At 42.9% G+C, this 288,358-nt stretch overlaps 1 protein-coding gene across 2 annotated transcripts; it reads right to left on the bottom strand.

Annotated features, from left to right (window-relative positions):
- Nucleotides 1-90,947: 90,947 nt before the first annotated feature.
- Nucleotides 90,948-234,968, bottom strand: MAN2A1 (mannosidase alpha class 2A member 1). Of its 2 annotated transcripts, none has more exons than XM_040986138.1 (22): nt 234,834-234,968; nt 212,366-212,620; nt 210,129-210,273; nt 198,168-198,339; nt 183,430-183,557; nt 177,587-177,760; nt 174,651-174,837; nt 169,740-169,917; nt 162,453-162,655; nt 159,876-160,058; nt 155,658-155,772; nt 154,460-154,527; nt 136,875-137,040; nt 135,881-136,099; nt 134,614-134,736; nt 131,466-131,580; nt 117,401-117,534; nt 114,532-114,673; nt 112,072-112,205; nt 103,979-104,170; nt 94,541-94,651; nt 90,948-93,710 (listed from the first exon to the last, which is right to left on the bottom strand). In XM_040986138.1, the coding sequence occupies exons 1-22, from the start codon at nt 234,966-234,968 to the stop codon at nt 93,558-93,560; spliced, it is 3,432 nt and encodes a 1,143-aa protein (XP_040842072.1). In that variant the 3' UTR covers nt 90,948-93,557. The 2 variants fall into 2 exon arrangements, with proteins under 2 accessions (XP_040842072.1, XP_040842073.1); XM_040986139.1 differs by lacking the exon at nt 234,834-234,968 and adding an exon at nt 218,848-219,629 and having other exon boundaries at nt 212,366-212,622.
- Between the last annotated feature and the right edge of the window lie 53,390 nt (nt 234,969-288,358).

Below are 288,358 nucleotides of genomic sequence, written 5' to 3'. Positions count from 1 at the left end.
TGTTCCAGATATTTGAGTTTTTAATCAAGTTTCACCTTCTCCATGATGCCTTCCCTATTCATCCAATTAAAAAACCACAACTCCCTGCCTCCAAGACTACCTAAGTTTCTCCCTGACCTGTGACCATCTCAAAACTCCTTGGTTCATTGTTGGCAGATTTTTCATTTCTGTGTCTCATCTGGTGTGTTTTTCACTACTTTATCCTCACTATTCAGCAATGCCAGTTACAAATACCTGTGGAGAAAGTGGATTATTGATTGGCTAGATAAATGAAGGGAAAGGGGTGGATAATTGGATGATTGAATTGGTGAATCTATTTGCTCATTTCAAATTTCATGAGAAATTTTAGCTATTTCAGAAAAATATAGCTTTAAACATGTGAAAGTCTTTAAGGCATTCTATAAATCAAGTAAACCATATATACTTACTGTGCTACATGAAGTTTCAGCCAACAATGGGGCCAGGAGTATGATAGAATAGGTTAAGCTGATGCTTACAACACTGGCATCCAATGTTAAAGGGCTGGATTCTGTCCTGACCACTCTGCTTCATATCTAGCTTCCTACTAATGTGCTTAGGAAGCTAACAGAATGCCCTCCTGCAACACAATGCCGACCACCTTATTTAAGAAGTAGTATACTCCATGATGTCTATATAAAATGAAACAGCCTAATGATGTATTTCTCAGAATGTGTTTCTGTCACTAAGCAACACATGATTTTATAAAAAGGCAACCCTAAATGCAAGGCTGACAAGTATAAAAGTCAAATTAGATGGTAGGGTGTCTGACAAATAGGTTGTTGCTCTTTTTAAGCGGCTGATTTCAGAACTCCCCCTAGTTTGATCTCCACATTTAGGAAAAGATTAGGATTAAATGGCTTGGGTGAATAATCACCTCCTTATACACATCAATTATACTGCAAGCAAGGAGAGTAGAAAAATTTAGGCCAGGGCCCAGCACGGTAGCCTAGTTACTCAAATCCTTACTTTGCAGGAGCCAGGATCCCACATAGGCACCAGTTCTAGTCCCGGCAGCCCTGCTCCCCATCCAGCTCCCTGCCTGTGGCCTGGGGAAGCAGTAGAGGACGGCCCACAGCCTTGGAATCCTGCACCCATACGGAAAACCCAGAAGAGGCTGCTGGCTTAGGATCGGCACAGCTCTGGCCATTGCAGCCACTTGGGGAATCGGAAGATTTTCCTCTCTGTTTCTCCTCCTCTGTATATCTGCTTTTTCAATAAAAATAGATAAATCCTTAAAAAAAATTTAGGCCAAAAAAATTTGTCAGTTCTAAGTCACAAAACAGATTGAAATGCAACCAAATAATCAAAAATAAAGAAATAAAGGCAGAGAAAACACATCTGAGTATTGAATATTTTCTATAGTGATAAAAATCATTGTCAATGGTTTTTGTTTTACGCTGTAAAAATATAGAGTATGTTCAAACTAGAGTCACGGTGTCCTATTTCTGATCAGTAACATTTAATGGCTTTTAAAGGTTAGTAGATGCCATGCTTGGTTTCTCAGGGACATGAGAAATAAGCAAGAGGTGTTGCCAGAAGCCTTAAAGCAGACGACTTCCTGAAACAAGGAGTCTCATAAGAATGTGTCCGCTCTCCCACTTCACAACAGGGTGGCCTTCTTCACTGCAGTGAAAGGAAACAAGAACCTTATTGCTCTGTACCTGTTGCTTTGTCCCTTTGAGGTCAAAGGCAAGCTGCAGGTGTCCGGGGCATCTACAGTTTGTGGCTTGGACTCCTTGCTTCTTCCTACCCCTTCCACACACATTGTTTGCTCTCCAGGTGGGGCTGTTTCCTCTCTGGAGAGAAGCTCACAGCATCATGCTCACAAAATTCTATGAAGGGTGAGTCTGAATTGACAGGGAGGAAATACAGAAACCACAGAAGTGGTTATTGTCAAAAATTAGGACGGAAGAAGAACTTGAAGTGGTTATTTCCTTGTTTCTGTCCTCAGGTGGCAATTGCACTGCATTTTTTAAAAAGATTTATTTATTGGTATTGGAAAGGCAGATTTATAAAAATAAGGAGAGGCAGAAAGATCTTCCAGTCACTGGTTCACTCCCCCAAAGAACTGTGGTAGCCAGGCTGAAGCTCCAGATTGGCCCAGCTCCAGCTGTTGCAGCCACTTGGGGAGTGAACCAGCAGATGAAAGATTTTCTTCTCTGTTTTTCCTTCTGTCTATAAATCTGCCTTTCCAACAGAAATAAATAAATGCTTAAAAGAGAGAGAGACAGAGTATTGGAGACACTTCCCCCACATCGAGTAATCAGTTTGGCTTAGTATGAGAAATTGTGAATTGAAAGTAACAATGGACTCTAACACTTAGCTACATCGCTTTGGCTAAGTCATTCACCCTAAAAGACTGATAGGTTTTGTAACAGAAAATTATAGATTATAACAAATCTGTCTCTTCAAATTAGCTGTCTTATAAAACTTGAGACTTATGTTGATATTACCTTTTTAAGGTTCATCCATGTTATAACAATTTATTAGATTTCATTCTTTTATATTGTCAAATAATGTCCCAATACATGATTTCATCATTCGTTTTCTTTTTCCTGTATCTTCAGGGAAGGAGAAGAGGCCCCTTGTTGCCAAACTACATCAAAATCCTGAGGATGTAGGGCAACAACTCAGTGTCATCTTAGAGGCCACAATGTGGGGAAGAATGTTCCAAGAGTATTAATTGAGTGGCTTTGGTAGTTCTGAGATGTTGCTGATCTCATTGCTCCAGAGTTAAGAAAAATCTTCCCAAAGTCCATTTCTTGACAAAGTCTACCTTAGTGCATGCACTCACCCAGGCACCTGCTGGCAAAGCTAGGCCAGGAGAGCTCTGCTTTCCATCCTATGATAAGGCAGTTGACCTCTTCTGAGGGCCTAGAAGATCTGGCTGTCATGTCCCTCTATGCTTCCAGGCATACTGTCCACTGCACAGGCATCAGCAGCTAAGGAGGCCCAGTCCCAATACATGCACTACGAGGTCTAACCCCACACAGCCTGTTATTTTTCCCTGTGGCTCCAATTCGAGTCTACCCCTCTGTTTGGGGAGTCCACAAGAAACCTCACCTGGGATGATCCCAGACCTGACTTTTGTGTGTGCCAGCCAGTGTGGGGTCTGATCCAGTTTGACACCTACATCAACCTATGCCACACACCAGTGAATATAGTAGCCTGGCCAATTCTGGCCCTAACCCCATCTCCTACACAAACTAATGGATACTGAAGGTATGCTGAATCCAGTCCACCAAAACCTAGCCCACACACACATCAGTGAGACCCGCAGCCCAGTTAGGGTGATCCCCAATAAACCCAATCAGGCCTGACCCAGCCCCAGCTCCTGAGCATCAGTATGTGCACAAGACTAGCAGATGGGGTAGCCTAGCCCAGCCCAGCCCTCCCCACAACGTAGATTACATGTAGGCAAACAAGTGCTGCAGCCATGTCTAGCCTGGTACACCCCTAGTCTTAGCTTTTACTCTTACTGGTGCAAGAAGTGGTCTATGAGGGGAGTCCCCAAAGTTCCCCTACCAGATTTGCCCCCAGTCTGGGATCTTACATGTGCTGGTGGGTGCTACAACCCAGTCTGCCATGGCCTGCTTGCCTCAGGTTCACCATTGGATACCACAGCCTCACTCTGCCTGGCCTGCCCCAGTCCCAGCTCATGCCGGCAGGTGCTGCAGCCTAACCAATACTGCTCAGCTCCCAGTCTCTCATGTAAAGAATATGATGACAATATCTTACATTAGAGTGCTTAGAAAGAATGGATCAGAGGCAGTATTTGAAAACGTGATCTCTGAAAGTTTTCAAAGATTGATTGAAGATAAAAACTCAAACATTCAAGAGAACTTGTTCATTATATACAGCCTAAGCTAAATCCTCAACTAAATACACTGTAGTAAAATTACTACAACACAAAAACAAAGAAATATCTTCAGTGAATCCAGGGAGCGGAGGGAGAGCTGTATCATCTGATAGTGACTTCTCAATGCATCAACAGAATCCTAATAATCATAGAATCAAACCTTCCAAACAGTAAGAAAACACAACTACACAACTGAAAATATAGAAGTCTATATCCAATAAAATCTGTCAAGAATGGAGCAAAAAAGGGCATTCATAGATTTTGGGAAATTCATCAGTTAGTCCAATGGTAGTTTTTCAAGTAACCTGAAAGTGATTCCAGATGTAGCATCTGAAATGTAGGAAAACATTAAGTAACATTGTATTTATGACTATTAGTTGCATAATAATATTTGATTTTTTTTAATTGGCTTGAAGATAGCATATGCAAAACCAAGTCAAAGAGAAATAGATGGAATTTGAGCTTGAAATTCTGTTACAGGGAGTAAGATCCAGATGTATAATAACTTTAGACTTTGATAACTTCAGTATATTTGATAAAATGTCTAAAGCATATATTAAAAGAAAGGAACAGGGTTGATGTTGTGACACAGTAGGCTAAGCGCCACTTACAAGGTCAGCATCCCATATCAGGAACACCTGTTCTAATTCCAGCTGCCTTGCTTCCTATGCAGCTCTCTATTAATATGCTGGAAAGGCACTCAAAACCAACTACTCAGACCCCTTCAGTTCTTGGGAGAGACCTGAATGGCATCCCAGGCTGCTGGCTTCAACCCGGTGCAACCCTGGTCATTGAAGCCATTTGAGGAAAGAAACAGTGGATGGGAGTTCTCTTTCTTTATTTCATCCTCTCTCTCTATCACTCTAACTTCAAAATAAATAAAACATGAATCTTCAAAACCAAATACAAGAAACAGCATATATAACTTCCAAATTAGGAGAGGGGTTGGGGAAAGAAGATAAATGTTGTTCATTCAATCAAGAATAAAAGGCAAGCAAGGAAAAATGATTGCAGAATAGTCCTGGTGCACGGAAATCATTTACAACCATTGGTGCTGTGAATGGCTGCATGAGGGTGGCGGGGAGCAGATGCGTGTACCGGTATTTCTTATAACCTGATCAGAAGAACAGATAAGAAGTAGTCAGCTGAGAGACATGGCCTATTTCAGAATTTCGGATTCAGAGATAACTGAGTATGTCCTGTTTGAAAGTGGAAAATGTCAGGAATTGTCTTAAAACATCTAAAGCCTGTTTGAAATCCAAGTGTGGAGTCTCATCCCAGTGTCTGAGGAGTGCACCTGCTGGAGGTGAGTTCCCCGAGCAGACAGCATCTCATAGAGGATTTCCCATTCCCCACATGTTTAAGCCAAAGTCATTGAAATTTCTCCCCTCAATGCAGCATTTCTGGGTGTGACTCACCACGTTAAGACTATATTTTCAGACTGCCTTAATCAGCAAAGGATTTTCAGCAATGCAGACCCCTGTCTCTACCAGATCCCCAGGCAGAACAGCTGCAAAACTTAATCTAGCTTTTGGTAATGAATTCATTCATCTTATTTGTATGCAACTCGGGCAGACTAACCCCAACTTTAAAGGAAAATGAGTGCTGATCTTTTTAAAGAGAGTGAATATAGAGCAGCCTGATCCCTGAGAGGCTGCGTAAGATTGAAATGGTTCAAGTCTCACCCCCAGGCCTTTACAAGCATGAAGTCACACAATCAGGAAGAGATTTGGCTAGCCTGTCAATCAAAGATGTTGCCGCACACCTCACTCATTCAGATCGATTATCCGAAGGGACTTGTCTGAGGATGATGGAAAGAACATTACTAAAAATGAGCATCTCTGATCAGTCTCTTAATCTTTTTGAGCCTCAATTTTCTCATCTGTGCATTTGGATGAATTCAAACATAATCATCTATAAGCCTGGCTTTTAAACTTTGGTGTGCATCAAAATTACTAAGAGTTTGTTAAACCATAGATTGCTAGCTCCATCCCCAAAAGGTCTGATTTGGGAGTCCTCAAGGAGAGACCCCTCCAGATGCTCACTGGCAATAAATGATACCACTGCTGCTGTAGATTCCACAGTGTGAAAACACCGGTGAGCTTTCTTCTCCCAAATTCTTAAATGAAGGAGTGGTGCAGAAGGCAAATGACAAAAACGCTGATTTTAAAATTGCGTTTTCATAGAAAACAATTGCAGCAAAATTTATCAGCAAATGTAATATCAGACCTTGTTGGCTCACTGGAGGTATGAATCATTTGTAATTATTGTCATGGTGTGCCTTTAACAGTGAAAACCCTATTCATACAAAATCTATTTTTCTTCAACAACTGAACATGTTATATATTCCACTTGGGTACCAGAAGCAGAATATGCTTAATTCTAAAAATAAGCTTGCTTGATCATTGCCTTATTTCTATGGGTATTAAATAATACTCTGGCTAAAAACCATAGTTGGTTTAAACTACAAATATGCCAGACTATGGTCAAAATTATTTTTAGTCAATTACCTATTAAAGAAAATAAGTTTATCAAATTATCTCTTAAGCCTTACATTTGATAAGGCAAGAGTAGAGAGAAGCTGGGGCTTAGGCATGATTCACTGTGGAGACAGGGGCTTCATTCCAGAAGGAAAAGGAAATGCTGATTGAGAAGATGCATCAGCGAAAAATTGCCAACAGCACCATTTCTTCCCCAAACGTAGACTTCTCTGTACACTGAATAAGGCCGTCTGCCCAGCGAGGAAAGGCAGGCCCAGCATTGTTTGAGATTGAGGCATCCAAGGATATCAAGTCCCATGGATGTGGATTTCCCTAATCACCAACAGTGTTCCCGTGCAGGTTCCTGGGCATGCTTTTTATGACAACTATATAAAAGAACATTCATTGGGGCTCTCCCAACCACTCCTCACCCACTCATTTGGTAGACTATGCCAAAGGCCTCTGCAATTGAGGAAATAAACCCAGGGCCCAACCACTCTCGGTGGCATAGAAAGTAACCAGTACTATAAATGTAAATGTAAATCAGTGCTGTGAATGAGAATGAGTAAGACGAAACTGGACAGGTGGATCTTCACCTAGGTGCTTCTTGTTACCTTGCTGCTTGCTACTCCCTGACTGGAGCAGGTTAGAGGATTTCAGAACTCTCAGGCCCCACAGTGTCACAACCTACAGCATCCTCTTTATACCCAGCGGAACGCCATACATTGGGTAACTTACAAGCAGCATAAATTTATTTCTCACAATTCTGGAGCCTGGCAAATCCACCATTATGACACTTTCAGAGCTGCTAACAAAAGCTTTCAGGCTCGTAGACTGGTTTCTTGCTGTGTCCTCTCAAGGTGGAAGACTGAAGGCTTTTTCTCAGCAATAATCTCACTTATTAATCTTACTTATTTAGTGTTCCACTCTTATGAGCTCCTGATGGTGCCACCCTTCCCCTCCTACCCCCCCCACCCCAGTTCATCACAATACTGAATGGATTTCACCATACAAATTTGAGGAAGATACAGCATTCTTGCACAGTTGCATTCCATGGAACACAAGTTTGTGAAAAATAAAACAAGCAAAATGTAGGGAATAGAAGAAGTTGGACTACAGGCAAATTAGAAGACAGAATATGTGAATTCCCATATAAACAATACCATAAATGTTGGCCCGTGTTTGGTAGACAAAGAAAGGCTAATCTGGTGCTAATGTGATGATGCAAGATTAAACCCCCACTTGTGAAACCCACCTGCATCCTATATCAGAATGGCAGTTCAAGACCTGGCTAATCCATTTCTAATCTCGTTCCTTCACTGTTAAGCAATGTGAGAAAGGCCAAGTGCTTGGTCTTATGCCACAAACATGGAAATTCTGGCTGGAGTGCTAAGCATCTGGCTTCCAAGTGGTCCAGCTCTGGTCATTGCGGTCACTTGGGGAATAAGTCAATGGAAGATGGGTCACTACCTGCTTTTCAAATAACCAAAATAAATCTTCCTTTAAAAGGTGATTGAAAATCTGACCAAGCCATTGTGCCCACTTAGTATAATTAAAGCAAGATGCATTTACAAGATGACAAATTAGCTGATAATTAATTTGATTTTACTGAATATGTATTGAAACTCCTGCTGCCATATAATTGTTCTAGTACCAGAGCCATGGGCCCAGGCCTCAGATGAAGCATAGCTGACCTAAAGCCTCTGGCTTGCTGAGGTGAGAGAATGCCTCTGCTAAATGCCATTTTGTTCCATGCATGGAGCTATCACGCTGATGATGAAGTGTGGGGGGCTTTAAATGTCAGTTGTATCCTCCAACTGGCTTTAAAGCTTCAGGGTTGAAATCTTAGCTCTACACACTTAGAACTGTGACTTGGGGCAAGATACCTACCGAGCCTATTTCATCCATTGAACGATGGGGCGAAAATACTTATCTACCTCATCCATGGTACTTCAAAAGCTTTGCAGAAAATGAAGTCAAAAGATAAGCTAATTTTTGTGGGAAGAACAGTTTAAATCCATACAGATGACAGGTCTTCAAAAAGCTCCCTGTGGAGGAGGGTGTCTGAAACAGCAGTCAGCACACTGATTGAGTTACTTACATCCCAAATCATAGTGCATAATGTTCAACCCTGGCTCTGCTTCTCATTCCAGCTTCCTGCCTGGGTGTGATGGTTCAATATTTGGACACCTGCCTTCAAAAGAGCAGACCTGTATTGAGTTCTGGTTTCCAGCACTAGCAGGTGTAATCTAACAGAATCTCTTTCTTTCTTCATTTCAAATTAAACAGCTGGGTAAATGATTATTTTTAACATTCATGGACAACTGGGATCCATACAACGGCTCCACTGACTAATCCTCCCGCTTGTAACACCAGGATCCCATCCTGGCAGCAGTTCGTGTCCCAGCTGCTCCACTTCCCATCCAGCTCCCTGCTTGTGGCCTGGAAAAGCACTCAAAGATGGCCCAAAGCTTTGGAACCCTGTACTCACATAGGAGACCTGGAAGAAGCTCCTGGCTCCTGGCTCCTGGCTTATGGATCAGCTCAGCTTGGGATATTGCAGCTACTGGGGAGGGAACAAGCAGAATTAAGAGTTTTCTCTCTGTAAATCTGCCTTTCCTATAAAAATGAGTCAGTCTTTAAAAATATTATGGTCAACTACAATACTACTACTATGATTTCAAAACATTTTAAAACAAACTTATTTTTTAATTCTATTTTTTCATGAACTTTTCAGGGTGCCCTCATAGTGTTATAGTGTGAGTTAAGAGAGTAACTTTTACAAAATACATAGGGCAGTCCCTGGCACAAAGTAAATGCTAAATAAATGTCAGCTATTAAAGTTTATCATTTCTGTTTTCTGGAAGTTTGTCCAATTTGATTAAGTGTGTGGGGGCGGGGCGGAGGCTCCACTCAGAAATGAAAATCATCACCCACAGAAAAATTATTTATTAAAGAGAAACGCACCCCCTAAAAAAAGTGTTGATGCACAGTGAATGCAGCCAAGAATGTGTCAAAAATGTAGACAGGATCACAGCTGACTTCAGCTGGAGGCACAGCAGCACTGTCCGGATACCCTGCAAAAGTCTTCATGACCCACTCAGGGAGCATGAAACATTTCTAATTGGTGGCTAAGAAACATGGCATGCTCTTCCGCAGCCTCCTCAGTGAGGAGACCCATCTTACAGGGACTGTGCCACTGGCCTGTGGGGACATAGGCTCACACTGGGTCTTACCGTAAGGTCCTCTACACTGTCCACTTTAGTCTTATTTCTCTGTGGAGGTTCAATAGCCAGCAAATAGGGATAACCAGTGCTATTCAGCAGAAGAGCTACCTGCAAGGTAACATCTGCAAAACACTGCTTTTCTCCAGTGCTCAAGCTAACCCTGCAAGTGCTGGCTTCCCAACACCAGAACTCCAGACTGAGGTTCAGTGATACTAGATAACTTTCCAAATGTGGCAGGTGTGGGATTTGATCATAAATTTTAACAGGCTCCAGATGTCAAGCTGTTCCCTGGGTTACATTGCCTTCCTCACAGTACAAAATCAATCTCTGTAAGATCTCAGGTATGCAGTTGGAGACCATCTTTGCACAGTGGCTTAGTACTCCATGGTTCTCACAGCCAGGGCCAATAGCTGCACTGTGCACACCTCTGGTTGCTGCCCAAGCTGTCTGCTCTGCTGAGGTTTCTTCCCTGCAAAGACACAAAGCCCCTTGCATCTCCTGTGAACTATCTTTGCTGACCACTAACACAAGCATTAGGTCAAATCCCAGCTCTGCCATTTACCGTCTCCATGTCTCTGAATAAAGCTACTTTATCTCAGCTTTCAGTTCAGAAGAGGGGGTACTGATATCTAGCAGGTCCTGTTCTGAAGAGGACATGAGGTCAACATCAAGTGCCTAGAGCAGAGTCTGATTCAGGAGCTGCTCCACGGACAGAGAATAGCCGCCTGACGGCTAGGCTGGCCTGAAGGAAAAAGACTGGATGTGCTGTTAGCCCTGGGAGCCCCTGTGGCTAGGAAAGCAGATGTGCCAGTCCCTACCTCTCTCACCAAAACCTCCACTACTGGGCTGCCCCGGTCTTTACCATTGGCATCGTTCAGGTGGACTCACAGACCTTTATCACAAATGAGAATCTTAAGAGGAAAACATGAGTCTTCTAAGCTTTTTCTATTCATGACACTTTCACCACACATTTACTGACCATATGCGCTGGTTTGCTGGAATCCATACACATAGAATGCAGCATTTCATATACATTGTGTGTATTTATGATGATCATGACACATTTGGATACGTGATGCAGATGTGTTTATCATGCACATGTGTTTAATAAATTTGTATGTGGACACATGCACATACACACACACGGACACTTTAAAGGGATTTTTCAGTGTTTATTTCAAGATCTATTATGAGGCACCTGAGAAGATTTAGATCTCATAGAAACTTCCCTCTTTGAGCCAATATTAAAACAAATGGGCCCTCTTTTTCAGATTCAATTGTCTCATTATCTCCTCGGGCTGAACTTGGCTGTAAGGTCAAGCAATCTTGTTGAATCAGCTCCATGTGTTCATTTCCACTGATGTGAGCCTAAGTGAGAGCAATTCAGGCCTTGTAAGACAGTGACATCCCCACCCCACACACCTTGGCTTTTGGGGGAATGTTAACGACCAACGTCTCCATGTTCTCTGTCCATTTGTAACTTTCCTGAGTCAGTACTGACCTTAGAATGGCAAGGGTTCTGCTATTGAAATTCAGGCCCCATAGAGTCCACCTACCAGTATAACTAATGCCCATTAACCTCACCTGAAGTAACACAGCTCAGAAAAAGCACAGAGGAGCAAAGTCTTCCCAGGTGGCGTCTCCATTAAAATCAGAGACCGAAAAGGCCACAGAATTTATTTTTACTAGAAGTTTTTCCTGTACTGCAAGGAACTGTAATGGTGAAATAGTAGGAACTTGAATATTTTACCAAAAAAAAAAAAATTACAACTCAATTACAACTTCCCTGTCTCTAATTTGCTCAGTCCCAGCTATTGAACACACAGAGAATTTCTGCATGCACTTTCGTAATAGAGGAAAACTAAAGGAATAGTAAAACAAACAAGAGCTTAGGCACAGAAAATATTTTGTCTTACTTGTTCTGGATTCATTGATAGAGCAAGAGCAAAAGAGAGAGAGAAATACATCCAAGCCTTCCATCTGTTTGATCATGCTCCAAACTGGTGTGGGCTTGATCAAATCAAAGCTGTGTCCAGGGACTCAATCCAGATCTCCCACATAGGTGGCAGGAAACCAATTGCAAGAGTCATCATTGTTGCCTCTCAGGATCCACATTAACAGCAAGCTGAATTCAGGAGCCAGAGCTCAGTAGCAAACACAGACACTCTAACGCGGAACACATCCTAACTGCTGCTGAAGGCCTGCTTTGAATCTTCATGAAGTTGGAAAATAAAGATCACATCGCAATCTTGTCTGACTGTCCTCTCCTAATCTAGAGACAATCATTGGCATATATTGCAGTAATGTATTCTAGTCTACTTTTATACTTTTATAGACAAGTATGTACTCACTAAAATTTTTGAAATTCACCTAAATATGGTATATTATTCTGAAAGTTGATGCTTTCGTTCATTATTGTTACAGTGATGTATGCATGTTCACATATACAGATTCAGGATTCAGTTGATTCTTTTATTTAAAAGTACCCAAGTGCAAAGGGTAAATTAGAGTAAGCGAACTAAAATCTGCCATTCTATTATTTTAATGGTAGCTAATAGGCTGCACCTATGAAGACAGGGACCCAGTTACTATTGATCAAATTGTAAGCATGACTAAGCATGTTCATCATGTTCTACACTAAGTCACAAATGGGAACAAATCATTTCAAAATTCATAAAATAGTTGACAGTGAAAATTTAACTCCCCAAGTAATTATAAGATAATGGAGTGAAATCTTAAGTTATTGTTTTGCAGGAGAACACCAATTCAAAATTGGGAGAGTTCACCAGGATGAATAAAATTGGGATATCTTCCTGAAAGAGAGAGTAGTTAGAACCAGTGATTAGAGGTGAGACAAATTCAAATACTGCAGAGAGTAAGTAGCCAAGGCTTTAGTGATTGAGAGCCTTGTGAGCAAAAATTTCTACCAATTGAAATAAAGTGTGTGTCGGCAGGGGGGCGGGGGTTGGGAGTGGAGGGGCAGCCAACATGTTGAGGAATCTGAGAGCCTGATGGAAGAGACTGTGCATGTATGGTTGCTCAAAAAGAGTGCTGTAAGATTATCACCATAGTATTGAACTAACTGCAGCTTCTGGAATGTTCCAAGCACTCTCATCCCACCCCTTAACATACTTTACTCCCTCAGCTGGGGTACCATTCCGGATCCCTCCTTCACCTACAGTTAGCAGAGCCTACCCAGGCATCTGCCTAGGAGCAGGTTCCCCTTCTCACACACGCCCACTTGTCCTGTGTTTCCTTCCAGCCGACAGTTTGTTCCACTGGGTTGCAACTTCGCTTAATTATCTTTCCCATTGAATTAATAACTCAGTGGGAAGAGGACTTTTGACGTATTCTTCTTCTTGCTGCAGGGTGTACCACACCACCTGTTTCACGGATGTGCTTAATGTTTGAATGAATTCATTAGATCATTAATTGATTAATGATTAATCAAAGAATTGTATTCTTAAATATGTGTATGTAAATAGTACCCATTTAGGCTGAAAAAATATTTATTTAGACACCTCTCAACTCTTAGCTTACTTCCCATGAGAAAAAACAAATTATAACTGGTAGCAACATGAAAGAAATGTCAATAGTACATGAAATTAGTAATATAAATTATAAAGGCTAGGGCAAAGGTCTGCTTGTTCTGTAATCATGCAAAACTCAAAACCTTCTCATCTACAGAAAAGAAAAAGCATCAGTACTTTGATATAACAGAAGATGACACTTCAATCACACAATCTCCAAAAGCACGTATTGTAAAAAAAAAATCATTTGAAATTCCCCATAAATATTTGCTCTTGAAAATAATAACTCATCCATTCCTTTATTCATTCAACAACAATGTTTTGATTGGTGGCTCCAGGGATGCTTAGTGAACAAGCCAGATGTTCTATTTTTATTGAGCTTCTAATCTAGTGAAAGGGAGATACAAGAACAAAAATAGCCAAAACAACCAAGGAAATGAAATCATCTCTAAGTAGCAAGTACATGTACAAGCAGGAAACTGACAAAGAGAATCATAAGGTGGGAGGGCCCATTCTCAAGGTTTTGGGGAGAAGTCAACAGCCACCATAGGCTCCATGGAGAAAAGAGGTTCTTGAGCAGAGGCTAGGAATGCTGCAGGAACTGTGGATGGCAAGTGCCTACCTGGAAGACAGTGACTGGGCAAGGGAATGGCATGGCAAGAAGCCACAGAGGGGGCAGACATGGAAGCACAGAGCTGGTAGACTCTACTGGAGAGGCAGGATGCCTCCCTAGGAAGCTTGGAAGCTATGGAAGTTTTGACACTGCAACAACCTAGTTATATATTGAGCATTTCTTCTGTCCAAAGGCAGAAGTCAAGGACGTTAATCTGAAGGCAGAGGGCTTTGGCCTCTTCCACATACCAGGTCTGAGACCCTGGGCAAGTTAAGCCTACCCCCACAGGGTACGTAAATTACCTAGCTTGGGGTCACACACATAGGATGTGCTCTCTGAATGTATTCGTTTTCCATCACATCTTAATATCTGAAGTTCTTCACAGTGGTTCACAAGGTCCTACATGACCTAGTTACCTCTCTAACATCATTTGCTGCAGCAATTTCCTTGCTCACTGAACCTCTGATCATTCTCCAAACATACCTCGGCTGTTCCAGACTCAGGGGTTTTGTTGTGGTTGTTGTCTTGACTGCCTCAAATGCCTTCCCCTGGAGAGCAGTGTAGTTTCCCCTAATTATTCCTCTGGATCTAGTTAAACACCTCCTTGTCAGTGACCACCTAAGTCAGACCCCACTTGAAGTTGCATCTACCGCTGCCCAATTCCTCTGGCTTAGTTTGCTTCCCAGCATTTCCCAGGACCCAATCCTCTTGTCTGTTTCTTTCTGAGTCATTTCTTATCTGTACCCTCTGTAGACACAGAGACTTAATTTTCTGCATTGCCATATTTTCACCACCCAGAAAAAAAAGATGAATAAATAAATAAATAAATTCATGATCTCACAGCTGTCGTATCATTATTGAGGTGAGGAGGAAAGGCCTACAAAGAAGCAATTTGTTCAAAGTGGGTTCCTTCCCCTTCTATGATCTTAGTCATAACCATGGCTCATAGACTGTGCCTAACACACCACTGTTCCCCCATGCAGATGACGACTGGGTGAAGCACAGCTGTATGGGGTTACTAGTACTGGTCTGCACCTGACCTGCACCTAGCAAGGTACCAGGTCAACCATGTGCAGCCCTGCCCTTAAACAGATATTCCTGCCTTGCCTCTACCACATCACCACCCGCTGAGCTTTGCTTTCACCCGACTGCCTGATCTCCTTCCTCTGGATGTCTTCCAGGTGGACTCAGAGATGCAAGCTACACAGGAATGACAGAGTTGTGACCATATCATCTCTTTTGATGCCTTCTCCTGGCTGCTTGCATACCTCAGTGAAAAGCCAACTTCATTCTGCCCCATACCTCTTGGTAGGACCTGGTCTTTCCTCAGCCTGTCTGAGCTTCCTGCAGACCTGCCTTCCTTTCAAGTGTTCTGAATGCTGATTTATGTTGAGAGAGCATCATCCACTGTGACTTCTCAGCTATATCATTATGCAGCAAGTGAGTCTGTTCTAGCTTTAGATCACCCAACACTGCAACACAACTTTCCACTGAAGCCCTGGCCTGCCTGCATTGCCTTTCACTGGCCTTGGGAGCAAGGCAGACAGAGCAGGGAGCAGAAATGCCAGCAGAAATCCCAGTGCTTCCAACTTATTTGGGAGGCTCACTCTCCACTCTGTTAGCAGCTCCTAAAACATGATTCACAGAAAGCAAAAAGCACCAGAGTTCCTCTTCCTGTTTCCATGGAACCCAGGGCATCCTGTGACTAAATGACACTACTCCACACTTCCTCCTAGCAGAAGGAATGCTATCAAGCTTCATCTCTGTCACTTGACAAGGTCTACAGTCTGGGGGTTTCTCATTGCAATGGCTTTTAAACCTAGATTTCTCCTCTCCACCTAAGCCTTTCAGGGTCATCACACACACACACACACGAAAGGCAGAGTGGCAATGGCAATGAAAGACAGAAAGAATCTTTGGTCCTCTAGTTTGCTCTTCAAATGGCTGCAATGTCCAGAGCTGTGCAGGCCTGAAGTCAAGAGCCAAGAGCTACATTTTATTATTTCTTTTTTTATGATTCAGTTCCATAAGCACATAGATTCTTCCTTTCTCCCATTTTCCCTCATCATTTTCCCCCCATGTTATTACAATAATTAGTCCTTCAACAACAGTCACAAAATTCTGCTATTTACTGTATCATGGCATTGTAGGTGTAGACAATGTTAGATAGTCTAGTCAAGGTCTATTTGACAGTTTCCGTGGGAGTTCTCCTTTGATTCAGGAGTAGAGATACATACTACAAAATATCTTTACTTCCCAGTGTGCTAGTTTCCATTGAGCACCTTTGCATATGTTCATTAGCTATTTGGATATTTTTTTGAAAAATGCCTGCTTATTTCCTTCACTCTTTTCTTTACAGGGTTGCATGTTTTTCTATCATTGGGGTTTCTTTTAAATATATCTTTATTTTGAATTTTGAATTATGTGTTACAATGTCACATAGGCTGGGTTTCCTGCCCCCCTCCAAAACCCCACCCCCGACAGATTTTCCCCATTTAGCTACAATGGTGTAGTCCTTCATAAGGAGTCATAACTCTACCAGTCTTTTATATAAGTGTACCCTGTTTTTAAAGGTCTTTGTAAATACTGGGGACTAGTGCCTATTTGTTGTGTCATGTATAAAGATTTTCTTCCATTCTGTTGATTGCTTCCTTGCTTTGTTGATCATTTCCTTTCCTCTTTAGAAGTTTCTTAGTTTGATGTAGTTCCATTCGTTTATTTTGGATTTGCTTGTGTCTTTGGTGACTTTTCTAAGAAGTCTTTATCAATGCCTGTATCTTGTAGAATACTTCCTGTGTTTTTCTCTAATAGCTTGGTGATTTCTGGGTGCAGATTTGGGTCCTTGATCCATTTAGAGTTGACTTTCATATAAGGTGACAAGTGGGCTTCTTGTTATATAGCAAGCGGCTATCTAATTATCACAGCAGTACTTGTTGAAGAGATCAACCTTTCTGCCTGGGTTATTTTCAGATCTCCTGCTGAAGATTAGTTGGCCATACATATGTGAGCTTCTTTCTAGGGTTATCTATTCTATTCCATTGATCTTCTCTCTTTCTGTACCAATACCAGATTGTTTTTTTTTTTAATTATGTTGCATTATGTGACATAGTTTCATAGGCTCTGGGATTCTCCCAACCTCTCCCCATGTCCTCCCCCATGGTGGATTATGCCACCTTGTTGCAGTAGTACAGTTCAAAATCAGTCAAGATTCTTTCATTGCAAACATATACCAAGTATAGAGTCCAGCATCTTATTGTCCAGCTCAATTCAACAGTTTCTTGGGGAGACCAACTAATACCAGATTTTTTTGATGACCACTGCCCCGTAGTACATGATGAGGTCAGGAATTATGAATCCTCCAGGTTGATTTTTATTGTTCAAGATAACTTTGGCTATTCGTGGTGTTTGTGTTTCCAAATGAATTGTTGTTTCCAGATGAATCCTCTTTCCTAGCTCTTAGAAAAATGTTGTTGGGATTTTATTTGAATCACATTGAATCTGAATATCACTTCCAGGAAAATGGACATTTTGAGGATGTTGTGGGCATGGCCATCTTTTGCCAACCTTTGTCAAGGCTCACTCCAGCTTCTTGAAGGACAGTGGGGATGTCTTCAGACAGGCACACTTTAAGACTCTCTTCATTAAACAGTTAACTTTATTTTGTTCATATCAAACAAACCCCCTTGAATGAAATGCTCTCCGAAGTGGATTCTTTTTCCTTCATTCAGCTAATGCGCTTTCTCAAGAGAAAATCCTTTGCATTAATCTAAATCCTTCTCTCTCTCTCCTACAAAGAATGCCTTTCCTGGGGACGCTATATAAAAAATGCACTTCAGCAACCTCCTTGCCTCTTTATCTTCATCCCCACAGCCTTCTCCAGGACTTTATTCACCTTGCCAATGCAGCCTTAATTAATACAACATGGTAGGCATGTAAATGAAGATGTAACCTCAAGGCAATAAGACACCAGAGGACATGTATCTTATGACCTGAGTTCAGAATCAATCAATACATTCTTTTTATTTTGGGGTGTTATTTTGGAAAAAGGTGTTTGTTTGTTTGTTTGTTTGTTTAATTTTCCATGCCCCCTCTCCCCACCGAATTCCCCTATATTATTACTATAGATAGCTCTTCATAAACAGTCACATGTTCATCATTGCGGGCATGGACAATGGCAGAGGGTCAAGCATCCTACTGTCAAGGTACAGCTAACAGTTTCATTAGTAGTCCATATTTGGTCTGGAAGTAGAGATGCACAGTGCATTGCATCCTCACATCTGGACACGCATCCCACTTAAATGAAAAGCCACAATACAAAATCAACAACAGGAAAAAAAAAATAGAAATTCACAACACCATGAATTTCTCCAGAAGTTTTAATAGTTCAACACTGCTGAATTGCTGGCGAACCCACCACTCCAATCACAATGAAATGTCTCCTGAATCTACTGGCTGCTATAGTCCGCTTTAGTGTCTCCGTCTGCCCAGAGTTTCATTAGAAATCAATACATTCTAATATTTAAGACCAAAATATATTACATATGCTAAGTCCTACATTTCACATACCTAATCATTTTGCTATTTCCTTACATGTTCTGTTATCTTTGCATGTAATATGGCTTGGACATATGCAAACCATATGCAAAATGGTAAGATATTTAGGGCAACTGGCATGGTTAGGAAATTTGGCTGTCAATCAAACCACTCACCTTCAAGTCACTCTGAGGTGAAATCAACTGTTCCTGTCAGGACAGGAGGTGGCACTACAAGTTAAGCCAGTACCTGTGACATGGGCATCCCATGTGAGTATCAGATTAGGTCACAGAGCCCCACTTCTGATCTAAGTCTATGCTAATGTGCTCGGGAAAGATGGTAGTTCAAGATGGCCTAAGTACTTCTGTCCTTGCCAACCACGTGGGAGATGAGGTTCCTGGTTTCGGCCTCATCCAGTCCTAGCTATTGGGGCCACTTAAAGAAGAAGTCAGTGGAAAGAAGACACCTCTCCCTTTCAACTACATAATCTAAAACAAAAATCAGGTGTGTTCTAGTTAATCTCACAACAATCAGATCTCCAAAAATATTCTCTAGGAAAAGAAAAAGGCTGATACTAGAACTACAATAATTATTCTTTTTTGATGGGGTTGCATTTGGTCTGACAACTGCCAGAAATCTAGATTTGTTTTCCAGTGTTGCAGCAGTGAGAATCAGAGTCTCTGCCAGTCGGTGCAAATCCATCAGATTGATTAGAGTACAGAAATGTGAACAAGTCAGCCTTGGAGAGCAGTGTTGGGAGACTGGGACTGGCCAAGTCATGAGTGCCTATGCCATCGACAGTTGTGGAGAAAACACAGGGCTTGTTGTGGAGCTGCCAAGCCAGCATCCTCCAACCAGAAAGAGGTGGTCCTTCTGGTGTCAGAAGAGCAGGGAAGGAAAATCAGTGCTTCGTTGAGTAAGAGCTCCACATTTCTCCCCTCCCAAATGTGGTTGGAGCTAACAGCATGCTCATTATTTCCCAGAGTGATAAAGGCAACACTGCCTTTTCCAAATGATTCTGTTAACTTATTTGCTAACTTTATGCTGCTGCAAGATGGTAGCAAAACATTTTGCTGAACTTTAGAATCCCACTCTCTCTATAAATGAAATCACCTTCCTATTGATTCTTTATAAGTACAAGTTTGACCTTTTCAGTATGAGGAGTTTAAAAAAAAGTTTGCGGAAAACGAATATTTTGAAAATATGCACAGATCTAAAAACGAATGAGTCTTTTAGTTCTGGTTTCTCATAATTTGTTAGAAAGTATCCTTATTTATCTTTTAGTCTGAATTTCCTCTCAGGCTTCCCACCTTCTACACAGCTACCTTCTTCGACTTTCCTTTGTGAAGCTCTGGAGTTGCATTTGATGGCTGGGTTTCACAAAGGATGGGCTGCCCAGGGTGCAACCTCCATGTTCCAGGTGCTAGTACGGTTCCACGTGTTCCATCCCACCACCCCACTTCCCACTGTTGTACTTCCCCCCAGGCTTGGCAGTCAGGATCTAAGAACAGTCTCCCATGATTTGCCTGCCCCTGTGCTACCTGAAGCAGAACTCATTTCTTTAAGGTTGCTTCTCCTAAGATGTGCCGATGTGTGTTGGTTGTACATTTACTTCTCTAGTCTAAGTGTTTCAGGCAACGGGGAATCCGCTAGCAATCTGCTTTCCTGTGGAGAAGCCCTTCTGTAGTCTTCCATCTCCTTAACACAAGGAGGCCCTTCAGAGACAAAATAGCAACAAACAAACAAAACCCAAAACACAATTTTGAGAGTGAAAAAAAAAATGGGGACATGGGACATGTTAAATGTCACTTTAAATGTCTTTAAAGTGACTTTAAATGTCACTTGCAAGGAAAATTGTACTTCTTTCTTCTTTCCTGCTCCGATGCCTCCTCTGCAGTTCTTTATCTGCAACTCTTCAACTGCAATGTCTCCTAATGCTAACTCAGCCAAAAAAGTATGGCCCTGGTCAGAAGCTCGACAGAGTTTCAGAAATGTACATGGAAATCAAATGAACATCTCGATTAAAAAATTATAAAGACAAATCAGTTGACTGACAGACAAGTGAAGGCTAGACATCAATTCACTTAAATAGGTAATGCTGCAAGAAAATACGTACCAAAATGCCAGCATTGTTTACCACTAGGAAGTATATAAGTATATAGCCAGAAATCTTATTATCTTATTTGTATTTTTAAGTGTGTTTTCCAGATTTTCTACAGTGAGAAACTGTAATTTACAATCGTACGCACACACACACACCTGAATTGGCCTCAAAAGCTTTGAAAACCAAGGCAGTGTTTAAGACTGTAAGCAATATTTCATTTCAACCTTTTTATTTAAGAGAGTTTATTGATTCTTAGGCTAATAAGGCTGGATTCAGAAGTAGATGGTGTGGCTGCCACATTGTTCTGTTAGGCCAGACCAGACTGAATGGAGAGAGACAGGCTCTGCTTAGCAATGAGGCTACGGAGCAGCGATGTGCCTACAGGCAGAAATGGGACTCGAGGCATTTATCACAAGCTGTCAAACATTCCCAGAGAACTCCAACAGGGACAAGAGACAGCCTGAAGCCTCACAGAGTTCGCTGCCACCCGGTTTCTCACAGTGACCCTGGAGAGAAGGACCCAGCTCAAGACCATCTCAGTGTAAGAGCATATAGAGCCAGCCTTTTCTCTTCTCATACCAGGAAGCGATTGGTCCACAGGCTAAGTGAATTCCACTGAAAAAAATCAGGGGGAGGAGGAGGCACAAAGCTCTCCGTGAGCATTCTTATAAAGATACATAGAATCAATAAGCACAAGGGGAAAAAAAAAGTTTGACATTGCTTAGTCATTAGGGAAATAGAAATCAAAACTTTTATGAGATACTACTTCATAGTTACCAGTGTTGCTGAATTATGTCTTAGATTGGCTGGAGGCATTGCTGTAGAACCCTCAAACTGACTCACTCACCCCCACAGGCAGAAAGCCAACCACGGATGCCAGGGTAGTGGAAGAAAGTAGATAATTATTGCACAGTGCAGAGCAAGGAGCTGGGCAGCTGTCAGTTAATTCTCAGGCTCTCCAGGGAGTTAGGAGTGAAATTCTTATGATCGACATTGAAGCTGAGAGATACATGATCAGCTTGTGTCCAGGTTCCTGGTTGGTTAGTGGGATTTGTGATCTTCCTTTGATTGGTCAGTGATGCTATGCTCTTTAGGGAATTTATGTTGGCAGACTTAGGGAATAATGAAGGGTATGCATTATCTGATTCTAAAATTGAGACAATAGTCTAAAATTGACTGTGATAATGGTCTTATATCTGTAATATGAAACCAATGTACATAACCAATAAGGCGGACTTCTGAGTTGTACCTAGTGCCAAGCCCTGAAGAGGGATTATGGCTGGCTGGCCTAGAACACATGAGGATGGGGCAGGGAATGAGGCAAGCTGGCACGGAGGGCATGGGGTTCACAGAAATAGTGTCAGCACACCTCAGGATATGTCAACTGCAACAGCTTCGGGCCCCTTCCCATTCTTGAGCCAATCACGGTGACCCCAAAAATACAAATGTTTCATTGTCCAGACACACATCTTTTGCTCGTCCTACAGCCAAATTAGGAATCAAGGGAGAGTGAGTCTCAAGGGAGTGCCAGGCCCACCCAGCTAGGAAAGGGAAGCTGGGCAAACACAACACACATGGTAAACACAGGTCTCATGAATTAACCAAAGAGAAGACTTTCTAAAAGTGAACTGGAAAGAGCTGCTGAGCTTCCGGAAAGGAGCTGTTCAAGCACGGTAGAGGTGATTGTCTGTAGAGGTGTCGGTCTTTGTGGAGATTTGGGGATGTGCTTCTAGTGGTATAAGGCTATAGAGGCCGTAAGAAGTCACTTTTACAATTACGTTACTTTGCTCCTGCTATCCACGATCCCTCCTTGTCCTCTTAGTCACGTGTATTCTTCCTTTGGGAGAGAAGACAGCAGGTGCGAGCTTTCCAGGAGATGCTTGTGGATGGATCTGATGTCTCTGGCAGACAGCCATGGACCTTCTGCACCTGCCAACAGCTTTGTTTGCGAACACCATTCTCCACCCCATGTGAACTGTGAGGTGACAGAAGCCCACGTGACACTGACTGCAGGCTTGTGAGACCCTCACGCAACCACATCCAGATGCTGACCCACACACCCACAGTAAACAGTACAGAATGTCAAAAAATTGCAGAAATGGAATTAAATGTATGGGTTTCTATGGGATCAGAAAGAAAATACAATGCAAAACAAATCTTGCTATTTGTGGAGAATGCATTTAATACAAAATTATGAGTACAACGAAATAAACGACTCTTTTACTTAAATTTTCCCTGAACATGTTCATGTGTTTCAGCTGCCTGTATGTTTGCAGATGACATGTAATGCCATAATAGATAACTAAGACAACCTCTAAAATCCCTTTTCACCCTAATATTGCCATAGTATGGGAATTAATTTTATTCAAAGGAGTTTAGTTGTGGAATGAGTCTATGCACGCCTGTGTGCATGTGTGAGCATGAGTGTGTGTTTGTATACACCTGCATGGAATATGAAAGGGAGGCCAGAAAGGTTGTCCATGGAGGAGGAACTAGCTAGTGAATTTCAAAGACTCCAGTCCACTTTGATGTTGTTGTGCCCTGGCTCTCTCTAGCTAAACACTGGTTCTTATGAACAGAATTTACCCCATCTTTCAGAATGAAAAGTGCAATGTGAGCAGGCCACAGAGTATTGGAACTACCTGTTCTAAGCAGACCCCATACCCTCTGGGAGTTTGCAGACAGCCCTGGATTTAGGCAGGCCAAATTAGGCCTGCAATTGTTTAATAAATGGTCAACATCATTTGGACTTGTTTTCTGATCAAGCTGGGAACAGGCAGAAGCTTTCCAAGTGCCGTTCATCACATTAATTCTATTCTTTGCTTCACAAGAATTTGTCAGCCTTCTTTCCTAGCTTAAAAAAAAAATTGTAGCTGTCCATTCTATAGACATAAATTATGTAGACAGGTATTCTGTGAGAGATCAAATCTGGATGACTCCATGGCTTCTGTTCATGCCAAATGTATGCAGTTTGCTTCATCCTGGAGAGAGAAAGCCCTGCTCTGTTACATGACCAGATCCCAGTTTGGCTTCCTGCCCCCAGCAATTAGCCCTGCTCAGAACACCAGCTTGTCCTCATCCTGATGGCAATAATAACAAAGCAACAGCTGGCATCTGGAAGCACAAAGAGGGGACTTACATGGCATTCCTTTTCCTTGATTTCCAAGAAGCAGAAGACATCAGTTTCGTCACCTGATGCTCTCAGGTAGATGCTCCCACAAGCTGCCTACACTGTGGGAGGCCACCTATGGGTCAGGAGCACAAATAGCTGCCAGCTTTCCAGAGGTGCCATCCAGATGAGAATGGAAAAGGTCCTGCACCCAGATTTCTACTCTAGCCTTAGTAGGTGTGCACTGTGCATTCAAAATCACTTAACTTGGGAGAGATGCAGGACAAAGGGCTGGAGGGCAGGACCGTTCGGGTCACGACTTGCAGTCTCTGTTCTCCCAGCCCTACTGGGGTACAACAGAGCTACCAAGGGAAAGAGATCACAACCCAGACTCATATGGAAGGCCAGAACTTTGGGCAGGGCGCTGGAGCTGCTTACAACCAGTGTTACGGTTTAAACCAGATTCAGCTTCTAAGAGCATGCAGATGTCTAAACCCCAAAGTCTTAGGTAAATGCATCATTGGTTCCTGTTGAGTTAATTCTGGCCTCTAGTAGTGGGGCCAGTGGCAGGTCTTCAGGTCCTTAGAGGCATGCTCTCAGAAGGTGTGTCTCAAGGGTTGGTCGTAAAGCTGAGCGGGGCTCACCATGTGACTCTCCCTGTATGCCTCCACCACTGCCAGGCCCACCCTTACCAGACACCTGACTCCTGGGACCACTTGGCCTTCGACTGTGAGTCTACAAAACTGTGACCCAAAATAAACTGTCTTCTGCCCTAAGCAGCTCCTCTCACGTGATTTAGTAGTAACAGAAAACTGAATAATGCCACCAGTTTTTCTCGGTCAGGCACTTTGTTTTTAATACAGTGAAAATGACAAACTACTTTAAAACAAACAGAATCTGGGGTGATCACATAAAACAAAGGGAGGCAAATAGTTAAATATCAACTGAAACTGAAAATAGGAGCTGAAAGTCACCAAAAATCAGAAAAACGTAGTCCCGCTCTCCTTATCTCTCTAATTCTATGATTCTGTAATTCTCTGTCTCCGTATTCTCTCATCCGTTTTTGATGCATACCTAGGACACTCTTATCCCTTCTTCTGCATGTCCAACAAAAGTCCACATCCCACATGCAGGGCTGCTTCCATTAACCTATGAAGCTCAGGGGAACCCTGAACAGTGCTACTGCTGTACAAAGATGGATTAGAGGCTCCAAATGTCTCTCTCAGGCTGCTGAACACTCCCCGACCCCGGCCAAGGCTCAGAGTACCCGGCATGTTGCTTAGCAGACAGCAGTCCAGCACCCGTGGGTGAGGTCTCTTTGTGGAGCCAGGGAGTCCGTTGGCAAGCAGCAACGTGGCAACAAAGATTTCTCTCTAGCTTCAGTGGCACTGGCTGCCTCCAGTTGGATCAACAAGTCCTCTTACGGATTCTTTACATTAATGTGCTCCTGTTGGCTTATTTCCTGTTGTAGCCCAGAATCATGTCTTCTGCTCTGATATCTCACTACCAATGTTTGAGTGCTGATACGATCCATGGACACCATCCTTGTGCTGAAGGTTTCCTTCACTGACAGTCACTTGTAAATCAAGCCTATCTAGCTGCCGTCTTGTTCTTTTTCTAAATTACTATCTTCAGCAATTGCTGAGATAAAACAGTCTTTTTAGTATTCCGATAGAATTCAGCAAACAGTGTCTATGGGACTTTTGTTTTTGTGAAGTACTCTGTTGCCAGGATACCCAGGGTGAAGATGTCAGAAGCAGACACTTTGAAAGGACAAGTTATAGTGAATATCCCCGAATCGGCTCTTTGCATACTAATCACTGCCATTTACCCTATGCTGCTTCTGTTTGCTATAGGAAAGATACTAGAGTCCACAGTTCCTAAACAACAAACTACCCAAAGATCAGAAAGCATGTGTCATTAAGGAGACTAATGCATGTTTAATTCCATTCTTTTACATGTTTCCCCTTTCTTGTAAAATGTGGCACTAGGACCATTATAGACAAATGCTGGTTTTCCATTATGCATGTAAGGAGATTAGAGAAGAATAGATTTCTACACTGGTAAAATCAGGTAGAATGTTAAATCTAGTGAAGAAGAAAGGATGAGAGGAACAAAAGCTATCTTTAACAATGCTGGGATGGAGGTTTTAAAATCTTTGAAACTCCTGCACTAGCCATTTTAACAAGCATTTAGTAAGCACCTGCTAGTCGTACAGAATGAAATTAGTACAGTGGGCTTAAACTTAACTAGATGCACTGGAAATGGGATAGGTGAAAGGTTTTACATCCAAATAAACAATTACAAAAGGCAACTCTGCAAATTCAGAATGAGGAGACTTGAGGTTGTCTTGGCGTTTCCTCCCAAGGCTGGAGTAGACAACGGGTTTATCTTAGGCAAACAGTGTCATGTGTCATATTGAGGAAACCCTTAACCTCACAGTGAGTTTTCTCAGTATGGTGCCATTATTCTGACAGCACAAAACCATTGCATTATAGTTTTTATATTCTCTTTTTCGAAACTTGTAGGAATAGAAGTAAAAGTATCTCAGATTTTGGATATTTTCAGATGTCTGAATATTTGCATAGATTTTACTAGTCAAATATCCCTAATCCAGAGACCAGAAACATTCCAAAATCTTAAAATTTTTGAACATCAATGCCAAAACTCACAAAGTTTTAGAGTTTGGGTTTCAATATTCCAGACTTGACATACTCAACCTGCATTAGAATGTGGGTTAGCACTCTGGATAGCATATGGAGCATATGGAACTGACAGGTTCGTGCAGACATAATATTTCATGGAGGATGCTGGCTGACTACATAAATTTATGAAAAATAGATTAAAAGATAATTTTATTTTAGTGCAAAAACCACTAGGTTATTTTTTCTAGCATATGAACTTTTTTAAAGCTTCCCACTTATACATGCATTTCAAAATGCTTTTGCACCAAAATATTGTTTTAATTTCATTTTCATTAACGTTTCAGGGCTCCCCTCAAACATGCTACAAGACACCAACTTTGATGGAGATTTGGAAGAAGACCAACCAGGCAGAAAGTTTTAGAAACCACTGACAGAAAAAATATTAATGGGGCCCGGTGGCGTGGCCTAGTGGCTAAAGTCTTCTTCTTGAACCACCCAGGATCCCATATGGGAGCCGGTTCTAATCCCGGCAGCCCCACTTCCCTTCCAGCTCCCTGCTTGTGGCCTGGGAAAGCAATCCAGGACAGCCCAACCTCGGGACCCTGCTCCCGTGTGGGATACCCGGAAGAAGTTCCTGGCTCCTGGCTTTGGATCAGCATAGCATCGGCCATTGCGCTCACTTGGGGAGTGAATCATCGGATGAAAGATCTTCCTCTCTGTCTCTCCTCCTGTCTGTATATCTGACTTTCCAATAAATAAATAAATAAATCTTTTTTAAAAAAATTATTTTTAGAAAAAGAAAAAATATTAATGAAACCATGGATATGTCTTCTTGAAGAAGAGAGATTTAAAACTGTGAAAACACTATTAAGGTTGTAGTACGCATCAAGTCAAATCTTGAGGGCCAGAGCAGTGGCATAGCAAGCTACGCTTCCACCTGTAGCACTGGCATCCTATACAGGAACAGATTTGACTCCCAACTGCTCCACTTTCAATATAGCTCCATGTTAATGGCCTGGGGGAATTAGTGGACACCTGCACAAGTCATTGATTCCATGCACCCAAATGGAGGACCTGGAAGAAGCTCCTGGCTTAGGATGGGTTCAGCTCCAGCTATTGCAGACACTTGGGGAATTAATCAGTGGATGGAAGATCTGTGTGTATGTGTGTGTGTGTTTCTCTCTTTCTCTCTCTCTCTCTCTCATTCTCTGTGTAATTCTGCATTTCCAATAAAAACAAAATAAATCTTTTTAAGAAATCTGAATTTGCCTAGCTTGACCAATAAGTGTTAAGAACTTGAAACAAGCATTGTCGCTACAATAGTGAATAAAATAGAAATTTGATATTACATTTACTGTTGGCAGTCTTCCCACTGGCCATGTACTGTGCAAATCATAGCTCAGGGCATAGTATCCAATAGAGTTCTTGTCTTCCTGTGTGACATTGTGGTCCAAGTTCTGCTCTTGGTTTGGACAGATATTCTGCCATGGTATCTTTTTCTAAGACATATAACTCAGAAATCTACTGTTCTCTGCAGAAAGATTTTGCTCTGCCAATCATAATTTCTAAGAATTGTACAGAAGTGGGAGATACGGTTTTAGACTTGAGCTTCCATCTCAAGGACACATATAGCAATCACAGATTCCAGGTCCTCACTATGGAAATTTCTTCCAAACATTCTGCCTAATCTTTGGAATGTACCTCAAAGGAGATAACTGAACAGGAAAATTCTCTTTTTAAAACAAAAACGCTTTTCCCACAATTTGTGCTGAAATATGCTGCAAATGCCACCTGAGATCTATTTAAGCAATTTCTAAGGGACAAAACATCTGCCCTTTCTCCATTCCTGCTGCCTGGCTGGATAGTGAGTACAATGATAATCAAGTAAAAACAACATCCCAGATACACATCAACCTGTTAGCTATCACAAAAGGAATAGCATTAATTTATGCCATCAGTACAGACAGAAAGTGGCATTGATATTGAAAAACAAATTATCCCACGTGCTGTCTTAACTATAAGGAAGTGACATTACACTGTGAATTGATAGTAGGTTTAAGATTTATTTACTTTCTTTGAAAGTCAGAGAGAGGGGAGGAGAGACAGAGAGATCTTCCATCTGCTAGTTCACTCCCCAAATATCCGGAACGGCTAGAACTGGGTCAATACGAAGCTGGAAATCAGAAGTTTCCTCCAGGTCTCCCAGGCGGATGCAGGGAACATGAGGCCTAGGACCATTCCTTACCGCTTCCCCAGGCCATCAGCAGGTAGCTGGATCAGAAATGGAGCAGCTAGGACTTGAATCAGAACCTATACAGGATGCTGGCACCACAGGCAGAGAATTGATAGTTGTTTTTTCAAGGAGATTCTTATATTTTTAAATGGAAATAAGAAATCTTAAGTAGTTTGAACTATTGACCTTAGAAGACCTCTTCCTTAATTTTTACATTAAAAACCTCCAAATGTAGGCATGGGTTTAAACAAAGAATGATATTTAAAAATCTGAAAGACACACTGTGAGCAATCTTAGGTGATCTGTGAAAAGATTTTACTGTTCAACATCAGATATACCAAATGGTTCTTTTATGAGCACCCCAGAAACTGCTCAGGCCATCAAGGGCAGGCATATCCGAAAAGGTCCCAAGCTTCTGAAAGACGTCATGTTGAGAAGCAGGTCTGTCAGCTCGTTTTGACAATGGTTAAGTTGAAAGATGTGCCCAGGCCAAATAGTGAGGCTGGACACGGGGTCGGTGACATAAAAAGAGTTATGAGCTTCTCTTGGTTAAAAATGCAGAGGTTGATGCTAACCTGAAGGGCTTGACTGTAAACGCTCTGATCGTTGAACAAAATCCAGGTGAAGAATGGACCCACGATACACCTCCACATGTAGAGAGCCCATGGTTGCATTTGCCCACAGCTCCCTGTGCAACATTCAGATGACACTAAAGGAAAACATTGTTAGCATTTCAGAAGAGGATGTGGTCCAGAAGAAAAGGATATCCCAGAAAAAAACTGAAAACAACACAAAGTTAGGGATAAAGTAAATACAAGTTGGAAGAAAAGAACCTGAAACATAATCTAATATTAGGGAAGTGATTATTTAAGTTTGGGAAGCATATCAACATATGAAATTGTTCACATAACTTGAAGGTGGAGAAGAACACAAAATTGTAGAAATATGAACAAATGTCAGCCAAATCGTGCTCAATCCTGACAGGAGCTGTGTGAGAATAACAGAAGTGAGGATTATACTTCGCATGATAAACATATAGAGTGTTGAGAAAGACCATTAAGTAAAAGAATCTCCAAGGTTTTAAGTTATTATGTATTGACATACCCCAATTCCAGGAAAAATGGTAAATGGGTCATAGAAGGAAAGAAAAAGAGAGTCTGATTATGTTCGGACATTGTGACTGGCAGCCATGTGGCACGCATCACTTTGTTGTAACTCATGTTTAACCAGCTGCAACCAACTGCCTGAGAATGACTCTGTCTGGATCATCTCGCCCTCAGTCTCGCCAGCATGACCATCCAGCTTTTTCCCCCAATTAATTTGCTTCTGTTTATCCAAGACTCAAGTCCCAGCACACCAGCAGCCTCTCCACAGCAAGGCTGTGTTTTCAGAGGAAGCTAAGCCTGCTTTGAAAGAACACTCATGGCGGGCGGTGGAGGGGGTTGGAGTGTGGAAATGTGTCCAGCACCTCAAGACATGAAATACATTGAGAAGCCCCGAACACCCTGGGGAGACCCATGTGCAATTACTACACAGCCCTGAGTGGAAAGATTCTCCACTTCTCCACTAACATCAGCGGCCCTGTCTTGCACTACAATTACTTATAATTCAGCTCTTCCTTTGCCCTCTAGCTTTCTTCTTTGAGTGAATTCTCTGCCCCATTTCCATCACAAAAATCCACTTAAAATGCAGCAGAGCACAATCCTTCCCTGGACTCGCCTTCATAGGACTTCACATATAAACAAATGCCATGACTTCCTGTTGGTCTCAATGCGCACTTCTGGGTGCGTCCGCGTGAACATCGACTCCACCTGCTGTTCTCATTTCTACTCTATAGCACACAGATGAGCAAGCTGAGACACACAGTCTCAAGAGGCAGATCCAGGTTTTGTATTTTAGTTTTAACTCCCAATTTTCTCTTTTCCCACAGTGGAGGCCCACTGGAGGCTACCCGCTCTGGACTCCCTAGAAAAAGGATAATTTTATAATTTAACATCCAAGGTGGGATAATGTTTAGAGAGAAAGTACTCTTCACATGTGCCCAGACAGCAGGCAGAAATCTGGACTAGCCAAAGAAAACTGAGATGCCTTAATCCAACTGAAACGGAAAAGTTATAAAATACAGTGTTGGCCATCCTAAAAGCCACCACACAGAGAAGGTTGTCTCAACCTGACAAAACCATCACAGAGAGGGACGTCACTGCGTCATTCTTGTCTCCCTAATAGTGGATGCATCCTCGAAAGAACATGGATAGGATCAATTTCACTATTGCCGCCACTCAAAATAATCATGTTGAAAGGAAAGTAGCATTGTGGGTCATCATTAAGGACACAGCTTTTGAAATGGACTTTTTGTGGTGTTCCAGAATGACAGGAAGGCTCCCATCAAGCATGGTGGCCCTGTCGCATACAGCTACTTTTCAGTCAAGGTGCAAATGCTAACAATGTCTCCATCTTTACAACCAGTGTGTCGTTCTCTTCTTCACGGTGTCCTTACTAAAAGCATTGTGGGCTCATGGTAAATAAAAAGGGAAATTAAGATAAGGTAAGGTAGAAAAGGGAAGGAAAAGTAAGGCAGCAACTCAAAGCCACTGTTGGTGTGGTTGGCTGGAGCAGAAGCGGAAGGACCAAGCCGATGACTGTTTCAAAGGAAAATTTGCATGTCTCTCCTCCTACATAGACAGCCTCATCAGCACATCAGAGCATCTAGAATCAGTGAGAATTTTAAGTGAAATCAGGAAACTATCCAAAAATCTGAAAGTCAAAAAATCTCCCCCTGGACTATTCCCACCAAGACCGACTGCAGCTCGAGTCTGAGCAACCCCAGCAGTAGCAGCAGCAGTGCCCAGCTTTGAAGCGAACCGGGGTCTTCCCCAGGAGACCTTCAAGACCCCAATTTCAAAGAAATGCAAGATCCAACTGCTGCCCCAGCCACAGCCTCTGAGCCAAACAGGTTTATGTTCTGGCAAAAGAACCAAATATGAGGATTCCAATGGAAACAGTCTCATATGGCACTGCTTTAGAGACAAAGGAACATCTGCTCAAGTAGGTAGAAAATACTGGAGCTGTGGCAAAGGATCCTACAGGATAGAGGAGGAAGATGAGGCATTCAAGGTACCCAGAGCAGGGTAGGAGTTTCTGAGAATCGTATTTTTCACCAGAGTTTAAAATCTTCAGAAGAGAACAACCAATACTATGACTTTTTTTTTCAAAATTCAAACCCTATTAGCAATCCATGTTAAAGCTAGATAGGAATTCCTGGGGCTTAGAAAATGAATTAGATTGTACCTAAATCTCCATATATTCCAATTCCTGAAGCCATGTGCATAGGTCCAGTTCACTGCTCAGTGGTGAGTTTCTCTCCATATGTTCTTCCATTACACTCATTATAATAAATCCAAGGGAAGCAATGGGACAAGGTGGTCAGGGGTCTGGAACTCATATTCAGAGTCTATGACATCAGACCCCAGCTTCATGTCTTGCAACATGACTGACTTTGAAACAGTTACTTAACTGCTCTGATTCAATTTTCACCTACAAGGCATCAGAGGGATGATCATAGGACTGTTGAAGAATCAAGTCAGCCTAGGGAAATGATAGAGCAATAGCACTGGGTACATGGCCCATACTTTATGAATGATGATTATCACGAAGGAAAATAGAAACGCACCCACTGCTTTTCATGACCTGATCCATTGTTCTTTCATATTTGTGTAGCCCTTCTTATTCTGCATGAGGCAGCTAGCAAAAAATATCAGTAAGGCACAGTAACTTTCAAGCAGAAGTCAAAGGAAAAAGCTAAAATGCTGCTAAAATTAAGCTAGAGTATTTATGGTTAGTGTTTTTTGTTATTGTGAATAGATTTCTCAAAAGCGCCAAAGAAGAAAGATAACAGGTAGGCAGATACACGAGTCTTCCTATGTTATTCACCTTACAGTAGATGTTACAGCCTACCCTTAAATGTCTCTCAGGATGATGTCTCATTCTCACTTCCTTTGAAGTCAATGTTCCCTCTGGTTTTGTTCTCTTTTCTTCTCATCATTGACCCTTCAAACTCAAGCCAGGAATGTTCAGCGGAGTTGGAGAATGTCCAGCAAAGAGGAAAGGCGAAAGTGAGGAGGTGGAAGCTAAGATCAAAGTCAAATGCAAGCCAAACGAGAGAGAAGAGACTGTGGAAGTTGAAGGGACTTAGTACCCTCCCTGTCTAGTCCTATGCATCTGCTAGCTAAAGATGTGCTCTCCCCACTGCACAGTGTTGCTTGGGGGCTTCTGGAGCCACAGGGACCTCCCCTCCCAGCCTCTGCTCCCATTTAATGCTGCCCGTTCACTTTTTCAGGACAGGGTGCATTTGCTGACTAGGGTAATGATCTCACAGTACTTCCTCAACTTTGGAGAATTTATTCCCCACAAGCGTGTTCCCCAGGAATCAATTTGTAGAGAGAGCGCTGACTTAAGAAATTTTGCTATAATTTGAGCATCAGGATTAATGTCAATGTTGGTCATGTTTCTGTGGCACATAAACAAGGAAATTACAGATATGGTAGAATGAGAGGATTACAAAGACAGCATGTGTTTAGATTCTTGAAACCAGAAGGACCTTTTAAGTGAACACTGCATCTTGCTTGCCCAGTTTTTTTTTTTTTTAAAGACTTAGTCATTTATTTGAAAGTCTAAATTATGGACAGAGAGAGAAACAAAGAGAGATCTTCAAACTTCTCATTCACTGTCACAGATGCCTCAACAGCAAAGGTCGGGCCAAGACAAAGACAGAAGCCAAGGTCTTGTTCAGGGTGGGAGGCAGGGACTAAGCACACAGGCCACCGACCACTGCACACTCGTTTTCAAACAGAAAGGGACTTTCCCTAGGCCACCTTCTCTGCTTCTGTCAGAGTGAAAGTAGATACCCCAGAGTAATTTCTCCACTGAGAAGGGATGATGCAGGCTGTTCTTGGCCTTTGGGTTGGTCAGCATGACAGCCCTCTTGGCTGTCCTAATGTGCTGTTGCTAGCTGGGCGAGTCAGGATGCTCCCCACAGCTTCTCCCCAGCAGACCTTTCGGGAGCCCCTGTTGATCTCCCCCCCCGCCCCGCCCCAGCTGTCTGGCTGCCATCTGTCAATGTGACCACTGCTGTTTCTGTGAGAATAGTTACAATTTAAAAAGACCTGTCATTTTTTTTCAGAAGGCAGCCACATCACCAAGACGATTATATGGGAAGGAACCGTTTTATTCAAATTTTCGTCAACAAACTCCAGTCAGTAAGGAGCATGACCTGCCTGGCAATTCACCTTCCTTCTCAGAACCACTGCTGAAGGAGTGACCTGTGGAGCTAAGGCCTTTGCTGATAGGCTTTGTGATCGCTAGTCAACTTCTCAAAGCCGCAGTTTCCTAATGGGTGAAATGGGCCCTGCAGCCGTAGTTCTCTACAACCGTATCTTTTGCGAAAACGAAAGAATGATATGATCAAGTGAAAATGAGCTGCGTTCTAGGAGACACTGACCCTGGATAAAACAGAAGCTGTGTCCAAGGCTGCAGTGCAGCCACTCAGAACAAGATCATCAATAAAGAAGCGGTGGGTCAGGAGACTAGCCTTCCAGCGGATATGAGGGAATTAGTTTAAACGTATTGCTGCTGATTTTAGTACAAAAAATAAACTCGCCTTAAATTGGGTAGCACTTGGACGAGTCCTGAAATACTTGGGTTAAAGAAGGCAACACTGCGTGCCGGCCTAGAGTCTGTGCTGCATCCCTCCATACTGGCTCTTCTCGTCTCTGCACCTGCTATCTTTACCCACTTCCTGTTTTCTTTGGCTCCCATTCACACAAGGCAGCAGACCCCTGTTCTTGCATGCAACCACCTCTAGGCCTGATGGTCACAAGGGACCCTCCTAAGAGCAGGGTCCTTCCTTTGCTAAAAGTTCAAACAAAGCCTCCCTTCTTCTCAGATTACACAGCATCAGAACTTCCCTTTTGGCACCCCCAGGTCCCTAATAATCTCAGCCAGCACATAGCTTCTGATTGCATTTCCAGACCTCCACCCCCTACCTTTGTGCTTCTGATTGACTCTCCTATTTTCCAAGCTTTGCATTGCTGCAGCATCCGTTTTGTTTCCCCAAGTGAGACATAGAACTGTAGGTAACAGGCAGTTAATAAGCTTAACAGGTAGGGACAGAGGCTCATTAATGGTCGCTCTGTGATTTGCGGCCAGTTCCCCCAGCACCTAAATCTTGAAATAAATATATTCAGAGACTCTGTTATCCCAGAAGAGGACATGGATCATTTTTCTTTCATTAACAATGGAGCCACTACAGCAACCATTTTATTTATATGCACATTTCCAAACCAAAAAAAAAAAAAAAAACCCTTGTCCCCTTAAACCTGCCTCCACTAAATTTTGATAAGCCCTTGATGAAAGAAGACTTATGGATCTCAGACAACCTGGTAACCATCTGTGCCCAATGCATATTAAAGGAAATGTAAATTCACAGAAGCCTCCCCAGCATACATCAGCTTCTCCACCGCGGGAAGAGAGGGGATGATTAGAGAATCTGGGACCAAGCCTCGTGATTCCACAGGGCCACGATAACGAGGAGCATTGCTTAGGCACACTGCAGGAAGCGGCCTTCCAGGAAAGGAATGCCTTGATAAAAGCTGGATCTGAACTGTCTCAATCTGATACAATAGATGATTTTGCAAGAAGGGGTCTCTACTTGACCTAAGACTCCCTGCCATGTCACACACACACACACACACACACACACACACACACACACACACACACACACACAGCTCTGGCAAGTGTGGATGGAGGCAACCATGTCGACATCCTATGATTCTGTATGAATATTCTATGAGGCTCTCTATACCCCTGCCGCACACCAAAAAAATTTTTTTAAAAAATCACTCCATGTCCATAACCTTGGAGCTACTCCAGCTGCCCTAGACCTACGCTCCAGGCATATTACTGTGATCAGAACTCAAGCAAGCACCACATCCCTCCCTTTGAGCCCTTTTAACTTCCTCTGACTTAATCAAAACCAATCAGTTTCATTTCTGGGAATTCAGAATTGGCACTCATGGGATCAGCTTGAGTGTTTGAACTGAGGGCTTGTAAAATTGGAGGATAAGAGGTGCCCATCTTCTGCCAAGCACTTGAAGAAATAGCAAAAGGTTAGAACAGTATGAGGAAAATAGAGTACATTCGGTGACCCTTGGATGGAGACGTAGAGAGAGAACAACTCTGAGAGAAAGGGAGAGACAGAGAGAGAAAGGGGCCAGGTACAGAGAAGAGATGGCAATTATGTGCTTTTTGAACATGTTCACGTGCTGGCCCAGCTTAACCAGGGGCTTTATCCTGAGTTCCAGGAGTCAGCCCATTTTTCTTAACCTTTATTCTGCCTCAGTTCCTTGCAATCACTCAGCTTATGGCTGACCAAGGTCAGGGCTACACCGTCCCACTGGCTCTGGGAGAAATCTTCAAAGGCTCTAGGACTGGAAGGCAGACCCACGAACTCCATCTCAGCCACGGCCCCACACTGATGATTCTGGAACACTTGCCCTACGCCAGGAAGCCACAGGTGCAAGTGTGTGCAGCTGGATCGCCACACTATGCTGGAAGGGAATCTACAAGTGTAAGAGCCTTCAGTTCCCTGCAAAGTTGAGGCAGGCTGGCCCACAGCTGACTCCACGGTGCACCATGCTCCATTCTTCCCCTTCCAGGCTCCCTACTCATTCTTCAGACAGCTGAAGCACTGCTCAGGGACAGCTTATCCTTGGAATGCTAAGACTGGTGTTTACAGCTCTAATCACAGACTAATTTCTATGATAAGGCCACTCCAGATTGCCACACAGCATCCGGCCTGGAAACCAGGCCGAAGGGCACATGTCCTGGGCAGCCACTCATCCTGCCCCCACCAAATCTTGTAACCTGCTTTATTTTGATTATTTTAAAAATCCTGCCAAAACCATTAGGGCTAATGCTCAGCTGAAAGCAGCCATGACCTCCCATCAAAGCCTGCACATCAGGGCCACAGGCCGTCATGACAAGGAGGAAGCTCTGGTCTTTTCCGAAAGAGGCCAGGCCCCTCAGCTTCAAAGGTGGTAAGAACAAGTCCCCTGCGTCAGTCTCCCCTGCCTGGGCTCTCCTCCCTACGCAGCCAGGCCTCAGTGCTTTGAAGGCAATTAGCAAGCAGCTGCAAAAGCAACGGTGGCCTCTGGATTCAGAAAGTCCCCCAGCAGCTCTTCTAGTTTGCAATCAAAACAAAAGCACACCTGTGTTTTGGCAAGCTTCAAAGGTATTAGATGTCTGAGCAGTCCTGGGGGTGTGTGGCAGCAGACCCAGTGGCCTACTTGCTGTACTTGAAAGGTCACCCAGGGGAGAGATTCAGATGGCTAGATTTGCCCTTGAACTGGAGTCTTCCTCTCCCTCTCCCTCAGGAGTCCATAGTCAAAGACCCTCCCTCCATGACTAGCAATGTAACCACTTTTCTTCAATACTGAATCAAACATTTCAATCTCCTCCCCTTCATTTTTTGGCTCCTAGAATTGATACGGCATGACTAGGCAGGGACGTGGTTAGGACTAGGTAAGCTACAATATTGTCAGCCCTGATATGCAGTCCTATTTTACTGGTCAGATTAAAATGGCACTCTTTCCAGGATGCACCTGTGTCTCATCCAGGATCTGAAAGGAGGAGGTGCCAGGCTGAATACACAGATTTTAAACTCCGCAGAGGTGCCATAATAATTCCAGATGACTGCACTCAAACCAAAACCTCACCCCATCTGTTCATGTCCAAGTAAGGCACTGCCCCACCTCATGAAAAAAAAATCTATATATCTATATAGATATATATCCAGCAGGAGAAATTCTCTTTTTGCCCCAACCATACGTTAAAGGTACTATACGGGTGTTTCTCTCTCTCTCTCTCTCTCTCTCTCTCTCTCTCTCTCTCCAATCTTCTGGTCCAACAATGTTAAATATTCCTCCCACACTGATCCAAGATGTATGTTCACGCTCTCACCTTTTAAACAAATCCTGCTCTCACTCAGGAACATTGCTAAGCCTTCACCTTGACTTCTTAGCTCTGTGTGCCAAGTCGACATCATGCGTCGAAAATAAAAGTATCAGGTCTATATCAGATTGTCCCCTCCCCTCACCAAATCCAACACATTCTCTAAGATCCAGTCTAAATGACTTTGTCTCAAAGTCTTCTTTGGCTGCAGGTGCCCTCAAACCTCCTCCTGAACCTCTTTAGCAAGTTGCATGCAGTTCTGCCGTCATTTTAGATTCCTCAGTTGTTACGGCTGTGTTGAAACCGCATCCTTCCAGTCCCACAGCTCTTCCAAGAAGGTCAGCCCAGTGTATGTAGCATACGTTCAGATTGTGTGCAAAGACAAGAGTGACACGGTCTTCTTTACCGGCCACCGGCCCTCAGCATTCATGCTCTGAGTGCAGAAAATACAGCTCTCTGTGTTTTCCAAAGGTCAGATAAAGGTTATCGCCCTTGGCTAACAGCAGTCAGGCAGGCCAGGTCCATCTGGATGTCATTGTTGCATTTCCTTTGTAATCCTCCCCTTCCTGGGGCATTAGAGCTGCCAAGAGGAGTGGCTTCCAACCCATAATTGCAGCATCTTTTTCTTCAGCCCCAAGTGTGGGACAGCTCCTGATGCCTGCCCAGGCAGCCAAAGGTCTGCAGGAAGGTATGGCTGGGCCACAAAGCTGCAGCTGCAGAGCCAGGCCACAGATATCCAGCAACCACGACCACGACCATGACCGTTCACTTTGAGCGTTCTTGGCATCCAGGTCCAGAGGAGGGAGGGGTTAGGGAAACTGAAAGAGGATCTCTATATGAAACTCTGAGTCTAAAACCCTGAACAACAGGAAAACAACAAACCTGCTCCTTCCACAGCTCTCCGACCCTGGATGTCAGGTCACCCTTCCCCAGCCCGGCCTTCCAAATACCCCCAGAATCGCAGGGGCCCAAGCCGCTGTTGGCCTTAGGGCACCCTGCTCACTCTTGTGGTAGAGGAAGAGGAGATAAAAGAGAGGCATCCAGAGCAAGGCCTGAGAAAGCCCGGTGTTTGGAAAAGAGTAGGTTTAGGGGGATTTGGGGACCAGCCACAGGCTTGATTCACTTAGACCCAAAGCATCAGGACCATGCATGTTTGGAGGTAAAAGAAGGGAGGGGATATTGCAATTTTGAAGAGGAGAAACAGATTCCCAGGAGTATCTGAACACGGGCACTGCAAAAAGGGAAAGAACATGGAAACTGAATCCTGCAGCAAAGCATCGAGGACTTGAAAGAGGACTTGTTTTGGAAGCTATGACAGCCACCTTTGCTCCGTGGCTTCCTGCTGCAGGAAACCCCATCCATTCTCTGTAGGTCATGTTCCCTTACCAGCAGTCGGTGGCTTCCAGGCCACACACAGCCGGCATCTGCAGCCTGCAGCTGTCGGGACAATTGCCTGTCATCAGGTTCAGGCAAGATTAAATTCAATCATGATCTTGGAAGCGACTTAGTGCATCTTGACAAAAGCTCACAGTTCAGATCTCGATTTGATTATATCATGCCCTGGGAAGCTCCATGCCCGGTGCTACCACCTGACTTCCTAAGTCACAGCTCCCTGCCAAAGGTCTGAGGTCGGAGGACACAAATTTCCCGTAACACCAAGGGGTTGGACTTCTGCTTTGGAAAGGAAGGGCTCTCTCATTCAGGTCAGCTATGTCACTGATAGAACAGATCCAGGGAGCCTGCGAGCACAGGCTTTGGAACAACATAGAGTTCCATTCTCATGTCTTCTTTTATATAGATGTCAAGTTAGGTGAGTTCAACTCTCCAAGTTCAGTTTCTTCATCTATGACCCCAGAGGAAAAAATAATTATATTGTGAATGCATCAGGAACAGCACACACCTGCTATAGATGAGGACTCAATAAATATGAACTGTCCTTTTTACAGGGTCCCTTTGAGGATGGTAGTTATTTTAATGCCTTAAAGGTTGGATGGCTGTGGGATGCTTTTTCAGCAAGACTCAAGAGTGATGGGACACAGAGCTATTTTTTTTTCTACCTTGGTCATTGCATTATGGTCACTCACAACCAGCTGGCTGCATCACAAACTTTTCAAAATACCTTTGTACTAAGAATCCTCCATACAGAATCATAGCAGCATGCACTATCTGGAGTCTTTGGAAGAGGTATCAGTAACTATAATCAAAGATTTTTAAAATGTATATGGGCATCTAAGGAGAATTCCAGATAAAGTGCCATGGATTTCAAAAGAAACGCATTGATTACTCCTGACTTGGGCTCTGTCCTAAAGAGGAGGTATAATTGAACCCAGAAGCCATTCTAAAGCCATTAAAATTTGCAAGCTTTGTATTTTTCTCTCGGTAAATATCCTACATTAACATGTGGGTTTTCTCAGAGTTGCTTGGGATGAGCAAGTGTTTCTAGAAGCATATCAAGCACTGGCAAGAAGAGGGCATCTGAGGGAACGCGCATGGTAGCCCGGGGAACTCTCGGAATGTACCTTTCTGCTTTCTTCAGGAGAAACTGTTCAGAGGCAACTGATAGTAACTGGGATTTCCAGGAGCTACATCGCCAAAGGAGATACCGTCACCCCTCTCTGCATAGCAGCACAGTGGCCGAAGTCATGTCAGTTCCTGAGCGCTGGAGACTGGGGCCATCGCCCTGTTGCCTAGAAGTATAAATGTGAAGGATATCATGTGGGAACACACTTTGAATATGCCCATAGACCAGTCCTGCATAGTTACCAGGCTATCTGGTATGGAGCCACTCAGAAGGCAGAGTGCCTGGCCTGGTCCAGCAGTAAGCCTGACCCCCCGAGACTCTCTCCATTGTGCCCAGCACACAAGGCTACCGGTGCAAAAAAAGGAACCATTTGGCATTAGAGTTGTTGCAATTGCAGTCACCTAACAGAAGAAAGGCCCCTCAGCAAGCCTGGGAAGTGAGACAGCAGGCAGACTCTCCCCCAGGAAAGGGTGTCTGTCTGGGACAGGTGCCCTGTGCTGGGTGCACCAGGCTGCCTCTGGAGCTCCTGAGATGTGTCCAAAGTCTAGAGTGTAATCTGCATGACCCAGTAGAACTACCTGTAAAAAGCAGTTATTGGGAGGTGCAGGATAAATATTTCAATCATGCCAGTGCTTCTGGCATTATTACCAAAAGAATGTTAACCTATAGGAAGCAATGTAGGAGACAAAAAAAAATGCAGCTGGCTTCAGGGCATAGAATAATCCGTAAGTCACAGGACCTAAACTTTTCTTGATGACAGGGGAAAATAGTCCATTTGATTACATGAGGACCTCTGGGAATAAGAGGGAAGACTATTGTTCACAACATTAGCATGAGTACTTCTGAAGTGAACAAACTAATATTAAACTGCCTTGCTGCCACGTTGGGAGCACTCCCCTGGGTTCTGAGTGGAAGCTTCAGCCAACAGAAACATGACTCCTTAGAATCTAGCTGGGTCTCTTTTCTTACTGGCGTCTCTAACTTGCTGACCACATGGACGTCTTCCCCCAGGGTGGCCGTTATGATATAAGGACACCAGCTCCTCGCCAGCGTGGCCTCCTCTCGGCCTCTGTGTCCAGATGCTGCTTTCCGCCCGTGTGACCTGCAAACACGGGTATTTGTGCGATTCTTTGCACTGCCTACCCTGGTTCATGAGGATATTTTGGGATCCATCTGCTATTTAAAACAGCTGTTGTTGATTTACTTAGGATACGTGCTGATTTTACGTCAAACAGAATGTCAGGCAAGCTTCTCTCAGGAGTCCTGGGGGAAAAGAGGCGAGCATAGAACAGCATTGATAAATGCTTGCCGACGTTAGAAATCCCCTGCTTAAAAAATTGCACAGACATTCCAGGAAATACTGCACCTGTCTGGCTTCAGACTCCTGATCCATCACCCGTGTGCCTACGCTGGTGGGTGGCAGAGCAAGGAAAATCCCCCACGCCAGACTACAGAGCCCCCATTACACTGAGGACACGTCCCACAAAGGCTGAAATTGTTCTTTTCAAGAAGAAGACAACTATTTTTAAGGGGGACCTTCTTACCTCTTTGCATCTTCTCTTTTCTGTTCCACTTCCTTTTAGTCCCCAAACCTCAGCCAACTGCCCCCATATTTATCCGCCCTGAGATGAAAATTTTTTTCTTGATTTAAAAAAGATTTGGTGTGAGCTCTGTGAGAGCTTACAGCGGGCCTTTCACCAAGGCCTGTCAGATAAAGCATGACAAAAGCTCCCAAATAATGAATTATCTGTCCTCGATGCCTACATCAGCTGTGGGATGCCACTACAGCCTTGCGGAGGACCGACCAGCAGGCTGCTCTGCCATGCTTTGAACTGTCTGTGGACCTGTTCAGGGTCTCAGCGCTGGTTTCTTCTATGTGCTGGGGCCAGCCCCTGGGTAAGCTTACTGTCTTACCAGCTCACTCTCCTCCATCCTCTCCTCTTTATCTCAAGTCACAGTCTGCCTACTGACCCACCCAGGCAACAGGAAGGGGTGTGCCCCCCCCCCCCGCCAAAAAGGAATATTTTTAAACTTTCAGCAAAAAGTCCATTTCGAAGCACATTCAAGTGGCCAATGTCCCCAGTGTTGTATAAAACACTGATATATCCAGCACGTCTAAGAGAGAAAAGAGACCACAACTTAAAATCAGCTGCTAAACAAGCACTGCTACTCAGTATCACCATGGGAACAGATGGCAGTGAGGTAAAGGTAGGGAACATAGCCTCGACTCTGACTCTACAAGACCCGATCTGCTTAGGCAGCAAATTAAACACAGAAAAGCAACTTTCAAAAAATTAGTAAGATAAACACACCAAAAAAACAGCAGCAATACCTACTAAGAGGGCATTTTCTGAAGTTCATGGACAATAGTATGGTTTTTGTTTTTTGTTCATGGACATCCGTATTGTAAGATGAGCATATTATGCTGCAAAATATTTTGAAATTCATGCATTATTTGGGGGAGGGGGGAATTTATCTATTTTTATTGGAAAGTCAGATATACAGAGAGGAGGAGACAGATAAGCAGATCTTCCACCCACTGATTCACTCCACATGTGGATACAACAGCCAGGGCTGAGCCAATCCGAAACCGGGAGCCAGGAGCCAGGAGCCTCTTACAGGTCTCCCATGTGCGTATAGGGTCCCAAGGCTTCGGGCCGCCTTCTACTGATTTCCCAGGCCACAGGCAGGAAGTTGGAAGGCAGGGAGTTGGCAGGGCTACCAGGATTAGAACTGGTTCCCATATGGGAAGGATCCTTGATTCCCATCCAGCTGCCTGCTTGTGGCCTGGGAAATATGGAGCATTTTATTTCTGGTAAAATATTTGAGACCCTTTCTTATAATTACTTTATTTGGGGGAGAACTATGGAGTGCATTTTCTACAGTCACCTTATTTTGGCATATATAATACTAGAATTTTTTAGTCTTACCTAATTATAATTTAGTACCCAATAATAGATCTTGCCCCAGACACTGGTAACCGTCAGGGTAACCACAACTTCTGTGGTTAAGTAAGCTTTGTAGACTCAAAACATGAACAAGGTTGTGCAGTACTTGTCTTTCTGCATTTGGCTTATTTCACTTAGCATAATGATCTCTACTCCTTGTTTCAGCAAATGAAGAGTGCGTGCTTTCCTCTGGCTGAACAATGTTCTATTGTGTACACGTACAGTATTTCTCTCTTTACCCAGTCACCAGTGACTAGACCCTAAGTTGGTTTCCATTTATTATCCACTGTGAGTAGTGCAGCAATAAACACGGCCTTGCAAATATCTCTTAGAAACATTGGTTTCATTTTCCTGGACTTCATACCTAGTAGTAGGATTGTTGGGTCATATGGTAATTCTGATTGGTTTTGCTTTACTTTTAATATTTATTTGAAAGGCACAATGACAGAGATACAAAGAGTGACCCCTTCCATCCATGGTTCATCTCCCAAGTGCTGACAATGACCAAGGCCAAAGCCAGAAACCTGATCTACTTTTCCCACATTGGTGACAGGCATCCCAGTGTATGGGCTGCCATTCACTGCCTCCCACGCAAACTACCAGAAGTAGGAATGGAAGCTAGAGTGGCCACAACTCAAACCAGCTACTCCAACATACAATACAGAAATCCTAAGTGGCAGCTTCACTCTTTTATATATAATTAATTACTTTGCATTATGTGACAGTTTCGTTGGCTCTGGGATTCCCCCAACCCCTCCCTGTACTCTCCCCCCATGGTGGATTCCTCCACCTTGTTGCTGTATGACATTTCAAATTCAGTTAGGATTCTTTCATTACCATCGTATACCAAGCATAGAGTCCAGCATCTAATTGTCCAGGTAAATTCGACGGTTTCTTGGGGAGACCATCTCTGGTCTGAAGGCAGCTTCACTCTTACCACAATTTCAGCCCCTTGTAGTTTTATTTCCGTTTTCTGAAGGAACTCCATTTGTTTCCACAATGGTTGTACTCACATTTCCACCAACAGTGTTCAAGACTTCTCTTCCACTTCTTCAAAGCTTTTGACTTTAGTCTCTCTCCCTCCTTATCTCCCTCCCTTATATTCTCTCTCAATGTATTTGTTTGAAAAACAAGTTACAGAGAAAGAGAGAGGGAGGAAGAGCTCCTCCGTGAGCTGCTTCACTACCCCCAAATGTCCAGGTCTGGTTATGAAATAGGCAGGAACCAGGAGCTTCTTTTAAGTCTTTCACAAAGGTGACAGGGAGTCAAGCACTTGGGCCACCTTTTACTGCTTCCCCAGGTGCTTTTGCAGGCATCTGGACCAGAAGTGGAGCAGCCAAGACACATGGGATGCCAGCATCACAGGATATGATTCCATAAAGATGGAATTATGGATTATAGCAATCTAACTGGAGTGATATGGTACCAAATTGTGATTTTCATTTGCATCCTTTGATGATTAGTAATATAGAGTATTTTTTTATCTACTTGTTGGGTATTTGTATGTGTTCATTAGAGTAATGTCTGCTTAGATCTATTATCATTTAATATGGAGTAGAGTCCCTTCTATATTCTGGTCATTAACCCTTGTCTGATATATAATTTGCAAATACTTTCTGCTATTCTTTAAGTTTGTCTCCTCACTCTCGTTTCTTTTGCCATACCTTTCAGCTTACAGATCTCCCAATTGTCTCTTTTCACTTTGTTTCCTATGTTTTCAGAGGCTGATCCAAAAAAGGCTTGCATATTTCAATGTTATGAAACATTTTCAATCTGTTTTCTTCTCCAAATCTTACAATGACTTTTTAACTCATTGTGAGTTGGCATATTTAGCCTTATTATTCTACATGCGAAGATCCAATTTTCCCAAGCGATTGATTGATGAGTGTCCTTTTTCCAAAGTTTGTCCCAGGCACCTTTGTGAACGATTATTTGGCTATAGGTGTTTACGTCCAGGGTCGTCAATCTGTTTCACTAGTCTATATGCTTGTTTTCATTCAAATACAATGCTAGTTTAATTGCTAGAGGTGTTTTTTTTTTTGATAATTTGAAAGTCAGGTACTATAATACCCCCTGCTTTGTTTATTTTGTTTATGATTACTTTGGAGCATTCATGACTGGAGTTGGTGCTAATAGAGGATGTAACATCGCAGGCAGCAGCTAATTGTGAACTACCATGTTGGTCCCAACAACAGCAGAAGATGGCCGAAGTCCTTGCCTCCTGTCACCCACCTGGATGAAGTTACTGGTTGCTAGCTTTGGCCTTCCCCAACTCTGAGTGTCACAGCCATTTGGGGAATTAACCAGTAAATTTCCCTGTCCCGCCCCGTTCATCTGCTCACATGCTTGGTTGCTCTGTCTTTCAGATGACTCATTTTTGAAAAAAGATGAGAGGATTGCATTTTAAAAATAGAAAAGACATTCAATAATATCTCTCTATATATCCTTTTACATTTGTTGAGACTTGTTTTGTGGTGTACCGTGTGGTTTGTCTTGGAAGGTGTTGCAAGTACTACTGAAAAGAATGTATATTCTGCAGCTGTTGGGAAAAAATGCCCTGAAGATGTGTTCTGTTCACTTGGTCTAGGGTGAAATTTATCTCTACTGTTCTTCATAAAAGCTTATTGTTATTTTCCAATTGAATATGTTTTCTACCCCATTGCCATTCTCAAGTCCTTCTTGAATCCCAATAATTCATATTCTCTTTCTATGCTGATAAATTTCTTGTAAACTTTCCTCAGTCTTACTGATTTATTTTCGTTTTTCTCCTCTAGCTGTGTTTTTTAAAATAGCCTATCTTCAAGCTTACTGATTCTCTCTTCTATGTGATCGAGTTTGTTCATGATAACTTTTTTTCCCATTTGTAATGTTACTGAATAAGCTTGTCAGTGTCATTACTTTTCTTTGGTTTATTTCAATTACCTTCCTCCTTCTGACAATCCCATTAGAATATTATATTACTTTTCTGAGTTGTATTGAAGTCCACTGTGTTTCCTAAAAATAACTGTTTTAATTCTTCACCTGAATATTTCACAATATCATATCCAAGGTGTTAGGTCTCTGTCCCTTATTTTATTTATGAGGTGAGGTCATGGCCCCCTGAGCTTTCTTTTTACTTGTATTCAGATAACAGCATCATTGAAGAGAGCCAGATGACCCGAACAGGACATGGGAAGAGGACAAAGGTAGGAAAGGAGATTAGATTTTGCCACGTGGGATTTGTAGGTCTAGATAAAGAACTTGAAGTTTAATATAGGCGTGATGAGAACACACTGGAGATTTATGAATGGGAAATGTCAGGATGTGACAACACCCTTTAGAGTGATGTTTCACAATTGGGTTTGGAACAGGCGATAATGGAGGCTAGAAGATCTGTCAGGAGCCTTATGCAATGGGTCCAAATGGGAAACAATGGTGACTGGATAGACTGACAAATTCACAGTCTTGAAATTGCTTAGGAGTAGCTAGATTTAGGAAGTCATTTGAGCAATGGATAGGGTTTGCTGAAAGATGGGATTTAGGATACAAAGCAAGCAGAAGATTCAAAGGTAATACTTGAATTTCTACCTGTTTGGTTGAGTAACTGTATCAGACCTGATAAGTTTAAGAGGTTTAGATACATGGCACCAATGTTGTGGTATTGCAGGCTAAGCTTCTACCTCCAAACCAACACAGCTCTGGCCACTGTATAAATTAGGAAGTAAACTAGCAGATGGGTGATCTTTCTGTCTGTTCTTCTTTCTTTTTTTTTTTTAACATTTATTTGTTTTTATTGGAAAGGCAGATATACAGAGAGGAGGAACAGAGAGGAAGATCTTCTGTCCTATGGTTCACTCCCCAAGTGGCTGCAACAGCTGGAGCTGCACCAATCCGAAGCCAGGAGCCAGGAACTGTTTCTGATCTCCCACATGAGTGCAGGGTCCCAAGGCTTTGGGTTTTCCTCAACTGCTTTCCCAGACCACAAGGAGAGAGCTGGATGGAAAGCAGGGCTGCCGGGATTAGAACCAGTGCCCATATGAGATGCCAGCACGTGCAAGGCGAGGACTTTAACCACTACGCTATTGTACTGGGCCCATATTCTTCCTTCTGTGTAAATTTGTCTTTCCAATAAAAACAAATACAAGTTTTTGAAAGGAGATTCAGACATTGAAGATTCAAGGCCTGCACCTTGTTTGGGAGAAGCTGCAGTTATAATGGAAAGACACAAAAGCAAAGAGAACACTTAAGTACACAGAGAAGACAATGATTTGAGAAATGATACCCTAGAGAACTCCAAAATAGGGTAAGAAAAACTAGGAGGGATGAGTAAAGAAACCTCCAAAGCAGAAGAGGATAAAGGACAAACATCAGAAAGTCACAGTGACCCAGATGACAAGTGAAGATTGTCTCCAGAAGATGAGCTCGAAATGCATATCCAGTACTACCACAGGTGCACAGAAAGACAGTGCAATACGTGAATTACTAGATTTGGCAATGTGAAAATAATTGGCTATTTTACTAGAATACTTTTAAAGTAATGGTGAGGACAAAGCCTACTGAAATGTGCTAAGGAGGGCGGCAAGTGGAAACAGGGTGGTGACAGTTCTGTGATGTTTTGTCATCAAGGGGACATGTTAACGTTGCCAGTGGTTGAAGGAAGTTGTGGTGCTTTGGATCAAGAAAACTTCTTGCCTTTTGTATGAAGGTGAGCATGTGTGCGCTTATGGGAGTGACAGGGCAGTTGAAAAATCAGGCACATCAAGGATAGACATCCAAGAAGTGGCAGAGTCATGTGAAAGGGATTGAGCTCCAGAACTCCAGTGAGTGAAGGAGCTGACTTTCAATAAACAAACGTTTCTAGTCTGTTCTAATATCAGAAGAAAATATACTAATTCCTTCACATTTTTTCCCCTCCTAAAAAGGACAAAGCTTTTGGCTATACAAGATAGACACGTTTTAATCTTTCACTTTTCACATATCAGGAAAACACGGTCATATGACTCTCTCCCAAAATGACATGGCTAATGTCAGTCCAGAGCCAGCTAGTATGTCTCACGCCTCAAACAGCCTGTCCATGTTGCTCCTGCATTTCCAAATGGCGCTTAACATTGGTGAGAAGCACTAGAAATCACGTTCTTCGTGGCAAGTTCAATGTCAGCGGCTTAGCATCCTGTAGAAATAAAGGAAGGCAAACTTTCAACAAGCTCATTCAAAAGTGTTTTTAACTTCCATCTGTACCTGTAATTTCCCCCAATAAGGCTCCACCAGAGAGTCGGAGCTGACAGATGGTCATTACAACTTATCAAGGGACTGCTCCTGTCCTTTCTATTCTGCCAGTCGTTCCAGATGCGCTTCTTCTCAAGTGGCAGATTTGTCAAAGATATAGTTCATTCTACCAGTGAAATAGCCAAGGGATGGGATAGAGACATGTAGGCAGCAGAGGGTAGATGGTCTGTAATTATCCATTTGCTGGACCTAATGCTCAAATGCATAATTAGCAGTTGGTAATTGTTCTGGGTTGGGATGGGCAGAATCCTACAACGGTCTTATCAGGGCATACTTTACAGCATAGAACTCTGGGCATTTATAATGCTTTTCTTCCTAATATAAACGAGGAAGTTGGAAGCTTTCTCCCTTAAACAGATTTTGGTTTTTCCTTTTCTTTTTTCCTTAACTCTAACACCACCTAACTTGCCCTTTAAAAATGTGCTCAGAGTCTTCCAAGGATAAAACCAGAGTGAGCGATGAGAGGATAGGAATCCAAAAGGTGGTTTTTGCTATTTTCCACATCTGCTCGTTCTTCCACAGCTGGCACCGAATCCTAGAGATTAAAAGAGTGACTGATGAGTCACATGGTTCTTTCTGAAAAGTGAAACCATTCAGGGATTTAACCACAACTTTCCAACATCAAGAGTGGGAGGCGTGAGAGCTCCAGACATCAGCTAGCTCCTCTCATGCCAGCTCTGGATTTTTCCCTTATGGCTAAGATTCTAGCAGCTGCTGTAGCCTGTCTTGTTTTAAATAGCTTAAACAGTAGCTTCTCCTCCCCTTTCCACTGAAAGGCTATTTCACAGTCCAGTGGATCTTACCACCAGACTGTTTCCCACAAAGTTGGAGAAATTCATCTTCTGTTAATTTCTTAACATAACTCACATTTATTCACTTTGGCAACTCACCTGCAAGCAGCCTTTCTCCCTCACTGGCAATTAAGCAAGTCAGTCTACAAATGTGAGGTCATCAGCCAACTGCCTCCCTTTATTTCTATTTCTTGCTGGGTAAGCCAGGCATGCCAAGAAACACGGGGCACTGTGCACTGCGCACATAGTGGCTTTTTCTTCTTTTTACACTGTTCAGTTAACACCTCCTTGATTGCAACCTCTTCATAGGCTGTTCTGTACTGGGCTTGGCAGGAGACTCTATCATCAACAAATGCAGTCGTTCTCATGAATTCCACGCTGTCACAAACGGCAGTAGAGGCAGTCAAGTGAAGGTACGCTGGCAGCAGAGATCTGGGCAGAAGACTTCACCCGTCTCCAAGTGACTCCGGATTCCCCCTGATGGGAATATGACCACATGCAGCGACATACCCACGATGCTCTGATTTCAGCCCAGCTTTCCAGTCCAGGCACCACCTGGACTTTGCTATTCACTCCCAAGGTTTTGTTGTTGTTGTTTTGTTTTGCTTTGCTTTGCTGTTTTGTTTTCTCTCATTGTTTCCCTACTTGCGCATCTCTCAACTGGTCTCTTGTTCATCTGAAAATACTCACTGCTTTAATTTTTTCCTTTGATGAAAACTACCCTGAAGACTGTGATTTTTTTCCACCTTTTTAGATGCTAGAAAACTAAGACAACACATTCAAATGACTTGAATGATCAAGCCAGGTCTCCTATCCTGAGCTTTTGGTGATATGCCCATAGTTCTGCTTTTCCACACTTGTGTCAGCCACAAGCAGTGGAAATAGGCTTGTCATTGATGCCTCTCTATTTCTAGGAAGGTGCTGCCAACCGATGTCGGGGTCCCTTGGCCAGCAAGTCAAACCCAGACACTCCTCTTTGTGGAACCTTTATTGTAGAGATGACATAGCAAAACCTGGTGCGCAGCAGCCGCCGCGCAGCCGCCACATCGCGAGGCGCGCAGCAGCTACATCTTGGCGAGGCGTGCTCTCTCCCTCTCCCTCTCTCCCCAGGCGCGCGCTCTCTCCCCCCTCCCTGGTTCTCTGGCTCCCTTATATATTGGGTAACCCGACCAATCAACGTAAAGGTCACCTGTGCACGCAGTGGGCAGGCCAATCATCACACAGATCACGCACTGTCCACGCGCCATCCACGCACCCCTGGGCCAATCACAGCAGACTTCCTGTGACTTGTTTTTTCTACCACAACAGGAAGCAGCAGTTCCGCGCCTGTCTGTCTAGGGTGTGGGCTGCAGGCTCTCTACAGCTCCCCACAAACCTACGTATACTTGCTTTACAAACTGTAAAGAAACAGCATTCCAGGACGGTCTCCCTGGCATGGTAGGGTAAACCTGGACAAGTGGTGCTGGCAACCCACATGGGCATTATTTTTGAGCCTCAGGCGTGGCACTTGTGATCTAGCTCCCTGCTGATGTGTGAGTGAAAGCAGCAAAAGATGGCCCAAGTTCCTGTGCCCCTCACCAATGTGGGAAGCTCCTCGCTCCCGGCTTCAGATCATCCCAGTTCTGGCCACTGCAGCCATTTCGGGGAAGGAACCAGTAGGTAGTAGTTCTTTCCTCCCTGTAAAATCTGCCTTTCAAATAATAAATAAATAAGTCGCAAGAAAAAAAAAAAAACTGACCTTCCAACTTTCCTTTGTTATAAGAAAAAAAAGAAATATGTAAGTGAATTATTTGATAATTGAAAGAGAGCTTTTAAGAATTTTTTTGAATTTTTGAAGAGTCAGTCTGAATGAGGATTTATAAAGATGACTTGCTCAGTTTTTGCTTAAACTAAGCACTCATCAAGTCACAAAACAAAACATTGCTTTTATTGTTTTGAAGGAATATCAAATTGTTTGGCTTAGGAATCAATAGGAGCAGAAGACACATGGCATCTGGGGCCAATTAAACTGACACTTGCAACACAGGCATCCAATATCTGAATGTCAGCTTGAATCCCAGCTATTCCAGTTCCAGTGCAGCCTCCTATTGATGCATCTGGGAAGGCACCAGAAGATGACCCAAGTACTGTGCCCCAACCACCTACATGGGAGATAACAATGGAGTTTCCGACTCCTGGCTTCCACCTGTGCCAGACCTAGCTGAAGCAATCATTTAAGGAGTGAAACTAAGGATGAGTCTCCTCTCTCTCTCTTTCTCTCTCTCTGTCTCTCTTTCTCTCTCTCTCTCTCTCTCTCTCTCTCTCACACACACACACACACACACACACACACACACACACACACAAGTAAATCAGCAAATTCCCAGCATCTGTAGGGTCAGCTGGTACCCGGAGAAGAAGGTAAGCAATGTAACTGTGTATTGACTATTCAATCTCTTACAATGTCGCATGCAACATGAAATACTTCCTGCTTCAGTTTCCACACTGTATTTTCAATACACTGTGCCTCTCAAAAAAAATTTTTTTTAACAGTTTTAGCGCAAACTGTTTATCCCAGGCAAATCAAATTTAGCCCCTGGCATGTAAGTAAAAGTTTGTTTCACCTAATTGAGCAGCTAATGGGTATGGATGAACATGAGGTACAGATAAAAGTGCTATTTTCAGAGTTGTCCTGATTAGCATGCTCTGGAGTGGGCAAAGAAAAATATTTATGTAACCATTTTGAGAAGTATGCCAAAACCTATTTGCTAAGCTCTAGGGTAGCTTTCAAAGAACCCTGCTCTGTCTCAGCATGAAATGATCTGCTCATTGCTCCAAGAGGGATAAAGCCCTCACACGGGAGGTTGCGTGCTAGGTCAACACCCAGCCGTTTTTAAGATGTTGCAGCAAAATGGCCTCTCCCATCAGCAACATGTGCTTTTGCTCAAAGATCACGATGATCTTCCCTCCAGTGAACCACCACTGTCTGGTCGACTAGACTGCTTATTCTAGCAAATGGCCCTGGAACCACAAAGGCAACAGTTAGTGGGATGGAGGAAGAGGAAAGAAATAAGAGTTGGGGAGGATTTGCTGGAATTTGAATGATCCAGAGCTTGCTGCATTAGTTTCAGATCATTCTGACGTGATTGATTTTATGGTAATGGAAGGTTATAAGAAGTGACTGACATCCTAGTGAGTTTCCATTTTACTGTGAGCTTTATAAAAAGTTATTCATTTATTTAGTTAGTTAGTTAGCTAGCTAAATGGGAGAGATTTCAGATCGCTGGCTTAGTACCCAAGTGACCACAACAACACGATGGATTCAGATCAAAATCAGCCTGCCACTCCATCGGATTCTCTCGTGGAGGTGACCGAAGCCCAAGTACTTGGATTTAACTTCCTCTGCTCTCCCAGGTGTATCCGAAGGGAACCAGACTGGAAGTGGAGCGGTTATGATTTGAACCAGTGCTCTAATATGAAATGTGGGCACTGCAGGCAGCAGCCCAGCTCACTGAGCCACAATTCTAGCTCCCTATCATGACCACTTAAAAATAAATTTTTCCAGAGCCTGGTACCATAGCCTAGTGGCTAACGTCCTCACCTTGCACATGCCAGGATCCCATATGCATGCTGGTTCTAATCCCGGGGGCACCGCTTTTCATCCAGCTCCCTGCCTGTGGTCTGGGAAAGCAGTTGAGGATGGCCCATAGCCTTGGGACCCTGCACCCACACATGGGAGATCTGGAAGAAACTTCTGGCTCCTGGCTTCGGATTGGTTCAGCTCTGGCTGTTGTGTCCACTTGGGAATTAATCAGTGGACAGAAGATCTTCCTCTCTGTTTCTCCTCTCTGAATATCTGATTTTCCAATAATAAAATTTTTAAAATAAATCTTAAAAAAATAAAATTTCATTAACAGCAAAGTAAGCGCATGTACCATTTTCCACAACTTACATTCGTAAAAGAAACTTAAAAAAACATATTTCACCAATTCGCATGCCACATTAAAGCGAGTTGTGACAAATTTGAAAGACATGTTTTAAGTGACAGCTCTCACTGTGACAGATTTATTTCAAATTCCATCCATTATCTTTGTACATACAAAGCAATCTTCAAAAATTTCAGGAGAAATGAAATTAAAAAATAAATGTATTTGGGTGTACAATAGTTGGAAATACATGCACAGATTTATGACAACAAACATTTTCTACGGACATACGCTAAGACACAAAATATTTGTGTACCCAGTTAATGTTTTAATTCATCTTTTTTTCTGCAAACATTTTCAGTACCATCTTACATGAACTTCTGTTTGTTTCCCTTCATTGTTATTTACGTCTTAGGTCTCCTGCACTTGAGTAATGGAGAAATGGAGAAAATATCACAGGCTAGGGAACACACGTCATGCTCCAAAAGCTATTAACAACTGGCCAAATTATCATGAGGATCTTTCTCCCAGCAAATATTTACCTTGGTGACCTTCCAAGCATTACTCCATTCATTCCGCAGGTGAATTTATCACCTTGATAAACACAAATAAACTTTTATGTTTCAGGTACTTCCTGAACCTTTTTGACGACTTCCTTTTAGATATGGACTGTCTCCAAGTAAAACATTTTTCTTACTTGCATCCAGAAACTGATTCACAGGAAAGAACGCAGAAGAAATAACCATGGGAACAGAACTGGACCCCCTCTTCTGCTGGGCTAGGGGTTCAGCCTCACAGGGAGTTTCAAGTTAAACACTAAAAGGCCTCTCAATCTCCCACTGAGAACCCCTTGTCCTGTCTATGATGGAATCTTGTAAAGAGAAATCATGACTTTGGTAATTAAAACATTCAATCTGCCCCAGATTAAATGCATTCCTATTCTTTACTTGATTAAGAAAATGTCATCATTCTTGGACCCATAAAGGTTATAGTTCTTTGCTTCTTCCCTTAAGTTAACTTTAAGTAGGTTTCCTCTAAAAAACTGAGATCAATATCCCAAGTGGATTATTTTCTGGGGGCAAAAGTCATAAATACTAACTGCATTTGTTTCATGTCAGGTTCACAGCAAAATGCACAGCAAGACTACATGTTCCTGCATACAATACATGCATGACGATGGGCCTCACGCACACCTATAGACACAATATTCAGCAACCTTTATCCTGTCCATCTCACAGGCAGTGCTTAATGAAGCTGGTTTGGATCCACAAAGACCAACGTTGGGCCATTCTCCAAGTCTGCTAAAATGGCCAGGAAATGTGCCTGGTTCTGGCAGGAAATTCAGTGCTTGCTGTGGTTTTATTTTTAAATAGACATATTCCATAATGTTTTATCTGCCTGTTCTACCAAAAATCCACTCAATTATTCAAAGCAAGTACCTTAGAATTATTGAGCACTTATTGTGTGCCAGGCACAGTGGAAGGGCACCAAGCAGTGGGGCCATGCAACTTGAGGAAGCAGGCAATGAGACCAACCCACGCATTGCGATAAGAGACAGGACACAAGAGTCATACCAGAGGAACACACAGGAAATCAACAGAGACAGCGGAACGGTGTTGCAATGATCAGTTACCCCAAAACTGGTTGGCAACCAGTGATCGGAGCTCCACCAGTGGCCAGGCGAGAACGGGAGATTACTGGAAACTCAGGAGGTGAACCCAAGAGAGAACTGCTCATCCTGCTAATTTGCTTGATTTGATTAAGAGCAGAAGCAGGGTGGCAGAGCCCAAGCAGGCAGGGGCAGGAACAGGGAGGATGTTATGGCTCAGACCTTCACCAGTGCCACATCTGTATACTAAGGAAAAGGTTACAGGGTTGAAGAAACAAAGAAGAGCTGTGCAGGTACTGAGACAGGAAAGAACTCACTTTTGGCCCGACACAATGCACTGGTCTCACAGGGAAAATACTGTCAACTTGGCATTCAATAGGTTCCACCCAAAATAGGTCCAGCTGGCTCTCAGAGCTAACAGCCAGTAGGTTCCAGCAAGACCAGTACCACTGACATCCCACTGATTTAGGATAGCTGGAGTTTCCCTAATCCCAGGCACTGCTCAAATCGGGAGTGGGAAAAAGGCTGTAGCCACAGAATAGGATCACAGGAAGGTGGAGAGTGGTAATCCAGGAGCTGGGGCTACAGTGACCATGGTGGAAGCCTAGCACAAGAGTCCAGGACTAAAACTCGCTGAAGGGAGTGGCACAAGTTTTTGCAAGCAAAGAACTTGGTGCTGAATGAATCACCAACCTAAACCAAAGCAAACGTGGAAAACATCCCAATGAAACAATAAAAGACTAAATCAAACAATGAAAACTCCATTGCTAAAATGACAGGACTAAATTACTACCTGTTCATATTAACTCTGAATGTAAATGACTTAAACTCATTAATCAAATATCGTAGATTATCAGACTGCAATTAAAAAACAAAACCCACCTATCTGTTGCCTACACAAGACAAATTTGATTGACAAAGATGCAGAAACTGAATGTGAAAGGATGAAAAAAAGATATTACAGGCTAATGGGGAAAAAAAACGAGCTGGTGCAGCCATTCTTATATCCGATGACATAGACTTTGACATGAAAAATTAAATGCAATGAAGGATGCCATGCAATGATCAAATGATCAAACGATCCATTCAGAAAGAAGAGATCACCTTATTAGTTCCTTAGGGTGTTTTATTTTCTTCTCTAACTTTGTTTTTCTATCTCACATTTTTTTTTTTTGCTAGTCTGAGTAAAAGTTTGTTTTGCTCATCTTCTTAAAAAATGGTTTTTTCTTGCTGCACTTTGTAATTTTTAGTTTCAATTCCCTCTATTTTTGCTGTGGTTTTTTTAAAATCATTTTTGCTTCCTGTTCATGTTTTTTTTTAAGATTTATTTTATTTTTGTTGGAAAGTTAGATATACAGAGAAGAGGAGAGACAGAGAGGAAGATCTTCCATCCGATGATTCACTCCCCAAGTGATTGCAATGGCCGGTGCTGTGCCGATCCAAAGCCAGGAGCCAGGAACTCCTTCTAGGTCTCCCACACGGGAGCAGAGTCCCAAGGTTTGGCCGTCCTGGACTGCTTTCCCAGGCCACAAGCAGGGAGCTGGAAGGGAAGTGTGGCTGCCGGAACGTGAACCGGTGCCCATATGGGATCCCAGCGAGGACTTTAGCCGTTAGGCCACGGTGCCGGGTTCGTGTTCTTGTTTTCTTAAAGTCTGACATGCATTATTACTCATTTATTTGCAATTTTGCTATTTTTTGTAAGCACTTGATGCTGTAAATGGCCTCTCAAAACTGTTTTTGCTACATCTCGTGAGTTTTGATGTTTTCATTTTTAATTTTATTTCTTCAAAAAAATTTTTTCTCAATAATTTATTCAGTGACATATGGGTCGTACTGTAGCATCATTTTCTTCAAGAAAGTTTTTGATTTTCTTTTTCATTTCTTCAGTGATGCGTTAGTCATTCAGTGGCATGTTATTTAATGTCATGTTGTGTGAGTCTTCTGTTTTTCTTCCTGTTGTTGATTTTATGTTATGGCTTTTCATTTAAGGGGATGTATAGTAACTTTATAATTGAGACTATCATATTCAGATGTGAAGATACAATGTAGTCTGCATCTCTACTTCCAAAGCAAAATTGACTTCTAATAACTTGTTAAATATATATTGACAACAGGATACTGGACTCTGTATGACACCTACCATTGTCCATACCTACAGTGTCAGGATACAATGAACCTATGATTGTGCTTCCCATCATTGTAGCAGGATCTCGGGGTCTTTTGTTTTCCTTTGGTGGACACACACATGGCAGCCAGCATTTCACCATGATGCCTGTCTTTCTGCCTTCCTTTATCTAAATCTAAATCATAGTAAATAGCATTAGCTTCTGAATTAATTAGTCCAAAGAGGACTTATCGGGATCTGCCTTAAGAATTTGGAGCTTAATACCTAGAACAGACCACATAAACTTCTTTTTGATGATCACTCTACCCTCTATTATCAGGGTGAATTTTCCTAATTTACTTTAATTTTTAATATTGTTTACATAGTTGTGAGGGACATATGCCCATTTGGGTCTTTGGTTAGGGTGGGGAGAGCTGAGGCATGGAGAAAGAAGGTGGGACAAATGGTCCAATATTTCTCCTCCTATATTCGCAGGAGAGAAAATGAAAGGGCCCCTCCCTGTTATCACCTACTAAGTTCCAGGGGAAAGGGCAATAGTAATTTGATGACCCCTTAAAGACCCCAATGTGGGGAAGAGTGTTCCAAGGGTGTCACTTCAATGGTTTTAGTAGTTCTGAGACATCACCAACTTCATTGCACCTGGTTGAAAAAAACTTTTCAAGGTCTAGTGACTGAGCAAGTCCACCTTAGTATATCCACAGGCCTAAGAACATGTCGCAAAGTTTGGCCAGGAGAGTGGTCAAGCCTGTTCGCAGCCCTTGATGTGCTAGCAGATGCTTCAACCCAACCTAGCATGGCTCATCCAGAATCTCAGCTCTCACTGGCAGGTGTTGTAGCCTAGCCAAGCTGGGCCTTCTCCACAACCTTTCTTGATTCTTGTCAGTGCCAGCAGGTGTTGTGGGCTGGCCTAGCACAGCTTGCCTCTAGCCCCAACTATTGTGCTCCCCAGTACTTTTCCTGGTCTGTTCTCAGTCCTGGCCTTTGCATGTGCCAGTAGGTGCTACAACCTAGCCCAACTTAATCCCTTCCCAGCCCTGGCTCTGATATATGTCAAGTGAATTCCAGGGTCCAACCTGTCTCAATCTGTCACCATCCCCTAGCTTTCGATACAAACCTGCAGGGGCTGTAGTCCCACAGAGGTGAGACCACAAGTCCTCAATAAGAATCTGCCCCCTCAAGATGTGGTCCTCTCTTGGACTCAGCATAATGTGGTCTATCCCTGCTCCAACACTCAAAAGTGGGTACTGTTGCCTAGCCCAGCCAGTTATGCCCTCTAGCCCCACATTTGCATGTACCAGTGGGTGGTGGGCAATGTTACTTGGCCCAAACCAGGTCTCTTATTTGGTAGACACATCTTCTAGTTTCCTCCCTCTGAACCACTCAGTCTCAGCTCCCTCATTAACCTGTGATTGTAGTGGCCTCGTCCATGGAAAATTCCAAATGTCATTTCTTCCATATCAAACATGCCCTGGCCACTGCCAATCCAATATGTCCCCAAACTCCCTTCTCCAGGCAATCTGCAGTGCCCCGCCCCCACCAACCCCAACCTGGGGACCAAGAATAGATGTCCCAGCCTAGAGTTTCCCACCTTCCCCATATATCTTAAAAAAAAAAAAGGCAACTATGCTGGCACCTGGTATACTTAACCAAAAGCTGGCATTACTCAGGCCCAGAATGCTTTTCTCCCATAAGTGTAATGACTGCCTATGTGCAAGGCATCCTAGGCAGTTGCCTACAGCTGGCCCTAAGAATTTCAAAACAGTGGCCTCAAAACACTAAATAAGTATTTCATAGCTTGATGTCTTACGGGAATGCATAGTGGTCACAGAGCATGAAGCCAGCCCTGCAGGCTTGTTTGAAGTTTCAAAAGGGGAAATAAACTTTGAGAAATCAGGTGGTTTCTGACAATCATACATCAGTCCATGTTGGTGTTGAGCATGTAAGAGTGTAAGCACATATGCATATGAATCTTGAGAAGACTGCTTGCAAACTATGGTCAAATAAGAAAATATATTTGTACCACAGTTGCTATGCTGGTGGGATATAATGCCAGATGTCTAGGAAACCACTAGATGAAGAAGAGTAAATATAAATTATGCCCATACAGGGGAACAGAGGTGAGGAGGGAGAGGAGGGAGCAGAACAGGAGAGAGCAAGAGAAAGAACAAGAGGGAAAGACCCGATGACTTTGGCTTGAGCCTCTGACTCATTTGGGGTCGATGTTTGAGTTGCATGAATTACATGACTGTTGCATGCATTTCATCTCTTACTTAAGCTGGCTTAGGTAGGCCCTCGGCTTTTGTAAGCAATGAGTCTTGACAGATGCTATGAGTACATTATGCTCAGAAATAAGCCAAGGGAATGGGCTTGCCTTATCTCAGGAGCAGGGAGCCGCAGCTGGCAGCCCCGCTCTCTGAGTGCGTCTTTTGAACTCCGTTACAGCCTCTCTGAAGGCAGATGAGCCAGCTAGACTTGGCTCCTGGGGCTGCAGCTAAATCTATCAACTACTAATGTCACCCTATTAACTGGAAATGATTCTAGCCCCTAAATCCCATCACTTTGACAATAAAAATCATCTTGCGCTGTTCAATATGAGCATTGACGGAGGACGTCAGGGCTGGGAGTGCGAAGAGCAAGCAGAGAATGTTTCATTCCTGGGAAGGCAGGGAATTTAAGGCCCTGGATAGTTCCAGAGATAAAACATCTGTGCTGACTTCAAACAATTTTTTCGCTCCCTCTCTCTCTGCCCCTCTCCTTCTTTTTCTTCCCCAAGAGTGTGAACCTTGTATGAAAATAAACCCTAAAGAAGTTTTCAGGATGTGTTGGGAAGGTAGAGGTGGAGAGAGGATGGTGTGCACAGAGCTGTCACTGTCCAGGGCCAGGAGTGTTGGGTGGGACACAAAGTGTCATGGGGTGAGTCACCCACATGTGGTGGGGATGGAATCAAGAATACTCGGTATAAAGCAAACGGAACTCCTGAGAGAAAGAGTGTAAGAATCATTGCAGGTATCAGCTTGGAATCTGACATTTCCTTTTCATCCTGATGATAGGGAAGCTTTTTTTTTTACATTGCTTTCCATGAACTAATAACTCTTGTTGATGGAAGAAATTGTTTTCTGAGTTAACCCTGGCTTCATCTTATATTTTGTTTATAATCTTCTTGTTTGTTGAAAATCCTTTTGGACACGAAGAGGATAAATAAATTATGTCTGTGCTTATCTTTGCATTTTATTTCTTTTTAAAAGGATTTTAAAAGATTTATTTATATTGTTACTTGAAAGGCAGATTTACAGAGAGAAGGAGAGACATAAAGAGATCTTCTACCTGCTGGTTCACTCCACAAATGGCCACAATTATCAGAGCTGAGCCAATCAGAAGCCAGGAGCTTCTTCCAGGTGTCCAGATGGGTGCAGGGGCCCAAGGAATTGAGCTAGCCTGAGCTGCTTTCCCAGGAAATAAACTGACAAACTGGATGGGGAGTAGAGCAGCAAAGTCTTGGAGAACATATTCAAAAATCTTTGTACTGCATCTGAAATATTCTCAAGCTTTTTAATATTTCACACAAAGATGCAATATCCCCCAGTTTCTGAATTTACTCCATTTCACATTTTAGATGGAAAAGATTCATATCATGAGCACATATTTATTTGTCGAAGAGACAATTACTATCTACTCTTCTATAATTTCTTTTTAAATTTAAAAGCATATTTACATTCACCTATCAAGTATTTCATAGCTTATCTACTAAGTGAAAGAAATGTCCAGAGAAAGTGAGACTGAACTGCACTGTTGTGGAAGTTGTGGCAATAAGCAAGTCAACTAATGTCAAATTTTAGATTCTACATTTTTAACTCACCCCGCAGGATAAAAGGTAGTTTTGGTAACCCCATAGAGACAAACCTGTTCCCAAGTGGGGAGATTTAAGATTTCCTTAAGGGTCCAGAGTCTGAAGTATGAGGAGGACTTAAGTAAGTGAAATTAAGTTATAGGAGGAAGCAAGAAACATTCAGGGACTGCCAGCTGCTGCCCTGATTTGGCAGGGAGAATGAGGAGAGAGGACTATGAAAAGAAATTTGGGAAAGGTGGGAATCAGACAAGCTGAGGGTTCTTATGCACAACGGATGTGAGAAAAAAACACAACTGGAGCATGAACAAACGTCTCAGGACTTCAGTGCCAATTGCACACAGAAATATTATGTAAGCACAAGACAACAATAACTCATGTGAAAGTGACAATTGCAACAATGTTGCAAGCAAAGCTTTCAGAGAGTCTTGAGGCGGTATCAAGGTTTAGCTTGGATATGGGGATGAAATGTAGGAGAACATTGCCTAAACGTGAGGCCAGAGGAACTCGATGGAAAGTGGTGCTGTTTATTACGAAGCGTGTGGGGAAGCACCAAGCTAAGGGAAGACCATAAATTTAGTCCTGACCGCGTTCAAGTGAGAAACTTTGTTTTCAGGTAATTACTTGGGTGTGTCAACCTGGATTCAAGATTGTTCACCTGGCACGAATCACTGAAGCTGTGGACTCAGGTGACAGCAAGGATAGAGCACAAGTGAGGAGAGGCAAGAGCCAAGGAGAACTGCCCACCTCTGATTTCTGAGGAAGAAGTAGACATCCTGCAAAGAATACAGAACAAAGTTTGTCAGGGGATAGGAAGAAACTCTGGAGATTTAAACGCGTGTGCATTGAAGGAGAGATGCTGCGACACAGTGGATTAAACCTCTGCCTAAGACGAGCCAGCATCACATGAGGACCCATTCAAATGTCTGCTGCTTCTCTTCCAGTGCAGCACCTTGTAAATGCACCTGGGCACACTGAAACAGATGGTCCCTTAGTGCTTAAGCCCCAAACCTGAACATTTTCAGCATACAGCAGGAGGCAAAACATAAAGACTATGACCAGATCACTGTAAGGGTTGTGTAGCCCTGTCCCATGGTAGTCAGGAAAAAACACTGCCGTTTGTCACAGCCCATGATAGTTGAGAGGAAGAGAGAGCTGCAAGGAAGGTGTCTAAGGAAGATATTCAGCTTTGTCCTTCATTTGTTTTTAACAACGGGAAAGACTGGATTATAGAGAATGTTGTTAACCAGAAGAAATCAGCAAAGGAGCTACCGTTGTTGCACAGCAAGTTATGCCACCGTGTGTGACGTTGGTATCCCATATGCGTGCCAGTTCAAGTTCCAATTGTTCTGCTTCCCATCCAATTCCTTGCTAATTGTCTGCAAAGAGCAATGAAAGATGGCTCAAGTGCTGGAGCCCCTGCCACCCAAGTAGGAGGCCTGAATGAAGCTCCTGGTTCTTGACTCTACTTGGCTCAGCCCTGGCCATTGCAGACACTTGAGGGTGAACCAGCAACTGGAAGATTAATCTCTCTCTCTCTGACTTTCAAAAAACTCTTTAAAACCAAGCAGAGAAGAAGCACATAATTTGCTAGAGACACAAAGAGAATGGGTAAAATAAATTTCTGAAATTAGAAAAATTACAGCACAGGTCTGATCTTAGATAGAAGTGGTAGTCCCATGCATATGTGCAAATGTGTGTGTGTGCGTGTGTGTGTGTGTGTGTGTGTGTGTGTGTGTGTGTGTGTGTGTGTGTGTGTGTGTGTTGGGAAGGCTCTTACATTTTTTCCCAAAATATAAGTATTGACTTACTATACTTTATCTTTTCAAAAACTGTGTTTATTTTCATTTATTTCTCTTTGAAAGGTAGAGATAAAGTCGGGGCAATTCTTCTATGTTCTGGTTCACTGCTCAGATGCCTGCAACAGGGGCCCAGAACTCAATCCATGTCTCCCACGTGGATGTCGGGAACTCAAATTCTTGACCTTCTGCCTCCCAGACTGTACAGCAGCAGGAACTAGAGTTGGAAGTGAAGCGAGAACTTCAGGCAGGCATGATGGCATGGGATGCCAGTACCCCAAGGAACAGGTTACCCACTGCGCCAAATGCCTACCCATGTATTTAAACTTAAAAAAAAAAAAAGCAAAAGATTTGCTCTTACTGATCTACATTCAACAGAATTTGGGTGCACTCCACCTTAAATTTTTTTAGTTAGAATTATGTGTTATGAATCAATTGAGATGTCTGTGGTGTTGGTTGGTGTTTCTGCCGCTAACTGTCGTACTTTTCAACTGTGGAACGCACAAGAGTCATTCTTTGGTCTCAAGTCGATGTGAAATGATTTGCACTGATGCTGTCTCCCCGTCATCATCTCTTCTTTCCTTAAAATGAGTCATTTGTTTGTAAACTGCAGACTTACTAGGAACATTGTACACGTAAATTTTCATAAATCATAAATGATTTCACCATTCGCCCATTCAAACTTCACCATAAACATGATGTGTGTTCTTGCTTCAAATTTAAAGCAGAATTTGTAATGCCCTGATAGGGGCTTTTTTCAAACTGGTGTTTTATTTTTCTAGTATCTCAAATACATCCGTCCTGTTCAGACATGTTATAACAACTTAGGATGGGTTTACTTCAGCACACACAAAAATGAAATCCATGTATAGCTTGTTTGAAAGATTCATTTGCCTACTTGGAAGGCACGATGAGAGGGAGAGAGCGACAGACATATATTCCAGCCTCTGTCACTCCAAAAATGCCTGCAAAATCTAGGGCTGGGCCAAGAATCAAGAGTCAGGCACTCCACCAGACTCTCCCTGGTGGGCAGTAGGGAGCCAAGAGAGTGGGATCTTCATCGGCTGCCTCCAAAGGACACACATTAGTAGGAAGCTGGACCGGAAATGGAGGAACTGGGACTTCTTTTGTGTGAACTAGACGCATTACTATGGAATTCCATGTCCCAAGCAATGGCTTAAACTTACGCACCCAACAACACCTACCTCACACAGTTTTTCAAGATAAACATTTTCAACATTTCCAGCTGCTGAAAATGTCACATGTATACATAAGTGACATTTCCAGCAGCTTCCAATGTTATACGTTATACATATACATACGTATTATAGACATCGATAGATATAGAGAGGCATACACTGTGAGATAGAGGCAAGAAAATCAGATTTCCAAGAGATAAATTTCACGGTGATTGCCACCCTGTATCTGGATATTTATTTGCTTCTCCAAGATTTTCTGACTGTTCTACTCTTTTCTCCAATGAGCTCATACTATTTGCATAATCAGCAGGGAAAGTGAAGATTAAAGGCATGCCATTCTTCCCTTGATCAGTGAACTACAAGGCAGAGTGGCACAATAGAGAGGGCTAGAGAGCCAGCCTCGAAACGCCTGGGTGCACCCACGGCCCTGGCGCTTGGACTGCTGCTTGCACGTCCTCATCCACAAACGAGAACTGAGAGTCACTGCATCAGGCCTCGTCACTCCGACAGGCAGTCGTGTCCAAAGACTAAGCTCAGAATTGGGCAATAGCCAGCGCTTGAAATCTTCAACTATTAAAAAAAAACACGTCCTATACTAATTTCTAAATTCTGATGCTGGAAAGTTGTGTTGAAATCACAAATGTTGGCAAGAATGAGATGAAGTGAGTAGTTTAGCTACGTTCTGATGAAAGGGGAAGCTGCTGTGTTCTTTCTGAGAGTCACAATGCAGTGTATTCATGCTTCGTTTATTTGTAATCTCAATTTTCAGGATTTACCCGAAGAAATAATGTATGCACAGTCAGAGAATGATGCTCTCGGGATTTGAATGAATTGTTGTGTATAATGCGGAAAAACTGAAAACATTCTAACAGCCCAACACCAAAAGGATCATCACCAAAATTCTAATAAAACATAATAAAATAGGGATGAGTACTCAAAAAACAATTCTAAAAGTAATTTTAACAGCCAACTAAGTTATAAATAATTTAAAATGATAAATGGTATTGTTTTAAGGGTATAGTCAATCAACTATTGTAGCATAACAATATGAACATAAGAAGTTTTAAAGTTGGTTTTCTTTTTCTCTGTTATCTACAATGTGCATACCCTACTTAATGGGAAGCACAAACATTTTTTGAGGTACTTAAAAAAAGAGAACTACTTCCTTTGTGTACCGCATTGATCTCTGGATAGAAAGGAAAAGAGAAAAATATTTTTTGAGGAGGAACCATTAGGGAAATTTTCAGAAAGCTTGTAGAAATTGCGTATTATGAAAAAACTGGAGGCTTTTTTTTATTTCACCAAATTGAACTTACTTTTTATTTCCATTTCTCCATGGCCATTTTGAAGTACCCTCAGATTTCAACCTGCTCTTCTGCAAGCAGCCTCAGCAAAGATGGTCCCATGGACCCTGTCCCTTCTGCAGAGCACAGAACAATCAAGACAGGTCCCTGGCATCTGTGGGGGGCAGGAGGTGGGGTGGGTGGGCAGACAGGAACAGCCTTAGCTCTTCTGTTGGGCTCTGGAGCATTTCTAATCAGGTCCAGGGTACAGTAAAAGTCGGAGGTTATCTCTAAACTGGGTTTGCCAGAGCTGACCAGGGAGCGAGGTCAAAGCAGGCATGCCAGGAGCAGGGCACTCTGAGCATTTGTGCCCTCTATGCCTGGCTTACCTCTCTCTTGGGACCAAGGAGCTGTCCTTCAAAAGGTGAAGAAGTCCCAAGGAGAGGGTTAGCAAAGGGTGCATGGGCGTGACCCCAAAGCAGCTCTTGGTCCTCGGAACCCTGCCTGCACAAGCTCAGAGGAGCGGGCAAGGTCAGTCATTCACTTAGCTCCTGCAAGAAATCACCAGCTGTAGCCTTCCCTTGCAAATGAAGGACAGAGATAGGGTTTTTACAATGAAAATTATTTTTTTGAAGATAAAGTACACGACCTTAGATTTTAATAGATCATCCAAGGGTTTTTGACACTGATAAAGTTTAAGGGCTGAACTTCTGGCCCAGCTTCCTTGGAGGCTGGGCTGCCAACTTCTCAGAAACAGAGGTAGGGAGGTAAAAATGCCTTAATTTATGACTCTGGTCTTTTCTTGAGGACATTTTCTCCATTCCTCTGAACAGACAGGTCTAGGACAATCTGCCTGGAGATATTTCACAGGAAATTACTAATGCCAGTTCTGGGAGTCACCTTCTTAGAGAATGGACTAGCAACATTCTTACCATTCTCCTCCAAAGCTGTTTTTTACAGAGAAGACAGTCTCTGTATGAGATACTATTGAGAAACTCTTTGGGTGTTGAGAATGTAACACAAATTCACAAATGTATTAAGAGAAAAATCTGCATTTTCTTAGAAATATGCACATGTTTGGCAGTGATGCCAATACAACTTACACAAGAATATTTGGGGTTTTTTTTGTAATGTATTAAAAAGAATAACATGAGATTAAACTGGAGCAGCTTCTAGGGGCGTTGGAGTGAGAGTAAAGTGGATCTGTGTGCACTGAAGTTGGAAAGGAGTCGGGTGCTTTTTTACACACAGTGATTTCCTGTTAAAAGCGTGACTGTCTTCACACTGTATGTTCTTTACATTCTCAGTCCTAACGTCCTGGGGGGAAAAAAAGAAAAACCCAAAACCTATGACCATGTGTGTATTTTTTTTTTCATTTTTTTCCCTCCTTTTTTTGGCACTTAGCTTGGACACCTGTTGTACCAATTTGGAAACCAATTATTCAAAAGACTCTAGTACCCTTATGACAATTTCATCAACTATTATAGTTCTGAGGGTTTGTTTTGACTTCAAGCATCCCCCTCTTCTGAACTTCGTAACCGCACTTTCAGAGAGGGTGGCACGCACTTTTCGCAGGTGTTCTGTCTGTGACAAAGGACAAATTAAGCCTTCATAAAGGCTCATCTGCTGACTTTTTCTGATGACTTCTATTTCAAGGTCTTCTCTTTCTAATTAGCCTCCCCAAATGGACTGTTTAATGCATAACTAATCTTGAACTTGCTCTTTTCTCTGACTGAAGAGAAAATTGCGCTTCATTTTGTTGAGCTATGATGCTTGTGTTGCACATTTATCAACGAGTGATATTTTAGAATTGTAGATGGCAGCTGTTCAGTCTCCTCATTGGCAGTATTAGATTGGGAATTACTAATGGCGAATACATAAACCCTCTTTAATATGCAATCTAATCAAAACTGTTCCAAATATTTAGCTTCCTAAATCCAAATTATTTTCCAAAGTATGCTAATCTAATGAAAAAATTCTATTTTGGGGGGTCTAGCAGAAAGTTGAAAGCATTTATACCACTTATCACATGGCCAAATGTTACTGATAACAGTGTGATTTAGCACGTTGATTGGAATGTATCACTAGAGTTTCTTTTGCATCGTTCCTACTATTTTCTTTTCAGACTTAAATCAAATACTACAAAAATTCCCTATATAAAAAAATGCCTGTGCTTTGTTTTGCATTGCTTTGCTGGAGGCATTTTTTAGTTTCCCTTCTTTCTTCCACTGAAACGAATGATGGGGGCGGGGGGGCATAAAATGAGTGCATCCAAGTTGAAATATAACTGGCAACAGAATTCACACACAGCAGGATTTTCCTCAGTGGTTGCTGCCACACCTACAAATGCCACAAACAACAGTCTTCGTCTCTCCAAGCAGACAGACTGCCTTGAAGAGAGCAAGGGTCTCTGGTGGTCTTGGTGAGGGAGCCCCCAGGTAATCAAGGACCTAGGATCCTTGAGCTATGGTGCTTGTGTTAGCAACAATTTCCTGACATCTCTTTCCAAGAACTGCAGTCAGAAACCTTCATGCAAAATACAAAACAGCAAGACAAATAGGTAAACAAGTATATATTTCTGTTCTTCTGAACGAACGGTGTAATGGAGACTAGCATACAAGGAAACATAGATGCAGAGTGCATCACTACTTCTGAATAAAAGAAGGGCTCTCACTGAAGCTGTTTAAACATGCTTTGACAGCAAGATACTAGATTCTCTACCATTGCCTATACCTGAAGTGTCATGACACATGTAAGTAGCACAATGTTGGAATTGTGACTATAACTGAATGACTATATTATTATAAACACAGAGGGGAAAATAAGTGGGGTGTGGAAGGGGGAGGGAGGATGAGGAGGGATGGAAAGAAGCACTATGCCTACGCAACTATATCATGTAAAGTAATAATAACATTTTTAACTTAAAAAAAAAAAGGACCACAGCCCTAATCTTTTTTATGGTAACCTTGACTTGGGCAGCAGGGGTAGGCACTGAATCCCTACGTTAGAGAATGAAGAGTTATAAAGCAAAGCAATACAAATTAGAATAGGCCCAAAAAAATGAACAAGAATGAATATAGGTAGGCAACTGTCACAGGTGCTGGAGGCAGTGAATTCACACAACAAAGAGGCTTTTCTTAGGTGGAAAGGGAGGAAAGACCTAGGCATAAGGAAATTGCATAGGCAGACACCACATCAAGCAGCCCTCCATGCAGCTGTGCATATCTGTCTTCAACTGAATACAGCATGAAAATAGATCAGGCCCTGGTATTGGTTTGGCTGAGACCAAGACAACAGCAAAAACAGCTCCTGAATTCCAATGCGTTGCATAAGATGATCTGTGCAAAGTGTATGATGAATGTGACCTAATTCTAGTTTTGCAATGTTTCTTGAAACATGTATTTCTTTACTTGAAAGTGAGTTACAGAGAGGGAGAGGGATGTGGGGTAGGGGGAGAGAGACGGAGAGAGAAAATGATCTTCTGTCTTCTGATTCACACCCTAAATGGCTATAACAGCCAGAGCTGGGCCAGGTGGGAGCTAGGGGCTGGAAACGTCACCCAGGTCTCCCACGTGGTTAACAAGGGCCTGCACATTTGGACCAACCCCAGCTGCTTTCCCCAGGCCATTAGCAGGGAGATGATCAGAAGTGGAGGAGTTAAGACTCAAAACTGTCCCACGTTGCTGACCATGACTCTATCCCCTATCCCACAATGTCACTCTCCCTCTTTTATTTTAAAGAGTTATTTTTTGATTTAGAAGCCAGAGTCTCTCTCTCCCTCTCTCTCTCTCTCCCCCCCTCTCTCTCTCCCTCCCTCTTTCTCTCTCTCTCTCTCTCACACACACACACAGAGTATTTTGTAACTCTTAGCCTCTCGCAAAAGAAAGACTTAAATATATGAAATTAAATACCTGGAAAATGAAACTCAGAGAAAGAAAAATCCGTCAGAAACGTTCGTTTCTCTGCTGATTGACCTGCAGCCTCTTGTTCACCTGACATGGCTGCAGCGGCTTTCTCCTGGTTTCTAGTCCAGTGAGAAGAGTTCAGGTAATAAGGAGAGCCTGTGGTGTGATCTCTGATATCAGACTGTGGAACACTTGGGTCAGAGAAGTCTAAAAGCTAATTATATTCCTGGTGCTGAATGTCTGCCAAGTGTTCAAAGGTAAATACCAATATTTGAGGAAGATTGCATTTGAAGAAAAGATGTCAAGGTACCATGGGAGACAACCAAAGTGACCGGAAGAAATGCACATCACACTGATGTCCACCGATGGCTATCCCAAAGCACCCTGGAATGTGTTCCAGGATGAAGGCAATCCCCTGTGTCCAGCACAGTTGAAGCATTCAACTCAGGCCTCCCTGTGTCCGCCTGCCTCTTCTTCATCCCTCTTACCTTGTCAAGGGTTTGGGGAAGAGGGCAGAAAAGAACTGCACAGTAATAAAGCCAGTCATAACATGTTCACTTTCTGTCTGGAGCCCTGAGAGATGGAAGAGAAGAGAGATGTTTCTCTCTGCATTTATCTAGACTCTATCCAGGATGGAGAAGGACCTACCTGGCATCGAGTTTCCTTGCAGCAGTTGCAAGAAAGCAAATGAAGTGGCTTTGTTTTTTCCTTAAAAGTAGCAAAAAATGAACATAAACATATAAATAGATAGGTGAAAGTAGGCTATAGAAGAACTCTAGAGATAAAGAAGCCATGCACTGGGATGTTAAATTCAACTGAAAGTCTGCTGCAGAAACAAGGGCAAGAATCTGCACTGCGTTTAGGAAAAATACAGGAATGCACCTAAAGGAGTCTGCAGTAATGGCACTTGCTATACTGACTGTCTTTGAAAAGAAATTATGCCTACGCTAAAAGCCCAACTTGCTTTTCTTGGATAAAACAAAGTAAAGACAAGCTGCTCTGTGGAACACCCCTCAGTCAGCTCAACAACAACAAAAAAAAAGAAGTGGTGTGGAGAAGTGATACTTATGCAGGGATGCCAGGTCTTGTTTCTGGGGTCACACATACCTTCCTTATCATGCAGGAAACTATCCAATGGGTTTTCAAAGAGTTCAGGGAAATGGATATTATAAAAACATTTTAGATGGGTTTCAAATTGGAGATAGAGACAAAGGGCGCTCCCATCTTGCTGACTCAGTTCCTAGATATCTGGAATGGGCAAGGCTATGTGAGGCTGAGATCCAGATGGAGTTGCCAGCCCTTGGCTTCATTCTGATCCAGCCTCAGCCACTACAGTCACTTGGGGAATTATGGATGAAATAGCCCCATCTCTGTCTTGTATCTCTTGTCTCTCTGCCGCACTGCCTTTCAAGCAGGAGAATATCCTGAATCCATCCCTAGACACGTGTACCAGGATCAATAAAGAGTAGTATCCAGGAATCTACACTTCTTCAACAAACTGAAGAATATCTGAGTCAAACAATCCAGACACAATTAAAATGCATAACCTGTAAGATCTCCTAGAATTTTTCTTTGCTTATTTGTTGTATGAATCTTTTTGGCTTTTAATTTCAAAATATTTCAAATAGAAAATGTATTAAGAACAGTTCGATGAGCACCTATAGGCTTAACAATTTTAGCATTTTCCCAAGTTTGTTTCATATATAAGCATTATATTTACACATATATATTATATGTAACATAACATAGGATTCATGATAAAGATGATAAAATGAAGAAATGGGTCTAATCCTGTGAAGCAAACACAGATATCTATAGATCAAATAGTTTGACATCTATCCCTTTTTATTCTTTTTACTATACATCTGTATTAACTACCATAAATTAGCACCCATGAGACATTTATCTTTCTATGCCTGGTTTATTTCACTCAGCATAATAATCTTCAATTCTATCCACTTTGTTGGACATCTAGGTTGATTCCATATTTTTGCTATTAGGAAGAGCATTGACACAAACATCGAAGTGTAATTAGTGCTAGCTTCATTTCCTTTGGATATATTCCCAGAATTGAGATAGCTGGGTCATGTGGTAGATCTACTTTAGTTTCCTATGTCATACCACCCTGTTTTCCATAATGGCTTAGGTAATTTGTGTTCTCACCAACAGTGTGTTAGGATTCCCTTTTCTCTACAGCCTCACCAGCGTTTGTTATTTTTTGACACTTAGATAAGTGCCACTCTGACTAAAGTGAGAAGATACCTCATTGTGGGTTTCATTTGCATTTCCCAACACCTAATGAAACCAAGCATTTTTTCGTGTCTCTTGGCCATTTGCATTTCTTCTTTCAATAAATGTCTATTCAGACCCTTTGTCCGTTTCTTACTTGTACTGTTCTGTGGTTGAATTTTTTGAGCTCCTTGTGTAGCCTGGCTATTAATCTTTTAGCAGATGCCTAGTGTGGAGATGTTTTTCCCATTTTATTGATTGTACCCTTTGGCATATGTTTGCTTCTTCTTCCCATTCTTCTGGGGTCTTATTAAAAGACATCATTGCCTAAGCAAATGTCTAGGAATGTTTCCACGCCACTACATTTTACTCTTATAGAATCATAGCTTCAGTTCTTATATTCAGGACTTTGATCCATTTTAAGTTGATTTTCACATTGGGTGGAAGTTAAAGTGCTAGTTTTGAACTTAAGCAAACAGCAACCCAATTTTCCCCAACATGATCTGTTGAAAAGAGCATACTTTTGCCAAGGACCGTTTTCACAGCTTTGTCAAATATAAGTTATACATTATAATCAATATGTTACAAGTTAGCTGTAAATGCATGGATTTTTTTTTCTGATGTTTGTATTCTACCCATCAATATACCAGTACTATCATTTTGATTACATAAGTCCAGTAGGATGTCTTCATTTTGATATTGTGAAACAGATTACTTGTGCTGTTTGCAGCCTTCGTGTGTGTGTGTGTATATGTGTGTGTGTGTGTGTGTGTGTGTGCATTTTACAATTATTTTTCTGAATTTGTGAGTAATATTATTAGTATTATATGGGGATTGGATTGAAATCTATAAATGGCTTTGGGTAGTATGCACATTTTGATAATATCGATTCTTCCAATCCACCAATGCAGATTGCCTTTCCAATTCTTCATGTCCTTGTCAATTTGTTTAAATCGTATAGATCCTTCACCTCATTAGTTAGATTTAGTCCTGACATTTTGTTTATTTATTTGCTATACCAATTGGGACAGATTTATTTAAAATTTCTTTTTCAGGTCATTGTTATTGATGAAGTCTGCAAACAGTGATAATTTGATTTTCTCCTTTCTGTTTCGGGCTTTGCTTCTTTCTTTCTCTTGCCTGATTGCTCTGGCTAGGACTGCCAGTACCCTACTGAACAAAAGTGGACATCTTTATTTTGTCCTGTATCTCAGAGAGGAAAGCCTTCATCTTTTCTCCAGTCAGTATGTTGTTAGCTGTCTCTTTGCTATATAATGTCTTCATCCTATTGAGCTGTATTTCTTCTACGCATAATCTGTCTTAGGAAAGGATGCTGGATTTTATCAAATATATTTCCTAGATCTATGGAGATGTTTGTATGATTTTTGTCCTTCATTCTATTCATGTGCTATACCATACTTCTCTATTTGCATATGTTATATTGCCCTTGTGTTACAGGAACAAAATCCTCTTTGATCATTATGAACAATCTCTTTACTAGTATTGAAAGCATTTTACATCTATATTCAGCAAAGCCACTTGCCTGTAGTTTAAGTTTTGTTGTGGTCACTGTTACGGTGTTCTTGCTTGCTTTTGCTCTTAAAATAAGACCATCCTCAAAAAAAACGAATTTAGAAGAATTTTCTACTTTTTGAAATGATTTTAGAAGTATATGTGTTACTGCTTCTTCAAATGTTTTATTTGGTAGTAGAGTCAACTGATATTCTGTTTAGTGGGAAATGCCTTGTGAATGATTCAAGCATTATTGTTCTGCTTAGATTTTCCATTTCCTCGCAACACAGTCTTAGAAAGGTGTATGCGTTCTGGAATTCCTGAATTGTTCTAAGTTACAAAGTCTCATCATTCATAGTAACCTCCAGCAATCCTTTGTGCTTCTGTGATGTCAGGTGTCACGTCTCCTTTTCATCTCTGACTTTCCATATTTGAAGTTTCTCTTTTATTCTCACTCTAGCTAAGGGTGAGCCATATTTATCTTTTTGAAAGAATCAGCTCTTCATTTGTGTCTGCTCTTTTATTATTCTCTTTCACTAATTTTGGAATGGTTAGTTCTTGTTTTTCTCGTTCCTTAAGCTGCGGTCAATTATTCCTTTGAGATCTTCCTGCTTTTTGGTCGCAGGCAATAGGGAGTATAACCTTCTCTTTCAGTAACATTTTTACTGTAGCATATAGGTTGTTTGAAATGTTGTGTCTCCATTTCCACTCTTTTCAAGAAATGCCTTAATATTCCCACTAATTTCTTCCCTTACTCATTGGTTGTTAAGAAATCAGTTGTTAATTTCCATGTATTTATATAATTTCTAATTTTTTGTTATTGATTTCTAGTTTTATTACATTATGGCTAGAAAAGACATCTTTTTAAAACTTTTTTGAGACTAATTTTACTACCTGTTGCATCCTCTATTCTGGACAATACTCCATGGACAGTTGAGAAGAATGTATATTCTGTAGCTGTTGAATGGGATGTTCTGTAGATACATCTAAATTCAGTTGATCAATGCTGCAATTTAGCTCTTGTTTCTTGGATGATTTACTGCCTGGATGATCCATCCCTCTCTGAAGGTGATGTGTTAAAGCCTCCTATTATTCTTGTATTGCCATTTCTCTCTTTAGGTCTATTAATATTTTCTTTATGTATTTTGTTCCTATTATATTGGTTGCTTATGCAATGTAAATATTGTTTCAACTAACTAGATTGAGTACTTTACCATTATATAGTGACTTTCCTTGTCTCGTTTTACGCTTTTGATTTAAAGTGTATTTTATCTGTTAGAAGTTTGTTTCCTCCTGCTTTCTTTTGGAATCTATTTACACGAAATAGCTTATTCTCTTTTTTTCCTTAGAGGTGAAGTTCATTTCCTATCATCAGCATAAAGTTGGGTCTTCCAATTTAGTCACTCTTTGTCTTTTAAGTGGACAATATAATTCACTTGCATTTAAGAAAATTGTTAATTCCGTTTTGATACATTGCTTTCTTGTCATCATGCAGTTCCTTTCTTCGTTTCTCTCTCTATTATAATCTTTCTTATAATAAGGTGATTTTCTCTAGTAGTGGGCTTTGCTTCTTTGCTCTATACATGTGGTAGGCCTGTTACTGATTTTGCTTTTTGGTGACCATTGAGGATTATAAAATTGCTTTCACCATAACAAGGCATTTTGAAATGATAATAATTTTCATTGATTATAAAGATAGTAAAAGAAACAAAAAATAATTGCAAATACTAGTAAATAATTCTATACTCTATTTCTCCATGCATTTTGAATTTTGAAGGTCTCATTTTATCTATTTCAACATTTCTTATCTCTTAAAATGGAAGTTGTTACTTTAAATGTTTTATTAATCCTCGCACTAAAGATGCAAGTGTTTGACACACTATGTTTGAAATATTGTTTTCACCAATGAGATTTCTACCTTCCGATAGACATTTTTTTCTTACCTGTTCATGTTTCTTTCAGGTTGAAGAACTCTCTCCCTCTCTTATGTCCCATTGTTTCACAGCTGTTTTATTGGGTGTTCCTGGGGAGTGGGATGTCTCACAACACCTGTTTGGAATCCACAGTCCTTAGTGCTGGGTGAGTGACAAAGGTTTCGGCACATCCCGTCATTCTGTTGGCTCGACTTTTCCTCAGCGTGAGGTGAGCTGGATGATTGATCTAAAGGCTCCTTGTTAGCCCTGAGAGGCTGTCTTGGAGATTCGATTTCCTCATATCATCAGGTCAAGCACTTGACATTGCATGACTGTGTTTAGTAAACACATGTTTGCATTGACTCACTCAGAAGGTCTCCAGGACATTCTTCATGTGGCTAAGAAAACAGTGCACGAAGCTCAAAAGTTATGCACTTAAGAAACAAAGTTATGCACTTGGAATACACCTAGAACATTTTTTGTTTTCTACGCACCATGTAAAGTTGTCCCCATCTTGTCCCAATCAAAGCGTAACCTCCTCTTAAGTACTATGCTGTGCTCTTTCCCTCACCTCAACCTTCCCACACAGATGTCCGGCTTTGGAAGTAGGCTTATGTGTGACACACAACACAATGGGTATCCATAACTGTCCCCAGGGTCCTTGCTGGTCTCTGGAACGCCATAGTTTGTTTGGTTGGGTGCCCAAGACAACGGCAAAACCCCCTGATACAGGGAGTGCTCTGTCTGGTTCCTTGTCATATTTGTGCTGATGGCCTGGTTCTCCTTGCGACACTGTAGTCCTGAGGTCTACCAGAGGCTTCTCTAGGTCCATGATACATTTTGTTTCCTATTCTTGCCAGGGGATACGTCATATTGCAGAATAGGAAGACATCCTTCCAGAACCTCCCTCAGTCTTCTACAATCCATTCTGGCACCATGCTGGATGCAGTGCTATGCCAAATGTGGAGCTGCTTTGAAATACATGCTGGGATACGCCTGCTGTTCTGGACCAGGTTTCTAACACATATTCCAACAAAGCATATTCCCATGGAGGCCAGAGAGCCAGAACATTTGTGGCTGATGACCTGTCATTTTTCTCCAACCTCCTCCCAGCCACTTCCTCTCAGGCTTATGAAGGGCCTTCCCTGTTTCACTCAGGTGGAAATGTTGCTCACAGCATCCGTCAGGCCTCCCCTTGGTACAGCCTATTATCAAATCTAGTGGTCTAGATTCCCTGGGCTTCGCATGTGATTTGTAAAAGAAATTTTGGTAAATTTAAGCAATGTTTTTCCAGTTCTCAACAAAATCTGGATTTCAACATTATGGTATCAACTGCAAATTTTTTTTTTCTTAAAAAAAAAAAGGATTGTTTTCCACTGATGACCAAGAAATGACTTCTTTTTCTCTAACTTACCCTGAAATAGTAAAATCCATTGATTTAATAAGTGCAGAGCCACACAGCAACATAATTTCTAGGAATGAAAAATGTCAGCTCACTGTTTACCAAAATGTTTTCCCTGTAAGAATAATAATCTAGATGGGTCCGCCTTGGGAAGCTGGATGCTCAGAAAATCACTTATGCAAGTGTTACCGTTGCATCCAGGAGCCCGAGGTAATGAGCCAGTTAGGATTAAGTGCTGTGAGTTTTCCTGCTTTGGGGCTTCTTGCTGAAACCTGAAGCACAGAAACATAGGGTGAACAGGATGAGGAGAGCACCACAAGGAAACCTGGTGCCAGGAGAAGTGACACGTTTTTCTAGGAAACAGGTGGCATTAGTGACAGCAATTCTTTCACAGCCTTATCATGCACTCCTTCTGTGCCACTCCACCCTTTCAAACAGCCACCTCTGGGACCTTCAGAGCCATCACTTGTATTCTTGAACTGGGTCTTTGTCCCCCCTCGCCCCTTAAGGCAGAATACCCTAGACATCAGAGTTGTAGAGGGTAAGCAAATTCATGATAATTAAGTGAGCATCAGAACTCTGACTTCCTGGGGTCTGGCCTGGAAGACACCCACACCTTGTGTGCAAGCTTCTTGGTTTCACACCAAGCCCCACTCCTGACTCCAGCATCCTGCTGATGGCGCATTGCGCAGCTTCCTTACGCTCCTGGGGGAGGTCCAGGTTGAGACTCTAGCTCCCGGTCTTAGCCTCACCTGTGCAAGCATGTGAACATGGACTCAGCACACACGCGTTCTCCGTCTCTCTGTTTGTCTGCGTTCTTCACACAAACTAGAAAGAAAATGAAATACAACATCCTAAGCGGATATGCCCTAAAAAGTTTTTGCAAAATGGATTGAAAAGGAACATTTATTTAAATGTAAAACATTTTCATTACATGCCTGGTTTTTTTCATCATCAAATTTTCCATGAGCTTGTGAAGGCTGCTCATAGACATGGCTTTTAGATTCTTTACAACAAAAAAATAACCATTTTAAATTCCATTTTCCATGAACTTTTCAAACCACTCTTATCTGTCCATAAAGAAGGGAATCACGAGTTGTTACAAGAATAGAAGCACTATATTTAGTTAGCTTCCTCGTACAAAGGAAAAAAAAAAAACTGCATCATAATGATATCTTTACTTTGAAAAGAGATTGTGTACCACTCTATGTGTTACAATTTGTCCATTCTTTTCAAAAACTTCTGACTGGGTACCACCAAGCTGAGTCTCGTGTTGAAGAGAGGGAGCAAACGGGAGATAAACATGGAGCAAATGCCGGAGACTGCTTGTTGCCATAGTGATGAGCAGCCCAGCCTGCCCAAGTGATGCCGTGGTTGGTGACTTGGAGAAACCACTTCCTTCCTGGACTAGTGAGGTGGGGAATGGCAAGATCTGAGGTGACTAATTTAACTCTCCTTGTGACAGCCAAAACTGTGCATCTCTAAAGAGAACGCATGCTAACAAAGCACCCCTAGCTAGGTGACAATGCAGTGATCACACTAGGGGACTGGACATGTATCGATCCACAAAGTTAGGGACTAACAACTCCACCTCAAACAAAGTGAGAAATTTTAAATGCTTTGGGGGGGGGGGATTTATTTATTGGAAAGGCAGAATGAGAGAGAGAGAGAGAGAGAGAGAGAGAGAGAGAGAGAGAGAGAAGATCTTCCAACTGCTTGTTCACTCCTGGAATGTCCAAAGTGACTGTGCCAAGCTGAAAGTCAGGAGCCCAGAATTCCGTCTTGGTCTCCCACGTGAGTGGTCCAAGCATCTAAGCTATCTTTTCCCATTGCATTGGTTAGAAGCGGAACTACAGTTGAAGTAGCTGGAATTCGAACTAGTGCTCCAATATGGAATGCTGACGTTGCAAGCAGCAGCTCAGCTCATTATGCTACAATGCCAGCCCATAGAGTGAGATTTTATGAGTTACTAATGGGGCCAACACAGCAATATGGCAGGCTAATTCTCCACCTGCTGTGCCGGCATCCCATATGGCTGGTGGTTCAAGTACCAACTTATCTACTTTCAAACAAGCTCCCTAATTATACTAGTGAAACAGCAGAGGAGGATGGCACAAATCCTTGGACTCCTGCACCCACATGGGAGACCCAGAAGAAACTCCTGGCTACCAGTCTTGGGCCAGCTCAGCTCTGGCCATTGTGTCCATTTAGGGAGTGAATCAGCATGTAAAAGCTATCTCCCTCTTTTTCTATTTATCTCTCTCTCTCTTTCTGCATCTCTGAAGCAAAAATGAAATAAAAAGAATAAATAATTTGTTATTTAATGATCTACTTAGGAAGAGAACATAATCCAGACTTACATTTGGAGCTTTTATTCAATTCAATCTATTTTCAGTGCAAGCCTATTTCTACCAGGCTCCAACTGGACCTGTAAAATGGCAGGCTGGCAAATCATGTCCCTGTAACAATGCAAACTCGGGCCATCCAGAGTGGTTACCCCAGGATTTGACATTCTCGTTTGCCCACCTACAAGTCTCCTAGAAAAACAATTGCTATTAAAGTTTGCTTTCTTTCATTTATAAACTGCTTAGTGATAACAGCTTAACTCAGTGAACAGGCAATGATCCTAAATGACAGGTTTCAATGTATTTTGCATTCATGTGACAGAATCATCATTTATTGGCTGCAAAGCTTTGGCTGAGTATAGGCAAAGGTCATGGGATTACCTCTTATACACCTTTTTTTCCAATATCGAAACATCTTTGCAATTTTTACAATAATCACATTACATATTACTGATGAATATACTATATATCATTGAGCAATGAAACACTACTATAATTATATAACTACTTCCTTTTTTACCCCATGCTACTAGCTGTTATTGTTTATCGCTTTCAACCATTTTTGCAGAGGATACTGGTTAATACTGCAGCGTCACTGAATTTTGCTGTGTGGTTGCCAGAGGAGCCTGTTAATCCTCAAAGTCCTACCTACAAAATAGAGAGCATAATGTTGCTTAACACAAACAAACATGCTATAGAATAAATGGAATAATGAGACAGGTTACAGTAATTGTTCAGCACAGTAGTTTAGCACTTTGTAAATGGTAGAAGGCATATATATGTATCTTTGTACACACGGGTATGGGTATGCATATATCTATATATATTCACATGTAACCAGATTATGTTATGCTTATTGAGCTATAATTCTCATCTAAACATCTTGACATGTATTTCTGTGTTTGTGTGCAAGGTATCAATTATTACATAATGCTCCATGTATGGATATGGAATAATCATAGCCAAGCATAACTAGTGAGTGAATGTTTAAGTTGTTGGGGCCAGCAATGTGGTTCAGTGAGTCAAGCTGTTGCCTGCAAGACTGGCATGCCATGTGAATGTGGGTTTGAGTCTTGATTGATCTATTTAGAATCCAGCTCATGGCAATGTGTCTAGAAAAGCAATAGAAGATAGGCTAAGTGACTGGACCCCTATCATCCATGTGGGAGGCCTGGATGGAGTTCCAGGCTCCAGGTAACAAGATGTTTTGGCCATTTGGGGAGTGAACCAGTGGATGGAATAATCTCCCTCTCCCTAACTCTGTTTTTCAAATAAATTAGTAAATGTCGCAGGGGGGGGGGGGGAAAACCTGTTACTCATATTTTTGCCTGAAAAGGCTGACAAAGCATTGTAAAAAGTATCAGATGATAAATATGTCAGACTTGGCAGGCTATAGAGCCCTGGTTGCAATTTTTCAACTATGGTCATAGCACTAAAACTGTCAGAGACACTGCTCGTGACCATGTGCCCATAACTTTATTTTAACGACAGTGGGCTAGAATTGGCCATGGGCTCTATAGCTTATCAGTGCCTGATATGGTACAGTATTATCACTAATGTTTCTGTACTTACATCTTTTCACTCTTCTCCTATTAATTACTTCTAAATACACATACATACATGCATCAAGTCTCTGGCTGCCCGTACACAGTATCACAACGTGGGCAGCTTAAATAAAAGACGGTTGTTTCTCTGTATGAAGACCGGACGTCTCAGTAAGACCAAGGTGCCTGCTTCTCTGGCCCCAGGTGAGGGCCCTCTTCCCGACTAGCAGAACTGATATCTCTGTGTCCTCACAGGGCCTGAGAGGGGCAGAAGGAGGAAGGGAGCAGTGGGCAAGCACCCGCTCCTCGAGGTCTCTTCATGGAAAGGCATCGAGACAGGGCTACCCTAGGGACTTGCCCTAACCTCCCTAAGTTCGTCCCCAGACAACAAGATCGTGTTGGGGTTCCAAAACAATCCATGTTGAGATGCCACAAAGTTTGAGTCCCTGGCAAAATGAGTAGAGAAGCAATCGTTTTACAGTGTTGAAACACAGCATCAGACTCACTTGTTTATTCTCCCACTAAAGTACGCAGCGTGAAATCCTACATGTCATCTTCTGTGTAATTGCAACTTCTTTTATTCTTATGCAACTGTACTTATCAGCAAAATAGTATATGTCATTTTGATTTATATGTTTTTTGATTATTCATATATTATTGGTAAGCTATCTTCATTTGAGAATTTCTGGTGCGGATATTTGGTCAACTTGTCTAAAATTTCCAGCATATGTTTTCTGTCCAATTTTCCACATTAATATCTTTCCCCGCTGTTTTTCAAGATTTCTCCACACATTAGAAATGTTCATTCATGCTTGCCATTGTTACCCATATTGTGCTTCCTCTGCCATCCACATTTGACCTTTATTGCACTGGTTATACAGGGAAACTCAGTTTCAATGTGGATTTCTCACTCACTGGCTAATGAATTAATCAAGATCAACACCGCTCGTCTCAGCATATTTTGTTCCCATCACTGAATACTGTGTCTGATTTGTAATTGGTGCACCCAAACTGTAAATTAATAAATAATATATACTGTAAATATTCACCATCATATGATTTTTTTTTTTTGCTTTTCTTTTAACTTTACTGTGGCATTTTGTACCACATGGATTATTATATTCTTAACTTTTATAATCAAATTTGTCTCTTTTTCCTTGTAGCTATCAAGTTTATCCCATGCACAGAAGAGCTTTCCTCACTCCAAAATGATTAAAATATTCTCTTGTGTTATTTTCCGTTTATCGCCTTACTGTTTAGTGCCTGCATAAGGCAGACACAACTTTCCTCCAAATTAAAATCATGATGTTTCCTCAAGAACTTTTTGCCCACAAAGTGCAATGCAAAGCGTATGTCTTGATGTGACATGCAATATCTCTTTGTTTTGTTATTCTCAGGAATGGAACATTCCGGGTAAATACGGTTTCAGCGTGCCAGCCTCTACTGAGTCCAGTCAATTCTACCCCATGGAGTAAGCCAATAAGCCGGGCACTGGATCCCCTCAGTCTGGCTTTCATTAGCTCGTGTCTCTAAGCCACACATAATCACACCTATGTGAGCCGCGATTGTGAGACCTCCAAGCACAAATGGACCTGCATATTTCAAGCGGCTCCAAATAGTAAATGTTCTTGACAAGTGAAAATGAATCACAGTCCTGGTCACTGCCGAGAAAGACTTCATTCAAATCCGCTGGAACTGGGTAGGTGACATTCTGTGATACACGGAGACCAATCACTGAACGCATCTTCCTGCATTTACTCCCCGCTGTATTCTAAGCGCCGGCGGATGCCGTGAAAGGAATCCTACACGGAAAATTCCTGTGTCCCCTGAAGTGCACCTTGCCCGCTGGCATTCCCTTGGCCGTTCTTTCCCCAGCAGGCCCATAGGGTGCGCTGGTGAGCCTCTGCGATGGGAACAAGCGTGGATTGCAGAACAGGACTGTGAACATGCTGGATACAGGCTGGGCTGCTGAAGACAACAGAAACTTCTTGTCATCCCAGTTCTGGACCCTGGAAGCCGGAAACGGGGGTTTTGACAGGGCCACATGCCCTCTGGAGAGCCCAGCGGGGAAAATCTGGCCTTGTCCCTGCCAATTTCAAGAGTTTACAGGCTGTCCTTGAGTTGTAGTCACATCTCTCCCATCCTGGCCTCAGAGCCTCATTGCCCCGCTCTTATCTGTCTCTTCCATAAGGTCACTCGACTTTGGACTCAGGCCCACCCAGATAACCCAGTATGGTGTCAACTCCAGGTCCCTAATTTAATCACACACAAATACTGTTTTTACAAAGACGCCCCTAATCACAGACAGGGTCTAGAGATCAGGACACAGAGAGCTTTTGGGGAGCCCAGTCCACCCCACTACTGCTGCCTCATGCCATAAGAGGAAATAAACCTAAAGCAGGGTGAGTCCGTGCAGGGTGTCATCCACTTGAGACCAATAGGTAGGTCTGCCATGAGCTACTAATGCACACTCGTTCTCAAGGGATGGGTCAAGGTTCTGACTTGTTGCAGTTTCTGTGACATAGACGGTGCTTCTCTCAGACTTAAACTGCCTTGATGCTGAATTCAGAAAAGACAGTCCAAACAGAAAACGGAGCCAAGGCAGGACAGCTGACCCGACTCACACTTCCTAATTGAAACCATGAAGATGGTGCGTGCAACAAGGCGGAGGTCCCAGGACCAAGCTGCTTCTCTTGCAATCCACTTGGCTTTGTTCAGGGCGCTGCTCACGAACTTTCTGCCAAGCAGTCTTCATGGTCTCTGAAGCAATCCTTCCTAATGTTCCAGGGCAAAACTACACTAGAAATGACTTTAGCCAAAATAGAAGACATCTGAAGGTTTAAAGTAATTTATAACAATTTGTTTATTTATTTATTTGAAAGGCAGAGCAAGAGAGAGAAACGAAAGGACGTACTGAGCCAGTGAAAGACAGAGAAAAAGAGAGCGACCTCCCATCCACTGCTTCACTCCCCAAATGGCTGCGGAAGCCATGGCTGGGTCTAGTTGAAACCAGGAGTCTCGAACTTCAACCAGGTCTCTCACACGGGTGGCAGGAGCCCAAGATCTTGGGTCATTTTCTGCTGCCTTTCAAGGCACATCAGCAGGGAGCAGGATCGGAAGTTGTACAGCTGGGTCCAAAGTGGCATTCAGTGAGGGAGGCCAATTTCACCTGCTGTGTCACAACTCCAGCCCCCTAGGGTGGCCTCTCACCTTCCTTGGAAGAACATCTCTTCTTCTGCAGGTTCTGGCTCTGATCTGGAGTGCGCACATTGGTGAGCTGCAGGTGCTGATTCAAGGAGGAAACTGGCCTGTTTACACACAGACCTGTTAGAAGCCTTACTATTGCTCTCAGACTTCACCTTCTGCCTCTCCAGAGAAGGCACAGGTGCATTTTGGAGGGTGTGGCTCAATTTAACACAAAGGAAACCCTGACACATATAAAAGTGAAAAATATAACAGAATAAGTTTTGCCTTCAACAGATGGTTCTGTTCTCTCAGCAACCATCTGTCAAAGGTGCCATATCACACACATGGCACGGGGAGGACTGCAAGAGGGCATTTGGAAAGAGCTACAGAAATGGCTCTGGAGAAGCAGTTAAATGTGCTGCATCGCCCATGTTGAAACAACTTTTTGTAAAACTAAATCACCATTTCGAAAATCTTCTAATTGGGAAATTTGGTCAGAACTTCTTCCAGGTTCCGCAATGGGTGCAGATGTCAAAGCAGCCGGGCCGCACTCTGCTGCTTTCCCAGGCCATTAGCAGGAAGCTGCACTGAAATGCAGAGTAGCTGGGACTTGAACCAGCACCCATATTGGATACTGGCACTGCAGATGGCAGCTTAATCACCTACACCACAGCACAGGCATTTCCAAAAGGTTTTGTACCAGGTAAACTTAGCTTTAAAAACTTTCCATAAACTTTTTGAAGTAGCGTATGCCTCAAAGTCTTCAAAAATTCATTAATAAATATTATCAGCTTTGGGGGTCATGTAGTGTCTATAGAAATTATTCAACTGTGCCTTTGTAGACATAAGACAGTGATACATAATATCGTGTTTTGAAATCCATTAAATGAATGGCTTCACTGCAGTACAACTACACAAACTTTATTATACAGTTTGCCTTTTGAGCTATAGTGTTCAGACTTCTAGGCAGACTAAACTTGATGTTCAGTTTCTTCAACTTCTACTTTTCTGTCCCATAAAATGGATATTATAACACTACATATATTGTAGGGTGACTAAAGAAGTAAGTAACAAGACGTAAGCAATGGGATTGGAATTGTGGCACAGTGGAGTGAGCTGCTACTTATTAGACCAGCATCCCTTTTGGACACTAGTTCATGTCCCCACTGCTCCACTTCTGATCCAGCTCCCTGCTAATGCACTGGGGCAGAAGATGGATTGTGTCATTGGGCTCCTGTGCCCATGTGGGAAATCCAAACGGAGTTCCAGCCTCCTAGCTTTCCCTGGCACAGCTTTGACTCTTCCTGTCTTTCCCTTCTCTCTCTCTCTCACTCTCTCTCTCTCTCTCTGTGACACTTTGCTTTTCAAATAAATAAATCTTAAAATAAAAAAGAAGAAAGTAGGGCCCGGCACGGAAGCCTAGTGGCTAAGTTCCTCCTCTTGCATGCATTGGTATCCCATATGGCTGCCAGTTCTAATCCTGGTGGCCCTGCTTCCCATCCACCTTCCTGTTTGTGGCCTTGGAAAGCAGTCGAGGATGGCCCAAAGCCTTTGGACCCTGCACCCGCATGAGAGACCCAGAAGGGACTCCAGGCTCCTGACTTTGGATTGGCACAGCTCTGGCTGTTGTGGCCACTTTGGGAGTGAATCAACAGATGGAAGATCTTCCTGTCCAGCTCTGCTCTCCCTATATATGACTTTCCAATAAAGATGAAAACAAATCTTTTTTTAAAAAAAGAAGAAAGTACACCATGTATTTATAATATCTGGCACACAACGCCAACCATATTCACTTACATTATTATTACTATTTTAGCGTGTCTTGTGAGAAAGGAAGAGAAGCAAAAGAATTCCCATTTAGGGTTCTTTTCGTGTTTTTCTGTCTGGAAATGAACAAGTCAAGATTCCTCCACTGCCACGAGTGCCTGCTGCTGTGGAAGCTCCACCAGGTAACCGGCTGTCATCGTCACAGATGGCAATGTCAGACAACACGCTCCTGGCCTCTGGGTGTCCAGCACACACTGACTTCTACCTGGGATCCTGGCAAACACGGAATTCCTTCAGTCTCCTGACTCCTTGACACCAGCTGTCCAAAGAGGCAGTTTTGTTGTAAAACATTGAACAGCTTTCATTTTTATTATCTATTTCTGGATATTGGAATGAAGCCAGGTGCATAGTTTCAAAGCCTGGCCATTTGGACTGGTGTCACCCTGTCCCTGAGTTGCTTCCTAATTTGAAAATTTACACTCCAAAGAGCTTCCCTTTTCCTGTATTTCTCAGAGCTCCAGGGACTGAGGCATGTGCCTGGGAACTACATGTCACTCATTTCCCATCAGGCACATAGGTGGGATTCAGGATTCAACAGCCCAGTCTGCTGCCATATGTACATAGATAGCTTTTACTGAATTATAGAAGTTCATCATTATTCCATTTCAATGACACAGGCCAAAGAGACTGCATTATGACAAGGTTCAACTAAACTCTTAAAATAATAGGATCCCTTTAAAACTAAAATTACTTTAATAATGTGTCTCATTAATTCTTTAACCTCCTATCTGAGTGACAAATATTCCTGAATTTATGGTTGACCAATTAAACCCTAGAGACAGCCCAAAAATAAATTGACTGTGGGCTAATGAAAAGAGCTAGTTACTGTAACACCCAAATGTTCTGCCAAAGTTTAGATTGGATTTTACTCTTTCACTTCGAAGGTTTCATCACTTCACTACTGAAATTTGGAGTCTACTGGCTCATATATGTGAAATTCAAGGTTATATTTCACCATTGCATTCATTGCTACAATGGAAAACATCACAGATTCATGAGGAGTCTGTAAAAGCTCATGGCAATGTGCATTCATTAACAAGAAAACTGCAGGTTAAGCCACTGCATGCAATGCCAACATCCCATATGAGCACCTGTTCAAGTCCAGCTGCTCCACTTCCAATCCAGCGTCCTGCTGATCAGCCTGGGAAAACAGAGGATGATTACCCAAGCAGTAAGGCTCCTGCGCTCACATGGGAGGCCTGGAGGACACTTACGGCTTCTGGCATTGGTCTGGTGGAGCCCTTAGTACTTCGGAGGATCTTGTCTTTCCACCTCTCTGTCATGTCCGCCGTCTCTTGTCTGCCTTTATCTCTCCTTGTAGATTTGCCTTTATAATATTTCTAATTGCAGATTTCAACATTTTACACTGCAATAAATTTACATTTAATTCCATTTTTCTGTAGAACATTTTGAAGTCCCCTCTTCAGTTACTCAAGTAATTGTACGTAGTTTTATGTTCAGGCTTTCTGAAACTAACACACACGCTTCTTCATGTTGATTCTTAAATGTGTTTACAAAGCACTGTTGGTGTATACACAGCCATGTCCCCATTTCCTAGCCTTGCGTTCAAATTGCTGGGAGTGCTAGACAGAAACATTTCCAGTCGAGCTTGCAATCATTTTCCTTTATGAAACTTCCACCCTTCAGGAGCTGGCTCATCATTGCAACCCTCCTCCCTTTTATCCTGCCGGGTTCAGCCCAGATCTTCCCACCTCCTCTCCTTTCTGCCTCCTCTTGGTGGAAGGGCAGCCCCCTTCCTCGCTGTTCACAGTGTCTAGTGCTTTGACTTCAGTGTGCCCCGTCTGCTCTGTCATCTGTGGCACCTTGGCTCCATCAGGACTTGTCTCCCCGACTAGGCAGGAGGACAGGTGGTTAAGATTTCCCCCAGGCACCTGCCCAAATGACAATCTCCAGTCATGTTTATTGACTGAAAGCATTACACAAAACTTAAAGTGTATTGCCTTCCGGTTCTATGGAAGGGACCCCACAGAATCCCCACTCGGTAAGGATGAATCTGAAGATCTCATCTGAGAAAATGGGTTTTAACTTTCCAATAATTTTATTAATCATGCCAAAAAAAATATATTAAGAAAAACAAAATAAGTGAATGAGTCAACTAGTTTCTCTTCCTTCCATTCATATTGTCTGGGATGATTTCAGCTCTGCACATGGTGAGAAAAGTCCAACCCCAGAAGGTCTAGTGCTCTGGGTCTTCTGTTAGAAGGGGTTTTGGACCAAACCAAAAACCTTCCCTCATTTGCAAACAATGCTTTGACAGCCAACCACTGAGAGTTCTGCTTGGTTTAGTGAAAAGAGTTTTACATCCCAGGTTTGGGAGATGCGTTTGCTTGCTAAGCTGTGAAGTAAAAACAATTAGAAACCTACAGAGAAGAAAAGCCAAAGACACTACACTGTGTCAAGTTCTTAAAATACACCCTTGGAATTAGAACAGTCTGTAGGCTCAGATATCCAGGTCCTGTTCTCAGATGACCAGAACCATCTGACAAAGCGTCACATATTTCAGGACTTAGTTGATGTGCTCCCAGGAAGCTACCTGCCTCTCATGTCTTGCCCCTGCTGAGTGCCATCTTACTATTTCTCTTGATCTCTGGGAGTATTCCTTGGGCATATAATGCCAAAGTAGTAGTTGGTTAGCAAGTGCCTCCTTACAGGCTTCACGTCACATCTTTAAACACTTGCCTTCCCACGTTATATTTGGAAAAAAAATTACACTGTGTAATGAATTGGGCATGATTTTAAGAGTTTTCAGCAAAACAGGCCAAGGGGCGAGGACTGCAGGGGCAAAGCGAGAGGCTGTGTTCTGAGAACTCCACAAATGTTCATTACTGCAGTAAACACAGCCCAGGGCAGCCACCCTAGGGAATCAGCCTACGTGCTTTTAGTCCTGTGAAACATAGCGCTTAAATCAAAGTGGCCTAAATAGTGAAGCTCCATCATTAACACTGACACAGCTTTGCCCCGTAAGGGCAACACTACCTTCCCATAATAATTCATCAGTCACAGTTGGGGTACTAAACCAATCACCCAACCTGGTAAAGAACTTTGGACAATTTAGACCAATCATGATTCATCCCCATCCCCAATAGGTTCATATTACTCAATGCTTGGATAAAATCAGTATTGATTGAAGGAAGAAGGTGGGAGGTCTGAGTTTGGCGGATAGACTATGCTGCCTTTCAAGTGATCATATCTTTTGAGGTGTTAGGGTTTGAAGGATTTCCATGTTCATTTCTTGCTATGGGAATATGGGCTTCCAGAAGGGAGAATATCGTTAACAGATATAATTAAGCTTAAGAGACTTTTCAGCTTTTTATTCCAAAATTATGTTTCACAACATCTACAGGTGGTTGATAAACACACTTCAAAGAGTTTGCAGAAAAAGGAAATTAAAAGAAGTTTATTATGATGCAAAAATTTTGAAATTCATGTAGTTTTTCATGAACTTTTTGAAGACTCATTGTATGTACAGATTTCCATTTTATGTGTCCAAATGCATCTTTTAATTCAATTTGCATGATCTCTTTGAAGTATCCTCATATTATCATTCATTTATTGAATATTTCCAGACACCTGTTATTCCAAGTGGGTGGATTTCAATGTCAAATAAGGTGGGTGGGCACCCTGGCTTCTGATGACACCTTCTAGGGGCAAGACAGCTTTCAGGTTTCACAGTGGACACTGGCACATGGGTCAAGATGTTGCTTTACCCACAGCTCCTGTTAAAGTATCTTGAATCTCAGCCTCATTTTTTATTCCAACTTCCTACTAATGTGTATCCAGCAAGCCACCAGGTGATGGCTCAAGTACTTGGGTCTCTTCTACTCACAGGGGGAAACCCAGACGGAGTCCTGTCTCCTGGCTTTAGCTCGGTTTATTCTTGGGTCTTAAGGAGGGGACTCGGGAGGAAACCTGTGGATGAAAGACCCACTCCCACTTTCTACCTTTCAAGTATTAAAGAAAAACGATAATAAAAAAAATCAGGTTTACTTTGCTACGAGTAAAAGTGGTTGGGAAAGAAAGTCAGCAAGCAGCAGAGGGGGGAGCCTATGCAGAATCCTTAATTTTTCAAAATATTTATTTGAGAGACAAAATGATGGAGAACAGACACAGAGTGGGAGGACAGACAGATTTGCCACCTGCTGTGTCACTCTCCAAATGGGTGAAACAGAGAGAATCAGGTCAGGCAGAAGTCAGGATCCTAGAACTCCATCTTCTGCGCCATCACCTATGGCTTTCCCAGGCACACTCGCAGAGAGCATGATCCAAAAGAACAACCGGCGCTTGAATCCGATATGGGTACAGACATCACGAGTGGTGACTTAACCCGTGATTATCCCACAACACCGGCTCCAAACGAGAGTGCTGAGGACAGCTGAGCCTAGACAAAAAAAAAAAAAAAAAAAAAAAAAAAGAGAGATCTCAGGGCAGAGATTTCCAAGTACAGAGAACAAATGGAAAGTCTTTCCATGGCAGAATCATTTGGGCTAGTCAGACACACATAAATTCCTAGCCAACGGTGGAACATCTCATTCAGATGATTACATCTCAAAGTCACACACTGATGGGAGAGGAGACTAGAACCTCCAGAGGTGGAGCTTGGGAGTTGGGCCATTCAGAGGTCCTCAAGGCAATGGGGGAATGTCCTTCTCATGAGAAGGTTATAACACAGGTCAAGCTGGGCTCAGCCTCTCCTTACTGGCCCAGCTTGTGATCCTTCTGGCCATGGCATTGTTGCCACCCGCTGACCTCACCAGCTGGCCAAACTACAGGTCTGCAGGAACTTGAAACTGAACCTCGCTCTAAAACCACGAGGCAAAACCAACCTGTGTTCTTTCCAAGTAGCCTGTGTTTTCAGTTGCGGTTTTGAGAAGCTGAGGAGTTGGGCTGGGAAAGCATTTCTTAACCAATTTCTGTTATTCTGGTGTATTAAAAATTTTTTTTAAAAAGATAGATTTTCAATGGCAGCCTACTTTGGTGACTGTGTAGGAAAGGATAGGACTGGCAGAAGCAGCAACCTTGGGACAGCACAGTCTAGACTGTACAGCATGTGGGACTGGGTGATGTGGGTAAGTGGCCAAGAACTCACAGCCGGCTTTCTGGGAGAAGAAATTGTAGGGTACAAGCCTTAACTGTCAAGTGACGGTAAGAAAGAACACATTGGAAAGCAGGCAGAGACCCTGTTCTTGAGCACTGAGTTGGCGCTTTAGTGAACACATCAATACTCCTGGGAGCTTGTTAAAACCAGACCCTGATTCAGCTGGCCCAGACGAGGGCTTGAGTCTGCATTTCTAACAAGCTTCCACGTACTGCAGATGTTTCTGGTCTGAGGCCAACACTTTCTGAGTAGCAGGATTCTATTAAAACGGGACCTAACTTGAACTTTCAGTTGTACTTGCTGATGTCTTCTAGACTTGCTTCAGACCAGAATGGCAAAACAGGCAAACGCTTCTCCTTAAAGGACATTAGAATACTGTCACATATTCAGTTTCTGAGACGGTCTTATAGTTCAATGTCCAAAAACCACACAGGGCTGCATTTGCCCATGCAGGTATAGTGCAAATTTTGCTCATCAAAGTTTTACTGGACAGTACCAATGCACTCAGAGCTCATTACGTCTCTAGGCCAGCCTCCTTTAGGGGCGCACACTGTTCCCACCTGTTGAAGTCATTAGGTATGATCTCATCTGCTTCTTCTATGGAATCTTCTCTGGAACTTCCAGGTCTGCTTTCTGTTTCAGATCACAATCCCATTTACATCCAAGGGCTGTTTCTTGGCCTGTGAGTTCCATTTACTTGGGCACGTTTGTCCACGTGATTCTGCTGACCCTAACTCCATGCGCTTACATGAGCTAATTATCTCTTTCGCGCAATAACTCCCAATTTCCCAGTCTGAATGCACTATGTACCTGGCTCAACCATGGACATTTCCAGGTCATTTATCCTTCACCGTTTCCTATCATGCAATTTGGAACAACTGCCTTAAAGTCACAGAAGCTAAGGACTAGCCTGGGCTGGGGGCATGATACAGAACCTCTTCCAACTCCCCTTACCTTTAGATCAACTCCCATGGACTCTCCAGCTTACTGTTTTGGCTGATTCCTTCATATCTCATCTGCTCATATACTGACACCTACCCCTCCCAACCAGCCAGAAGGCCCCCTACGCATGGCTGTCAGGAAAGTTCCTGGACTGCAATCTCACAGGAGTCCCTAGACCCAGAAACGTTGAACTCCCCGCCAGCCACAGGCCCCCACGGCTTTCTAAAAGGATGTTCTCTCGATTAATCGGAACTGGGTTGACATAGTAGCAATTCACTCCTCAAGGAACCAAGAACAGGCCCTCTCCACTCTGAAGTTTTCATGCTACTGCTTACAAAATACAAATAAAAATTACTCCATGGAATCAGGCACAGGATGAGATTATCTTTTATTAGAGATCTTATATTACATAATCCCAAAAAGATATAAAATCTTCCAAGAGAAAATATCAAAACCTGTTGATTCCAAGGTGAGAAAACAATCAAAATGAAACCAAACTTTTGTTTTTCAAAGGAATATGAAAATATTTCGGCACAGCTATAACAACAACAATAACAACAACAACAACAACAACAAAATCCAGGAAGATAATTACAATGTTTTACAACACATTTTACAGTGTTTAATCATTTATTTATAGAAAACAAAGATGATCAGATCTTGAAGACTTGTTATAACCCCAAATTAAAATTTCCAAAGCAGGGGAGAGGGGGAGAAGAGAAAGGCAGAAACTGAGAGGCAGAGGAGAAGAGAAGAGGAAAGAGTGAGACAGAGTCAGAGAGAAATGAAAGAGCTACTTAGCCAACCGAATAATCGTGCTAGAAAATGCAATAAAATCAAGCACGCCACGGAGATCAGTACCAATGTGTGCCAGTGACACGAAATGATGTACTGAATTCTTGACCACACCCAAATGAAAGCATCTTTTTTTTTTTTTAATTTCCCTGATGATTTATTCTAAAAGTAACTCTGAAATGCAGAAACTTGCTGGTTATGGTGAATTTCTGCTTTACCTGGGAGCAGCTGGTGGCAACACACAGGGAATAAAACTCCGACAGACACAGGACAGACCTTTCTCTAACAACTGGAAGTGGCAGAGCCACCGTTATTGCAACAGGTCTGTATCTCATTTGATCAGAATTTCCAGAGTGATTAAGCAAGCACACCCACTTAACCACAGGACACAGTGAACTCCCCTGGGAGGCTTGACAACACTGATCTTGTTCCTGGGATTTGCTTCTGACGACCTTATCGCCTGCAGATGTCCACAAAAAGGAAGCATTTTTTTTTTCAGCTGTTGACTCTCAAAAAAAAAGCAAGGAAGGAAACGTACAATGTGAGTTTATTGCAGGAAAATTAAGCCTCTCCACAGTATCTTTATCAACACTGGTACTGTTTCCTTAATTCTTAAAGGCGAAGGAGGTAAGAATTCATCATAGTAACCATAATCTTAGGAGCTACATCTTGACTGAAAATCCAGAGACATGGGAAGACAGAAGTCTGGCTTTCGGGTTTCCACGAAGACAAGTCAACAGAAGTTTAAAGTCAGAATTGGTAAAACTTTGTGAATACCCGAAGAGTCCTTCCTGTGTGGGAACTAAATGTTGCTGCTATTTTAAAATTAAGGAAACAGTGATTCCCAAATACACTTTATTCAAAGTTCTGTAATGGCACATGGGCTTGGAACGTCGCTTTGAGGTTAACATAAACAAGAGTTTGCAATCAGCTGCACAAACATTCTTTGATAAGTCACGATGAGCTACATAGATGTGGGTTTCCAAATAAGGTTTATCTTAAAGCATTCTCTCTTCAACATGATGAACTACTGGGAAACGGAAACATCTGAATTTTGCGTGTCACAAAATCCACGCTTCAAGTTGCAGCTTCCTTGGCAGCAGCATATTGTAAAGAACAACATTTTCCTTCCCTATTTTGTTATCTGACATCTTAGTACATTCAAATAGTCAAAAAATTTAAGAGTAACATCAAGTGACATCACCCCAAATGGAATGAAACAGATCAGAAGGTGGCCGGTATTGTCAGGCAAAAATCACATAATTTATGTGCCGTAAGAAGTACCCACGCCCCTTCCCCCCAGTGTCCTCCCTCCCCTGACAGTAATATGGACACCAAAAGATTTAACAAGACTTATAAAAAAATAAGGCACATTTATTTTGATATGGTAATTTTAAAATAGAAAACCCCATCTCAGAACACCTGTATTCAAATGAGCTGTGTAAAAAGACACCTTGCAGGTACCCAAAATAGGTTTATGGTACCTATGGAATTGCTTCTTCTATCTCAGTGACAATGGAATAACTTGCACCTATCCCACATTGTCAAGTAATGAAAATATGCTTCTTTTTCTACTGCTGCATGATTCAAAATCAGGTATTTCTGGAAATCCTTACAAAGGGAGGGCAGGGGAGGGTTGAGAGGGTCATATAAAAAAGGGTGTGAAAATCAGCTATGTTTATAATAAGGGCCAAGGGATTGCACTTTCCACATATTTCAACACACACAAGTTTCTCTAATGTGTACGAATAATTGTAACCATTTTGGCCATTAGCTATTACCCATCAGTTGCTTTTGCTTTTTTCAACTCCGTTTTGGTCAAACAGGTGTTCCTTTACAACCGAAAAAGGATCAGCAATACAAATACAGATATAAATCTCTTCACAACCCCCAACACAGACAGAATTAGTGAGCATTTAACCTGAGTTATGAGCTGTTGAGAGGTTGTCTTTAAATACTTCTTCGCTTCTCGCATCCATTCCTAGCGATGGCAGATCCGCAGGAGGAGCTTGAAGAGACCTGGGTCATAGCATGGCTTTCTCGCTTTTCTTTCTGTCCTATTTGTTGTTAAATTACAGAATCATGTTCTCAGCGTAGCCAGAAGCTAAAATCATGTGCTTCCTTATTGCACGTCAAACCTAGACAGGTAGAAAAGCCAGCAGTTCCCAAGCCAGATCTACAAGTCACGTTCACCTCAAACGGATGCGAAATGTACTGATTTCCATGGGACTCAAGTTGATCTCACTTATGTTCTGGGCGTCTGTAGGAGAATGCATCAATGATAACGATGAAGCTGTGAGGCTTTCAACAGTAAACTTGGTAAAAAGTTTATGTACCGAGATCTGAAAAGGAAACACATTCACATATTGAGATTAATCGACTGAGCAAAGACTGGTAAAGCATAGGCATATGAACAGAGCCCTCTAAGGAGAAATGCAGATGTTACGCAGGCTCGCGTACACAGACTGTGCCCTGAATGCTCTACTCTACCCTGCTTGGGAATTTCATGACTTGTTAGGGTCACTTTCTCAATCAAAGAAAGAATATCTAGGGGACGTACAGCTTTTAAAACAATGCTGATCATGGCCCAGTCTCTGCCCTCCATCTCTCACCTGTGTGGTTCGCAGTCATTTCTCCCTGTCCCAGCACAGTGAAGACACAGAACCAGGGCTCTATGTGCTATTGAGTTCCGGGCCACTGCAGGCAGGGTTCACCTGTTCAGCCCTGCCAGGTGTCCCAACTGTCTCTCTGGAGATGCACGACTAAGTCCTTTCAGACTCCTGAACCAAGAGCATGCAACCTCCAATCATGCAGAGGACACACAGGAGGAGAGCCAACAGTAGCCTCGGTGCTTCTCAGCATGGACTTCACTTGAGCAGGGATGGAGGGAAGTGGACCCCGGGGTCCTCTGGAATGGACTTGCCTTGGGCGCATCCTTGCTATCCCTACTTGCTGTAGTGAGTATGGGAAGGGCCTGGGTGGCTGAAGGACTTGTGTCTGCCCACCACTGATGCTGCAGGTCAGTGAGTGTGTGTGGGTCAGGGGTGGAGGTACTGGGGGTGACGGTGAGGCTGGCAGAGGAAAGGGAAGACAGGAGACTGGAGGAGCGGGGGGCGTGAGCTCACGTGCAGGGGCAGCACACTCACCAAGGGGACACTTTCACAGCACTCACCTTTCCCTGAGTGGTAGAGCAAAACAGCCCTGTGTTTCTACTGGGAAACCGACAGTCAAAGCCTTTCCTGTGCAGGATCAAGGCTGCCTCGTCAGAGTAGCCGTTGCCCACCTGCAAAGGAACAGAGAAGAGGTCCGTGGGAACGCAGCCCACCAGCTCGCTGAGGTGCCAACCATTATCCCCATCGCCATGGAACTGTGCAGGTACACCTCTCCCCAGATTCCATGCACGCACACACACACACACACTCACCTGCTCCAAGCCCTCCCCTGCCAGCACCCCTCTGAGCCAGGTGACAGCAGGCTGAGCTGACAGTTTAAGAAGCCACATTCCCCAGAGTCACACTCTCCTCTGTGTACACGCAAGGGCACTTTGAAAAGACCATGGACAAGTGGAATGAAAAGTTCATTTCAGTGCTGAAAACCCCCTGCAAGCCTACATGTAATTTTTCCCCCATAATACATACTTTCCATGAGCCGGTTGTGACGATCCTCCCTATTTCATACTGTTTTATGAGTCCACAACGACAATATTTCATTTCCATTTCAAATATACGCACCAGTCGAATAAAGTAAGGGGGGGGGGCTTCAAAACATTCTTGGAAAATGGAAATCAAAAAAAAATTTGGTGCACTTAACTAGATTTTTTTTAATGGAATGTAGTCTTTAGAATAGATTTTCCAAGAACTTTCTGAAGAGGCGTCCTGTTACATCACAACTGAGTCCTCCTTTGGTCATGGTGAGATGCGCCTTCCTCCCCGCTTAAACCGGAACCTGCTTCTCTGCTCAGTAGCTACCTTGCTAACCTCATTCACCATCTGAACCTCCCATGTATTGCTTATTTTGGTACAAGTAACATTCAACCTGACTTCAGCTTATCATTCATGAGGCCAACCCCATTTATTAGCTCAATGTGTCATCTGAAGTCACATTACAGAAGCTTTTTATCCTGAGCAGGTGAAACAAAAAGAAACACCAGTCACCTGTCACCTGCGGGACTGAGCAGGCACTTTTTTTTTTTGCAGCAGAATGTCTGTCCTCCACTGGAAAGAAAAAAAAATGATGCTGGAAAATGGTTTGGGGTTGTGAATATATTAATCACAACTATGTTAATATATTTGTGCTTTGAATGCAAAAGCCTTGGGGAAAAAAAATTAAGAAACACAGTTGTTCAAAGATGAAGCAGGTGCAGCTGGACGCCAGCACTGGGGTATAAATGAGCTGTTTCCTTCTGCAGCCCCCAGAGGAAACGAGGCCTGAGGACCAGCACGGGGAGGAGGCCCGAGATGCATCTTCAGAACCACCTGCATCTCCAGTGCATGGTCCTGTGCCTCGACAGTTGGATGACGTCATCCTCGACAGTTGGATGACGTCATCCTCACCAATGATGCCTCACTGCAGCAAGCTGCGTTATGACGTTTCCCCACAGTGTTTCGTAATGGTATTGCTATGATTTTGTTCCAAGGGAGAGGGGAAAGCCACTGAAGGAATTCTGAGTTGTTACACAACCATGTGAAACCCACAGTTAAACAGACAGGTAAAGAGTTCTAATGGAATTTCAACAAGCCTTCGCTCGCTATACCACCAGGAGCCTCAGAACAAGAACCAGAGGAACTCTGTCTTGCACCAAGAACATTTACCCCCTGAACATCAGTTTCCATGTCTGCAGAATGGAGCCAACGGCTGTCTTGACCAGAGTCAGGTGCAGGGGAAGCCAAGTTCAGCCCCGCCCCACCACCAGCCTGGGAGTCAGACAGCCTGCGAGCTGACTCTAGGCTCTGCAACCTTTTAGCTAGTGACTGCAGCAAAGCCAAACCTTTCCCATAAAACGGAGAAGAAATGAAGCGAAATAAAAGAACAGAATTACGACTTGGTCCAGGGTCAGGTACACAGCATGTTGTCTTGTAGTATTTCTACCACTGTCATCCATCAAATCAGTGGGAACAACCATTTTGCAATACTTTCAAATGACACAATATTTTCATTTAATTTCTTATTCATAAATTTCTTTCACCGACATAGCCACTTGGTAGCTCAAGAATTGGGGAACATCAAATTACATGTTTAGAGGTTTATATCACATCGTTAGAGTCTTTTAACATTCAAAGATCAGCTGGCCTATTAATTAGACTCTTTAAAATCACTTGTCACTATTAACCTGAAGCATTTGGCCTTCATTCAATGAACCATCCTTACAAGCCACTTGATAGTAGGCACAGCTCCAAGAGCCACAACACATTTGCTTGGGGAGTGGTGAACTCCGAAGGTCCTTGCAAGCTGAGAGGGACAAGAGCAGTGGGGCCAGAATACCCAAGAGATGAAAAGCCATGATGCAAAACCAAAAGTTAAACCTATTTTTAAAAAATCATTATACTTTCTAAAAAAAAAAAACCCAAAAAACTATATCATTTTTTGGAAGAACTGAAATAGTAATCTTCTTGTCCAAGTTTTTGTAAAAAAAAAAATAAGAAATATCAAATATTCATGAAAATATCAGTTTCCAAGCAAAAATACCTGAGGCAAAGCAGCAGTCTTTCGGTTTCAAAGTCTGTCTAAACGTTTTATTTCCAAGAAAACTGTTTTTTTCAAAGGAGGGAAAACTGTGAGTTTAACTTGAATATGCAAGAAGGAAAACACACCCCCTCGAAACAGCAGCACAGCACGCCCCAGGACAACAGACAGATTTTTGAGGGAAGCATTGTTACCCTGACTAACGCAGCCCCGACATCAGCTCCCCACTAAGGGGGGAAACGCAGGTGTCAAAACCGTGCCAGGCACCATGCTACAGGGCAGACTGGCTTTGCCAAATGGGTAACAGCCCATGTGAGGCTGCGGCGTTTAAAACCCCCATGGTGCCACACTACCCAGCACTGACCTCAGGGCAGCTAACAGACATCCAACCCAGGGACTAAGCAAGGCCGGAGTGTGTGGGAGGATGCTTGGGCTCAGAGAAAGCTCCACCATCCACTAGTTAGGTAACTGAGTCAAGGATTTCATGTCTGCAGTGAGCTGATTGAGACCCATGGGGGAGTCCCTGGGAGGCTCCAGGGGCCAGCCTCAACAACAGTGACAACTTCTGACACTTGCCAAGTACCTGCTGTGTGCAGACCACATGCAGAAGCCTGCTAACTTGCCTTCTCTTGCAGTAGTCCCTGAGACAGCTGCTGTGGCCTTCCCGTGTATACTCACACATGTGAATGTATGTCAAAGTGCAGGGCAATGCCTGTCTCACGGCGCCCACCACGGCAGCACTGATCACGAGGGACCCCGCACTGGTACGTCATGACCTTTCCCTCCAGGGTGTGGGACATCCCTCTGTGAGGGTCCACTACTCCCTGAGTAAACATGAGAAAAATCGACAGGCTGTTCCCCACCATTTTTAGACTCCCTACTCTCCTTGTCACTAGAAGGAGTCCCTTGGGATTCCGGCAAGCAGTGTGGTGACAGCCCCCACACTTTCCCAGCACCACCATTTACTGGCAACATGAGCGACCATGTCCAAGTCAGTTCATCCGCTCTTATGTAAGAAGGGCTAAAAACACTGCCTATTTTCTAACTGGTGTTGGGGAGCCTTAAGTCTGCAGCACATGGAAAGACCGCCTGGCAAGCAGACACTTCACAGGGAGATAGCTGGCACCTGCTGGGTCACTTCCCAAATGCCTGCATTCGCTAGGCCCAGTCAGGCCCAAGGCTGAGTGCTAGTAACTCCACCCATGTCCTCCACTGCAGCAGCGGGAACCCAATTACCTGGCATCACAGCTGCCTGCCAGGATCTGCATCAGGATGAGGCGGGGGACTAGACCCAGAGCCAGGGATGGAACCTAGGCACTTGGATATAGGATTTGGCATCCTCACTGCTACTGCTAAAAACCTGCCCCGGGAATGTTGGTTGTGTGTGTGTGTGTGAGGAATGATTAACTCCGAGATATAAGTCAAGGTGACACCGAGATTTATTTTGGTCATAAATGTCTACCTTCTCTTATTTATAAAAAAAGGTTCTGACATTTTTACTTCCTTGTTAGTAAGCCTCACGACAGCTCGTGACAGAGGGAGCGCAGCTGAGAATGTACCTGCCAAATACCAGCCGACCATGAGCCAGACTGCTTTATAAACATCAGGGCAACTCTCACAGAGAGACCCATATTGTCATGTGCAGGATCCTAATGAGGGCGTGACCTGCTCTACATTACCTGGTTAGGAAGGGGAGGAGCCTCATTCAAATGCTTGAGCTAGGACCCCAGAACAGGTCCAGCTTACTTCTCCCCCTCTGCTCTGGCTATGAACTGGTATGATTAGATATTCATCAGTCAGCAGGGAAAAGATAAGGGTTTTCATATGTACTAGAACAAAATGTTGTAAACCAAAGGAGATAACCTTTCTGATGACTTAAGGCTAGAAAAAAAAGCACTTCATGATCAATGGCTCCAGTAGAGCTGAAACTTAACCAGAAACACGATACAGAAAGCAAGGTTTGGAAACTAATTTCTGCCTGTGCAACAAAAGAAAAAAAGAAAGATTGATTAGGTCTGGCACCGTGTGGCACAGTCCACTAAGCCTCCACTTGTAGCACTGATCCAATATGGGTGTTGGTTCATATCCCAGTTGCTCTACTTCCAATCCAGTGCCCTGATTATGACCTGGGAAAGCAGCAGGTGAAAGATGAAGTACTGGGGCCCCTGCATTCCCAGGGGAGACTGGGAAGAAGCTCCTGGCTCCTGGCTTTGAGTTGGTTGAGCTCCAGCTGTTGTGGTCATTTAGGGAATGAACCAGTGGATGGATTCTCTCTCTGTGTCTCTCCTTCTCTTTACTTCTCTTTATGTAAAATCTGTCTTCCAAATAAAAATAAATTAATTTTAAAAACAAATATATTTATTTACTTAAAAAGTTACAGAGACAAGGAGAGGCAGAGATCTTTCATCTGGCTTCAACTGGACCAAATCAAAGTCAGGAGCCAGGAGCATCACTTAAGTGTCCCACATGGTTGGCAGGGGCCCAAACACGTGTTCCATCTTCTGCTGCTTTTCCCAGGCTACTAGCAGAGAGCCAGATCGGAAGTGGAACAGCCAGGACACAAACTCACACCCATATGGGACACTGGCATTGCATGTAGAGGCTTTCCTCACTACTGGCATGGTGCAGTCGCCTCTTTCTACCTCCCTTTCATTCATCCACCCCTTTTCAAATAGGATTCAAGGCCCCCTTCTGGAAATTCTGGATGCACTTGGCACAAATAGCAAGGGGAGGAGCTCTACTCAAAGCCAGATGATGTGACTCCAGCATGGGTGCAGGCAACTCTTCCTCCGAAGGAAAGTATGGGCTGTGATCAAGGACTTGAGATGGGAGATTTGGGCCATTGTCTTGACAAGATACACAGTTCTATGCACATGCATGGATTTTTTTGATGAACAGAAGGACGTAATTTGGGCCATACTCTCCAACACAGCCTAAGAGTTTAAGGTGCCTAAGAATGCTAAGGCTCAGTTGAAAACATGCTGGGATTACTGCAGCCCATGAAGGTTGCTACGAGAGCCCCCTACGACCTTCATCTGCAGTCCATTCTAGCCTTGGCAGAGGTCAGGAGATCGTACACTTTGCTGGAAGTCAGAGACAGGAAGTAACCAGCAGCAATTCATTTTCTAGGGTCCTCATTAAAACATCCTAATAATAGCTATCTTGTTTTGATCAACGAGATGACAGAGACAAAGGGAAGGTTAATACAGGAACAACAAAGGAATTTTTTTTTTCTCGCAATTCTCACCTCTCTAGAAGCTAGTGAGATCAATAAAGCACCAATCAATTCTTGTAAGAAAGGCAAAATAAAGGAAAAACTCTTAAGCTGATCTTTAGAAGAAAAGTGGCAGCATAAATAACTGGGGAGGGGGTGGCAGGAAAGCAGCCTATTCCATAAGTTGCGCTGAAGTTGAGATGACTGGTTAACTATTTGCATAAGACAAGTAACCATGGAACCACACATCCTGTCCAGCACAGAGAGCTTCACTGCACTATAGATATTTCAGAAGGTTCACGGAGGCGGCTGCTTGGCCCAGCAGGTGAGACGTGGGGCAGGATGCCTGGTGTCCACATGGGAACAACTGGCTTGGATTCTTGGTTCTTGTCCCTGCATCTAGCTTCCTGCGAATGCACACTCCTGCTAGGGTGCAGTATTTTCTGGCTTTGAGAAGCTCAATTTTTGCTCCCCTCTGCCCCATGTGGGAAAACGGGATGGAGCTCCTGGCATCTGGCGTCAGGCCCACTGTGGGCCATCAGGGAGTGAACCAGCAAATGGCGACTTCCCCTGTGTTCCTAGACATGTCTTTCTTCTCTCAAATAAAGAAATAAATAACTTCTATAAAGTTCATGGAAAAGAGAATTGATGGTGACATTTATTTTGGCACAAAAGTTTTAAGGAGATGGCACTGTGATGTGGTGGCTTAAGCAGCTGTTTGCGATGCTGGCATCCCATATGGCAGCCAGTCAAATCCTTGCTGTTCCATTTATGTTCCAGCCTCTTAGTAAATGTGCCTGGCAAGCAGCAGAAGATGGTCCAGGTCCATGGGCCTCTATCACCCACAGGGGAGATCCAGCTGGCATTCTAAGACTCCTGGCTTTTGGCATGGCTAAATCCCAGCCATGTGGCCACTGGGAGAGCAAATGAGCAGTTGGGAAGTCTTTGCATGTTTCCCACTCTCTCTGTGACATTGCCTTTCAAACATACACATAAATCTTACATTGCTTTTGCTGTTGTTGAAACCCTTACATGTGTTGGGTCTTCATAAAGGTTATGAGGGTTGTAAAAAACAAACAACAATGCATAAGTCTCAAAAATTCTTTTAATTCCATTCTTCTATGAGTCTTATGAAATACTCTGCTGTATGGAGATCAGATTAAAACATCTGAATGGGTCTGGCTCGGTAGCTTAGTGGCTAAAGTCTTCACCTTGCATGCACCAGGATCCCATATGGGTGCCAGTTCTAATCCCAGCAGCCCCACTTCCCATCCAGCACCCTACTTATGGCCTGGGAAAGCAGGTGAGGACAGCCCAAAGCCTTGGGACCCTGAACTATCATGGGAGACACGGAGGGCGCTCTGGGCCCCTGGCTTCTCAATTTGCACCCAGCCTGGAGATTGCTGGACCTCAGCAAGATAATGGTGCATGTTTATAAAGCATTTCTGCTTTTGAAGGGCTTTAGGTGTGATACAGGTATAGCTGGTATCAGTCCCGCTTCCTAAGCAGCAGCTAAGTTGGCAGCTGCTTGGCTACAGGCAATGAGGATGGTACATCTGTGTATGGGTCAGATCTGCCACCGCAAGCCCACAGTTAGGGGAAGCCAGACCATGGAGGGGCTCAAGGCTCAAGAATCCAATCTGTGTGCAGGGCAATGGGGTTTACAATCTGGGGAGGTCAGGCAACAGCAAGGAAGTAATGAGGTTCCCAATAAAAAGAGGTAACATGGAAATGGAGTCATGTGTTTTAGGGGGTAAAACTCTGTACTCAATGATTCTTGCTGGCTCAAGCTGTTGCCTGAAAACAATCCCACTACAAACCATTATGGGCCAGGTACTGTGGGAACAGAGGCCTCATCTACCCACGGGCCCTTAGGCATCTCAGTACATTAACACTTTCCACCAGGAAGTATGGATGGAGAATCCAAAACCCAGAGTCTTGGCTGTCTTCCGGTCTGTATTTTCAGACCCTTGAGCTTACAAGTTATCAATGTTGACTTCCCCAGCCCTATCTGCACCACCCATGAAACAAAAGGCTGGCCTGCGACAAGAATGTGCCAGAATCCGAGAGGACACCCACACCATTCACTCATGCGACAGGCAGTGAGCACCTACTCCAGGCAGGACAATAGAGCAACGGATAGAAGCAGCTCTCTAGGACTGGAGTTCAGCCCACCTCCCCTGAAGTCAGGCTTGTGCACTTGCCCTGCACTCTGCCCAGGGCACTGCACATCCCCAAGGCCGTGGAAGTCTCTTCCTCTCTGACCTCCTTGTAGTGATCAATTTATTGTCACCTTGTCTGTGGGGTCTGTCCAATTAACCTAACCAAACTTGAACCTTTCCCAAATTGCTCTTCCTTCCTGCCATCCCCTCTCCCCACCTAACACTCATGGCCGCCTTACACAGAGCATGTTGCATTTCTTGACTTTGCAGTTTTACTCTCCCACCAGAATCTAAGCTTCATGGTTGCACCGCTAAAGCCTTTCGCGGGAACTAGCAGGTCGCGGTCAGGCAACAAATGCTCCAAGTTCCCTCGTGGTGAGACAAGCCTGGCTACATGTGGTGACACGGGCACATACCTCACAGGTCACCTGCACTGTTATAAGTCCTTATGTCTTTCTGCATGGCCAGGCACAAGTCCTTTTCACTGGATCTCAAGTTTGTGAATTCCCATATGTCCTCATTGTAGACGGTTCTCCTTGCTTTAGCTTTTTTGGTTTGTTTTTGTTTCTTTCCTATTTAAAATGTATTGTCTTAGGAGTTTATTAACACATTAGATTCTCAGGGACATAGCAAGTGCGTAGCCACCAGGACACAATTCTTGCCTCCCATCTTAAGGTGATAGAAAAGCCAAGAGAACAAACTCTAACAACACAACGACTCTCCTCCGCTTCCCCCACTCCTATTCCCCTTCTTCCTTTCCCCTTGTTCTTTATTCTGAATTATTTCTCTCTCCCAGAGCTGTCTTTAAACACAAGCATGCCCCCTTTGACAATACTGAGCCCGTTTACCCCGAGGTATTTCCACAGACAATAAACACTTATTATTTCCAGCAAAACATCTGCCAATTCACATCAAAACAGGCTGTAAAGACATAATTCGTATTCTTTCCCAATGCAGTCTCGCTGGCCTTAGCATTGGGCTTATATGCAAACCACAGTGGTCTCCCTGAATTCTGTTCCAGCCACGCTGCATCTCCCATGCTCCTCCTCTGATGTTTCTCGTAGAGAGGAGATTTCTCAAAAACGAGGCCTCTACTCCAACGACTGCCTTGAGAAAGCTATGAAAATGCAAGGTCTCTATTCCAAAAGCAATTAAGCCCTACGGTTTCTGCTTCTCTAACTCCTGCCTAACAAAGAGAAACCAATGGAAGAAGTTACGAGAGCCGATGGGGAGGTCTTGTTCTCCACCTACGAGATGATGTGACTTCGGGCTATTGTTTGCTTCCTTAACTGGAGAAATGCGGTACTTCCTGACTTGCTCACCACAAAACTTTTCCGAGGATCAAATAAATTAGTATGGAGATTTTCTCTAAATTACTGAACAACAGGCAAATGAAAAGCATAACGATTTTAGCTAAAGGGGAAGCCCTTTTAACGATTCGTCAGGGCAGAGAAAAGCTCACGGTATCCTCCCCTGCTCCCCCAGCCGCCAACCCTCTTAAACCAACAATTCACCAAGAAACCATCTTCCCTAGCTCTGCGTGGGGAAATACCTTGGCCTGAATGGTCCTCAGGTTAACCAGGTGGATGTCACACGGCAGAGGCGAGGCGAGCGGGGTGAATTCACCCAGGAGCTTGGAGCTGGCTGACATCTTCTCCATCATGGGAAAGACAGGATGATTCAGGAACAAAGAAGTCAGGTGGCTGACGAGGGAGGGATAGCTCACGGGATTCTTCTCTTCTTCCTGTCAAGACAAGACAAAACACCATGACTTGAATCACCTTACAAGGACGCCTTATAAAAATCTGTGATGGAGCCCGGCACGGCAGCCTAGTAATTGAAGTCCTTGCCTTGCATGAGCAGGGATCCCATATGGAGACTGGTTTGTGTCCCAGCTGCTCCACTTCCCATCCAGCTCCCTGCTTGCATCCTAGGAAAGCAGTAGAGGATGGCCCAAAGCCTGGGGATCTTGCACCCGCACAGAAGATTTGTTTATTTATGTATTTATTTTTAGGATTTATTTATCTTTATTGTAAAGTCAGATTTAGAGAGAGAAGGAGATACAGAGAGAAAGATCTTTTTGTCCACTGTTTCACTCTCCAAGTAGCCACAATGGCTGGAGCTGAGCCGATTTGAAGACGGGAGCCAGGAGCTTCTTCCAGGTCTCCTGTGCAGGTGCAGGGTCCCAAGGCTTTGGGCTGTCTGCTACTGCTTTCCCAGACCACAGGCAGGGAGCTGGAGCAGCTGGAACATGAATCGACATTCATATGGGACCCCTGGGTACGCAAGGTGAGGATTTTAGCCTTTGTGTCCCCACACTGGGCCCGATGATTATGATTTTAGAACAGTTTGTAAATAACAATATTAGAAAACACAGACCATCCAGCTCAGTTACAGGAAGTCCAAGAAAATGGACAAGTGTCTGCCTAACACATATGTAAAATAGCTCTTCTTGATTCAATAGTGAGTATGGAAAATATGTCCCCAAAACATCTCTGGACAAGGCGAAGCTATTTCTCATTCTACCACATACTAAGAATTGCAGTGTTCATGATATAAATTATCTAATGCTGCATCCCTTTCCTGAGTCCATTCATCACAGCCTTGTGGTTTCATTGGTAAGGTTAACAAATACCATAGAATGCACATACTGATCTGAAACCACATCCTATTAATGTTACCAAATGATAGGAATTAAACAGCATCCAACAACGGTATTTTTAGAAACTCTATTTTAAATATAATCTAGTGCCTGTTCTGTAGGGGAGCAGGTGAACCTGCCATTTAAAACACAAGGATCTCACATGAGTTTAGGCTGCTCAACTCTGATCCAGCCCTCTGCTAGTGTGCCTGGGAAAGCAGCAGAGGATGGCCCAAACACTTGGAACCCTGCACCCATGCCGTAGACCTGGAGGAAACTCCTGGCCCCTAGTTTTGGCAATGGCTTCAGCCATTGTAGCCATCTGGGGAATGAACCAGTGGATGGAAGATCTGTCTCACCTTCTCCCCCTTGCTCTATAACTGACTTTCAAACAAATGAATACATCCAAAAAAAAAAAAAAAAAAAACCACCCTCGGATGGTCTATCTAGGGCACCTGATTGTTTTCCTTTCAGTTTGGTAAATTATTTGACTTGCTTTATTTTGTTCTGAAAGCAGGTACAAGTGTAAATGTTATAGAATAGTTACTATATTTATATTATACATGATCACTCAGCATAATTTTGAAATACTTCAGAATTTGCTATGTTTTGCATGCACATACATTTCTCTATGTCTAAGCATCAAATAAACCAGGACTAGGGACACACATGTTAGATGATGTGGAAATTAATTAAACCTATGCATAAGTAGAACTGAACCAGTAAAGGCTAAGCATTAAGAATGGGTCCAAGGCAGAACTAGGAAGGGAAAACAACTTCTGTATGGAGGGCCTCCGATAAGCAGGTACGGGTGAAGCAAATTTAATTTTGCACATTATTTTTTTTTTCAAACAGCTATCCCACTGATTTCTTCTTAATATTTTGGTACTACAGGTCTCAAATAAAAGCCTTCACTACTAGTCTGTGTGGACAGGGTTTATAGAGATACGGAGCTTAACAAGCAGAATGTCCAGTTAGCACTGGTCAAAAGGATGCTAGTAAATGGTGACGCGCATCGTAGCAACTGCCAATAGTGGATGTCACTGCAATTCACTGGAAAAATATTTTCTAAAGGCAGCAGAGAGAACTTATAATGCCAAATACCAACAAAAACATTATTTCTCAGAGTTCCAAGAAAATGTATCCATTCTACATCCTTTTATTTTAAAAAAAAAAAGAATAAATTAAAGCATATAAAATAGCATTCTCCTCTAACACCAAATACTTCATGCAGCTGAGAATAACCTGAATAGTGAGGGGCCATTTCCAACAAGACACTTTAAATATACGTGCAGATCAAAGGACTTGACAATCTAGGACAGGACTGCTAGCAAAATCAGTTTTGAGTAGTGAAGGATAAAAATTCTAATGGAAAGGAAAACACATGTCCAGTCGCCTTCAGGAGGCAGCAGGTCCATGACGGGTTAGCAAACATTTACAACAAGCCCTCTTGCTCTGGCCTGCATTGTGGGAGGAACGCCTAGTCATTTGATGGGGAGTCAGGGCATGTCCTGACAGACCATGTACAGTGTGGAAGCAGTAACAATGTGCATCCATGGACCAATCGGCCAGATCAGGCCTGTTCCCCAGGCTCCTGGCTCTTGCCCACATGCAACATGGAATAACGCGTGGCAGCCTTCAGAAAGGAAAATGTAGACTCCCTTGTCCCAACTCCAGATCCCTAGAACAGAAGCCCCAGTGGCTGGGCCTTGCTTGTCTGACCCCTGCTTGTCTGACCCCATGACGGATCCATCCCCTGCTCGGTGAGTCTGTGCGGCAGGGCCAGCCCAGACAGCTTCCTGACCACTTTGGCAGCAAAAGTAGGAGTTATTTTGAGATTCAAAAACAAGCCGATGAAAAATCTCCCAGAACACGCATCTAAGCACAGTGCGAGTGAAAGCATGTTGTGCCATTTATTGTCTTGAGCAAGATAAAAAAAAAAAAAAAAGGGAAGTTTACTGAAGAACTGTGCTTCAGTGTCAAAAGTAACGCTGTTGGAGGCGAGCCAGGCTGACAATGCAAAGTCTCATCCAGGTCCCCACCATCACACGCTTTGTAATCATCCTTCTATTCACAGCAACAATGGGACTCAACAGGATATGGGGGTTGGATGACGAATATTTTAACACATCTCCTGGAAAGGAAGGTAAATCTCCAACTATAAGGCTTGTGACAGACCCAAAGGTAACAAAATGTGTTTGCTGTAGATTTTATGTGTGTTTCAGCTGTAGGCGGATTTCCCTAGCTTTGGGGTGACTGGTTGCATGTTGGCTAGAGTTTCAGACCAAAGCACAAAGCAGAGCTGGTCCTCGCTAGGTCTGAGGCTTTCTTCAGAGAGTCAGGTCCTTTTGCCAGTCTCCTGGGTGTCTTGGATGAAATACACTTGGATGAGCTGATCCTCAAACAACACAGCTTTCACTTCATCTCACTGCAACTTGATAAATTATGTAAGAGTACCCGATCTTTTTTTTAGTCAGCTTTGTTTATGCAGTTTAACCTGACACATGGTGAGAACTTAATAAATGTTTGTTGAAATATAACTACTAATTAACAAGCAAATGCAATATAAATAAATGAAACAGGAATACCGGACAGAAGAGGGGTGGGGTAAACACACCGAGCAGGAGAAGGAGAGAAAACCCACAGGGGAGCACCAAGCTCAGAGCTGAAGACCAGCGAGCTGTGGGCCAGACTGAGCTATACACATGTTTTGGCAGGTCTGCCCGGTAGTGGAAAAAAAAAAAAAAAGTTAACTCTTTAAAATAATTTACATTAAAAATCGGGAAATAACTCTAGAACCAATATTTGATATTTTTTAAACCCCCAAATAATGGGAAATCTGAGTCAGCTGGGTTTATGTTCCCAGGTAGAAACATCCCGTTGCTGAGTCCTGGCTGCTGGAGGGACGCATGTCCCACCTTCACCACAGCCCTTCCGCTCTCCCAACCTAAACATGCACCCTTATCACCCTGCTGATCCCTGCCTGAGCTCTTACTCTGCTGTCTCCCAATCTCCCCTCCTAAGATGTACGGAACTGGCATCCAGAGGCAAAAACAGCACCACTGTAACACCTGGACCCTTCCGGAGCTTCTAGTTCCTAGCTCCGTGGCCCCTTTCCGGTACCAACCATCAGTCACAGGGACGGGGAGTGAAATCTAAGGCAGCCAGCACAAGGAGGCCATTTCCACTCATTTCCGGTGACCATGGGGAATGCCCTGGGCTTCTGAACCCCTCAAATCCTGCCCTTCTGGCCTCTGTAGAACACTATCAGGATTAGGCTAACTTCCCACTGCGTCAGCCCAGGGTTGCTTCCACAAAACTCTGGTAAGACCAAGGGTTCTGTGAAAACTTCCCAGCCAAGGGATGGATGTCTCCCCACTTCATTTTCCATTACCAGTGCCTTAGACTTGAGAGACTTGACATTCCAAACAGCACTGCCTAGAAAATCGAATTTCTTACTCAAGTATCTTCTCAATAAGCTGGTTCTCTCGTTCATTTATTATTTAAAAGAAGTCAGTAGGAGGTTGGTTTTCTGGTGTACCTGGTTAAGCCTTTGCCTGTGACCCCAGCATTCCATTTGGGCACTGATTTGATTCCAGCCGATCTATTTCCAATTCAGCTCCCTGCTAATGTGCCTGAGAAAGCAGAAGATTAAAATCCTTGGGCTCTGGAACCCATGAGGGGGCTCTAAAGAAGCTCTAAACTCTTGGTTTAGCCTGGTCCAGCCCCGACTGTTGTCATTTGGGGAGTGAACCAATGGATGGAAGACTCTCGCTCTCCCACCCCCTGCAACCTCTGTCTATATACCTCTCACATATGTATGTATGTCTCTTCTTCTCTCTCTCTTTGTTACTTTTCCAAGTGAATAAATACATTTTCAAGAAAAAAAAATGAGTTAGAGATTTAAACCTGACTCAGAAAAAGAAAAATGTAACCAAATGCCATTAAAACATTGGACTGGATTTATGCCAGTGCCTGTGAGGCCAGCGAAAACTGGTTAGTCTTGGTGGCTTTACTTCTATTCCATCATTAATACATTACTCTGTTAATGTACTTGAGAAACCAGTGGAATATGGTCCAAGTACTTGTGTCCTTGTCACCTTTGCAGGATACATGAACGGCTTCTGGATGCTGGATTCAACACAACCCAGTCACAGTGGCCATTTGGGGAGTAACAGTAGACAGAAGATCTCTCTGTCTCTCCCTCTGTAACTATGTTGTTCAAATAAATAAGCAAATCTTCAAAAATAAATAAGTAAAGAAATGAAAATAATGGATTGAATGTAAGTCAATTATTATCCAAGAAGTCTTGAATGGGAACAAATGAATTCTTTAACTTTTAAATGAAAGCTCTGTATTCTGGCATGCAAATTTTTATTGCCATACTTAACAGAAGTGTTGTAGTTCAATGTCAATATAGAGACAGAAACATACAAGCCAGCCACATTTGCAGGAGGAGGAAGACACAGTAGCTGCCAACACTCTGACAATTGATTTTCCATTGCAGTTCTGATTCCTTGACGCTGATCTATCTTCTCAGTAATTGATATAAACCATGAGTCTCAAGAACTGGTGTAAATCCAATCGACTAAATTAGATATTATTGTCTCTAAAAGATTCCAAACACTGAAAACCCGCTTTGCTTCAATTAGCTTTTGCCATTTCACTGAATCGACTGGTGCTACTTCCTTAAGCGATGATCCACCTCAGGTAAGGAGGACCTCTGGGCTTCTGCCTCAAGCGCGGCCAGGCCTTGGGACCCAGCATGGGGAACCCAGCAGGCACCTGTGAGGATGTGCCAATCAACAGACAGCTGTTCCACGTGCCACAACAGCTCATTCCCCCAAGCACCTGTGTGTTCACTCACCGGCACACCCCAAAAAGTTCATGGAAAAGTGGAATTCAAGGGTAAGCTTCTTTGGTGCAAATAACCTTGACAATCCACACACGTATTTTCACAATATGCTTTCTCCACAAACAATCTGAAAACCCACTGCAGACATGGATTGCATTTATTTTTTTGCACCAAAATAAAGCTCAGCTCTTAGTTCCATTTTACTGTGAAACTTGCGATGTACTCCCCTACGTTGGACCCCACTTTTGCCAGAGATAATCCCAAGAAGCAGAGAGGCAGTGCCACTCCCACGGAGCAGAAAAAAAGAACAGTGAGCAGACACATTGAGGAGGGACGCAGCAGAGCTGAGGGGTGCACGCAGAGGACACTGCTGGAGGAAGGTCTGGTTTCCAGGATGGCTGAGAGCACTTCAGATGGAGCACGTGATGGAAAAACGCAGGACTGCTCCAGGGGGGAGGGCTCTGCAAGGACGTAAGGCTGAGAGCAAACCTGTGGGCCCAGAGCTCAGGCCCCATGTGGCTGACTGGGGAGAGGCAGCAGGTCGTGACACACATCCTGGTTTAGATCGTGATGGCAAGGGGAGCACGCTGCGGAGGGCACACACTGGTCAGGAAGGTCAGTTTGAGGAAGAAGTTGGGACAGTGGTGTCCAAGCCTGTCACCGGCAGCTCCGGGTGTCTGGCCTGAGTTGGATGGGGGCAATGGCTTGTGAGCCAGAGGGGACACTGGGAATGGCCTGGGTCTAGGGGAAAGGAGGATCAGAATGTGACTAGACACCTGTAGCCCCATCTGCACAGCTGCGGTGACTGCTGACATGAGTAGACCAGGCTGCGAAGTGACATTAGGGCTGAGAAGAGAGACAGGGACAGGCTTGAGGGCTCCAATGCACAAGGGGTGGGTGAGAAATACAGACAAACAGGGAAGGGCCAGAAGGGTAGGCAGAGAATCCAGGGAGGGAGGCACCAGCCACTCTGCACGCTCTCCCCCCGCCCCCCTCCGCCAGCCCTGCCGCCAGACAATATGCTTCGTGATGATGGTTGATGTCACTGCTGCTGGAAGCGGAAGGAACACAGGGACAGAAAATGCCCAAGAGAACTCCACATGCAGAGGAGGCTGATGAGAGGTAAGTGGAAGAATTGTGAGAAAATAGACTCATCTCAAACTCTGGTTGAGCCCATAAGAGAGTGACGACAGTGGCGTACAGAAAATGGGCACAGAGACTTGAGTGAGGGCTGTTTCTGCTCCCGTTTCTCTAGGTTTATGTGTTTTTATTTACCTGAAAGACAGAGAGGCAGAATAAGAGGGGGAGAGAGAAGCCTCGCACCCACAGGTTTACTCCCTAGATGCCCACAGCAGCCAGAGCTGGGACAGACTGCCGGCTGAGTTTCCCACTTGTGGCATGGCCACAAGTCTTTAGCCTCCCAGGGTGCTGATCCGCCAGAAGCGGTGGTAGGGCAGCTAAAGGAGAGTCAAGCACTACAGGTCCAAGTGGACAGACTGAGATGAATGAAAGCAAAATGCCAGAGCTAAAACAGGAGGTGGGCAGGTGCCTGGTGCCCAGGCAGACAGCTCTGTCCGTTCTGGCTAGAGTGGCAGAGAGGTTGGAGAGAACAAGGAAGGAAGTAAAAGGATCAGTGCAGACACAAGGGGCCAAGGCCACACCAGGAGGGATTTGTGCGCTGACAGCACCTCCCCGAGACCAGCAGGGCTTCTGTCAGTGCAGCAGCAGCATTAGAATTTGCTCTGAGAGAAGACTAACCCCAGTTTTCAATAGTCTACTCATCAAACATAATCTCCCTGAGCAGGTGACTGAGCTGTGTTTTTTTTTTTTTCTAACCTCTTTCTTAGCTCCATTTATAGATAATTTCTTTCAAAATAATTTCTGAAAATCCATCCAAAATGATTCCTGGGTATTATTTATCCACAGACTCAGCAAAAGTGAAAAACTAAAATGACCTGAAATTTTCATCTTCAATAATGCTTATTTTTGCAGTTCTGTCTCTGTGAGTGTGAGCTATTAAGACATCTTAATTCTGGAAACAAACAAACAAACAAAAAAAAAAACTCAAGAAGTGGAAAGTCACCACTGCCAATGTGTGAAACAAAGGACAACTTAGTATCAGAAGAACACACCGGGTATTTTTCCTTACCAGGTTAACATCACTTCTTTTTTCCAGCAGTATTCGGAACAGATTAGCAGTGATCTTGTTATCCCGGACGCCTTGCCCCAGGCCACGATTATCATCTTGCATGAGTCTTCGATCCATGATGACTTCAATCTGACCTGATCAACAAGTGGAAAATTAACCAGATTTTTCAATACGAACGTTTATTGAGGATTGCTCAGGTTGAAGGCATGATGCCTTGCTTTACATTTCTGTTTGAGTCAGGGAGGTGAACACATCACCTAAGCTATCATGGGTTTCTCCTGATAGCTCCACCAGCTTCCACAAAATCACAAGCTAAGACAGCACTTGTACTTTTACCTGTTAATGCTGAACAGCATCTGTTTAGAAATGTGAGAGGGTCTGCTCAGAACAGAACCTAAAGCTTTATTCTTTTCAAAACAATTAACCTGAAAGAGTAAGTTAAGATCTCTCAAACTTTTAGTGCCAGCATTTGGAATTTTAAAATGCAATGTGTCAACTAAAAGACATTTGAAAATTCAAAAAGCGTGCAAACCTAAACTTGAAAAAGGCATCTAGAAGGCTTATTAGGAAATGCACTTCATCCCCAGTGTGGTAACATACACAGACGCACTGGCTCTCAGACAGATTTGCACACAGGATTCAGGTTGTCTGCAGGGGGTGGTTCTAAAGAAGCTGCAGGATTCGGAGACAGCCTTCTCACACTCCCATTCCCCTCGGACCGTCCTGACTCGGGCTAATCAGTAATCCCACGTGTCCACCAGCTCACACTGCAAACTATGATTAGCTTATGAGATGACAAAGCAAAAAATGTTTAAAAATGGACTGCTATCTATAAGATTGTAATAATTAAGACACAAAAAGCTTAAGCTTTGTACACCTTGAAAATGTATGTTTGTTTGCATCTATTACTGGACTAAAATGGTCATTCTACCTAAAAGAGAAACAGCTAAGCGGTTTGTGCTGTTCCACAGTCAGACCAATTGGAGTGTTCACTTCTTCTCCCAAATCTAAGTACCAGCACCCATGAACAGATCCTTCCTCACTCACTCCGGAGTGTCTGGGACTCGCGTCTGCAGGCACAGAGCTGCCCACGGCTTCATCCTCAAATTAACATCAATCTCTTAGCAATTTCTAATTCTTCTCCTGCCTCCAAATCAACCTCTGTACAACACGGGACATGTCACTTCCTGGACTGAACTCAAACTGTTTTTCCCCAAACACTAGGTTATCCAGGGGTCTGCAGCAGGTGCATGGTGATTTCAGGCGTCTTTGCAGGGGAGTGACAACATTGTCACCACTGCGTATATGCTGCTTCCCAGTGCCCTGTGCACAGCCCCACTTTGAGAAGTTAAAGCAGGGCATAAGCAAAGGTATCAGATCTTGTTTACACAGGGTTATTTCAGAGAATGAACATCACATACCATTCCAGGATCCTGGAATCCTCTTAAAAAAAAAAACTGACATATTTAAGCAATGCTGGCTCCTCATCCCTAATGGAGACAAGGATAACGTGCAGTTGCACCACTGTACACGGTGGCCATGTCTGCCTGCCTGTCAGCCCGACATCCCCCGCCAGGCCCCCGAGGGGAAACCATGACCAGCTTCATAACTGAATTTGTGTCTTTTAAGCATGAGTGCATGTGACTGTGCATCGGGAAAACACACAGGAAAATAAGCAGCAGTAACTCCTTCCACACGTACAAGGAGAGAAGAATGGACAGGTCTACTACACAAAGTGGGCTGGTACAGAGGACACAGCAGGGGTCCGTACTCCATTAGCTGCCTGGTTGGTTCAGTGTTTATCTTCACTAGTTCAGTATGTAGAAAGGATGCAATTGGTGGCATACAAGATAGCCAGTTAGAGCTACATACTACAGGAATCCAATTCTCTTAGTGCAAAGTGAACTAGTGTCTACTCTTTTTTTTTTTTTTAAAGTTGTGTTTTCTGTTTATTGCAAAGTCAGATATACAGAAAGGAAGAGAGACAGAGAGAAAGATCTTCCATACACTGATCACTCCCCAAGTGGACACAGTGGCCGGAACTTCACTGATCTGAAGCCAGGAGCTTCTCTCTGGGTTGCCCACATGGGTGCAGGGTCGCAAGGCTTCGGACTGTCCTTGACTAGTTTCCCAAGCCACAGCAGGGAGCTGGATGAGAAGCAAGGCCACCGGGGCACAAACTGGTGTTCATATGGGATCCTGGCACATGCAAGACAAGGACTTTCGCCGCTAGGCTACCATGCTGCGCCCTGTCTTCTCTCTTTATGCTCTTTTGGAATCTTTAACTCCATGAAATTATTTATCTCCACATTTCTACCGCCTTGGCTCCCGGTGTTCTTTGGAGAGGGCAAAGGGTTAGAAAGCAGACAGTGAGGGTGATTCCTACCTTTGACCAAGGGAGAGATGATGCATGAGAACCTGAGGCATTTCAGAGTAGGAACAAACATAAACACCACCCACCACTACTCAAACTGGAGACACCCAAGGACTGAGCCGACAGCAGCGTCAAGCGATTCTTGGTATCCTGGATGTAGGCCATGGTGGTCATGGGGTACACATTCGCTTGAATAGGCAACTTGCTCATTGTCGTCCTCGGTTGGATCTACACAACAAAACAATTCTCTTAGAAGGCAAAAATGGATGATATTTACCTTGTAGAGCAATTAGCCTGAAGTACAGATGACATCTTTCGAAGGCAGAAAGGCATAGCTTCCGTACTTTCTCAGATAAAGAAAACATTTCAACATGAAAACTTTAAGATAATATGAAGCAAAAAAATATGATGATCTCTAAAAACATTTTTTAAGTGGGAAAGGTAGAACTTGTACAGATTTTAAAAATAAGCATTCCAATTTAGATTCAGAATAAAAATGCTCAACAGAAGTCTTCCAGCTCCCCAGTATTTGCATAAAACAAATTATAAAGGTATTAAGTATTCATTTCTCAGTTACCTCTAACATGCTGCTTTTGTAATGAATGCTAAGCATAATAGCTCCCTATCCCCTTTCAGGAAATATCTCTTGTTATTCTCGAATCATTTTTAATAAATACCACAGACCTTCTCACCAAATCCTCTAACATATTACCAATGCATACTTACACTTACAACCCATACCACATTTACTCTTCTTGTTCAGTTACCATGCAGATCACTCCAAACTCCAATTTCTCATAGCCTAGTGTCTGAAGGCATGGGATCTAACTGGTTTTTGAGCCAGTTAGCTAGTACCCTTAAGCCAGTCTGCATTACAGTAACTCCATTCTCAAGGCACTATTATTAATGAGTCTCATTCACACCACATTAAAATGCCACCTCCTCATTAAAACTTATGATAATATCATTTCACATGAAATTCAAGAACAGGAGGTAAAAAAAAATTAACATAATAGTTTGTGCGTTTTGAAAGACCCATGATGGAAGCGACAGTCTTAAGAGTCTCCCAGAGCTCATCTTATCTTCCCAACAACCTTGGAGCATGCCTCTCAGCTCAATGGTTGTATCCAGTTGAACTGTGACCCCCTGACGACAATCTGGTTCACCCACATCCTGTGAACAAAGTCTCTGCGGAATGGCTGAGGCAGCTTAGATGAGGGAGGCCCTATCCCAACAGCTGGAGTCTTTATGAGCAGAGAGAAATCTGTGACCTTGGAGGTAGAGACAGGAACGCTCCACGTACACACGGAGCACCTAGGCTATTCAGTACATCACTGGCTGGGAGCAGGAAGAGAGGGTATTTCCCCAGAAGCCCTGGAAGGGACAGGGCCCTCTGACGTGCTGACTTTAGACATGCAATATCCAGAACGCCATGGAAGAATATTTTTGTTGGTTTAAGCCACTTAGATCGCGGTAATTCATGCGGTAGCCCTAGGAAATATTAATAGGCTGGTGAACAAACAACTGTAAAGTGTTAATGGGAATAAAAAGAAAATTCTTGGAAAGAATTTTCCATGTCTGCTTTTAAACTGTCATTTTTCCATCACAATTAACTTATAGAATGAAATTTTTTTTTTAAAAAAAGCGCCATTTAAAATTGCCACAGATGTGTTACTGCATTCATGTTCTTCTCATCCCTGCATGGCTGCCCAGATGTCTAGGTTTGGCTAACTACCACTGGGTTCAAAGTTTCAGAAGACGGCTTACATATTTTAAAAGAAAATTTATGGATTATAGGTTTTAAAACACTTCCTTATTTAATTGAAAGCTTGATCTTAACAAATGCATATTTTAATTCTTCATTTTCATCGCTTTCTAGTTTCTCTGTACATGAACACATACAACTATATGCTTCCTTTAAGACTTTAAGAAACATTTCCTCTTGTATACAAGGAACATGAGTCACCAGAAAGTCAGGGTTTCATTTGGGAACCAAATGGCTACGGCGGAATTAACATGTTCATTCGGAATGCAGGTTGCAAGGTTCGTATTTTGGAAAAGGTCTAAATTTAACTTTTGCAGGAAATCACAGAAAATTATCACAACCCTTTCCACTCATCCCCAGGAAAGAGGCAGACCAAACGGAAGCATATGTTGTAAAATTATTTCTGTTCATAGCCAGGAATGTGTAAAATGCTAATGTTTTAAGAACATGCTTTCATTTTTAATGGTATAATCTTAAAGACATGTTATCATCACACACGTGCCCCCAGAAGGCAAAGAGTTAGGTAACAAAGAATTATACTAGATAACTGACGAGCTGACAACTATTGCATAAACGGTCTTACTACTATTTAAAACCATTTCATGAAAGTTTTGATTAGATATATACCTGCCCACATTTCTGAACAGATATGTTTGTGCAATATATGCACGTGTGTGTGCATGTATAGGTGCATGCAATTTGCACATGCACAAACATAACTTTGTCATAAAAAGAAGGAATTTCCCTGAAATGTAGAAACAGCCATTATTAGAGATTACACATTTATGTATATACAAAGAATAACCCATAGACCAGTTCCAGGGATGGTGGTGGGCAGAGGGGGAGGCACATAATCCATCAGTCCCTAATTAATTTTCCTTTCCAGTTAGATACACTAATATATTCATTTTAGCATCAAGTTATTTATCACACATAATAGTCACCAAATCTCCCTCTGAACAAATATTCATGAATAAATGTTTTAAAAATGGTCTCTCAAATATGTTTCTTACCTTTAGAAATCTGATACAGAAACCACTCCTGTCTGCTACAATTCAGGTTTATTTTAGAAATAATTTACAACTTTAGGCATATTTTGTTCAAAGGACCCACAATTATGTGGTCTCATATCACACATCCCAATGACATAGCAATACAACCATAACTTGGATATTTTCAAGCAAAATTACCTGGTATCCATTTAGGTCAGTATAAAATTTATCTTGGCTATTGATTTCAGAAGAAATTCTCATGGCTATCTCCCGGTTAAATGTATTTCGGATGTCCACGATATTGGAAACTTCCACAGACTGTCCTTCTATTCCTAAATTTAAAAGAATATGCATTTTAATAGAAAGAAAATAATCTCCTGTCATTCTGGAAGGAATATAGGGAGCCTTTCCTTAAGCTAAAAGCACTGTTTCTTATTCCCAATCTTTATCATCTCTCACATACTAAACGGTGTAACAATTTCTACTGTCTCTTTTTTTAGTATCAGATGGCAGAGAACATTTATTCAGGGGAACACACAATTCGTGAAAACGATGAAGAAATAGGGTGAGATAAAAGAGGCAGCACACACCGCCCAAGCACTCCTCACACGAGCTCTGGAGGGTGAAGAAGACACGCAATGAGAAAAGGCTGGCCCGCTCCAGCTGGCCACCTGTCATCCATGCCACTGTGCCCTGACGCGGCCCCCCAAGCCCATTCCTCCACACTTCTCTCCTCGCGTTAAGAAACCATGAGTCAGTGCGATGTCCACTCTGTTGGTGCAGCAGGCAGTGCATTCCTGCCCACAATCTGTTTCTAGGAAGAAAGATAAGAGATCCAACAAGATGGTCTATAGCTGGACCTCATATCCATATATCAGCATCGTGGGATAAGCTGGCGAGGTTCAAGTTAAGACAATTTTAATTGAGTTTGGTATCTCTTAGGATCCCTGGTAACAGAATGACGCTTTCTTTCTTTTTGCTATACAAAACAGCAGACAGCGTGAGAAGTCCCTAAGGCTCCAACAGGTTTGTTGCTGCTTTGGCTTAAGCCTCCCATGTTTGTTTACTAGCTCCCGTCATTTTAGCCTTACTGTAATTTTAGCTCTTCAGTGAAGCTTTGGTTCAGTTTCAGAGGTGGAAGACAGAAGTTGTGAACAAATTGTACACTCTTAAAAATCAATCAAGTCTATGGAATGACTTTTTAAAAAGTTCATATAAAAATGGAATAAAACGATAGTTATTTTGCTGCAAAAAGTTTTTGAAAGCCATGGATTTAGGAGGACTTTAAGAGGTTCATGGGAAACAGGTATTATGAATAAAACCGTGTTTATATTTCAAATAAAAGCCTGCACCAAAGTAGCTATCTTTTAATTCTATCTTTCAATGAAGTTCTGAGGAATTTTTGTGTAGCAGGTATTTTACAGGATCTCCCAAGGAAGAAAGTGATTAGGAAAGATAAGAAGAAAAAAATTGGCCTTCACCAATTTCTCAGAGTTGAAGCTTGCTGAATTCCCAGGATCCCTGCAAGTTTATCTATAGGTTGGTTCTTATTACCCACTTCTTAATCCTCATGCACAACTTGTCATCGAGCCCGAGGGTTATTATGCACGCAGCACACTCTCTGAACAGAGGACTGTGCAAGGAAAAACGGCGAGGGAAAGGTGCGAGAAAGCTTACAGAACGTAACAGCAAATGCGAAAGAACTTTCAATCTATGGAGTTTGTAGAAAAGAATGTAATGCGTCTAGGCTGAGTGCTACCGGCTGACATGAAAAGTGCATTATAAAATACGAAAAGTAACGTGGTGATGACTCATACTCCACGGGCTGCCTCCTCTATTAACACAAGTTCCAGCACGCTTCCAGAAATTCTTTGTACGACAAGTTGCTCTTCTAACTCAACAGCCTTCACTGGAGCCTACTTGAGCTTCTTATGGCATTTATAAAGCTATTTGTTACACAGTGTCCTGTGGGGAACAAATGAAGGATGGCTTGTTCTTCTTGAAGACCACAGTCTGACCTTCTACCTGCTAACACTCACACACATACATGTGTGCACACACACACACACACGCACACACAATTTCCTCCTGTTATGAGAAGAACTTGCAAAGACACATGGTCTAGCCAAACTGAAATATATATGGAATTTTAGTAGGCAAGATTCTACCAGGGAGCCACAGATGAACTCACACAAAATGTAGCAGTAGGGATGACATTACTCAGCTAGCACTAGGGAGCAGAACACACAAGAAGTTGGTAACTCTCACATACTGATAACACCTGCAGGGTTTCTAGCACTTTTTATGCTTTCTTCTTTTTAAACTGGATATTCTCTCAGGGGTCAACAGAAATGAAATCTTAACAAGGGAGAAGATCATTAATTTCAATTCATCTCCAGAAAACGTTTACAAACAACATGCTCCAAGGAAAAATTAACGATTTCACATCACCTTTAGTGATAATAAGTTCTTTCCACTGAGAAAAATCTTTCTTGAGCCCAGTATTATGTTGTGAATCTGTTGTGGCAATAAATACTCAAGGCTTTCAAAGGAGCCTTTATGTTCACTCACAGTTTGGCAAGACATTCATTTATTTAAGTTTTCCACCAGGATGACATTTACAGTAAGAACAAACTATATACACTTATTATAAACTAGTAAAAATACAGTGACAATAAAAGTACAGAGATATCTTTGAGTTCTCAAAGAAAATGTTTCAAAGAACAATAGACGCAAAATAGAGTATTACCAATATTTTCTAGTCTATGTCAGGAATTTCCTACTAGGCTCGGTGTGATTAGTCCAGTGACTAAATCCTTGCCTTGCACACAGTGGGATCCCTTATGAACTCTGGTTTGTGTCCTGGCTCCTCCACTTCCCATCCAGCTCCCTGCTTTTGGCCTGGAAAACACTAAAGGATGGCCAAAGGCCTTGGGACCCTGCACCTGCATGGGAGACCTGGAAGAAGTTCCTGGCTCCTGCCTTCTGATTGGCTTAGCTCCAGCTCATGTGGCCACTTGGGAAGTGAACCAGCAGATGGAAGATCTTTCTCTCTGTAAATCTTCCTTTTCAATAAAAACAAATAAATCTTAAGGAAGAAAAATTCCCTACTATATGCCTTTTGTAGGGCTCCTTTCTTGGAGGACTTTCTGGAAAGCAGGAGCATCCGCCAGGGTTACCCAGCGGTCAGTGGGATCTGTGCTGTAAGTACCTGCACAAATGTTCATTTTATCAGAGGGCTCCACCCGGGCAAGTGCAGCCAGGCTTTCTATGCCTCTCTGGCTTTTCTTCAACTGCGAAAGCAAACAAACAAACAAACAAAAAACAGCTGATGTGTTTCCTGGAAGGAGTGAGGGGTGATCAAAGCCAGAGTTTCAACAAAGGGAAGTTAAGTGCATGCCTGCTGTTAACATCTGCTCCTGGAGAAGAGACAAGGGCGCAGGGAAGACAAGGCGGAACAGAGCCAGTCTGCAGGTTAAAGAGTCCTACCAAAAAGGCCACAGAGTCTGGGCGGAGCACATGCCATACATCCCCACCCACTCCCGCGGCAGGGCTGTCAGTGGTGTCTGTCTCCCCACACCCAGTTAGCTTCCAACAGATATTAGCCACCCAAACGCACCATCTTTGCATCCCAGTTCTCAGACACATTTCAGGCCCGTGAGTGTTCAGTTGCTGCTAAACAGAATGAATTAAGACGTGAAGGAGGGCCCTGACATGGGAGGGAAGCCTCCTGGGTGATGGCTAAATTTCAACAGCTAAAACATGAGGGAAAACAGACTTCACCGGGTAAACATACCCATGTTAGTATGGAAGCTTCTCGATGACAAAGAAAAGGTCTTACTTGGCATCACACGCCAGCCCGCAGAAGGCGCATGCGTGCCCGCTGAGAGGAAGGTGGCAGCGAGGAGTGCTGGCTGACGATCACCACGGGCTCCACATGCAAGAACTCACTCATCCTGACCCAAGGACCAGGAGGAAATCCCTTGCTCAGGGCCACCCTCCCAAACCTTACACTCCATGGGCAGAGTACCTGCTGGGGAAGAACGACATTCCTTTGCAATCATGGTCTGGGACAAGCCTCGCAATGACTCTGAGTGGAAAGAAATCCAGATTTTTCTTTTAAGGAAATAGAGCATTGAACTGAGGTCAGATACTTAACTATGTGAAGCAAAGTCACGAGACAAAGCTTGTTAGAACCTGAGATCTCTTAAGACCACCCTAAAAATCATCTTCAAGTGGAACACTAGGAGTAGAGGCTGGAGAGGACAGCCCAAAAATATGCATTCCTGCCACCTGTGAGCACTGAACAGAGCTCCTGGCTACCGGCTTTGAAACCTTGGATGTTGCAGCTACTTGGGAAGTGACATGGTACATGGTAAACCAATCTATCTTTCTCTCTCTTCCCCCTCCCTCCTTTCTCATCTGCTCTTCCAATTAAATTCAATTCAATTAAGAAACAGCACATTCTTTTAGAAGCCACACAGACACCATGTGGGGAACACCAAACGGTAATGATATGTGCTGGGTCACACAGCAGCATCGACTTGCTGCACCTGATGAAAGGTAACACAATGGTGGGCACACTCACTGATACAGATGTCCATTACTATGGACATGGCTCAAGAAAACTTGAAACAATCATGCCATGTAGCCAACAAAGAGGCACTACCTGTCCTGAAACAAGAAGACAGGGTGAGCTTCATGCAACACTTGTACATTCTGAGAAATCTGACCCTGAAGACAGAACATAAGCACACTGCCATCTGTCTCCACAGGCAAGGGGCATGGGCACATGCCCCCATCTGCCCTATCTGTCCCAGTGCAGACAGATGCAGAATTCCTGAGCGACTTGATCTCCTATTTGTGATGTGTGAAATTACTGTTGCAAAAATAATTTCAGGCCTTTTTCTAAAGGAAGAATTCAAAGACATCAGGAAGAAACGCAACCAAGTAGGTGACCACTAACAGGCTGAGCTGCATGGCAGCTGGGGGTAGGGGGCTTACTGCAGCTTCACACTGGTGGGAGTCTCAGAGTCACTGTAGAAATGACACAGGTCTCTTCAAAGCCTCCCTGACTGGGCAGATCAGCAGAAAGGGTGTGGAAAAGAAACAGTGTTAACACAGGGCTCTGTTGCCTTACTCCAAGGAACCCATGATGGACACTCACTGGACTGGGAGAGCACCCAGTGTACATCCCTGAATCAAGCTCACATCAGAGGAATGGAGCACACGAAACACACATGGAGAGGCAAACACTGTAAGGAATGCAGAAGCCAGCTGGCAGCAACAAGGGGCTGTAGGAAACCCTGGGCACCCAGTAACATCCCCTACTCCGCCTACTCCACACAGTCTCCATGCAACCCTGGACCACACCATCTCAGCACTGACCCAGGCCTCTCCTCCTCTCCTGATCTTCTTCTAGCATTTGTGGAAGAGGGCTTTTTCTAAGAACTACATTGTGGTAGATCAGATGACACTCTAACTGCTCTCAACCAGTTACAGCAGAGACAGCAAGGACTCCAAATAGCCTCCCTTAAATGTAGGCAAGGATTTTATCAGTGGCACTTAATGTGTGATGAGGACAAGCCATGAGCTCAGGATGGGACAACAGCAGCTGGCCCAAGCCATCCAGGAACATACTGAATCATATACCTCGAAAAAACCCAAAAAAACAGGTTCTGTGCCGTATTTGCTTATATGACATGTTTTTCTGAACAGTACCCAACTTATATTGGATGTGACATTAACAGATAATGATTAACACACATTGTTGGTTCAATGTCTACATTTATGTGACAGATCTCACACTGAGGAACAAATAAGTCATGATGAAAATAGTTTTTTTCTTTTTCCATTTTATCTATTTGAACGGTAGCATAACAAAAAGAGAGAAAGTGAAATCCTCCATCTACTGGTTTGATCCCTGAGTGACCACAACAGCTGGGGCTGGACCAGGCCAAAGCCAGGAGTCAGAGGCTTCATCTGGGTCTCCCCTACGGGAGCAGGGGCCCAGGCACTAGGCCAACCTCCGCTGCTTTCCTATGCATTAGCAGAAGGCTGGGTAAGAAGTGGGACAGTCCAGACTCAAACCACTGCTCATATGGGATTCTGGGATTGCAGACAATGGTTTAATGATTCATTCTACAATGATGGTCATGGGAATATTGTTTCTAAAAAGTAGGTGTCTCTGTATTATAAAAAACAAAAATAAAACAAACAACAACAACAAAAATACACTGTTTTACCTGAAAATGCTGGGGGAAAAAGTCCAAATAGTAATAAGATCCCAAACTGGATTTTCTTTTCCTCCATGCCTCCATGTGACTTCCTCAATCTCTCTCCGATATAAAGCCTAATTTATCATGAAGTCCTGAAGATTTCTGGGTCTGCAAAGGTTCACATTTACCGTCCCTCCCACAGGTGAGTTTTAACATCTGCTTTCATGAGAATAAACTACAGTAACTTTCATTTCTATTCAATTTCAAAAATCATTGAAGTAACACTTTATTCTAAATAGTCATTAAAACCTAAATGACTGCTACTGATTAGTAATCACTAATAGGGGTTAGCTACTAACATTTCACATTTTTGATTTTAATTAACTTCAACATCAAAAGTGCATAATAGGACAGGTACAGCATTGTGATGATAAGATTACAAATTTTGGATATAGCTTATACCAACTAAAATTGGGTACAGTTCAAAGTGGCCTAATAGCGAAAAACTAGAAAGTGGCCCAAGGGTCTTTTTTTCTTTTAAGAGATACTGTTTTACAAAACAGTTTTTTTTTTTTTGGAGGGAACATTAACATCTATATTAGCAGTTTTAACCTCAAGGTCGATAATTATCATAAATAAAGTCTAACTACAGCACTCTCTTGGCAGGTGAACATGAGCTTGCAAGCCTGGAGCCCCCTTGGTGCCCTCCCCAGGAGCCCACCAAAGGCTGGCATGGGGCAGCGTAGAAGGATCCAGTTACACTTGCATGCTGTTACTATATACCTTCATCTGAACACCTTAACAGCCACTTCCTGTTCCCCAAACACCCTTCTTTGCAATGCATCTTCAAGGCAGGAGGCTCCTCCAGTGCTGAAGCAGAACAAACGAACACACACACACACACACACACACACACACACACACACACACACACACACATACACACACACAGCTGCAGTAAGAGAGCTCTCGCCCACCCCACGATTCTGAAGAATGTCTAAAACACTGGTATGTGACTGGCCTTCAAAGGCAGAGTAACAGATACTTGTGCAAAACCTGTGGCTTGTGGTTGGTTGAAGGCCTGCCTGCCTAGGCCGACCACTCATTCAGAAGACAAGAGACCACTCTGTGTTCAGGAACATCTAATTCATACAGAGTTCAAAAGGCTGAAAGTTAATTTTTACAACAAAGCTCCTTCGCTTAACAGCAGCCAGTTATTTTTTATGAACATCATTCTTTTTTGCCTTCACAGTCATTAAAGCAAAATTTAAGAATAAAAACAATGCTGAAACACCATATTCTAATATTGATGCACAGATATGTCGTCTATTAGAAATTTTTTAAGTGTATAGTTCATTGAGAAAATCACTTGCATTAAATCTGTGAAATAAATTACCAAAATGGTAATATACTTTTGTTGTTCAACCAACTCTATGCTATTATGAGAAGAAACTTAAAAAGTTAAAGTTTAAGGTGATGATTTTATTATGTACATACAAGCAGACATCAAAAACTAGGGGAAATGGAATTCAAAGGTATATCTTGGTGCCACATAAAACAGGTTTTCACAAACTTTGTGGAAAATCTGTATTATTAAAAAAAAACTGGCATATGGATTCCAAAAATTTTGCACCAAAATAAATTTACTTTACATTCCATTTTGATGAACTTTCTGAAGTGCCTATATATATATGTATATACGCACACATTCAAACTATATACACACACACACCCTCCCACCGAACCAAATGTTTTGTTTATTCAATGAAGTTATAAAGAGTTAAACAAGATGCTAAGGCATAAAAATATTACACCAAAAAGCAATTCCAAGGCAGGGGGGAAGAAGTAGAATGGAAACACGAGGACAAAAAGATATGGATGCTTTGAAATGTGTGACTGCTGAAGGACCAGCACAGTATACACACAAGATTGGGAATTGATTCGTTACTCATGATATGCTTGTTTTTAAATGTCACTATTCACATCAGAGCAAAAATAACATCTTCAATTACTTAAACAAATGCATAGAAGGAGACATTAACTTGAACTCACCAACGGGACACATACAGCCCTGCAGGTTCCGACAGAGAGCAAGGAGTCTGGTCTAACTGAGATCATTGGACGCTGTCGGGTAGATTTTTCCCCTCCTCCCTTCTGCTCAATAAATTGACATTTGCTCAAGACCCTGCACAGCACACTTGCCTCATGCAATCCCCTCTCATTCCCCCAATCTTCAGTGATCATTCTTCCCCTCATAATCCTTACTAACCTGTCTCACCCCCTCCACCTTTTAAGCAGATCTGACACTGTATGCCAGGCTTCACGCGTATTAAGTCAGTTACTGGGGTCCCAACATATCCGGAAGGCAGAATCTATTACTGTTACCATTTCAGAATGAAGAGCCCGAAGCCAGACAGGTAGTAGAATGCCAACTCAGATGGCCAGCAAGCAGCAGGGCTAGATCCTGGGTCGAGAAGGAAATGCAGGCAAGATAACTGCCGAATCTGAATTCCATTGTGTTTTTCCTGAAGTTGCCACCGTGGTGCCCTCCATCTGAGCTCACACATTTGCAGGGGGTGATGTTTCCTTGAGAAGGAGCTGTGCCTTCCACGTGGCAGGTGCTGACAGATAACCCCTGCGATCTCAGATATGTTCCCAGAATGTGCCGATTGACCCTTAAAAGAACCTCTGCAATGCCTGTCAGGAATAATCAGGCTCCGCACAGAGCTACTATATTTCAGTTATTAAAAGTTCCCAATTAACAAGGAAAAAAAAATCCTCAGCAGTCAATTGCACATTATGATATCCCAGAAATGTTTTAATTACCTAAGTCTGCCTAGTCATAACTTATGACACTTTTTACTCTTAAACTAAATATGTAATGTATCCCGGGGGGGAAATGAAATTGATTGCAAACTTCCTTGAAATCCTCATGAATCTTTTTATAGAAATGAAAACAACTTCAGGGAAGCTCTGAGACTTTGTTTATAATGGGACGGACTCCAGGGGAGGAAGCCCCAGATTCGAGTGTCCTTAGCAGATGATTTTGAAGCTGAGAGTCAAGTATCAAACTTGATGTGATGCTGAATTTTGTCATGACACTTTGATGTTTATATCTAATTGATCATCTACCTAGTCTTTTTACAGACTATGAATCAGAGACCCAAAGACAGCAGAGGACAAACTCAAGGCCACCCTAATTTACTTTGAAGCAAAACCACCAATTCAAATTTCTAATTCCCAATTTGATTCCTTATATGTTTAATTAGAGACAGTTCATTTGGACCATGTGAAAGTCAACGATCATGTTACGAATCTTTTTAGGTTTATCTACTCAAAATTGCTCAAAGAAAAACTGAGCGACTCTCTTTGATGGCTCACTGGGCTCTGACAAGGAAATTATTCAGTCACTTCAATCAGAGGAAAATTTTTCCTTCAATACTTTTCGATGGCAGTTCATTACATCTCACCTCCAGGCTGCTTGTTTTCTTTTACCAAGATCCATTCCATAAAGCATTTTTATAACACGGTGCTGGAAAACAGGGTGAAAGCTTTGCATTCAAGGTATTTCTCCTAAGGGCTGAAACAAGGTTTATACATATACTCACACACACCTAGCAGAGGGAGGGGAAAGACCTGAAGCAACGGGATATATTACAGCTGACCTGCGAGACGAATCTACCGCCAGCGAACACACACAAGTACACCGGGAACCCACTGTAAGGTGATTTTTCAAAGTAGCTATTGATGTCAGAAAATCAGGACGTGAAGGCCTAATAATTATACTTCAGAAGACAAATGGAGTCATAAATGGCAAAGGCATTCGCTGAGCACTACAGGCACAACACCTGGACTTCAGAGGAAGGTGCAGTATCTAGTGGCACGGAAGCGTGCATGGGGCTCATGTTTCTATCATGTTCTATCCTCTAATCCAAGGTTAATTAAAAGTGTGAAAGTAGCCTATTCTACAGTGGTTTACTCTAATGAAAGATGATTACATGACAGGAAAAGTTAGCTCTCACTTCCCCCCCTTTAACTAACTCCAGATGAAATGTTGTTTTCTGCAAACTATCTTTTTAAAAACCATAAAAGAGTTCCAAAAGGGCAGTTGATTCAATTGTAAGTGTTCTAAAATGAATTTCTTATTTAAGCTGACATAAGACAAAGAATTACATTTCATTAGAAATCTCTGGAATTGCTCTGATGGTGCAGGGCTCTCAAAGCTAGTGAGCCTAAGATTTCCTCTAATCTAATCTATCTAGAAACCTTTTGAATATGATACCTGAATGATAATGAAAGGAAAAACACAGTATTTTGTAACAGCTCCAACTGATAGAACAGCTTTTGAATAACACTCTAAATCGTTTTTCAGAATACGGAGAAAGCACAAATAGAGAAACCAAGGTTAAAAACCCACCCAATCCTCCCCAAAAAGTAGCACTGAACTGACGCCTATCCACCCAGTTCTTTTCAAAATCAATAATTACCAAACAATTTACATAATCAGGAAAGTGTTGACTGCTATTTGATCTTGACTTTGTTTTTCCCTGAAGCTTAGTTTTGGCAAGAGTTATCTTTGGAATAAGAGAGTCAAACAGAGATGTAGGGCTGCAAGGCCAGTCCAGCTGGTTGGCAGTGTGCTGCCTTGCTGAAAGAACATTCCAAAACATTGCATTTTACAATTTTAAAACAAATATGCAACGAAGACATGACACTCACTCATTCTCTGTTCCTTTAGCCTCACTGTTGAGATCATAGATCTCTTACATTATTAAGTCATCTAGAAATAATTACAGTATATACTCATGAAATATTAATGGTCTCTCTACACCAACTTCCAAATCTTTTTGCATCACAAAGTCGGTACTAAGAACAAACAGGCTCTAACCATAAATACTCATCCAGTACTTAGTTCTGGTCAGTTTATAGGGGATAAAATCAGTACATAGTATACAGTACACAGGCAAAAAGTAGCAAGCCACACTCAAGAAACTTTCTGTTAGTTTAGAAGCATTACCTAAAGGTCAATCTATAGAGGAACAGAGTTTGGGTTAGTTGGCTAATCATGTCGATCAATCACCAGGTTGCCTAGTTTTCAGGAAGTTGAAGCGTAAAATGTCGAAGAGCCTTTAACTTTTGTTTAATACAGATGCTTGGCTGTGGCATGACCAAATCTCCAAAGACTGATTTCCCTTCCCAGGTAACCTGAATGTTTAGCACCAAGCACCCTGCAGACCTGCCAGGATTTCACCACAACCTCAACACACCAGCAGGCGTAAAACCTGTTACCTCACACAGTGATGATGTGTCAAAACCCATGCAGATTAAGGAGAAAATGCTGGGGTCTCGACCGCTAGGGTCAGCTTTGGCAGGAGAAGGGGACTTGTGCAAACGGGATTCATTGTGAGCACAAACGTGGGAAGGTCCAGAGACCGAAAGAAAGTCTCTTTAGTAGACACTAGTATTTCCTCCTTCCACCAAGCACACTGAAGCTGGGGGGGAAAAGTCCAGGCTTAAGAGAAGAAAAATTCACATGCACTTCGAGTTCACACATGTTGGTTTCCAGTTCAATCCAGGCAATAGAGCAAAACTCTTCCAGGGAAGCACACCCCGGTAACTTTGCATTTTACCCAATTTAGTGACCCGTCATTCCCACAACTTCTAAGGCTTTTATTCTGCTTTCAAGTTACTTTATAAAAGTGAAAAGCTTCAGTATTAAGTTTATTCTCTCCACAGAGAAACCCAGAGGCAATCTGAGGTCTGGATATTTACTTATTTTTTTGAAGATTTATTTTATTTTTATTGGAAAGTCAGATACACAGAGAGGAAGCTCTTCCTTCTGATGATTCACTCTACAAGTGGCCTCAATGGCTTGTGCTGAGCCAATCCAAAGCCAGAAGACAGGAGCCTCTTCCAGGTCACCTATGCAGGTGCAGGGTCCCAAGGCTTTGGGCCATCCTCTATCATTTTCCCAGGCCACAAGCAGGGAGCTGGACAACAAGCAGAGCCACCGGGATTAGCCCATATGGGATTCCAATGCAAGCAAGGCAAGGACTTTAGCCACTAGGCTACTGTGCCGGGCCATGGATATTTATTTTTTAATTATTATGGTAAAGCTCTTAGATTCATAACACTCTGAAGAGTTCTGTGCTATTTAGAACAACCTGTTTCTTACTAATCAAATTTCACTTTCATTTCCAAAATACTCCCATCACAAGAGGTCAGATTTCTGGAGATTTCAAGCACTGCCACAATTCTATGTTTTGGGGTTTTAAGACATTTCTGTAGCAATAAATCACAGGCCTTGAATAGTATGCAAAAATGAAAACAGGGAAAGCCCGTGCAAAGGGCCAAGACTGGTCGGTCTGGTGATTAACGATGTTACCTCTTCAAGAGGCAATGTGCCCAAGAGCTCCGCATCACAACACCAAAGCAGGGAAGAAGAGAAACTGGCAAGGAATGCCTAATGCTAGAATAGGTGTCGACCACATTGAGTCACAGAATTGGCACGGGCACTCCAGAAGGCCAGGAGCCAGTCCAATCTCAAGACTACTGTTGGGTAGGGCACAGCGGCGCAGCACACTAAGCTACTGCCTGTGAGGGCAGCATACTATATGCGTGCAGGTACCAGTCCCAGCTGTTCTTCTTTCGCTCCAGCTGCCTGTTGATAGACCTGGTAAAGCAGCAGCAGATGGCCCAAGTGCTTAGGGAACTGTACCCACGTGGGAGATCCAGATGGAGTTTTAAACCCCTAGCTTCAGTCTAGCACACATCTGGCCTTTGTAGCCATTTGTAACTTCACCTCTCAAATAAAGAAAAAAGATATTAGAAAAAAAAAACTATTTGACTTTGGGAGGGACAGGACAGAGCCAGAGAAAAAAGGACAAGTGTTTCATTCAAATAAGAAGAGCTTTCTGGAGCAAGAACATGGGCAGGCCAGAGGCTCTATGCACATACCGTTCAGATAAGAAAGCCAACTGAGGACCACCAGCGGCATCCCAGCCACTGTACACACACTGCCTTCTGACCAGACAAAACCCAGTAAAAAACTGGGAGATGCAGGCACACTTATAACCAGGGTGAAGTGCCAGTAGAGGCCCCGCAGCAAACATCAACTGTAGGGTGAGTTGCTGTGACATTCACTCTGGGTCACACTCTGCCTGCAACCCCCCTGAGGCAAAGCCCTGTCAAGCAAGCCCAGAGACGTGGGTCTGTGCCCACGTTATCCTCAAGGTAGATCTCCACTCAAATGCAATTGTCCTGGGCAACATTCAAGATAGATGGATTCATCTTCTGTGTGAGGACACGGTGAACTTTCTGGTTATTCAGATCATACGTGGGGCTGGATGAGCACACTGTTAAAAACCCTGCACACAGAATCATCACACTCGAGCGCAGACGTGTTTGCAAAGCCCAGCTCCACAGAGACCCCCCAAAGATCAGTCCCAGACCCCAGGGGGGATCAGGAGCCTATTTCCTGTGACTTTGGGTAATAAAGTCGCTGCTCATGGATGCAATAAACAATTGTCTAATTTTATTCATCAGCCAGTAAGAGCTGTAAATAAATACTAATGAAGGGCATTTTCTCTTTTATACACCAGTGAAAATGTGCTGCTGTGACACTGTCCGTGATTTAAGGAGGCAGGTTGTCCCCGTGTGTGTGTGTGCATATGTTTCACAGCTAGTTAGCTTCCCTCTAAGTAAAAATTATCTATGTTACAGTTTCCATAAAAAAAAAATCAAACAAAACCACTAACCTGAGTTTCAGTGTTAGAAATAAAGTTTCCAGTTTATATGCTTGCAAGACAAACAGTAAGAGTGAAAAGATACATAGAACGGAACTTCTTACATATGGAACAAGAGCATTTATCATTTTTAATTATCAAAACATAAAGAGCATACTTTAGATTATCCTGCAAAAGTGCTATCAAGTTGAGACAGAAATCCTCTTCACAAACCAGTTGCCCATTTATTTAAAACCTACATGCGGAGGAATTCAAGGCTCAAGTTTCATACGTCTCACAGCCACATCTGTGCTTCCTTACCTTGGATGTGGTAGAGGCGGACTCGATGGGTGATGTGGTCCAAAAAGCAAGACACTTCCGAATACATCCTTCCACGTGTCACCATCACCAAGGGTGGTTTTGCAAAAATGTAAGTCTGGGGAGGAAATGAAATTTTGGAGAAAAATATTTTGGCTTCTAAACTTTGCCAAGAAATTTTTATAGCAGCTTGTGAAATGGCAAACATCTATTACATGATATTTGTAATTTTACATGAAAAGCAAAGCTTTCAAGTTTTCAGAATACGTACATGTCATAAAAAAATGAACATGAAGCTTTTCATTATCAAAATCATTACTGAAAATACAATGTTTATAACCTGGTTGGCCAATACGGTCTACAACAATTTCTCCCGGCTATTTGAATTTCTAATTAGAATCCTTCCGTATTGTTCACACATTTATTGGGTACAGCAATTGTGAAACACCAATGGCATTTTCCCAGGTAGAATACATTCAATAGAACCATGACTGATGAATCTTTAGGGACCAGGGTAGGTGGGAGGGAGGGCTGAGGGTGTCTCGAAGGCAAACAGGAAGAACTACATTAAAACTGTATGAAAACTACAAGCTTAGCTTTCACTGATTAGAATCTAAAATTTAAGAAAACATGGAAATAAACTACATGAGGCAAGGGAATAAGCTGAAAGCATTTATGAAGGGTTTAATTTTAAACATTAGATGCCTTAGTTCAAAAAGAATGAAGAAGCCAGGATTGTAATATGAACCACTTACGTAGTACAAACATTCCAGAATGGTATAACAGTCTTCCAGATTTTATACCTCTGCTGGAGAAACATATTCTGAAGCTAATAAGGTGATTAATAGTTTACTCAGTTCATCTAGCTCATTGCTGCACGGTCACAAAGGGAAGGGGATGCCAGCCCTGGAGGATGGTCTCTGGTCGAAGGGTGCTTCAAAAAGGCTCATGGAAACTGGTATTATGAGGTGAGTTAATTTGGGGACAAAAAATTTACAAAATCCATGCAAATGAAGGATCTTCAAACATCATGAAAAATATATTACCATGAAGAAGCTGCGCAAGGAATTTTAAAGTTTTTCTGAACCTAAACATACTTACTTGAACTTCTTTTTTTCCAGTTTCTGAGGTATCCTCCCGTATGCTTGCTCTCATAGTCTCTTATTTTTTTATGGTAACATACGTGAACGCTCTCTACATTGCTAACAACAGAGCTATGCTGAGGTGAAACAGTCTTTAAATAAATGAGCTATGACTCATGCATAATAGTCCACAGCCGAAGTCGAAGGACACTGAGAACAAATTGTCTGTGCAATGACAAATGCTAGTGAGACAACTTGCTTAGACCCACGGCTGTGCGGAAAGCCTGCTAGGGCTGTAATTAAGTCTTCGCTGATTTTACACAAACAACCAAAAGGAAAACAACGCTGGAGTCCTAACTGTGGCTTGCAGAGCCTAAAAAAAAATCTAACATTTAACTATGCTTAAAATTGTAAGATAAAAGTAAGTTTTTTAGGAGACAAGTCCCTAACAAAATAAGGAGAACATTAAATTGCTCCTGAGGAGAGGCACAAAAGCAAATGAATTTTTAAAAAGTTGGGAGGGGGGATACAGAATTAATCACACATACCAAAAAAAAAGGTACTTAGAAAAGAGCTACAATTAAATCAAATGGCACACTGAGGGAGAATTCTGGAATATGCACAGAAAAGGATTAATTTTAGCATGGACAAAGAGCACTTACAAATATAGTGAACATTTAATAGGAAACAATGTTAAAAAGCATAAATAAAAAATTCACAGAAATATAAAAGATGAATCCATATGCAAAAGATCCAACTTGGTAGTAACCACAGTTGTCAGAAATATATTTTTAAGATTTATTTATCTTTATTGCAAAATCAGATATACAGAGAGAAGGAGAGACAGACAGAAAGATCTTCCGTCCATTGATTTATTCCCCAAGTGAGCTCAATGGCCAATGTTGTGCCAATCCGGAGCCAGGAGCCAGGAGTTCTTCCAGGTCTCCCATGCAGGCGCAGGGCCCCAAGGCTTATGGGCCATCCTCGACTGCTTTCCCAGGTCACAAGCAGGGAGCTGGATGGGAAGCGGGGCCACTGGGATTAGAACCGGTGCCCCTATGGGATCCTGGCATGTTCAAGGCAAGGACTTTAGTCGTGAGGGCACAGCACTGGGCCCATAAAATTTTTTTTGTTAACTAATTTCATAAGAAAACTTTAGTGGTACACTTTCAGCATTTGCAATACCACAGTAAAGAATTACTCTCAAAAAACACTGATGGGAGGGAGCATCCATAAACCTTTCTAGAAGGAAGATGAACAATACCTATCAAAAAGCTTTAACAAGCATCATCCACTAATTCAAACCAACAACTCTTTTTGGAACTTATTTCCAGGGAACTATCCGAACTGCATAAAAGAATGCTACAAAGAACATTCTTTTTTTTTTTTTTTGTACGTTATTACAACATGATAGTTGTTGTGAAGTGGGGCAAAGTTCATATACACTATGAAAATTCTGAAATGAAATATGCTAAAATTATGTATTCATGAAACAAGCTGTCAGATATACACATTATTTAAACTAAAAAACACTCACACGCATGGACTGAAACAAAACCTGACAATGGGGGAAACGGATATGCATAAAATGGAATACAAACAGCTGCACATCAAAATGTTGGCAGTGCTGTTTTGGTGGGATTTGTTTTTTCGAAAGTTTTCTGTATCTTTAAGACATCTCAGAGGTTACACATACTATCTTGTAAAAGCAGAAGACAGTATTTTAAAGGTAGCAAGTTAAGCAGTGACAGCAATTTTCCCCATAGGGCGAGTTATTCAGTGGTATATGGGATCCCACAGCCAGGCAAAACACCATCACAGCACCTACACGTCACCAAACCCTAGCAGGCATCTTTCCATGCATATCCTAACTGAATTCAAATTTTGACAAATGACTGGTTTATCTATCTTTCAACAATAAAACTGTTAAGTGCCTACAACATGGCAGCCAAAAAGCTGACATTCCTAACAGGAGAACAGATGATAAAACAACGCGACACATGTTACTTTTCTCAGGAGTCTCCAGGTAAGAATTTTTCCTGCCTGTCACTTCCGCCAGCGCCACCTACCTTGGCACTGCCATCCGGTAAGAAGAGGTAGGCACCACTTTTGTCTCTCTTGTTTGTAGTACCATACCATGAAAACTGTAGATTCACATCAAGGTGTTGGCCATCTTCTTTAGTCACTATTTTCTGAAGACAAAGAAACATTTTTTTAGAGCTACACTGTATTAAAACATTGCATGAGGTTATAGGTCAACTAAACCAAATAACCACAGTAACAACAAATACCCCTCTCTGTTAGATTAAGAAATGCTCATTTAAGCCTTTCATATTTGTTATTCTTGAGCACCCAAAATCTCACACTTCCCTTCACGTTTCAGGTTTGAAAACTTTCCAACCAGGAACAATGCCAGACACACCTCTGAGTAACCAGCAGAGACCAAGTAAGCCGCCTGGAGCGGTGCTTTCCAACCTTTCCATAGAATGGACAGATGTATTTGTTTACATTTATTTTAATATTTTAGTTTAGTTTCATTTGAAAGCCAGAGGTACAGAGAGACAGAGAGAGTCCTTAAATGACAGAGAGACTGCTAGAGCCAGGCTGGTCCGAAGCCAGGGGCCAGGAGATGTTTTGTGTTTTTAACACAGCACACGAACAGGGAGCTGATTGGAACAGCATGGTTCTGTCCCCCACCCTTCCATTTTCAGTTTCAACATGTACCAGTCCAATATTTTTGTAACATACTAGTGAAATAAAACTTAAAATTCAAAATTCAAATTAAAGTGATATGCCAAATCCATACTCACATTCAACAGGCATTTTCTTCAGTCAAATTGCTTTCAAAATTTCTACAAACACCTTGAAACAGTCACAATTTCTACACTTAACCCTACTGAAGAGGAGTTTTATCCTTTTCCACATGTAATTTCACATATCATAGTACAAGTGCCAATATTACCACAGATTTCACAAGAATTCAAAATATACCAGCGTTAGGGCATAATGGGATAACCAGGGGTTTCTAACCCCCAACATCCAATAGGAGAGGGCTAGTTTGAATCCTGGGTACTCTGTTCCAATCCAGCTACTTGCTACTGTGCTTGAAAGCAGAGGATGATGGTGCAAGGGTCTGGCATCCTGACACCCAAAGGAGACTGGGATGGAGGATAGGTTCCTGGCTTTAGCCAGCTGTTGCCACGTGAGATGTGAACTAGCCAATGGAGCGCCTTTTCCCTGACTCCTGTGTGTGTGTCTGTGTGTGTGTGTGTTTTTCTCTCTCTGGGTGTCACTCTGCTTTTCAAATAAATCAATCTTAGAAAGATCGAACCATACCTTCATAAGTCCAGATTGATCAAACCAAAGCGTGAGAAAGGAGTTCTCAATGGTTATAGCTTCTTCAGCATTTATTACATTCTTCATCTTGAAAATGCTCTTGTCTTTTGCTGCACCATTATACAGGGTGTACTCGGCCAACCGTGGGCTTGAGCCCTCTGATTCCAGAATCTTATACACTTTCAGTCCCAGTGCTGGCATGTGTGCTATGAAAGAAATCTAGAAGAGAGAAGAGAGAATTTATTAAAAAGAAATGGAATCCACTGAAAGGCAAAATATTTAGGCTTTTGGCTTAAGCAAGTGAAGAAACACCTGAATTATTTTAAAATGTGTCATGCCTATGAGGTGTCATGTTGCCTTTGTAAAGAAAAAAAAATCAAGGATGGTATTTATCTCAATTTCCAAATTATCACTAAATTGAGTTAGACTAAAATAAAAATTTTCAAGTAATGACTTCACTTCTTTAGAATACCTATAGTTATAGATATATATGAAGATACACAATGTATTTGCTAACATTGTAAAAATTAACATACCTACTGACAAAGACACCAACATATTGAGAAACAAGATTGATGAGGGTGCTTTTAAAGTTCCTGGGAAATGGAACTAAACTTAAAAGTTTAGTTCCTAAAAATTCTGAAACTCAACAGCAGAGTTTGGTGGGTTGGTTGGTTTGTTTCATAGCACAGGTTTTTTCTTTCCATTACTTGTCTGAAGATCCACCACACGTATGAATTTCGTATTTTTTTACACCCAAATGAATCTTACCTTTTAATTCTATTTTTTCTCAAACTTCTTGAAATGCCCTATTTCCTGTTAGTGTCACTCAACAACTCTGTTCAGTGCTCTAGCTTTTACCTTTTCACCATTCCACATACACCAATACAAGCGCACACTGGTTTAATCTGCCATGGAGCCCTGACACAGCCATCCATCCTACCTGGCCCACACTCTTCACGCTGTGCCTTCAGCTTCCCTCACCACCACCTACCTCATAGGCGGTCTGCGACACAGCCTGCTCCGCATCCCACACGGCACTGACTTGGACCTCCAAGGTTTCTCCTGAAGGGGACTGCACCTGTGCCTTGGGAGAACTCACGTAGACAGAGACCACTGTGCTACGGTCTTGCTCCAAAGGATTAAAGAGCACGAGGTACCTGCAAAAACAGCAACTTGACTATCACGATCCCAATGTTGTTACATCTGTCACACTGTGGCAGGCAGTCACAGAACCTTTTGAAAGGTACCTTGTGGTAGACCCCTTGGGAAAACTGACAATTCCTTTAGGACAAATACCATGCAAAGAGTAGCAATGACTCAGAAGCATTTTGTATAGATTGAAATGGTTTACAAATACAAGACATTAACAGACAAGTAACAAAGCTTTTACAATAGGACTTATAAAAAGTTTTATTGATGAGTCTAGGAAAATCATCTTTATGCAATTAATACATTGATCCCTGTTTAAACTCATTGAATAAAAAATTCATAATTTGCATGCAATTAAGATTATGACATTCATTTCACCACCTGCTGGGTCAAGGGCTAGGCAGGGACCAAAGTGGATAGCTAGGAAATGAATTCAGGCCACCCACATGGAGGACAGGGGTGCAACAACAACCCCACATACAATCTGTTGCCTTCTGTGGTCTGCAAAAGCAGAATGCTGGAATCAGGAACACAACAGAGAATTCAGGGACTTACAAAGGGGATGTGGGGCCCGATGGGCTGGTTCAGTGGATGCACCAGGATCCCTTATGGATGCCAGTTCCTGTCCTCGCTCTACTTAACTATCCAACTCCCTGCTTGTGGCCTGGGAAAGCAGTAGAGAATGGCCTTGGGACCCTGCACCCAAATGAAGGACCCAGAAAAAGCTCCTGGCTCCTGGCTTTGGATCAGCTCCATTTCAGTCGATGAGGACACCTGAGGAGTGAACCAGTGGATGGAAGATCTTTCTCTGCTTCCTATTCTCTCTGTAAATCTGCCTATGCAATCAAAATAATTTTTTTTTAAAAAAGGGGGAGGAATGTGGAAGTCTTAACTACTAAGTCAAGTGCCTGACCAAGAGCCAAAGTTTTAAATGAAACAGTGAAAAACACTTCATCGAGACTAAGATCAGAAAAGCAAAATAGGAATCACTGGAATCAGTTTAGCATATTTGGAACTATTTCTGACAGAATCTTTCCAATATTTTATATTAGCACCTTTGATATCATTCACATGATATTAAAAGTTTTACAGGATGGTTTCCAGCATAACTATATTTGTATAAAATAGTGAAGGAGCTCATTTTTGCTAACGCCCTCTCTTAATTCTCTGAAAGTCAAAGTATTTTTTACCTAAGGCACCCAACACCTCTAATTTTCTCACCAGCTTACTTCTTCCAGAAACTTCCCACTTGCCAGCTTGAAGAGTAGGTACGTTCCTGCCCATAAATAATGAAGATCTAGTTCTCACTGGACCTACGTTAGGGCCCTGGGATACAAGAATGAACTCACAATGAAACGAATGACAGTCTCCTACGTGGTTGGGAGAGACTCCAGCGGCAGCATGACAGACTCGGGAAAATTCACGAAAGACACCCATTGCAAAACCGGAGGAAAGAACAGAGGGGAGGGGAGGGAACTTGCTGGAGGGGAAGGGAGACCCCGGTGCCAATTAAACTGTATCAAAGAACAATTAAAAAATTAATAAATAAAAGAGAAAAAAAAGAGTAGGTGCATTCTAGATCATTCCACGGCCAACTACACAACTCTACAATATTTACGATTTGATCTGCTATCTGCATTACATCTTCTTCAAATAAATCAAAGAACATTTCAAAGAGGAAGGCTGACTAATAACAGAACTCACTGATTCACTAGTGAACAGTTGCATGATCTAAGTTTTTTTTTCCTATTCAAATTTATAACTGTGGGAGCAGAGAACTGGGCAGATAGCAACCATCTCTCCCCCTGAGGACAATAGCTACTGATGGGAACAACAAGCTAACAGGTGCTATTGTGCATCAGAAAAGCCTGCCAGTGTTCTCTCACCTTGCATATGTGTCCTGTGTATTTTAACTTTCAACTGCAATACCAGACACTCATCAAAAAATTGCATGCATGTTTACCGGCTCCAAAACTAAAGCAATGACAATAGGAAAGAACAAAGGGTGGTAAGTGGGAGGATACAGCACAAAATATGCAAAACATTTGATTTCTAGTTGTTGATCAGAAGTAGGAGTGATGGTTTAAATACTATTCTGAGATGTCAAAAGTCACATGTGACTACAAGAATGTCTTGGCCTTCTGTTAGGCTCACTGTGTGAATTGGGGCAACAAGTCCGGACCTGCATCATTAATGTTTACTAAGGCTCCACATGCATACAAAAGAGGGACAACAAAGCTTGCAGTCACGCACAGGTGTGCAGAGAGCCTCAACCCCACCCAGCAATAGCTAAGACTCTACTGCATGAACAGAAGTGGTTCTCAAGAGAAGTGAGGTGCTGTCCCCTTTGGGACGTCTGCTCAACAGGCTGGCCTGAGGGATCCGGCAGCTCCCTTACCCTCGTTCACTGGGCTTCTATTCACTGGGCTGAATGTTGCATCATATCACACTCACACACACACACACACACACACACACACCCCTGGACAACCACAGCTGCCAGGGTTCTCTGCAAGCAGCAGGACTTGCACTACAGGCATTAGTGGAAGAGAGCTGGAGGCCACTCATTCTGTGCACCAAAGATATTCAATGAGGGAACACAGAAACCAAAACTCTCAGACACTCACAGGACTTGAAGGCGAAGAACTCCAGAAAACCCTGGTCTGCAGGCAGGTTAGGTGCCTCCTTCAGGAGACTGCCCGGAAGCACACATAGGGACCAATGGCAAAGCAGGGTCTGGAATGTCCACCTGCCCATTCCCACAGGGGACAGCACACAGAGTGGGTCCGGCTGGTCATGACAAGAAAGTGTAATGTGCACCCAAGTGATCAATTAGGTAATAAGCATTCAGAACACTGATTCCTCCCCAAGAGAAGAAAAAAGTGATTCATTTACAGCAAATAATGATTTTAACTATACATTTGGTCTTGTACTATAGTCAATCACTTTTTATAGTAAGCTGTGAACTAGGCTGTTTTGTTTCATTTTAGTAGCTAATTAGTATTTGACCATAATGATGTTTCTACTGTACTAAATGATTATGTAATTATCATGCCAAGAATCTATTCAAAAACTAAATGTGTAGAGTATATAATGAGTATAATGCTGCACTAAGAAAATAATTTAACATAATTAGAGATTCCCAGCATGTTCTTCAAGCACATCACAGCACAAATTTATCTGACACACATACAAATGCTATCTATGTGCCTTTTAAGGAGACCACAAGGCAAGAATGATAAATTGTAACTCACTTGGAAATAAGAACTTCATCACACACTAAACTTTCACTGCCATGATCAGGTCTGGTCGTCAATCATTTGTTATATTGCCCATAGCTCCAAATGTGAGGCCTTTTAAGCACTTCAGTTGTGAATGGAGGCAAGAACTTTCAACAACATATTAAAACGGTGTATTTGCTTACGGAAAGTAAGCTCCATTGGATCATATGAACAACAACAACATAATATGTGTGCCCTGAAAATGAAGAAGGGTGATTTCCCTTTAGAAGCAACTGTATAGAAGTTCATAACTTTCTTTCTCTTCTCTCCCAGGACTCCTCTGGCTCCCTAGTCCTCACTGTGACACCAGTCCCCACACTGAGGGCTACAGGCAATTATCTCGATGCTTTCCATACAAACAACAACTCTGACCTCAAGAAGAAACGCCACTTAAATGTCACCTGCCAAATGAGGAGGCAGAAGACGATCCACTTTGGAAGAAAAAGGAATGAAGCAAAACAAAAAAGAACAGCTGTCAAAAGTCATGTCCAACTGGGAATCTCTTATGGAAGGATCAGAATTTCACAGCAAACATGAACCTGACCTCAGAGGCTTCACTGAGGATGAGTATCTTCAGAATCCCTCCGCATTCTCATGGAAATAATTCACACTAAGAAACGCAGCAGTGGCTATCCCTGAGGTCTGACTCTGCGGTATTTCTAACCAGAACCTACGAAAATATGAAAGATGGGAAGGGCCACACAGGTCTCCCCTTAGGACCGGATGTAGGACAGAGTAGGAGGAAATGCCCTGTTCCCAGTGGCACCTTGGAATTATTCTTCAGAGTGCCTGATGTGTGTTGGGTAGGGTCAGCAAGGTGGCCAGGTGGCCATGTGGCTGGGGCTCAGCCAGCTGGGGAAGCAGGGGCAGGAGAGGCAGCTGCACTAGCCATCAGGATTCAACCTTATTCTGGAAGATATGTCATTCTGGGAGACACGTCCATCACAGGCCACATACAGAAGAACTTGTGGGGTCCGGTACAATGGCTCAGCAGCTAAAATCCTTGCCTTGTAAGCACCAGGATGCTATATGGACACCAGTTTGTGTTCCGGCTTCTCCACTTTCCAGCCAGCTCCCTGCCTGTGGCCTGGGAAAGCAGCAGAGGACAGCCCAAAGCCTTGGGACCCTGCACCCGCATGGGAGAAGTAGAGGAAGCTCCTAGCTTCCTATCAGCTAGCTCTGGCCATTCAGGCCAATTGGGGAGTGAACCAACGAATAGAAGATCTTTCTGTCTCTCCTTCTCTCTGTAAATGTGGTTTTCAAATAAAACAAATAAAAATCTTAAAATTTTTAAAAGACAGGAAAATGACAGAGCCAAGGTCACAGACAAGGCAAAGACCAGGGAACACTTTGATTCCTTTTACTTTACTTATTCACATCTTAGTTTACAGGCAGAAAGACAGATGTAGCAACTTTCGTCTACTGGTCCACCCTCCAAATGCCAGTCTTGCCTTCCCTTCCTTTACCAGATTTTCTCAGACCCAACCAAGGGCACAGCCCATCCTCACTCCATTTGGAGAGGAACTCAGATCACCGAGATGTCACCTCCCACCCCTGCCCTCTGTGTCTTGTTAAGGCATACACACATTTAAACAAAAGGAATGAACAAAACCAAACATCTGGTAACATCAGTATACTGAAACAAGAATTCTATGAACACAGGGGCTGTGAGGCAGAGAGGGGGATAATTCCATCAGCACAGAGACTAACACGAAGCAACCAGATGGGTTACGGCTAGATTTAAAAACAACAGAGAAAGGGGAGAAGGAGCTGCATGGTGTGCCAGGGCTCTAAATTCCAGCAATGCAGCACACTGTCCCTGTACAGCCTGGCAGGGCGAGGGGCAGCAATCAGCTGCTGGGATCAACGTAACGGAGAAAGCAATGTGACCAAGGCAAACACAATGTGCCTCCTCATGTACTCACAACACACAGAGGGACCCGTTAGGAGAGTTCGACCAGGAACCCAAACAAAAGTCTTAACTCCACATGAAACGAAAACAAGGTCTATACAGAAAGAGACAAAACTTTACTGAAAGACCCATACATGAATAGACAGACACATCATTCTTTGTGAGAACATTAAAATAATGTAAAAAAAAAAAAACAAGCCAAGCTAATTAATGAACCTTGGATGATGCTAACATTAGAACAAGATGCCAACACTGATTCCAAATGAATGTAAAAATCTGAAAACTTAAGAAAATTAGTAGGAGAATACATGATTTATATTGCAAAAGCATTTTCTAATCATAACAGAAAAAATACAATAAAGCCATAGCTTGACAGACTTGGCAACTCTTCCTCCTAAAAAAAAATTAATGCAAAATTAGGAAACTCATCAGAACTTCGTAGAAGCACTAGGGCAGACAAGAGTTCTCACTTCCATCCACCTACAAGACAGTGCAGATGAAAAAGAGCAAGCATCTGCCCTGGGCAATAGGGCTCTGCTGAGAGAGGAAAGGCTTTCAGAAAAGTAAGCAGTGTCTGTAGTCACTTTCACCTGGGGCCATGTCAGCTCTCAGCAGGGAGACACAGCTCCAAGCCAAAGTGAATTCAAAGCCTAGAGGAAATCTCTGGGGGGCAAAGAGGACAACACAGCAGTTGGTGGGGACTCTGGAGGCCGCAGGCCCACAGCTGCTGCTTTCCTTAGGACATGTGCCAATCACTGGGGTTCAAACGTTTTCAAACCTAAATTGGCAGGTTCTGAAAAGTAGGGCACAGACATCTCAGGATATTCCAGAACGCACCAGACAGGATGGCCTACAGAACATGTCAGATATGGGTTGAAAACTTGGAAGTCTAGATGAACATGGGGTTGAGAGGCAATCTTTTATCCCAATTCAGTATAAAGCCACGAGGCACCTCAAAAGACAGCCACACGACCAAACAGTGGACAGAAAAAGACAAAAGACCCAGAGCCATACATGACCTGAACTCCAAAGTTCAAAAAACTCCCAAAAAACCCTTCAAAATAATGACTACTTTGTCCAAAGAAAATGGAACATAAAAGAAGTAAACAAAAAGGCAGAGCATTTAACCACAGAAATGATTACAAAGAATCAAGTGAAATTCTAAAATATCACATGTTTGAAATTAGCTCTACAGATGTGTTTAATAATAGAATATTCTGGCACAATCAGGGTCCGTAAAAACATCCAGACTGAAATGGATCCATCAGGAGACTGGCAACATGGACAAGAAGGTGACGGACAAGTGACACTCAGGGAACAGATCAAACACAAGACAGGACACGTGTCTCCACAGACCAGAGGGAATGCAAATGAAAAACTTGAATAGTTCAACATTTTTTTTTAAACCAAGAGGAGTCCCACCATAGATACCACAAACTCTAGGACCCCAAGTAGATGAACACAGACCATGCTGCAGCACGTCCAGTTCTTTCAGGGCTCTCCACCAGCAGCCAGTGAAGAAACCCACACAAGTGAGGGATACCAGGGGACAATGGGATTGCACGCTTCACGCGATAAGGAAGCAGAGCAGCTCAAATCACAGCCAACCTGGAGATCCACACCCAGCAAACATTTCCTCCGAACATGATTACATAAGGCCCTGGTCAAACAAGGGCTGACGGCAGTGCTTGCAAAAAGAATTATACTGAAAGAAATACTGTCTGAGGCACAAGGAAAAGGACACGGAAACCAAGAAAATAGAAGGCTACAAAAGTGGGGGTGGGGCTGGGATTAAATACCGTGCATTAAATACCATCAGAAAATGCAATAAACATTAGCTACAAAAACAACCCGAAAATACACATTAAAGATTATAAGAAGCCACCTTTGCTTTTCCCTAGAAAGGGGCAAAAAAAATGTTCTAACCAAAAAGTTAGAATAAAAAAAAATCTTAATTGGAGCATTTATAGCCTGACAATTAAAAATCTGACCAGTGACATGACATTAATACTAGAGGTTTCTGTTTTTATCTCATGTGGGAAGTTGAGCACATCATGGACACACTGAACAGATGTGAACAATACATGAATGCAAATGACTGTCTTGTTAGGTTCTAGGTGCCCAACACCAAATAGCTTATTATGAATGCATACATATTCCAACATTTGAAAATTTCCTACTCTTACTTATTTCAGAGAGGGCATCCTCAATCTATGCGAAAAAGAATTCAATAATAAAAAGAAACAATAACACTAGAAAAAAAGAATTTCAAGATTTACCAAAATATAAGCACCAGCTAAACTACTGAAGCACTGTATCTACTAGTAAATCAATTCCTAAAATGAGACATACATGTCAATAAAAGTATAAGTTACAGCATTAATATTCATTAAACAGCCAATAAACATTTACAAAAAAAATTCTAATGCCATAATAGCTACATAAAAACTATGCACATTCTTAATTATACTTCTTTTTTACTTTCAAAATTGGCTTAATTTTATAAATTTGCAAGAGAAACAGAGAGCTCCCATCTCCAGGGCCTATGACGGACAAGGCCAAACAAAGCTAACAGCAGGAGCTGAGGGCACAGTATCAACATGTGGATCGCAGAAACCCAGTTATCTGAGCCATCCGTTGCTGCTTCCCAGGTGTGCATGAGCAGGAAGCTGGAGACAGGAGTGAAGCTGGGACTCAGATCTCCGGCACTCCGACAAGCGTGCCCCAGTAGCAAGCTTTGTTATGCCAGGTACTCACTCTGATAATGTTAAGTACAAGAAAATGTTTGTTATTATTAAAGACAGAAGAATGAACTAGAGTACACCCAAGGGATGATCAATGAGATATACAAATTTATAAAACTTCGAAAGTGAAGTGAGCACCATGGCACAGTAGGCTAAGCATCTGCCAGTGATGCCAGCATCCCCTATGGCCACTGGTTTGTGTCCCAGCTGCTCCACTTTCCACCCAGCTCTCTGCTTACAGCCCAGAAAAGCACTGGAATTGCTTCCCTTCTTGGGACCCCGCGCCCACATGGACCGACCCAGAAGCAGCTCCTCTCCTGGCTTTGAAATAGCTCAGCGCTGGTCATCGCAGCCAGATGGGAGTGGGTAAACCAGTGGGGAGTGAACCAGTGGACGGAAGACATCACTCTCCATTTCTCCTTCTTTGTGTAACTCTGTCTTTCAAATAAAAATTTTAAAAAATAAAGCTTAACAATTAAACTCTGTAAGAAAAAAATAATAAATTGCAGTAGAGGTTTCCTCTAGCTCATATTATTAATAAGCACCATGTAAATCCTTTTAATACTTCTCGATGCAAATCACTATCTTATAAAAACTATGTTTTTTTAAAACATACTTGAAAATCTTTTTTTGTAATAGGATGAGAACTTATTAGCCAGGGAAAGAAGAGGGCAATGGGCTCCACGTAGAGTGGATTAAGCATAAAGGTCCAATAGACACACAAAATAGGATGTTCTTTTGGGATGCGGCAGTCATCACACACCACTAGAATCTACGCTGTAAAAGGCACGTCTAAGATGCTAATCCACGAAGCTGGGGCAGACAGACTGCAGTTCCTAGGGGAAGAGTGGCTAAGGAGACAGGAAGTGACTGGAAGGTTGAAGGTCAGATGCTCACCCCCCCTTTTTTTTAAAAAAAAGAATTAACTATTTTTATTGGAAAGCTAGATATACAGAGAGAAGGAGACACAAAGAGGAAGATCTTCCATCTAATGGTTCACTCCCCCTGTGGCCACAATGGCTGGAGCTAAGCCAATCCGAAGCCAGGAGCTAAGGAGCTTCTTCTGGGTCTCCCACACAGGTGCAGGGTCCCAAGGCTTTGAGCCAGTGTCAACTGCTTTCCCGCAGGCAGGGAGCTGGATGCAAAGCGGGGCTGCCGGGATTAGAACCAGCTTCCCAGATGGGATCCCAGCGTGTTCAATGCGAGTACCTTAGCTGCTTAGCTATCACACTGGACCCCAGATGCTCATTTCTAGTACCTTGTATAAGAAGGATTTCAGGAGTAAAGACTTACAGCAGGAAAGCCAAGCAGAAAGCCCCAAAGGCTCAGGTATTCAGTGAACGTTAAATCAGAGAAATAGAAACAGACTCACAGATTTGGGGAAAAATAGTTAGCTGCCTTGTCAGCAGGAATTGTTATTATCATCATTCCTTGGAGAAGGCTGGATAGTAAAATAGGAGGAAATGTCCACAATCACAACGCATTAATTGCGGTGTTGCCGTTTACCAAGACTAAATGCTGAACTTTAGAATGAAGGTGATAAATCCAGGCTTAGTCCTCGTGAAATTTACTGTTAGTCATGATATGTCTAAGTACCACCCATACGCACGGATCGTCATAGTCCTCAATTTTCTGCATCTCAGAACATACATTTGCATTGGATGTATTGAGATCTGGTTGCCAGGTATGGTAAACTACATAATGGATGTCCCACTTGCGATTGTTCTGATTTTGCAGATGTGATGAAGCAATGCCTTGTTGCAAATTACGGATTACAGATCCAATGGACTCACCGGTGCCCCTCTGAGAAGGGTCCGCAGGGGGGAAGGCCATGACAGCAGAGGGGCAGACTCTCTGAGGAGGTGGCCAGAAGTCAAGGGATGCTGGGGGCAAAGAAACAGCTTCTCCCTCTCTCAGCCTGAACAATGAACCAGCTCTGCCAACGCTTTGTTGGTGCTCTGAGACATGATTTTGGACCTCCAGCTTCTAGACTGCAAGCTAATAAGTTTGTGTTATTTAAAAAATGTTTTAAATGTATTACCAAGTTTTCAGACAATCTGTCAACATACAAACAGGAAACTAACACACCAGGATGCACTACTCTTGCTGAAAATGATGACAAAACTCCAATGTCATATCACGAAATGAGACATTTACCACCAAACACGAGTTGAAAAAAAGCCTGAACTGTGCAGCAATCCTGAAGAGGGAAAGCACAGCAAACAGAAGGCTACACACTCCTCTCTAAGCATCCAAAAACCCTGGATATGAAAGGAACAAAAACGAACAGACACAGAGACTACACAGTTTGGCTGACCCCAGGAGTCTTGTCACCAATTAAGCTGCTTTCACACTGAGTTTTGCCTAAAACAAAAATACCATCTGTTTTACCTAAAACATTAAGATGTTCTATTTTCTTGTCTGTTCAGAAATCACATCTGTAGCCATTTGCTGAAAAGACAGGAAGACATTATATTTATGGGTGACTGCATAAGGAATCATATTCAATCAAAGTGTAATTTTCATCTGCAGGAAGGAAATCTCATTTCTCCAATGAATAAAATGTTGTAACTTTTGGAAGAACATGCACCACACAAACAAGCCAATCTTCACAAATAAAAAAGACCAAAGAAGTTAACACAGTAAAGCAAGGCTGTTGTGTTGTTAAAGACAGACATGTTTCGTTTCATTTTGGGTGCCTCTATTGACAAATCAGATCCTTCCTGTGTGAAATTTTCAGGTGAATACAGGAGAAAATAACTTTTTTTTTTTTTACTTTGCATCACATCTCTTCTATAAACAGGTCCTGGTACAGAAAGCAAAAATGTGAAAAATGACAAAAAACACAAACTACCTTCTATTTTGAAAACACTTTTGGAGACCATATTGGTCCTGGACAAGACTCCTTGCACTACCATCCAAGGAACGGCTTGAAGAGCTTGTGTAACGACAGGGACAACATCGCTTGTTTAGGGCGTACGTGGACACACTACAAGGCAGGTAGAACACAGCTTCCAGAAAAGCACATGCACCAGCCCCCTGTTTGCAATCACTGCGCATGTATCAGAAAGCCAGGCTTGTCCAGCCTGGATTAGCAGCGCAGATTCACACACAACTACCTTTAGAACTAATGTAATGCTACTCTCTAAATAGGTCCAACGGCTCTATTTAAGATTTGTCTTTTCCCACAGGGATGTAATGTCTTCTCAGGTCCAAGACAGGCAGAAGCCATCACGGAACACCTCAGGTTATCTCCACTAACACCCTTTCCCTTGTTCTTCCTGTACTATGCACTTTATTCATCTGTACAGAAGAGGCAAAAAAAAAAAAATCAGGTTCTGAAGAATGGGAGCCTTAAACAGTATGCCACATCACGGCAGCCTATGTTCTGAACTGCTTTGACTCAATGGACTTTCCATGCTAACAATTCCAGGGGACAAGACGGCTGCTGGGACTAGACCCAAGCAAGATGGGAATCTGACAGAGAACTCAGTTTGCAAGACACTGGAAAAGCAGGAATGATTAAAAGAACCTCTCTTGTGTCATAATCAATCCCTCCTGACACTTCAATCTAAACGGATTCAAAAAGGACTCCTAACCTAGGTATTTAATTTGCAATCACACACTCATAGTGCCTCATACAACTTCAATCATGAGTGAGAAAACTTTGGCACCAGAAGCATGGCAAATGTCCAACATCTGGCAGACACACCAAATTTGATGCCAGCTGGTCTTTCACACCACTCTTATCCTCCTCAAAGTTTTAGGTAGGTTCTATCAAGGTTTGCATTTCCTAACATCTTATCTAGAAATTAGCATACTCATACCTGGATTATAGTTCTCATACTAAACTTGCCTTTATACCGTAAGGTTTCAAAGGTTCTCATCCTAAAGCCACATGAACAGGCACCTGGCTCTCCCCCGCACCGCCTGCACTTCACTGACTACGGTCCTTCATGGGACATCTGCAAGACACTGCATGCCACAAGCAGAAGCGCTCTGATACATCAGACAAGCTACACAACCGAAACAGACTTTGTAAATCTAACTCATCAGATAAAAATATGACAACAATAAACTAGATTCACAGAGCTAGTAAGCAGGTTCCATCTAAAATACACACAATTAAAGGGCAATTAAAACACTGACTAACCAGGCAATTTAGCAGGTGTGCTATAACTACTTTGCCAGTTTTTCAACAAATAAACCTAAAAGCATCATTTTAAATACAATGTGTTTCACTGTTGCCACAAGTAAAATGGAACATAATTTTGTGCCTAGAAACAAAATCACAGCTGATTAATTATAGGGACCAAGAAGGAAGCTTCCTGCAAAGTCCATATGAAATTGATGAAACGGATGACCTGAGACACTATGACTTCAGCACCGGAAAGGCAGACCCCATGCTGTATGTCTGCAGCCAGCCAGCAATGTGGCATAGTGAGAAAAGCAGCCTGGGATGCCCATCAGGTGTTGGTTTGAGATTCGGCTGCTTCACCTGTAATACAGCTCCCTGATAAAGTGCATCTGAAAGCACCAGAAGATAATCCAAGTACTTGGACCCTGATGAATGTAGGAAACCCCGAGGAAGCTCCTGGCTCTGGACAAGCCCAGCATCTTCTGCTGTGGCACTCTGGGGAGAGAGAACCAGAAGATGGAAGATCACCACTCATGCGCATGTATGTGGTCATCCATCTTGACTTCTCTCCCCTCTCCCTCTTTCTCTGTAACTCTGCCATTCAAATAAATAATTAAAAAAAAAAAAACTAAGATGGATAATGCCTAGAAGTTTCTTCAAACTTCTAAATGACAATAAAAATGTACATTTACTTATTATGCAAATATATTGTTTAAAGCAACTTAACATACATTTCAAACAGGCCTGATGAAAGAATTGCACCTATTATTTCAGGAGATATAAGAATAGAGTAAGAAATTTAAAAAAATTAATTCTGATCATGAGAAAGGTTACAGAGGAGAAGCTAGAACAGTCAGCAGGTTCAAGAGGAAACTCTTTTTTTCCTCCTAAAGATATCTGATTCATCTGAAAGGCAGAGTTAGGAAGAGACACAATGGAGAAACAGAGATACTCTCCATCTACTGATTCACTATCCAAATGGTTACAATGCCTGGGGTGTGGCCAGGCCCAAACCAGGAGCCCTGGGAGCTTCAAGCAAGCGTGGATGCTAATCACAATCCCATGCCATTCGGAAGAGTGCCAGTAATTTAGGCCACACTGCAACTTTCTCAGGACGCTTACTGAGTACCTTAAGCAAGTTTATAATTCTCCCAAATCATCTACTCTATAGATCTGTAAATTCAAAAAGCTCTCAAAAACAAAAAGACAATCAATCAATTTGGGCAGTAAAACCTAAACTCAACTGATAATAAGTTCTATAGAATCATTACTTTCTTGAGCTGAATATTCAGAATATTTAGAAGTTTTCAAGTGTACCTTGAAGAAGTTTACAGAAAATGAAAACAGTAAGTTTACTTTGATGTAAAAAAATTATGAAAACCATGCACAGTTTTTTTTTTATCATATGCATTTTCCAAGAATGTGAAAAACACCCTGAGTTCACAAATACACAGAGCCCTGGAGATCACAGGGGAGCATTGAGGACTTACTTTTGGGGGCCTCAAATACACTACAGCCCAAGACTTAGACCACCACTACAGACACCCTGCCTTTGCAGATTCTGAGTGAAATGTATAAAACCCCAGAAGGGATGAGAAGACATCTAGATATAGTGCTACAATGGACAGGAGCTCAAAATCAACCCACCACTAATGATTGAATGGCTGCAACACATGAAGCATTAAGTGACTGTCTTTCAACATGTGTCCATAGTGGTCACTAGAAAGCTCTTTTAATACCTGAAGATCCTACAGGCCAAAAGAATATGCATGTTACGTATGAGCATTCACTACATCTGTTCATAAGTTCTTGTTGTTAGGCTGAGCAGAAGTAACTCCTGAGGGACTGAGTGCATCAGAGGACTGGGAAATGTATCAGAAGCAGGAACACCTGGTAGCCCAGGCACACCAAGCCACAGATGGAGCCCCGGTGCTCAGTCCTTCCTGCCTCCCTCTGGCCACCAGCCACACAAGGAGCCTCTCTAGCCTCAATGCTATCTTTACTGAGATCAAACAGATACTTCCAATTCTGTCTCCACAGAATATCAAAACCCACTGTGATGACATGTCACAAGCATGCACACACTGAGGAGCTGCCACCTCCCTCTATCTTACACACCTAAAATGTACAAAAGCCCGGTGCTATATTCCCTGAACGGTCATTTCTCTCACACGGTCACTCCGCCATGTGGAAGTGGTCCCAGGGTGTCTCCCACAAGGGAACAGTCCATCAGATACATATTCATCCATTCTCTGCCTCTCTCTCTCTCTCTCTCTCTCTCTCTCTCTCCTCCCCCTGCCTCTTGTCTATCTCCTTCCTACAACTTCAATGGCCTGCTATCTGTATTGATCAGAGAACAAGGAAACATGATTAGAACTCTGGTAAGTGAAGACAGAAAGGAACTATGTCCTCAGGTTTAATGACAGACAGGAGATTCAATCGGCAAGACTTGCTCCTCTTCCCTTCTGAATGAACCATGGGCGTGAGGCATGGAGCAGGGGGAGCTGAGGGATTGAGGGCCACACGCTAAGGGTGGCAGGCAGAGCAATAGGGGAACACACTGCCATCCCAGATGGCCTACCTTGAAATTAGTTCATAGAAAAATGAATTTGCTCTTACAACTGCAACAGAAAAAGGAAAGTAAATACCAAGAAATCACTTTCTTGAAAATTCAACCTTAAAAGAAACTTTGAACAACTTAAGTTCAGACACTAGACACTTCCCCATTAGGATCCACCACAGCCAACTATCCTGAACCACTATCAAATACTACACCAAACTTTTTTTTTCATAATATTCACCCTTTTCCATTTACAGTTAACACGATGGAACACATATGCTATGAATATACCAAATACTTCTTCCAGATACTATTCAACTTACCACAACTTCCTTCATTCAAATAAACTATCCTATTTTTTTTTCCTATGGCACTTCAGAAAATATATTTCATCAAATCTTTAGCTAAAAGGAATGGGTTACTCATTTAGTCTTCCGTTGTCATTTTACTGGGATGTTCTTCACATTGGCGCTTGGTTTTGTTGGGTGCTATTCACTTCAACAGCAGAATGATGGACTTTTGTTTAAGAAGGATTATACCATTGTAATAATATAGGGGAAATCAGTGAGAGAGCAGGTTTCTTTAACGGGGGGTAATAAGGAAAATCCCAGAGCTTACAAAATTGTTTCATAAAAATAATATGCATGTGCATGTGTGTGTGTGTGTAAATACCCCGTAAGTTTACCTGTGTGTATATGTGTGTGCATGTATATATATAAATACCATATAAGTTTACCTATGTGTGATGTGTGTGTGTGTATAAATACCCTGTAAGCTTACACTACACAAAATACATTTTCTTCCCATTATTACACTTCAATTGCTTAATTTTTTTTTTCTTCTAACATCAATAAGGATAAATTTTCATTGTTTCCTGCTTCACGCTGCAGCAGCAAGGAGGGAAAGCAAAGACAGCGTCCTTTCTCCACCCATTAGGCACGGCCCTGCCTCGTCCACTGACGCACGCACATCCAGAGGAAGTGGGGCAGGAATCCCTTTTAGCAACATTTCCCATTGTTAGAAGCAGAAAAATCAAAGCTCTTCCAAATAGAAAAGGGAATAGAAAGATAGTAAGACAATCTGCATACAGTTCACAAGGGACACGATATTTCAGGCACAGGCATATAACCCCAAATGTCTCAAAATATTACTATGGTTTACATTTAGCCAAAATCTCAATTTTACTAGACAGGATACATTCTCCCCCATATTTTCATTTTATTTACATTATAATATTTTAATAACCTGTATTCATTTGAGGGGCAAAGAGAGAACTCTCCTCCACTGGACCACTTTTCCAACTCCTTTAGCAGCTGGGCCAGGACAGGGCTGAAATCCGAGAGCTGAAATGCAAAGTCTCTGACACTGTTGGCGGAACCCAAAGAGCTGAGCCGTCACTGCTGCCTCTCAGGGTGGAAAGCTGCAGCTGGCAGCCAGGAAGCCTGCAGAGTGGCACACCGTGGCACACTGGCATCGCAACACAAAGCTTGCCCAGCATCTTACCTGCCCTCCGACACATGTGCTCCCAACAATTATCCTTCTAACCCTCTCTTTTGAAGAGGTGATAAGACAATGTCATATTTCCTAAATCATGTGTCTGGATTCACACTTAGCCATTATAATCAGATGCCACGGGATGGATATCCTGGTGTAGATCAACCCGTTTGTGATATCTGCATCCCATGTTAGCGTACTGGTTTCCACTTCTGCTGACTCAGCTACCTAACAGGGCACTCAGGGAAGCAGTGGTTGACAGCTTAAGTTCTTGGGGGCCCTGCCACTTGCATGACAGACCTGAGCGGGGTTCCTGGCTCCTGCTTTGGCCTGGCTCAGCTTCAACTTCTAACAGAAAGAGCTGTCTCTTCCTCTCGTCACCCGTTCAACTAAATGAACCTTAAATGAATTAGAGGCCTTGATGGTTCCAGTATTCCCAAGAAATCATAAAACACTGCTTTATATGATTAGCAGTAGTAACCAATTAAGCACCCTTGTCAAGTCAATAAAACATCTCTCAAGGCTGGCAGTATGTTGTAACGGCCAACGCTTCCGCCTGCAGTGCCGGCATCCCCTGTGGGTGCTAGTTCAGTTCTCAGCTGTTCCACTTCTGACCGTGATCCCTGCTAATGCACATGAAAAAGCAACAGAGGATGTCCCAACTGCTTCAGTCCTTTGTAGCCATGTGGGAGACACAGAGGAATGTTCCAACTTCTAGCTTCAGACATGCCCAGCTCTAGCCATTGTGACTATACTTCTTAAAAACAAACAAACAAACAAACAAAAAAAAACAACCTTGCTAATTCCTGCAGCATAAACTGACAGTTCTGGAATGAACTGGTGGACCATTTATGGCAGGGACTGGACCTACTAATAATAACAAATAAATAAATAAATAAAAGTTTCTTCTTTCCCTTAAAAAGCAGAAATGATTGATGAAAAATCAGGCAACTAACTGAAACCTTAACCAAAGACATAATCTCAACATGGTATTAAAAACAGGGGAATTTTCTTTCTCACAATGACATATATGCCATCCTATGTCTTCTATCTCTAAGAAATTTTAGTTGCTATAAAAACTTCCTCAGGTATCTATGTACTAAGAACTATGCTACCTTCAGCACTGAACTTATCACAGTCATGGGAGGAAATGTATTTTTTTCAGAAATTTTTCTCAAAAATTCACGAATTGGTTACACGAACTACTGCTGCAAGTTAGAGGCTGATAAAAAGAATAGAACCATGAAACCCGACATGCTATAAAACTGGAACATACTGCTGGGAAATTATTCATTTACCTTGGCTCTGAACTCACTTCGATTATATTTTTTCGAGGCAGAGAATCCTGTGATTTTTGTTTCAGATCCTACAAAAATGAACATTTTTAAATTTTACTTTTTAAAAACTTCCAAAATTAGCTATATAAGAGCACCTTTCAAAAAAATCTTAAAAAGGGCAAAATAACATAAACATTCTCTTTCCAGTTATAGAAAATCCATCACAATTCCGAACAATCCCTGTGTAAATGTGTGTGATTCCTGTCGTATAGGTATGTGTTCAGAGCTCTGAAGTGGAGCGGACGTTTCTAGAGCTTGAGTTCGTACTGAACAGTCCCATGCAGAGACCAAATAAATCAGTTCTAAAGGTGAGTCTACAAAATTCTGTACCCCTTTATTTTTGTGTCTTGTGTTTCATAGCCTTGCGAAATACAGGTCCATTTATTTTAATATGAAAATATCTAATTAAAAACATCGGTGTATGAAACTACAGAGGTGATGGCTGTGTGCAGAAATTTATACCATATTTAAGCTCCAAACACGTCATTCATACAGTTGCAATTACATGTGATTTCAAAACATGATTTGCCAATAGGGTGTATAAATAAGGTTCCAATCTTTTTCTCAACTATTCTTCATTCTACTTCTAACACTTATGTTTTATTGCAGCTTTTCTTGCTTACTGCAACAGAAGGCAGCAAGTGTTCTCATCCTAATTTACAGACAAATGGATGAGGGACCACAATTGGTAAGTAATTTTCTCAAGGGCCAATGAATAGCCAGTTGTCTATTTGCTTAATCACGGTCTATTTCATCATACCCCATAGCTGTCCATGAGCTCATGCTGGAACCAGAAGACCAGTCAAACCCAAGGTTAGCAAGAACAGAATAAGGACTGATAAAAAACTCAAATACTGTGAAGTTTCTAATATCCAAGTAGAATATCTGTAATGCTCCATCCTTACAACATCAACTCAATGGTGCTTTATCAGTTTTATACCATTGACAAAAGTTCACTGTTTTATTCTTGTATTTAGATGCATACCAGAACATTTTCACATTAAAATCAAATACTTACAGGAAAGAACACACAGTCAGCTTTATGAGCAGATACAAATTATTTTAAATACATACAAGCATGATTAGATTCAGCCACTTTCCCAATCTGAAAACAGAAGAATCACATATTTTACAAGGAATACGAAAGAGGCCAACCCACCATCTCTAAGAAGGAATCCAGAGAATAGGAGTCATACATGTGTTTGTCCCTCAGAATGAGAAGAAAGGCAGAACTTCCGATGACCTTCTCCAAAAGCATCAACGAATGAAAGAGTCTGAAAGCCAAAAATCATTAGTCTGAGAACAATTTAAAAATATGCAGATAAAGTTTTCCGTTTCAATAATGGCCCAATGTTTTCATCTTGAATACACAAAGTGTAATCTACACTAACTCTCTAAACACGGTTCCTTTTATTCCCTAGAAGTAAATACTTAGGGGGAAAAAAAAGTTAGGCCATACATATCCCTGGTGAAGATTTATTTAAAATAGAAAACCTTCTGGATACACCTGATATCCATAAACTTATTCAAACTGCTTATATTTTCTATGAACATCACAGAAAATAAAACTGCCCAGGTTTGCTCAACACAATAGTATAAGGTATTCTGTGAAAAACAAAAATTGCTACTTCCCTTAGTAAAAACCTAAACATAGCTTGAAACAACATAGAATACCAGATTAACTCGGTTCACCAAATACTTTAGTCTTCATAGAAACCACCCTCCGGAGTTAAGATATCTCCCCGAACTTAGGTTCACAATATTGCTCAAAAGAACTAGAAAGTTTTGCACAGGCCTGGATACTGGAATTGGCTTCATCCCTGTTACTCTTCTTAGCCACCGAAATTACCAACTATATTCACGCGGCATCTTACGCCTGAGGAACTAATGAATGCTTGAGAATCTATTGATTTAGGAAATACAACTTCGGTGTATCAGCAGCTCTTGCTAGGCCATTCCATATTGGAAAAGAGCTAGCTTGAGGGTGTTTTCCACAGTCAATGTAGCTAATACTTAGAGCACAAAAACAACTTTAATGTGTGCTGAAGTAAACTGACATTTTGTTATTTGAGTGTTGTCCACAACCACACACGTACTCCTGTGGAACAGTGCTTTTCTAACTTACACTTGTACAGCTATTTGTTAAGAGCGGCACGGAGTTTGCTATTATCAACTAAACTGGATACATGCTGCCGCAAAACTTAAACAGAAAAAAAAAAAATAAAGGAAAGAAGAATATCCATGAATTCTTGAAATCCTATCTATGAAATTCCATGAACTCTGTTTTCTACATTAATAAACAAAACAAGTAACAATCACAAAAATTTTTTTAAAAGCCTAATTCAATGACAGTTTAAGGTTTTACAAACCAGGTTTCTCCAACAAGATTCACGTAATGCACAGAGAAGCTGTGTTAACCACGTTTAAAATCCGCCATCAGACACACAGTCTACCAGGTTTATATTCTTTTTCTACTATTTTTTTTGTACTGGAAGAAACTTGATCTTCGCCTTCTGGACATATTTGTTTCACATAAAAACAATGAAGAATTAGAACTAACTTCTTTTTCCAGACATGAACGTGACCAATATCATTGTTATCAATTAAACATATAGACACAGTAAACTTATATTGTAAGTATTTTTAAAAATTGTATGGCTTTGAATTCACGCTATCACTTAATTAAATTTCTCAATATATAAATATAAATGCCTTTTCGAAAACGCAAGAAATGTTCTCACCAGATATGAACACCATAGGAATTAATACATTTTAGCTATAAAATTATTTATATTACTTTCATAGTTATCTGTCTTATGTAGCCTGAATCTACAGAACCAAAGTTACATTTTCCTTCCACTAAAATTGTCTATGTCTTACAGCGTATTATTAAAGAGTTGCAATTAAACTCAGTGAAGTCTAGGAATTGTTGTTTGCACCTAAAAGGCAAAAAACCTACCACAAAGCATTCCCTACATGCTTTCTCAGGACTTAATATCCTATTTTCTTTAAAGTAAAGCCCATCAAATAAATTTGGACAACACTAAGATATTCAACATGTTTCAGCAATGCGGAGCTTCTCCAAACCTCTAATTTCCTATGATGTACGCATTAACAGGGTACACGAATTAGGAAAAAAGAATCATTTAGGAATCACGGCTCTCTAGTTTCTTACCACCAGTGCACTCAGGAGATGTTCTGACGTCTGTCACCCAACAGATGGGTGGAAATGTTAGTCCCTCATTTTCACCTTCTGTTCTGCCTTCTCTTAACCTACCCTAATTACAATTTTGGAAAAACTGGCAGAATTCTAAAATGTTCCCATCACTCATCTCATTATCACTTCTTCTTCACTCATACCTCAGCTGCATTATCGACCTTTAAGCTGAACGCCCACCACGAGCACTGCTCCAATGTAACTCATTTCTTGTGGCTGTCCATGATTTAGAACCTCCAAATATGACAGGATGAATTCCTGCTGTGCGGTTTGTCATTTCATACACATCCACCCTACTGTGACAGCATGACTCTGAGCATCACACTGCGGAGCCAGGGTACCCAAACTGCTCAGGAATTAAGCAGGGTAACATTTACAGTGTTTGGGGCTGCAGTCAGATGTAGTCCCTAACACATACGCTTGTTCTAGAGACATCTGTGCCAGCATCTAAATGAACAGTGGTCTAAAGCCCAAGTATATATATATATATATATATATATATATATATATATATATATATATATATATCTATAAAATACCCTGTGGTGGTTGCTTCTTTGTGGCTAATTCCTTAACTCATGTTTTGAAATTTCCTCCTCAAAATGCCTGTGCTAATGGCTTGATAATTGTTTCTGACTTCTCAATGAAGTGTGAAGTGCTCCCAGAGCAAATTTACAAATGTCAAGTACAATTAGAGAATTATTGTGTCTTTCCCCACCCCCACCCGCCTCTAAAATGCAATTCTGCAAGGGGTTTGTTTTCCTAAGCTAAAAGCAATATAAGACATCTCTGGAGCAACTGCTGGTCAACCTTCATGAGCCACTTCTTCTGTAGTCCAAACTCAATGACCTATACCCAAATCTCTTTGCGCTAGGAAGCCAAAGAGAGGAGGAAGACTGGGATGCCCTGTCCGGGAGGTCTGCTATGATTCCAACCAGTCTCACTTAAATACAAACCCAAAAAAACCCTCTCAACAAGCCAAGAAGGCAGGAGCAGAGGAAGAGGAAAAATGTACTCACTGACTGTCCCATTGACTTTCCCTTCAACAATACTTACAGGTGGAGAGACCCACATCACCACCACTTAGTCAGTGCTTCCCACTGGGAGCGCTGCTCAACTCACTGGAATAGGGCCAAAAGCATCTGCTTACGAGGAAACTGAGCAGATGTTCAAGAGTCACCAACAATAAGGTTTTTCAGGGCTTGAGTCCACTAACAAAACCTAAGGAATATCCTTCTCTCTGGTGTCTACACACCCAGTCAAAACACTGCACCTATAATTTAATAAACACATTATAATTAGTACGATCAGCTGTCAGTCCCTTTTTTAATGCTGACTGTGTGTGCTATGCACACTGTAAGTATACAGCAGTACATTTTGAATGATTTTAAAATATTAACAAGCCACCGCTGACAGATTAAAAAATCTGAAGAAGCAGTTTAAACGACAGCGAAACAGTAGTTAAACCTCCTTGCCAATGTAAGAAGCTCCTCCATCAGATTCTAATGATTGCTCTGTGAGAAGAAGGCACAGAGCTTGGTGTCGCTTGGGGTGGGCCTTGCAGCTTGGCAGGCATGACTTACAAAGTCTCCTGCTCTTCTATTGCTTTGGCAATGAGTGCATTCTCTCAGGCTAAGAGGTGAGGTGGCTGTGACATCAACGCCCGGGGCCACGCCTCCTCTCCGCCTGCTTCTACCAGCCACCTAGCACATGTCTCCCTTCCTGCTTGCTTATTCATCCGATGCATGTCCCTCTTAGCAAAAGCAAAATATTCGAGCACAACTGGATCAGAGACAGCAAGAGATAAGAATTATTTAACGAAATTATCTAACAAAATGATTTAACAAAGGGCTTTTTCTGGCAAAGGATTACACTGGTTTATTGGATGCCAATATTGTTGCTTTAGAAGACAGTCTCAATGAACCGCATGGGACCCACACGTGGATGTGGGAGAAAACCGTAGCAGGTTAGGGCTCTGTCACAAGATGTCTAGCAAATGCTTTGGAAATCAATGATGCTCTACCACCGCAATACGTAAAAAGAATATGATTATCACCTTTGACTCATGTGCACGGACACCTTCATCATCAGAAACAAGAATTTTCTGACTCCAAATTGTACAATGTTTGTTCAAAGGCTATTTTTCCCTAGTTGCGTTACCTGGTACCATAGTCCACCATCACCCAGTCTTTGGCAGTTCCGGTGATAGCGTCATGATGCTGAAACAGCCCCAAGTTCCTTCTGGCTTCTGTCAGTGCCGTGTAATGCGAAGATGAAAGAAAATTTTTGATCTTGTATTTCTGAGCTTGCTTCAGGGCGAGATAGTAAAGAATTTCAGCAGCCCTAATTGTGTAAAAACAAATATTAATTTTTATTTCAAAACAAATATTTTAGTTTATCATCTAAAATACATGGCTAATACTTTTCAAATGCTCTTCACGCACAATTACAATGCATCTTATGAAAATGATACTGACAATAAGCACCACGTCTACAAAAGCCCCAGGGTACCCACCCAACACATCTAACTTCTCCACCATCAAAGAACATGACGTCTACAGTGATGCTGAGGATTCTTATTCTAGATGATGTTGGAAAGCAGCCAGCACCTGTTAGCAACAAGACTGGTTTATCTATGTATAACACAGTGGAAAATATCTGAACGCAGCAGCATCCCCAAGAAGCAGGTGAACACACCACAGACAGCCACACTAACAGCACCAGGCAGGCCCTCACTCTCAGACCTGAACCTCAAGGGTGCGGAAACACCTGCTCACGTGAGCACAGCGTGGAGGGGAGAGGCAGAAAATGACAGCCAAGCCTGGTGCAGGAACAAAGAGCTAGCTTCAGTATGGGATGACAGCACACAACAGATACAGAGAACTGAAGAATGTGAACTGAAAATGAGAAACTTGGTGGGAGCTGGTCCGGGTAGAGCTTACGGGAAAGATGATAGGGGTCAATGATTTTTACCTTTTTTTTTTTTTTTTTCATCACAGAACATAGTTCAAGATAGGTTTCGAAGATGATTCTTTGAAAGGAGACCTGGGGTGGGAGGCGGGGAGGGCAGCAGGTAAACTGCTACATGGGGCACCCACACCCCTATCAGAGTGACTAGGGTTCAAGCCTTCATTCCACTCTTGGTCCAATTTCCTGCTAATGCTCACCCTTGGCAATATCACATTACAACTCAAGTATCTGTGTCCCTGCCACCAAGGGAGACACACAGATGGAGTTCCAGGCTTGGCATGACTACAGCAGGTGTTTCAGAAATTAACCACAGAATGGAAGAAAGCTCTCTTCTCTCTCTCTCTCTTTTCTTCACTCTGGCTTTCAAATAAATGGATTTTTTAAAAGTGTGTGCTTTTTTTTTAAAGGAAAAAAATGGAGGCACAGAGTTCTGGTGCTTGGTACAGTGATTATGATGCCCACATTCATATTAGAGTGCCAGGATTTGAACCTTTGCCCAACTTTCAAATCCATCTTCCTCCCTATGCATGCCCTGGAAGGTAAGAGGTGAGGGCTGGAGCACCTGGGTCCCAGATACTCCCATGGAATCCACTGGCTGTCATACGCACTTTGGCCATGAGGTAGCAGATGAAGATCAATTCTCTCTCTCTCTTTCTCAAAGTGAAAGTAAGTATTTCTTTAAAGGATGTGTGGCTTAGTGAAATGAATTGTATGTGACTTTTATCAACAGTACCTCTGAAAAGCACTGGACGTTCTCTAGCTTGCAAGTGAGCTTGCAAACGAGGGTGGGGATGACCCACCTCTTTTTTTGTTACCACAAATATTCATCCTGAAAATGAATTACCTCACCACACTTTACACTGAGGAGGCCTCAGGAGCCCCTGGGGTACCTGCCACGGAACAAGCTGCTCATGTTAGAACCACTAGTCACAGGTGGCACTGGGGCCTCTAGATGTGCCACTGACACCTACATTAACTAAAACTGGAAAGTTTAAAGAATTTAGTTCCTTCATCACACTGATCCTATTTCAAGTGCTCAGCACTCCCTTGTGGCTGATGACTCCCATACTGGACAATGGCAGAAGCAGCAATGATTACAGAGTCTCCTGTCCATGGCGACTGAGAGGCCCGTGGGACAGCGGTGGCTTGGAGTTGTGCGTTTTCTATCCACCTTTCTACCTCCGCCATTATCAGTTTCATTTTCCAACCAGTCAATCTCTTTGTCCCATCAATTCTCATTTCTTTCAAATTTGTTCTTCTAAGCAGAAAATCATATAGAGACATGTTTCAAAAGAAAGAGGAACTGAGACGCAGCCTGAAAGATTCTCCCACACGTGAAACACAGCCACCTGGACACCCACGTGCTGGCTGCTGACAGTCCCTACTTGCTTGAATTGCACACACCAACATTTCCAGCCATTCAATAGTCCTGTCTGCTGGCCTCCAGAAAGACACACCAAATGCTGCCACTGAATATTTACATGGTGTGCAAATAATATAGGTAAATTAATGAGAAAAATATGACACGGAATGCAACTCCAGCAAAATCTAATTAGATAAACTGCTTTTCCTCCCAGAACAAAAACCCATGCAATAATTTAACTGTACTTTGGAGACGTATTTCTGATTGCATTAAAATTTTGTGATTGCATTAAGCCCAATCATAACGCCGCACAAATGATGCACATTATGCCAAAAATTCCCCAGAAGGCCTAAAATAACATAAAAGTAATGAATAAATAAATGTGACTGAAAAAATGAAGATACCGTAGCTGGGATTCCATGACTCTATCCAGCCATTTGTAAAAAGGTCTAGATGTGAAGTAGCCGCTCCAGTAATGATCATCCCGGTCGGCATAGGTGAAAAAATCTCCACTTACAACAGGAAACAGTGATTGACCATTGCTACTCTCAGCGGCAGCTGCTTTATCCAGGGCATCAAAATAATCGGATACAGTTCCAAATTGTATCTAGCAAAGAAAAACAAAGTTACACTTCAATAATTCATTTCTACTTTGCAATCACTCACTGCCTACACCGAAAGTTAAGGTGAATACAGAATAACTTGGATACACTTTTAGGTTACAACAGGTGAAATATCCTGATGGCCATGCAGCTATATTATAGCTACTCTACTTCCAATAGGGTCCCCAGCTAAAGTGCTCTAGGAAGCCTTCTAGGATGGCCCAAGGGTGAGTGGCCCTGCCACCAACTTGGGGACCTGGACGCAAGGTTCTTTGGTCCAGATTCAACTGTTGCCACCATTTAGGGAGTGAACATGTTGATGGAAGATCTCTCGTTGTCATGACTCACAATCTCACTCTCCTTCTGCCTTTCATATTAAATCCACAAGTACAATCTTTTTAAAAAAAATTTTTTTAAATGTTCCCAGGCAAAATGAACCAAGAGCTTAGATTTAACAAGAATCTAAAGCAGAAGGAGAAACATAAGTGACTTTTACTTGCAAGAAGTTCTAACTTTAACAGAAAACCTGTATGCCTACAAAGTGAGCAGAGGGGCTATTTAGATCTCTGCATTTGTGTATCTATCCTTACGTATCTTGAGATTCTGCAGCAGGCAAGGACCCCCTCACTCAAAGAAGAAAAATAAAAGACACACACACAATACCCCACAAATCTGGAAGAACAGTCTTGTTAGCCTTGCATGTCTCATACAGTGTGTCCTCCCCATGCCTCCTTTTCCTCTAGCTTGAGTGCTAATGATGGGGAAGAGGCACTTTAAGAATGGCAGGTCATTGAAAAATGGACTTCCGCTACCTGGAGGCAACACTGAGCACAAGTAAAATACAGGGTGACAAGGAATGCAAGGTTGACTGCTCAAATGAACAGGTCTTTGTGACTAATGATTTAAATTACCGGCGCATAAATCCATTTTTATGAGTTCAAATTTTTCTACAAGCCAAAGGACACAAAAAACATTACAGCAGACCTTGTAAAAATGTATGAAAAGGAACTCTTACTCAAAGAAAAAACAGATTCCTCAACAGGGACTGTGCTTTTTTTTTTTCAATATTAAGATGCTGGCGACTTTGTTCCTGCTGTACACACACACAGACCCAGACTTGCTAAGGCACTTTAATCCATTGTAGCGCTGACATGGATTTAAATCCCATCTCAACCACTTAAGCCACAGGAGGTTTTTGGTATATTATATAACGTTTCTGTATTACAGCAAATATGGTTCTTAAGTAGAAGGTTTAGAAATATAGCTGGCAAGTAATGGTTCAAATTTTTAGTTGTATTTTGCTACTTCAAGAAACAAAATCTGGACTGGATGCATTTACAGCACTGATATTAACAAGTAAAATACAAGTTATAACAATCTAAATGCTACAATCAGTTTTGTTGCAGCAACCAAGTATTTCTTAACCCTAAAGATGTTACTAAAAGTAATCAATTTTCAAACACAACATTTAGTCTTCCTTGATCCTCCCCCCATTTTTATTTATTTTATAGGCAGAGATAAGCAGAAAGACTTGTTCACTCCCTCAAATTCCTGCAAACAGCTAGAGCCGGACAGGATTACAGGCAAGAGCTGGAAACACAAACCAAGCCTTCCACATGGGTGGCCAAAACTGTTGCTCTCATGTTCTCCCTCTTTTTTTTCCTTAAGATATACTTTATTTCTTTGAAGAATTACAAGAGAAAGAAGGAAAGACAGACAAAAAAATCTCACATCTGCAAACTCACTCCCCAAATAGCCCCGTGGCCAGGGGAGCCCAAACCAAACCCCAAGCACTTGGGCCATCTTCTACTGCTTTCCCAAGAGCATTGGCAGGGAGCTATACTGAAAGTGGAGTAGCCGGGACTTGAACCAAACCCTATAAGTGAAGCCACTGTGGCAGGCAATGGCCTTACCAGTTATGCTACAATGTGATTCCCTATCCCAGGTTCTTGCACTAAAGGCAAACTACACTCAGAGGACAAATGTCCAAAATTAAAACTCAGGTTCTCTTAAGGGATGCAGGCTAAATGCCTGATCCTATTCTTGCCTTTACCAGATACAATATGATCTTGAACAAGTCAATCCATCTGTGCCTCAGTTTCCTGATTTATACTGGGAATAACCACAGAACCTATCGGAAAATATTCAAAGAAATAGGTTAAATAAAATATCCTTTAGCGGTAATGACAAGCAATAAGCACTCAGTATATTTTTAGCTAACAAGGATTATTATCCAACTGCATTAGTAGAAAGCAGAATGACATCACACCTTGAAGGAAATGTAACATCGGCTTCATAAACACACAGCAAAGATGAGCCCAAGGATGTCCAGGGAACAGCAGCAAAATATAACTGATCTAAATATGTCTTCATCTTATTTTCCAAACCTATATAGTAATGGATGGTACCCGTCAACTGGAGGTTGGTGGGTTCTTGGTTCAGCGAGGACACGGCTTGAGATGCTCACGTTCCATATCAGGGTATCTGCATTCAAGTCCTAACACTGCGTTTGATTGTAGCTTCTGGGGAATGTGCACCCTGGGAGACAGCAGGTGAACACGCCACTACTTGGGTCTCTGCCAACCACATGGGACCCCCAGATGGAGTTCCTGGTTTAGCTTTGACTTGGCCGAGTCCTTGCTATTCTGGGCATTTGGGAAGTGAACAGGCAAATAAAAGGCCTGTGGTCTGTCTGTTTCTGCCTCTCTGTGTTTCAAATATTTAAAAATAAAATAAGCAAATAAATAAATACTACAGTTAACTTTCAGTGTGAGCCAGAGGAAAATACTTCCCTCTTGGCAATTTTTCAGTTTAGAGATTTAGAGAAGTGTCACAGCAGGCATTCTCACAAACATAATTCAAATCTTGAGAATTGAAAAATAATCCTCCATCTCTGCTAGCATACATTTAAAAATAATTAAATTTTTTATAAAGTTTCATTGGAACTCGTACATAGCAAATATCTGCGACATTTGAAATAATCAAATAAAAAATATTTTAAGTAGCTTATATCCTAAAAATCAACAAATTCAGTCTTAATATCATCCACCACGATTAGGGCAAAGATCTAGAAAAAATTACTTGTTTAAAATGTGATGGCAAATAGCCAAATGGCTGTCTCAGCCATTCTTAGCCACATAAATTCAATTGTTAAACTCGGACTTCCTTCCAAATAAATAAAATAAATGAGCACTTCCAGGTCTAAATATTTCAGAGTCGGGAGGGGAGCGAGTGGAGAAAAAAAAAAAGTGTGTCAAGGGGACTCCTATATGCTACATGAGACATTTGTCCAGTCATTACAGAAACATAACATTCTAACAGAGGATATGTTGTACAATAAATGATTGAAAAATGTGATCACCTGCTCCAGAAAAATACAAGAGCACTTTGCAAATGAAAAATGCAGAATTTCTTAACTTGATAAAACAAATCTACAAAATGCTACAGGAGACAGGCCTAATGAAGAAGCATGGAAAATTTTCTCACTTAGCAAAGCAAGTCCACTCTTGGCACTTCCGCTCTACACTACACTGGAGGAAGTACTCACTGCACAAAAGAAGAAAACAGAGTAAGTATTGCAAGGCTTAAATGAGAAAGACATGACTCAGGCCATTAGAGCATCTAACATACGGAGATAACTAAATTACACAAAAATGGAACCACAGATTTAATATAATCCCAACCAGAATTCCAAATGTTGGGTAGAAATTAACAAACAACTACGACTAACAAATGCATTACTGGGAGAGACAACAAAATAGGGAGAATTACATCATCAGATATTAAAGCCTACAAGAATGTGGAATGAATGAAGTAGACCAATAAAACTGAATCAAGTCTAGACACAGACCCACACAAATGTAGTCTCCCTCGTGACTGATGCGACAGATGCCACTGCAAGAAACTACTGCCTTCCCCATAAACGGTGCTAGATGCCCACAAAGGCCAAAGGATGCCCTAACTTTATCCTTTACAGATAGATTCTAGATGGACCAGTAACATAATCAAGCTTTGGGATCACAACTTCATTCAAAATGTATTTTCATGACAACGAGGTAAGCCACAACAAAATTAAATGGAGTTTAACAAGCACTAACCATAAAAGGAAACACTGTCACAATAGATTTAATGAAAATTATGAATTTCTCCTCTTTGAAAAACAACACTGAGACTGAAAAACCCACACAACACAGTGGGAGGTAATATCTGCATAACTTCCCTAAAAACACTCCTCAACCATGATAAATAAACTAACTATTGCCAACAAGGAAAAGACAGGAAGTCCAACTCAAGGTTTAAAAAAATCATCAGAAGACTTATTTAGACACTTCACAAACGAGTGGCAATCAGAGGCTCAAACTCATTAAGCACGAGGAAAGCACAGAATAAAATATAACCACATCTACCAAAAGCACAAAAATGCAGAGAAAGAAAAATCCCTGCCAAAACAAAGTCTGAGTAAGGACGCAGAGCTACTGAAAACTGTCAAACAGAACAACTAATGCATCTTTTTGGAAAACTGTTTGGCAATTATCTATTGAAGTTAAGCACCTGCACACTATGATAAAATAAAAAAAAGCTCTGTTCTATTTTCCATCCACATAAACTCATACACATGTGGCCAAAACACTGGCAAGATGTTCGATGCAGTTTTATTTGCAAAACACAGAAACTGAAAAACTCAAATACCCAACGATCACAGGATGGATAACGTGCCATATGTTCATTAACATCACATTACAAAGGGATGAGGTACTATGTGCAACTACAGAAACCAAGTTCACAAATATACTGTGGGACCAAAGAAAGTGAGATGCAAACGCTACAGAGTTATGATTCCAACCCCTCAGCTAAAACTCCAGAACAGGAACTGCCAATCATGGACACGGAAGGGAAAGCAAAAGTTAATTTTTCAGGAGCTGGTGCTGAGGGAAGAGGGGCTCTGGGGTCCTATGCCAGGGTGCTGCACGTTTCCTATTTCCTAAGCCTTGACTTGGATGGCATTCACAAAGAAGAGTTGTCACATGAAAAATTATGGGTAGATGCAGGGTTTGCCTAATTCTTCAATGGATATTGCTTTGTTTAAAAAAAATTACTTTACAAAAGAAGCCTGTAATGAGCCTACAAAGAAAGGAATGGATAAAATACTGGATTCTTAGGAGTCAGTTAGGAGCTAGACTCTTCCATGGATTCCACGTGCAGAAATAATACCACATACACACAGCCCCTCCATTGATCAAATATTCCTGTAGTCACATCTTTGCAAGCACAGAGATGAACTAGACACAGGCTCTGTGCTCAGACTGCATGATCTGGTAGAAATTCAACTGCAAATCTTTTGAACACACTGGACGGTTTATGTATACATATCTATTTAATGTTATTTAAGATCATTTAATAAACCTGAATATTTAACTATTATTCACAACATGGTCCATCATCAGGTTTCCTTATTTCCTACAGAAGAATGGCACTTTCTCTCTGCCATGTTTTTACAGACCTTTACTTGTTTTTACGCATTGCTATATGAATATAATAAACATGCTGAATAATTTCTTATCCTATACAAAATTTGTAAGATGCAGAGAAAGCCCTTAAAAGATTTAGTTACTTGGGTTCAGCACGACGCCCATGTGGGTGCCGGTTCCTGTCCTGGCTGCTCCATTTCCCATGCAGCTTCCTGTTTATGACCTGGGGAAGCAGCAGAGGATGGCCAAAGCCTTCAGATCCTGAACCCATGTGAGAACTAAAGGAACCTGCTGGTTCCTGGCTTCAGATTGGCTCATGTCCAACCACTGTGGCCAACTGGAGAGTGAACCAGCAGATGGAAGATCTTTCTCTCTGCCTCTCTCCCCATAAATCTCATCTGCTTTTTCAATAAAAATATATGTTTGTTGATCAAATGCAACATATGACTTTTGTTTGTATCTTGACTTAAATGAGTTAGTTCTCTGTTGAGAAAAATCAGAAAATTTTCAGCCTCCTCTGATACGATGGTATTGTATTACTGCCAAATTTTCAAGATGAGATATTGGCATTAAGTCTCTACTGCTAAACAGACAGCTCATTTAGAGACACACACTGAAATGGTTACTGAGGGAACTACACACATCCGAGATCTGATCCAAAATAATCCTGGGAATTTGAGAGAGACAGTATAGTTGGGGGACAGAGGCAAAATAAGAGTAGTCCTGAGCTGATGAGTATTGTAGCTGAGCTGTGGGTATGGGGAAAGAAAATAGGATGCTCTTTCTCAAAATTTTAATTATTTCTTTAAGCATTTCACAGGGTAAGAAAAAAAGATTGAGGCAAATGATGGATTTTAGAAACCTCTTCACAGAGGAAAAAGTGAGTATATTCCCTGGATAGAAGACATCTGTAAAACTCTTTACACAATGATCTACATCCGCCAGTCACACTACTAGATCACAAGGATGCAACCGTCAGTGAGAACTAATGAACTCTGAGTGCTGGTAGAAAAAAATGGATATTCCTAAAAAAATGAAAACCACAACTTAGTAAGATGTGCATTTATAATTCCATGTAACTAACACCTCTTTGATATTTCAGGATTGGTATTTAGACATGGAGCTGCAGCATGTAGTAATTTTTCTCTTAATACTTTTACATAAGAATTACATATTTAAGAAACACTAGAACAATGGCTGGCATTGTGCTTGTAGCAGGTAAACGCCACTGCCTGTGGCACCCTCATCCTGTGTGAGCACCCACTTGGGTCCTGGATGCTTTACTTCTGATCCATGTCCTTGCTGAGGGCCTGGGAATGCAGCATAGCTCAGCCCTAGAACCCAAGTGGGAAACTCAGAAACAGCTCCTGGCTTCTAGCTTTGTCCTGGCTGTTATGGGGAGTGAACCAGCAGATGAAAGATCTCTCTCCATCTCTTCCTCTCTTTCTCTCTGTAATTTTGCCTTTCAATTAAATAAAAATTTTTAAAAATTAAAAAAAAAACAGGAAAAAAAAAAAAGAAAAACACTGGGGTATGGAACATAAACTAAGGACATTGTACTACAGGATCATTAAATAATGAAGTCGTAACTTCAGATCAGTATCAAATATTTTCTAATTACCTTTATGTTAAACTTAGGCTGAGAATTCATAAACTTAAAAAGCTGCTCATAATTCTTGAGCTGTGCATCCCACTCTGCATATTCAGAGAAACGAAAATCGTCTCCCAGGGGGACCAGGAGTACTTTAGTGCGGTAAAGCTTCGACTTCTTTCGGTACTGATCTAGAAGCATCCAAGCCCTGTAAAAGAAGACAGGAAAATATGAAGGGAGGGAGACATGCCCCTGGTATACCAGTTGTGCTAACCACACCACGTTGTGTCCAACTTGGTTTTATATTGTTGTCAAACACTTTGATAGGGCTTTTACACCACCATAGTCTTCATGATTTCGTGACAAGTCCAAAGTCTATGAGTAAAGTTGAACATCTTTCCATTTAATGAATTATTCCTTATACACCTTGCCTACTTTCCTACTGGACTCCAGTGTTGTTTTTTTTTTTTTCCTTTTATTTGTTGAACTGTAGTAGAGCCATTAGACCTTTGACTCTAACATAAATGTAAAATGTTATCTTGAAAAATAAATAGATGTTCAGTTGACAAAATGAAATACAAATATGTATATTGAAGGAAGTTGTGTTTCATTTAAATTTCAGATTGATATGACTTACAGGGAAGTTTTTCTTTCAAACTTTCGCAAATTCTCCATTTATAAATTCATAAATTCTTATCAGAGGGAAAAACCCACTGTTTTTTTTTTTTTTTAAGAGGATCACCCTATGACAAATACAGCAGCTGGTCCATCAATACTGCCACAGGGTTATTCGGGTACCAAATCGCAGAGAACAAACCTGTGGTAGCCCATGTTTTTAAATCATTTCCTTCAAGAAGCCAATGAGAATTCTCATCAGTATTTGAAATGTGTATTTAAAATATGCAGTTCCCTTTCCTTTAACATGCCTTTTTCTTTTTTAATGTAACACTTCCATAGTCTTATTAAATATAGAAAAGGTATACTTTGGCTTTTTTTTTTAAAACATTTTTTATTCTTATTTTCCATTATACATTTCTGCTTGTTTCCTTCCTTCCCCATCTCCCCTGTGCATTTACATCCTGTTTTTACAACACAGTCACAATCGCAACATTCTGACACTGTAGGTGTAGGCAATGAGAGAGAATCCAGTATCTTACTGGCAAGGCATGGTTCATGGTTTCATTGAGGGCCTTCTTTAATTTAGCAGTAGAGATACAGACGAGTTAGTCTTTGTTTCTTTTAAAGCAAACAGAAAACGAATAAATCCTAGTCTGAAATATGTTTAAGCATGATATTTCCTTTTCTAAAGAATGAAAGCCAATGTACACATTCAGATCTGCCATCAGTAACCTCAAGAGTTGTCACGTGGTCCTTTTCAAAGCTGATCCCCAGGGAGGGGTCAGGAGTTGAGTTAGCAATACTGGTTCCTTCCTCTGTGAGTGCTAATCTGCCACACTAAAGGCCAGCTACGCACAATGTGCCGATGTGATGGAATGGCTTTTATAGTTTATATCCTCATCTTCTGCAGAAATCCGGCGAGGAAATGCTGATGTGGGACAATTTTGAGGAAGTATTTAGTACAAATAAAGAGGCAGAGCTCATGAAAGGGAAACCATGCACGTATACTCAGAGTGATCCAGTGCTCATCAAATCAAGGTCTAAGGCTGATTCGGGGGGAAGATATCTAACTTGGCTAGGAGGAGGCTGATTAAAACACTCACAGTCCATATCAGCTGTTAAGCATCGGCTTCCGGCTCCTGCCCATAACTTCTTGCTAATGCAGACTCTGGAAGGTAGACATGACAGCTCTGCTCAGGTATGTGGGAAACCTCGAATAAGTTCTTACTTCTCAGCTTCAGCTTCAGCCGCCTCCCAGATCACGGGAGCATTTGGTGAATGATCAGAGAAAAAGAATTGTCTGTCTCTCAAACAAAAATTAAATATTTCTCAGCACCAAAGACATGTTTTAACTATCACGCCAATTTGCATTCCAACGAATATCCCGATTCACAATAGAAAAACTTAGGAAAGTGACTGCAAGAACATTCACCATGGAAGAGGGCATTTCATAAAAATTATGAAGAAACTTTCAACTAAGCTTAGAATTTCAGAGTCTTCTTAGAGTCTCTGAGACTGCTTTTGCAAATATTAAATCTTCACCATAACTGAATAGCTTGGCGAGCACAGTATAACCTTAGAGCTCTTACTGATATAAAGCATGCTCATATAACATAAAACGTTCCATCTTCTGAGGTTAGCATTTAGCACAGCACTTGGCCTTTACTAGTGAGTTACTGCCACTCCACATTTACTGAAAACAACTTTAGGTTGTAAGAAGCACATAAGGAAGTAGATAAGCCACGCAGAAACAGATCAAAAGGAGTAAGAGTAAGACCGTATCCCAAGCATAAATACAGGATACACTAGGACTGAGTGTCCCACGGAGTCCTTCAGGTACTGGATCAATAAAGGTTTGCTTGATACACCACAGCTTGTGTATCTATATGCAAAACACACGTGGGGAAAACACAAACATGCGGCATGCCTGTGACACGTGGCATTCCTCCTAAGTTCTCAAGGATCTGCCCAGAAAGTCAATACTTGGGAAAGCCAAGGGAACCAACCTACACCACCTGGCTTACAGTGCAGGTTCCCAAACTACGTGGAGAACCAAGGATGAACAAACCGACCGACATTATGTTTGAAGACGTGCAATCTGTCCTTCACTTACTCTACCAGTTGCAAAATGTCTACTCAACTCCAAGAAAGAAACAACAAAAACCACGCACATCAAATTTTACTACATTCAGTGGAAGAATACAAATTAAAATACTAGATGGGGAATACAAACTATATGAAAATGCTATTTCTTTACTGCCAAAATTCAGGGGCCTGCTGAACTGGACACATAACAAAATGTCATCAGAATGTACATTTGACCTGGAGTTAAGATGCCAGTTCAGAGAATCTGAATCATGAGATAATGGAATCATGGAACCTCAAGAGTGCCTGGGATCCCGTAGCTAACAACACCGATACAGACTCTGGGGTACAGTGGTAGTCAGGGAGACCTGGATGGGGTCTTCAGCTTCTGGCTTTGCCTTCAGCCCAATCCCAGTGATTGCAAGCATCTGGGATGAATTTTCTCTCTCTCTCTCTCTCTCTCTCTCTCTCTCTCTCTCTATATATATATATATATATATATATATATATATCCCTATCTGTAGCACACTGTGCCTCTCAAATAAATTATAACAAAAACAGCAAAAAACATGTAACCTCTTCTCTCATAGTTAAATCTTCAGGGTGTTAAAAAGCTGAAAAGCACCATGAAGCTATAATGTCCATGTTTGACCTCCACTCATCACAGGTTTAAAAACAGATGCCATCTGAAGAAGTAGGAACTGGTAGAGTTCAATTTTGAAGACTAAAAAGAGGGAGGGGGAAAAAAAAAAGGCCTATGTAAGTATTATACAAAGCCACACATCTGCATGCGCTCAAGTACTCAAAAACCTTTTAGAACCATCTGGCCAGTTCTGGGAACTGGAGGGGGCAGTCCTCACAGGGTCAGAAGACATAGCAAAGAGATTGCACAATATAGTTTTTCTCCCCCCAAAGCATTTCCAACAGGCACTCTCAGTAATGCCCAAAAAGAAGGGAAAAGAAGTGCACAATACACAGGGGTACCCTGGAACGATCCGCCAGGACACGTGCTAACATCAACACATGCTAACTTCGAGCAGACAAGAGCAGGTAAATACTTGTAAACATTACAGGTGCTTGCCCAAGGTGGCAGGTCAGGGTCCTCACCCCATCTGTTCCTTTGTACCACACCTTTCACTGCTCAGCACATGGCCTGACGGCCTACAGAGCCTCACGCTCCAGGGCAGGCTGCACTCAGCTTCCCCCTGGTTCTCACTGCAGAGAAAACTGACTTCAGGAAGTTGTTCAGAACTACTCTGAAAGTCATGTTTTGGTAAACGGGTTTTGCAGCTGCCAGAAGGTCTTGGTGCTAGTAGACTTCTGCGTGTCCCACTGGGAGACGTTCACACTGGAGTATCTCCTTGGGATCACAAGGATTCACTCAAAATGGTGGGGGAGGGATATCTTCCTTATATAGGTTTCTAAAAATGACTCCTTGTACTTCTGTATAAGGGATTTGATAATGCAAAGATCATAAAGAAACTCAAAAGGCTATATTATTTTCCTAGCAGAGTTCAATGTTTTGCTATTACAACACTATGCTGTATTCTGGTGCTTAAACGTCCCTAATTGTTAAGAGAAGAAATCAAGCTTTAAGAGAATCAAAATGAGAAGCTATAGGTAACATGGCTTAATGAGTTGCTTCCGTCATTAGCACAATTTTCTTCTAAAGCAATGATTCATTCCTTTGATTTTTTTTTTACTTAGATGTATTTAAGTATAAATACTCCTAATTAAAGTTTTCTGTAAGTCAAAAACATGAGAAAGATGCAAAGATGTTATTTCATCAGAGCTGAGCAGCATCCGTGGTTACTGAAATAGTTATTAAGGGAACAGATAATTACCCTCTTGATGTGTTCCATTTCAATAAATGTGTTTTGTAGTTGAGTTGCTTTTCCTACCAATTTGTACAGTGGGGACCACGAGTTTTATTGTCAACAAAGTATATGAAATCAATCAAACACAGTAGAAGCTTTTATAATGAAGGCAAAGCAGATGACAATAATAGCATTTTATAGGTTATTCACTGCATATCGATCTAACATTGTTCACTTCTCATTACCTTATAACACATAAAAGATACAGACAAGGCCCTGGTATTTCCAAGTTGCTTTAGCTCTGGTTAGAAGGAAATACCTCAATGAAAGGTAAAGGTGGCTACCGAAGTCCATATATACAGCAACCGACAACTGAGTAGCTACTTCGTTCAAGATGTTCTTATGAAATACATATTCATACCTGCTTTGGACATTTGCACGAGTAATTGGTTCTGGAGCTACTCCCCAGGGACAAGCGTATCTTCCTCCAGGAAGCCGATAAAAATCAAACTGACAGCATATTTTAGGATCAGGTCCGCAGGTGTGAGGGATGTCATAGCTGTAGAAGGGCATCATGTGGCAAAAAATATCTGTGTCGGATCCCAGATCTAAAATAAAAAAGCCAACAGACACACCTGCATTTATAAAATGTGTTGCCTCAGAAACTGTTCATAATGCCATTACTTCAATCACGTATAACACAGGCTCTCCTCTAAGTCATCGGCCCCTTTAACTATTGGTTCACACGGCCCAGTACCACTCTGCAGCCATATTTTCCAGTCTCTACCTCTTGTACCTAATAACACTGGAGACGCCAAGGCATGTAAACCAGCACCACAACTGACTCATCCCAGGTCATGGTCACATCCATCCATTCATCCCTACCTCGGGTAGCAGGGCACAGTGAGAGAGACCTGGATCTCAGCAAAGACAGAGGGGAGGTAAGGAAAAGAGGGAGCTGGAAGAACATGGGAAGAAGGTAGAACAGAGACTCATAAAACTCCAGGCGAATTTCCATTTCCTTCTCGCAGTCCGGAGAGGACATGCCTGTAATCTCTCCTGAGGTTCACCAAGAATGAGTCAAGAGAAATTACACCAAGAGAGGAGCACAAAGGGGGAAAAAAGTCATTGTTGTCAAACAAAACATGATGTGCAAATTAAGCACCTGCTTCCTGATGCAGAACTATTTTTCATCAAAACCTCAAGTCAGCCTGGTTTGAAACCACTACCTGGGATGGAGACCACTAAGGCTGAGTGAGACTCGAGGACTCCACAAGCAGGTAGCAGCGTGGACCTGAGTAAGTATGATCCTAAGCTTTGGATACCCGCCCCCTTGCTTAGGCATAGATTTCCAATTTCTAGCAATGGCTAAGTATTGCTTTTCTATCAGAGAAACCAAAGAAAGGCAAAAAAAGCAACACTTGGCATTAAAAAAAAAAAAAGAACTGCTTCATTTTGTACCAGAACACAAGGAAAAGCTCCACACCATTAGAAAATGCTTTTTTCCCAAAGCAGCATGGTCACATCTACCAGGTAAGTTCTAAAATGTACCATGTTTACCTGCTTAGTTTCAACAATTTCAAACTATCAGAATCTGTGTGTTTCTGAACTCTCAGCTGCCGCACTGCATCACGCAAGGGTAACAGCAAAGATGGAGGATGCCGCACCTCGCGATGCGCACACAGGCGGCCACCGGCTGCAACTCCGACGGCAGCTGCTTCTTCCTCTCTCCTATGGATCAAGAACGGACACTCTTCCACGTCTCAGCCCCTCCCACTTGGTGACCTGTGTTACCTGCTGCGCTTATACCTGTGTCTCATCAAATTAGACCACAATTTCCTTAAAGGCGAAAATAGTTTCTACATTTCTTCCTAGCACAGTATTTTGCAGATAAAAAAATACTCTTTTTTGATTGATATTTGCAGTCAATTTGCACGCAGTTTTTAAGCAGGGCTTCTTCAAATCAACAACCCTTTGTTGTTGTCATTAATAAGCATCTCTACGTTTGGTCAGACTGAACAGGATATAAATCTACTAGAAGTTCATATTTTTTGTACAGGTTTAATTTTCCACTGTTAAAAAAAAGGGGGGGGGGAACACAGCTAATTGTTTTCCTTATTGAAAACCAACAAATCATAAGAAAGTTCATGTCCAGATTTTCTGAACATTTGAGGGGTCTACATCACATAGGAAAACAAGCATGAGACAATGTAATTTCTCAATATCATTTTAGCAGCAAAACTATTTTTTTTTTCAAATGAAAACTTTCCAGAGAACTCAATGCCAGAGTTAAGTCTGGGCTATATAGAAAAATTCAGATCTCTGCTCCATTCCTGCTATTTGTAAGACTTTCCAGCCTCACACAATTAAGCTTTGATTTTCACCATAAAGAGCAATAAAAATAGGAGCTAACTTTTAAAGGATAGATACAGAGATTAACTGAGTGGATAGAAAGCAAGTAACACCTGGTCCACACTGAGGACTCAAGAAATAAATAATGGAGATTGACAAATGCAAACGCCTCCTAAAGGGCCAAAATTTCATTTTTTCTCCCTGCAAAAAAGTGCTGCATGGCACTGTCTATGGACATTCCTGGTGTCTACAAACACAGCACACGCACAGTTGACAGAGACAGCATGCGGCCTGTTCCAGGAGACATGTCAGAGTCTTTGAAAAGGCAATTTTTTTTCAAGATGCAAGCACAAGGGACAGCATGAAGGGACACAGACCAGTAGGAGACAAATCACAGCATTCTGGTTTTAGCGCATGCTCCATTTTGTCATAAAACACGTATTTAGACACACAGGTGGAAGTGCAGTTGAAACAGCCATTGAGATGCCAGCTGCTCCTACCAGAAGGCCTGAACTCAAGCCCTGCCTCTGCTTTCCATGTTAACGTCACACTAACACAAATCCTTGAAGGCAGCAGACATGACTCCAGTACCTGGTCCTGAGTCCCTGCCACTCCTACGGGAGACCCAGACTGAGCTCTGGGCTTGTGACCCACACGCAAAGCATTGTAGGCCTTGAGGGAGTGGACAATTTCTGTGTGTCTCTACTAAATAAAAACGTGTTTTTGAAAAACAGAACCAAGTGAAAGCATTACTCGCACAAGGCTCACTTCTTATATGTATTTACTTCCTTCAGGCCTGCAAGAGTCTACGATGCTCCACAAACATCCGCATCAGTGCTCAAAAGCATCTTGAACCAAACACACTGGAAAAACAACGGGGGACACCATCACACAACTGGATCTTCAAGACCGACACTCTGAACAGCCGCCATGTCATGAGTTCACAACCCTTGTGGAACAACATCAAGGTCAAGTGGATTTCAGCTCTCATCAAATTCTACATACCCCAGTTCTGTCTCCAAAAAAACTCCAACGTTTTTTGTCTTGAAAAGTGTCTTTTCACTACATAATGTATCCTCTGGATGAGCATGTGTGAAAACCCTGCACGTTTCAGAAGGTAGGCCATTGTCGGGGAATGTCCAAAAGGATCCACAGCCCAGCCAGACCGAGGCTTCACTCCTATCGAAAAAGGAAGTAAGTAAGCGTTACGTTTTTTGTTTTTTACTGATAAAGAAAAGTCACCACACATTGACACCATCAAACCTCCATGATCATTCTGGTCGGAAGACAAAGCACCTGCTCAACACCACACTTTGCCAGACGCAAAGCTGGACTCCCCATCCATAGAGCACAGTCAGACAGAACAGAAACACTCTGATAGTGAGCAGCTCCCATGCAGCCATCAGAGAAACAAGCAGGCGTGAGGCCCTGCCCTCAGCAATCTCACAATCCTGACACCCAGGCAGGTGGATTGCCCAGGAAGTCACCTATAGCTGATAAATAAGCCTGATTCATTTCAATTGATACTTTCTAATCCTAACCCTACCCATTGCTGAATGCCTCCTATACCTCAGACCATTCCTAAGTCATCCTATTGTACAAAGACAGAACTGGCCAAAACAATTGCTTACTATTTTTCATTAAATCTTCAAGAACACTTTTTGGCTGATGCCCTCTCTTTATGGCTCATTTCAGTTTTAGCCACTGATCAAAGCTGTATCTTAATTTCATAGAGAACAGAATGTACCAAAAAAATTATAGATGTGCAGGTTAGAATTAATGAGCTAAGATTATTCATCTAACATATAAATCTTATCTTTCAGTATTTATAGTTCTCTAATAAGGTTTCTGCTTCTAATCACATAAATTACATTGCTGTGTGAATTTCTTTTTCCATTCAACCATCTGTCTGACAGCTTTCATGTGCCTAAGATCTAAGCCTTAAAGTCACAAAAATCAGTTAAGCCTGATCTTGTCTAGTTGTAGAGGTGATAAATCCAATGCAAGCATGCTTCCAAAAGTTGGTAGAAAAGGAATTAAAAGCTGGCTTTGGTGCAAAAAATTTTTAAATCATACATGGGTTTTCAAAAGGTTCATGGAAAATCTTCATAATGAATAAATTATGTGTGAATTTAGAAAACATGTGTACCAAAACAAACCCAGCACGTAGTTCCATTTTCCATGAACTGCTCATAGCAATTCTGTAACACAAAGCAATACCAAAAGAAGAAAACCAGAAGGCAGGAAACAGACGGGAAACTAGAAGAGACCAGGAGGAAAACACAGGACTCATGGCCAAGAATACGTGGCCAAAACTGACCACGTAAGATCGGTACATTTCACATATATAATCAATCTCCAACTACTGTAAAGAAGCACTGACCCCCGTTTACTCGTTTTGATTTTTTACTTTTGAGGTATGGATTCAACAATTCTGAAACTACGTTTCATTTATTCTTAAAACTATACAAATAGCAATATTTTTCACCACAAAAGTATCCACAATTATGCAGAAACAGAAAACTGGAATGTCTTCTAAGATATTACTCTACAACATGATATATCAGTACTAACATAATGTTTAGTGCATTGCAGAAATAAAGATACATACATTCTCACATACACATATTTTCCAGCTCAGTGCACCTTTAATAAAGGATCTAGTCCAAGTAAATATCTTAGGCCAAGTAAATACACCTTAGCTCTGTATCTTGGCTTCTGAATACTATTATTATCAAAAATAAACAAGAAATTCTGTTTTGGAGAAGAGACATCAGGAAGGTATAATATATACCTAGAATATATTCTCATTGTTTTCAAATATGAATTTGTTTATTTAAAAGTCAGAAGGAAAAAGAGAGAGCAAGATCTTCCATCTGCTGTTTTAGTGCCCTGACGAGTAAAACAGCCAGCGCTGGACCAGATCAAAGCCAGGAGCCAGGAGCTTCTTCTGGTCTCTCCCATGAGTAGCCAAATTCCACATGAGCAGCACGGAGCCAAGCAAGTGGGCCATCCTCCACTGCTTTTCCCAGGCCATCAGCAAAGAGATGGATTGGAAGTAGGGCAGTCAGGACTGGATTGGCATCCATACGGGATGCTGGTGTCATAGGTGGTGGCTTAATTCTGCTGGCCTAAAATATATTCTTTTTGATACAATTTAGTTGGCCCTGGGCTCTCCCCTCCCCTCCCTTTTGTTCTCCCCTCCAGGTTCATAATGTGTGTCCTTCGTGAATTTTCCCAAGTCCATCATGTTTCCACTGGAGTGTCTCCCAATCATATAGAAGACTGTCGTTCCGCTGTGGGTTCATTCTTATATCTTGGGACACTAATGTGGGTACAGCAAGGATTAGATCTTTGTTGTTTATGGGCAGTACCAATAACAGTAATAAAGGTGCCACTGACCATCTCAGCTGATTATAAACAATCAGCCTCATATGGATGGTTGATTAAAAATGATGCTTTCTTATTACCTTACATTAAGTACATATTATCTCTAATAGTAATTAAAATAAATAATGGTACACACAATTGTTATTTTACACTGTAAATAAATAAACTTCTGAAAACAAATGTGAGTTTCTGGTGTTATTTTTTCTGGTAAGTTATAAATTTATGTTTTGGATATATCAATTGATTAGGAAGAAATGTTTAGCATTATTAAAAAAAACTTCCTAAAAAAAGGCCCCCTTTATGGATCTGGTATTTTAACCATAAGTTCTTTTAAAACACCCATGCATTCCATGGGATATGGCATGATGGCTCAACTGGCAGGGAGAGAAGACGTAGGAACTCAATTCCCTTTCTTCCTTTGAGTAAACAGCAAATTATCTTCAAAGTCAAGGATTCAGCTCTGGGGGATGAATACCCACGGCACCCTGGCGTTGGAGAGCGGCAAGAAGCTAAGGGAACGACCACACAGACCTGCCAGACGCCATCACAGACCTCCCTTCAAAGAAGCATGTGATAGGGGCCCACACGGTGGCTCAATGAGCTGATCCTCTGCCTGAAAGCACTGGCATCTCATATGGGCTGCTCCACTTCCCATCCAGCTCCCTGCCTGTGGCCTGGGAAAGCAGTGGAAGAGGGGCCTGACTTTGTGACTTTGGAACAGCTCAATTGCAGTGACTGCCACCATTTGACAAGTGAACCTGTCAGTGGAGGATTTTGCCTCTCCTCTGTGTAAATCCTTCCAATAAAAATAAATACATCTCAAAAAAATAAAGATGCAACCCAATTCATTATATCAAGTAACAGACACTAATAGATAATTCATATGCCTGGAACTTATGTAAAAAGAAAATCAATCTCATTTGTGCAAATAGATTTGAAAGTCATAAGCAAAAAAAAAAAAAAAAGGACAAATGGAACTGAGTAACACCAAAACCAAAAGGAATTTATCCAGCACTTAGTGACATTCTCATTGAGCAAACTGCTCATCACATCTACAGAACAAATTAGAAAAACCACATCTTGTTAATTGATACCCTAGAGAAAACCCAGCACTCAGTATCTAGGGCTAATTGAAAAATACTAAAAAGAACAGCAATTTCCCCAACACAGGAATTTAGACACATAATAAATTATTAGAATAGTTAACCAATTTTCTTAAAAATATAGAAGGCAAATATGGCCATTAGCAGATGTCACTATGTATAGAATAATTCAATAAAACAACAGGTATATGATCGGAATGTGGAATACAGTAAAAAGGTGAGACAATTTTTTATTTTTAAGATATTAGCACATACTTAAAGAATAGGAATCATGTAAAAATTAGTTTAGAATTACAGAAAACATTTTGGCTTCCATTTTAAAATTTTTTTATATTGAATTTTTTAAATTTTACGGTACAATTCTGTGGAATCTGGGATTTCCCCCAAACTCCCACCCCCCAACTGATTTTCCCCATGCTGTTACAACAATACAGTCCTTCATATGGGTCATGACTCCATCAGTCTGCTATTTAAGGTTTCTTTTTTTCATACATACTTACACATAAAAAAAGATTTTTTATTTTTTCTATATGTACTTACACATAAAAATTGAAAACTTCATTAGACACATCACTAAAAATCAAATAGACAAATAAAACCACAAGCAGAATAACAGTAATAAAACATTTATACAAATGTGCATCATAAAGTTACTTTGGTACAAAAATTTAGAATCCATGCACAAAGGGATTTAAAAAAAAACATGAAAAAATGTCCTATGAAGAAAACTCCACAGATACCAAATTTTGGAAATATCAAAGATTTCATATTTGGAACACGTACAAAAAAAGTGCACCTGAAAAATAAAAGGCAATCTCACTGGTAAGAAAGGGCAAAAGAATCTTCAAAACAGTAAACAACGCAGGCCAATAAGGCCGAGGAAAGAATGCAACATCATTAGTCTCAAAAAGTATAAGTTGAAACAACAATGAAAAATCACTATTCCACACTGGAATGATTTCAACAATAAGAACTGACACCATCACGTGTTGGCAAGAATGTGGAACAATCAAATTCTAATTCGTTGTTGGTGAAATATAAAATAGTACAATCACTTTAAAATCTTTCCAAGTTCCCATACAAGTAGCTCTCCTACGGCCCCGAAATCCTACCTCTCATCCACACATGAGTATAGTAGTATTACTGACGGTAGCCAAAAGCAGCACCAAGGTAAGCGTCATATCTGCTATGGAATTCTTCCCTGCACAGGCCAGCTACCTGCAATTTCCTCTCAATGCCTCCAATTATAATAACCCCAACACTACAGTAATAGGGAAAGGGAAAAAATATATAGCCAGTGTGTGAAAAGGCTAATGAATGCTGAAGTTTGATGAAGGATCCATGCAGTTTTCTACAATATTACTACAACTTTTTGCTGAATTCCAAATTACTTCGAGAAGCAAATGAGAGAAACAAAATGATATCATTGCGAGAGACTTTAAAAGTTGTACCATAAAGTATCAAAAAGAAAAAAATTCAACTAAAATAATGGTAGATTTGCCATAAAGAAAATACAAAATCTTACTGAGATGTGCAACATCTTAAAGAGTTACATTCACATGATAAAATGCTGTATTAGATTATCACAACGATTTGACTCAATCCTAAGTTGCTACGAATTACAGCGGACATCCTATTTTATTAGGCCAGCATCCTCATCCCTGATTCTCATGGGAACAGAATTAGTTACTTCCGGGGCCCCAGTCACACTGTGCAGGTGCAACTGGTGATGTCATCTCCACCAGGATCATCTGTGCCAAAATGCCAATGCTTCATAGAGATTTCAGCTTCTGTTCCTCTGGATACAAAACTGGCTAAAGTATTAAGGAAAGTCCCTTCGCCTGCTTGCTGGACCAGGAAAAATGAGGGTGGCCCAGAACCATTGTACTCAATATGTGGGAAAAGCCAGGGAACAAACTGAGGCAAAAATCAGTACAGCCTAGACAGCACAATGTCCCTTAGATGCAGTCTTCCTAAAGCCGCCATTGTTTTGGAATTCCCAAGGACAGAATATATTTTTTTTCTTTTTGGCTAAAACTAATAAACATCTACATGCTATTGATCAAGAGTCTTAATTAATATATAACTAAAATTCCCCCAGAGAAAAGTTCTAAAATGAACCAATCAATAAAAAAAAAATAAACAAGGTAACTTAATGATCCCAAAAGTGACTCCTATACATCTAAGTAAGTAATTTTATATCAGAGATATCATATATTAGTGAAGTATAAGTTATTCAACAATAATGAGTACTAGAGAAAATCAGTCTTTCAAAAATTAAATGGAGGCTCATGTCACATTTCCTAAATTAGTTGCTTAAAATTTCCCATGTGTAGAGAAAACATCAATACGTACCTACATGCTTTTCCAGCCACTGGTTTCCTTCAATTAGTTGGTCAATCATGGCAAAGTAATGAGAAGTAGCTTCATCAGTCATAACCCAGCCACCTGTCACCATTTCAAGTTGGCCATTTTCTAGTAAACTGGGGAAAAAAAGTCATGAACAAATATAACTTCAAAAAAAAATCCAGAACATCATAAACACTTAGGATTTTAAACAAAGCCAACCTATTTATACTAGTTGTTATAAAACTTTTGCTAACCAGGTACATCTCCCGCATAACCTAAAAGATTCTTGATATGTGTGTAGACACATGTGATTAACTGACTTAAGAATCTTAGAGTTCTAAGCTAGTGCATTTCTGAGTACATGCCTGAATGTCTACCAGAAGACAATCATTTCAAAGACAATACTTCTTCCATCATAAAAAAAAAATCATTATTACAAAGTCAATCCTGCAAACAAGGAAAAGTTATTACTAACACCAGTAAATACCATAGGAACCATGAAATACACAAAAAAACGCTCAAGACCGATGCTCCAGACTCAATTAAAAGGTAGGCTCCAGAGTTGATGTTGCATCACTGATTAAAAATCTCCTAACATTCCCATTGTTTGCCTGTGAGTTATTCCTTGGACATAACGCCACCCCCAAGGTAAAAAGATCAGCAGTCTAAATAAAACTCAACCAGTAGGCGAAGATATTCTCATTGAGCAGGAAAACAAGTAATAACGTGTTATTAAAGGTTTTTAAGATGTCATAATACAAAAATCAGGAATTTAAGCAAATATCTTAAGTGTCACAGATTCATCAGTCTGCAACAAGATGGCTTGGCCAACACCATCAAAGCTCAGAAAAGCAGCCTTAGGGACGGGTGTCAGCGCCTGCAGGAATAGAACAGCCAACCAACCAAACACATTTGCTGGAAGTGGACCAAAGGCACAAAGCATAAACACTTTCACAAACGGCAAAGTACCACCAGCAGTAACACATCGGATTTATTTAAACATATGTATAGCCATATAATTCATGAACAAATGACACAAATCCAAATAAATACGTGCTTGCATAAAACCAAATGAATTCAATCTGTATTTTCATGGGAGCATCAACTAAAAGTTTCACATAGAGAAAATGATGACTCATTAGATTATCTTGGTCAGATCTCACACTCCCTCAGGGCTAAAATCAGTAACCCATAAAAAAGAAATATGGGAATTTATAAATAGCACATTTCTTTAAGAACATAACCGAATCCAAGGGTATCCTCCCCACTCCTGCTGCCAGTGGGCCTTTGCTCACACATCTTTCTGCAGACTGCCCGTTTCAACCACACTGTGGAGACCACAGACTGCACCTGCCCCTTATGGCCAACAGCTTGGCGGCCAGAGATGTGAGGATGCTTTGCGGTTTCATGTGTGACCAACAGACATCAACCTCCTTTTCTCAATACTCCAATAAATCTTTTTTGGAAAACTTCGAGCATAAGTTGGTCAAAGACAAATGCTTTGCTGGTCCTAAATTTAAAAAAAAAAAAAGGGGGGGGGGGAGAACTGGGTAGCTCATCTGGCTAAGCCTCCACATCTTAGCACTGCGATCCCATATGGAGGCTGGTTTGTGTCCTGGTTGCTCCAGTTCCCATCCAGCTCCCTGCTTGTGGCCTGGGAAAGCAGTGGAGGACAGCCCAGAGCCTTGGAACCCTGCACCCACATGGGAGACCTGGAAGAAGCTCCTGGCTCCTGGCTTCAGACTGGCATGCAGTTCTGGTTATTGCAGCCATTCGGGGAGTAGAGCAGCAGATGGAAGGTCTTTCTGTCTCTTTTTCTCTCTGTAAATCTGCTTTTAAAAAAAATAAATAAATCTTTTTTTTTAAAAAAAAGGGGGCACTACATACTAAGAAAACAGTATAAATGGGGGAAATCATGACAGCAATGGCATTTTTCATTTTTGTATCAGTTTGCTTTTGATGCGTGTTCTTAAAGGAACCATGATTTGCTCTCAACCAAGCAACCAATGTAATGCGTGTTATACAGCAACTGATTTTCCTAGCCCCACTGTGATAACTCATCCTTCCTACTCCTAAAACACCTGAGATGTTCCCTTGATTATACACTGAGATCCTCTCCAAATAGAAGTTATTTAAAGATCATCCAATCTCTTAATTTGGAGGAGGCACAGAAAGCCTCCCACCTGCTACATTGCTTTCCAGAATTTTCCCTCCCATTTCTTCTGTTCTTCTCTCCTACTCCAGCTAGGCCCAGCGGTCCTTGAGTCCCACTTCACACGGAGCTCACCCAGAGAAGTCTTCACGAGTGCCTAAGCTAACACAACACATCCACATTCTTCTCCTTCCACAGCCTTTGGCACAGACCAGAATTCCTTTACTTCCCACTGGCACAGAAGCTCCAAGACAGCAGGGGACAGTACCCGCTGCTTTCCTCATGCACACATGCTCAGCGCTGAGAGGCTTGCCTGGCACAGAATGTACATAAACACTCAAAAACATTTCAGTTGTCCAGGTGAGATGTGATCTGATCTAAAACATGGCAGCAGGGAGACATGTGGAAAAGCAGAGAGAAGGTGTTTCAGGAAAATCTATTGGTGGGAATTGGGATATGGCTAGGTAAAAGAAAAGATGGAAGCAAGGGTGACTTGTCCTCACATTGCATGAGTCAAGTGTAGTGGGGGGTGTCCACCCACAGACAGTAGACCAGACGTCACACGTAAAGTCACTTCACTGGAATGAATAGGTGTTAATAGGCACAGTTATTTTCTGATAGTGGAACATTCAGAAGAAACTGTAGAAAAGAAAGCATAGTAAAGGAACTAATAAAAACACGCATGCTTTAAGATGATCAAAACCAAGATGAAACAAAAAAAAGGATTAGTTATCAAAAGCAAAGGCAAAAACCAGACAGAAACACAATATAGGAGAGAACAGTGGTGATAAGGCGAGTCAAGGGTGGGAAACGCAGGGTTTAGACTCCAGCAGTGACACCAGATCCCAAATCAGAGTGTCTGGGTTCAACTCCCAGCTCTGCTCCTGCTGACACGCACCCTAGCAGGCAGCCAAGTCTAGCAGGTTGGGCCCTGCAACCCACGTGGGAGATTCAGGTTGAGTTTGGAGCTCCAGGCTTCTAGGAGCAACGTACCAGGAAACACAAAAATCTCAATCTCTTTTTGCCTTTCTTTTTTCTTTCTATTTTATTTATTCCATGACACAGTTTAATAGTCAAAGCCCCCTAATTTTGATTTCATCAAGATGTGTTTAGATAAACAATAAATCCATGAACGTACAACCTCATAAATTCTAGCGAAGGGCCATCAGGAGCGGCCTGTCCCTTCAGATGACGAAGGACTAAAAAGCTATCCCAATAGCAACTTAGACAGCTCAGTGGGTCAGAGGGCAAAGAAGCAGATTGCTAAATATTTACATTACGAAAATAGCCAAGAAACTAGTGGTGACAGGATGAGTTATTACTGCCCGGATACTTTTATTTTTTCAGTTCCAATCAGGATGATTGAAAATGAGCTCTGAAGAAAAATCTCAGACGTTATGCCATGGAAGCCAAGGACCTCATATTTGAGAATAGCAATACTGACATATGTTTTTCACAATTAGGTGAAAACAGGCCTAAGCAAAGTGTTGAAAATAGCCACTGGAAGGAGCAATGGGAGAGAGAGACAGTAGCATACAGGGTGGGAATCAGCAGGGGACAATCGCCCATCCCCATTCCACTGAAACGCCTGTTCCTCCTGAGGCTGCAGTCCACTGGGAACCAGAAGACACTCGTGCCCAAAGCGTCTGCTTTCCTACAACCTATTTAACGTGTTAGGAAGAAACCCCTGCTACAGGGCCATCCCACCCCCAAAACCAGAAACAAAACAACAACAGCACTAAAAAAACAAAAACACACCGAAACTTCAAAACCCCAAGAAATCTCACAAGCACATAAATCTTTGCTGCCTTCTAGAATGCACGTGATTTGTACTTAAGAAGTATCTGAACAATGACCCAAAATCAGGTAAGCTACTGACCTACTTACCTGAGACGCACAGCGCTGATCGCCACTTGGTGATAACTACAGACCTTAAGACTGAAGCCCTAGAGCAAACAACGCAACAGGAAATACCTGAGATGCTTATAAGCATGAACACAAAAGTCATTCTCGTCCTGCAGAAATAGATCACACACTTCAAGTTGTTACTGTCAGTGGCAAGACAAAACTAAAACACATTTTAACTCTGTGTGTAAAACCTTACTAATTTAGAGATTTCAAGGAAAATACACTTAAGTATGTATGCACACATGTATAAGCTCAAGGGGGGAAAGGTGACCCAGCAGCAAGGCAAGCACTTGCAAGTCTTTCTATTCACACAGTGTTTAAGAAAAGCACCGAGTGAACTATTTCTGTGACAGGCAGGGGAACACAAAAATCAAAAAGGATGTGCCCACTCCTTCCCTTCCACCCTCTCTCTGGTTCCCAGCAAACTTTCTGTATGAACCCCGCTTGCTGCTTCCTAACAAACATGAGCACTAGAGGCAAAACAGAAAAGGCAGAAAAGGAAATCTATGCGCACAATGGCAATGGGGTCATCATCAAGTTTATGGAAAATGCATATGATGAAGCACTACTCAAAGATTCAAAACTTCTTGCAGAAAACAAACATGTTTCCATTCCATTTCTTCATAAACACTCTGATGCACCCTCAAGTGTATATATATATATATATATGTATGTATATAAGCGTATATATATGTGTGTGCACGTGCGCATCCAAGTCCAGAAATTAGGAAGCAAGATATCAACCTATATTTAACAATGCTTCAGTTTCACTTCTTTCAGTGGAGTGCTGACTTGCAACTACTGCCAAAGACATTAACGTACTTCCATATTTCACTTCAGTACTGGAGAATCTGGTTGAAAAAAAAAAAAAAAGCTAAGGAGATGACCAGTTAAAATTGGGCTAAGCACGCCCATCACTGCGCAGGCTGCCTACCAGGCAGTTTGCACATCAGATCTAACGCGAAGCACAGGCAGCTGCACATCGCCCTAAGTGGCGCCTTCCCCCGGGAGGCGTCTCAGCCCCTGGGAATGCGGGCACATGCAGAGGGGTATGCACTCAGAGAGCTTTTCTCCCTAATGGGGAAATTGTTACAGACAACTTAGCGGCAAACAATGCATCATTTAGCAAGCTTCAAAGAATCACAAATTAATCTCACAAGAGAAAATGAGCTGAATTTGTAATCACACATCTGGGGAAACATGAAATAATACAAGATGACGTACGGGGTTTCATTCATTAAATTAAAAAAAAAAAGTAAGTTCAATGGAAAATTCAGAAAGGTGGACGTTCTCAAAGAACCAATTCATACCCAAAAGACATTTGTTCATCAGATTCTCGGATTCATTTTCCTTTCACGAGGAATATATATAAAGATGAAGTTTGGCTTAAAACGCTTCACATATACACTGCAGAAATCTGTCTCATAGTTTTAATGGTTTTGTGATGCCTACACTGAGAGACGTGGTATAACCGGAAAAAGAGAACGGGTAACCTCCCATCATTTCTCCCTCACTCTAAGCCCGCTGCAGCCCCTCTTGCAGCCCCTCCCCGCAGCTTGCCCTTGCTGTTCTCTGCAAACCAGAGTTCCTGCAACTAGTATCTGCCGCGTAGTTAGCAACCAGCACACTCCACCCAAACCCCACCTAAGTCACTAGGCTTCACAAAAGCCCGAGCTTTTCTTCTATAGTGCTTAAAATAAAATGTAATTTCCATACCCATGTTCTCTGCTCAGTTCCCTCCACGAGACTGTTAAGAGGCAGAGGGCAAGGATGCGTCCTGCGTTTGGTTCATTACTGCACACTTGGGGTCCCGACTGCATGAAAAGGGTTCCAACAATGTGAAGACAAAGATAAAGAATACAAAGCAGTGACGTGTGTGTGACTGCTCCTTCTCGATCGGCTAGTTCTAAGTCACCCTTCGGAGATCTGCTCCCAGGACAACCACTTGCTCTGGCAAGCTTTCTCATGTCCACTTCTTGCTTCCACAGAGGAAAACACTGCACTGTTTAAGCGTGGATCTTCCCACGCTTCCCTGAGTCCTGGGATCCAGTCAGCCCTGCTCGCCTCCTGCATCCCTGAGAGTCACACAATAAATATTTGTTGAATGAGCAGCAGGATAAACAACACGAGGCTTCTGAGATGAGGCGATATTGCCATGGAATCTTGAGAAATGAGTAGGACTGAACCTACCTGGTGCACAGAAGGGAAAACAGACAAAGCAAACAGACCCCAAGCTAAGCACAGGGGCCAATTCCAAAGGAAGAAGAAAAAAAAACCTGAGTGTGAGGACATCCACATGGCTCCACAGCTCAGGGCAGAGCGAGAGGAAGCTGCGGGGAGGAGGAGGACACACAGGGAGGCACCAGAGAGAAGCCCGAGTGTGTCCTGCAAAGGTCACCAGGGTCAGACTCACATCCTAGGAATCTGGCTCTTCTGGTGAAACAGAGGCCCCTTGGAAGTGGCACTGCTGCAGACAGGTAGTCCACGATGAGGTTTTTTTGCAATAGCAGAAACTGAGACCAGGAAATAAGAAATGAGGGCTCAGGATCCAAACATACTACTGAGCCAGAACTGACCTGGCTCAGGCGCTGATGACGTGCAGGAATGGCAGGTGCAGGGCAGAGCAAGCCAGCCCTGGGTGACCTTGCATGTGCACCTGACGCATGCCTCTGCCCCAGTGTCTGCAACAGCAGCATCAGGGTAACTAAGCACCTGCACACACGAGGATGCTAAAGACTGACGACAAATTCCCGAAAGCTCAGGCATGCTGGGAACACAGTCCTGCAGCCCCATGTGCTAGCTCTTACTATAGGCCAACAACCCTGGGAGAAAGCTAGAGCTGGAAGAGCCCAAATGCCTGGGAACTGGAGCAGCAGCAGTGCAAGCAAACATGCAACGTGAGGAGCGGGAAATCCAGGGACTTCCGCCCACAGGCAAGATGGGAGCCAATCGGGAAACAAGCTGAGGAAGACAGCAGAGCGGACAGGAGAAAAGAAAGCTCACTACTGTGCCTACAAGACCCGCAGTGAAAGAACTCTGGTCACAGACGCCAGAAGGAAGGAATCTCCACAAAGCTGGCATCCCCGGGATGGATGAGGCATTTCAGAAGTCCCTAACGGCCTCTGCCAGTTCCACTGACACAAAGAGAAGCCAGCAACTGCTGTGGCTCAAAGGAAGGAAGGGTGGGCTGCCTTGGTCCAGATGTACTTGAGTGAGGACAGAGAAATGGAGGATACTTTTCTAACAGAGATGCACACTGCTGCTTCAACCACTAGAACTGCAGTTATTTTAAAGCCAAGAGGCACGGCACCCAGGAGCAGGGACTCATCCATAAGATGCGGGTTGCTCCTTGCAGGAAAGGAGCGCCTGCTCATGCCTCATTGCTCAATTCCAGGTAAGGTTCTCAGAGTGACGTGTGCATCACAAACATCCCACGGTACCTAACCATGATTAGCCAGAAACATCCAAATGGGAAGATAAAAGCCGAGAGGTTTTTCACAAGCCAGTCAATATAAAAATAAAACAGAAACATGCCAAAAACATATAGATTACTTCATATCACACGCTTTCACTTAAAGCCACTGTGACTGATTAAATAATTTGGAGCACAAGACTGAAATGTTGTTTTCATGGGGTCTGTCTTCAGTGAGTCATACTTTCACTTTCAGGAAAAAAAATACATATATACATATATAATTTAAAAGGCAGAGTTACAGAGAGGAGAGAAAGAGAGGAAAAAGGAAAGGAAGGGAAAAAAGAAAATGAGAGAGAGGGAGAGATCTTCCAGCCACTTGCTCATTCTGCAAATGGCCACAATGGCCAGAGCCGGAATGGATGCGAAGCCAGGGGCTAGGAACTGATTCCAGGTCTCCCACTTAGGAGCAGGGCCCAAGGACTTCAGCCACCTTTCACTTTCCCAGGTTGCAAGCAGTGAGCTGCACTGAAAGTGAAGCAGCCAGGACTCCAACCGGCATTCATACGGGAGAGCAGTGGATGTTTAGCCTATTGTATCATGGCACCAGTCTGCAGTCTCCCTTTTCCAAGCTTTCTAGAGCAGAATGTCTTAGCCACAGAGGGCGTAAGAACCCAACAAGTCTGCACTGGCATACATCACAGAGCCCACTTGATTTATGTTTCTGTTAAGTTCCTGCAGTCAATTGGTAATGATTGGGACAATAAGGGTTTCCAAGGAACTGGCTCTACATCAGCGACCTCACAAATTTAAGGAGAGATGTTTAATCCATAGCTCATCTCGAAGACGGGAAGAACCAAGCCACTGCATGAGCATTACAGAATAGAAGCAAAAAAACGAAAACAAAAAAAGGCTGTTAGCAATCCCTTTGGCACATGCTAAGATTTAAATAATAGCATAAGTCTAAATACCTATGAGGTTCTCCTCAAAATACATAATTTAGGCAAATGCAATTATGAATATTTTCTTCAAGTAAGTAGGGAAGACATGCTATTCTTATAGTGCCATAGTTCATGCAATAAATAAACAAAAGTGAATGATTAGAGCCAGGAAGGAGACAATCTCAGCAAGTCTTGGATATCAATGAAGTTCAATGCCTCACCATGCCCACAAAACTACTGATGTTTAAGCAGAATGATACCAAAGCTCAGGCCTATATTCTAGAATATTTCCCAATGCCAGAAACCAGGCTCTCAAAAATTGGAAATCTTTTGGTTCTAATTCACATCCTCCACCCCCTTTTCTTATTATCCTTAGTAACAGCTGAATCATACAAAAATGCCATTTCTCTGCAGGAAAATAATCAGATAATAGCAATGTTATACAGTTCAACTTAAGCAAAATGGCCAACAGGAGAAAAACAGGAGGAGAGAGAGAGAGAAAGAAAGAAGGGGACTTTTACCCAGACAGGCTCAGGAAGAGGGCAGCCACATTCTAGAAGGCAGGCAGCATTTCTGACAGATACAGTGCCTAGAAAACCTAAAGAATCCCACAGGAATCAGTTTGTAGGTGCCTTGCATGGAAGCCAGAATGGAGTCCCAAGTCAGAAAAGGAGAATTCAAAGATGCTGGCAGTGGCCCTTACTTTGGAAGGTCAAGCGCTGGGACAATGCAGAAATCTTGGGACAGATCTAACCACAGTGCCCATCTTCAGTCACCCCACATCTGTGTGACCCTCATCATATCCCAGTGCTGTGCCCACTGGCTGCAGAGGATGGACTGCTGACACAGCCAAATACAGGAGGGAGACCACAGGCTTACCTCATCAAACCTCACAGTGAGCCAGCCCCACTGTCTTCTGCAGGGGCTGGGCTCTGCACTGTAGGGCAGCCACACGGAGCAAGCTGCATGCAGAAAAGTCAGCTCCAGACACAGCCCTTCCACCCAAGAAAAACTCAAGAGATGAGGCCTTCCTAATCCTGCATTAACTTGGGCACCCTCCCTAGCTGCTGGATCCTGGGAGCTCAACCCACGATCCAATGCAAAAACCCAATGCAAAAATCCCCAGGGTCCAACGCAAAACCCTGGAGAACAGCATGCTGACTAACTCAGCTCAGGTCACAGCTGGCTAGGGCACCCAGGGCAAGAAGACAGGGCACTCAACTTTCCTGCAGAGGAGGAAATCCCATGCATTGGCCGCTGGCCAGCCAACTGTTCACTGTCGGTCACAGTATGTTGTGTTGAGACAAATTCCAGGTATGGATGCGGCTGTGCACGCTTAGGGATAGGCTAAAAAGGGAAATACCAAAACTTACAATGATCAAAACCACTGAGGTAAAGTTAAAACCAAGCACCGCCTGCCAGAGAAAAAACAGATTCAGTATCGGAAAGTACTGAATTGAGAATGGATCTTTAACATATGTACATATGTATATGCCCTCCTCCAGTCTGTGTAGTGAATACGGCAAATAAGTGTAAACAATAATGATGAAAAAAAGGGGGGGAGTGAGAAAGACTAGAATCTCAACAAACAGGCTCCAAAATAAATAATTAATAAAAAAAAAAAGCAAAGCAGTAGTCAAATAGTAAATACAAAAAACATAAGCTTAAGAAGCACTTTGGGGCCCAGCACGGTGGCACAAGTGGTTAAGGTCCTTGCCTTGCACGCCTGGGATCCCATATGGGCACCGGTTCTATCCCGGCAGCCCCACTTCCCTTCCAGCTCCCTGCCTGTGGCCCGGGAAAGCAGTTGAGGACGGCCCATAAGCTTTGGGACCCTGCACCCGCGTGGGAGACCCGGAAGAGGCTCCTGGCTTCGGATCAGCATAGCATCGGCCTTTGCGCTCACTTGGGGAATGAATCATCGGACGGAAGATCTTCCTCTCTGTCTCTCCTCTCTGTATATCCGCCTTTCCAATAAAAAAAAATAATGAAAATAAATCTTCAAAAAAAAAAGAAGCACTTTGGTGGATAGAGAAGTTAATGAAAGTTACACTAATCTAGATTTAGAACTTGCTGAAAATGTAGAATTCCATGGATACAGTTTTAAAATATCCTAAAGGCGTATGAGCGTAAGAGGGAACAAAGTGGTCTCCCCTGGCTCTTTTAATATACAAAACATAAATGATATGCCTAAATTCTCCCTGCGAAACAAGGCTCTCAACACGACTTCACAACTAAAAAATTCTGACAGCACTACTCAGAGGCCAACAGAAGCTGAAGCAGTAAGACAGCGATATTTACTGGGGATTAAAAATTGCAGCAGGTACTGTGTTTGGCATTTTATCTATATGACTTCAATCCTCACACACACACACAAAAATGGGATCAAGTAAGTTCCAACACCACCCCCATTCAACAAATAAAGAAACCGAGGCAGAGAGTACCTAAACTCTGGCAGCTGGCCCAGTACCAGCCTTTCTACTACCACAAATCAGCTCTCCAGATTTCCAGATTAAAAGGTCAGCACAGGGGATGTACAGTAACCGTGTAATGGAGACTGTCATCTCCAGTGGCATGTTGTTTAACTTCACGGAATTACAAAGTTCTGTGTTTCTTCCTGTCGTTGATTTTGTTCTGGTTTTCCACTGGAGGGGAGTTACAGTGACCATAGAGTGGAGACTGACACGTCTAGATGTGAGGAGAGGGAGAGGCGTGCATCTCTACTTCCGGATCGAGGATGGACTCCCAGCGAAACTCTGGGATGTATCTTGACAATGGGATGCTGCACTCTGCCAATGTCCATTTCCACAACGGACAATAAACTGTCATGAACCGTTTATGAGGAACTATGCTGTTGTAATGATGAGGGAGAACTCAGTGTCATTGGGAGGACTTGGTGGGGGGGGGGTGGATTGGACGTGGGGAAAGGGAAAATCCCAGAGCCTATGGAATTGCATCATAAAATTATAATAATAAATGAAAAATAAAAATTTTTAAAAAGGTCAGCACAGGCCAGGTATATCCAAACAAAACAACAACCTACGTGTGGTGGTGACGTCAGTGTTTGGCACAAAAAGGAGAAGACAGTCAAGTGTCTATGCTGAAATATACAACCTGTGATAAGGAAAAATAAGTACGGAGCCGGGGTGGCCAGCACTCCATGGTCCCTGCCCCACAGCAGGTGCTCAGGAATTGGAGACACGAGTGAGTGAGTCCATGACAAGGACCAGGCAAGAAAAACTAAAACACTTTGAAGCCACAGAGTAAGGAGTAACTATAGTCAACTCTGTGATAAGTACTTGCTCTCAAACCAGGAGTCTATTCCCAAAGGACTGAGAACATTAGGGGACACACTTTGCTTGGCTTCTGTACGATTTAATCCTCGAGGAACTCAGGAAAGACAGGAAACCGTGATTTCATGATGCAGAAACACACGGGGCTGCGGACGCACCCCCAGACACGCAGTAGCTCCTCCTCTTACCAAGAGTTAGAAGGCCCAGCCATCCACACCTGCCATGCTACGTGCCATCAGGAGGCAGAAATGGCCGGTGCCACTCCCCAGCAGCCCAGGATACATGGGCTCCCAACACCCACGTTCACCAGTGAACTGCAGGCCACAAAGTGTGCCATCCACAGCCCGTGGCCATAGGGTGCTGAAGCTATTTGTAACCAAGAACAACCAGGGAAAAAAAATAGCACTTACAAATTGAAAATCTCGGCCACCCTCGACTCAAGCAGCAAAGAGTTAGCGGAGTGTCCGACTATGTAGGGGAACATGCAATAATGAGAAAATGACATTGAAATGTAAAAGCTAGTGAGTACTGCTGAAAGGCAAAAACACAGATGCAGACGGCTTCTTTGTTAATGCAAATGGACTGACACATCTAGCATGAGTCAATGCAAGTAAAAGAAATTATCAAAGATGAAAACATAAAGGTCAAAAGCAAAAAAAAAAAAAAAAAGACACAGTAAAAGACAAACAGGCTCTAAGAGGTTAACAGGGTAGGCAAAAACTGACAAAAATAGCTAAAAGTTTTAGCCAGTCTAATGAAGATGAAAAAAAGATACCCAAAATGATCATAAAAAAGGATACATGCAAAAAGCATATATTTTTGAACATCAGAACAATCTAAGTATAATCTCTTAACATTATAACTTTAGAAAATGTACATTATTATTTGTATGTGAATAGTGTCCACTATACAAAGAAAATCAATCTTAAAGCTTAAAACATAGTCAAAGAACTAGAAAAAAGAAACAGCAGTTCCACATGGCTTCATATTATCAGAAAGCTCTTACTTTTAAAAGGTTACAAACTAGTTGGCAGTCAGCGCCAAGCTATAGATTCAGAAACACATTCTGTTTGGCTCCGTGAGCATGCGTATACGTATACAGATGCACACACATACGCCACCTGTGTACATTAATCTAAATTAGCAACGCACATTTCAGCTTAAAAAGTCAAAGTATGTTTCCTGACATTTTCGATTTCCCGGGTTGTCCTGGGTAACCACAGGGACGAGCAGTCACAGAACCTGCGGTAACACACGGCTGCAGCCAGGAGAGTGGTGAGACCCTCTGGCACCAGAGGTTACTGGGTCCTCTTGGTACTCCCGTGGCACCTAGCCTGCACTTACGGTGCCTCCCTAGCCGGCCATGCAGCCACCATAAAGCTGCTCTGGGGGAAAAAAACCCTTCAATAAATACAACAGGAAACCGATTCCCCCAAATTGCCCTTACATGTTTATGTCATTTTCTACCAAAATCCAAGGAGATTTCATTTTTGGATAGAGCAGAAAGAATTTAACAAATTCTCTTAGTGAAAACTAAATGGTCACTCATTAAAACATTTCTTCAAATACAGTAAGGGGAGACTTTAACTGTCATTTACTTAGAAATATACAAAGCAATAACAATCAGCCAACCAATTGGGAAGCCTAGGGCACAGGTCATGAAATCCAGAAATCAATGCATATCTAAATACCATAAAATGGCATTTCCAATCAGTAGGACAGACTGGACTATTTCATTCTCAGGAGGAGCCACAGCACAGCCTCTGTGCTAGGCAGCCTGAACTAAAGGGTTCCCCACCCTAGCAAGATAACCCAGACCACTGTTGACCGAAGATAGAGTGAGAAGACAATCAGAACACCTACTTCAGAGACCTCTTACAGCATTATTAATAATAATTTATAAAGTATCTAGAGTCGTACTCGCCCCATAGGGATTAAACAAATGAGACAATTCATGGTCATTATCAACTCTTGAGTCCACAGCCATGGAGTGACCAGCAGACTGCAGTCCTCACCCTCTGCCTCTGCCACTCTCCATTCCTCTGCTCTCAAATAACTAAGAAACAAAATCTTGAAGAACAAATTTATGGAGTTTAGAAATCAAGGGGAAAAAATGGAAAATGACCTTTAGATTGTAAAAGACCACTTCAAATATAACAAAAACAATATGCAAGTAAAATCAATACATAGGTTTGGCCATTTACATCAAGCACAAAAGTTTAGGAGAAAGTAAGGATATGAAGAAAAACAAGGAGCAAGGAATATATATGAAGATTTATTCCAGAAAGTTTGTGGGAAAGACAAATCAAAAGATAAGCTTATTATGGAACAAAACTGAAATCCATGTAGTTGTCTTACAATAAGCACCTTCTGTGAGCTTTGCAAAGACTCCCTTCTTGAACGCACGGATTTGGAACTTCTAAACCAAAATAAACTTACCTGTTAATCTCTCTTGTTTATAGTTCTGAAACATAAAGTTGAAATACTATAGTATGTAACAGGCACATTTTTATACACCAAACATACACACACACTTTCCTAAAAATCAGTCAGAAAAAGCAGGGTCATGTAAATCACACACACACAAAAAAAAAACTAGCCTATAAATATGTGAAAATATGCAACACAGTTTTCAATCAAAATGCAAATTAAAATATTCTGAACCATCAAAATTTACCAATGTGTTCAAAATTTATACTGTTAGCCAAGAAGCAGAGAAACTGGAACATTTCCATTGAGAAGCTCGAAAAATACAGTCTGATGAACTTTCCAGGGGTCACTTTGATAAAATGCTTTAGAAAGAGCTTTAAAAATAGTAAGCCCTTTTGGCATGACAATTACATTTCTAGGACAAAGCTGGAGCATCTGAATTTCAAAGGGAAAAGTTCCAAATAAAAATCAATGGAAAGAAGAACAGGCAAGAGAACCTTACGCTTCAGATAGCAATCAAAGAGTTTTTGCCTTCTGAAGAGTCAACATTTGTTTCATGGCATCCCCTCGACTATTTGACTAAATTTCAAAGAAGTTTTAAAACAAACCTTTTAACAACATCCTTCTTCTGCGTATCGATCATGTCCCACCACTTTGAAAAGTAGGAGATTTCAGACCATATGAATTTCCTACCGGAGTCTTCTTTCAGCTTTAGGACCATATTATTAAAAATATACTGAGTCTTGTCTCTAAAGTAGTCGTTGAAAGTCTTCAACCAACCTAAAGTAAGACACAAATACATCAGAAAGGTCTGGTTCAGTTACAAACCCTTAGAGCCTTCATTCATATAAAGACATATTTAAAAATTAGCAAGTGTTTTCAATCAAACAATGCCTAGCTAACATGAGACACAAAAATCTATTAACACCGCAACTACTCTTGAAAACTGCACAACTTCGAAAGTTATTGAGACTTAACAATTGCCACAGCCCTAAGCTAAGAAATGTCAGAGTTTACAAGTTGACAACAATATCTTCATCATGTTGGAATCAACATTTTATCTACCTGCCACATCTGAAACTCATCACCCAACAAACAAGTTCAACTAAGAAAAACGAAAAAGCAAATACGGGCTACACTAAAAGCAAGCAAAACCACAACAATAAGAGGACTCTGCCCTCCATCGGGCACTTGTTTCCAAAGGTCATTCGTTCTTCACGTGTATTTTTTTAGAGGCATAAACAGATGCTATCTCAATAGTAAATCCATGTAAAGTTCTTTCAAAAGAGAACTATACCTGCTGACAACTTAGTTCTCTTAATTTTCCCACTGCTTCTCTAATACTCTGGAAATTTTCAGACATTTACAATTTGCATCTAAGAAATATTCATAAGATGACCCCCTCAGATACAAACATAAGCCATCCGGCAGAGCACTCAATTGCCCAGAGCAAAAACCTACACCCTTACTGGGAGGAAGCAAAGAGGACCCTCCAGAAAACCACCTAAGCTTCGTGATGAAATCCTGAGGGGAGCAGGGTTTCTACTGATACCAGCTAAAGGCTGCACTGTTCCGCAACCTCACACCTCAGCCAGCCAGAACTCAAGAGCAGGGCTCCCGACGGCTGTGTCTTTCGCCCATCTATGAATAAGCTGCTATTCAATGACGTGCTATATTTGCTGGCAAGAGTTAAAAATAAAAATACGCTGTGGTGGAAAATATAAATATTTTGACAATGAGAAAACAGATTTCCGTTGCTCAAGCCATCCAGTCTGTAAGACTTTGTCTACACAGCTTTAGCAAACTAACACAAGCCTGCGATAAAGGCGTGCTACTACCACTCCAAAGCCTGCAACATGGAGGCCTTCCCATGTCAATGACCATCACTATGCCAAATGCAACCTGTTACACTAAATATAACACCCAGATATTGCAAGACAACTGAATTCCAAAGTACATCAAATGTATTTCCATGTTATAAGTGCAATGAGACCCAGATAAGTTACGTAGCTGGCTGCTAGAACTATTGCCTTTAAAATACCACATATACTTTCATCTGAATTTTAACAAAGGTTAAAACTCTTAAGTCTATTACAGAACTATGGACAGCAGAATACTCCTAAAATTTCTTTAATAAGTTCTAGCAATCGCCTGTGAAAGTTAATTTTGCAAAGTCTAGCCTTCGTGAAGATGAGTAAGTAGGTTTTTTTTAAAAGCAGCGCTGTGTATTTTCAACAGTTGTAATCTGTAAGGAACTAAGACCTTCTCAAAGACGAGTCTGTCACCAGAGTGCATGAAGGAATCAGAGTGGAGGATCAACCCATTTTCCTTTCAACACTTCATTCGCCCTTCAACAATCAGAGAGAAAATATGTCAAAGAAATTTACATGAGCCAAAATACAAGCCCGGAGATGACAACTTAAAAGCATCCACTAAAACTCATCTAGAATAGACACTAATGCCACGACAACACAGGACAATTAATGAAGAATGAACTGAAGGACAGTCTCTTGCAGCTTTCAATATTGAGTAATATGACAGCAAATTAGATTTTATTGCTCTTATACAATGGAGTAATCAAGTATTCCCTTTCTCGCTGAATTGGATCTTTTGTTTCAAATTACTGTAACAACTATAACTGTATATTAACGTGAGGCCAATCACAGAGATGGTATTTTATGAGTAGTTGTAAGAGATGAGATTTTGTGACATAAAATTAGATGCCTATCTCTAGATTTAATAATCTGAGGATATGGGGCTGCAAACTAATTTACTTAAGTGGTCAATTCACAGCTTTTTTCTTTTCCTTGAATGCACTGGAAATTGAATCAGGACTAAAACTGGCTTAAGAACACCTTTCCATTTATTTTTTTCACTCCAACAACATGACTACCCATAAGAGAACTAGAACTAATTTTAAGCAAGAGGAGAAATATTTAAGAGAAAGTTTGAACTAGAGGGTCTACAACACAAAAACTCCAAATTCAATAGCACTTTTTAAGCTATAAAATCAAAATCAAAGTTGGAAACTTGACCACCCATTTTCAATGTGCAACAATAATCAGATACCTCCTAATTATTCACTGACAAATCACAACTTCTTTTTTAAAACCTAATGTTTTTTCTCATAACCCAAAGCTCTAGACACGATGTGGAGGTCTGGTTGAGCCTCTTAAGCAACACTTGATTTTATTTCGTTGAGGGCAAACACATTAAGTCCTTAAAGACCTGGGGCCCAGCTCCACAGCCTAGTTGCTAAAGTTCTCGCCTTGCATGCCTGAGTTCCCATATGGGCCCTGGTTTTAATTCCAGCTGCCCCACTTCCCTTCCAGCTCCCTGCTTGTGGCCTAGGAAAGCAGTGGAAGATGGGACCTTGCACCCGCATGGGAGACCCAGAGGAAGCGCCAGGCTCCTGGCTTCGGATCAGCTCAGCTCCGGCAGTTGTGGCCACTTAGGGAGTGAATCAGCGAATGGATGATCTTCCTCTCTGTCTTTCCTCCTCTCTGCCTTTCCAATAAAAATAAATAAATCTTTAAAAAAATAATAAAATAAAAAGACCTTAAAGCCCTTCTAGCCCTGAACCCTGGATCTGGAAAGATCTCCCCCGTCTTCCTCTGTGCACAGTGTATTCCATGGGATCAATCCACAATGCCAGGGAACCTGCTCACCCAGAGCCTGGCCAGACTTTGTGAGGAACAGGACCCGGAAATCTGTGTCCCAAGCACCAAGCCAACGTCCAGAGCCTGCCACAGTCAGTCTTCCACCACGGAGGCCGGACGCCACAAGCAGCACCCTCCAGCACCTGTGGCCAGAGGCTGCAGTTTATAGGGGATGTGAAAAGAGCTTCCAGCCGTGCACGCAGTCCTTTCTGCTCTGGGATACGCAGAGCCAGGTCTTAGAGGAGAGTTTAGACAAGGGCAATGTGAACTTCCGTATACTTCTGCCTCAGATTCAGAACATTGGAGCAGCCGGCCTAGGCATACACGATAACCTAGACTTAAAAGCAGCCAATTCTTGTGAATCTAGCAGCAGCAAATACACAAGAGTAGGAATCCAATAGGGATTTTCAGGACAAAGCTAAGGGCCAATCAGACTGAGAAACGGGTGTGGGAATCTACATGCAAGCTTATTACTCTGACAGAAATCAAACCAAATGTGGAAGATGCCACGCTACCTGCGTGATCTTGTTCAGTCTGTCCTTAAGATTAACTTAGTCACCTTTGTTCAACACCTTTAAGCTCCTGTAATATTTGCATCTTAAAAGGCTCTGCAGCCCCCTTGGGATATAAAAGACCCAGCCCCAGGAAGGCATCACCACCCCTCCCTCCAAAAAATATTGTCTAAAACTATTAGCAATTTCGGCTGCTAAAACAGTAGCTTTTTACTGAGCACATTAATTCTGAACACAAGTTTGATATACCCTGTCTTCTAGAAAAACAAGATTTGAGACACAAATATCTACATCCAGGTAAGTAACCTATTAAAAATGAAGATTTGAAGCAAGCAACTTAAGCTTTACTTCCATCTTATTGTGCCAATAATCAGATTTAAAAATAAATACAAAGAGGGTTCATTTTTTTAAACTCCCTTTCTTCAGTAATTAAGTTATTCTCTAACAACAAATAATCACCAAGTTTCTTCCATCATTTATTAGTCTCTCAATATTCAACTGCAATATCTAATTTTATACTTATGGGACAATGTGCAATTTTCATTGGTATGACTATTCCCCAAATTTGCTGATTAATTTTAACTCCAACATTTCGAGTAAAAGTTAAAGGCTTGTTTATCTCCTGTGATAAACTGTAAACGACTCTTAATTAATGTAGCACTTTATTCATTCAGACGTGAACTGAGCATTTAATAAGAGCAGGGCAATAAAGTAAAGCGAGACGAAAACAGATACTGCAGAGAAAATACAAAGAAAATGCTGGGAGAACAAAGACATGGTAAAGGGCTACCGCAAGACCTGGAGAGAGATTCTTCATCATCCTTTAGAGAGAGGGCAAGGGGGCAATTTCCAGCCCAGAGGGCCAGCACCTGGGGAAGATACTGTACCACCAGCCCATGATGGGGCGTGTTAGTTTTAGGGAGCTGGAGGCAGTTGAGAAAGGCTGTATGGTAGAGAGCAAGGTGGGTATATGAGAAACAAAGAGTGTGACAGGTGGAAGCTCATCATTTTTAAAAAAGCCATTGCATATTTCTCATTTCCCATGGAAGGCTTAGGCGAAAGGAAATAGGGTTTTCTGATCGGAGCTTTCAAAAATAACTCCCAAGAGCATGAAGCAGAAACTGAAAAACTGTGTTTCCAACATGCTGCTGGCTCTACAATGCAGAGCACTAAGGGGAATGAGGGGCAGGGCAAAGAGGAAGAGCCCTTGGAAAGGCATGGAGGCTTCTAGGAGACTGGGACAGAGTCAAAAATAAAGCCGACTGGGTGACCCAGAGATCTCGGCATCTTTGGAGCTCTATAAACCTGCCGGTTCTTCCAACTGCTTCTGAATTCCCGATTTCAAAATAATCTAAGCATTCATTCACATAATTCTGTGTCATCTGAAACTTTTCTAAGTACTGTGGCTTTGCATCTATTAAAATGTCTGATACAGCGTTATATTCGATACATTTCAGATGTTGCCACTAGAAACCTTGCCCCATTCCACAAGAAGCTATTTGCATCACTATTAGGACAGCTGAGGGCTTGTGCATCCTGCAGCTGTGAATTATGGGTACTTTGCAATTGTGACCTCTTACTGGATGCTTTCTTAAGTATCTTTTAAAAGATTTGCATACCATGACATTTGATATCTGTGACTGGGAGAAAAACACTGAAGTAATTCTGAAATTTGGGCTAAAAAGCTATTCTCCCCCCTTCAAAAGTATTTCATCTTCCTTTATAAGCATCCACTAAGACTGAAAGCAGTGCAAAAAGCCATCCCCCAAAAGCTTCATCGCTTGAGCTAAGAAAAAAAAAATGTGTATGAGACATTCTCAAAAGTAAAAAGAGAAAAAACAATGGCACGGTCAGTAAAGCAGGGAACTTCACCTTTAAAAACATACCTATCTCATGCATCTATATGTGAAAGTCTGAGAGACAGAAAAACAGAGAGACTGGCACATAGTTTCCACCTGCTAGATCATTCTCCATATGCCTGCGATACCCAGAGCTGCAACAGGCCAGTAAGGTAGCCTGTGCCGTAACCTAGGTCTCCCGTAGGAGCGTCAGGAACCCAATTCCTTGATCCACCACCTGCTGTTTCACATCAACAGGAAGTTGGGATCAGAAGTTCAGCCAGATTCAAATCCAGGTTTTTTGGGTACAGGATGCTGCTGCATCAAGTTACGTCTACACCAATATACCAGCCCTACCTACTCAGCTTTAGGGTTACCCAAATACTGAGCAAATTTTCCAACATTTCCAGAAGAAAACACTGTAAAAACTGAGGAGCACTGTATGCAGCAAGAATGAAAACCACTAACCACCTCACATATGAATGTAGTATTTAAGGAGACATCCATTTTAATAAACAGAGACTAGGAAAATTTCAGGCAAAAAGTGGCAGGAAATAATGCAGTGAGATGTCCACCTTTTTTGAAAGAAGCTAATAAAATCTTTATGATCATGAATACTAAATGAAATAGGTGGTTTTCGCCTTAGCAACACTCCAAGATTTGCCTCTCCACTAAAGCAAGAGATAATAAAGAAATGAGTTTTTGTTTTTTATTTAGTTAGTTATTTACTTATTTAGTTAAGTAGTTGTTAGTTATTTCATTTAAAGAGTGACAGAGAGTGAAACACGCAGGGAGAATCTCCCATTGGCTGGTGCATTCCCCCAAAATAACCACACTAGCTGGGGCTGTGCCAGTCCAATGCCAGGAGCTCCCATGAGAGTGCCATGGTCCCAAGCACTTGGGCCATCTTTCACTTATCCCAGGTTCCTTAGCAGGGAACTGGATCAGAAGCAATACAGTGTCTGTACGATGGGATGCTAAGATTGCAGTCAATGGCTTACCCTGCTACACCAGCTGGAAGAATGAGTTGTAGTTCTGGTTCTACTGCAAGAGGCATTGGGTTCGAACCCAGCCCTGCCATGCTCATATACATCATTTCTGCTCTCTTCTGACCATGATCTGATAGCAATAACAGAAGTCTCCCATGAAGCCACTGAGTGGAATGATGGACTCTATGCACAATGCCAAGATCAGTGCTTGGAACATGGTAAATTCCAGAGCATATGAATATTACCCAAAGCACCACCTTACCCCCAGCTTAACAGATAAAGATAACGAGATGAGGGGCATCAGGAGATGTTGGACAACCGGCTGCGTCTCCTAGGAGTAAAACGACAGGTGTGCTCCTCAAGAAACCATATCCAGTGAGAGCTCACACCAAAGCAATTATCTTGTTCTAAGAAGGAATCTCAACACACAAATTTTAGAGACCTCTTTCCAAAAAAAAAAAAAAAGACGTTGGGAGATCTATGTCAGTACGTAACTCACAAATGTCATCTTCTCAGCAGTTAAGGTTGCCAAATAAAATACAACAAGTCAAGTTAAAGTCTAGATAAATAATAAAAATTTAGTAAAGAGTATGTTACAAGTCACATTCAGGACAGGCCCTGAGAGATTTCACCTGCTCCTTACACAGTTTTTAGCACCAGGAACTCTGACTTTCTGGCACAATTAAAGAATCCTCTTTATATTATACGACAGTAGCTAAATCTGAAGAAAGAAGGAGCCCCACGCTGATTGTGTGAACAGAACTCTCCTCACGATCATCCCACTGCAGCCAGCAGGTGCCTCTGGCAGCCGGATGTCCAGGAGGCTCATCACCACCGCTGGCCAGAGCAGTCTTCCAAATCTGTGTGCGCTTGCCAACACTCCAACAGAAATGATCAAAAATAACGTTTACATTGCGACTCCCACATACACCAAAAAAAAAGGGGGTGCCAAAAAATCCTGTAGAAACATGTAAGAACACCGATTCCCATGTCACTTGGCCTTCCCTCTATTTCAGAGTCATCCCACATGGGGGATTATTTTCTAATGTTCATTTTACAAATTACCTAACTAACAATATGCTGTCCAACCTTCCATTTAGTGTGCCCTTATCATCTCCCTACACAAGGCGATTTCCTCGAAGGAAAATTGAGTATTTCGGCAGCTAAACTAGTGGAAAGCAAAGAATTAAGATCATAGATACAAAGGTGCTGTAATTGTGTTTTAATCAGCTTATTAAATACAACATGAACATGTATCAATCAACTAACATTTAATTTCATGCTCCATGATTCAAAACTTTTCAAAAGCAAAGCAGGACAAAGTTATCGGCATGAACTCAAACAATTCTCTTCCAATTTTGTTTTCACTCATGTAAACCATTTAAATGCTGTATGACAATTGTTACATGTACTTACAGACTAGAAGAAGACATAATTAGCAATGTTATGAAGATAGACACGTATTTAGAAATTTACCTTTCCTTGAGAAAAATTACCATCTCAGTCTAAAAAAAAAGAAAGAAAAACCTCTGCATAAAAATATAGCAATATATGACTTTTTTTAAGTTAGGGGACTGAAGATGGTAATCGTTTAAAAATTGTCAGGATCGTGGCTTAAGGGATTAAGCCAACTTCTGCAGGGCAGGAATCCCATATGCTCCAGTTTGTCCACTTCCAATCTAAGTCTCTGCTAACGTGCCTGGGAAAGCAACAAAGGATGACCCATAGTGCCTGGGCCCTTGCACCCATGTGAGAGGCCCAGATCTTAGCTCCTGGTTTCAGCCTGGCCCAGCCATAGCCACTGTGGCCATTTGGGGAATGAACCAACAGATGAAAGATCTCTTTGTCTCTCGCTCTCTCTTCGTAACTGTACTTTTTCAAATAAATAAATCTGTAAAAAGAATTTCTATATGCAATGGACAAAGTTTCACTGATGAAAGAAAACTAGGAGCTAGAGTTCATTCTAAAGTGTTGCTGCAGAAAATGCCATTGCATTTCTACGATTCTTGTCTAGGAAGCAAGCCAACTGCCTAAGCGCACCTGCCACAAGGAGCTCACACTGGGTGGCCTGGTGACCTGGAAGGCAAGTACACAGCTTTTCCTCTTCGCCCCACATTCAAAGAGTGGTTTTGCAGGACCTCAGGGAGGCTGTTTTTCACATAAAAATTTCCTTTATGGTATTCCACTTGCATGAGGGACAAGGAAAAAATCACCATAAATCACTGTGAACGCTCGGTGAGTTCTCTCCTCTAGCATTTTGCTTGATAGTAAGAATTGCATTAATTTGAAAGGATCTATTTCTGACCATTTTCTTCCCTCAAGTGGAGAACGGCCTGAGGGTTAAGGGTCATTAACAACTTTTACTGAGACAAAAGATTCCACTGTGGTTGCTAGGAGACCCAACAGGCTGACTCCTGTATTGCTGTCTAGAACAGTTGTTGAGTCTTCCTGCAGAACCACCCACTAACTACAGCAGGAACTACAAGCCGAACACAGAAAACTGTAAAGGCAGGGCCAAACCCTGTCCTCAAAGGACTTCAGATTCCTGGGTTTTTTGCTGGTTTGTTTTACTTTTTTAGATTTATTTATTTAACCTGAGAGTCAGAATTGCTGTGAGAGGGATGAACAGAGAGAACTTCCATCTGCTGGTTCACACTCCAAATGGCCACTACAGCATGATGGGGGAATGGTTCAAAGCCAAGAACTGGAAGCTTCCTCTGGGTCTCCATTGTGGGCACAGAGCACCAGACACTTCAGTGATCTTCCACTGCTTTCCCAGACCACGAGTAGCGAGCCAGATCACAGATTTCTGCTGTTAGCATAAGATCATAGAGCCCCTGCTGAATAAGCTTGTTGGTTTTTGTTCTGAAGGTGCATACAGCAGCAGTCACCTGGATAGATGTTTAAAATAAATAAATAAATAGACCATGGGCCAAGGAGCAAGCGTGGTCCATCAGTCACTCCTGGTTCATTCTTCTGTATGTCTGAACCACAGTGAGCATTCCAGACACACGGTTCGCCAGACAAAGCTCCAGCCCTTACAAAGCGATCAGGCCAAGGCCGGCTGCCGAAAAGATTGCCAAGAGTTGGAGTTCCAAAGGAGACACGAGGAAGCAGGCACTTAACCTGACACGGAAGGCATCCGTATCCCACATCCCAGGACTCGGCCTAGACATCCAGCTCGGAGTCTGGGCTCTCACCAATGCAGATCCCAGCAGACAGCAGACCATCCCCCTGGGCTTCTGCCTTCCATGTGCGAGTCTCGGGGCTCAGCTTTGGCCTGCCCCGGCCCCAACACTTACAGACATTTGGGGTTGAACTAGCAGATGAAGAAGAGCTCACTGACATATCCCTTCTCTCGCCCCCTCACCTTGACTCGAGCGTGCATATACAGGCCTCTCAAACACATGAATAAATAGGAGACACGTGTTCTCTGCCACGTGCCATCACTCTAGCGGAAGCCACAGGGAAACTGAGAAGCTTTCTGATGTCCGTTCCCATCTGTGTAACTCTAGCAACAGGCAGGCACCTCCTCCCTGGGCACAGTGGCACTGGCCTTCAAGAGTGACTGCCAGCCCTGTCCAGCACTTGGCACCCTGCCTGGTCAACCACAGGTTTGACTGTTACACTAAAGGGCCCATTTGTTATAGAATATCAAGAAATGAGATGGGTGGAAATTAAGGATGACAGAATCGGGGAGAATATAATACAGACCTTACAAAAACCAAAGAGAGAGCTGACTTTCCTTTGAGGAGGTCCTGCAAGTCACACTGAAGTGTATTTATAAACCTACATGGAAGATTATACAACGGAATCCCATCACACGCCCAATTAAGTGAGGAGAATTAACTGCACGTGATTGGCAGAGAGGAGGACGGACAAGTTCAAAACTACAGGTGGTTTTTCCGCTGTGTCACTTGCTAACTGAACATTCCAAAGTAAATATGAGATTTATTTTTTTTAAGGTGCAGTGCCATGGACAATCTCAGGTCAAAGGTGGGAAGTGTGTGCCCTCCCCGTAAGTACGGCCCAGGTAACAAGGCTAGGTTTTTTTTTTTTCTTTTCCCAAAATTAGACCCTAAATGTATATATTCTCATTAACCTGATGCTCCAAGCAGTCAACAATGAAAGGAATTGGTTTTAGATGAGTTTCATCACCTTGTACCTGTCGTATTTACACACAGCTGCATCTGGGTGACCACGCTGCCCAGTGGCGGGAGCACAGGCAATGGGGCCATTCTCCCCAGTCCCTGGTCCCCCTGGCCCGACGGCTCTTCGTCGTGCCCAACCGTCTCAGTTTGGATTGTAAAAGGCCCCAGCAATGTCTGACTAAAGCGGAAAATGGCCCATACCACAGCTGAGTACAACGCAGACCAACAGCGACTCGCTGGAAACTGAAAGGCTTACAGCCACAGACAGGGAAACCCAAGTCGGAAGCAACTGTTCCTCCCATGCTTCTGGAACAATTCTGCTTGCATGCATTTTCCATCTCTGCGGATGGCTCCCAGGAAGGTCAGCATTTCCTTACCTAAATTATTCCCAGGCAAGCTCTCACATGCGCAAGGAACACACACAGACTTTGCTGCATAACATGTTCAGACTATGAGGAAAAGATCCATCGTCTCAGTAACAGCGAAAGAAAGGGCTTCTATGCTGGTGGTTAGAGTACACCCAGACGATAAAAGGCTCTTAAGGTTAAGAACACCGCCGGTCATGGAGCCAGATGAGGAACGGTCCTCCAACAGGAACAACAAAATGCACACACTGAGAAAAGGTACAGACACATACTGAAGGCCTTTCAAAGCAGTCTCCGGTGATGCATTGCAAAAAGAATGCTGCAGCGAATCCTACACCTGCACTTTTGTGCCTGCCTCACAGGAACACACACGAAAATGTCTCCTTATACAGGCAGCCATTTTCCATTATGTCCCTAGTTAAAAACAAACAAAAACATTCTCTGGGTCACAAAACTAAGTAAATCAGTGAATAGATACAAGCCATACAGAATAGCAAAGAACAACAATAATTACAGCTATTTCTGTATCTTTACTTTTTTGCTCTGTAGACACTATTGTCCCAATTCTGCTGGAGGGCGGGGGGGGGGAGACTTAGTAATTAAGGAAGTTAATTAAGGGGAATCAAATAGCTTGCCTCAAATCGTGTAACTCCGGAGACGCGAGGCGGGACACACCTGCGTTTGCCTGATGCCAAGGCTGTTACAGCACCTGACACGGCTTCTGCACGGGAACGATTCGGTTTCCCACGATCAGCCTGCCTTTCTCCAAGCAGACGAGTTTATGGGCAAGAGGTAATTCTCCTAAATACTACTTTTCAAAGAGTGACTAAGAGGAGCGTTCAGGACCTTCAAGGAGTAGGACAGTCTGTCTCCAAACCTGTCTTGATCACTACGCATCTTAGGACACAACTACCCTTCCCTGGCACACGACATGATGAGCTGAGAACACGGCAAGGACAATTAAGTCAGAGGCACAAGGCTTGAAAATCCGAGAAAATGGACCTCTCCGAGCTTCTTGCTTCTGGCCTCCAGCTGTCACGGAGAACGGGGCTTACCTGCGTCATTGTGAGAATGAGGCACCACAAAGACCTGCAGGGGCTCGGCATCCCACTCGTCATTCTGATAGGTAATATCAAACCCTTGCTTCCAAACTCCACCGTCCGGATTGTCGAAAGGAACGAGGCTGTACACATCCAGCATCTAAACACAAGAGAATCAGGGAGCCACTGTTACCGATTCATCCTTCTGCTAGTCTCCACATCGGCTTTGAAGAACACAATATGGCTGGCGACACAAATGGGAAAATTGGAAGCAGAAAACATGCAACTCCCTTTCCAAGGTTTAAAATGCTGCTTCTGCTGCCAGGAAACCCCTGATGAAAACCCCCTTCAGTTCCTTCTTCCCTGAACTGGAAAGATATTTATAGGACTACAACAATGAACAAAAAATATCTGATGGACCTTGATGATCAAATAGTTTAGCATTTTTGAATGTTTTACATTTGAACTGTCTTCATTTTCTAATTAGTCCTATCTACTTCCAAAATCTATTCCTGAATGAAAATGTATCTGTAACTCTTCTACCGGCCATGTATTACGTTTACTAATTTTATTCTTAAAATAAAACGCAACAGGGCCAACTTGGCATAATCATTCAAAATACAAAATATTCTTAACATTGAGATGTAGCTTTGAAGTATCCAAATGTTTCCTATTCTTCCAATGCAATATTCCATGTAGTCATAATCTGGACGAAAAAAAAACACTCAGATTTTACGTTTAGCCTTCATATTCTTAATAATACCTAATGTGACAAGGAACACAATTTCTTATACAACTGTTAAGATTAATCCAGGATGCAAAAACTACATCTTAATATATATATGAGTTTCAAAACAGTTTAAAAATAGCAACCTATAGAAAACCGGTTGTTTATACAGGATTCCAAGGCAATGACGTCTCTCTTCCTATGGTATCTGTGATGTTCCTCCCAAGAATTATCCCAGAAATCCCCAGGGATCAGCTGGACAGTGATAAGCAGCTCTATGCTACTCCCCCTGGATCTTTCCTTGGCATTTTCCCTGTCCTCGTTGTCTCTCTCATCCTGCCTTTTGTGACTGCTATGTCATTCTGCCTGTCCAGCGTAGAATCACAACCACAGTATCTTCCCATTCTCTTAGCATTGAAGACAGCATTTTAAAATATTTAGGTAGCATTTAACAGAGCCCTAACAACAACAACAAAACCAACATTCAGTGTATCCAAGCCAAACACAGGAGTCTGATCCTATCTGACCTTAATCACATACTGGCTCAGAAGGTTGCAGGTGTGCAGCCTGGCTAGTTCCAGTAACCCCAGCTTCCACCTTGGCATGTGAGCCATGACCCTGGGACTCTATCATCTCCTCTGAATGGAAAAGGCCTACTCCAAAGCCATACCAGGAGTTATAAGCTTTATTCAACAGTCACCGGCTTAAGGTCTTCTCATTAAGTTCTAATGTCTGCTCTCAGCCAGAGGGTAAACACAGCTTCCTTTTCGTTTGTATAGTAGAGTCAAGAACAACACACCCTGAGTTTAAAAAAGGAAGAAGTCCTTTCTGATCCTTTTTCAACTCCATGATCTTCTACAAGGATGTCCAAGAGAAATATAAGCCAAATAAGCAATTTTTAAATTTCTAGTGCTGAAACAGAGGTGAAATGTATTTTAATGACACACTTCAAATTATATCCTCCATATTTAATGGATGCAGAAATAAAGATCTTTTTCTATGTTAAGTTGAACAGATTTTGTGTTTTTCATTACTATACATGGAGCCCATCTCAAGTCAAATCAGCCACACTTGCGGGCCCAGAAGTCAACATGTGACAATGGCTCCCACACTGGGGAGCACAGCTCTAGAATGCCCTTTTCCCTTCCCCTTCGCAAAAACATATTCAGCAAAAATACCTAGCCCTATATGATATGAAGTCTATAATACACAGCAGATACGTAGTAAAGACCAGGGATTTTCCTGGATTCTCCAAAGACAACAAGAAAATCTCTTTGGTACAACTTAAACCTCTAAAGATTTCGTCATTATAGACAATAAGACCCAAAAGGCATACAGAACCATCCTATTCACACAAGTATAAAACAGCAAGGAAAACAATGAATTGTGCAATTTTACCACTAAAAGAAATTAAATCAATGAGCATCTGACACTCAGATCACTTTACAAAGGGAGAAGAATTAAAGCCATTTACCAAGCAAGAATAGACACCCACCAAACCTGTATCACCCTTCGTATACATCACCTGCACATCTGGATGCTGCCTTCCGCTCCGGGAAGCAAAGAGACAGTCTGCAGGGTGGGACTGAAGGGGTAGCTGTGGAGGCAGAAGATGAGGGCCAGCACCCTGGCTGAAATTGCCTTGCGAACTTTTCGAACCATCATCCACGGACTCACTCAGATTGATGACCGAGTCTCTAATGTTGGAGATGATCTCATTATTTTCAGCTAGCAACCGCTCCAAATGGTCTATTTTTTCTTGCAACATGGAGAGCTGACCCTATAACAGAAAAGAAAAAGGTGTCCACGTGAGAGACACTAATGTAGTCAAGAGGGTAGCCACTCACCCATCACTCTTCACCATTATGACCAGGACGGAGGAAAGCATGAGGAGCCGGACGGCTTCAAACTCCAATTTTCAGCAGAAGTCTTCCCCCATAGCTGCAATCTTGATGTAGTCAGTGGGCCACAGAAGAATTCAAAATGATCCCCAATCAGTTTCCCATTTCCCCCCAATCCAACCCCAAGACATCTTTAGGTCTCTGGCATCGCCAAGTACAACTGCTTGTTTTTTCTGGATAGCACATTATTCTAATGTAACTGATTCAAGTTACTCTTAAGGATCAGAAAATATGACACTGAAAAGGATCGTTCATTTGCAATATATTAATATAACTGGACAATTCCTAAACAAGAACTACTATAGAAAACCAATTCCTCAGCTCCTACCTGGACTACAGCATGAACACCGTGAGTCATTCTGACTGCTACACTGCGCAGCTGTTTCGTTTTCTCAGCTAATTCCCACACGAAGAGACTTGCCGTCTCAAGACAGGCATTTGGCATGGACATAAAGATGTCAGTTGGGAGGCCCACATCTCATATTAGAGTGCCCAAGTTGAAGTCCTGGCTCCATTTCCAACTCAGCCTTCCGGTGACTGTGCGCCTTGGGGGGCCGCAGTGGATGACTCAAGCAGGTGCACCCCACCACTCACACAGCAGACTCAGACTGCATTCCTGCTTGTGGCTTTGGCTCGACTCAGCCAACTCTACCGCAGACCTCTCTCTCTCTCTCTCTCCCTCTCTTCCTCCCTCTCCCGCCGTCTCTCTCCTCACTCTTTTCTCCCCTCACTCTCTCCCTCCTTTCTTCCACCTTTCTCCAAGTGTGAATGCCCACCATTCAAATAAGTGATTTGCTTAAATCAGAGTCTTGTTAGACACAATGACACTCCAGCTGAAGAAAAAGGCACCCCCCTTATCTTCCCACCATCCCCCTTCCTAGTTCCGGCACCAAGGAGACAATGCTATATCTGTCATACTTCTGAAACTCAGTGATAATTTCTGAGTGAACACCCACTGTGTCTGGCATAATGTTACATGCTGGGAAGACAGATGTGCATAAAATATGGGTCCCTGTCTTGGAAGACACAGGGTGATGTCATAACTGGCAATCGCCTACTCCCGTTTCCTAAAAATTCACATTAAAAAAAATTTTTTAAATTACATGTATGCTGAACAAATAACTCCAGATATCCATCACCAGGAAGTAACAGGATGGTGAAAGAAGTTAGAAAACAGCTGAATATTCAAAAGTGGGTGACTGGCAAATGACAGGCCTATATCAGGGGATGGTTTTCAGCTAATGAACTTACAGCCATATAAATTTCTTTCAGAAGAGAAATAAAGGGTTAGCATTGTGCCATAGTGCTTTAAGGTGCGCTGTGGGTGTTCATCCCTCAGAGTCGAATCCCTGACTTGGAAGCTCCCTGTGAAACAGGAAATAGTCACAATCTGAACACAAATATAAATATTCATAGCAGTTTTTAGCTGTGTTCATATATGGCTTTCCATGTTCTTTTCCATAAGTGTATCATGTCATGCACACCCTTTTTTTATTTTTGAGGGTACAAATTTTTAGTATGTAACCTGCAAGGCTGACAGCTCACATAGGCACCAGTTTGAGTTCCAGCTACTGTGCTTCCAAAATCCCCCTCCTGATTGCCTGTGTAAAGTCATAGAGAATGGCCCACGTACCTGGACCCCTGCACCCACATGGTAGACATAACCAAGCTCCTGGCTCCCTGCTTCAGCTGGCCCAGCTCTTGCTGCTATAGCCATTTGGAACAGCAAACCAACAGATGAAATAGATCTTTCTCTTCAAAATATAAACAGAAAAAATACAAACACATACACATATACTTAAGAAATGAAAAGTAGAGGAAGAGTTTAAAAAAATAGGATATTCTCACAGATGAATAGTATAATGGAGACGAGCATAGCAGGAAGTGAAGATACACTGCAGAATGCATCTCTACTCCTGAATGAAAGAAGGCCTCCCAGTAGGAAGGCCTCCTTGACAACAGGAAACTAGATCTGCTACCATTGCATATACCTACAATGCCACAATACAGTTAAATAGCAGAATATTGACTTGTGACTGTTGCTGAAGGAGTATACTATCGTAACAATATGGGAGGAAACAAGTGGTGGGCAGAAAGCAGGGAGGGAAGAAACAGGGTTGGAGGGAAGTTACATACCTACAAGCCTGTACCCTCAAAAATTTTAAAAAAAGGGTGTGCATGACATGACGCACTTACGGAAAAGAACATGGAAAGCCATATATGAACACGGCTAAAAACTGCTATGAATATTTATATTTGTGTTCAGATTGTGACTATTTCCTGTTTCACAGGGAGCTTCCAAGTCAGGGATTCGACTCCAAGGGATGAACACCCACAGCGCCCTGGTGTTGGAGAGAGGCAAGAAGCTCAAGGCCCATGCACACCTGCAAGATGCCATCACAGGGCCTCCCTTCAAAGAAGTATGTGACAGAGGCCCACACAATAGCTCAACTGGCCAATCCTCTACCTGAAACACCAGCATTCCACAGGGGCACCAGTTTGTGTCCCGGCTGCCCCACTTCACAGCCAGCTCCCTGCTTGTGGCCTGGAAAAGCAGAACATGTCCCAAAGCCTTGGAATCCAGCACCCATGTGGCACACCCACCCAGAAGAACTCCAGGCTTCTTATAAGCTCGGCTCCAGAGGTTGTGGTCATTTGGGGAGTGAATCAACAGATAGAAGAGCTTTCTGTCTCTCTCTTTCTTTGTAAATCTGCCTTTCCAACAAAAAAAATAGTAAATAAACACACCTTGCACAAAAAGAAAAAAAAAAAAGCAGCAGCACATGACAGTAGCAGGTGACAGTAGCATCCTTCCTGGGGCCGAGAGGGCGGGTGCCAGAAGCGGGAATGCTGTCACAGCAGGGGGACCCTGCAGCCTGTTCTTCAGCACAGAGGCAGGAAGCAAAAGTCCCCTTCCCCTCGGTGAAAAGCAAGAGAGAGAATAAGCATCGGTTCAATTGAGAATAAGCATCATCAGTTGAGACAGAAAAGCAACAGGAACTGGAAACACTAGCTGGAAACAACGGGATGAGACCAGATGAACGGCGTAGATCTGCATCAACGCGCTGCCCACACTGTATCAGACACAAACTCCTCTTCCCTTCTTTGTCAGCACACAAGGACCTCGCTCAGAAGTGGCTGCCCACAGAGAGCTAAGAGAGTCAACTGGCAAAACCGAAAGTTCAAACTAAGGCAGCCAAGTGCACAGCTGACCAATCTGTATCTATTTCCCCAAACAGCTTGGTCCAAGGAGGAATGTCCCTTCTCTCATTCTCAGGCTGTGCTGCTTGAAACCACTGCAGATAGATTCTGTCGAGTACTTCCAACACTGAGGAAAGAAACTTACTTGCGTGATGCTGCCGATGCAACAGGTGTGAGTAAACCAAGCTTTTCTTATTCTTACTGCAGCAACATTGACTGGTCTTGTTGAAGTCAAGCCATGCATGTTGGCAGAACACAACCTCAGCTTGACCTGGAATGCTGTCATCCCAGAACTCGGAAAAATGTCACAGGTTTCATCACTGTCACCGGATTGCACTGTTAGAGTTTTTAATACACGGGTGTCTACATTTCTCCAGCTCTTTCTCAACTTTGGGGAAAGGGTTACATGGCAGCTGCATACACGGCAAAGTCACCTGCGGTTCTAAGAACATGCAGCAAGCAAGAAGAAAGAAAATGAGCTCCAAATTCATGACCGTGGTCTTGATCCCACCGCCACCTGTGCATGAGAATATTACTCAAGATAAACATTTTGGGAAATCTTTCATAAAAAGGGATCATACAGGCACTGCAGATGACTCTCCATCTCACCGAGGCTTTACTGCCACAATTAACGAGTGGTGGCTCAAAGTCTGAGCTAAGTAAGTACCTGCAGAAAATTGTGGCCTAGGGATACGTCACATAATAGTCTAATGAAAATGGTTTCTAAAAGTGCATTATGCAGTGCAGTCAAGTCTCCCTCCAAATGGCCAACATTCCTGAAGCGCGCCTCACATGCAAATTCTGCTCTTGCAAAAGACAAGGGTGGTGCGACTTTAGAAGAATGCACCCACAGCCTGCGTTAAAGCAACAGATATCAGAGCTGATGTTTCAATTACAATCACAAGTCAAAGAATCCTGATAGTAACAGTGAAAAAGACAATTTTCTGAAGGCTAAGGAAATCACTTCGGAGAAAACCACTTCCTGCTTTTGATGCATGCATCATTGGGGTGGTGGGGTGTAGTGCTGGGGAGTCGGGGAAAGGGTGGGAGTCAGAAGATTTGGTTTATTTTGCTTTTGGTGAAAAGGCTGAACAACAACAAAATCACAGATATCAAAGACTTGGAGAGAGTGGATTTCAAGCACACTACAAACCAGGAAAGGATGACACCCACTTGGTTCTATGGAGAAAATCCACACTGCGAAATCGGGGCTATCTCTGTCAGTTTGCTCCAGAATGACCTGCCCGAGGGAGAACCTTGGCAGCTGAGGACTGGAGTGGCTGCCATCGCTCAAACCTGGTTGAAGCCACACACCTTCCTCCCCCAATGCAGCTAGAAGGTTCTGGGGCCTCCCTTCTCCCATCCCAAATGGCCATCTTTGCTTGTTCCAAGGTCAGGGCTGGCAACTGCTCCAGCCGTTTGTTAACCCTCTAAGCCCTTTCCGACAAACTCACTTTCTAGAGCAATTGGCTCTCAGCTCTGCTGCACCACAGGAGACCTCTCAAAAAGTTGAGGGGAAATGAAACTCAATGCACACAGGGCCTGGAATCACAGTCATTATTCTCAGAAGGCCAAGCCATTTGCACTCAAGGGAAATCCAGGCGCCCTGGCACTGCTGAGAAAGACGGGGCAGCTCCAGGCTAGCACAGAGGGAATCCCAAAGGAGATGAGCTGCGGGGAGCTGTGGGCTGAGTGGGGAAGGGAGCCTCAGTGTGAGCTGCCAGCCCCCAGCATGCTGTCTGGCCCAATGAAGGCCGGTTCTCGCACTTTCTTCCAGAGCACGTGCATTCTTCTCCCATCTTGGATGTCAGGACTCCCTCCAGCAGCCCCAGAAGGCTCTAAGCCTTTGGTGTCAGACTGAGGGTACCAGCTCCGACCTCCAGTCTCCTGAGGCAGGGGCAAGCAGATGGAGACACTGCACTGGTTGAGCAGCTCACAGACCATCCGGCTGAGACTCTGTGATCAAGCCAATGGATTCTCATAACTTCCAGCTTCTCCCTCTCTCCACACACACACACACACACACACACACACACACACACACACCCCACCACCACCACCCTCCAGTCTCTCACACTTACAGAACATATTCCCCATACATCATACACCCCACATAACATACACACACATCCCTCACACTACACATACCCACAAACCCCCCCCATTAAACACACAGCACACATACAACACACTGAAACAACTCCCACCCTGTTCACACTATTCACACGGCGCCGGGGGGGGGGGGGGGGGGGGGGGGGGGGGGGGGGGGGGGGGGGGGGGGGCCGCCGCCCCCACGGACCAAAGGCGGGGGTAAGAGGGGGGGGGGGGGGGGGGGGGGGGGGGGGGGGGGGGGTGGGGGCCCCAAAGGATAACCTCCTAGAGATATATACACCGGACGACCCACAGAAGAGACAACTAGACACTAGAGAAGCCTATATCTCTCTACATCATTGTTTTTTTTTTTTTTGTTCCACCCGGGATTATGCCCTGCTCATACGTATTTGTACATTTGTGTACGATGGGTTATCCGCACTCCACTCATGTGTTCTTAGGCATAGGGGGACCCATCGCCAGAGTTTTACATACGGATACAATATGTGGACGATCAGCGCATGGGCGACAGTACACCATAGAATTCAGATTGGGAACATGTATACATCATTCTTATGTATTCTTATACGCATACATGTATAATGTCCTGGCTCTTCATGGCGCCCACAATCAGCCCAGATATATATGTACACGAGATATGAAAAAATCTCCTATCACAGTGTGTCACCATGCATATTAGGAGGAATCTATCACAAAGTTGGTGGTTTAGGATACTTGTTATGGGTGTCTTGGATTTATGAAAAACAAGGTGAGTGGATTTCTAAAATGTTATAGGCCAAAATAAACTTACCTTTTCGTTCCATTACTCCATGGACCTTTGTGCACCCTCATACATGTAAACACGTGTCAGCCTACATGCAGGTGCAAGTATACATCATGTTAGCTCTGTCTAGAGAACCTCAAAACAGCCCACATTCTCTTCCGTTCTCCCTGCCGAGTGACAAGCAGCGTGGAGGCTCTTCATCTTCACCCTCCCTTCCTCACACCCTCTCAGCCATTTCAACCAGCACCTGCCCCTCTACACTGCCCCAGTGATGCCCTCACGCAATCCCACACTTCAAACCAGAAGAAAATCCTGCACCATGATCTCACACGCCATCTCCAGCAGCCCCTAGCACAGGGGAGCACCCAAAGCATGCCTTCTGATGGCCTCAACACGGAGTGAGCAGGTTAGCTCCAAGGCCTTCTGACGTCTCTACACTGCCTGACGGATCTGCCCAACTCTGACTTAAATTCTGTCAATGTTTCCCATATGCATGTCTCCTGCAGACACCACTCCCTGTCAACAGATCTTATCTTCAGATGCCTGCCTGACATGGCAACGGGGGCTGCAGCCCTAAGCCCACAAAGCACCCTTTTTAACAGGGGCTACGGAGAGCCCTCCAACGTCTCCACTAAGTGGGCCTAACCCCACCTCATGAGGGAGTCTCCGACTCAGTGTCCTAACTCATTATTCCACTTCTCTCGCCTGCTCATACACGCAAACCTAACTTCAGGTTCCTTCCACTTAACCTTGAAGAGACTTGCAAAGTCACCTAGCTCGCTCCCACTGAATTGCCCATGCACTGCTCCAAGTCACCAGCAACCCCCAAGCCTGTTGCAGGTGCCTCTTATCGGAGCTCCCATCTCCACATCACATGCTTCCCCCTCCCCAGCCACACACATTTCTCTGCATCCAGCGCTGGTTTCCTGTTGCACTTAGAATCAAGTTAAAACACCTCCCACCAGTCAAAAAGGACTTGCGTCTGCTTCCCTTGGCCACCCCCACATTTAGCTTCACCCTGATCTTATCTCAATTCCTCCTCTGAGCAGACTCTCCCCACCCTTCTTACCACCTCTGAACAGTACATCCAGTGCACACCCCAGACTCCACCTCTGCAGAGCCTCCCAGCCGCCCCATCTGGAAGGGGCCTCCTCGTGCTGTTCTCCATCTCAACCTCTCTTTTGCTTTCTCCACAGCACTGCCATTACCTCTAATACTCCTCTACTGCTTCCCACGTTCACCACCACCTGAGTACACTGCAAACGGGGCCCAACGGCAATTCTGCTCTTCAAACTACCCCAACGCACAGCACAAAGTGTGGTACACAAAAGAATCCAAACTATTCCATGGGAAAGGAGAAAAAGAAGTGCTCAGCCGAATGTTTGGTAAACTTGCACCCAAATAATATATACATACATACATACATAAACAAAATTTTTAAGGAAGTTTTAAAAACATGCACTAAGGCTCGTGCTATGGCAAAAAGGCTAAGTGCCCCCAGCATCTCATGGGGCACCAGCTCAAGTCTCAGCCGCTCCCCTTTCTATCCAGCACCCTGTGTATGTTCCAGGGAAAGCAGCAGCAGATGGACCAAATGCTTGGGTCCCTGCACCAATGCAGGAGACCTAGGGAAAGCTCCAGGCTCCTGGCTCTGGACCAGCTCAAGTTTGGCCACTGGAGGCCATTTGGAGAGTGACCCAGCACTGGAAGACACCTGGATTACTGGGGGAATGACAGCTGGCTCTCAGGAGCAGGGTCAAGGGTACAGCTCCTTTCTCGGGCTAAGAGGACAGACTCTGTGCAGTCCATCCAAAGGGTCCAACTTTACTCCATCAACACCCATGGTTTCCACCCAATGTGCTCTGAGGGAGAATAGGAACAGAACCCCATGATGATTTGAGGTATCTGCGAGTGTGGCACTGAGACAGCCTGCACTCAGCCCAATCGAGTTCCAGGATAAGAGCGTGTAGAGAAGTAATATTACCACATCCATAATCAGCTATTGACAGCACTCCAAAGAAATATCTCACCTAATGTGTATATGTCAGACACTCCAGACCCAGTTTTTATTTATGCCTTTGCCTTTCAAACCCAAGAAGAGATTAGGCCTATCACTACATCACACCCAGATCTTGCTGGGAGCTGATTCTGCAACTGACCATGCCCTGTCTGTAAAGCAACAGTGAGCAACACCCAGAGGGTGACACCTCACACCCTTGCAAGCTGTGCAGGGGCACGTCTGGCCTGCTGAGGATCTACAGCTATCTTGGAATAGAAGAGTAAAGAAGGGGCAGTCTGCCTTTATGGTTACAAACAATTTGCAACAAAGAAACAACAATCTTAGGCCCATGGCAGTGGTATACATGCTAATCTTCTGTCTGAGATGCTGGCATCCCACAGGGATAAGAGTTTGTATCCTGGCTACTTCACTATGATCCAGCTCCTTGTTTGTGGCCTTGGAAAGCAGCACAAGATGGCCCAAGTGCACAGGCCTCTGAATCCATTTGGGAGACTCAGAAGAAGCTCCTGGGTCCTGGCTTTGGATCAGCTCAGCTCTGACCATTGTGGCCATTTGGGGAGTGAATCAGTGGAAAGAAGGTGTATCGCTACTTCCTGTAACTCTGCCTTTCAAATAAAGAGAAAGAAATCTTTTTAAAAAAAAATAATTAATGTCTCCATCATGGACAGAGTTCTGTAGCCTGCAAATAAAGAAGGTTCAAGACCATCTTGGAGCCCGAGTGGGCAAGTGGCATGAAAGGCAAGTGCAGTTTGCCTTGATTAGCGCAGTGGAAGCAGACACGGAAAGGACAGAAGAGATGGACTAAGGCTGACTGGCATGGAAGAGGAACAGGTGCTCAGCTTGACTGTGGTAACCAGAAGGGTGATGGTGAAGAGGAGCAGGTACAAGCGTCACATCCCGGAACAGTTACCTACTTGAGTGCTGGTGCTGACCAACACACAGGCTCTGGACAGCAAAGAGCAGTCAGAGCCTGGGAGGCCGGAGCACATATGAATTCCAGCAACAGCAACAAATGGGATTACCTCAAGAGCATGCCCAGATCCGTGTGTGTGTGTGTGTGTGTGTGTGTGTGTGTGTGTGTGTTTATCATTTTAAATGGTTTGCCAGGAGGTTCTCGTGTTCCCAGTTGGGAACCACTGTATTAAAGCTCAATACAGCAAGTGAGATTTGCTAAGAGACGGAGTGTGTTTCTCCAGCAGGGGTGTTTTCATTTCTGCAGTCATCCCAGGAAGCCAGCCATTGCTAAACACATGCAGAAAGCCCTGGCTGTACAGGCAGACCTCGGGCACCTAACAGTACGGCTCTTTGGCCTGACACAATGCCACGCAGCCTGCAGGGATTCATTCCACCCTGTAAGATGCATCACACTGGGACTAGAAAGAGTGTCAACCAGGGCTGTGGTTATCTCTTCCTCTCCATCAACAAGCCACAGACCACAGGAATAAATGACCTTCCAATGGGACTTTCCAGGCCCGCTGTGTCTCCTGCCTGAATTCCTTCCTTGTCTTTGTGTGGTCACTTGTCTGTTCAAGGAGATGCAAACACTAGCCAAGTGAGCACAAAGATAATGAATTACATCACAACTTACCAAACCTCAAAAGCAAGACACGCTTCATGCTGGCAACTCACTGGACATGACACTATGGAGATACCTGGATGCAGACACATGACAAGAGTGCCAAACAACTAGAGGAGAAGAGGTAAAACCCTAAGTGCACCATTCCTCACCCTGGCAGGGTACCCCCAGGAACTCTGGTTCTGCCTGTGCAATCACTCAGCAGCCACCAGCACCACAGAACCCCTGCCTGGCTTGGCACCAAGGCACCACCCTCCTCTAAGCACATTGTCAGAGTCTGGGTGCTAGAGCTTCCTGCAGGCTTCAGGAAACAGCTCCATTTCCACCCCCAGATTAGAACCATGCAGCCCCTAATCTGAGCCAGCCCCATCAGGCTGCATAAAGTGACCACCTGTTGAAGCCACATCCCAAGCAACAAGCCATTGCACAAGATGAAATCCTGAAAAACAGATCTGCTTTTAACAACTATTAGTAGGAGAGGGTTTTTAGGTAGAATGAAGTGTTTGGATTATAAAATATGTTAATAAAATGCAATCTTATTACTCATGAATCCATGCAGCAATTACAACTAGACAGCATTAAGCAAATGAACTGTTCACTACTGGAATTCTTTCAGTACAGTACTTCCCAAACTGTTCTACAGAACACTACTTTCGGTTATTTTTTGGGGAATGAGGTAAATGTTTTTCAATCATATTGATTTAAATTCTAAAATATATATGTTTGCATTCTTATATGTAACACAGGGCGACCCACCAAAGAAGCTGTATAAGAAATCCTCAGGGCCTCAGAGTCATGTTGTTCTGTCAATTACACATCATCCAGTTACACCCCAAAACTCCCTGCCCCTGGAGGAACAGCATAAATTCTATCTGAGGATCTGCTGACAAAAGTGGAGTCAATACATTCAATTTCAAAATAAAGATCATTAGTAGTGGAAAGAGCCAATCAGCCTCAACGATGTTTAACTATGAACATCAATGCAACCGACATGACTGAGGTCACGTTTCATAACCAGTTTTGGGGAGCCCCTGAAGACAGTGCTGTCCCCCACCCCCGCAAACTAAGTATCACACCATCAGTCATCAAAAAAGTGAGACAAGGACACAGATATCCTGTTCGCAAATTTGATTTTTTAGAAAAACAATGGTTGGTTGGGTCTTTTCCCTAGAATTCACATGAAACTATTGTGTACCACAGATGCAGTCGTCACAAGTGTTCAAGAGGCTGCTAGGATTCAAAGACAGTTCCTACTTGTTCAGTTGTAGAGTTGGCTCCAAGCAACCTGAGGCGCTGCTTCTCACCACACACAACATGCATTTCAGTTGTATTCTCAGGCACCTGTCTGGCCTTGAGAGCAACCAGGAGCGTAGAAACCAGACCTCTATTTGGAGTATTGCCTTTTGATCCCTACTGAATCAATCTTTCTTGCTATCTTTCTCCACCCTCTCCCTCTTCCCATTGCCCTACTCCAACTTTATACACAAAAGCACAGAGAATCAACTACTTTTTCTCTTACAACCTAGAAAAAATAATTTAGTCCCACAATGTGCACCAAAAATGTAAAGGGTCTTTTTACATCTCTACTGAAATGCTTCTTCAAAACTCTCCCTTATGATAATCTTATCTTTTCTTAGGGATGACTGCTCTGTGAGCCAGTTTCTGACAATTTGAATACAAGCTGGTTTATTTCATTAACATCTGCTACACCATCTTCATGGAAGAAGCAGAACTCTTGGCTATAAGAAAGGAACTTCCTTTCTATTTTTTAAGTAAGATCAGGACTGGGGGACTGAATTCACTCTGTCTCCGTTCTGCTGATGACCATATCCGGTTGGTAGCCTGTCCTGTCCTGCCCTGCCCTGCCCTGCCCTGCCCTGCCCTGCCCCGCCCTGCCTTGCCCCACTCCACCCCATCCCCTTCCAAGTCCCTCACTCCAGACCATTAAGTGAAAATGTGAATTCCCAAAGCAGCTTGCTCCATGCACCACTCCCTTCTGCAGACGATACAACCAGTCTCCAACCTCCAGCTCCCCAAAGGACAAAGGTGGGAAGAAGCTTTTGACTTAAGCCCCCTAGCATTACCCTGGATTAAATCCGCTATAGAGCTCCTTCCAAAATGTCTCGACTGCAGCCAATTCATTGCCTTCTGTCTGCCTTGCTTCAAACAGATTCCCAGCTGCCTTCCTGCTTCTGAGTCTTCCTACACACTCCACCAGAATAATCGAGGTGGAATATTCTCTTAGCTCTCTTCCAAGCCTAAAATTTTCTACAAAATGTGTTCCCTAACATTGCTTTTCTCAAGCATTTTGAGTGGTTCATTATCATCCAACCTGCAATTCTTCAGTCTGATTCTCGGGGTGATTCACAAGCTCATCCCAAACTCACAGCCATGTTTTCCCAACTACTCTTGACAAACGCCAAATACTGATTGGAAATGAAACCAACCTTGTAGCTGCTCAGGGGTCTGGCTCCTGCGGGGCCCCATGCCTTCCAAGCTCTGCTCTGTACCTGAGCAATGTGCTTTTCTCATTACTTTTTGGAAATGAGCATCTTACTGATTTGGAAGAACTTAGTTTACTGTCCCTCTCCTTTGATCAACTTGACCCAGGCCATTATCAGAAACCAGTTTTGCTTCTGAATCCTCTCTTAAAAGTATCAAAAATCTAAACAACACCACAGAGTCTTGTCTTATGCTTAGATACTTTATCCTCAGAACCTAGAACAGTGCCTGGGACACAGCAGGCACTCTACACATCTCTGTCCACTGATAATACCAAGCATTTATTCAGCAGGCACAATGCCTCAGGCACCATTCTACACTCTTTCACTCTTTGAATGATTTCTAATTACTTTGCCAAGGGCAGGTGCATTTCCAAAACAACGTATGAAGCACTATCAAGACAAGTAGCATAAACTACTCGGAACACCATTTTTCTGTGGGGTCACACTCTAGGTTTTCATGTACATGCTGGGTGCAGGAGAGCAGAAAGGTTACTCTTACAAGGTCAACATGCACATCGAGGGATGCTGTGAGAGAGCAAATGGCAGAGGTCTAGTGCACATGGACCAGTGACCTTCTCTGAAAAAGTCCAAGGTTAAAATAACTGACCTGGAAGGACCCACCTGCAGCATAAAGTCCTCTAGGTCTGACTTTGTCATTGGGCTATGCGGGACTTCGCTGACAGGTTGGTAACTGTTGAAAGGAGAACTATTTCACTGGATTTTAGACACGTAAATTTAAGAGTTATTTTATATAGAAAAAAAGTGCTTCTGCAAATGACTCACATGCTCAGGCCTCCCTCCTTTGCTATTCTACACATAGGGGGAACAGCTTCCGGTCCCCAAAGGCCCACTCCAAAGAGATACAATTTCCTGTCACAAAGGAAACTAGACACTATGAACCCTGGAAGAAATACGGCAGCTGGAGTAAATCCTAATTATGGACAACAACCAAAAACAAAGACAAAAGGCAAGGGTTTCAATCCTGTGAAAGCACGAGGGACACAATACTGATGGATGCTGAGTCGCCAAACCTATTTTTAAAATAACGAGATAGGATTCAATGCTTTCCATTTCCTCCGCCAGTAAGAAAAAGGGAAAGGAATTAGAAATAGGCAGGAGAAACAAAAAGCTAAACGAGGAAGTCATGGTCCAGATGTGAAGGAGACGGAAACACAGCAGCATTAACTCTCCACAGCTGGAACAGAAGATAAGAGAATTCATTTGCTCTGATGTCTAGAACATTCCCCTCAAGTTGTACAGGTTTAACAACCCAAGATTATTCTTCCTTCTCTCTAAAACCAAACTACCTGATATTCAATGGGTCCTACCCTTATTATAATAAAGGTCAAGATGCTGCTAACTAGTTTTCTTAAACCATTCTATTTTTTATTCAATGAAAAAATGTATATGTTTATCACATAAAACATGCTGTTTCGGAATATGCAAACATCATGGACCAGCTCATAGAAGCTGATTAATGCACATAGTACTCACACTTACCATTGTTGATGGTAACGTCCCTGAAAATCTACTCCGAGCACTGTTCAGACACATCATCACACAGTTTCACTATGTTTCACAAGAGATCCCTTGAGCTCCTTCCTCCGCACATTCTGTGTCCTTTGCTTACTGGCTTCCCATTTTTGTAACCAATCTAAAGTTACAACATGTTAAGCAAATAATAAAATGCAAAAGTTGGGCCCAGCCCAGCGTGATAATCTAATGGCTAAAGTCCTCACCTTGCACGCACCAGGATCCCATATGGGCACAGATTCGAGTACCAGCTGCTCCACTTCCCAGCCAGCTCCCTGTTTATGGCCTGAGAAAGCAGTAGAAGACGGCCCAAAGCTGTGGGACCCCTGCACACCCATATGGGAGACCCAGAAGAAGTTTCTAGCTCCTGGCTTTGGATGGCTTCAACTCCAATCTGTTGCCGCCACTTGGGGAGTGAATCAATGGATGAAAGATCTTTCTGTCTCTCCTTCTCTCTGTAAATCTGACTTTCCAATTAAAAAAATAAATAAAATAATAATAAATCTATTTTTAAAAATGCAAAAGACAGACAACCTAAAAAACCACTCTATCAACACTACCTGATGAAATACATCACACCTTTTCTGATGTTGTTCAGAAGTGTACCATAACTTAAAAATGACACTAAAACTCTTAAGATACAAATGGTAAGAAAGTGCTACATTATCTTTAAGCATGAAGAAAACAATATAATCCAGGAGGACTTCATCCTGCTTTGAGAACAGCGTGTACTAAGCACCTGCTGGTGGCAGAACTGTCACACTGTATGAAGAAGGGATGGCCCCTGGTCTCTCTTTCCTCATGTTCACTCATGCAATCTGTCAGATTAGGCTTGGAATTCGAGTCACCGGTGAATTTACAGGAGCTCCAAAAAAATTATCAAAGTCCTGGCCTTCAGTGTGGGAGTGACACACCAATGACTGTATGGTGCGTGGTCAGAACCTTCACTCCCAGGGTGATGCTACAGGGAGAACCCTTCAGGTGATGGAAGGGAAACAAATTAAACAAGTCAAGCAGGTCTGCATCTAGCTCCAAGTTCCCCAGGGACACCTGGAAATCCACGAAGCAAGGTCGGTAGCGCCAGGTGGTAAAACACCAGGCTTGACACTGAGGCTTGTTGAATAACCAGTTAGCTCACCTTAGCTTCAACAGATCTAACCACATAATTTGCATTCAAATGTGAGCAACTGAGAAATACAGTTGAAAGTGGGGACTGACAGTTTCTTCTGAAAAGGGGGAAGACTTGTGGGCCAATTTCTCTCACAACTCTTGGACTGCCATTGTAGTGTGAGTGCCACCAGAGACCACACATTGGCCAAGGACAATGAGACACTGTGTTAATGGTTCAGAAATGCAAAAACCTCTCTGAGCCCCCCTGCACAAGGAAGACAGAAGTCAGGCTGATTTGCTAATAGCTTATGGGGGCGGGAGGGGGAGTGGGCAGAGTTCAAGACCAGAGACCTTGGGCATGGAAAGCTAGAGGGAACTTTTCCTGTTCCATCTCATCCTTTAAAAAGAAAGAATCTCTGCAGGCAGGATGACTCGAACAGGAAGAAAGTCTCTGTTCCCGTCATTCCCTGGTTTCCCATCACCTTCTGCCATTCCAAGATGCACAAAATGAATCAGAATCATAGGAATTGACAGCAACAAAGCAAGATGCCACGAGGAGGAAAGGAAGACTCACAAAAGATTTTGGCATAGGGGTTTTATAAAACCTTGCTACTGATCGATGTCTCTGATCTCCCCCAGGATGAAAGGTGAGGAGCTGAACTGGGAACTACTCCCCGCCTCCTTGCAGGCATACAGGGTAAAAGGCACTGCCTTTGGCTGCCATCACCGTCAACTTCTCTCAGAACGTGTCCAACTGACCATTAAAAAAAAAAAAAAACTAAGTTCCAATGTAATTTCATAACTTGCATATGGACATAATTTAATCCTATTTTTGAAAAACAAAATTGGAATTAAGAATCCTAAATAGTAACTGAAATCTCATCACCCAGAGAAAAGAGGGGGGGTTCAAATAATGCCGGTTATCGTTTGGCATGTGAGAGGTCAGTGTTGCGATGAGTCCTTCCCAGAACACAGGACGCCGAGCACACAGAAACTGTGGCCAGGGCTCCACAGGGATGGAGTCCTCCCCCCCCAGGGCTCCACAGGGATGGAGTCCTCCCCCCCCAGGGCTCCACAGGGATGGAGTACCACCCCCCCCGCCGCCCCCAGGGCTCCACAGGGATGGAGCCCGCCTCCCCTCCCCGCCCCCCAGGGATGGATATTCTGCAACCTCTGGAAAGTTCTAATTACTACCCTTGAGGGGGAGGGAGAGAAGGTGCAGCTGGCACATCCTGGGCAGAAGGCAGGGGAAGCTGAAAGACATGTGACAGCTTGCAAAACCAAAGGCTTCCCAGGCCCAGGCGCCCACAGAGGAAAGGCGGGGGAGCCCTGAGATGTCAGCACCTGCCGTGTCCGAGAGTCCTCTTCTCATCAGAAAACAGCACGTTCAATTAACGCAGTTACTACTAATATTTATACAAACACATATGCATTACATCTAATACTGCTTTTATAATATTAATTTTAATAACATTGAACTTAATCTTTTAAAATACAAAGATAAGGGCAGTGGTGCAATAGCCTAGTGGCTAAAGTCCTCACCTTGCAAGCACCAGGATCCCATAAGGACTCCAGTTCAAATCCCGGAGGCCCTGCTTCCCATCCAACTCCCTGCTTGTGGCCTGGGAAAGCAGCTGAGGAAGGCCCAAAGCCTTGGGACCCTGCACCAGCATGGGAGACTCCGGACTCCTGGTTTTGGATCAGCACAGCTTAGGCCATTGCAGCCAATTGTGGAGTGAACCAACGGATGGAAGATCTTCCTCTCTGTATATCTGACTTTCCAATAAAAACACGAGGATAAGTTTTACTTCAGTGCAGAAATGTTTGAAATCCACACAGCTTTTTTTCGTAATATATATTTTCCAAGAGTGTTTTAAAGACTTGTTCTCATATTTACTAGATAGTAGGCACCTGCCTGCAGCCAAGCGCAAAGGACATCTTCAAGGCAGTCTCTCGGAAAAGCTATGCTATCGACTCAAGAGGCAGTGCAGAGTCCAAGGAGCGAACGACCCCTGACCCCAGGCTTCGGGCACCAAGCAAGCACTAGGTGTCGGTTTCTTTAGTGGACAACCGATGGGTCTGAGCAAAGACACAGGCTTCTGCCTCCGAATAGGCACTTCATAACACAAACAGAAACTAGAGCAGCTAAAACGCCCTACTTCCTCTCACAATCCACCTGCTAATCACCATAGGACAAAAAGTTAAGATTCACTCCTTGCGAGGCCTTCCTCCTCCTCCTCCTCCTCCTCCTCCTCCTCCTCCACCTTCTTCTCCTCCTTTCAGTTCCACACCAACTTTTATCAAAGTTACTAGCAGGACTTTGCTCAAGACAGAAGAGGCCAAAAACTACAACCAGGTCTTCACAAGCTACCAACCTTGGAATGTCAGTTATCGCCTCTCCTGTCTTTTTTTCTGGAAGATTCCTCTGTGGAAACAGAGGAACAAGGAAAGCGAAGACTGCTGGACAGGGAAATAAGAAAACTCAGGGATCTTGAGCAACAGTTGCTGGACTTCCTTAAGAAACGTGTCCCCGCGGCCATGTTCCCAGAAGGTCAAAGTTTGAACCACTATCACAAAAAGCACCAGCTGAGTCAGAGTAAAAACAACAAATGGTGTTATTTTCGCCAGAGCTTGGCCCACAGCCCAACGCTAATTAATGAGTAACAGACTATCCTCCTCTAATACAGGACATTAGCCTGATGAAAGGCTGTGTTCAGACCCTCATAACAGTAACGGACAGAAGATACCACACTCAGATGGTTTTCTTGGTTTTCGGGTTTTTTGTTGTTGTTGTTGTTGTTGTTAACCAAGTCACAACTTCACACCTTCAGACCAGATGTGGTTGGGAGGGTCTGGAATAAGCCAGAGCCTTAGGGGCACAGAAGGGGCGAGGAAAAGTCTCAAGGGACAGCTGGGCAGGAGCAGGGGGAGCCCAGGCTCAGCAGGACTCGAAGTGCTGGCATCACTGTCCCAGGCCCATCCTCACTTCCCAAACGCCCCAGGCAGGTCTCCCCGAGCCCCCTCACACAAACCCAGGCAAACCCCAGCATCAAGGGCTGCTTGCAGGAGGGAGAGGAGATTCTATTTTTATTTCATCATTTTTCAGACTTACAGATTAAAAAAAAAAAAAAAACAGGAAAAGAACACTGGGTTCACATTCTCCTACGAATCAAGCTTTATTAACACCTACTAGGCTGGATTTCTTTAATTAAAAAAAATAGCAACACGAAACATTTAAGCTCATTTTTGAATGTGTACTGTGCCTCACGATAAACTTAAAACACTTAGAAACATTCTTACTTTCTCAATAAATGTTATCTGGGCACAAAGATAAAGTGGGAACCTCACTTTCACATTCTCCAGCTGTTTCCAAAGTTAATATTAATCCCTACAGCCACGTGCTCCCTCCCGACTTAGAGACTGACTGCCGGTTACACAAACCCTGACTCATAAACTCTGCAAACCTCAGACGACCTAGTAAGGCAACCTCGTATTCGCACTGCACAGAGTGGGCACCTTGTGACATCCACTTCGAAGCAAAGATGAGGAGTGCATCTCCCTTCCAACTCTACAAATCCCGAGTTACCAGAACGTGGTTTCAGGAGGACAGAAACAGAGAGGGGCAATTTTAAATTCTCTACCAGGGACTTATGAACCCTGAAATAGAGATGCCAGCTGAAACCAACCAGGCCACCTGCTGGGCTCCAACCTGTGCAGGAATTCCTCCCAGCAGCGCAGGCTTGCAAAACTTTTGCAAAGAGGGCTGAAGAGGAGGCCAGCTGCTCTGGGGTGGGAGAAACGGGAGCACCCCTAAGCCAGACATCTTGTTAGGGAGCCTGGCCTGGGAGACACAGTCATGGCAGAACGGGAAGGGAACAAAGACCCAAAAAGCAGAATGTAGTATCTTGCTTTCTTTCTGTCTTTCCTTCTCTCTGTAATTCCACCTTTCCAATAAAGACAAATCTTAAAAAAAAAAAAAAAAAAAAGTATCTTGCTTCCCACGTGGGACCTTATCAGCTACCACAGCTTCCATAGCTGACACTAAAATGGGTCCACTTCTAAGAAACTCCAAGTCCTTCTAGTTACACCATTCTACGAGACATTTAAAAGGTCATACAAGGGGGCCCCATGGATGGCTCAGTGGCTAAATCCTCATCTGACACGTGCCAGGATCCCATATAGCTGCCAGTTTGTATCCCAGCTGCTCCATTTGCCAGCCAGCTTTCTGCTTGTAGCCTGGGAAAATAGATGACTCAAAGCTTGGGGACCCTGCAACCAGGTGGGAGACCCAGAAGAAGCTTCTGGCTCCTGGCTTCCGATCAGCTCAGCTCCGGCCATTGTGGTCACTCTGGGACTGAATTAGCGAACGGAAGATCTTTCTCTCTGTATCTCCTGCTCTCTGTAATTTGTCCTTCTAATAAAAACAAATAAGTCTTAAAAAAAAAAAAAAAAAGACCATACAAGCTCCACAGAAAGTTCACGGAAAATAGAAAAGACGCACCACAGTGTTGACATCCATGTTTTTAAAAAGAGGTCATGGAAAGGAATGGCATTTAGCCCGGAAATTAAGGTGACCACAGCCTACACAGCCCGTGCTCCTCACTCCAGCATCCCACCTAAGTGGACCCTGGGGGAAATTAGTGATGGCTCAAGGAACTAGATTCCCATGACCACACGGGACACGTGGCTCTGGTCCTGGCCCATTCCCGACCCCTGCAGGTATCTGGGAAGTAAACAAGCAAACGGCAACTCTTGTGCCCATCTTGTCTCTTAAAAAAAAAAAAAAAGAAATTTTAAGTTCATGGACATGGAAAAGTGTGTATTATATACATATTTTAAAATGCATATGTTCCAGTATTTTTTGCATAGAAGTAAACTAATTTAGTTCCACGTTTCTGTGAACTTGTTTTTATCTCCTTTGTATAAGGACTAACTTGTCTCTATTAAAAGTCAGTGATACAATACCTCCACTTGCCAACAAAATACAAAGTACTGCAGCCTACTTTTCCCGTGCTTGGTGCTATTATCAAATGAAGATCGACACGCAGTTACAGTCAACACACAAGCTGAACTGCTGTGCTGCCTCGTGGTTTCCATTGCAATATTGTCCAGCTCCTAAGTGAGCTGGAACACAGGCTGGACACATCTCAAGCAGGAACTGATTCAGAAAAAGGACTGCATTTATTCTGGCTTTACGACGGAAATTCCTTAAGAAACAAGCCACAAGCTGAGGTGCTGTGGAATAGCGTGCTAGGTCTTTCTACAAACAGATGGGGGCTCAAATCTTCAGGCTGCACAGCGGTCAAAAAAAAAACGAAGATGCCCCAGCTGCTTGGTCAAATCTCAACTTTCAAGTGTGGGATCTGGGCCAAGAAAGTCTGCAGTGCCTCAGTTGGCACACTTGGCGATTGTAGGAATCAAATTTATCTTGCACAACACACAGGTTAATGTCAGACAGGATAAGTTTACAGAAGGCTGACCATGGCCCTCTGCTTGGCGATTCCAGGCTACTCCCAACACTAAAACAGCAAAACAGGTCTCCCTCCTGCACTGAAAATCCAGTGGCAAAAACCCGAGAGGGGCAACCTCCAGCAGACAGCTCCGGCCTGCAAGCGGGCTGTTCTCGTGCAGCTTCTGTCACTTCCCTCAAGTCTTTTACATTTTAAGCAGAACTTGAGCCCCTAGCGAGTACTACAGACGGATATTAAAATACTGGAATTAACTTAGCCCAGGCTTTCCCGGTAACTGAATGAGTCACTTACTCCTTTCACAACAATAAAATGTCAAGGTTGCCAGAAAAACCGAGTACAGATGTTTGCATAAAGCACGTTCAAGGGGCATCAAGTCAGACCAGAGAACAGTTTCTGTAAAACAAATCCATGTTTAGGATTTGTTTTCTGGAAAGGAGAAAATTCTGAAAATGGGGCTGCTGGGACGGGGGGGGGGGTTGGGGGGGGGAGGGCGGGAACCGCATCCAGTCTAACACCCGACCCCACAATTAGAATCATTAGAAACAAGGCTTAACTCCTCCTTGTGCTCTCAGAACCTGTGGGATTTATTCTCCCTCCCACCCCACCAGCCTTTTTTTGTTTTTTCTCCAACCTCATCAGCAAGCACAGGACAAACTCTAAACTCAACATTTAAAGACCCTTCATGGGGCTTGTTTTACGTCTTCTGTGTGGTATTTCTTGGAAAGGCAGAAGCTTTCAGAAATGCTGATGCCCGAGCACAGCCTTCAATGCTTCTCACCTGCCAAATGCTTTCAGTGTCCCCATGACAGCCCTTATTAGAGGCTTGTTTCATTCCTGCCGTAAGAATTCAGCTAAAGTTTGTCCTTTCATTTCAACTCAACACAAGCCTTACTACATGGGGCGAAGAAATAGCAAAGATAAGAGAACAAAATTGAAATAGCCACATCCGAAGTTTTTCCATGCCCCAAGTCAAGCAGTGGTGACGACAGCTCCTCTAGATTTGAGTTCTGGTTCATTCTTTAGAAAACATCCTACCCAGTACCCACTTTGACTAACATTTCTGAAACGCACAGGCCACTGGCAAGCAGCTTGCAGCTGAATTCGCACAAGCCCTTCCAAACAGACCGGAGTCCGTTCTGCTTATTTTTAGTAACTTTTAAATGAAAGACTAGAGGCTGGTCGTTTTCTCCATGCGTCCGCCCGTCTGATCGCCCGACCCAGGGCCGAGCGCCCCACAGCTTCTAGCCGGAGTATGACACGCGCTTCCCAGCTCCGCACCCCACACACTCCATGCGATAGCTCCACGATGACGACACCAAAATCAGCCCCACAGATTCACACGGAAGAAGCTGCAGCATGAAATAAACTTTTCTTCCGTCGTAGAAAACAGTGGAAACAGGAAAAAAAAAAAAAAACTGTCCAATCTGGGTCCGTTTGATCCAATTCCACTATGAGGCACGCTCCGGTGACCTGGCTTAACTCCGGGCGGGCCAGTGGCTACCCAGAGCAGTTGCTCAGGGGCCACCCGCACCCCTCCAGCAGGTGCCAGCAGCCACCTCGCCATGCCCGGGCGCGTGAGCTTCAACATGAATACTTGCTCACGGCAAGACTTTATTAACTCGGCGAGCCCGGGAAGTGGAGAGCCTCGGGTGGCCTTCTCTTCCACGGAGCCAGCGCCGCACAATCCCGGCTAGAGAAGGGTCGGAACCCCACCTGAGCTCACCTAGCCCCGGCGCGCACGGCAGGCACTCTCCAAACCACCGCACCCACCTCTGGAGCGAGCCCTGCGCCCTGGCGCTTACCTGGGGAAAGGAACCCTCGCGCTGCGGGCTCCTGGGGTAGTCCAAGTGACCCCGGTCCAGCATCAGGTAGAGCGAGAAGATCACCACGCAGAAAATCGCGCTACCGAACACGGTGAACTGACGGCTTAACTTCATTTTCCACGATAAACCCCCAGGCCACGCTCTCGCTTTCAGCAGGAGGTGGCCGCCGGAGGCTCCCTGCGCCCGGGCTGCGCACCCGCCGAGCTCACGGGTATGGATAGGTCCGGTCCGCGCTCCGCACCTTGTTCACGGAGCCACCGGGTGTCCCTGGGTCCCGGCCCGCTGCCCTCCGGAGCGTCCCTCTCCAAACGGGACTCGCCCTTAGCCAGGAAGGGGCCGGCACAAACTTGATCCGAGCTAGGCGCCTGCACCCGGCAGGGCGCACGGGGCTGGCGGAGGAGGTCGCTGCCCCTCGACTTCCTGCCACCACGACAGAGTCGGCAGGAAAAGTTTTCTCCACGAGGGCAGGCGCGTTCCTGCTCACCCCGAAAAGGAGCTTGTGCGAGTGGCCCCGGGGGGCCCGTTGGCCAAGGAGCTGGGTGAGAGGAACCGAGAGGGCAGCAACTGGATGGGGAGGAGCCCGGTCCCACAACTTAGCGCCGGGACAGCCAGGTCCGCCTCCACGGCACCGCCCCCGTCTCTCACAGCCGAGCCCCTTCCTGCCGCCTCCTCCTCCGCCGCCGCCGCTGCTGCTGCTGCTGCTTCTGCGGCCGCCGCCGCCGCCGCCGCCGCCGCCGCCACCACCGGGCGGGCGGGCGTCCACCCCGGCGCCGGGCGCACGGCTCGGGCAGGAGTTCCCCGGGAGCGCGTCCGCTCGCCGGCTTCTGGAGCGCCCACCCGCCGCCCCTACCTTCCCCTCGCGGCCTCAGGGAGGGCGCAGGGGGTTGGGGGGGGGCGGGCGGCGCTGAGGGGAAAAAAGGAAGAGAACCCGGAGGAGAGGACGGTCCCCGGAGAGAAGCCCGCTCCGGCTGCAGCTGCGAGCCCCTCCCTCCTTCCCGCCCCGCGAGCGCGGAGATGGCGGCTGCAGCTGCCAAGAGGAAGCGCCCGCTTCTTCTCCAGCGCCCCTCGGCACCCGAGCAGCGGCCCCGCCACTAGCCGGAGACGGCGGCGGCGGCACGGCGGCCGCTGGGTCAACGGGTGCCCGCAGCTCCGGAGCCAAGCGGCGGCCGGCCCCGCCTTCCCGACGCGGCGGGATGAGGGGGCGGGCCCCCCGGTACCCAATCACGGCGTGCCGCCCGCCGGGTCCACCCCTTGTGCGCCCGCCTTCGCCCCGGCGGCAGGAAGCTCTCGGCAGCCGCGGCTGGAGCGGTAGAGGCCGGGGAGCGCACGTACCGGGGGCCCGGCTGCGCTGGCTCCCGGATTGTCTTAGAGGTTCACGGAGCTCCCCCCACCCGCGTGCGCGGCGTGCCTCGCAAGACGCTGCAGCAAAAGAGAAGAGGGCTGCAAATTGTGCTCGCATTCCCCCTTTCCCTTGCCTTTTGTGATGTCCTAGTGAAAGCCGAGGATGGCGGGGGGAAGAGCCTGCCTGAGGGTTCTCCCCGCGGGTAGAGACAGAGGAGGCGAGTCGGAAAAGTGATTGCTAGTGTATTGCCCCCGCGGCTCCGAATTCACCCTTAGTTACTGCACTGTGGAAATGGATCTGGGCCTCTTGTAGCTTTGTCGGTAGAGGGCGCGGAAGAGACACCGCGGGAAGTCGGCCGGGGCGCCTTCTCCCCTTGGCTCCGGCCGCACCTCCAGCCTCGAGCCTCTGCAAGAGAAACGCTGCCCTCCGGAAAGCTTCTCTGATGGCTGCGCACGATTTGCATTAGGTTTTAGAGGGCAGATTCTCAGGGACTTCTCTGCCGTTGGCCATCCTTTCCAGTGACGTCTAGGGGTGAGGAGTGACATGTGTATTCTTGGCTCACTCTTGTCCCAAGGATTGCTTTTAGCGAATCCCTCATTGCTCTAATGGCTGAATGATTTCCTTTACTAAGCTTTCCTGGATCCAAGAGTAGTCCCAAGATAGAGACTCCTGCAGCAGTGGGATTGTAGGAGGTTGACCTTGAGCTCATGGCCTGCAGAGGTGGAATGCTACCATGCAAGGCAGGCGGGACCTCTCAGTTGAGAAGGCACTCACCTGTGGCTGATCCTGACGGACAGCCAGCTGAAGCTTGTGCCCTGGGGGCCCAGGTGCACTTGGCAGCTCTGGTTATAAAGGTAACCCTAAGGACTGTGGCGTAGGAAGGAGTCTTCTCTGAGTGCCCTTGGGCGCTCACAAAGAAGAGTAAGTGCAGCCCTGTTAACACTCAGAAGTTGTGCAAAACAAAAGAGGCATGCAAGAATTGTTAAAGAAAGTTCAACAATTTGGAGCTGGGCTTCTCAAGAGCTCTTTCTGGGTCTCCCACATGGGTGCAAATGACCCAGGACTCAGACCTTCTTCCAGGGCTTCCCCAAGCACGTTGTATCAGGGAGCTGGACGGGAAGTAGTGCAGCCAGTGCCCATCTGGGATGATGGAGCCACCAGCTTCGGTTGTCTACTTTAGAGGCTATTAAGGGAGCGGACCAGCACCTGGAAGACCTCGGCACCTCTCTCTGTAAATCTGCCTTTCAAATAAACAAAAAATAAATGTCCTTTTAGAAAGAAGCTCTAATTTATTGCAGTGACAATATTACTGAAAAATGAGAATGCAAAAAGTTAATTTTTGAGGGACTGAATTGCAAATACCGTTAAATTCTCAGATTGCCAAATTGGTTACGTTAAAAGCTCAAGTGTTAACTGCTGAAAAATACAATCCCAAAACTGGAAATGTATTGGACCCAGAAGAAAGTGCCAATCTTAAAACCTCTGGGTGAGCGTGCACCTCTTTCCCAGCACGAGTTGGTTGCCCTCCAGTGTCTGAGGAGTTGGTCATCCATTTCTTGGAAGCCTTAGGACAACGCACACATGAGCATTCTCTAAGCCAAGGAAGGCAGCTTTTTTTCTGCCAAAGGCCATTTGGACATTGATATCATTCACTGGGCCATAAAAAAATGATCAACCTTAAAATGAACCTGCTCTACATTGATTGAATTTCAAGTCCCTTTGCAACTGCTTTGACGGGGACCAGGCCAAGTGATTTTGTGAGCTCTATACAACCCAGTGTTCAGAACCACCTGTGCTCTAAGCCTTTGAGTATGTGTCAAAGCCACCAAAAACAGCTGGCTTCTGCCGGGGAAGATGCCTCAAGAAAGAATTCATGCTTTCAAAACCTACTACAAATGCTCTCAATGGGTCCTATGTTTACGGTCAAGTGTCATAATTCGCCCCAAGGAGACAGATGTGTACTATGAAGAAAGAAGACGTTACTTACACATCAAAGCTGGTAACTGTGTGTAAGACTGGGTTCTAAGAGTAATTAGACCAGGGAAGGTGAAATGCAGCACCAGACTGAGCCAAGTTCAAGGTTATAGTATTAATTATAAATGATAGCTCATGCAGCCTACTTGGTTGCTTGGTGAAGACAGCCTCAGGGATGGCCTCCAGTTTGCAAGACTGAGTTATCAGAACTTCTGCGACATGATGTGGAACAGGGGTCCAGATGTTTAGAGAAATAGAAATGTTATACTGGGTTTGATGCAACTTGCAGAGTTACCTTGCACTGGGTTCAATGCCGAGGTTCCATCAGGAAAGCTTAAGAAATCCTCTTGGCAAACACCTGCCTCTGTGAGGCTCTCATGGCTGCTCTCTCATTTCAGTAACAATGGAAAGATTCCACAGAGCAGAGACCAGGCTGCCCCCAACCGCTAAGGACAAAATAGACAAGGCTACCTTAAGTGGCAATGGGAGATCAGACCACTCTAGCCAACAGAGATGCCATGGGAAAAAAAGAGATAGGCAAGCCGCCCAAGAAGGAGTTTGCTTGATATCACGCTGTAGGCCAGGAAGCCGAACTCTAACACAAGTGAGCAAGTGTCAATCAACTCCCACATCCATAATACCTTAGTAGAAGGCAGATCCGTGTGTCCTGAATCTTGTACCTTGCCTCTCTACTTAAGACCAACCCCTTCAAACATTCCACAAGAAGATGTGTGAGCATAGTGTTACTAGATGCTGGCTCTGAGTGCTCTGAATCCTGCTAACTTCCTGCAACAACAACAGCAGCAGCAGTCAGAGTTCATGCTCAGGTGTGGTACCCATCCAACTCACAGGTCAGGTGGTACACACCAGCTGTGTGACTGCATTCCCAATTCGGGAATGTGTAATTGGACTAGAAATATTTAGCATTTAGGATCCCCAGTTTGACTTGCTTACAGCTGGAATGAAGGAAAAATTGCATGAAAACACATTTTTACTTTTTTTCTTTCAAAAGCAATAAACCGGAAACAACACTACCTTGCTTGTAGGGATTAATGCCATCATAGGAGACTCCCAGGAAGCAGGGGAGGTGACACTTATGTTCTCATTTAGCACATCAGCTTGGCCAGTCCCAAATGGACCGAGGACAACGGCTCTGGACTGTTACAAACACAAGCACATTCTGATTCTGATTACAACTGCTGTCCCAAATGTAGTATTTTTACTGGAATAAACCAACACAGCACCTGGCATTTGGGACACAGTACTGGTTTGGCAAATGCTATTTTTTCTATGTTTTTTAAAACCACCAATGGAAGGATAAAAAGAAATGAACACTATTTAGGGGAGAGAGCAGTCCATTCTTATTGATATCACCTTATTTAATTATCGCAATTTTGCAGAATTACTATACCAATGTCCGTATTACATATGAGAAAACATACAAATAGTAAGATAAATATCTTTAGGATCCATAGCTCAAAAGGTTCACAAAAAAATGGAATTTAAAAATAGGTTTGTTTTGGTGCACCAATTTTTGAATTCCATGAAGTTTTGAACTGTTTCTAAGACTTTAAGAGACAGAATGAGAGGGAGTCACACACACACACAAGACAAAGAGAGAGAAAGATTTCCTGTGCTGACTCACTTCCCAAATGGGCAGAACAGCAGGAGCTGGGTTAGACTGAAGCCAGCCACCAATAACTCCATCCAGGTCTACCCCGTGTATGGCAGGGGCCCAAATACATGGACCATCATGTACTGCCTCCCAGGGTGCCCATTAGCGGAAACCAGATGGCAAGCAGAGGTGGAACTGGCTCCAGGTTCTCCAGTGTGGGATCGGGGTATCTCAAGAGGCCACTGAACCCACTATGCTGTCATGCTTTCCCTGCCATGAACTTTTTGAAGACTCTTCATAATAGCTTGTGTTTTTTTTTCTAATTTCAAAACTCATTCTTACACTTTGTGTTACAATGAATAGATATTCCGAAATAGCATATAGGATGTACATGAAATTCTATGTAAAAGGCAAAAAAAAAAAAAAAAAAGTAAACCTCCAAAGTGTTTTTGAGGAAGTAGGCATTTAGTAGAGGCTGCTTATAAAAACCTATTCCGGGACTGGAGAGGTGGAATCCAGACTGAGCCTCCGAAAGTGACTCCCACTGTAATACAGGACTGATCTTGGAGGACTAATAGAACATTACAAAGGGCTATAAGCTATAGTATAACTATTGTCACGTTCAAGGATGTAGCAATGAGAGAAACTGGAATCAAAACCTCCTCCTATTACAAAACCACAATTGCCTATTGTCTTTCAGGAGGCTGAATAATGGCCCGTGGAATACTTTTGCAAGAAAACATGACTAATTACAACAGAAAACAGCCTGGAGCCAGTGCCATGGAATTGTAAGTTAAGCCTCCACCTGTGGTGCCAACATCCCATATCGGCACCAAATTCAAAGTCTTGGTTGTTCTACTTCTGATCCAGCTCCCTGTTAATGTTTCTGGGACAGCAGCGAAAGATAGTTCAAGTCCTTGGTTCCTCGTGCCCACATAGGAGACCTGAAAGCTCCAGGCTCTTGGCTTTGGACCAACCCAGCTCCAGCTGTTGTGGTTTATTTGGGAAATAGATCAACAGATGAAAGATCTCTCTGTGTGTCTCCTTTTCTCTCTGTGCACCTGCCTTTCAAATAAAAATAAGTCTTAAAAAAATAAAAGCAAAACAACCCAAAGTGATCAGCTTGCTTCCCCTTCACTTCTATTTCCTAAATTTTGCGTGAATATTTCTAATTAGTTGACCTGATTCATAAGTACAGCCCTAGGTATGAGAGTCTAAGAAATGCTTCAAGATTCCCATCGCAACCTTGTGAAAGTTACCACCAACAGGCAGAATCACCTGTAAGAATAAGATGAGTTGTTCAAAGATACCTCTCTCCAGGAAAACCTATAATATATGATAGATGATTACCTATTTGAGCCCCAAACTCCTGACATGCAGTCTTTATGGCTATGATTTAGCCTAAGGAAAACACCCTCTGTGCACATGATAATTAGGGCCAATAATACATCTCAAAGTACACGTGGAGATGAGAAAATGATTTGTGACACAGGCTCATGCTTCTATTTCTCTTTACAGACCCTTGTTTGCTGTCACTAATATTGGCATGATTCGAGGAAACAAGGCTTATTCCTAGCAAGCCTCAGGCCTTTCTTTGGCTCTGGCTTCTCCTGTGCCACACAATACTTGAATAAAAAGACCTTCACAATTTAATACTCCAAAGGTTCACAAAGACACTTAGTACCCCTGAGCACTTTAATGGAGACCCCCAAAAGGCACAGAGATATACCTGAATTCTCAGGAAGGCTGGCCTAAAAGTTGTTTTCTAGAATCCTGCTTGTAACACTTTTGATCATGATGAAGCAGACTTTAGGTTGTTTGCTGCCTAAATGTGGAATGATATTGTATGTGTGCTTGCATGAGTATGGGAGTGACCATATTATATCTTAGCAAATTCAATAACAGGAAAGGATTAAGGCTCAGGAGTACTTCCACTTGAATCAGGAAATAGGTTAAAAAAAAGAGAGGTTGGTAAGTGATAGAGGTAGGGAGGGGAAAAGCCATGGGGACACTTCCAGGTGATGGCCGAATCCCAGGGCTCTCAGATTTTACAGGATTTCAGCCATTTTTCTCTGATTTTTTGAAATCCAAGAGAATTTTAAAGGTTCATGGGGAATGACATTAAGATGCATGTATATTTTTGCTGCAAAAAGTATTGGAAACACATGTTCTTTTTTTATATAAAGTACATTTTCTGTGAACTTTTTGAAGTTCCTTCCTGCTTGACTTTTTTGGGTTTTAGTAATAGTTTTAGGGAATGACGTGGTGGCACAGCAAGCTAATCCTCTGCTGGCATTCCATACAGGCGTTGGTTCAAGTCCCAGCTGCTCCATTTCCAATCCAGCTCTCTGCCTATAGCATGGGAAAGCAGTGGAGGATGACCCAGGTCATTGGGACCCAGCACTGCCATGAGGAACCCAGAAAAGGCTTCAGATCAGCTCAGCTATTGTAGCCATTTGGGGAGTGAATCACCAGATGGAAGACTTCTCTCTCTGCCTCTCTCTCTGTTAAAACAAACAAACAAACACATTGCCTTTCAAATAAAATAAGTAGATCCTTTTAACCAGTAATAATTGTTTTAGTATTTATTCTGTGACAGAGTTGAGCTAAGAGCTTTTTCCTTTTTATGCTACAAAATCACTCTCTAAGAGAGACACTTTTATAACCACCACTTCATAGATAAGAAAACAGAGGTATGACCTGTAGTGATTTGCCCAAATCCACTCTGTTTGGTAGCAGATTTAGCACTTAATCCACTTAGTTCCACCACCCTGCTCTGCTTGGCACAAGAAACTGTGGTTGAGTAAATGATGTACCCCTCCTTTTTATTATTAATCTACAGTCATACAATTATAGTTATGAAAACCATTTAATTATAAACAGAAAGTAAAATTACACACACAAAGTTATTATTACATCTATGCTAAAAATATACGTATAGGAGCCATCATTCACCCTAACAGTTACAGTACCTGCATCCCACACTGGAATACTCGGATCTGAGTCCCAGCTGTGACTCCAGCTTCTAGTTTCCCCTCCAGTGCAGAATCTAGTGGTGACAGCTCCAGGAATAGCTCTCTTACAGCCAGGTTGGAGAGCCGGACTGAGTTTCCAGCTCATGCAGGCAGCCCCAGCTGCAGGCAGGCAGGCAACTGGGGCAGGAACAGCAGATAGGAACTCTGTGATTCTGTCTTTCTGCTTCTCAAATAAATAAATAAAATGAAAGTGATAAAGGTTGAATGGTGTGCGTGCATGTGCACAGGTGTGCAAGCTCGAGAGAAAACATCAAGTACTAATGATAAAAATGTGAGTGCCCCCCCCCTTTTCTCATTTCCAAATCTGCTGTAAAGTGACCACATTAATTGATGATGGGAAACATATGTTCTGAAACATACTTCCCATTGACCAGAAACACAAAGCTGCACTTCTGTTCCTTCCTTTCCCACAGCTTTATGTAATCTTTGGAAACCTCTTCTGCTCAACGAGTGACTTCATTACTGAATTGATGGCACCAGATCACCCTGGTGATGCAAATCACAACCCCACAGCCAGCTGAGGAAACGGCAGATAAAAGATTGCATTAAAAATTAAAGCATCATGTGGAGATGCAGAGATAATGTGCTTATAATTATTTCTACATATTTAATATTTATGAAATTACAAAGCCAGGCATGACAAATATTACACTTTGAGCCATATTCCTTTTGCCCTCCGGAATTTTTATCCTTAAACTGAGCCTGCCAAATGATACACCAAAAAACAAAACAAAAAATGGTCATGAGAGAGGCATTTCTTTTTTGGTCTACAAATGATGAATGCTTTTCTTTTTTCTTAAGAAAGTGATCTCATTTCTTCCAAATCATTGTTGGTTTTTAATGCCCTGTATTTTTTCACTCTGCCCTGTGCTGATCCCCAGTGGAAGCGCTGAGCTTTCTGTCTTCCCTACTTTGGTTGGGCTGATTTTTGGCACGGCTGCTGTGATATGCTTTCTGTCAGAGGAAATTTGCAAGTGCATTAGCTTATTTGATGGACACAGTGAGCACTTCATGTCTGTCCAAATGGGGACTCTCGCGTGCCGGGCTGTGGCTTCCTCTGACTCCTTCTTCTCCTCACTCTTAACACGCCACCATGATGCAAAACCCCAGCACCATTGCCAATGAGTGTGGCCTTGCATCCTGGTTTAATTCCCTGGGTCTCAGGAACATCATCACATCGGGTCTGCAATCACAAATTCACGTTTCTGCCATGAGTTGACCACAGCCATTTGTAGATAAAACTTATGTCTTGACTTTGCAGCCATTTTGACACTGCTATGGCTACACTGACTCAAGACTTCAAATATGCAAGTCATAAGTGAACAGTTTTAAGAAAGTAGAAATGTCACCCAGTCGTGGTGTTTGGAAGGTAGGCCCAGTGGGAGGTCCTTAGGTCACTGATGGGGGCCCTTGGAAGAGCATGTTCAAGTGAGGATTGATGTTAACATGTTGAGTTTGGTCCAGCCAATGCTTCCCAGATCAGGAGAGGAGCCCTTCTCCGCAGGCTCTGCCATCTGCCAAGGAGACTTTACCAAAGCCTGCATCTTGCTGTCTGAACTTTCAGCCCCCAACACTATAGGTGAACCAACACCTTTCCTTCATAAGTAGACTGTCTCAGGCATTTTGTTGTAGCAGTGCAACCATAACTAACACAGTTGCCTAATAAGGGAAATTTTGTTTTTCTTGTGAGTCATTAGTGCAAAGGAGGGGAGAGGAACCATCATCTGAGACTACACAAATGAAATGCAAGATAATGAACTTTTATGAAGGCTGTTTGGAGAGAAAAATCACCATCAATCTAACTTTTCTCAGTATGTCATAGAAAAAGGGTTGGCAAAAATCAATAAAATGTACTAAAAATTCAAAAACATAAATGAGACATAAATGAAAAAGCTGAACCATTTTCTTGGCAGATTCAAAATAAATTACAAGAATTCCCCAAGGCCATTGAGGAATGACAGGCCTTTGCATTTTCAGTTTTGTATACAATTATTCTGTCCCTTGAGGAATAAGTTTGCTAAGACAAAGCAGTTCTGGTACATTCTCACCCTGACTTGGTGCCAACCTATCTGTTTAATTTCAATTTTGATGGGTGATTTTTATGTTGAAAATGTTTCCTTTGTCTTCTTTATGTTTGAACTATCAACAAGAACTATGCAGGCCACAAAAGTTATTTAGAACAGTCCAAAATCACAAGAAAGTTTCTTGCTTGATTCTCTGTCAAGACACAGTGCCAACACACAATATTGGTTCTAGCTATTCTACTTGATGAATGAATGAATGAATGAAACCCTACATAATCTGGAAAAGAGGATTGGATGATTTTCCAATAGATGTACTATTAAGAAATTTAATAGGGACATTCTTAGCTTGGTTCCTTTGTGTTTTTATTGTCTTTCTTGGGCTATGTTTGCCCAAGGGTTTCAGAGAAATTAACTCCATCTATCTTCCCACTTGTACCATTTGTCCCCTTCCTCCCTTCAGAGGCCAAATAATACTGGGGTTTTTTGTTTGTTTGTTTTTTTGTTTGCTTTTTTAGTTCTGCCAGCCTGGTGTTTGTTGAAGAAACTGGCAAACTGCACAATCTACTCTCAAGACTCAAGCGAGACAACAGAGCAAGATTCGTAACTTTCAAGTGGTTCTTCTTTGGTTTCCTGTCATGCAATGACAGGGACTATCCTCTCTTCCCTTTTCTCCTCTGTCTAGGCTCTGAGGATGAACGCTGCCAGAGGTCCTTCCCAGTGGTCTAAAACATGCAGCCTCCGTTAGTCCTGCTCAACTTTGAGAAGATGCAGAAAACCTGAAGAACAAGATTTACCTTCACCAAAAGAAGACTAAGCAGAATGACAGAAAGAGACAGAAAGACCGAATGAGAAAGAGAGAGATCCCTCATCTGCTTGAACACTCCCCTACATGCCTGCAACAGTCAGAGCAAAAGCAGGCCTAAGCCAAGGTCTACAGGATAGCTAGCTGGCAGCCGTCCTAAGCCAGTGTGGCACATTGCAGGAAATACAGTGCAGGCAGATACAGGAAGATACAATGTGCCAGATAATGGCACATTACAGGAAGTACAGGAAGATAATGCACATTGTATGGTAAGTACAGTGCAGGCAGCCTGAATGGCAGCCTGGCGTGCTGCGCCATAACACCTATGCCAGCATACATCTTTTATACACATCTGTGACTTTACCTAAAAATCTTTAGTACTAACATGAACTGAGTAAGACAGTTTTTGAAGCAGGAGATCAATGCAGATAACACTTTGAAATGTCTTTAAGTTCATCATTTAATCTCTTACTTCACAGGCGTCTTACTCTATTTTTTGTTGGCATGGCAGGGTACTTGAAATTGGGTCAATTTCGGTTTATTCTAGCGCCTGGGTCTGAAGGCTGGCAAGTCCAGCAGCTGGCGTCAGTATCTTTTCATCTCCCTGGGGAGGCTTGGTGCTGCATCAACTCACAGTTGAAAGAAGAGAGGGCAAGCAACCATCCCATTCCCACAGAAAAATATCCAGCTAGTCATGAGGGCCATGTCCCCACAGCCCAAATAAGACCCCAATCTGTCAACACCACTACTTGGCAGGCAGAGTTCAGCATAAGATTCAGATGAATCAAATATATTCAATCCACAGTACAAAGTAATAAAACAATGGTTAACATTTTCATAAGCAATGTCTTTATGTCATAAAGTGACGGGTGTTCTGTAAGTTTCGCACTGAATTCACACTAAATAACCAACAGATATCTAATCACAATGGCTGACTGCAGGTGCTGGAAATACAACCTGGGATATAGATTCAGTCTTAAGTGTTGATTGTGTCTGGACTCAGCATTCTCAGGACTTGCTTTTTTTTATGTTTTGTGTGTGTTTTTTGTTTTGTTTTGTTTTTAAATTATTTTTACTTGAACGGTGGATTTACAGGAAAAAGGAGAAACAGAGAGAAAGACCTTCTATCTACTGGTTCACTCCCCAAATTACCACGATGATGGGAGCTGAGCCAATCTGAAGCCAGGTCTCCAACATGTATGCAGGGACCCAAGAACTTGGGCCATTCTGTGCTACCTTCTCAGGGCACAAGCAAGGAGCTGGATTGGGAATAGAGCAGCAAGAACCCAAACTGGTGCCCACAGTGTTAGTTATTTAATAAACTGAAATTTCTAATGTTATTATGGGCAGCTAATTCTCGCAGCCAAGTTCTTTTACCGTGAACTAAAAACAGATGCAATGAGGTATTCCAGAGGTTTATTCCAGCGCAGAGCGACCCAAGGGATTGGTGCCCCAGACTGTCACAGACATTGCCTAAGAATGATTAGTAAGTGGGTGGGGTTAGGGAGGGGCTGGGAGATTGGGGGTGGGATTCTCAGGGGATATGCTAGGTTACATCTGATTGGTGGTCATATGGACCAGCAAGAATTTCGTGAGCTGTGAGGAGGAGGAAATGGCTCTGGGTCCAGGGTGGAATGTTCGAATCACTCCTTACACATAGGGGATGCCAGCACTTGCAGTTAGAAGATTAGCCTGTTAAGACACCATGTCTGCCCCAGTGGATCTTTTTTTTTTTTTAAGTGATTTTTATTTACTTGAAAGGCAGTGTGCCAGAAAAGAGGAAGGAGGAGGAGAAAAGAGAGAGAGAGCATCTTCTGTCTGCTGGTCCACTCCCCAAATGGCCACAAAGGCTGAAGCTGGTCTAGGCAAGGACAGCAGGCAGCAGCATTACCTGGGTGCCCTACATGACCCATAGAGGCTCAAGCATTTGAGTCATCTTCTGATGCCTTTCCAGGAGCCTCAGGGCAAAACTGGAGCATTACCAGAGCCGCTAGGACTCTTCAGGATGGGGTTCCAGCTTAACCCACAGCACGGCAATGCTAGCACTATGCAGAGCTTCTCACATCCCAGGATCTGTGCGTCCCCTACCTCTGCCTCCTCCAGAATGCAGTCTGAAATAACCTCAGCCCAGCGGCCGCATTCTCATCACAATGAAAATCTCCAGTAATAGGTTCTTGTTGATACCTCATAATCCTGAATTTTCGCTTTTCCTATCAAGAACTCTTTCCTGCAAGTCAGTGCTCAGATAAACTGCTGAAAAAGGACCCAGGCCAAGACAGCAATTGCTGGTCTAGATCTCAGCACAGCCAGCCAGCCATGGAAGTGGAGAGGGAGTTATTCACCTCGAAGCCTGGCTGTCGAGATATTCCAAACCCAGGAGGTTTTTTTTTTTTTCCCTAAGAACCCCTGTGACATTTTATTCTTTAAATAAATCTTTTCTTCCTCTCTTTAGGTGAGAGATTGACATTTGAAGATCAATCATGCTTCTGCTTTGCAGGTTTGGGAGACTAAGAACAGGATAAATGGAAATTAAGCAAAATTTCCATTTTATGAATAAAAATGCTTAAAATAGCTTTATCCAGCTCAGTATAAAATAAGGGATGTTTCCCCTCCATGGTCATTTTCATTGCTCTGCCTATCTCCAGGCCCCTGGACATCAAAATGGTGCCCTGTTTTCTCTTAAAAATAAAATAATAAAACATTCTGAACACCACCTGCTGTTTGAATATCAGCAGAGAGCAGAGAAATGTCATGCTATGTGTTTCTCCATTCTAACTAAAGAAGTTTTATTCCTTCTCATATAGTCACAGGTTACCAGCTTTCTTCTCCTCTCCCCATCATCAGTTTCACATTTTCTTTAAAAGATTTATTTATTTTTATGTGAAAGATTTATAGAAAGAGAGAAGGAAAAACATAGAAAAAGATCTTCCATCTGCTGATTCACTCCCCAGTGGTCACAACCACCGGAGCTGGACTGGTCCAGTATGAAGCCAGAAGCCTGGAGCATCTGCCAGGTCTCCCACGTGGGCAGCAGAGGCCCAAATACTTTATTCATCATCTGCTGTCTTCCTAGGCATGTTGGCAGGGCACTGGATCAGAAGCAGAGCAGCCAAGGCTCAAACAGACACTCTGATAGGGAATGTTAAGCATTCTCTGACACATCAGCAGCTCAACAAGTTATTTTCTTTATTATTATTTTTTTATCTTACTTAGTTGATTAGGGTACAAAGGGCCAAGTGGGTAAGACCTTTGTTTCTACACTAATATCGTGTTTTTTTTTTTTCCAGTTCTGAATTGCTGCCAATCTCACCGTTCCAAGTACGATGAAATCTATTCAGAATTCACTGACTGACATAGTCTCTTCATGGTTGGGGCTATTTTTCTATACTCATCATTCTCTTTTCTTGTTCAGAGTGGGCTTATTAGCAACTGGCTACACTGCTCCACAGTCAGAATTCCTCCAGTGCTTTTACCTATTTTAAAATCACTCGTAAAAATACTAATGCTCTCAGACTATTGAGTCTGTTGGTGGATATTTGCTGTGAGCCAGCCATGGGCCAGGAACAGGTGGGGTGGGAAGGAACCTTAGAACTCAAGCAAGTACCCAGTGGTCAGTGGTGGAGGACACTGCAGGAAACAGCAGTCCTAGAGCAGACTGAGCACTGAATAGTGCATGACCTGCACAAGGCTTGTAACCTCTGGGATTGCCATTTCCTCACATTCAAAACAGGGGCACAGAGAGAGCTGCTCTTCCAGTAGCCCTTACTGCTCTATGGTCACTGCTGGTCTGGCTGACCCACTGCAGTGACAACTCAGCAGCCTCCCCGAGGTGACTGTTGTCCTCAGGCCTGCTAAAGGGTTCTGATCGACTCCAACAAGCAGGTGCAGCACTAAGGCCTCTGTCTCCTGAAAGGCCCATAGTCTTCCTGCAAAATGCTTGTCCTATTTCCAATCTGCTAGGCAGCACGGGGAGTGAACGGTCAATTCAAATTCCAAGCACCAGGATCTAAACTGCCCAGGATAATAACAAACCAGAGTTACAAAGACAACTCAAAGGGCCAGATAGTACTGGATCTACAATCTTGACAGTCGTTAGGACATGCAAAAATTCTCTAATTCCATGGCTTTTCAGTTTTCTGGCATTTTTTGAAGCATCTGTGATTCCTGATGTTTATTGTATCTATTTGGAAATATTAACAATAGAATGATTGCCTCCCATTATAACTATCTCTTATTTCCCAACCACTAGACACTCTCTACTACCATGTGAGAGTGGCCCTTTTTGCTGTTTTATCACTGTAAAAAGGTATTTTTTTTAAGTTCTTATTAAAATCCATCTACATTTGTAAAATGTGCAGTAGCTTGGTAGTGGGACTAGTCAGATGATTTGAAATGCAGTTATAATTCTTCAATTTCTGACATAAAGAAAAAAATGTTCATGTTGTGTTTTCTATCTGATCTGCCTGCATTTCTATTCAGATCATTTCAATTCCTTGAGAATTCCAGAGAATACAGTAACTTGCCACAAACCACTGATCAGAGAGAAGCCAGCTCCTTGTTTCCGTTTCCGAAAACCGATTCCATCTTCTTGTACATCACACATTTAAACAAACAGAATTACAGGTAGTAAGGTGTGAGTTATATTCATAGGGCTTTGTAGTTCCCAGGCTCTCTAATAACATTTCATGGCGTTCTCTTCTCTCTTCCCTCCCTCTCACTATAAATATCAGAGCTGATGACTGACTTTTACTGCTGCCTTTCATGCACACTCCTCAGGCTTGCAAATCGCCTGCTGAATCCGACAGCCACTTCCAGCCTCCTGCCTCACTCATTGATGGGACTCTGGGATGGGAAAGAATACACTCATGTTTTTTGCGGCACATAAACTTGAAAGGAAAACTCCACGGTTCTCTGCCTCAGCGAATTTCAACCTCACTTGTAATCGATCTGTAGCAACTGCTCCCTAGACATTTGACCTGGGGAGAGGATGGCCAAAGGTTAGCCTGGACAGGTGGCACAGGTGAAAAAGGGAGCATTAACTAGTGTTGTAGGGAAGCCTCAGTGCCACCGTCCCCCTCCACAGAGTCTACCTCTTCCTCCAATTGCTGCAAGTACTTTGCTCTCACAGAGGCTCAGCCTTACTTTCTATCTCACCCTCGGAAGAGGAACAGGCATGCTCTTCCAAGGAAGGGTGTGCACGTTGTGGGCCTGCACCAGGCGAAGCATGATCCATGGTGATCCACAACCATCACTGTGCCGTCCTGTGGCTCAGTGCCTGGCGGAGGTGCACTTGCCAAGGGAGGATCAACAAATAGGAGGTCTGGGACATCTAACACGTGAGGCTTCCTGCAAAAGGGGAAATCTACAACCAAGGTTTTGATTCACCAAAGCCTCGTTATCAGACACAAGGGGGACGTCATTATGACATCAGAGACAGAAGGGGTGAATACACCATGCTTGGGAGAATTTGAGTAAGTTAGTAGAATTACCCTCTCCATCTAGATCTCACAGGCTTAGAGCCTGGATACGTTTTTTAAAAAAGATTTATTTATTTTTATTGGAAAGTCAGATATACAAAGAGGAGGGGACACAGAAAGAGATCTTTCATTCACTGATTCGTTCCCCAAGTGGCTGCAACAGCCAGTTGAGCTGATCTGAAGCCAGGAGCCAAGAGCTTCTTCTGGATCTCCCATGTGAGTGCAGGGTCCTTGACTGCTTTCCCAGGCTACAAGCAGGGAGCTGGAAGGGAAGCAGGGCCGCCAGAATTAGCACCGGAGTCCATATGGGATCCTGGTGCATGCAAGGCGAGGACTTTAGCCACTAGGCTACCGCACTGGACCATGGATAAATATTTTTTAATATTTCAACTGAATTGCCCAGCAGAGATGGAAAGGTAGTAGTGAAGGGAAAAGCAAAGAATGACTGGGAGTAGTTATTGTCAAGCCAGATACAGGCAGTCATTATCTGCCCCACCCCAGTGTTCATTTTGTGTCATGGGCATGTGCCAGACACCGTGTGGGGTGGTTTTCTAGCCTGATTTAATTCAGTCTTCATCATTCCCTGGCTACTTCTCTCCACTCACAATTTACTCAATTAGAAATTGTTAAAGCCACACACTAGATGGGACAGCCTTCAGGTCTTTGTCTATTTGCTTCAACAAGAACTGCAACCACCCTGACTTAGGGCTGTTTGTCTGCTCAAAGGCTTGTAAATGCATGCTTTCCCATTACTGCTGCTCCCCGAGCCCTGGCTACTACAGCCTAACATAACCAGCTTAAGGGATAACACAGCTGGTTTGAGGACAGAGAAAGTGAGCCAGAGACAAAAAGACAACTTTGCTGCAGGCAAATCAGTTTGCATTAATTAAGCGAAAAGAGAAACAAATGATGAGAAAAGCCCTTTTATCTTTCAGAGAAAGAGAACAATGACCAACTTTTTATCAGTGCTAATTCACCTCAAGGAGAAAGTTTGGTTTCAGCTCTAGAATTTTCCAAAAAATTATAGAACTTGAAATGCTTCTTTGTGCTGCCTGGATGGCTAATGATGAAATTGAGCCAAAATATTTATGACCCGCAGAGCTCAAACCAACTCTCTTTAAAAACTTCCCTCTGAGATTTTCTTTGTCTATCACAAAGGCTTTTACGATTCAACTGCATACAGTGGCAGCGGCAGGTAGCTTCCAATAAAGTGTCTCATTCACATGGAGCAGTAATTAAAGAGGCAGGGCATGAAACAAACAGCAAGCTTGGCTCCCTGTAATCTGTAGGTGATCCAAGACAGATCATATGCCTTTAAATCTAGATGGCTACATATGTATCCAAAAGAAAATTACACAGCAAGAATTGTACACAGCAAGAATTACCCAAAGAGAGGAAATACCAGGGCCCTGGGGCTGGTTTGATTACACATGGTCATGTCTGTCTAGGTCCAGCGAGATGTAATGAACTGCCCTTCACTTTCCCCTTTGGATTCTTGTTTCACTTCTACCAAACACTAACAGTTCAAATCAACATTAATCCTGAGGAATTCATCTCAACAGACTGGGATAGACTTCTTTTCCGTCTAGGAAGGATTGTCACCATCTTCTGATTCCTCATTTCTTTTCTGCTCTGCACTGGGACTGCCCACTGCTGTGCCCTGTGCCAGGCGTCTTGAACAGGCTGACAGTGTCCTGGCAGTGTGGCTTGGCTCAGTCAGGAAGATGTGAGTAGTGAATCAACCTAGTAATGCCCACTGAGACCTGGGAGACCACAGTCTTCTCTCCGAGGGCTTACTGAGCCAGGAGAGAATGAGAGTGAGTGGGTCTGCCGGGGGTCATCTTGCCACTGCCTGGAAGGCATCTGTGCAACAACATTAAGCAGGGTAAAGCAGAAGAGCATCTGGGGAAAGCTGAGCCCAGAACACAGTCCTGCAGGGCTTCTGAACCCTGTTGTGCGCCAGCCTTGAATGAGTTAAACAGGATCTGGCCACCTGGGAGGTGCTCCAATAATGCTACTTTCCATCTTTTTTCATTTTCTTTGACTCTGGCAGTCTCCAGACAAGGATTCCAGCCATCTCTGGCAGCCAACATTGTGTTTCTAGCTTTCAGAGGGAAGCCAATGAAATAGAATGGGAAATCATGAGTACTAAGTCCTGCCCCACAAAGCCCTTGAAGCTCCCCCTGCCCCTTACAGATGCTCCTTTGGAAACAGACTTTCTTTGCCCCACGCATTCTGACTTCCCAAACAGCCACCTGGCCACAGCTAGGTTGATAGAGATGGTTTCCTGAGAGAGAGAGGGGATGTCTTACTAAAATCCCAAAGTGGTTAGCCTACTGTCAGAAGCAAGCTACATTAGCACCTCACCAGGCGTGCAATTTTTTAAGGGCCAATGGTGTGAAGACACCAATGTATAGATATTTTGGCTGTTTGCCAGCGACACCATCCTGGAGAAGAGGCAATCCAATGTGCTGTACAAAATTTATCAGGTTGACACAGTGTTTAACCTCATAAAAACAAGACAGCGTGGCAGTAATTACAGCTAAATATTAATGGGACTTTAAAGCTACAACGGACAAGTGTAAAACCAGCACAGAACAGTGTTTGCAAAATATTCATCTTCTTATTCCTGCACAGTTGCATGAACTAAACCATGTGCTTGCAAAATAAACACTGGTAGTTGATGATCAGATTGCGTTGTTCATGCAGCTCAATTTGTGTAATACAAGAATCTTAAAGGCAATTGCCAAGACCTTACGTTTGTGATATTTTCACACTCAATCAGTATAGTCATACAAAAACCAGAGTTAAGAATGGGAAGAGCTCTCACAGGTGAGCGACTACAAGGAGAGGGTTCATGGCTTGTAAATGCAAGTCAGGTTCCTCTGGTCGTATCTTTTTTATTTCCATAGGTCATCTCTATTTCACACGCCATCTCATCAATGATGTAGAATAAACCCATAAGTCCCTGTCATTGTCAGGGTAACCTTGGAAATTGTGAGGTCTGGCCACCAGCTTTGTGAAAATAACAGGGTTGCTCCATAAGCACATGGTCACATGTTGGCAATGGACCAAACAGACTGCAATCCACTATGAATGTTGGAGTTTCTGTCTTCCCGTAGCCACTGGGGTGTTGCTTCTGGCACCGAATCTTCATTGCTCCAGGAGGATGAAGAGTGTCCTAAAGCATCAAATTCCTTTCTCTGTTCTTGATTCTTCATTTATTCTGATGTGGTGGACTGGACTAGGCACAGAGGATGAGGGAATTTCAAATGATTCATGGAAAATAGAGTTAAGAGATAGCGCTTTGCTTCACAAATGTTGAAATCCAGGGATGTGAGGGGGTCTTCAAAAGGGTCCTGAAAGACCCATGTCATGGAAAAAAAAAATCATGCCTAGGTTTTAAATACTTTGTTCTGAAAATAAATTTATCTTTTGCTTTCATTTTCCATGAATGCTGTGCAGTGCCTTTGTGATTGTGCTGTTGTTACACACTAGAGCTCACTCCAGGGTAGATATTTGGCCTGTTGCTGAAGATGCCCGCATCTCAAATCGAAGTATCTGGGTTTTATACCCAGCTCTGGCTCCTGAAACCAGTATCTGCTAATGAAGACTTCAAAAGAGGGCAGTGATGGCTCTAGCATGTCGGCTATGGTATAGCTAGACAGAGTCCGCAGCTTCCTGCTTTGGCATGGCATCTTAGCCATTGTAAGCAGGTGGGGGGTGAACCAGCCCAAAGGAGATAGGTCTATTTCTCTCCCCTCCTCCCTCTCTTTGCTTCTCTCTCCCTCTTTTCCTTTTCTTTCTCTCTTCCCACGCCTCTCAAATAAACACATGAGACAGAACTCATGGAATGTAGGATGCACATTGTTCCAGGTAGAAGCTGCATAGCTGCATAACTAAAAATAAGTCTCGGTCCCTCTATGTTTTGCATATCTCTTCTTCTCTTTCTCCCTGAAAGTTGGAAGAGTTAAGTCATGCTGTCTCAGGAAGAGGGAGAACTTGCTGCTCCACCCACAGAAGAATTAACATTGCGAATCAGCATAGCAGACTTGGCTTGCATTCCTAGGGAAACAGTGGTTAGAGATACAAAATCTTTCCATCTTTTCCAAGCCATGTTGGGCTTGTTGATAGCCAGGAAAGAGAGACGTATTTTTTCATTCGAACCTTTTACAACTTTGTAGTTTGGAGTTGTTAATATTAAGAACCAAACCAAGGCCAGATCAGGTTGCAACAGCCATCAACCGTTTGCCTCCCACACAGCACTGTGCAGAGCCCTGATAGGCATACAAAAAAAAAAAAAAAAAAAAAAAAAACCCACAACAGAATCCTTGACCTTGAAGCATTCATCCTTTTCTAGCAACAACTATGTTTAATAACAAATACAGTGAAACGATGCTGTTCCTTGAGTGGAGTGAATTCAGGGAAACAGCAGAGGGTCACGGATGGACAAACACTACTTCTAAGTGATGGGGGCAGCCCAAGGGTGCTGTTAGGGTTGTTTCTTCCTAGTCTTCCCATGGTCAAGACATGTGAGGCTAAAGTGTGGAGGGTTCTCCCTATACTTTCAGAGATTTATTTGTTCATTTGAAAGGCAAGGTAATAGATTAAGGAAAAGGCACACAGAGAGAAAGAGAGAGAGAGACACACACTCACACAGAGATATCTTCCAGCCTTTGCTTCACTCCCCAAATGGCCAGCGCTGGACCAGGACAAAACCAGAAGTCTGGAATTCCATCAGGATCTCCCATTTGGGTGGCAGGGGCCCAGGCCCCTAGGGCCAGTATCTGCTGCTTTCCTAGACACATGAAGGAATTAGATCATAAGCAAAGCATCCAGCACTCAGATTCTCCAATGTGGAATGCTGCCATCTTGAGCCGCAGCTTAACCTGGTGCAACACAATGCCAACCGTAAAACCGTTTAAGAAAAAATCTTACTTTTGAAAAAGCTGCAGAGAAAGAAAGGTGGTAATAAAGAGATTGTTCATCTGCTGTTTCATTCTCTAGGTAGCTGTAATGAGTTGTGTGCTGGCCTAGACTGAAGCCAGGAGCCAGACGTTTCATCCCTTCCTGTGTGGCCCAGACACTTGGGATATGTCCACTGTTTTCTCCGGGACATTAGAGGGTAGCGGGACTAGAAGTAGAGCAGCTGGGACATAAACCAGCTTCCATACAGGATGCTTGTGCTGCCAGCGGGGTTTTATTTGCTACACCACAATGCCAGCTCCATTTACATGTAGTTTTGAAGGGGAAAATGTGTATGTGATTATTTCTGGAAGGACATATAAGAGATTGTAAGTAGTAGTTACTCGAAGAGTGAGAGCGTGATAAGTATTTAGTTATGCTTTTTAGCGTCACTTTTGCATTCCTTGAATTTTTAAACTATGAATACGAACTACCAAAATAACATAGTCTAAAACAAAAACAAAAAATTTAAGTGCAGTTACTGGCAAATATAAAAACTGAAAGCCTAGTAAAAGGAAATCATTATATAAATTTGCAATCAAAATAAATTCTATCTCACAAATGCTAAAATAAAATAACCAGAAAATAAATGCTAAACAATGCATTAAACACTTAGTTGCCATGTGGTAACAACATTAAACTACAAACAAAACCGTGAAGCTAACGATTCCTTTTCAGTCAATTTGCTTTAATTATCAAGAACCGAATCCATAAATGAAACTTTTTTTTTCAAAGAACTTGATGTGTTTCCCCATGAATATGCATCTAAAAGCCAGAAAGCCTCTTTCCTGTCTTCCTCATCACACTCAGGCACACACAGCTCCTCCATGCACTGTCAGTATATGCTCACTCCTCAAGAGAAATCCATGACCCACCTAAAACACCAATGTCTAAATGTAGACCTTCGGCACAGCCTTACAGAGTGAAGGACACAGTGAGAGCAGCACGCATCCTTTTGTGGCCTGTGGATTGGGTGGGTGGCCCGAACCAGCGACTCATTCTGGTCTAAGAGGAATGTCTTCTGTCCGCACGGAGGGCCATGTGGGGTCTGCTACTGTCAGGCACATCTGCTCTCTCCTTTCAGCATGCTAACATCACAGGAAATCCTTGGAATGCCAGACCTTACCACTGCAATGGGAAGGGCCAATCAAAATGGCCTAAATCCACACCCAGAAATGAATAGAAAAGACCAAAGATGGGTCCTTTCAAGAACTATATACTAGGATTCTGACCACAACACTCAAATCCTTCTCGAAGTCTAGATCCTAGGGCTGCTTCTGTTTGAGTCATCTTCCAAGGGAACAACCTTCCTTCCTCCCTTCCTTCTTTATTTCTTTCCTCCCTTTTTCTTCTTCTTCCTTTTTTTTTTTTTTTTCAATTCTATTCTTGATGATGTTTACATAGTTGATCAGGGTGGGAAGGATCAAGGGTTAGGGAAAAGTGGGCATTTGGGAAATGAGCCAGCAGGTAAAAGCACTCTTTTTCCCTCTTTCTCTGTCACTGCCTTCCAAATAAATAAATAAATAAATCTTTACAAATACATCACATCATCCTGGGGAACTAGGTTCAAAACTGAACAGTAGAGGAAAGAGGAGGCTAGGTGGCCGGGAGACCAGGCCAGATCATCACAGAAATATGAAAGTGGATGGCCAGCCATCGATGCTAATGGCAGAATAAGTTACAGTGGCATGAATAATGAAAACTGAGCTCAGCTGATGGCTTGGACGGATTCCCGCAAGAAATTTCTGAGTATGAAATTCATGATGCAAACCTACATCTAAAATGTGCTCTTCCCACAAAATGTAATGAAACAAAATCTGTGTACTGATATGTTTATCAACGAATAAGCACGTGGATTACATTTGAATGTACAATATGGAGCAAAACATAGACGGATATGTTCTAGGTTGTTCCCTGGGGGCATTGGCTGGAGTTGGGCAGGGGACAGGACCAAGCAGAAAGAAAATACGAAGGAACACAGTTGTGTATGTATGGCTTTATTTCTGCAATTCTATAAAATTGCACGTATTTGCAGTAAACATTTATGTGTATTTTTAAAGACTTATTGAGTTATTTGAAAGTGATAGTTACAGAAACAGGGAGAGACAGAGAGAGGGCTTCCGTTTGCTAATTTACCCCCCAAGTATCTATGACAGCCAGGGCTCTGCCAGACCTGCAGCCAAGCACCAAGAACTTTATCCAGGTCTCCGGCCTGGGTGGCAGAGACCCGCTCAGGCCATTCTCTGCTGCTTTTCCCAACCCATTATCAGGAAATGGAATGGAAGCGAAGTCGCCAGGGCATGAAATGACACCCATATGGGTTTCTGGCCTTAGTGAAGGTGGCTTGCCTCATGGCACCCCAAAACCAGCCCCCAGCAGTACATGCTGTCATCACCACTGCTGATACTCACGATATGAACCCTCAGTACCTGTGGCTTCTCTGTCTTCGCTGCCTCTTTAACAGAGCATGTGTAGGCAGAGATGCCATGCCGGATGTGGTGTCTGAGTCGGCCCAGGCTGCTCTGAACAACACAACCCAGCCTGGGTGTCTTCAGCAACAGAAGTGTGCTTTCTCATGATTCTGGAAGCAATGCATCCAAGGTCAAGGTCTGGCCAGTCTAGTTTCTGGTTAGCATTCCTCTCCCGGCTTGCACGCGGCCACCATCTGACTTTGTGTCTGCAGAGCCTCTAGTTTCTGTGCCCTTGGAGAAAGAGAAAGACATCTTACCTTCTCCTCTCCTTTAAGGGCCCGCAGTCCAGTGGGATTAAGGCTGCACACTTGGGGCCTCGCTTAACTTTCATCACCTCCTGCAGTCCATGACTCCAAATACAGTCACATTGGAGGTTCCGTTTTGAGCATAGAAATGGGGGACGAAGGGGTCACAGTTCGGTTGCACAGCAGGGAGCCAGCTTCCTAAATTTTTCCTCCCACCTTGGGAATCCAGGTCCTCACTTTGACTAAAACTCACACACACAATGGCAGACGTTCCAAACACACACAGGTGGTCTAGCTGAATGGTCCAAAACCTGTAACAAATGCACATGTTGCTGACTCTAAAAGCCATAGGTATTTTTCACTAGTCCAATTTTCTCTGAAGAGATGCTTTACTGTCTCTATTCCCAGTGTTTGGGCTTTTGATGTCAGGTTTTTTAAAAATTCACTTCTATTTTTCACTTCTGAATTAACAGGCACATTTCTATTGCATGGGCTGCCACTCTATCTAATTTGCCATTGTGCAGATCTAAACTTCATCTGAAGCTTAATTGCTTTCAGGTGCTTTGAGTTCGATGCGTGTTGAAGGGTATCTTCCATATTTCTGCATTTTCATACTGTGCTGTGCTAAAACAATGAGAAGGATTATACTGACTGCTCTGGTTTTTGGAAAGAAAATATTTGTTCATACCATAAAGAGATTTGCTTTCTAAGCAACACTGGCTAGAGTGCAACCTCTTACGCTATTGTCAAATATCACGCCATTAGACATCCCTGTCTACACCCACTGTGATTTTATTTCGTATTCTCTTTAATGGATTCTGATATTGTGCTTAGAAATTGTTGTTTCTCAGGACGGCTGGCCAAAAATCCAAAATGATTCTTCAATGTTTAGTGCAAACACAATTTCTGTGAGGCTAAGACAAATGCAGTCACTACAAATGCTTTCAACATTCTTCAGTCTTTGAAATCCATTGAACATATGCAACAAATGTTACATAACGTATGCAAGATGCAAAACCATGCTTAGCATAAATGTCTCCAGGAGAAGTGAGCCAGAAAAGTGCAAGCAACATTGAGAATACAGTCTTACTTGCAAGAGTACGAAAGGGAAAAATGAAACACACATGTCTGCTTATCTTCATGGAAAGAAATATGGGAAGGGGTTATGAGCTGTGTCTCATCCCTGTGTCCGATTCACCTGCTGAGTCCTAATCCTCACTCCCTCAGGAGTTGGCTGTATTTAGAGACCTTCAAGGAGGTAATTAAAGCAATATTTACGGTGGACTTGTGTTAATTGGCTTTGTGATTTGACGATTTGAGACAAGTTACTTATGAAGGAAGGGGAGGTGTATTTGGCTCAGTTATGGAGACTGGAAGTTGAAAGATTGGAATGTTCTAAAGGTTTATTTATTTTTATTGGAGAGGCAGATATACAGAGAGGAGGAGAGGTAGAGAGGAAGATCTTCTGTCCAATATTCACTCCCCAAGTGACCGCAATGGTTGGTATTGAGCCAGTCCGAAGCCAGGAGCCAGGAGCTCTTCCATGTCTCCCATGTGTGGGTGCAGGGTCCCAAGGCTTTGGGCCATCCTCAACTGCTTTCCCAGGCTACAAGCAGGGAGCTTGATGGGAAGCAGGGCTCCTGGGATTAGAACTGGTGCCCATATGGTATCCTGGTGCGTTTAAGGCTAGGACTTTACCTGCTAGGCCACCGTGCTGGGCCCCCCACTGTGGACATTTAATGAAGGGTCCTTAGGCCACTGGGAGAACGCCCTACAAGATGCGTGTAGGTCCCCATCTCCTCTGTTGCATCCTCTCCCTGCTTTATGCCCTGAGGTGTGCCTGCCAGAGCCAATGTGCTGCCATCTCTCTTATCACAGTCTTGAAGTTATGGGACAATTTCACCCTGGACCTGAACTTCTCAAACTGTGAATTGAGTAAACACTTCTCTTCATTAGATTAGCAGCTCTGGGTACGTCATGGGAGTCATGAGAAGCTGACTAGTAGAAAACTCTAATTCTGTCCAGGTGGCATCCTTCCAAGAAGAGGTTAGGACACACAGGACCCCAGGATGTGTGTGCAGCAAAGGAGGAGCAGGAAAAGAGGCAACAGGACAGTCGTCTTCAGGCAGAGTGAGGCGTCCGATGAAGCCAACTCGGTCACACCTTGGCCTCGGACTCCTGGTCTGCACAGCTTGGAGAAAATCTATGTCAGTCATTCAGCCACTCAACCTGGCAGCCCTGGGAAAGTGAAACAAAATTAATCAAAGAAATAATAAAGTTAGTGACCAACAATGGGATCAGGGGATAGCGCGGAAGGAATTCAGGAGGGAGTTGCACTTCTTCCTTAATGTTCATTCTTCCTTAATACTATTATTTTGGAAGAAAGGTAAAAATGAAATGAAATCAACCAGGATAAGAAGAAGAATGCTTGTAATAATATTTATTTATTTAAAGGTAGGAGAAAAAGATTTTCCATCTGCTCGTTCACTTCTCACGTAGCTGCAATAGCCAGCATTGGGTCAGGGCAAAGCCAGGAGCCTGGAACTCCTTCCCGGTTTCCTACATGGGTGGCAGGGGTTCAAGTGCTTCCTTATTTTCCACCGCTTTGCCAGCTGTGTTAAGTGGGGAGCTGAATCAGCCACAGTCTGCAATGGCACTCCAATGGGACACTTAACTCTGCAATGGGCGAGGCTTAACCCATTGCAATTCCATGGCACCTTTGAAAGGGGAAGTTTTAGAATGGGAAACTGACAGCAACAGACAAACACATTGCGATTTGAAATGTATGCCACATCAGTACCCGGGTGAGGGATATGGACAAATCCCATGAACTTACGAAGACAGTGTATGTCTAACTGCACAAACGGTACTCAGAAAGGTTGTGGAAAACGTGTGTTATGAAAAATCCATGCAGAGATTTCACATTTTTTTAGCACCCAAACAAATCTCTTTTAATTCCATTTTCCATGAGCCTTTCAAAGTACTCTCCTATACCCTCAGTCAGGGACATCTGAGTTTGTGACTAAGCTTGAAACACCGAGCAGCAGACTGACTTGCCCAGTACTATCTCTCCGTAGTGCCTCGCCTGGGTACAAATAATAAAAGAGAGCGTCCCTGGCCCGAAAGCATATTACGATTCTGTGTTAATGTCTTCCTCCCCACTTTTCTTTAGCTTTGCTAACACAAGAGTGATTATTCAAAAATGGTAGCTTGTTAGTTTCACATAAGATAAGGATGCATGAAAGTTTTGTATAACATCTTATACAAGTTCTTCTGGGATATAACAAGCTATGTGTTTTTAAACCAAGCACATTATCCTGAAAACATGGACAGTGGCTGCAGTATAGAGTAACAAATTCATTTCTCTGTTAAGCATCTCCTCGTTGTCTGTTCGATGGATCCTGATAACTATTTGTTAGGGAAATTTATATACTTTGTAGAGATTTAGTCAATTTGGGGATCATTGTAGTGGTATTACAAAATTCAGAAAATGAATACATGTGGTGATGTTGGTGAGAGTCAAGATTTTCAAAATGGGACAAAGGCCCATAAATATAGAACTGAGGAAAAGAAAGAACTTCGGTGGGATGGGTTAGCACGGGAGGAGCCAGGTGAAAGCATGGTGAACATGTCAGTTGGGTGGCCTACATCCCTTAGTTCCTAAATTCAAGTTCTAGCTCTCCTTTCAATTCCAGCTTTCTGCTACTGCACACCCTGGACTCCACCAGCCCCATGGCAGACCTAGGTTGAGTTCCAGCTTGTTTGCTCTTGCCTTATCCAGGACCCAGCCCCCCCCCACCCCCTTTTTTTGTGGCATTTGGGGAATAAAACAGAGGATGAAAAGGCCTCTCTTGGTCTTTCCTCTAACACATGAAAATCAAGTTGTAAAAAGTTTTGAAAAGAAGACTGATAGGACCAGTATGAATTCATTCTTTCTAAAATAACTGTATACGAGATTTGGCATGTATAAGGGCTCATGTGTAAACATGTATGCTTACTCCAATAGGGATGTATTTTGATGCCTAATTATACATCTTATCCCTACCTCTGGGCAGTGTAAGTGTCTAGAAACAGACACTAATGTGGGTAGTGAGTGTATTAACTTCCTATCCAGGTTCTTATATCCCAGGGAGCTAAAAACACTAAGTAGAGACTACCATTGAGTACAAATAGGATCAAAATTTATGTGACAGTGAGGGAATAAGCACATATGAGTGAGTTGGGGCCACCCCATACTACAAAATAGCCATCAGGAGCGGACCACAGCATGGTCTGTAAATAAGAGAGAAAGAAAACTTGAAAACAGCGCTTGGCCCATGAGAGGGGGGAGAGGTTCACTCGAGATGGCTTCAATGTACATGGAGTGCTCTTTTCCACCTTCCACCTTTTTGTGCTTTTTACAAGGAAAAGGGCAGCATCCGAATTGGATATGCAACCAGGGTGGGGTTTGAGCATGCATCGTGGTCCAGGATACAACAGGTGCATCCTGTGGAAGTGGATGTATGGAACCAATGGTTAAAGAGATAGGATTTATTTTGCAAGGGTATAAGAAGAATTCCAACGTGCTGAAACTTTGACTAGCTGCCTACTTACACCACATCAATATCACAGCGGCAATCAAGCACACTTAGCATGTCTCTTCTGCTGTCTGATATTTATCACCGGAGAAATTACTAATCACAGGGTGCAATTGAATAGGTGCATAAAGTTCTAAAAAAAGGTTATTAAAGAAAAAGAAACTATGATGGTTAGCTTGAAGGAGGAGCTGACAGCGGCTAAATCTGGAATAATTTCAATGTCAAAATAATTGAGCACAGCAATGAGTTAGAACCCAAATGACCAGGCAGGAATCAAGGTGTTCATACTAATAATAAAATAACAGGGGAAGGGAGGTCTCTTGCTGGCAGCGGAATGCTGGGTTGAGAGGCAAAAGGAGGGCTGGGGCTGGATAATTATCAGTGTGCAACAATTGATTCAGGCGGTGATAGCTAAAAACAAGAGTTTTGATGGGGAGCTGAGCATCCTTCAAGAAGCCCCAGATGGCTTGTTAGTCAGGAGGGAGAAAGTAATAACGATATAGTGAACAACACTTTCACTGTGTTATTAAAATTAACATAACCAATGAAGGACAAATAGGCCCCATTTTCTTCCAAATGTGGTACATTGAAAAGGACACAATATTGCTTTTGTGGCATTCTGCTCAGTAAAGTATCATTTGAATTGAATCACGGTGGATTAGGAAAAAGTTGTTTCATTGTTTGGTTCGTTTACATTGAACATTACCCTGCAGCTCTGTTTGCGTAGGTATTTCTAGTACCTTCTAATAATATTTTTTTAAAGTTTTATTTATTATTTTTTATGCAAAAAGCACAGTGAGAAATGGGGAGAGAGAGATCTTTTTTCTCTGCTCCTTAAACCCCAATGATCACAACAGCTTTGTCTGGCCAAGGCTGAAGTCAGGAACCAGGAATGCCATCCTGCTGCCTTACGTGAATGGCAAGAACTCAGGGACTTGAAGCATCTCCTTCTGTTTTTCCATGCCTTTTATCAGGAAGTCGGATAAAGACTTAATCTACTATGCTCAATGCTGGCCTTGGCATCTCTAATACTATGAGATATAGATGAAAGCATTTAAAAGAAAAGAGTTTGCTGGATACATCTTGTTACCAAATTGTATAAGAAAAAATACTGTAAAAGATATTCTATAAAAATCATTAAAAAGCACTCTATAAAATATGCTATAAATTATAAAGCCACTGGAGTGAACTCTTAACAATAGATGCATCTGAGTAAAGTGACTATTGGCATTCTCTGTAATATTCATATTCTTGCACCATTGTGGAAGTTTGAGAATGTTCCGGGGCTTGTGCTTTGTTCAGATGTCTGGACAGAAGCTCTAAAGAAAGGGCCTTCTCTTCCGGTCTCCATCCTGTTCAGCGGTCAGTTCTCTTCAGGCAAATTCTTTCCCAGGGGAAGCTGATGTTGAGACTCCCTGGGTTGAGGAAAACACAGCTTTTCTTGCATTGAGAGTCATTCACTCATGAATGTTAACAGGAAGAATACACGGTTATGAATTATAGAACATTTATACGTAGTCTTACATTTTACATTTTACCTCAAGTAAATGATGCTACATTAGAGTAAGCAAATGACTTCATTTTCCTGGCTATAGCTTCAGGAGAAAAAAAAATATTCTGGAACTACCCAGTATCAACACTTTTTGTTGTTGTTGTAGCCAATAAAACTAACTAAATCTTTAGAACAACAACAACAAACAAACAACAAACAGCACTTTAGCCATTTCTCAGACCTCATCCAAAACTTCTCCTTGTAAGTGTCTCTTTACAGCCATTCCTCCCCAAAAGCAACCACTTAACTCCTCACATGCTGGTCAGAATGAGTCTCACCTGCCCTGCCACATAGTTTTATCAAACTGGAGTGCAAACCCAGCTCCTACCCTTGGCTTAAGGTGTTGAACCTGCCCTTCCTTTAAGACATACTTATACTGCATTCCCCACACATGAGAAGTGATTACGGTTTATTGCTTTGCACCAGCTTTCCTTCAATGTGCCATTACATAGCTAAAATATATTCAACTAAACCCACGCAAAGATTGAAAGCAAACAGTTTTCCCGATGTAAGCAGACAAATTAGCCCGAAATACTTTGCTCGAGATTGAAGTGGGAAGCACAGAGCACATTTCCATAATCTGAGCCAACAGGAAATATTTCATTGTGTCTTTAACGGCTTTCAGTGACAAAGTTTCCTAGTGTTGTCGAGACAATAGTCACATTAGTTCCAATGTGGAAGTAATTAGGGAGTACCTGACAGATTAAAAGGAGGAAAAAAAAAAGAAATGAAAGCTTCTAAATAAATGTGTTGATTTAGGCCATTTATGGTGCAACAAAGACTAACATAGTTTGATCAGTTCTGGGTGAACACTTTTTTGAACTTCTACCTCTGGTTAGGGAAGTCATAGTGCTTAAGACTTGATTTTTCTGAAGTGTTTTTCATCCTTCCGATTTCTTTCTTGCTGCAAATGTAATTAATAAAAATTATGTTATTGGGCTCGGCACAGCAGCCTAGTAACAAAAGTTCTCACCTTGCACGCACCATGATCCCATATGAGCTCCAGTTCTAATTCTGGCAGCTCCACTTCCCATCCAGCTCCCTGCTTGTGGCTTGGGAAAGCAGTGGAGGAAGGTCCAAAGCCTCAGCACCCTGCACCTGTGTGGGAGACCCAGAAGATTCTCCTGGCTCTGGCTTTAGATCAGCTTATCTCTGGCCATTGCAGCCACTTCGGGAGTGAATCATCGAATGGAAGATTTTCCTCTCTGTGTCTCCTCCTCTCTGTATATCTCACTTCCCAATAGTAAAAATAAATTAAAAGAATCTTTTAAAAAATCATGTTATTGAGTATTCCTTAGTAGCAATATCTTTTTCATTTAAAATTTATTTGAAAGAATGAGAGAGAGAGTTTATATCTTGCTAGATTATTCCTCAGATGGCTATAACCACCTGGACTTGGCGAAGGTGACAGCAGAAAACAGGTCTCCCAAGTGGGCAGCAGGGCCATCTACTGTGGTTCCCCCAGGCCTTTAGCAGGGCGTTGGATCAGAAGAACAGCCAGGACATGAGCTGATACCCACAGGGGATGCTGACTTTGTAGACAGCAACTCCACTCTCTATGACACAACACTGACCCCAGTTATAATATCATAATTTTAATAGAAAAATCATTTCCCCTCTTTTAGAAGGCATGAAAGAATAATCCAGATAAAAATATGTTGATGGTGCTAATAAAATGGGCCATGCATGCAATTTTGATCACAATTATTCTCCAAAAGATTCACCTGTAACAACCAGTTTTCATGTTAACATGTTTTCCATCAGTATTATATGTAAAACCACATCAGTGAAGACATATTTTATTGTGAGCTTGTGAGACATTTGTCAAACTGTTGCATATATTTTGAATTCTCACTCATGTTGCCTGAAAAACAAAAGAATTAGAAGTCATAGTTTGTAGAACCTTGAGGCTCCCTTAAGTTCCCCGAACCTCATGAAGACATGATCTCTATCTGAAGTTTCATCTTCCAAATTCCTCTGTGAAGACCAAACAAAAACAAAAGCAAAACCTGACTTGCAGATCTGCTCAGTGGACTTCTCATCGCAATGTTTTTCTGTTGGTGGAAAAAGATTGCATTGCGGGCTATTTTATCTCAAGGTCATCTGTCAGGAGTTACCTGCAAGTCTTGATGAACTTAAGCCTCAGCACGTGGCTCCTTCCTACCTTGCCTGGCAGCCCGAGCCTGTTCTGTTAGGGAACCAGTCAACAACCTACAGCATCACATCCTGAGAGAGGACAAAGCTATCTCCCTCCCGGGGGATAGCAGCCCTGTGGCATCATCTCTGTCACGCAGTTCATCTCCTAACGAAGCGACAGCCTATCTATAAACAGAATCTATTTTTTTTCTTAAAAAAAAAAACAATATTTTCTTCCTTTTGTGCAAGAGATGCTATCTCAGCCTGGGTTGCCCTCTAAAGCACCTCTTTTGTGCATTCCCTCCCTGGTCTTATGCAATTTAAAGCATGCTTTTTCATGGATACCCCAGGCAGCCATCTGGGCTCCACAGTCGTGGGCAGTTTATTAAAGGGAAATTTCTAAAAAGGGGACCACAAGAGCCCATTGTATTCTTTCCATTGCGAGTGTTACAGATCAAATGTCAGCGGATGTATTTTTGTGTGACTCTCGGTACCTCTTTGCTGTTGCCTGGAACTGTGTGAAGTTAAATCTCTCCTGTCCTTATCGCAAAGCCTAAATGGGCTGGGAGAGGACTGGATAAGTTATTTAAGGCATTTGCCGTAATGATCACTAATGCTAATCGTTAAAACACTTTGTCATGGCACTCGATTTTAAGTAGATTAGTTCCCTCCTTCTCAGCCCCCTCCAGGCCATTATCTTTCATCTAAGGGCCAGAGAAAGCGTTTATTTATTTATTTATTCAGCCCTCAAAAATATTTACAGGGGATTTTGTGTATGCGAGGCACTCTTCTTAGTGTTAGAGAATATTCGAATAAATTTAAAACCCTTTCTTTCAAGGGCTCCTTGCTTATAGAGACAGTCAGATGTGCTCTCCATAGCCCACAACAGAAAGCAGCATCATTTGAGTTGGCGGGTGGAGGGAGGCGGGGACGTGAGAGACACAGCAATTGCCTAAGCGCGTGCACGTGTGAGCTCATGGCACCCGCACAGTGCTCCCTCCCTCCGCGTCCCCCCCCCCCATTATTGTGATCAGCCACTTTCCTCAGGATAAAAAGATGAAGGGACTTGATGATGGCCACCAGATTTTACATGAGATCTCTTTGAGTCTGAGGCACTGCTTAGAATGTAGACTTACATTTCCGGGAAAGAGGCAGAACCACGGCACACTGAAGTGCTCAGGACACCCATGGAAGCAAGGGTTGGAGAGAGATTGCTCCATAAGGCACAGCCGAAGAGGTGGGTGGGAAAGGAAACACATCATTGTGGAGCAGCAAACAGCAGCAGAGAAATAGTGGCAAATGAGGCTTGAAGTGGTAGCTGTGGACCACTGAGTGGTGACCCTGGAGGCTGTACTTCATTTTGCAAATGAAAAAAAAAAAACAATAGAAAATTCTGGTTAAGCACCTGGGATGCTCAGTAGCACTAAAAAAGGAAATCTTAATAAGTGCAGAACACACAACAGACAGCAGAGGTATAAACTATTCCATAATTCCTAGTGCAAGCCACACTTTCTGAGTTGGCCCAATGAGCTGCCAGTCATGCTTTCAGAGGTTGGTGGTGGGCATGTTCATTCCTTCCAGTGAGGGATGCACGTTAGAAGGAAGCTCGATCAGAAGCTGAGCAGCCGGGACTAATCTATGACGCTGGCATTAACAGCAATGGCTTCATCTGCTGTGCTCATGCTGGCTGCTTTCTATGGACTTTTCCAAGTGCTCTCATATATACTGAATTAAACTTAGGATGCACTTGAATGAACTTTGATAAGACTAACTATCCTAAGGAGGAGGCCCAATGGAGTCCTCGCTCTTTGTGGAAAAAGCCACAATAGGACTCAACAAAGAGCAATGATACGTGCCTCGAAGGTTTAACAGAGACCCCGGCTGATTCTGTTTTCAGACATGGAGTTGCTGGGAGGGGAGATACAGTGCTCAGGGCTTTCTTCCAGCACCCGCTGTAGCTACCAGCAAAAGCACCACATGGATTTTGTTTCCAGATTCTGAATACAGAAAAACACCAGGGAACAGCAAGGAGTCAGTCTCCAGAAGGGCACTCAGGTAGGAAAACAGAACCAGAAACTTAGGCCCTGTTTCATTTTTTGGGTCACAATTAAAATTTCTTCTGAAACATTGATGAGAGAGAATCAGGAATTTTATCAGTATAGGAAGAGCGGTTTGGGTAATTGTATAAGCTATTAAACATGCAAGATATAACTTTATTATTTGGTATTCATGTTGGCATTCTTTCTGGGAGAACCAATGACACACTAAAACCTAATTTCAGGAACATATTTGGAAGTTCAGAGTGTATTGGTAATTGACAAAAAGCAAGCAGACTGAACTCACACAGGGTCTTCAATCAGCATTAGATGCTGGACAAGACTGGTCACAGTCTTAACATTGTAACCTCAGCAAAGTATTACAAGTGATTGAATACATTCTACATGTGAATTTAGTAACAAAGAGTTTAACATTTGGGAATGTGGGTGTATCATTGAAACTATATCACACACACAAAAAGAAACTATATCACAGAATCACCATTTCTCCTTTGTAAAAATACACACACACATACATATGCACACAGAGGTCCAAAAGTTCATTGGAAATGTGTATTGTGGAAAAATTTATGCATGGATTTCAAATTTTCTAGGTAAAAATAAATGTATCTTTTAATTCTATTTCCCATGCATTTGCAATACATTTATGTACACAAATGGGTCAGAGTTTCCAAAGATTTTTGGGAAAATATACATTCTCTTTGAATTGTACTTTCCACAAACTTTTTGAAGTCCTGAGTGCTTACCAAGTACTGGATCAGATTGTAAGAAAAGTCCATATTTCCTATGGCATCCCATATGTATCCTAGCTGCTTACTTCCCGTCCAACTTCCTGCCTGTGGCCTGGGAAAGAAGTGGAGGATGGGGCCCTACATCTGTGTGGGAGATCTGGAAGAAGCTCCTGGCCGGGCTTCCTGGCTTCCTGGCATTTTACATGCACTGTGCAAACACCTCTCATTCCAGACTCATTCATTCATTCCACACACACTTCATCAATATCCAACATGTGCCAAGCAAGACAGATCCAGGACAGTGGGCACCCGAGCTTGTGGCCAGGCACGGAACCACCACCGCTCTGTGCCATTCTTGCCAATCCTGTATCTTTACTTTTCACCAATGTGTCCAGCACTGTAAGTAGCATCAAGGTTGAAACACTGCCTGGAGAGAGGCCATCCACCCACATACTGCAGATCATCTCTGTTGAGTCCTAAGGGAAGTGTTAACAGGAAAATCCTTAGACCAACTAAATTTAGTAGACATTCCTGAAGCAAAGCAAAACAAAACAGCTGTTTTACCAGGCAGCTCCCAGACTTAACAGGAGGTTTTGAGAACTCCCCCCAGCAACGTACTCAGATGACATTCATAGAAAAACAGAGGCATGCTGTAGAAAACAACTTAATTGGCTACCGCCTAGTCAATCAACCAGTCTATTGGTTGAGCTTCTCTAAATAACTGTTTATAGCTTAATTAATTGGCTCCACAGCCTCCTGCAACCCACCCAAGCTCACGTACAGTGATCACACTCTGGGATTGAATCTATTGGGCCCATTCCAAAAGTATGGCTCTCGTTTTTACTGAGCAGAAAAAACTGGAGCAAACTCAGAGCCTGCTAATGATCTAGAAGTCTGCTTCCCCACTCTAGAAGACAAACGTTAACAAGTCTGATTTCTCCAACAACACCCTTCAGGCCTATTTTATTGCAATAGTCTTACCTGAGAAACGGTCTGAGTGATGAAGTAGGCTGGTGGACCCCATTGGTCTACATTTTGTTGTTGCAGTTGTTAAATAGGGGTTGGGAGCAGGAGCTGGGTTTAGGAGGTGAGAAACCCTTGGGGAGAAGGGATAGCTGAGGCAGAGCAGTGCAAACATCAAGGCTTAGGACCCTGACTTCACGAGTCCAGGGCTGGTGAAATATACACATTTTGAGTCATCAGGAGATAGTGGTAACGAGAGTAAAAGCAGGTCAAGAAAACCAAGTAAGGTAGGTTGGAAGGATTTGCCTCCTATCTTTTCTAATAACCCTGCGAAAGACATTTGACAGCAAATGAGGGTTTATAGCTATCACAGCGTCCCATTGAGATTAAAGGCTGGTCTTGGCAAACTCTGCGGTACTTAGCAGCGTGTGCGAAATTACTCATGGAAATGCTTCTCATTCTGTGCGTTTTAGTTATTTTTAATTTTTTTTTCAACCACGGTATGAGACTGAATTCTTTCTGGATGCAGTAAAGTGAACTGCCAGATTGCTTTTCAGAGATAGTACAGCGACTTCTGCCCACCTACGGCAGAGAAAAACATTACAAACGACGTGTGGCACCCCATAAAAGTTCTTGAAGACCAGTTCCACTGGAAATTATTTATAATTATGCTTGGAGGTGTTTGATAATCAGAAATTGGTGCATAAGGAGAAATAAGGATTTCTCCATAAGGAGAAATCGACCAAATGAGTTGATGGTAACAATCTATTTAATGTGAATATAGAACATATAAATATGGCTCAGGGCACTTGCTCTGGGGTAACCAGGCAGCTAGTTAAAGTCTAGACAAGCTGAAATTCTTGGAATCCTGCAAAACAAGGCTGTCCTTTAGCTGTCTACCCCATACACCCACTTTCAGAGCACTTGCTGCAGTAGGGGCCAGCTTGGATGCTTAGTGCTCACCCATTCTTGTTTAAAAAAAAAATACTGCAGATGGCGCACTCCTGGCCAGACTCCTCGCACTCTCTCTTAGGACTCTTGCTTTTCAGGTTTTTTGTCGTCTCATTTACAAACAACTTTGTGGTCCACTCAGGTTGGGCCATAATTCTCAATATGAGATGAACATATTCACGTGAAGGTGTATTTACACTCAAAGTCTGTTTCATTTACTCACGATACTAGGCTCCATCTACTGTTTTTTTTTTTTTAAGAGCTTTTTATTTAGCTATTGTAAACCAGTGTTGCAGAGAGAGAGAGAGAAAGAGAAAGAGAGAGAGAGAGAGAGATCTTCCATCTGCTGTTTTTCTGGTTTCTCATGTGGGTGCAGGTGCACAGGCCCAAGCACTTAGGCCATCTTGCATTTCTCTTTCCCAGGAGCTTTAGCAGGATGCTACACTGGAACTGGAGCAGCTGGGACTTGAACCAAGTACTATATGATATGCTGGCATTACAGGCTATGGTTTAATTCACTGTGCCGCAAACAACACTCTTTCTCCCCCGCCCCCCGCCCCAGCTTCTGTACCTCTGAAGGAGACAAGAACCTGGATTAGAAATTAATACATTCATTGTCTACATCCTGTTGAGACTTACTCGACAAATAACAGTAGTATCCAAACAGCCTGTGTGTGGCTGGATTTAGCCTGGTCAGTTCAAAGATGCTTCCATGTTTAAAGCAGGAATGGTCATGCACAGAGAAGAGAGTAAAAAAACAAATTGTAGTGTTTTAATGTAATAGTTTGTTGTTGTCTATTTACCAACATTTTTTCATAAGACGTGTGATAGGTTAAAGGATAGCTCTACCACTTTCACTTCTGAAACAGAAGTGGGACCCTCTGGCCCACCTGTGGCAGCTGCTGAAACAATGTGTCGACTTCTTAGGGGATTCATTGGAGCAACAAGGTGTGCCTGTAGCACTGAGGGTTTTTTTTTTTTTTCATTTCTTCTTGTCATTAGTAATTGCAATTTGACAATGTAACAATTTGACAGCAACAATCAAGATTCAGTAGATATTTGCTTTATGAATTTATTTCCACCACGTCATCAACTGTTAACGCTGTATTGAGTTGCAATACTCAAGAAATCAAACTAAAACTAGGAAGAAAAAAAGAACCCAGATATCTGAGAGAATTAGAAATTCACAAAATATTAGATCAAAACAAGTCACTTCTAGAGCCAACTTGTTCATTTTCTTATTTTGTTGATTTTGTTAAGTTTATAAAAATCAATATATCATCAACCTCAAAGATATTTTTTTTAAAGATTTATTTTTATTATTATTTTTTTTTATTGGAAAGGCGGATATACAGAGAGGAGAGACAGAGAGGAAGATCTTCCGTCCGATGATTCACTCCCCAAGTGAGCACAACGGCTGGTGCTATGCCCATCCGAAGCCAGGAGCCTCTTCCGGGTCTCCCACATGGGTGCAGGGTCCCAAAGCCTTGGGCCGTCCTGGACTGCTTTCCCGGGCCACAGGCAGGGAGCTGGAAGGGAAGCGGGGCAGCTGGGATAGAACCAGCACCCATATGGGATCCTGGGTGTGCAAGGTGAGGACTTGACCACTTGCGCCACCGCGCCGGGCCCAACCTCAAAGATATTTTTAAAAACAAATTAACGAATGCCCTGGATACCAATATAATCATTTTGATTTATGCATCTGCTGCGTGTTCTTCAGCCTGGTGCATGTATACGTTATATAGTGATAATTGCACCCTGTGTTGGAATTTGCATGACTTTCTTTTCACGAATGTCTTTCTCTGGCTCTTCGCTATTTTTCTTCTTTAGGGTCAAATCCCTAGTAAGCAGCTAAAACAATGCCTCTTGTGCAACACAATTTCAATCTCTCTCTCTCTCTCCTTCCCTCTCTCTTTTCTATCACCATGCCTTTTCAATGGCTATCTGTTTAAAAATACAATGAATATTAAAAGAGGACCAGAATGTTAATGTGCCTGATCCCCTTAAGGTCCCCTTAAAAAGCTATGTGTTTAGTTTTTTCTTTTTATTTGAAAGAAACAGAAGGAGAGGTGGATTTGCTCAGTCACTCCCCAGATGCCAAGGACAGCCAGTGCTGGGGCAGAAGGGAATCTGGGAGCTCCTGGGAGTGCTTTGCACTTGTGTCACTTCTGTATTATTTCCTGACGTAATTGCTTAGTTATTTACCACTGTAGCAGAGTTGAAATCTTTCTGAAGACAGTGGGGGACAGCGAGTCAAGGCCTGGAGCCGTCACTGGCTGCCTCCCAAGATCGCTATTAGCAGGAATCTGGAGCCAAGTTGGAGCTGGAGCTGAAACTGAGGGACTCTACCACGGGAAATGGCCCCGCCACGCAGTCTTAGCCATGGTACCGCACAGCAGGTTCCACTGTATGCTAAACAGATTTCCTCGGGTTCCAGGGAGAACCACAGTTGCTACTGCCAGCCAATGCTGAGTTTATGAATCCTTCCCCACTTTTCACTTCTTGTGAGCTGCATGGCACAGGTGAGCCTTAGGTTGGTAACTGAAGTCAGTATCTGCCATGGGTTGCCAGGACTCCTAAGACAGAGAAAGGAGGACCCAGTCTTCTTTTGGCATCTAGTATTTGCTTTCCTTTTGTAGACCAAGGACTTCACACCCTGCCCGGTGGATGGATGGAATTTGCTGATGATGGCGGGGACCAGCAAGGCTGAAAGAAATCCGTTTCTCTTTGGCGTGATGTCACCTGGAAAATGAGGCTAGGATTCCCCTAAAAGAGCTACATTTCAACAGCAGCCAGTGTAACTCACTGTTTTAGGTGGCTGCCTAAAATCCCAGTCTAGTACATTGCAAGGGGTATAAGTTAACGAGTCAGTCACAGCAGAACAAGCCCAGCCCATGCTGGTGTGGCCCTGGTGCAGCTCTAACCACGCCTGAGTTACATGCCCAGTAGCATCTCAGTGTCCTCACAGATGGACCACACTCATGTAGTCTTTCTATATTTGCTGGGAAGAGTCTGGACTTCGACAGCTATGACTTCAAATTCTAGCTCTGATATACAATACACTGACTGCAGGACATACATCAGATGACTGAGTCCTGGGAGTCCCATCTTGGACATGGGGCTGCACTGTTTTGTGTGATGATCTGAATGAAGTAGCATTAGCCACACTGAGCAGGCACTCACTTAGTCTGAGTTTCACTGTCTTATAAAGATCAGTAGAGAAGAGACAGGGAAGAAAGGGAAAAAGGGGGAAGTCCTATGCCTACAAAACTGTAAATGGAAAATAATAATAATAATGATAATAATATCAACAATAAAATTCAGCAGAGTTGGGGCTGGCATAGTTGCTCAGTAGCATCCTGTCTGGGCACTGATTTGTGTCCCAGCTAGTCTACTTCAGATCCTGCTCTCTGCTTGCAGACTGGGAAAGCAGTGGAGGATGGCTCGGGTCCTTGGAGCCCTGATCCCATATGGGAGAACTGCTGGTTAGCTCAGCTCCGCCCGTAGCTGCTGCTTGGGGAGTGAGGGGAGTGAACCCATGGATAGAAGATCCCCTCTCTCTGTCTCTCCTTCTCTCTGTAAATCGGTCTTTCAAGTAGAAATTAATAAATATTAAGTGTGTATTTATACTTGTATACATAATGATAAGCTGAGTCCCCATGCACTGTGCTGTTCCTTTTGCAGAGCTCTGTTTACTAGCAGAGGCTGTGGGCTTCTGGTTTTAGAATTGCTCCAGAAAAGACAAGTCTACAATCATTTCACATGTCAGGGTTTGGTAGACGTCTCTACCACCCACTACCACTTACTGTTGTAAGAGATTGTTCTATAGTCTTGGCTGTCCTTGATTCTGCACACAGCACATCCAGCCCAATCCTGGGATCACCCAGAAGCCAGTCCGCTGCCTCCTGTGGTAACGGACACAGAGCTGTCTGGCAGCCTGTCCCACAGAGCTCAGATCTCCCCAGATAGAATTCAATCCGAGACCTAAATTACACAGCACTTACAAGGCAAATGAAACCCAATCTAATAACATGGTGTCACAGAAACCTGCTCTTCACAGCCCAAACGGATGAGATTGAAGCAAGCATCTTCGCAGAACCTCATTTTAGAGTCTAGCATTTTCTTAGTGTGCTTAACAATTTTCTGGGCAGCTAAAAAGTAATTGTGTTTTTTGGCAACATAAGAACTCTAGGAAAGCACTTATGCAAAAGCTGCGGGCTTAGGAAGAGGAGACGTGGTCTGGCTAGGGGTATTCCACCAGACGCTAGCAAGTATATTCATTCACTGGAAAAGCGCAAGTGAATTATTGCACTTGATGCAAAGAACTCCACCTTTGTCTTCCAAACAGGATGTAGACAATTTACCTGTTAGCAGCAATCCTTGACCAGCCTGTTCTCCTCTGAATAAATCATGAGGCCTAAGGAAATAAGTATAGAGAAATAAAGGAATCATGGAGATAGAAAGATAAATTCACCTGCTTTTTTTTTTTTTTGCGCGTTGCTTATTTATTTTCTGTTCTGTTTATGTGTTCCTTGTGAGCAGTTTATTTTTTCCTCTTTGTGGCTTTTTAGTTATTTAAGTAACACGTGACACCTTTCAGGACATGCTAAAAAGTTTGTGAAAAAAATGTAATTAAAATATAAGTTTAAGTTGGTGCAAAAACTGTTTTTGAAATCCACGCATAGTTTTAGTTTTCCTAATATGTTTCTGTACACTTTGAGAAGGAAGACTCCTGGTATGTACAGATTTCCAAGCTTTTTACACCAAAACAAACCTCTCCTTTCATTCTGTTTCCTGAAGACTTGAAGCACCCTGAGTCTCCTTGAACCACTCTGCTGTGGAAGGAGTATGAATGGCCCTTGGCTCTCCATCCCGGAAAGTCTCCAAGGGAGTCAGCTGCTGGGGCTGGCAGCCAGCAGCTTGGCCTGGGGCTCCTTCTCCTGTCTACAGCACTCTGTGGGGCACCCACTGCCAAGCTGCCTGCAAGCAGTGGTCCAGATGCACTTCCCACTGCCTGGGAGGTAGGGAAGGGCCCTGACAGATCTGGGATGTGGGGCAGGGCTGAAATATGTCAGGACCATAGTACTGGAAGCTCAGGCGCAGATGCCCCTCCTTCAGGCTGATGCTCTTCTCCATCTGGATTGTCAAGGCCAGCTGCCAGCCGAACCTGCTTTGCCTTGCTGGTGTGCTCCATCTCTGCCTTGGGCTCTGCAGGACTTTGGACCACACCCATCACCAGACAGGTGGAGACTGGATTCCAGAGAGCCCATTTCAAAGTCCCAGATATGGAATTCCCCACGACAGAGTACTTTCTTTGTTCTATCAAATATGTAGTTCACTATGTTGTTGTTGCCTGGCCTCATATTAAGATTTTAACAAAATTCCTTTTCCATTTCCCTCACCCCCTGTGATGTAAGGACTGAACGGTAAATTTGAAGATTCATTAATCTGTGTGTCCAGCAAACATTGCTGAATGCCTTCTCTGTGTCATGTAAGTGTGCTGGAAAGCAGAGTAACAATAAAGAAACCATGTGGGTCCCTATCTTCAAGTTGCTTGCAGTTTCATTTTGAAGGCCATAGCACTACAGAGAAACAGGTTCTTGTCACACAGGCACTCAGTCACATGACCAGCAAAGGTTTCATCACAGTGTGTGCCAGCATGTTAAAAGCTCTGGGTGTCTGGGATAAAGATTCATACTCTCTTATCCCGATGTTTAGACATACCTTTTGGGTAATAATAGTCCAAGAAACATGCCTTTTTAAAATAACCAATATAAAAAAAATGTTTTCCTCGGCATCTGTTCCATCCCGGTAAAGAAAGAATTTTAATAACCAAAAACAAGCAAAAAATTAAACAAACAACCCTATGGTCTTAGATTGCCCAAGTAGGCTCTTGAACTTGGGGCATTTTCAAGATAGACTGTATGTCACCTAAATGATCTCCCAGTTAGGCATTTGTGTCATGTGTTAGTTGATTGCATGAAAGAAATCTGAAGTCCTCCGAGGCGGTGTCAGGGTTGTACTAACAGACCACCTTTCCCTGACACTTAATTACTGCGGGCCAACAGTTTCCCATTCCTTTGGTACATCTCAAGTCTTTCGTGATTTTCCCTGTAATTAATCAAGTCTCAGGAAGCTCGTCAGGTCTGCAACCCAGCATGAGCTGGGAGCAGGAGTCCCCTTCCTTCTGGGAATCTTGGCTTCTGTTTTCTGATGTTCCTCTGGCCGCGTGGAGGGATTCCTCATAGCATCTGGCTTTGTCACTTTCCTGCTTGCAGCCTTCCCAAGCAGCTGCCCCTCACAGCAGGGGTGGCTGCAAGTGGCTGGCTGGGGGTCCCTGTTGTAAATGACAGCTGCAGGGTGATTTTGGTCAGGGCTGCCAAGAGGCGGGAGTTGAGGGAAAACATTATAGAATTTCCATTATTCACCGTGGCAGCCTGTGCCTGGCCAAACAAAGAGGGCACCCGTTGAATACAGAAGAAAAATAACCTTGGGTCTGTTCCTTGAAAGCCTCACTAATATACTTTCTTCGCCAGAAAGTGCTACAACCAAGTGAAACTGAGACTTGGCCAATGTGCTTTTTTTTTTTTTCCCTTCTAACAGTTTCCAGAAGAATGAAATGGAAAAGCTGTGCATTGATTTTGAAAACGCCTGCATTAAATTAACCTTTAATTCCATTTTCCATGAGACATGTTGAAGGACCCGTGGCTCCTGCTTTCCACATCCTCAGCCCGAGAACCCAAATAATGATAATTCTGCCACTTCCGCCTCAGGCACCAACACCTTCCAATCAGGGTGTGCTTCCAGATCCCAAGCAGCACTTCTTGCCATTACCTGCTTGGCCCCGACACTCATATCAAGGACCTACTGTTTCACGGGGAGGGGGGGAATGGTGGTTCAGCCTGTTAAGCTACTACCTTCAACAAACACGTGCCAATGTCTGAGCCCCAGCTGGAGTCCTGGCTACTCCACTTCCACTCCTACTCCTTGCTGTTGTGCCTGGGAAAGCAGCAGAAGATGGTCCAAGGGCTCAGGCTTCTGCCTTCCTCCTGCCTGGGCCAGTCCCAGTCATTGCCACCATTTGGAGAGTGAACTGGCAAATGAAAGATATCTCTTTCTTCTTCTCTCTTTATCATTCTGCCTTTACATCAAACCAATAAAACTCTTCTTTTAAAAAATAAAAATATGAAAAGAAATCTGGGGAGATGTGTAATTTAGGCAGGATGCACAGAAAAATAGTTTCTGAAGCACAGACTCACAAAGACCAACTCAAACAAGGTTGCCCTGGAAAGCTGCTGCCCCTCGCTCTGGACTGGGCGAGCCTCCAGCGTTCAGGGATGGCGGCTACCTACCTTTCAACAGATGTATCTTTCCCGGCACTCTGGCTGGATCACAGCACTGGAACGCCATGCTACTTCCAAGCGCAGGTGGGCAGCAAGGAATGAATCAAGTGATTAAAGTACATTGTTGGTTGCTCCACTCCCATGCAAACTGCACCTGCTTTTCCTTCCAGTAAACAAAGCCATGGCTATTCATCAACTATTTTGGGCATGAAAATGATCACTCAACCCATGCCAAACCTCACAGCCGGCTTTGAGAGAGGCAGGCAGGCTCGGTTACTTTCGATTTCTTCACTTCTGGTACCATCTCAGCCCCTGGCTGCTGATCCGGAGTGTCCCACTGGAGGGCCGAGAGAGGATGAGTGGGCTAGGCCTGTGGCAATTGTTCCCAAAGTTTATGAACTGTCACTGGGAGACAATGCCCAGGGGTATGATTTGTCTGGAAGTAGAAACCAGCAGGAGGCACGTGTATTCCCAGATTCAAGGGATGCTGTTGGTGGGCAGAAGTGCCCTGCTGGGGGCTGTGTTTCCTGCCAGGACGTTTGAACACTTCTCAAGATTTAGTTTATGGTGGCTCGGGGAGCTTTTTTTTTTTTCTCCTTTCCCTTTGTTCCAATGCTGTTCAGGGATTTTCATTTTAAGGTTCCACCATAAGAAGCCTGGCGATGCCTAAGTTTGTCCCCATGCCACTCAGAAGAAGGACAGCTGGGAGGCCGTGCAGTCCTTTCCCAACCACTGCTGAGGGCTTTTCTCTGAGACATCAGTTGCTTCTCTCCAACACTGCGAGCTTAGGGCCTCAGCCCCAAGGTCACTGTATTTTCTCCTCGGCGTAGTTCCTCCACTCCATCCAAGTTCATCACCAAATTTTGACCCTAAAGCTTCTTGGTGATGAGGCTGAGTGCTGGGGGCTGCCGCTCCTCAGGCACGCTGCAGCCGCGGCTAAAGTGCCGCTCAGGCTCGAAGATCAACTTTTATTACAGAGTGTCCATTAAGACGTGCCCAGGCCATTAGGCGGAGGATTGAGAGCCATCCATCTTGTGGCGGTTCCATTGCAGCAGAGGAGGCTGGCTTTGCAAGCTGTCCAAGCTGCTTTCGGGGAAGCTGGAGCGGCAGAGCCGTAGTTACTGGGCTGCATTTTGCGGGAATCTTCAGCTCTTCTGAATGCTGCTGAAATGATGATGCAGTTGCACTTTGTGAAGCTCCGGAAAACGGGCTGATCAAAATAACATTGACTTGCACCCTGACAGTGCTGGGAGCCTGCTCAGCCAGCCTCATAACCACGTCATAGGCTTCCTGGAGCTGGCCTCAGGAGGTCTAACTGCCCAGGGCTGCCCTTGAACGTCTCTGCTTCCCACTGCCCTGCTCCAAGCAGCACTCGTCCCACCCTCACTGCTGCACAGCCGACACCTGCTAGTGACGTGGGGGCTCTGGTGACTGAATGGCCTGTTTGTGCTCCTCCAGTCCCGCCTCGCTCTCATAGCCCGGGCCAGCTCACCACTGGCCATGAGGTGAAGGGTACCCCAGACGAAGAGTCAAGTCTCACATCCTAGCCTATTTGGCCTCTGACTCCATCCAAGCCCCCATTGACTCCTGGGAAAATCAAAGCTGAAGAAGCCATAGCTGTGACACAACCACGGCCCTGCCTGCAGACTATCCAGACGGAGGACCCCTCCAGTCCTGGAACATTTGGTTCACTGACATCACTCGTTTTAAAAATGATTTCGATTTTTTAAGATTTATTTTATTTTATTGCAAAGTCAAATATACAGAGAGGAGGAGAGACAGAGAAGAAGATCTTCCGAGAGATGATTCACTCCCCAGGTGGCCACAATAGCCACAGCTGAGCTAATCCAAAACCAGGAGCCAGGAGCCTCTCTGGGTCTCCCATGTAGGTGTAGGCTCCCAAGGTCTTGGGCTATTCTCTAGTGCTTTCCAAGGCCACAAGCAGGGAGCTGGATGGGAAGTGGAGCTGCCAGGATTAGAACCAGCGACCATATGGAATCCCGGCACGTGCAAGGCGAGGACTTTACCTGCTAGACTATTGCACCAGGCCCGATTTTAATTTTGTTAAGGTTTGCCAAGTTCTTAGGAAAATGATTTTAAAAGGTAAGTTTATTTTGAAATTCACATATAGTTTTGTCCATAGTATGTGTTTTGCATGAGCTTTTTGAGTATGTGCTACAAGTGGATCAGATGCCATTTCAGTCTAGCTTGAGCAAAGGTGTCCTCTTGTTTTCTTTTTCTCCAGTCCTCCAAATAGGAACCTACATGTCTTATTTCATGAAAGCTAGTTTTACAGTGACAGAACACCCAGCTAAACAGCACATTGAAGTTAGGTCTGTTCTCCTGTCTGCATTACCTGAAAACTCAACCCGGTATGAGATTTCCCTTGGTGCAAAGTCTGGCACTGGCTCCCCTTTATTCCACCTTGATTAATTGTTTCCAATAACGAGAGAGCCTTTAAAGATGTCTCTGTGGGTTTTCTTCATTTCTATAAATGCTCAGGTGGCCCCATTACACCTGTTCCAGGTGTGTACATGGGGTGTGAGACACACTCTTAGCATGTGCCCTGCTGAGAGATGGTCAGAATCTGTCTGATGGCATAATCCTGGGCCGCCAACATCCTTCTGGCCATATAGGAAGCACTACTTGTAATAATGAGATGGAATTCAGGAACTGAAAGGTGCCTTGGTCAAACCCTGCAGTTCATCCTTCAAAAGAAGAAATTAAGACACTTAGGAATAGGAAAGGAAATATCACAAGAGGTACTGGATGAAGAGTCAATGTGAGAAACTGTCCCTCCTCTAAAATTCTATCCCAAGTGTATCTTTTAGAGCAAATGTTCATTTCTCTTTAAAATCACCCTTGAAGGTATATGGCGTGAGATTCCTTGAGGACAGGATCTGTCCTGCTATCCTTTGGATATCTTCCATGCAGTCACGTAGGCAACCCTTCTCACTGGTGTGGAGTCCTCAGGCACTGCTCCTGAATTAGTAGAGACAGAGTGGTGTGTGGCTCCACAAAAAAAGTGAACTTGCGGGTGGCACTGGCTGCCGTTGGTGATGGGCATCTGTGTGGTCAGCCCGGGCACTGGCCGCAATGGTTGAAGCTCCTTCACAACACACTCATGCTCTCCTCACACGTTCCCTGCTCGGTGTCTGAAGGCTGGATCCCTGTAGGAAAAACTCCATTAATATTCCTTTCAACTTTTTCACTGTGGCGAAAGCCTGTGGTGGGACACTACTGCTTCTTGTTCTTGATCCTTTCGCTTCATCTCTTTCCTTTTGCTTTCTATTTCTCTTTTGATTTCAATTCTTGTATTTTCTAAAGTCCTACCTCCCACACTCATTTTATTTCTTTCTACAGAGATGAAATGATTAAATCCATACAAGGATGCCTCAAAAAGTTCATGAAAAAGTAGGATTGAAAGTTTATCTTGATGGGGGGATCTACAAAAAGTAAATGGGAAGTTACATTATGAAAAAACTATGCATGAATTTTAAGCGTTGTTGTGGAATGGAATATGTGATACAGTTGCTGAGCTTGTCATTGTATGGTGTTGATTTTAATGCTAATTTCATGAGATATTTCCTTTAGGGATTTTTTTTTAAAGAATAGTTCATTTCCACAACAGACTTTGTGATTAAGTGTGGTATAATATGACAAGACAGTTTTGGAATGCTCACAGTGTTAGTGGGTAATTAGAAAATCTTTAGCTTAATTCCTCTTTCCTTAACAACCACTTATCCAGTGCTTGCTGTATGCCCAGCAACATGCACACCGATGAGCATGCGTAACTGTGAATGTGTGACCTCTGTCCTCAACTTAGTTGCACCAAGTGGAGAGATCAGGAAATGACAAAAACCTCAGCTCAGAGAAACCCTTAACTCTGGCTGTTCATTCAAATTACTGAGAGCCAATTTTATAAAAGGAATCCTTGTTCCCAGCCTGAGAAAGAAAGATCCCTTTTCTCAATGCCATTTCAAAGTCACAACTCTTTAAATCAAATCTATTTGTATTGCTATTTTATTAAAAACAGAGAGAATGCCAAGAAGTTATGAGCAATTTTTATTTTGCTGCTATAACTTCACCTAATCCTTCAGTTAGTTCGCCGGTTTTAAGGCCCCAGAAAGTTTCTGAACACGTGGGCAGCTGTTACATCTTATTCTACTGAATGAGAAATTCCAAGTGAGCTGGTTGGTTATTAATTAGCCAGATTGCAATCCATGACCACAGTCATTCTCCTGTCACATCCTCCATAGTAGCAATGGCAGAATGAAAGGAGTTTACTAGATGGGTATGTGTTGGTAGAACGCACATTTTAGCTAAGTTCCATAAGAACTTGCAGGGCTGTAGTTTTCATGTACTGTCCCAAGGTTCCTAAATGACAGAACTGGGAACCGGATAGGCAGAAGCAGTCAGCACGGACCTCCCACTAGCTCTGCCTGGGAGCTGGTATCAGGTACACAGAGTCGCCTTCCTGGAGAAGTCCTATTACTCCCAACTCATTGGCTGTGCAGCCGTGTAGGTGAGTACGGCGTGAGGGCATTTAAAGGAAAGGCATTTTTTCTTTCTGTGTGAAGGATATTTGAAATCCAAACTGTGCATTTTTCAGAAATAGTTGTGAATTCCTATGCCGCTTGAAATAGTGCTGAAGACTTTATTTCCTCTCTAGCAAGTTAGTTACAATAAATTTAGATCACAAAAGTATTTATGCCCTCACCAAGCAAAGTGTACAAAAACTATTTGGCATATAGTTTTTGCACACACACACATATATATATTATATATAATAAGCATTATATATATATATATACCTCTGTTCATAAAGAGCTCTTTCAAACTAATTTTTAAAACCAGTCAAAACACAATAAAAGTTGAGTCCAAATTTCTCTGCTGGCCAGTCACAAATAAAGGGCAGCTAAAGAGTTCTTTTGAAAGGTCATGCTCAACTTCATTGATTATAGAAGAAAAGTAAATTGTAATTAATCTTATTTATCATTTGTATCTACCACATTGATAAATATCTAAAAGTTAGATTGACTGTGGAGAACCATGCCCTCTTGTTTATATCTGAGGCAAGTATGCATTACCACAACCTCTGAGGAAGACAATTTGTCAATATGTGACACAGTTAGAATGCACATAGAATTTGATTCAGCAAATCACCTTCTAGGAGCTTCACCTACAGGAACGTGCAAGGTTACTGCGGCAGGGTTATTGGGCAGATCAAAAGATACCTATTTGATAGCACTGTTATATGCTGCATCCATCAAATAAAACACTGCTAGGCATTAAAAAACAATTTGCTGACTTGGGATAATCATCAAGATTTATGAATGGTCGTCAAATATTTTGTGGAAAGTGGAATTACAAGGTAATCAGAAAATTCACATCTAGGCATAATTTTTCATAACATACATTCTGCATGAGCTTTGTGAAAACTCCCCACATGCATGGATTTCAGCATTTGTGTGTGTGTGTGTGTGTGTGTGTGTGTGTGTGCGCGCACGCCAAAATAAAGTTATCTTATAATTCAAGTTTCAACAAAAGTTTTAAAGTATTCTCATATTGTCACAGAATTTGAGTAAGGTGAAATATGTGTTGCCCTTTGGCTGTTGTTAAATGTTTCAACCACCTGAATGTGTATGATTTATTTAAGGAAAAATTAAAAAATAATACCGTAGGCTATTATTTCCAGTTGCCAGAAACAGTAATGTTCCTGCATGAGGTCCCACCCTGAGGCAGTGGCCCCCTGCCGTGCCTGCCTCCACATCTGCCGAGGCAGTACCAGGTCATTGGGTTCATTCACCTGCTCTCTCTCTCTAAAGGTTAGCTGTTGACCTTACCTACACTGGAGAATATAAGCAAGAACTGGTATTCAAACTTAGCTGTTCCAGCGAGTGGAAAATTCAGTCCTCACCTGCTGTCAGAAACAGAAAGACTAAACACGTTGGCCTCTTGGAAAGTTTTTGCCACTGACCCGGGGCCCTACTTTTTGTTAATTTCTGATTCTTATGGTTTTAATGTACACCTGTGTCTTTCAGGGTATTCCATGACCTCATAACTCATATGAGACTGGGATGGGTTTCCCACACATAGACTCTAAAGTACCCTCTACATTGCACTGCACTCATCAGTGAACTTGACTTTCTTCCCAAGAGTAAGTTTGCTAAAGAAGAGGACGCAGTAATAATCACTGCTGTATCCTCAGCATTTGTCATACCGGTCCAGTAATTTGAGTTCAACAAATATTTGTTGGAAAAAATATTGAAAATTTTATTATCAAGAATTACTCTGGAATCAGGATAAGAAAACCACGCTCTCAGCATAAGTTTTCCTTTAAATGGTTGTTTTTATGTTTTTGAGAAAGCAACAAAGAGACATCCCATCCAATGGTCCACTCTGCAAATGCTCATAATAGCTGTGATATGGCTAGGCCAAATCCGGGCATCAGAAACAATCTGGGTCTTCCACATGGGTGCCAGAGACCTGAGTACTATTACAAGCCATCACCTCCAGTTTCCCAAGGTTTGTATTTTGGGTACCTGGAATTAGGAGTAGAGCCAAAACTCAATCCCAGGAACTTCAATATGGGATGCAGGCATCCCAAGAGGCATTTTTATCACTTGGCCAAATGTCTGCCTCTCTCATTCATTTTTAGAGGAATGACAGGGAGGATGAATGTAGAAATAATGAATTTCTCAAAACAGAACAAACCATCAAAACATATATGGTACATGTATCAAAAGATTAACTGCATTTCCCTTTTATTTGGTAGGCTTTGTTCTTTAGAATAGTTTTAAGTTCAAAGGAAAATTGAATAGAAGGTGCAGATCTGTATACTTCTAGCCCGTCATGTGCACAACTTCCTCCAGTATCAAAGTCCTGTTCCCCACATGCGAGAGGTGCATTTGTTGCAATGATGAGCATATACAGGTGTGCCATCCTTGCTCAAGTCCATAGTTTACAATAGGACTCATTCTTGGCGATCCCTGGCTTGGGACAGATGTGTTATTGTGCTCCCTTATAGCATCATACAATATAGTTCCATTGTTCTGACTGTTCACCCTGCCCTCCCCCACCCCCCATCCCTCTTAGTCCCTAGAAACCACTGATTCTTATGTGTTTTGAAAAGTGCTGAAACGTGTGTGGCTTCATGTCACTGGCAGTGACACTTGTTTATGTGCTTCTTCTCTCTGGGATAACCCGGACAGGGAGTCAGGTGCCGACTGACGTACCCCACTCACCACTTTTGCATCCTTTCTGTCCAAATAGATGGATCCTTCATCTGAAGCATGGCATCTTTCAGAAGTTAAATAAATTCATGGAGAGCACTTAAAATTAATGTTTAGAGTTATTGTCAGAGGACTTGCATTTCTCTAGCAAAAAGTTACATATCCATAGACTACATTGCAAGTCATGACCATGCATGGAAACAGATTCTCAGCCTTTCAAAAATCAGTAATGACACTAATACTTGACTCTTCTGTATATACAGACATACAGACATACACACATTGCCCAGTTTGGCTTCTGTTCCCTAAACCTGGTGAATGAATCCTTGACCAACAACTCCAAGCACAGCCCAAAACAAAGACAGACTTGAGCAGATACAAGCTGTGGTATCCAGAGCAAAATTTTCCACTCATAAATTCTTTCTGACAACAGATTTTTACAACTAAGCCAAGTGTCCTTGGGAGGCGAAGAATATTTTGTAGATGAATTCTCCACTCTACCAAGAATGTCTTGCCTTTTTTTTTTTCTAGAAAGTGAGACCTAAAGCCTTAAGTTGTATGCTGCCATTTAAACATGGAGCTTAGTTAATTCTCAATGTCTGAGATTTCTGTTTCCTTACAAGGGAACTTTTCAAAACTACCTCAAATGTTCTTTCTTAAGCAAACCCTTTCTTTCCAACAGGATTCTTTAGAAAAGACTAGGAAGTGTTTTTTTTTTTAAAACTAATACCTATTAATCAAACCTCGCCTTTATTTGCCCCCAATTTTGAGCATTGCTTTTAGCCATTACCAGAGTAGACAAGGGACATATGAAAGAATTGCCCAACCCACTCGTTTCTGCTCTAAGTTGTCCTGAGGGGCAGATCGATTTGTGCCCTCTGGACCACAGCAGGCAGGCTATGCGCTCCTTCCCCACAACTCCCAGCGAGAATTTACACATTTCCTGGGAGTGGAATAAGTGTTTTTCAACAGGTAAAGAAATAGTAGAATCTTGGAGAAGAGCCCATTAAGCATTGAAAAGAATTCCCAGCTGCACCTCACTAGTTCTTAATCCAAGCTGCAGCTATGCACTGAGAATTCTATTTTCTGTGCCCTGGATGTATATATACGTGTGCACATCAGTGAATACAAGTACATGACTTTCAAGTAGTTGGGAAGCTTCAAGTCTTAGAGATGAGTTAATTTGTGAGACAGACCTAAGTATCTGCAGGGAGAGGAAAAATACAATATCTCTCTCTGCTTATTGCATTATAAATGTTTTCAGGATGATTTCAAATATTTGGGATATAAAAAAATAAACTTGAAGCATACGTTTCCAAATAAAGGCATATATAGGCACAAAAAGAAGCAAAAAAAAAAAAAATCATTTAAGGGGGTTGGACAGGGAAAGCAGCAAAAGGTCACCACCCAAGGATTTGGGTCCCTACCACTTACCACTGACTTGGGAGACTTGAAAGAAGATCCTTGCTCTTGATTCAACCTGGCCATTGCAGCCATTTGGGGGAGTGAAATAGCCAATAAAAGACTCTCTAACTCTGCCTTTCAATACATCTATATTTTTAAAAAATCATTCAAGGTAGGTGAAGAGTAGCAATACACTTCGATGGAAAAATACAATAGGGTTGAGAATAGATACAAGATTGGTGAATGAAGGAGCTGCTTCCCTCTGACCTTGTGGATAACTTACAGTAAGTATATGAATTTCCTCCTTACAGAGGGAACCAATTCTTAGAAATACAAAATCTTCCCTCTATAGATGCAGATATAACCAACCACTCACCAAGTTGAAAAACCAACTCCAGCTGTTTGATCATACACATCTTTTTTTCCTTATCATGATTCATGAAACAATACAGACTGACAAGTATTTATGTAGCGCCGTCGTTGTACTAGATGCTGTCAGTATTCTAAAGTGATTTGAAGTATAGGAGAAGCTGTGGGCATGTTATATGTCAATAGCACACTACGTTATAAGGGATTGAATGCCCATAAATTAGGTGTCTTGGAGT

This window comes from Ochotona curzoniae, unplaced genomic scaffold (genome assembly GCF_017591425.1).
Source record: "Ochotona curzoniae isolate NIBS_2020 unplaced genomic scaffold, NIBS_Ocur_1.0 contig_4501, whole genome shotgun sequence".
NCBI classification, from domain to species: domain Eukaryota; kingdom Metazoa; phylum Chordata; class Mammalia; order Lagomorpha; family Ochotonidae; genus Ochotona; species Ochotona curzoniae.
This window is presented reverse-complemented; position numbering and strand designations above follow the sequence as displayed.

Excerpts from the sequence above, each read along its gene's own strand:
- MAN2A1 (XM_040986138.1), bottom strand. The coding sequence starts at position 234,968 with ATGAAGTTAAGCCGTCAGTTCACCGTGTTCGGTAGCGCGATTTTCTGC. Across the intron at positions 155,773-159,875 it reads ATGGTGGACTATGGTACCAG|ACTCTTTCATTCGTTGATGC; the intron begins GTAACGCAACTA and ends TTTGGCTTTCAG. Across the intron at positions 134,737-135,880 it reads ATCAATCTGGACTTATGAAG|AAAATAGTGACTAAAGAAGA; the intron begins GTATGGTTCGAT and ends CTTTGTCTTCAG.